The 288,358-nt window shown below is 44.3% G+C and overlaps 1 protein-coding gene across 2 annotated transcripts; it reads right to left on the minus strand.

Annotated features, from left to right (window-relative positions):
• Nucleotides 1–82,880: 82,880 nt before the first annotated feature.
• ATP10A (ATPase phospholipid transporting 10A (putative)) lies at nucleotides 82,881–235,340 on the minus strand. 2 transcript variants are annotated; one of them, XM_076004887.1, is made up of 21 exons: nucleotides 234,705–235,340; nucleotides 167,782–167,986; nucleotides 133,695–133,780; nucleotides 123,276–123,382; nucleotides 122,761–122,892; nucleotides 121,636–121,766; nucleotides 119,763–120,015; nucleotides 116,660–116,877; nucleotides 115,007–115,201; nucleotides 113,514–114,102; nucleotides 108,273–108,376; nucleotides 108,051–108,177; nucleotides 103,533–103,717; nucleotides 95,217–95,544; nucleotides 92,597–92,673; nucleotides 89,744–89,869; nucleotides 85,608–85,694; nucleotides 85,124–85,204; nucleotides 84,941–85,045; nucleotides 84,325–84,512; nucleotides 82,881–84,188 (listed from the first exon to the last, which is right to left on the minus strand). In XM_076004887.1, exons 1-21 carry the CDS (start codon nucleotides 235,163–235,165, stop codon nucleotides 83,573–83,575), a joined length of 4,401 nt encoding a protein of 1,466 aa, XP_075861002.1. In that variant the 5' UTR covers nucleotides 235,166–235,340; the 3' UTR covers nucleotides 82,881–83,572. The 2 variants fall into 2 exon arrangements, with proteins under 2 accessions (XP_075861002.1, XP_012615606.2); XM_012760152.3 differs by having other exon boundaries at nucleotides 85,608–85,808; nucleotides 234,705–235,339.
• Between the last annotated feature and the right edge of the window lie 53,018 nt (nucleotides 235,341–288,358).

The raw sequence follows: 288,358 nt of genomic DNA on the forward strand, positions 1-288,358 counted from the left end.
GTGGGTTGCACCACCCCTGAAATTTCAGAAATAAATTTATTCCCTTCTAGCTAAATGTGGATGAAAAGCAAGGGATGATAAGGTCTCTGGGGCTTGTGAGAAAAATGGATTCCTTTCTGTTCACATTTTCAGGTGGTTATAGAATTTTAAATTGGCCCCTTAAAACACATGAACTCTATAACCCAGATGTGGCACAACCAACTCCTATTTTAGAAAGCTATTTGAAACCTATTCCATTAAAGAGAGCAAAACAGCTTGATGGATAAGCCTTCTGCTTTCTCCCAGGGCCCATTTCATCCTACCCATTTGTTTCCTTCCTTTGAAAAGAGAGTCAAAGAGAAGGCAGGAATAAGCACCTGTCCACCTGACCTTTTCCTGCATTGCAAAAAGATGACTCTTGCTGGCCTGGAGTTAGAAGAAAAGACGCCAGCGGTCCGTTAGCAGAAATAGGCTAGGCTCCTCGGGAGAACCCGGAGCTGGATTTAAAGAGACAGGCTTGGCAGACCTCCTCAGTAGGTTCTGAGTGATCAGGGGCTGGCCAGGCTAGGGTGTATGATATTTGGGGTACTTGCTGTTCAGCATGGGGTGGGGGCACCTAACGCAGCTCCCTGTCAGCGTTTCCATGTGAGCTCCCACAGACAGCTGGACTGACTCAGCAATGTGCTTTGCCCTCGCTGATTTGTTCTTCACAAGCTTCTCCCTCATAAATCTTAAATGCCTTTCTTGCAGGTCTTCTTTTCTTTCTGTATTAAGCCTATTTTTAAAAAAGTTTTACTTTTTTCCATACGCAGTGACATGATACTCTTAACATTTCTGCTCGGTTTAGCATGATGACCACTTTTTGAGCCCCTGCTGTGTGTCCGGCACAACTGAGAGGCTGCTTTCAGGTTGCCTGGGCTTGCGTTTACACAAGATCCTGTTAGGTATGGAGGTGCTATGATCTCAACTGAATCTTCGTCTAAGAAAGACATCCCCATAGGTAAAATAGTTGACCGCTGCCCATTAAGCTACCACGGTTTTCCCTTAGACTTTATTTTTAAAAAGAGCTCGAGATTCCTGAACTTTGTTTTTTTTTTTTGATTTATGGTCTTGCTTCCAGCTATTAGGAAGAAGCTGGCAGTAGGCATTTTGCTCACATATGGGCCAATTAGTTCTCCATCCTCCGCATTATGCCCCTAATTTCCCTAAGGTAATCATGCCATTAGCCACAACACAGTCAACAACAACAACAAAAAACAATGCCAGGTGATTAAATAGAGAGGGTGAACAGACAGACTGTGGAAACTTCCCTTGGCTTCATTCCCTGCAGAAAGCAGTGTCGACATATTTATGAAGCTGTCTGTGCATTAAAAAGCATGTCTGCTAACTTGAGTCTGCAGTATCTTCTTCTCCCTTTACAACCTACTGCATAGTCTGAGCATGCAGTGTATATTGAAGAGGACTTTGTTTTTCCTTTGGGCCTGGAGTACTTTAAAGAATATTCACTAGCTCCATTGCTGGCAAGAAAAGCACATTCTTTTCTATGCAGGTCCCAGATGATACAGTCTCAATTCTCTTTTGAACACCAAAAATAAAACAGCTCAAGCCAAGATAAGCAGATGTCTTACCCCAAATCCTGAACAAGGTACTTAAGCCCTGGAATTAAATAGCCAAGGGTGCAATGACCAGCATCTCATCCCTGTCTGGTTCTTTTTCATAAAGAAAGTACCCCCTATGGCATGTGAGATATGCACTATTCATTCTTTTTTTAAAGTTAAATTGTTTGCAATTGAATTATTTTGCAAATAGGGTACTTAAAGCTGAAAGAATCTTATGATGAGATCTCCTTATAAAGCAATAAATCTTCTTTATTTAACTATAAAATCAATATAATAGAATTAAGGAATGTGTCAACAATGAAAAAACTAATCATCTATAATCCCCTAACTTGCATATAACTCTTTTCAATTACACTGTTTTGTAGCTTTGAGTTTTAGGCATGTATGGTTTACTTAATTGAAACTATGGGATGGAAATACTATAGCATCAGGTTCTTCTTTTCCCTCACCTTAGCTTGAATTTTAGGCATGTAAGGTGTATTTAATGGAAACTATAGGATGGAAATACTATAGCATTAGCTTCTTCTTTTCCCTTGCCCTATATTATTATAGCTTAAATGTTATCGACTTTTAAAAATTACTGTACATTTAACTTGCTCTTGATTCTTTTTACCATGATAGTAAATGTGATGATGTTTTCAGCCTATATACTCCCATCCACATATAACTGATTCACAGCAGCAGCAATAGGGTAGACATGGCCATTTTGTGGAATGTGTGAGGCTGTTCAGTGGCATACTAGGGGGATACTTGGGAAACACTTGGCTACAAGTTGTTACTGGGGAAAAAAATCAAACTCTGCAAACTAATTTAAAGAGGTTTATTCTGAGCCAATATGAGTTACCATGGCCTGGGGAATCCATAAACCCAAGAAGCCTTGAGTAACTCATCTTAAGGTGGTTGGATGATCGTTTGGTTTAACATAGTTTATGGAGACAGAAATTTCAGGTAAAATCATAAATCAATACATGGAAGGTATACATCTGGCCCAAAAAGGTGGGACATATAAAAGTGGGGGCTTACAGAGATGCTTTGATTTGTTAAGTAGGTCCCCCCCTCTGAACGTGTGTGTGTGAGTGTGTGTTGTATATATGCCGTGACACACAGAAAAGCACATACAAAATAAATGTTGATTCAACAAGTGTCTCCTAGGGAGCACTTGTAGGAATAGCACTATTGCTCTTGTAGAAGACCAGAATATGCCATCCCAAAATATGCCTCTTTGGTATAAAGGTTATTTTGAGCTGGTTATTTTGAGAAACTGCAGAGATAGGAGAAGGTTTGAAAACAAAGTAGAAGTAACCCTTCCTAAGAGAAGTTTACATCTGTAAAGGAAACCTCCATTTGTAAGGGGGTCCCCCTCTCTATACCACAAAGAGAGTGACTACATCACTAGGGACTCTTACCAGGGGAGGAGGTACATACTTAAAGCTGTATAACAAACCTTACTCTTGCTCTTCCTGGTCACCTCACCATAATTGGCTTCCTTCACACCCTTCTTTTCTTATTTTTAGCTGAAAATTGTATTTAAGCCTGAATTCTAAGATACTTCTTTGAGATTTACTCATTTTATCCCAGTTATCTCCCATGTATACACAGGTATTCATGTTAATACAGTTATGTGCCATATAACCACAATTTGGTCAATGATGGACCACATATATTATGATGGTCCCATACGATTATAATACCACATTTTTACTGTATGTTTTCTCTATTTAGATAGGTTTAGAAACACAAATACTCGCCATTATGTTAGAATTGCCTACAGTATTCAATACAGTAACATGGTGTACAAGTTTGTATCCTAGGAACAATAAATAGGCTATACATGTAACCTAGGTGTATAGTAGGCTGTACCATCTGGTTTTGTGTAAGTACACTCTATGATGTTCACACAACACTCCATGATGTTCACAAGATGGCAAAATTGCCTAACGATGTGTTTCTCAGAATGTACCACCATCGTTAAGCAACACATATTTATACTTATTTATTTATTATACTTATTTTTCTCTTGTTAATCTGTCTTTTGTCATGTGGCGTCTCAGCTAAGACTAGAAGGTCTAGTCTCCAGCAGAAGGAAATCTCATTCCTTCCCTGCCCTGGGTTGTAACAAATTATCACAAATTTAATACCTTAAAACAATACAAGTTTATCTTATGGTTCTGGAGGTCAGAAGGCTGAAATGGCCCAGAGGGCTAAAATCAGGGTGCTGGCAGGGTTGCATTCATTTCTGGAGGCTCCAGGGGAGAATCTGTTTCCATACCTTTTCCAGCTTCTAGAGGCTGCCCACATTCCTTGAGTCATGCCCCTTCTTCAATTTCCAAGCCAGCAATGACGAATCAAGTCTTTCTCATATGGCATCACTTTGACACTACTTCGCTTGTCACATCTCTGATTCTGACTCCCCTGCCTCTTCATTTCACTTCTAAGGACACTTGTGATTACACTGGGCCCTTGTAATCTCCATTTAAAAATTCTTAACCTAAATCATATCTGCAGAGTCCCTTCTGTAAGGTAAGATATTCTTAGGTTACAAGGATTAGTGTACGGACATCTTTTAGGGAAGGCATTATTTTGTCTCCTGCAGTGACACTTCTTGACTTCTTGTATTATAGTTTGTATTGCCTGAAAATATACCATATGTGCTTTTTTTTTTTTTTTTTTTTGAGACAGAGTCTCGCTTTGTTGTCCAGGCTAGAGTGAGTGCCGTGGCGTCAGCCTCGCTCACAGCAACCTCAAACTCCTGGGCTCAAGCAATCCTCTTGCCTCAGCCTCCCGAGTAGCTGGGACTACAGGCATTCGCCACCATGCCCGGCTAGTTTTTTCTATATATATTAGTTGGCCAATTAATTTCTTTCTATTTATAGTAGAAACGGGGTCTTGCTCTTGCTCAGGCTGGTCTCAAACTCCTGACCTCGAGCAATCCACCCACCTCGGCCTCCCAGAGTGCTAGGATTACAGGCGTGAGCCACTGCGCCCGGCCCATATGTGCTTTTTTTTGCATCTGACTTTTTTCTCCTCAACACTATGTGAGAGGCATCATATTGTTCATGTAACTCTAGCTAGTTTAGTCCTAATTATAAAATATTTTATTGTGTAAATACACTACAATGTATGTATGCACTCTTAAGTAGATGGGCATTCAGGTTATTCCAGTTTGGGGCTTTTGCGTATGCTGCTGCTGTGCACCTTCCTGGGCTTATGTCTTGGTGTTCCTAGGAGTCACATTGCTGGGTAAGAGAATGTATCACAGTTGATGTGATCACACATCCTGGTTTGCCTGGAACAGTCCCAACTTATGTCTGTTGTCCTATCTGGTAAGAGCCTCCAAACTATGGTCACCCTGGTCATAGCGATGCTTATTTCCAACTCTGATCATGATGCCAGACAGTTTCCAAAGTGGTGGTAATTTATGTTCCACCAGGGTTATGCTCCGCATCCTCACCAGCACTGGTGGTCGGGCATCTTTCCCATTGTCGTTTGATGTGTATTTCCCCCATTACCACAAATGAGGTTGAGAACCTTTTCATACATTTATTGCTCATGTAGGACAATACATCTTGTGGGAAATCTCAGATCACTTGCCCATTTTTCAATTGAGGAGTCTACTTTTTTCTCCTTATTAATTTGTTAGAAATGCTTTTGATGTTCTGGATCTGAGTCTCTCGTTGGTCACATTAATTGTAAATATCCTCTGTCACTTTGTGGCTTGCCTTTTCACTCTCTCAATGGTGCCTTCTGAGGAACATTCCTAATTTGAATATAATTTGAATTACCTATCTTTTTACTTATGATTACCCCTTTTTGTGTCCTATTTAAGAAATCCTCCTATACCCCCAAGGTCATGAAAATACTTTCCTTTATAACCTTCTTACCGATTACCTTTTATTGCCTTTTATATTCAGGTCTACAATCTACCTGAACTTGATTTTTGTGTAAGGAGGTCAACTTTAATTCTTATTTCAAAAAGATATACAATTGGCTCACCACCATTTGTCTAAAATAATATCCCTTTTTTCCATTGTTTGTTGTACCACCTTTTAAAAATTCAAAATGTTAAATATGCATTGGTCTGTTTTTAGGCTCTCTGTCCTATTTGTCATTAGTCTATTTGACTATCCTCGGAACAATATCACACTGCCTGAACTACTATGACTTTATCATCAATCATGATATGTGGAAGAGTAATCCTCCTTCATTGTTCTTATTTAAGGCTGTCTTCCCTATTCTTGATTCTTTGCATTTCCATTTAAATTTCAGAGTTATGTTATTACAATCCTTCCGAAAACATGCTGGTTTTTTATTGAGATTGCATAGATCAATTTATGGAGAATTTACAGTTTTACATTATTATTATTTTAAAATATGTCCAACAGAGAGTTGGGCAGAGAAGAGTGTTAATGAACATTTACTGATTGGACTTGAATTTGTATAAAAGCAGGGCAAGAATTATATATTGGGCATTTAAATTGGATGAAAATGGACAATGGACAGGACAAAAACACCTGTGTAAAGTCACAAACCAAATGAGAATCAACTACCTGAGCATCTAAATCTATCTCAAAGGTTAAAGTCTTCATAGGGTATAAAATTTCTTTATGCTGGTCATTAGCACAGCACATCTATCTATCTATCTCCCCTTTCCATTCTTTAATCAAGAATTTGGTCTCATGAGTAGCTGTGACCCAGTCAGCAGCAACTAATTCAAAGAATGAATCTTCTTTCCTCCACAGAGAAACAGTATGAAGATGCAGGATTGAACTGGGTCTGCTTGTGTGGTTTTTCAACATACTTTCCATGTCAACTTTATCAAGCACAATCATTTAGATTACATTTTCCACGAGGGCAGAGAGTAGTTTTTGCCTGGTGGTGATAGAAAGTCAGGATGATGTCTCAAAATCCTCTGAGTTTTTGCATGAGGTGGGTAAGTGATAGTGGTAATTTTAAACCAAGCATGAGTTTGTGTTGACTAGAGAGAGGTGGTTAATTTTTAAAAAAGAAAAGAAAAGAAAAAAGATAAAAAGAAAAAATGTTAAACATGGCTTAGAATGGGGGACCCCTGATGTCAGATGTCTTTTTCTACTTTCATCGCTAATTGTACAAGCTTCAGGCAGGCCATTCCATCTCCCATGCAGAGTTGAAACAGGAGCAAGATGCACTTCTTTCTGAATTTATCCTAAGAGGACAGTGCTCTGAACTATTTGAAGAAATGATAGGTCCTTTTTGTTGTTGTTGTGTGTATGTGCACGCGTGTGTATGTGTGTGTGTGTGTGTGTGTGTGTGTATTTGAAGATTCCTACTGTCTTTGTTTTGTGCCCATTTAGTTTACCCAGAGTCTCAGGTCTGTTCTTCATCTGCAGGCTGCATTACTTTATCAAAGATGGCCTATTTCCAAGGTCTGGGCTGTGAGCCAAGGTTCGGTAAAATGTAACTCAGGAGGAAGGAGTTCCATTGCTCTTCTCTGTTTCATTTGGGTCAGACTGTAAGTGGCATCTAAGGCAAAGAGGACACATTTGTCCACTATATTGCTAGAGCTGAAATATAGAGCTGGCAAGGGACCATACTCTGCTCAGGAGCCAGTGGTGTGCTCCCATTACCTCAGTTATCCATGGTTTCTCCCTGTCTCCTCCCTGACTTTCCATGCCCTCCTGCAAACATCAGAGTTCCACTTCTCATCCTTCAAGCCAGTGTCTGTCCTGTTTCTACCTTTCTTCTCCTCTTGTTCCTCTTCCCACCTGCCTCTCTAGTTCAGTCACCCTCCCTTTCCCTGTCTCTGCTATTCCTTTCCTCTCCTTTCTTCCTCACGGCCTTTCTCTTTGATTTTTTATTCTTTTCATTTTCCCTTTGATGTTTCTCTGTTTTTATGCCTTAGAACTGCTGGTGTCCTTCATGGGTCTCAGAATAGGTAGAGACCTCTGTGAACTAAAATAAAATCTTAAGCCCCCCAGCTGACTGAATGGACCCCTCTTGGCCAAGGGACCCCAGAAATACCCTAACGCTGAGTTGCTGGCCATGGAAAACGAGGTCAGACATGCCTCATCATGCCCCATTCCCTTCTTAGAGATGTCCTTTGTAACTAATTGACAAGCCTAAGGCTAAAAAGGACGAAGCTTAAACCACACCTGCAGATCATCACTTAACAGGTCACTTGAGTCTAGGTATATGTCTGGTATATGCCAGTGGCTTGTTTCTGATTAACAGACTTCCTTATTTTACCTTAAAACATTCCAAGCTTTAAACAAAGCTTTTTTCTTTAATTATAAATCAAAGAATCTTTAAGCCTACCTATAACCTGTAAGCCCTTGCTTTGACATATTCTGCCTTTTCAGACCAAACCAAGGTAAGCCTTCCATGACTTTACATGTAATTCCTGAAATTTATAAAACCACTGTAACCCAACCACATGGAGACCACTTGCTCTATACTTGTTGGGCATGGCTCTCCAGGTCATGGTCACACATGTTTGGGTCAGAATAAACTACTTTAAATTATTTTACAGAGTTTGGATTCTTTTCTGTTAACACTTCTAGAGACTATTAAATCAGCCTCTACTTGGTGCTTGGGGACAAGAACCAAATGCTAACCCCAGACCAGAAACATGAAGAAAGGCTACTGGAAAGATTGTGATCATAAACCATAGGTATGATGGTGGTCCACGCATTTACCAAATGTTGATTCAGTGTCTGCTCATTCCACATACTGTACCAGGCACGGGTAATACAGAAATGAATGCTGCTCTGTCTTCAAGGGCATGAAGTTTGTTTTTATGGCCTTTCTCCCAGAGTTGTCCAATTAACCCTCATGCATAAAAACAAGCAATAAGCACAGGGCATAGCATCGACGCATATGATCATCAAATAATTTAAGCAAATGTCCAATGATTGGATCATTACTGTAAGCAACAAGAAACTATTCTAAGCCAAAAAGTTTTCAATTAAATTAGGATAGACAAGATCAGGATGAGATAGCAGTTGAATTATATTTTCCCACAGTTGATCTGAGGCCAGCTTCAGAAATCTACATAGAACTCTCTTGGTGGCTTTTTATAATGATGTAAACCAGACTGTCCATAAGTCATTAAATGTGCTCATATGATATGACCGTTATTTATTATTTAAAAGAAATTTCAAGATAAGGTCTGAAGCAAGCCTGGGCTTGGATGGTGCAGCTATCCTTCCAGAGAAAGTAACTTTTAAATAATTTCACTCATTTATTAAACAGTTTAAGCAATAAATATTGTAATACAGGAAGTTAGAAATATTTTACTCCAAACAGGTTTCTTTGTCATATTTCGAGATGGTTGCCAGCATCTCACAGATAGAAGTAATACTGCAGAACTGTCTCTTGTGGGGAAAAATTTACATCTGTAGAGAGTCTGCATGAATGCAGCCAGGTCTACCCTTTCCTGATCTAGAAAAGATTAACTGAGAGTCTGACATCTTTAAACGTATGAAAAGAAATGTTCTCCTATTCTTAGGACTACTACCTACAAAGTCCCATTTATATAACAAGACCACCTTTGCTAGCTAGTCAAGCCTCTTTCTCTCTCCCTCCCCAAGACTGTTTTTCTGCTTTCAAGCCCCCATTCTTTAAAAACCTCTGTATCTCATTGAAGAGTTGAATCTTCATTCTAAAGATTCCTATGTATACACATTAAATAAAATAAATGCATATCTTTTTCCTCCTATTAATCAATCTGCCTTATGTGAGTGATTTTTTTAGCAAACCTTAGGGAGGCAATAGCCTTTGATCCCTACAGTTACCATATGAGGTACCTATGCTGCCTTTACCAAGGAGTATGTGATGTAGTACACTGTCAAATTAATGGGATTTTCTAGAAAAATCAACACAGTGGCTCTGTGGGGTACACATTTTAGTTAAGGATCCATAGAGTTACTGGCTTCTACTGAGGAACTGTGTCATAATAAATCACCTTGAGCTATAACCTCCAGGTTTCAGATGATGCAAAAAAGGATTAAAACATGAACATATTCAGATTCTATAAGTATTTATGATTTTATTTCCTAAGAGCTTATTACAGTGCCTTCCTAATCTCAAGCAGGCAATTAACAAATGTTTTTGGACTCTACCTGCCTAACCCAGTTAATCAGATTAAATCATTTCCCAATAATGCTGATTAGACTCTCACCTTTGCACCATGCATCTGATTTTTCAGAACTCACTATTCATAGTCCAGTGAGTCACTCTCCTCCCACCCACATGCCGATATTCCACAGTTGTCAGAGGGCCTCTACACATTCATGTAATGATTCACTAGGAAAGAGACGGGAGCCAAGGGAAGGGGGGAAAAAAAGAAAGGGAAGGATAAATTTGGATAAAGAGAATAATGAACAATTACTGTCCAAAATGTTACAGCACAACCAGGTTCACTGCCCACTGCTCAAGCAGAAGCCAATACACTGAGACAGCAGGGATTACAGCAGAGCAAGAGGGTAGTATTGTAGGTCCCATGCAAAGAGATGGGAGGAAGTTCTCAATCTGTCTTCCTGATAATTTGGGACAAAGGGTTTTTAAACATAGTTGACATGCTGATTGGCTGGGTTCAGAGTGAAACCATAGAGGTGCAGAAATTGTCTTGTTGTCAATTGCTAAGTCAGTTCCTGGGCGGGGGTCACAAGACCACTTGAGTCAATACCCTGATATGGACCACTGGTCTGGGTAGGTCAGCCCATTCCACTGGAATGCAAAGTCTGGAAGATATCTCAAACACTAGCCTTAGGTCTCATAAGGGTGTCATAGTCCATGGGAGCAATCAACAAAGCTAAGAATCTTTATGACCATGAGCTACATGACTCCTGAGTAGCGAGCAATTATAAGAAAGGGTGTGAGCCACCCTTTCCACCCTGTTTTACACTTTTGACTTTTATATATTAACTTCCTCCTTTTGGTCTCAACTATTTCATAAGAGAAATAAATCATCATTCAAATTGTTTTTTGCCTATAAGTAATGTGTCATTTTTCTCTGGCTCCTTTGAAGATTCTTCTTTATCTTTAGTTTTTAGAAGTTTGATTACCACATGTCTTGATATGGATTTTGGGGGGTTTATTTTATTTAGGATTTGCCCAGCTTCTTGAATCTGTGGGCATGATGAACTGACAAATACACCACCCTCCACGCACACCAAAAAAAAAAAGATATCCATGTCAAATCCTGGAACCTATAAACATTACCTTATTTCAAAAAAGTGTCTTTCCAGACAGGATTAAGTTAAGAATCTTAAGATAAAGAGCTAATCCTAGATTATTTTGAGATTATCTTAGGTGGGCCCTACATGCCATCACAGGTGTCCTCACAAAGAAAAGGGGAGGAGATAAATACATAGAGAAGACACCAAAAAGAGGAGGCAGAGACTGGAGAGATGCAGCCAGGAGCTGGAATGCTGCCAGCTGCCAGAAGCTAAAACTCAATGAGTGGATTCTCCCCTAGAACCTTTGGAGACTACAGTGACCTTGATTTTGGTCCAGTGACTTTCGATTTTGGATTTCTGGCCTCCAGAACTATGAAAGAACACATTTCTGTTGTCTTAAGCCATGAAGTTTGTGATAATTTGTTATGGCAATCACAGGAAACTAATATTGTATGGTTATATATTTTACAAATTTTGAGATGTTTTCAGATGTTATTTCTTTTAATGCCTTTTGGTCCCACCCTCTCTCTCCCCTTCTATAACTCCAGTGATTTGAATGTTAGCTCTTTTTTATTATTGTCTTATGGTTCTCTGAGTCTCTGTCAATTATTTTCCCCAGTCTATTTTCTTTCCGTTGTTCAGATTAGTTTTTCTGATCTGTCCTCAAGTTAATTGATTCTATCCTCTGTCATCTCCTCTGATCGCTCTACTATTAAGTTCATCCAGTTAGTTTTCCATTTCAGTTATTTGGTTTTTCAGGTCTGTAATCTGTATCTAGTTTTTTTTGTTTTTTTAATAATTTCTATTTCTTCATTGCACTCCTCTATTTTTTCCCAGTTTGTTTCAAGAGAATTTTAACTGCACATGGAAGCATTTTTTATGATGCCTGCTTTAAAATCCTTGTCAGGTAATTCCAACATCTGATTCATGTTCACTTTTCTCATTAAAGTTGTGATTTTCCTGGTTCTTGGCTTTATCTGTGATTTTCAATTGCATCCTAGCCTTTTTGGGCATTATAATATGAGACCCTGGATCCTATTTAATGATCTTTCTTTAGCAGGCAGGCCCCCATATAGAGGAGTAGCACAGGGCCTGGTGACATACTCCCATCTGCACCACAAATGCAGAACATGCTGAATTCACACTGCCTCTTTGCAGAGGGGAGGGGTGAGAGTTCAGTTCCCACCTCTTCTGGGTAAAAGTGGGGTACTGACTCACACTACTTTTGGGGGTATAACTTCAGCCCCCTCCTGTGCCCTGTTGACTCCAGGGAGTAGGAAGCAGAGGGCTGACTCACATCATGGGGGGAGAAGCTTAGCTTACCCGAGACTCACAGAGTCTACCCTGGCAGAGGAAACTGTTGCGTCTTACCTGTGTCCCCAGGCAGAGGATGGCCATGCATTCCTTGGTTGGCCCCACAAGAGCAGGCCACCACCTGCTCTATGGTACAGGGGCTAGGTGAAAAATCAATACCCTGTCAAGTCACTGACATGAGAGTGGGTGAATTTTTTTCTTTTTTCTTAGCGTTTGGCTAGAATAGGGCCAAAAGGTTTTCTGTCCTTAGCCCAGCTTTCCTGGCCCTTGCCTAGGGCCTTTCCTGGGGACTTCTTAGTCTGTGCCTGCAGTGGTCTGCTGGGGTGGCCCTGCAACCCTACTGGGATACTGGGGGGAGACATCCTATGCTGTTTCCCAGATTCCTAGGAAGCCCACTTTCTTTCTCCCTCCACCTGCCAGTCTTCCCAGGAGCTTTTGTTGTTATGTCCAGGGATTTTTATTAATAGCTGTGAGGACAGGATCTGGGAGGAACAGGACTGCTCAGTCTTGTTGGGACTAGAAGTAATCATGTATTGATATTTTTTATAATATTTTGTTGGTGGAGGGGTTCCCATAAAAATTTGAAAACTACTCTAAAATCCCTCCTGAGGCTAAATTTCTCAGCCTTTGTCATTTCAATTAGGTTGGAAATAAACCCTTTCCTGTTCACTGCATTCTCTGGGCTGTTGGTCTTTATGCTGCTGCCTGATAGAGGCAGAGGCTGGGGTGGTTTAGATTAGAGTGTGGCCTCCCAGCCACCTGGCATCACCTCCTGGCCCAGCTGCTGTTGACTACTGCTGTTGACTTCAGGTGAGTTGTTTCACCTGTCTCTGCCTCAGTCTCCTCCCGAGTAGAAAGGGGATGATAACAGCATTAAAACATGCCTGGCAGAGAGTAAATAGTGTACTCTACTATTATTATTTCTTGGCTTCTTTGCAAATTTTATGCCTGTGAATACCCTTCTCCTTTGGAATTCTCTTTTTTTAAATTCCTTGATTCTCTGTTCTCTCACTCTGGCACTTTTCCATCTAAATTAACACAAATTCTGAGCTGGGAAGGATTGGGTACAGAAAAGGCAGGGAAGTAGAGACATTTCACTCTGTTTAAGAAGCAGGAGATGCTGAAGAACAGTCTGGAAGAAGGCTGTGGATGCTGACTTGTCCACACGAGTGTTTCTGTAGGACTCTAACAAGGAACTTGCTGAAGAAATCTGGTATAAACAAATGTTTTACATCTATTAGTGAGTCTGGATTCAAATAATAGTCTCCTAACAGACCTTCAAAAATGCCATTCAATGTTCTTGTTCAGTCAGCAAAATCTGGTCCTCTGGAAGTGAGTGGCTAAATGGAAATTAATCATTTCCTACCAACATCTGCTCAGTAAGTGCCGGTGGAAGGGATGGGGTTTGGAGGCTCCAGTTACTTCCCTCCATCTGCTGTGTTGGGAGTGATCTACAGGAGGCTTTTGGCCCACTGGATTTGTTTAGTTATTTAAAGGTATTAAAGTAAACCATTTACATAATTCTTTCATATGCTTATTATAAAGGTGAATATTTGCTGAAGGATTATTCTCCTTAAAGCAAAGTCTCAGTCTAGTGTTTTCAATTATGGGAAAAATCAATGGTCCAGGTACTTTTTAAAGCAAAATTGCTTTCTGTATATTATTGAAGAAAACTAGTGGGAAGAAAATGTCCAACGCAAGCATGTGTGAAGTCCCGGGGCTTTCTGTATCAGTATAAACAGAACACATCAGGGCATTTTGGTGAGTCTGATTTTGCCATATTGGATGAAAGAATAGAGACAACAGCAAGTCACATTGCTCTTTGGGGGAGTAAGCATTAGGATGTCCCAGTGTGAATGTACTCACACTCTTTCCTACTCTCTACTTATGGAATGCTACCATCAGAGCAACCAGTTTGGAGGTATGAGAAAGTCACTTCTGGAAACTTGTGGGTAGGGCTGAGGTTGCAAGGAAGGCTACACTGCCTGGCTTCTACTCATGCTGATGGTTTCATCCCCTGTCCTTGCCAGATCTCTTATAATAGCTATAAACAATCCATACGTGAGCCACGGTATCACTGGATGGAAATTTGGGAAGTGCCAGAGGTGGAAGGATTTTGCCCCAGAGTGGGGGCTCATTCTCCACCTGCACCTTTTGGGTGGGATGTTGCCCTACCTGCCAACAGGCCTAGTCCCCAACTACTGGGTAGGAAGACGGCAGATATGACCCCTAGTGGACACTCTGGCAGAGCCACATTTCCCTGACGAGCATTCCCTAGACAAACCTTACCGTTCTTGTTCCCGCACAGCTCCTGTTAGATTTCCCTGAACAGAACTGCCCCTCTGACCCACTAGGGGACCCAGCACAATAGTCTATGGCTGCACTGGGGAATTCTTTGCATTTCTGGCATTTCCACAGTTTCACAACCAGCTTTACAACCGGGACCTGGGCAGTCACACAGGGCCCCACCCTTGGGTTAATGCTTTTCTGTCCCATCTTGAAATTCTTAATGGTTTTTAAACAAGGGGTGCTGCATTTTCAACTTGCACTGGGCCTCACAAATTGTGTAGCAGAGCTTGAACAGTCTGTGTTTTTCATCCATCAAGGTCTGTCTCTCATTGATGGGAATACTCACTCTGACACTTAACCCTGGACAGCAGGGATCCTTTGGTCTGTCTTTCCTTTTACTCCTTAAACTTTTGGAGCATGGAAAATGGGGTTGCTTTAGCATTTTATCTACAAATTTTGCTCAGAGCCTTTCACACAGTCCAGACTCAATGAATAGCTGAATGTGTGAATAAAGGCTCCTCAAGAGTTTTTGTAACCTCTTACTCAGCCTGGATTCCATAACTGTGTGTGCGTGCACACACACTCTCTTTGTCTTCTAGCTCCTTAAATCTATTGTTGGAAACACAATATGACTTGTTGGAAACACAATATAAACCCTTTAGGAATTTGTAGACCATCTCAATCTATGCTCCAAAAGAAACTCTGGTTAGATAGTGAAAAACGGTAGCGGATTCACAAAACATTTCCAAGTGATTTCAGAGTACATGATATGACTTGGTTCTATTTACCTAACTAATTATATTTGACTTGGATTGTGATAAATTTGAGTTTCCACAACAAAACTCATACAACAGGAGGTGGGGGGGGCAGGGATGTGCGGAGAGCAAGCTGGGCTTTGCTGACCTGAGTTGGAGGGATCCCCTGCAGAGATGGGGAGAGGGATCCCCAGGAAGGCAGGGGGTGCTGTTCCCAAGACACCATGGTGCTGAAGAGTGACTCCAGGTATGTACATGGACGATGGGGTTGGTTGAGGCATGGGAAAAATATGGTTTCTGGCTGGGGAGGGCAAGACGCTCCAGGGCAGAGCATCTGTGGAAGTGCCTGCCCCTGGCAGAACTGTAGAGCAGGATGGGTATGACCCCATGCCACCACCACGTGGAGAGCCCTTCCTCTCCCTGGCAGCTTTCCCTCTTGTTCTGATAAAACCACTTTCAGTAAGTATGGCGGTGGATAACATCGACCTTCTTAGGCACATCTGCATTTTCATAGGGGCCCAAAGGCTGTGTCTAAAGTGGGGGTTCAGAAGGGCAGACCTGCCAGCAGGAGGAGTGTTCTCACGACCTTTTTAGGCACATCTGCATTTTCATAGGGGCCCAAAGGCTGTGTCTAAAGTGGGAGTTCAGAAGGGCAGACCTGCCAGCAGGAGGAGTGTTCTCAGGTCCCTCTGGGGTGTTGGTGGGGTGCCTGGGACAGGCTGTGCATCCTGGCAGGTCTGCAGACACAGGGGACCTGTGTGGCTCCTGAGGGGAGGATGACAACAGAGCGACAGAGTGAGCCATGGGTGGGCGCCAGCTGCGTTGTCTAGTTGTCTACGCTGGCCAGGCAAGAGCCCGCTGGGCTGAAGCGGCTGCAACAGGGCACGGGATGGAAACTGCCCCGGCTGCGCTCCCCACAGCCTGGAGGTCTCAGGCATGTGCGCTGCCGCCCTTTGTTTCTGGGTTGAGGAAGAAGCCTCCTCAGTTAAGGAAAGCTGCAGCCCTCCCTGTGGGCCTGGAATTTCACCAGCGTAAGGGGCTGCTCCTTCGAGAATATTTTTGGATATATGTGGCTTGAAATTCATCTGAAAAGACTCATCAGTAGACACAAACAGCAGCCATCCGACCTCTGAAAGGTGCTGATGACAATTTGAGCACGTGCAGGACACCCTGAAAGGCGCTGGGACTTGGACGTTAGGCTTTCTAGTGTAGGGTGAGGAGGACGAAGCCCAGGACATGATCGTGCCCCACTCCACTGTCTTTTAGAGAGCGTGTTGGGTGGGGTGGAGGCGCAACTTTCCTTTAGGATGACATGGCTGCTTTTTAGGGCATCCCAGGAGGTGTTGAGATTTTGTGCGATTTCTAGAAGAGGGGACGTCTGGGAGCATATCCCCCTGAATAGCAGTTGGTGGCGTGTTGTAATTAGAGCTGGAGTAGCTTATTCTAGGTTTTCTTACAGTTCCCAAATTCTATGGCTCTGTTGACGATGTTGCATTGTAGGGATCTGACATGCTCATAGGAGCACAAATTGCTTTAACCTTATGGAGAGAAATTTAGCAATGTACTTGTTGTGTGATCCCACTTCTAGGATTTTGTCCTGTAGATGTACTTGCGCATGTGTGAAATGATGTATGTGCTATGTTAGTCCTTGAAGTATTTCTGTAGTAGCAAAAAATTAGAAATATCATCTAAATTCCCATCCATTTGGGACTAAGCAAATATAGAATACCCATATAATGGAAGGCTCTGCACATGTTAAAAAGGATGAAATGGTTAGTGTGAACTGATATGACGTTATCACTAAGATACTATAAAGTGGGAAAAAAGACAGCAAAGTACATGTGCACAGAAGACTACCATGTGAGCAGAGCAAACAAACAAAAAGGCTCTTTGTAAAACCTGGTTTATCCATAACTATCTCTGATGACACAATACACAAGAAACTGGTTGTATTACTTTTCTAGGGCTGCCATTAACATAGTACCACAGCTGGGTGGTTTAGATCCACAGAAATTTATTGTCTCACAGATAGATCTGGAGCCTGGAAGTCCAAGATCAAGGTGCTGGCCAAGTTGGTTCTTTTTGAGGCCTCTCTCTTTGGCCTGTAGATGGCCATCTTCTCCCTGTCTTCATAGAGTCTCCTTCTATGTGTGTCTCTGTGTCTAAATTTCCCCCTTTTATAAGAACACAATCATATTAGATTCAGGGCCATCCTGATGGCCTCATTTTAACTTGATTACCTCTATAATGACCCAATCTCTAAATATGGTCACATTTAGGGCAGGGGTTAGGACTTCAACATATCTTTTTTTGGAATATCACAATTCGGCGTACAACACTGGTGATAGTTATGGCCTTAGAGGGAGAACAATTGATGGCAAGAGCTGTGAGGGAAACTTGTTTAACGGTTTTGACCTTTCTACATAAGTGGCCTAATTAAAAACTAAATAAAGCAAATTTTAAAATGCAGAAGAAAAGAATGAGGATGGAGAAATGGTCAAATAACTTTGACAAGAGGAAAGTATTGTAGGTACTTGAGGTCTAAACAGAAGAGCATGGTCCGGAGGGGTGAGGATTTAGGATGGGAAGTGGATCAGGTTGTCTTGGTGTTGAGAGGAGAAGGGGCCCAGGCAGGGACGGTGAGCACGGGTTATCAGAGCATCCAGAGTGCACCCGTCCATCAGGGACACTGTTGACACTTGGTGAGCCCTGTGCAGTGTTAGCATGGAATCTACATCACCCCCAGCAACCAGCTTGGGGTATTCCAACCACTGAGACTTTTCTGGACTTGTGTTAACCTGGTTTGGTATTTTCTTGTCTTTTCGGAGAATGTCAGAATGTGAGAGGGCACTGTGATGTGGGACCCAGATGTGCCATGCTTACTGCTTCCCAAAGACATCGATACTTACGTATAACAAATACATGAATATTGCATGATAAATGCCAGGAAGTAGGAGAAAAAAACACCTAACAAATACACTTCTTTGAATCTTTTTCTGAATGCTTTCCAGTAACCCTTTTGCTTCTCTTTCCTTCTATAAGTACTATATTACTTTTGTGGTTTGCTCTGCAGCTGAAGGGGGAAAAAAATCCTCAGATGTTGCTATCCATTGTTGGGGATTCACAGATATTGTGCTACTATTTTGTTGCATGATGTACCTGCTGGTGTCAGACAAGGAAACCTTTATCTGTTCTGTGACTGGAGACAGATGTTTCATCCCATGAGCCACTGCTCACTTCTTCCTTATGGAAGGACAACAAAAGCTCATGTCCTGTGACCAACAGGTGGCTCCATTAATGACTTTCAAAGCCTCTGTGAAAACAACAGTCTCAGCCAGGATATTGATTTATTGGTGATGGCGACAGTGAGAAGAAAAAACCTGGAGTCTACCATGAGCAGTGCGCTGAAATATGTTTAGAGGGTCTATAGGGTAAGGCTTTAGACAGGTTCAATTCAGTTAAGAAACATTCCAGTTGGGCACAGTGGCTCACACCTGTAATCCTAGCACTCTGGGAGGCTGAGGTGGGTGGATCGCTCAAGGTCAGGAGTTCGAAACCAGCCTGAGCAAGAGCGAGACCCAGTCTCTACTAAAAACAAATAGAAAGAAATTAGCCAGACAACTAACAATATATAGAAAAAATTAGCCAGGCATGGTGGCACATGCCTGTAGTCCGAGCCACTTGGGAAGCTGAGGCAGAAGGATTGCTTGAGCCTAGGAGTTTGAGGTTGCTGTGAGCTAGGCTGACACCATGGCACTCTCCTCAGGGCAACAGAGCAAGACTCTGTCTCAAAAATAAAAAACATTCCTGCTGAATACTAGATATTGAAATCAGTGTTGATGAAATATCAGGGAACATGACAGTTGGAGATTTGCACTTACAGGAAGTTTAATTCAGTGGGAAAGAGATGTGAAACCAGTGTAACAAGCTCAAGTCCAGCGCACAACTCTACTTTTGGAAAACTCCATTTCTACCTTGAGTCCCCTTCCCCACCTCTGAGGCCCCAAGTGGTGCGAAGGCTCAAGGCACAGGCGGTCAAACGTCCACTCCAGGCTCTGTGGAGACACTCTCACTCCCTGAGGTCCTGGCAGTGGTGTGTGTGGTCCATCCTGGTCATCCGTGGTCTTGCAGGCCCCTCGGGGTGAGGCCTCTCTCTGGGATACAGTGGTGCCCTTCTCGTGGGCACTGCAGGCACTGGGTGCTCCCAGCCGCAGGGGCCACCTCCAGGTGGTTATTCCTGCCTCTGAGAAGGTGTGACAGTCACCTCTATCCAAAGTCCTTTTCTCCACTGTAGTCATTCCCACACGGAAAACGGTCACAGCTGTGTGCAGGACATTCCCCTAAAGCAGGCGTCCTCAAACTATGGTCCGTGGGCCACATGCAGGTGTTTTTGCCTGTTTGTTTTTTTACTTCAAAATAAGATGTGCATAGGAATTTGTTCATAGTTTTTTTTAAACTATAGTCCAGCCCTCCAACGGTCTGAGGGACAGTGAACTGGTCCCCTGTTTAAAAAGTTTGAGGACCCTTGCCCTAGAACGTTCTGCCATCAGGATTGCTCCCTATTCTCCCAGAAGGCTCTCCCAAGCCCTAAAAATCCCCTATGGCCCTCATACCAGAGGCTTTGCTAAGCGCTGTGGGCTGGCTCCCCTTGGCAGTTCCAGAGCACTTTCTCTTGTACTTGTCACCTGGACTTTGCCAGCTAAGCAGACAGACACTGGCCTCCCTGTAGCACTAAAAGCTCACAAACTCCTTGTTGTATGGTAACCTATGGAGAAATAACTGGTCTTCCTAAGACACACACACACACACACACACACACACACACACACACACACAGGAGGCTTGTGTGTCCTTCAGAGCCCAGTAGCAGTCTGAGCAATGTCTGCCCCCTGGAGCCTTGCTTTGCCCTTGCTAGCCTGGCTGTGAGCACCTGGAGCAGGTTAAATCCTCCTATGACACGCTTCGTTGCCTATTTCCTATCTGTCATAGAATTGGTGGCATTTTATTGAATAAAGAGGCCAGGGCAGACGCCCCTGAGGAACAGGCATGGCTCTGAGCTAGGAAGACTGGGTGGAGGTGAGAGCCATGCAGGTGATGAGTGAGTGCTGTGTGGAGCTGCATGCGATGCAGTATACACCATCACTACCTGATGCTATTTTATATATTATTTTGTAACTGGTTTCTGTCTGACTCTCCCAGCTAGACCATCCCCAATGAGGGGAAGGGCCTGGTTCTGTTCACTATTGATTCTCCGGTGCCTGCACAAGTGCCTGGCATAGCTCAGGTGTGTCAACTGTTAGGAGCCAGGGATTTCCTCCAGGCCCCCTTAGCTCTCGGTGGGTTCTTCTACCAGATCTAGAAACTGAATGGCCACCAGGCAGAGGAACAAGAGAAAAGCATGCAAAGTTTATTAGTTTTGCATGTATGTGGGTGAAGTTCAAAGTGGCCAAAGCAGATGGTTTTATACTTGATAATGAATGATAAAGAATCATAAGTATGAATGAATGAATGACAAGAATGATAAATTTTGAGAAGAAATGACAGGATCAAGGGGCTCTGTCTAGGGGCAGTAGATTTCTAGGGGAGATATAAGAGATATTTGGTGATAAGGGCGATCTTCTTGCCCTGGTAGCAGGAGGGGCACTCCCAGGGGATCCCTTATGGCTTGCTGCATGCAGGAAGAGACAGGTCAGCACATCTTTTCTGAAACTATAATTTCTGCAATGTTTTTAGCTCAAAATAATTAATATCCCAATCCAGCATATTTTGGGATGGCCCATCCTTCACTCCTTCACGATAAACATTCACTGAAAGGTTATTGATTGCCCAGGCATGGTGTCTAAGAACACATTTAGATGCTGACTGTCCTAGAGAGAGGCAGCACTTCCAGGGTGTGTGGTGGCTACATTTTCCCTTGATCAATCCTGGCCTGAGTATGTGCAACCAGCAACACACTTGGCTCCAGGAGCTGGGTGAGGGGAGATCTGACCCCTGCTCAGTGAAGGCTTGTCACCAGCTTTGGGAAATCCCTGTTCAGACAAGTAGCCCAGGGTTCTCATTAGGAAAGGAGGCTGTGGAACTGACCAACTGTCCCTAATGCCTGAGGTTTTTGCTCCTGGTGGAATTAATCACATGTGTGTGTTTGAAGAAGCAGGTTAAGTTTTTAAAATATATATTTTCCTGGGCTTCATTTGATTTATTTTTTAAAAAAGAGTTAGGAATCTTTTGCAATTACAAAAAAAAAAATCTTCCCTTGCCATTTTAGCTGTATCCTTACAGCAAGAGTCTCTGACTGTGCCTCATTAATTTGTCTTCTCTGCGTCATCGTGTTAGTTTGCATTTTTCTTATTGCACTAGGGATCAAGACTGTTGTAATAGGTGGAGAGATGGAACTCAGCTCCCGACATAGCAGCGACAGCCGGGGATTTACAGCCAACAGGCGGGGGGAGAGGTCAATGGATGGACAGTTACCAAGAGGAATTTGATTAGACATCTGGAGAGGGGCGGTTCTCGCTACAACTGGGCCCAGCAGGCCAAGGCCCAGGCCCGAGAAGAGGACTAGAGAACCTGGCTACAGTTCAGTCAAGGAGGGGAATCCTTGTCGTAACTCACTGACAGAACAAAACTGGTATGCTAGAGAACGGTTCATGTGAAATTTAATTCAGGAAGTCAGAAAGAAACTGGACTGTTGCAATCAAGGGAGGAGGCATAAGAGGCAGGCTGTCCCGATGTCCCTGATGTGAACAGGGTGTCCAGAGAGGCTGCCAGCTGCTGGACCCCTGGGCCTCTCTGCAGGCTGGAACTTTTACCTGAAGAGATGAAAGGCAGGTTGCTGGATGGTTTGACATGGAAATGGCTCCATTTGACCTGCCTGGGCTATTGACTTGTAAGAATGTAAAGGTATGACCAGGTGTCAGGGTGAATGTGATCTGTGAGCCCAAGGAGACCAGCAGAAGCCCCTGTGTGTGCCTGAGTGTGGCATCAGCTTCACAGAGGAAGCAGGAGCTTGCATGCTTGCTTGTCCCAGTCTGTGTCCCAGGGGGCTTTCCAGACTCTGGGGAGGATGAGGGTGCCCAACCAGCCTCCTGCATGGGAGAGCACTGACACACGGCCAGAATGGGGACAGCTGAGCTAGTGGGGCAATTAAACGGGCCATGTTGGAGACATGAGAGTCACTTTTGTGGTCCTAAATTCCACTTCTAAATGTATTCCTATTACATTATACGCTATTTAGAAAGAGAGCACATCACAGAATTTGGCTCATTTTAAGCAAGTTGCATGTGTGTACATATATTTCTGAAGCTATATGGAAAGAAAAGACATATGGGGAGATTCCAAAAGTGGCTTCTTTATGCTCCCTCTTGAGCATGTGTTCAGTAGCATAGCATGGATAGCGTCCCATAGGAACCAACAGTCATCCCAGGAGGAGGCAGAGCTTGAAGACAATGACCCTGGGACCCTGGGACCCTGGCATAAGCCTGGCACGTGCACATGGAAGGCAGACAATGCTTCCAGGCGCCTTTCAAGTTCCAGATGCCATTTGGGTTAGTAGAGAGGCTCAAGCCAGCCAGTAGACATTTTACTTCATCAGGGGGCTGCCTTTTAAGTCTTTATTTAGAAAGTTCAATTCCTTGGCTCACACAAAGGATAATTTGAAGAACAATTGAACTGCTGAGAACATTCAGACTTGACAACACTCAGAGAGCCCAGAAAGTGACGGATTAGAGGAACCAGCTCATATTTCTGAAGCTCAGGGGCCTGCTGCCAGGACTCTTATTTAAAACATGCCTCAGAATAGGCCAATGTGGGCGCCAGCAAGACTCATCTCAAAAAGCTTTGGAGTCGCCCCACGCTTTCATGGCCAAAGCTGTCCATTTCTGGATGCCAGGTTTCTATTCGAAACTTTCCAACGTGACCCGCAGACTGTGCTGGTTTGTAGCTGCTGCCAATTGCGCCGTCTCTAAGTCTTCCTCCCTGCTTGAGGATCCAGAAACGGATGCCCAGCTGAGCCGTCCGCATATTGGTAGATTTGTCACCCTTGAATGAAAATGGTAGCAATTGCTTCAGTTAGAATGCGAGATTCTTTTGTTTAAAAATAGCTACGTAAATCCAGATTCTAGCTATCTAAACCATCAATGGGAGCTCTGGCTTGAATAATAGTCTCTGGGTAAAGTAGAGAGAGATAGGTGCTAGGGAGCAGAAAACGATTTCCCAAAATTTGCCACTTTGTCACGCTGAGTGCTTTGACACTTGAAAGGCCTCAGAAATAAGCCTCCAAACCAAGGTCTCCCTCTCACCTTTCCCCTGCCTCCCTGTCTGTCTGATCCTCTTTCTCAAGCACCAGGAGGGATTCTCTCCGGAATTTCCTTATCTAAGAAAGCTTAAATGCAATTGTTTTAAGACTCCTTCCCTAGGAATCTCATACAATAACCAGGAAAGATCAACTGGTGGAGAAGAGGAGAGGCTGGGAGTCCTCACCAGCCCAGACAGACTGTCCATCTATTCTTCCAAGGGCAGGGCCAAGAGATTACCTGGGAGGCTTTATCTGCATAATAAAACAACCTTTGTTCCTGTGTTGCTCTGCCCCTCTTGTTCCCCTAATGTCTGCCTCTTGGCTTCTGGGTCCATTCATTCTCCCCGATGATTTACTCTCCTCAAAAGAATTGTCTACATTCCTCATCTTCTCCCTTCCCCATGACAAATGGTATATAAGCTTCTGTACTGGGCTGGGTAATCAGGCCATCACTCTGTGATTCCCCCGACTCCTGTGCATGTTAATGTTAGGTCATTATATGAAATGTCTGATTTCAAATCAAAAGCTTAGTTTATTATATCTCTAACAAGAAATCAATATATGTGCAATTAATCAATATATGTGCCTACACTATCAATACATTTTTGCCATCTTAACAGTAGCTTGTTGGCCGGGCGCGGTGGCTCACGCCTGTAATCCTAGCTCTGGGAAGCCGAGGCGGGTGGATTGTTTGAGTTCAGGAGTTCGAAACCAACCCGAGCAAGAGCAAGACCCCATCTCTACTATAAATAGAAAGAAATTCATTGGCCAATTAATATGTATAGAAAAAATTACCCAGGCATGGTGGTGCATGCCTGTAGTCCCAGCTACTCGGGAGGCTGAGGCAGGAGGATTGCTTGAGCCCAGGAGTTTGAGGTTGCTGTGAGCGAGGCTGATGCCACGGCACTCACTCTAGCCTGGGCAACAAAGTGAGACTCTGCCTCAAAAAAAAAAAAAACAAAACAAAAAAAAACCCAGTAGCTTGTTTATGCCAGCAGCGAAGAAGCCTGGATAGCAAGTGGTGATGAAATCGTGAAAGGTGTTTTCCACAGCCTGTTGAGAATTGAATATTTTTCCTTGCAAGAAGTGGTCCCAAGCCTGGAAGAAGTGATAGTCAATAGGTACAAGGTCTGGTGAATATGGTGGATGACAGAGAGTTTCCAAGTCCAGTTTCTGCAGTTTGAGTAGCATTGTTTATTGCGATATGTGGTCTTACAAGAGGATTGGTCTGTCTCTATTAACCAAGCTTGACTGTTTAATCGCAAGCATCCTCATCATTTTGTCCAGTCAGTTGGAGTAGACACTGCTGTAATTGATTGACCAGATTTCATGAAGCTGTAGTGGATAATACCAGTGCTGGACCACCAAACAGACACCATTAGCTTTTTTGGATGAATATTCGTTTTTGGACTGTGTTTCAGCACTTCACTTTTATTCAACCATTGTGCCAAAGACATGTGATTGTCAAAAATAATCCATTTTTCATCACACATAACAATACAGTGTAGAATGGTTCACCTTTATGTTTGACAGCAAAGAAAGGCAAACTTCAAGATAATTTTCCTTCTGATGCTTATTCAATTCATGCAGTATCCATTTTTCCAGCTTCTTTACCTTGCTGATTTGTTTCAAATAGTCCAATATTATTGGAATAGTAATGTCAAACTTTGCTGCTAATTCACCTGTACGTTGAGATGGATTCACTTCCACTATAGCTTTCAGCTTGTGGTTATCCACTTTGGTCTCAGGTCACCCACATGGTTCATTTTGAAGATTAAAACCACCAAAAAGGAACGTCTCAAACCATTGATGTACTATGTGTTCATTAGCCACATCCTTCCCAAATACTTCTTTGGTATTTTGAGCTGTGTGTGTTGCATTGGTTTCACAACAGAACTTATATTCAAAAATGACATGAATTTTTGACTTATTCATGATTTCACAAAAATTGCTCTTACAAAATATTTGGAAAATAATGATAATCCAAAAAGTGCATTTGAAAGAATGAGATGTACCTTCACGATAAAAAAATAAACAAGAAGTGTTGAGGTAAAATGTCGGACAAGCTACTGTTGTTACTACTGTTGGACTGATAGCAACTGTCCAACTTAGTACTTTAAGTTAAGGAAAGTTAAGTTAAGTTAAGGAAATCAGACATTCTCTACTTAATAACCTAATAAATTTATGCCTTTTCTCTTATTAATCGGCCTTTTGTCAGTTGATTTTCAGCAAATTTACATAGGTATTCCTAGCACGTGTCAAAATCTCCTTCCCAGGCTTGTGCTCTCTTAGAGTTAGTCAGTTATGTCTCAGAACCAGCAACAAAAATGATGTGTGTAATTTCTGGGGGAACATTTAAGAGTGAGGGTTGTGTCTCCACATTTTCACATGGCAGGGTAATCATGGAATCACTTGTTGATGTAAACTGCCACTGGGGTGCCACTGGGTTACCACTGTCCTGGAGCCCACCAGGGCCCACAGCTGACTTGTGAATGAGAAATAAACTTGGATGTTGATGCTGTGATTGTGGTGAGGATCACCACATATTCTTGCCCATCGTGAATGGTGCAAACAGGCTTCAGGGTGGGCTTGATTTGGTGACTTAACAATGTTGCTGTGGACCCAGGGTCTTTCTGTCCTACCCTCTCAAATGTGGCAGGATGTTTACTGTAGCTCCAGGCTTTACTGTAGTTCCAGAGACTTGAATTCTGGAACTACACTATCCAGAAAATACTTATCAGGCCTCCTTCCATTACAGTGGCCCGCAGGGAGTTAGTTGTACAGCTATTCCTGAGGTGAGCTTACTGCACAGGAAATGCCATAGTCTTGGGTAAAGGGCCACCCCCTGGTGTAAGGCTGGGGTGTGGGTCACATTATCCTTGTTGGACTAAGCAGAGCCAGCCCCTGTGGCTGGGAACAAGCTACTGTGTCCTGAAGCACATGGGGGAGGGGAGGGAGGAGGTGGGAGGCAGAGAGGCACAGTTGCTAAGGGGTGAGTGAGAGCCCAAGGGCTTCCTGAGTCCCCTGTAGAATGGCAGAGGTTTCATTGATTTGATCATGCCACATTGTATACACATGTCAAAGCATCACTTTATACTCCATAAATAGATGCAATTATTAGTCAATTAAAAATTTTAAAAATGTTTAATTGAGAAAAAAACAAAAAAACAAAGGCTCTTCTAAGTCCATTAAGGAAACGAGAAAAACAAGCTCATGGAGACATTCCAATATGTTTTCTTACAGAATTTTATTTGGTTTAGCTTTCACATTTAGGTATATGATCCATCTGAAATTAATTTTTGTTTATAGTGTGAGAAAGGGATTATGATTTATTTTTTTCTCTTGTGTGAATATTGAGTTACTCCATTTATTAGAAATACCATCTGTTTCCCCCTGAATGCTAGCAGCACCTCTGCTGTAAATCATAGGTGGGTCTATTTCTGGATCCTCAATCCTAGCCTACTGCTTTCTTTGTCTCTCTGGCCTCTAATACCATTGTCTGAACTACTGTAGCTTTAAAACAGTTCTTGAATTCCTTGAACTTGCTTTTCTTCCTTAAGTGTTCTGTTTCTTCTAGGTCTTTTGCATTCCCATATATATTTTAGAATCAGCTTACAAATTTCATTCCTCTAAAAAGAAAAAGAAAAAACCCTGCTTAGATGTATTTGAATTCATCAAGCAACATGGGAAGAATGAACATCTTAACAATAGCTTTTCAACCTATAAACATGTACTATCTCTCCATTTATTTTCGTCTTCTTTAATTTCTTTCAGTAAGGGTTTCTAGTGTATTAGTCAGGGTTCTCAAGAGAAACAGAACCAACAGGATGTGTGTATTTATAGAGACAGATTTATTTTAAGGAATTGGATTACATAATTATGGAAGCTTGGTAAGTCCAAAATCTGCAGGGTAGACAGGCAGGCTGGAGACCCAGGGAAGAATTTCAATTTAAGCCCAAAGGCAGTCAGCAGGCAGAATACCTCATTCCTCCTGAGAGGACAGTCATTGTCCTGTTAAGTCCCATCAACTGATTGGGTGAGGCCCACCCACACTATGAAGGGTAATCTGCTTTACTCAAAGTCCACTAATTTTGGTTAACTTCACCATAAAACACCTTCACAGAAACATCTAGAATAATGTTTGAATAAATATCTGGGTACTGTGGCCCAGCAAATTTGACTCATAAAATCAGGCACCATTAGTTTATTCCTTGTCAACCTGACACCCATATGCATCTCCTCAAATCATACTTATCTCCAAATAAAGACAATAACAAGGCCTTACTTTCACTTAACATAACTGTCCTACATACAATCAAAATATACTAACCCCTTCTCTAGGAGAGGACACAAAGCCCTTGGGTGATATTTGCTCTTCTCCTTAAAGCCCACAACTTCAATATCATGTTATAAGTTAAAAATACAGTCATGTGTCACATAACTACATTTTAGTCAATGACAGACAGCACATATGACAGTGGTCCCATAAGATTATAATACCGTATTTTTATTGTATCTTATTATGTTTAGATATGTCTAGATACACAAATACTTACCATTGTATTACAATTGCCTACAATATTCAGTAAGTAACATGCTGTACAGGTTTGTTTCCTAGGAGTAATAGGCTACACCATATAGTCTAGGTGTGTCGTAGGCTGTACCATCTAGGTCTGTGTAAGCACACTCTATGATGTTTACAGAAAATCACCTAATCATGCATTGCTCTAAGGTATCCCTACTGTTAAGCAACATATGACTGTACTTAAATACTATGGTATAAAGTCAACTCATATTATGTTACATGATAAGGGATAACACAGGGGAGGAAACAAAGATATTTGTTATACACACACACAAACATATTCATTACAAAATAAGGAAGAAATATTCATGACAATTACAAAATTGGTTTCTGTAACTTGCCATGTGGTCGTGCTAGTATTTATAACTCCTTTCCTCCACCTATTCCCTTTGCCCTCAGCAAGCATCTCAACTCACTGGTTCTTTACCTGGTAGGGCCACCCAAATATTAATTCCCAAAGTGTCTGAGCCTTTAGTAGTCCTGCCTGCAATGCATTGTTGTAGTCAAAGGGGTGCAGGGAACTTCACCCCAAATGTGGCTCCCTAGTGTAATAAGTATTTGAATTAAAGGTCCTTAGAGATCAATAGATACTAGAAGAGACTTTTCCCCTATCTACATAAAGATGAGACAGACTCACCAAGGAGAACAATTGTTTTTCCTCCTTCCCTCCTGTCTCTAAATCCTCTACCGCTCCCAAAGCACAGGATGAAGTTGTTCTCTCAAGGTCCCTTATCTCTCTACAGTCGGGACCCACCAAAGAAGAAAATGATTACCTCTGGTCCCCTCCTTGAGTTTTGGTTAACTGAACCCACATAACAGAAAGGAAGATTGAAGTCTATCAACACACTTGGACAGACTTTAATCACAAACCATTGTCCTCTCTGTGGGCCAAATAGACTTTGTCCTAGACCATTGTATGTCCTTTGGCCCCACTGAATTCTCCTAAAAATCATTTACCATCTGTCTCAAATCATCCATACTTCCCCATCCCCCTTCCCCCTAAGAAGTAGGTATATAAGCACCTGTACCTCACTGGGATATTGAGCAATCATTCTGTGATTATCCCTGTGTGCACAGTAGTTATAAATTTATGTATTTTCTCTTATTAATCTGCCTTTTTGTGAGTTGATCTTTCAGCAAAGCTTCTGAGGGTGAAGGGGGAGCTTTCACTTCTATATAGTTTTCCATTGACTTTAATCACAGGGCATGGTAACACTAAGAGATGCCCTAAGAGATCTTCTGTATTACAAACATACTACTTCTTACCTCCATTTTTCGCAGTAGTCAGAATCACTCACCCCAATCAGCACACTAACTGCCTTTTTTTGCCTATTCATTCAGAAATATGAGGAGCCCAAAGTGGCCAGACAGCAGTCTTAACTTCCAGTTCAATGGAATCGTTGCTATGTCCCTTGGTGGAAGCCTTTCTCCCTTTGGAGCTGAGACCTTTATGCCAGCAGAGTATAAGGTCACAGGGACAGAAAGCAAAAATTTTGCTGGGAGGTCAGTGGGAGTAATAGTGATTAGTGCCACTCGCATGTATACCCCTCGATTCCTGAATCTATAAATATCGGCTATCAGAGAAATAGTAGCATACATTGGATACACATTCAGATCATATTCGGCTTTCTGAAGAACCTTAACCCAGCCCTGGAAGGTATTGCCACCTAGCTAGTGCTATAACTTAGTGTTCAAAAGCCATTCCATCTTTCCCAAGGCAGCTGGAGAAGACAAGATGGTGGGAGACACAGTAAGCCTGGTGAATTCCATGGGCATGCACCATGGAATGCCACACTTCTTTTACTGTGAAGTGAGTCCCTTGATCAGAAGCAGTACTGTGCGCAATACTATGACAATGGATCAACCATTCTGTAAGTCTATGGATGGTAGTTTTTGGCAGGAACATTGTGTGCAGGGAAAGCAAATTCATATCCAGAGGGTCTGTTCCAGTAAGGACAAAACACTGAAACTTCCATGATGGAAGCAGTCCGATGTAACCAACCTGCCACCAGGTGGGCTGACTGATGGATCACCACAGGGAATGATGCCACACTGGGGACTCAGTGTTTGTCTCTGCTAATGGAAGGTTGGCATTCAGCAGTGGCTGTAGCCAGGTTGGCCTTGGTGAGTGGAAGGCCATGTTGCTGAACCCAGGCATACTCTTCCTCCCTGCCACCACGGCCACCTTGTTCATGGACCCACTGGGCGATGGTAGAGGTAGCTGGGGAAAGAGGTTATTTTTATTTTATTGATTTATTTCATCAGTTACTAAGAAAGGTGAGTTAATATATCAACTATAATGTAGATTTATCATTCTATCTTTAATTTCTGTAAACTTTTGCTTCATATATTTTGAAACTATGATAGTAGGTGCATACAAAGTTAAGATTGTTATGACTTCTTTTTGAATTGGCCCATTTACCATTATGAAATGTCATAATCTCTCTTTCAGAATGCCTTTAACCTGGAAGTCTATTTTAATTAATTTCACCATGCCAGATTTCTTTTGATTTGTGTTTGCATCTTTTTTCATCCCTTCATTTTTATCTTATCTGTAGATGCACATGTCAAATATGTTCATTGTAAATAACATATCATTTGAGCTTTTTTTTAAAAAAAATCTGACTCATTTTGTATTTTAATTGGTGTATTTAGTCCATTTATATTTAATAATATTTTTTTGCTTATGATTCTATTTTTTTAAAAAGCATATTAATAAAGGTCCTTTACAAACAAGGCATTTGATATAATAAACAATAGTCTTCTGGTCACTTTTTGTTCATACTCTCTTGTATTTTCACTAATAATATATGTAATAATATTATAACTGATCTGGTGGGTTTAAGTTTATCATTTTGCTATGTTTTTTGTTTTGTTTTGTTTTTGTCCTGGAACTTATTTTCTTTTTCCTCTTTTCTTGCCTTCCATTTTGTTAGTCAAGTGTTTCTAAAATATATTGTTTTATCTCATCCATTAGCATTTTGTTAAACATTTTAGTATCAATCTTTTGGTGGTTACACTAGAAATTACAAAATGCACTCTTACCTTATTAAAGTCTGTTTTAAATTAATATTTTTAACATTTCCCAAATGATCTAATAACTATGCAACGATTTGACTCCATTTACCACCACCCCCTTTTTTGCTACTGTTGTTATGAATTTTACTTCTACATAAATTATCAACTTCACAAAACATGCTTATTACTGGTTTTTAAAAATAATAGTCTTTTATATTTATACATCTATTTACTCTTTCCAGTACTGTTCACTTCTTGAACTTCTGTCAATGAAAATGTAGATGCCTGAAATAGTGGCAGCCATCTAAGACAATAAGGAGAGAAATGTGGTCAGCATGTGGCAGCATGTGGCAATAGTTAAATGGCTAAACAAGCGGTGGCACATCCGTCGTCCACACAATGGAATATAAGGAATAGACTATGGATACACAAGAACTCTGATGGATATCAAGAGCAATTTGCCGAGTGATTTAAAAAAAATCTCAAAAGGCCACGTTATATGATTCCATTTATGTAACCTTGCCAAAATGACAAAATTATAGAGCTGGAAAACAGATTACTGACTTCCAAGGGTTAGGGATGGTGAGGGAAGGGAGTATATACAACTCCCCAGGGGTGGCGCAGCGAGACGTCTGTGGCCATGAAATGGTAGTTGTGACGATCACACAAATCCACACATGGGATGAAGTGACAGAACTGTACACTCACGTCATGCCAATGTCAAATTCCTGCTTTGAGTATTGTACTACAATTATGTAAGATATGTGAAAGCTGTTCAAACTGGGTCATTCTTGTCATAGCCAACTAAAACAGAGTCGAGGAGCTTGGGAAAAGGACTAAATGATTTATTTTGCTCTAAAGAATGTAATTCTCTGCAAACCTGGCTGCTGAGACCGCCTGCTGGAACCTGAAACCAGTTTTATCTAATAGCTACTGAAGCACTTGCTTCAACTCTAAGAATAGTTTTACCCATACAGTCACTTACAAATCAGAACCTGGCAGCTCCTTAAAATTTCGCTAGTGCCAATGAACTTTCTTGAAGAACAACATATAACATTTCTCTCTCTTGCTCTCTGTCTTTTTTTTTTTTTTTTTTTTTACAAAAGCCCTAGCCTTCTCTCTGTTCTTCAGATAAACTGAAGACCATCTGGTCTTCATGTGTGCCCTAAGTTGCAATTCTTGCTTCCCAAATGAAATGTTTTATATTTAGAGATTTGGCTCTGTACTTTATTTGGCTTTGACAGATATCACCATTGGGAGGAATTGGGTGAAGGTACACAGGACCTCTCTACTATCCTTGCAAGGTTCTGCGAGTCTATAATTATTTCAAAATACAAACTTTGAAAACATAGACAATAGGGTGAGAACTCTAGGGGAGTCAGAAAGGTTTCACTGTGGAGGCAACTTGGATATGAGTCCCAGAGGTTGGGCAGGAGCTTCCAGGGGTGACAGAAGCATTTTAGGCAGAGATCAGTGTAACCGTTCCGGAAGGACAGAGGTAGGAAAGGGCAGTGTATCAGTTAGGATGCTTTTGGCCCAAAGTAATAGAAGATCCATCTAAAAGTGGTTTGATGAAGAGGGGTTTGTTATATATGTTGGCTGTTCTCTGATCACTCTTCCAGTTTCATTCACTGCACTTCTCTGTGCCCTGGGGAGCTGACCTCACCATCACCTGTACCTCTTTTGGATTCCACAGTCTTGGCAGGATGTCAGAGAATTCCACGAGACAGTATTTGTACTACGCTTTTCACACTGGACTGTGGTTTTTTGTTTTTTTTAGACAGTCTCCCTATGTTGCCTGGGCTAGAGTGTCGTGGCGCCAGCGTAGCTCACAGCAACCTCACTCTCCCGAGCTCAAGCGATCCTTTTGCCTCAGCCTCCTAAGTAGCTGGGACTACAAGCATGCACCACCATGCCTGGCTAACTTTTTCTCTATATATTTTTAGTTGTCCAGCTAATTTCTTTCTATTTTTAGTAGAGACAGGGCCTCACTCTTGCTCAGGCTGGTCTCGAACTCGTGAGCTCAAACAATCCACTCACCTCGGCCTCCCAGAGTGCTACAGGCGTGAGCTGTAATCCGCACCCTGCCTGGGCTGTGGTTTTGAAAATAGCTGAGATGCTCGATCTGTTCCCTCACTCCCTGTCAGTTAGCCCTCACCAAATCCCAGAAACAACCTCCTTCTTACCTTTGCAGACCTGTGGTAGCCACGGCTTCCTGCTGTTGCCAGTTCCTGAATGTTTCAGTGACCTTTGCTAGTTCCTTTCATCCCAACCACACCTCTGCCCCCAGCCCCTCCACTAACCTCTTCAGTGAACTCTGAGTGTGCTCTTTGTTTTGCAAGGATCAGGAATTGAACATTAACTCACACAACAAGAATTCTGGAGGCAGATGGTGCCAGTGTTGGTTCAGCTGCAAACTGATATCAACAAGGGTCTTAGTAATTAATCTTATCTTCTTGCGGTCCAACCTTGCTGTTAAAGTTGCAGGCAATCACATGTAAGCACAATGATATTCTATGAAGGGGCACATGGAGGTGTGTGTGTGTGTGTGTGTGTGTGTGTGTGTGTGTATGTCTGTCTTTGTACAAGGGCAGAAATCTCTCCATCACACTTCATTTCGGATCCCATGGGCCAGGATTGAATCTCATGTCTGTGCAGGGGTGAGGAAGTAAATATTTGGTATTTTTATCCTCTGTGGTGAGAGGTAGGTTTTGAAAGCAGGTGAGAATGGAACGTAGCACTTGAGGTACGTGAAGCAGGTTCTGAAGATTAGGACGCTGTGTTTCCCCTAAGAGCAATGTGTCAGTATTAACTAAATCAATGTTCTCAGTGACTTTATAGAGGATAACTACCATGAATAACAAGAACCCCAGGATTTATTTATCTATCTCTAGCATTTATCCAGTCTGACTTAGATAAATGATGGTCTACCACAAGCTTTTTCCACCTTTCTTTTTCCCTTAACAATATATCCTAGAGCTCACTCCCTCGTGGTGTTCCTTTTAACAGCAGTGTAGTATTCCAGTTTGTGGATGTGCCGTAATCTAAGTGTCAGGAGCTGGGAGCACCACTCAGCTAAGATGGTCTAAATCCAAGTTCAAGGCCTGACGTTCCCTGGACCACAAAGAGGACTCAAAGTGGGTTGCAAGTCTAGGCCTGGGCTGATTTATGTTCACCTCAACCTCACCCTGTGGGTTGTTAGCCTTTAGCGTTCCAGCTTCACATGAGTGCAGTTTGCTAGTAGCCCCATTCCGAAGGCCTGGGCATTTAACTTTGATTTCTTCTAATCTGGTTTCGGTTTTCCTTCTGTTTCTTTGTTTATAGAGGAAATCTCAGGGCAAAATTAGCTCTGAGCCTTCAGCTTATTTTTTCTGGCTCTGGTCTTCTTTCAAAGTATGGTCTGATAATTCTTTAGTCTCTTTTTAGCTCTTTGATGCTTTTAAAATGATATATGTTAACATCATCCAGATATTTTCATTTTTTCTTAGAGCAAGGATTGGTCTGAATTATCCAGTCTGTCATTACTGGAACCATTTGTTACTTTTATAGTTAGGGGAAAAAATTAAAAGGAAACGTCCATGGTTATTTGGGAGATCAGTGTCAATTTTGACCGATGGATAATGAACCAAGAAAAATATCATGTTAGCATTTCTCTCCCTTCAGAATATAATAATATTCTTTCTATTAATAATAGCATAAGCTCAACACCTTGAAAGCAAAAGCCTCTGTGTGTGTCTCAGAACTTAACCAAAGCAGTTGTAGGCTAATGGACGGTGATTTGTTCAGAGACACCCTTCCAGCACACGCCGGTGTAGACTCCCAGAGCCCGAGAGGTGATGTGCGACAAAGCAGTGACAGAATCAACAGATTAACAAGTGAAGGAACAAACCAAAAATCACTTGTTTCTTGGCCTGAGTTTGATAAGGAGCCCAGTGCCACATTTCCAAAGAACTGGGACCTGAGTGCTCACCGAGATAATCTCCAAAGACAGTTTAAATCAGACGATGAGCGCAATTATCATGTGCGCGAATGTGTGCCTCAGTTACTGGGAGGGCCCTTTTCAGGAGATGCTGAAACTCTGGATTGTAAAATCAGACAGATGACCTCTGCAGTTCAGGCTGTTTGCTGGCAGAGCAAAAGCAGTATCAGAAGTAGTCCCTGGACGGGGAAGGCAGGAGAGCAGAACAGAGCTGACACGAGCCCGTGAACGGCGCCGGCCCATCTGTCCCCACCACTGCGCGGTGGGCTGAGCAGGAGATGCTGCCACGCGTCGTCCTAGGCCTCCCCACTGCCATGGTTAGCTGGGCTGCCGGCACATGGATGGCCAGGGATCGTAAGAGCAGGAACATTTAGGATAATGCGTGTCTAATTCTGTTGAAGCAGGCCCCATCTGGCTCTGCGGCTGATTCCGTATGTCAGGCAGGGTGTTGTGTAAACTGCCCTGTGGTTGTGCCGTCTGTCCGTGTGAGCAGGAGCTCCTGCTCTAGCTGCTGACCGGGAAGGTAAAGGAAAACCGCAGAGGAAGGTGGTGCTGCTACCTGTGATTTTAGTGTAATCACCACTATTCACTCACTGAAGGCCTGCTGATGATTTCTGCCGTCAATCTTGAATCAGTGCTTTGTCACCATGGTATCCAGAGAAACAGCTCTGCCCAAGAGTGCTCTGTCTGGAGAATGTTCCAGAACCCCAGATTCTCAGATCAGTTTCTGAGCTGGGGAAAGCTTGGTGTCTGGACAGCCCTAGTTTCCAGAGGGAATGATTCATTACTGGCAGAGGCAGGGGTCTGAGCTGGCTCATTCGTTCGCCAGCACCTCCGGCCTTTCCGATGCTGTCCTGGGCTCCAGGGCCTTAGGCAGACTGTTCAGAAGGACTTTTAAGGCATCTATGGGCAACGGGACTCCACTGATTCCACGTAAGGAAATACACTGCATCATCTCCTCCATCTCTTCTTCTGATTTGATTTTTTTTTTTTTACTCTCTTTCAGATTTTAGTTTCTTCTTCTTTTTCAAGATCCCATTTTATTATCAACATCAAAGGTCAAACTCTCCTCAGGCTTTGGCACCACTCTGGAAAAGCATAAAACCCTAAAAAGAAATTAAAAAGAAAAAAAAGCCTGGCTCAGTTTCCGACTTGCTGCGCTGCCTGTTGCCGTGACTGAGAAGGCAGCGGGCACAACATGCAGACATGCACTCCCTGTCCTCAGGGCTGGTGTGCCTTCTTCCTGAGTTAGCATATCTGGGCCAGTGTCTAAAACTTACCTCCTTTTTTCCTATTAAGGAAATCTCTCTGGAATTTGTACCTTGCTGTCTCTGGCAGCTTTGATGAACGCTTTTGTCACCTGTTATATTGGTTCCTATAATTTGCTGTCCATCTGCCTGGACTATTCCCTGCAGACGTGGCCCACTTTAGAAGTGCTTACATAGGTCCTAGTGAGGATTATGCAGGGGTTCACTGAGATGATTGCCTTGGAAACTGAGCTGGTTCACAGGTTCTATTAACTTGAAGAAAAAGGTGGCCTTAACTGAAAAGTGTGAGTTGTCCTTGTGGTTTCTTTGTTATTACTTACAGAAATTTCACCATACTTTATACTTACTTTCCTTTCAAGCTATGGTTATCCTAAAAAAAATTAAACATAGAATTACCATATGATCCAGTGATTCCACTTCTTGGTATATACCCCAAAGAATTCAAAGCGGGACTTAAACAGGTATTTGTCCACCCATGTTTAGCAGCATTACTCACAATAACCAAAAGGAAGAAACAACTCCAATGTCCATCAATGGATGAACAGAAAAACAAAATGTGGTATATCCACGTAATGGAATGTCATTAAGTCTTAAAAAGGAATGAATTTCTGTTACATGCTACAACATGAATGAACCTTGAGGACATGATGCTAAGTGAAATAAGACAGTCACAGAAAGACAAATACTGTATGATTCCACTTATACAAGGTACCTAGAGTCATCGAATGGATAGATACAGAAAGTAGAATGATGGCTGCCAGGGGCTGAGGGAGGAGGGAATGAGGAGTTAGTGTTTAATGAATACAGAGTTTTAGTTTTGCAAAAAGAAAAGGGTTCTGGATGGATGGTAGTGATGTGAATGTACTTAATGCCACTGAACTGGTTACAATGGTAAAATTTATGTCATGTATATCTTACCACAATAAAAAAGTAGTGACTAATTTGGACCTCTATATATTAAATCTTGCTCTACCTACCGTGCATGAGTTTGCCTTGGAAGGGAAATGCACAGATTCTTTGTGAATGGAGGGTTTGAGGGCTGCCTGAAGTCATTGGGTTACATGTGTCAGTAGATTTGCATTTGTATAAAAGCATGGAGCTTATCTATATTGCCTAGAAAGAGCTTCTGTATCATTTTGCCACTGTCACAAACCAGCCCTCCACTGGGTCCCTTGACCATTTTAGCAGCATCCTGCCAGCAGGTGGCTGTGGGTATCCCGCTCCAGAAACCCGACAGGGAGCGGCTGGAGAAGTGGTCCTGGAGAAAGAGGACTGTGGGATCCAAGCCGCGTGAGGCTGGAGCTTCTCCTGCCTCCTGAGAATACATGGGCAGCAGCGCTGGACCCAGAGTTATGAAGATCACAAGTGAAAACATACAGTGCTTTTTCAATGGTAGCTAATATTTTTTCTTCCATCTAGGAGAGCTGGGGGCCTCTCCAGAAAGCCAGCCTGCTCAAAACTCAGAACTCCCTGCTTTGTGCTACAGGCTCCTCCTCACGTGTCAGCCAGTGACAACGCCGAGTGTTCACAACAGGCTGCAAAGCACAGACGCTGCAGGAGGGGCCTATGGGTGAGGGAAGTGTATGTGATCTTCACTTTGGTGGGGCCTACACAGAAAACAAGCCGGGGGACAAATTCTCCTGACTTGGACCCACCTTTCAGGGAATGGCAGTTCCGTGCACGCCGCAAACCCTGAGGAACTGCGCTCTTCTGTTGAAACTCCTCCCTCAGCAAAGACGTCTGTGGACCCACCCGTACACATGGGCAAAGGCCACTCCCTGCGTCTCTCTGCCCGAGGCTTTCCCTCGGGTCCGTACCCTGTGCGGCAAGCACACAGTTCCCGTGGGAAGCAAGAACCGGGCCCCACGCAGGGCAAGCGCATGCGCGTGCCGCCGTGGCGGTGGGACTGGCCCTGTGATGGGTTTAGTGTTTCGCTGTCACAGTCCTGAAATTCTCAGTTGTTTTCATCTCTGAACTAGCGCTTTGCAAGCGCAGTCTGTCGTAGGGACGCCGGAGTGCGCGCCAGCAGAGTGGATACACGCAATGTGTCCCCGTCTTCCTTTGTCGCCTCCTCATTGCCTAGAACTTTCCCAGTCCCGAGAGCACAGAATTTCTGGGATCCATGATGCAAGGAGTTCAGAGAGACAGGGCAAGTGCACGGCTAGTGTGTCATGTGTGCCACGGAGCAAAGGGGATGTGGACACGCGGGAGGCCACGCTTTCCCGTCTGGACAGAACTTGCTTCCAACTCGGAAAGAAGATAGGAGCAACCAAGGAGCCCTGTCACAGCCTTTCTTACTCGCATGACTTCCCCGCATTAGCCAAACCTCTTATGCTGAAAACCAAGATACAGGAGGGAAAGGGAGAGATGCCGCGGCCACAGCACCTTTTCTCCTCCGTCCTTCCTCACCTAGGGGAGCAGGAGCCATAGAGCCACTGGGAGACCGGGATGTTGGAATGGACGCCCAGAGAGAAATGAAATAAAATCAGAGGAGTGAGTTTTGTGCAGCCATTGCTCTGGTAAGAAATATGTAGATGTTTGGAACTGCAAAATACTAACTATATAATTTCTCTGCCTCTGCATAGCAGTTAAATGCTGATCTTTGCATGTAAAATTGGCATTGCACAATATAAAGATGCATGGTAAAATCTGTGCTGATAATTTAAAAATTATTCCTCATCCCTTGGTTGGAATAACTTTAAGGTGTGTTCTCCACGTGGGTAGAGATCCTCAGTGGGATTGGGCTCCAGCTGTCCTAGCAGTTACTTGCTCAGTGGCACCTCTACTGGCTGTCTTCCCTCCCCACCCACCAGTGATCTTCCCTGGGATCACTGTCCAAAAAACACCAATTGCACTTGAATCCTTGAATGAGGTTCTTTTCCAACAAATCTACAGAGGACACCTGTCTATGCACTGGGCACCACAGTTTAGGGGCTGCTCGCAGGGCATTTTCTCTGTGGCTTGGCTATGATGGGATAGCCTTCAGCAAGCCAACAGAGAGCTTAGCAGTGCATTTTATCAATTCACTCTGGAGCTCAGTCTGCTCAGACAGGCCAGGAAACCCCTGTGCTTTTTGAAGTTTTATTGATATTTGTAAGGAAAATGTCAAGTTGCTAGTTTTAGAAATATTGAACCCAATAATTATCAAAGTATTTTTTCCTAATGTCAGTCTGTCCCAAAATAAATTCCCTTTTATCATTTAACCAACTCTTGGAATTTATTTTGTAGACACCTGGGAGATTGTATTATGCTCATGAGGCCCATGAACTTCAAGGGATGCAGACACTATGAAGCCTGGACCCCCGTGTCAAATGACCTGTCATGCCATGATGCACACAGGCCACAGAGAGCCCTTTCTTGCCATAATTCCTTTCTGAATTGGAGAGCTTTCCCAACACAGCCACATGGCAGTCAAGGGGCGGCATTATCAAGGGAGATGGGAGGACTCTTGTCCTTAGATCAGGGGCATTTGTCCAGTAAGTCCCCCTGTTGCAATCTTAGCCCTCACATCAGTACTGAATCACCGAATGTCCAAGGCCATTACCAGGACAAAAGGTACAGGCACACCTCCCTCATGTCTGGAATACTGAACCTTCACATTCTGATTCTTATTGAAGGGAGGGCCCAGTGTCACTGGGTGGCTCCACTTAACAGACACAAAACGACAGAGGTGCTGTTCTTACTGTCTCCCTGAAAAGCAAAGAGGACACATTTTAATCAGGGAGGATTTCACTCTCGCTACTGACATAGGGAGCCTCGTCACATCCCAATAATTTTGATTCTTTGTTCCATCTTTTGAGCCTCCCCTATAGAACAAATACTCCAGACATCAAGATAGGATGCTCTGGGTGGTATTAAAAACCATGGAATCACGTTTTCTGGCTCTGCCCTCACCCAATCTCTCTCAAGGGCTTCCTGCAAGTCCCCAGGAGGCCCTCACATGGCACAAGAACTGTCCCCTGTACTCACATGGGCTGACAGCTTTGTCTTCTCTCTGGGTCTGGTTCATACTGGTGGGTCCCAGTGGTCATGACTGTCACACTGACCCACTGGCACTTCCAACTGTAGAGGTACAGGTCACCTTTCCAGCAAAAGATCAGAGGCATTCTTTCTTCAAGTAAGTTCTTTCCTTTGCTTCCTTTTGTGAAGAGATTCTTGGGCCTTTCTGTAACAAGAGGAGTCCCGGTCCTCTGCCTGGAAGGAGCTTCCCCATGTCATTCCCTTGTTGTGGTAGCAGCCAGGCAACTTCTCTTGGGGCCTAAGACAGAGCTGGCTCAACCCTACCTGGCCCAGTGCCCATGCTTTCTTTGAGCTAGTCTGATAGACACTTCAGGGAATTTACTAAGGTTGTTTTGAAAATTATTTCCAAATCAGGAGACAAGTGGGAAAAAAAATCCACCATCACAAAAGACAAAGCAACTGGGTTTCATTGTTTGGAATGAAGATGTCTTTGGAAGATGCTGTCTTAGAAGGACTCCAATGCTAAAGATATCAAAAAGCAACCAAGAATTTGAATAAGGGCTCAACTCTGAAAGATAATACACATTTGTTGAATTTCCAGGCAATCTCTCTTTCCGAAGTGTAACACGGTGCCTTTCTCACTTGCCCTTGCATGGTGGCTTCATTAATCTTCCACATGGGTGACTACCTTTTGATGGAACCTCACTGAGAATTGTCAAGGGATAAGAGATAGGGAATATTAATGTGAATTCTATATTGCAAGGGTGACCTTATGTGGTTCATATTTTTCTTTCAGGTCAGCAAGTTTTTATAAATCACCTGAAAACATTAGCATTGCTGCAATTGCATTTTTTTACTTACTTATCTGAAACTATGCATTTTTTATATTTATGTATAATCTTTGAATAACCTATCCTGGAAATGTAAATTTTTTCAAAGAGCCTTCTTTTACCCATGTTCCCATTACATTATATTAGTTATCTATTTCATTACTAATTATCCCAAACTCAGCACTTGAAATAGTCATAAACATTTGCTGCCTCACAGTGTCTGTGGTTGTGGCTTGGGGTCTCTCATGAGGTTGCAGTCAGGTGTCATCCAGGGCTGCAGTTACCTGAAGGCTTGGCTGGGGCTGGAGGGCTCAGTTCCAAGGTGGCCACTTGCATGGCTGGCAGGGCACTATGGACTCTTGGGAGGAGACTTCACTGGCTGTCTTCACAGGCCCCGCCACACGCCTCCCAGGGTGTCCTCCCAGCTTGGTAGCTGCTTCCCCAGAGCCAGTGATTCAAGCCACAGTGCCTTTATGAAACAGTCTTGGAGGTTATACATGGTTGCTTCTGTCATGTTTTATGGGTCACACAGACCAGGCCTAATTCAATACAAGAAGAGGCTATATACAGGCATGAATGCTGGGATCCTTTCAGGGGCTGGGGAGCATCTTGGAAAGTGGCTACCTTGATTCAAATGTCATATTTGTGCACACATTTTTTCTTTCTTTTCTTTTCTTTTCTTTTCTTTTCTTTTCTTTTCTTTTCTTTTCTTTTCTTTTCTTTTCTTTTCTCTTTTCTTTTCTTTTCTTTTCTTTTCTTTTCTTTTCTTTTCTTTTCTTTTCTTTTCTTTTCTTTTCTTTTCTTTTCTTTTTTTTTGAAACAGAATCTCACTCTGTGTCCCTGGCTAGAGTGCCGTGGTGTCAGGATAGCTCACAGCAACCTCAAACTCCTGGGCTCAAGCGATCCTCCTGCCTCAACCTCCTCAGCTGGGACTACAGGCATGCACCACCATGCCCAGCTAATTTTTAGTTGTCCAATTAATTTCTATTTTTTTTTTTTTTTTTTTTTTTTTTTTTAGTAGAGACAGGGTCTTGCTCTTGCTCAGGCTAGTTTTGAACTCCTGACCTTGAGCGATCCGCCTGCCTTGGCTACCCAGAGTGCTAGGATTACAGGCGTGAGCCACTGTGCCCAGCCTGTGAACACAGTTTTTAATGGTGAGGAGGAGGATATGAAAGTGAAGGTGATCCAGCTGTGGTGACCTGTGAGCTGTCCTAGATCTTTCATTCAGGCCAGCCTCCACATGGCTCCTTGTACCCTGCGCACACATGCACACACAGATGCTTGCAGACACATTCACTCGTGCACACCTATTCCCAGACACACGCTCACACACTGCCCATGCTGCTGCCAGCCCGCTGCCCTTAGACCCTCAGCTGATGCTGTTCTCTTCTGCTAAGTGGTCCCAGCTTCTTCCTCTCCACACACACCACAGCAGACACCTCATTAGCTGCAGTTTGCTCACTACTGCTGTTCTGTACCCCAGGCTCTTGGTTTCCCCTTGCTATAGACGCCTTGCTCTGGTTTTATATGTGCCCATCATCCTGCCCTCCTCTGGGATTTCAGAGCTTGGCCTTCCTGCATGGTTTTCACACTTCCCCTCCTCCAAGCTTGCTTTGTCTTTTTGTCTAAGCGGAAGATTCTCCAGCCACTCTCACCTGCTCCTCGGTGTTCCAGCCCTGTGAGTAGGGCCCTGCCGGGAGCAGCTCCAGCTCTGTCCTTGCAGAAATGAGAGGATCAGAAGGACCATTTCAAGTGGAAATAAGACGCAGTTTGGGCTGAACCTCTTTAGCCTTGATTTGAAAGTCATATCCAAAGCCCAGAAGAGTGATGTCTTCTTCTGCCCACTCTGAAGACATGCCCCTGCGTTCTCCAAAGCTCGCCATTCCACAAGGGGTTTTATGTTCTTAGCACATGTCTCTGCCTTCACTAACCTGTCTTTTGGGCCTTGGAGATGTTCCAGCATAAAAGGGGGTTTCTATGTCCATGCGGGAATTAGGGCACAAGTAGAGTTGGTCACCAGGAATGAGAAATGGCCCAGCCAGGAGTCCACAGCCGATTTCATGATGCAATGTATCGAGGGAAGATAAAGGGTTTCTCTGCACATCTGGAAAGCTCACAAATGAATGTGAAAGCACATGGAAAACTCACTGATTTAGTGGTAATTGGTGCTTATGTCCAGGGAGTGCATGTCTGGGATCAAGAACACTATTAAACGCACCATTCTCGAGTGCGGCTGCTGGTGCCAAGCTCTGTGCTAGGCCCTAGGAGCACAAAGATCATGGTGACAAGGGCTCTAACCCTGTAGGCTTCCCAGTCTGGGACAGAGTCTCAGATCCACAGGGGCAGGCGGATGTCTCCAGAGCCTGAACAGCTGCACCTGCTGCACTAGGAAAGGGACAGCTATGTCCACCCACACTCTGATCATGAGTTCTTTGGCACTAAGCATAAGCACTTCCCTATTTCCTTAATTTAGGGATTTGAAAAATATACTTTATTCACATGCATTAGTATGCCTACTCTCAAAAATAAATAAATAACAAATTTATTTGGTGAGGATATGAAGAAATTGGAGTCCTTGTGCACTGTTGGTGGGAATGTAAAGTGGTGCAGCCACTGTGGAAGGCAGTGCGGAGATTCCTCAAAAAATTAAAAATAGATTTATTATGTGATCCAGCAATTCCACTTCTGGGTATATATCTAAAAGAATTGAAATCAGGATCTCAGAGAGATATCTGCTCTCCTATGCTCATAGCAGCATGGTTCACAATGGCCAAAAGGTAGAAACAACTCAAATGTCCATCCATGGATGAATGGATAAGCAAGATGTGGTATATCCATGTAACACAATGGCACTCAACCTTAAAACAGAGGGAAATTCTGACACATGATACAACATGGCTGAGCCTTGAGAAAATCATGTTGAGTGAAATAAGTCAGTCATGAGATGACAAATACTGCATGATTCACTTATATGAGGCACCTGTAGTCAAATTCAAAGAGACAGGAAACAGAATGGTGGTTGCAGGGGCAAGGGACAGGGAGAAAATGGGAGTTAGTGTTTAATGGGAATAGAGTTCTAGTTTTGTAAGACGAAGAGTTCCAGAGATGGATGGTGGTGATGGCTGCACAACGCTACTTAACGCTACTCAACAATACACTTAGAAGTAGCCCGATCTGATGAGAACCTGCCCCGACTGCCCTCACCATCTGGTGCCAAGGCTGGTTCTTTCCCTCAGTGACATCTGGCTAGAAGCCTGGCAAAGCTGCCCAAGCCTGAATGCAGATCCATCCTGTGGGCACCAAGCAGCCAAGGTTGGCGGGTATCTCCAATCCTGCCAGCGTCTGTCCTCTTCTCTCTCCAGGGACTCGGACCACAGTGAGCTCCCCCTTGCAGGCACTGCCAGCCCCTGTGGGTTATGCCCAGGTCTCAAGTGTCCTGCATGAGGAAGCCACTTCCATATGTGGGCCCCAGAGGGTCTTTTGCTGGCTTTAGGTTGCCCTGAGACCATCCTAGAGATGCTGGTTTCTGTAGTTCCTGCCCTTTCCCTGCTGGCTTCTCTCCATCCTGGGCCTCCTGTAGGAAGCAGACCCTCCCACCAGCTAATAGGGAGGATTGGTTTCCTCTCCTATGCCCCTGATCTGGAATCCGCTGGTGTCGGGGAGCCAGCCTCAGCCACTAGAGCTTTGTTATTAAAGTTGCCCGCAGCCCTTCTGCTGTGAGCCTCGGTGGCGCATCTGGGTAAAACTCTCTGATTCCAATATTCACTGCGCCTGACAAATACACCACTGGGCAAGGAGACAGTACAGCACAGCAGAGACAGCTTTGGGATGAGAAGCATATGACACTGAGCCTCAGCTTACTCATACCCTGGCTATGTGACTGTGGCAGGTTACTTAGCGTCACTGGCTTTGGTTTCCTTGTTGGTAAAGCAGGGTTGTTTGGGGAAGCAAGTGGAAGTAAAGATGTGTGGATCACCGCAGTGTGGGCTGCAGAGTAGGAATTGGATCAGTGGTAGCTCTGAGTAGTGGTGTCTGCAGCTCAGTGTAGACCTCTGGTTCTTGATCACGAGCATGGTGAGATAGATTCCCTCCCAACCCACAGCCAGTGCTCTCTGTACACACAGAGGACATTGCATGCCTCAGGGGTCACCTAGCGGGAGCTGGGAATTTACTTTGCAGGTGAGGGAGCTGGGAATTTACTTTGCAGGTGAGGGCTTCCGCTGCAGTGAGGAAGTCGGCTCCCCTGTGGCTCTGAGAGGGAGTGCTCAGGCATGTTTATGTTAGAGGAAAACAGTCTTATCATGGTCACCCTGAGGACTGAGGCTGGCAGCATGGGATAGCTGATTGATTGGTCACATCTAGTCCCACCACTCACTGGCCAGGAGGCATCTTCAGTGGTCCTAGTGAGGGTCTGGTACCCCAGCTTCTGCTAGTTGTGTCAAAAAGCAACAGCACAGCCTCGGACACCTGTTAAAGTTGGCGAGACAGATTTATTCAGACTATTGCAGTAGGGGATAGAGACACCAGTACACATGAGCTCAGCTCCAATCAAGACCAAAAAGTGACTGGGGTTTCACAGGGAGAACAGAAAGGGAACAAAAATGGGCTGTGAGAAGTGAAAAGAGAGAGAGAACCAAAAGTTAGGCTAAAGGGGCGTGGGGAGATGGGAAATGAAAGAAAGACAGTAAGTGCAGAATTACTGAAAATAGTTTGGCACTACAGGTTGGGACAAGGCGTATTTTGCAGCTTAGCAGAATTGCGTTTTCTTGAGCAAAGGTTCAACATGGGTGTTGGGTCACCTTTAGGGGCTCGGCTGGCACAGGGGGAAGCCAGGGTGAGGTGTGGCTGAGGCTGTCAGCACTACATTCGGGCAAATCCTCTGTGCGTGGGGAGCGTACGGTTCACAGTTGGAACAGGTTGTGGTGGAAGATAGCACCGGGTTTGGATATCTCCTTGGAAGCTGCTGCTGCCAGTGTAGTGTCTTCCTTTCACACCTGGATGCTTCTTGGAGCTGCCTCCAGGACACAGTCTTGCAAGATCTGACAACTGCAGTCGCAGTGTGAACTGCCCTGGGCAAACAATAGCAAGGACATGCGCTGAGAAGCAAGAGGCTACTTGCTCACAACCATGCAAAGTATAGATAAGGGAAAATGTGGAAGCTTGCCGAGGGGGCGAGAGCTCCTTGGGACTGACCTTGAAGGGGAGCTGTGAAGAGCACCCAAAGGGCCTCCTGAGTCTGGGTTTGCATTTGAGCCCTCAGAGAGGAGTGCAGCCCCCAGCAGTATACTGATTTCTAGATGCTCTCCATTTGTCATCTGGTTTGCTGCGATTATCTTACAAAAAGGACTTTTCCCACTTTTGTTTTGTTTGGCCTTGAATCCAAGCAATATTTTTGAAAGCCAACATTTGTCAGGGAGTGAAAAGACCAGGGAGGCATCCCCAGGATGTGGCCTGGGGAAGTCCATTGCTGTGCCAGGACCTGTGTGAACAGCTCGTTCCCTGCATCCCAGCACACTTGCATCCTTCCTTCTTCCATGCCGACTTCTCCTGCTTGCCTTTTGCTCCTTCCCACCTGACTGTCCTCTGGGACTCGTTCCCCCATCTCACCCAGCTCTGAAAAGACTTTCCTGACACCATTATTACCAGCCCCTCCCTGCTGTCCTCATTGCTTGATCTCTGTACAGCTCCTCACTTGCCTTCAGCAAGAACATGCTTTGTAAAGCCATGGGGACTGCACACCGGTCTCTGCTGTCTCAAGCTGCTGGACAAACAAGTCCTGAAGAACAGAGACGGTTCTTTGACTTCCAACTCTTGGCATAGTCATAGATTTGTTGCTTTTGGCAATGAGAGGTGAGCTAGGTGGATGCTTAGACCGTGTGCATTCATAGGCAAGATGGCATCAGTGTCTGGATAGCCAACAGGAACTCTGCAACCGTTGGAGGAAGTCCAGGAGTGGTATAAGAGCAAAGACCAAGTCACTTGAAGCCCACTGCATTTATTTCTGTTGCTTATGGACTCTGGGAAAGAGCCCTGGCTTCATGCCTCAAAGGCAACCAAGAGCTGGTTTTTCCTCCGAGGTGGCATGAGGAGGGGTGACGGTGGGTCTCAGGAGTCCCTTCTCAATACCACTTGCCCAGACTTGAGCTGTGAAGCACCAGCTTCTATGCAGTATCATGTTGCAGAGAAATGTTCCTCTTGATTTGATTACTGTCTTGAATTTTATTGCCTTGCTACTGTCTTGGGCAGAGGGAAGGGCTCCAATTGCTGAGAAGAGGCCAGACAAGAAGGAGGGCCCGACTCTGAAAAGGGATTGGGTCTCAGGTACCATAGACTGAGAGACGACATCTGGAACAGCAGCTCTGACCAGAGGAAGAAGAGCTCAGAGTTCTCAGAGAAGGAAACCTCAGCCGGAGGGACCATGCCTGCTGGCTGTGGGACGAGTGGACATCAGTGTCTTCAACTTTAGGTCCAGCTTGGCTCAGGGCTGTGGAGGACTTAGCCAACAGCTGAGGACAGCTGAGCTCAGCGTGGGGACACAGATGGATATATGCCAGCACACGCACATGGATTCCGTTTCAGCAGAAGGAGCCTCTGTTTTGTCTACCCCATGTTACTCAGCATCACACGGTTTATACTCTGTGGCCTTGCTCCAGCCCTGGACAACTGACTGGGGACTCTGGGTCATCTGGGTCACCTCTGTGGCCTCAGGCTTGTGGCCGACACTGTGAAGACTGCTGTCTTCTAGCTCAAGGAGGTGAAGGCTCTGGAAGCGCAGGCATCGGCAGGATGGTAGCTTCGAGCCATTCAAGTAGCACGGGGACACCTGCGGGGATTGGGGAGTGTGCTGCAGGCTTATGATTGTGGCCACTTTTCCTGCTGTTTAATTTACTAAGCAGCACAATGAGGTCTCTAGAGACAGGGGTGGGAGCAAGTTGGGGACAAGGGATTTGAAAGATCATCACAGTTTGAAATGAGCCTAGTGTGGGCATACATTATTATTTCACCCTCTTTCTTCTTTCCCAGGCTATAGGGAACTTATGAGAAGAAGCCTTCACATTGCTGCATTCTCAGAGAAAGTTTTTTTCTAGAAGAGACATCCCCAAATATGAAAGAGGACACCACCAAGACTCTGGGCCTTGCCTTCCCCACAGACTCTGGCATGAGAGGGAAAGGACAGCCAGCACCAGCCACAGGGTGTGCTGGGGACCTCCCAGGATCTACCCCTCAGCTCGGTCTCACCACTTTAATGAGCATATGTCAGTTCCTACATGCACCCCACACACATGTGGGCCTGTCCTGGAGCTTTCAGAAGCTGGTACATCTCTGTGACGTTTCCATTCGATTTTGGAACTAGGAACATTCTCTGGTCCATATGCTCCGAGTGGCACAAATCTGAAAGACACTGAGGGTAGGTGGCATTATGGGAGAATTCTAGGAGTCCCTTATTTTGGCCTAAGCTCCTGTGCTAGGCCCCGACAGGCCAGACTAGAAACCAAAATGGAGTCACCCAAGCCAAAACTCCACATCACTATCCGAAACTAAGCTGTCATCTGACCTTCTTAGAAATTTCAATCTTCCAGTTTCAATCTTCCGTCAGGGTGATAATGAAGCCCCTTCCGCTTTAATCCTTCACCTGAAGTCACCTATGTTACCCCATCAGTCATCTTTCTCTTGTTGTCTCCTTGGCCCTGCCGTGCAAGGAAAGTTGCTTTACCCTGTCTGCTTTTTGTTCTTTGTTACTGCTCTCTGTAGCCCTTCTCTGTCTATAAAGCCAAACTCTCCTGCTCAGCTCATTGGAGAACCTATTCTATTTTATGGAATGAAGCGTTGCCTGATTCTAGAAATGTGAATAAAGCTAGTTGAGATCTTTAAATTTGTTGTAATTTTGTCTTTTGACAGAGGCTAGAACTTACCCCATGGGTAGATGCTTCCTTAGCAAGTAACTCCCTTTTTCTGTCTGAGCTACTGGACACTAACAGAGTTCATCGTAATAACTAGGAATAAAATGTTAATGAATTAAATAAAAATGCATTGGCCCAGACCCTGTACTCCTTCTGATTCTGAGGGTTGAGACAACTCCGAGTAAGTGTTCAACCTCAAGATGAAATGGTGAGGTTTACTTGGGGTAGGGGGATGGGTCCAGTGAAGCTTTAACTTTTGCTTCATGCATTTTTTTCTACTGGCTCACTTTTTATAAGAGGCATGCTTTACTTTGTTAAATTAAAAAAAGAGGCCAGGCGCTGTGGCTCACGCCTGTAATCCTAGCTCTTGGGAGGCCGAGGCGGGCGGATTGCTCAAGGTCAGGAGTTCAAAACCAGCCTGAGCAAGAGCGAGACCCCGTCTCTACTATAAATAGAAAGAAATTAATTGGCCAATTGATATATATATAAAAAAAATTAGCTGGGCATGGTGGCGCATGCCTGTAGTCCCAGCTACCCGGGAGGCTGAGGCAGAAGGATCACTCGAGCCCAGGAGTTTGAGGTTGCTGTGAGCTAGGCTGATGCCACGGCACTCACTCTAGCCTGGGCAACAAAGCGAGACTCTGTCTCAAAAAAAAAAAAAGAAAAAAAAAAAGAAAACCAAATAAGGAAAATTGAAAGAGAAATTAACACTAATTTTGAAAAGAAAGAAGGACAGGCAAAATGAGGGCAATTATGGGTTGCCTATGGAGGGACATGGGACAGCCTGGGGTCAGAGAGGCTGAGGGCAGGGGGTGACAAGAAGAGGCCTCCAGTGCCAGAGGCCTTCTTGAATTAGGCCCACCCAGTGACGGCATCAGAGACAGACCTCCTCTGCAATGGGCAAGTGGTATCATTCTGTGAATAATTGCTATTGAATCTTTACTAAGAGAGGAATATCTGGGCACTGGAATTTACATACGTGTTGGAGAAAAAGTGTGTGTTTATCTGATGACTTGGCCTGGGGCCAAAGGGCGTTTTTGTGAGCCACTGTTGCAGAGCTAAGGCAGCCTTTGCAGTTTCTCCACGTAAGTCTGGCTTCCTGAATATCCTCTTTCTCCTGCGGTAGAGGAGCCATTCCATAGACTTGACTACTCTGCGACTTTGCTTCCTAAAGATAGTGTAGTTTTTAACCAGTATTTGTTTTATTTTTAAAAATTATTTTTCTTTTCTGGATACAAATGAAGTATCTTTTTATTCTAGAAAATTTATAGAAAATAACTTATGAAAAAGAATAATCACCCAGAATCTCACTGTCCAGTGGTACCTACTGTTAACTTTGGTTTTCTATGCATATGTATTCGTATATTTTAGCATACTGAGGATGGAGGGCTAGCTATTAATTTCCTACTGCTTATCCAAAGTTGTGTTAACTAAAAATAAAATCCTCTGCTAGCTGAATGGAGCCCTCTCAATCCAGGGGACCCCAGAAACACCTTAAAACTGAGTTCCCAGCCATGACAGAATGGCAGAGATAAAGCATAATTGCATGTATGTGATATCCCTTCATAAATATTCATGACTCCTCCTATAGCTTGTTAAATATGGGTATTTGACCACCTCCCTCAGTATAAAATCCCGTTGCCTTTTGTCTCTTCTTTGAAGCACATGTGCCTGGCTTCTGGCCAGGGCTCGGAATGGCCGCCCAATAGGCTGCCACTCTTCATGAGAAATAAAGCTCTCCTTTTTCCAAAGTAGAAACCTAATGTAATTTTTTTTAGTTAACAATTGGCTCTTGCCCAGACATTGGGAAACGTGCACTCTAATGCCTGTGATCTCACTATTCACCTTATAGAGTGGGAAATAGAAAGAAATGCTCAGAGAGTTAAAGAAACTCATCCCAGCCCAACAGGATTCCCACCCAGGTCACCACCCAGGCTCTTGACATTGTTGTCATTGCTGTTGTTCTCGTTTTGTTCTGCAGGCAACAGTCTATCAGCCATTACCCTCTAAGATTGTGTTATAGACTGACAGACTCTTAGAGTAGTATGGGGACTCAGAGTGGCAGAATTCACTTTCTTCCCAGCCCCATATTAGAACTTGTGCGATACCAAGTGTGTGTCCTTGTGTGTGCCCTAATTTCCAGTGAACTTGAACTACTGAGCTCTCAGGCCAAATATTCCTTAACTCCTTTGTGAGAGGGAAGCTATTAACAGCACCCAAAGGGCAAGAGACTTGAGAGGGGTAGTACTCTCATCCCTGCTCAGAGGGCCTCATTGTTTTTTCCACTGGTGGGATTACGTTCATCCCATGTAGTATTTTGAGATCAAGGAAAGGAGAAATGGCATGAGAGTAAGTAAAGCACTGGGAGTTCAATCCAGATGCTTCTGTAGCTACTTTGGAATGTCTTCCCCAGGATAGAGTCGATGTACTCTAGAGTGAAAACAATCAACCCTTGTCATAGACGCTGGGATGTGCTGCCAGAGGCCCTTCAATAACTGGCTTGCTGTCCAGCTCCGGGGGTCTGCTGGCAGGTGGCCCCCAGCTCCAGCCTCTCGGGGACTGTCTCAGCCCCAAGGCCACCTTGTTCAGGGAGCATCCCTCCTGGGGTGGCCCACACCCAGGGAGGGATCCAGGCCTTGCCAGCTCTTAGCATAACACTGACCATCCTAGCTTGGGAGCCCCCCAGGCCAGCTGAGGGTGCTGCTGGACCACCCTTCCCCTTGGACCAATCCTGCTCCCTTCTCCTCCCCGCCGGGTGTCGATCCCAGTGGTTTTCCTTTGTAAACATCCTACATGCCAAGTTCTATCTCCATGTCTGCTTCCCAGGGAACCCAACTGTAGCAACCATCTGTCCTAAAATGTTTAAAGGCAGAGGATTGAGGAAGCACAAACACAAGCACAAATGTTTACTTTATGTACTATGTGTATATATGCTAAAATGTATTCAATATATAGAGTATATTTACACAGATGATTAATGTATACACACAATGTTTAAAGTATGCATTTATGTATACATATACATACATATTTAATTATTTATTTAGTGGGAGGTCTCTCATCTAAGGTCTATGAAACTAGTAGCTAGTAAGTAAACAGCCAAAATCACTTAAAATGAAGTCATTATATGTGTGTGTCTATGTGCATAAGCACATGCACATATATATTAATATCTATGCATGCATACATGGATGTGTGCATGGGTATGTGCATATATGTAAATGTATATATATATATACATGTATATATATTAAACATTTTATTTTAACTTGAAGCCTAAACACATAGATGTACATGCTGGTCATCTATCTGATTTGGTGATTTCAGATCTATGTCGACTTCCTGCTCAAAGCACACATAACCATAATACATTGTCTACATTTATCAGTTTCAACTTATTTAAAGTGACTAAGAACCTAAAGACCTTTGCACAGACTCTAAAGTGCAAAATCCTTATGGATTTTCACTTTATCCCTCTTTTAGAAGTCTCCCTGTGCACATATAATTGGACATAATTTTTTTCATGACTCACCTTTATTCTTGCCAAAGCTTTGAACTTCATTTTCATAGAAATAACAACTTCCCTTTCCCCTTCATATCTCATGGGATTAGGTAATACTGGATGTTTCTAAATCACCCAGTAATGTCTGGGCATGCTGGGCTGGACACCAGTGCTGCCACCTCTAAGGAAGTGTGTGTCTTGATGGATCGAGCATGGGCCTTGCTCCTTGGTGCCCTGGCCCCCAGCAGCAGCCTGTAGATTACCTGAGGGAAGGTGCAGGAAGCTGGGAGAACCCAGTGACCTCAGCAAGGTGATTCTGGAGGGAGGGCCATCAGGAAGGCTTCCACTGAATAAGTTTAGGTGCAAGGTGTTGGACGTCTGGCCACTGTGGTGTTGCATATGCTCCCAACAGGCACACACACACACCCTTCACTAAACACATATTGTTCAGCTCCTACTCTGTGCTAAATACTGAAAATAGTCCCCCAAAATGCAAAGTCCTTGCCCTGGAGGGACTCACAGGTGTATGACGCCAACCTTTAAATAGCCCATTACTAACAGCATGGTAGGCGCTGTGAGAACGTGCAGGTGGGAGAGACCACCTGTGCAGGTAAGGCATACTCCACAGGCTGTAACACTTATTAGAGATGGGTCTGCAAGATGAGTAGGAATTTGCTGGGTGAGTAATTGAGGGAAGCACTTTCCCAGCAGGGGACACAGGGCAAAGCCGCTGATGTGTAGAAGGACTCAGCATCCCCGGGAATAGCCAGCATCGCTGAGCATGCAGCCTGGTGCAGAGGAGAGGCAGGAAGAACAGAGGAGGCAGGTGGGGAAGTCTCCATGGACCGGAATACTCATGATATTTGTACATTTATATTCTCCTCACATATTAGCATTTTTGCTATAGAACAAACGATAATACTTTTTAACTGAGGTATTTTTAAACACAGGTCTAATCCACCTGCAATTTATTTATTTATTTATTTTTTTGAGACAGAGTCTCACTTTGTTGCCCAGGCTAGAGTGAGTGCCGTGGCGTCAGCCTAGCTCACAGCAACCTCAAACTCCTGGCTCAAGCAATCCTCCTGCCTCAGCCTCCCAAGTAGCTGGGACTACAGGCATTCGCCACCATGCCCAGCTAATTTTTTGTATATATATTAGTTGGCCAATTAATTTCTATTTATAGTAGAGACGGGGTTTCGCTCTTGCTCAGGCTGGTTTCGAACTCCTGACCTCGAGCAATCCGCCCGCCTCGGCCTCCCAGAGAGCTAGGATTACAGGCGTGAGCCACCGCGCCCGGCCTGCAATTTATTTTTCATGCTAGAAGGCAGGCATCGAATGGCTCATTCGATTTTTCACCATCATTTATTGCATTGTTCTTGTTTTCCTCGCTGATTGGTAGAGGCAGGATTGTCATTTGTCCTGTGAAACTCTGCAGTCTCTGCATTACAGGGCTCTGAGAACATGGCTTAGTCCATGGGCTGTGCGGTGAGACACCACTGCACGTGTGTGAGAATGGTGAAAATGACAAAGGCTGGTCACACAAGTGTGGGCGAGGGTGTGGAGAGCTGAACCTCTCACACACCTCTGATGGGAATACACCATGGAAAAGCCACTTTAGAGAGCCACCGGGCAGTCTGTTAAAAAGTTAAATGTACAGCTACTAAGTATGATCCAGCCATTCCTAGCTATTTGCACAAGAGAAAAGAAAGCATATGTCCAGGCAAAGACTTTTATACAAATGTTCACAGCAGCACCTTTGCAATAGCCAGAAACTTGAAACACATGCAGTTTTATATCCACACAATAGACTACTACTGAGCAATACAAATGAAGGAACTATAGATACCAACAACCACATGGGGGGAAAAAATCTCAAAATAAATATGCTGGGTGGAAGAAGCCAGGCTCCTCCCCCAAAGAAAGGGAGGGGACATACTGTATGATTCCATTTATAGAAAATTCTAGAGAGTAGAAAGGGGGTATCTCATCCATGCATCTACCAGAATAAACCTTCTCAATCAAGAGATGTTTTGGAATGATAGTTATTTCCATTTTAGGTTATACAATAGAAATGGATCCTCAGGTCACTGTGGGAAATTTTTTCTAATTATTTTCTGTTTAAAATTAGAAAGAAATTTTTTTTTTTCATGTGTAGCATAGAGAATTTACAAGAAGCTTCTATGAGTTTCCCGGGGCAGTTGTAGCAGAGTACTACAGACTAGGTGGCTTAAACAACAAGAACTTATTTTCTCACACTTCTGGAAGCCAGAAGTCCAAGATTGTGGCATTGGCAGGGTTGGTATCCTTTGAGGCCTCTTTTCTGGGCTTGCCTATGGCTATTTTCTCCCTGTGTCTCCTCGCATAGCCTCTCTAGGCGTGTCTCAGACTCTCCACATATTGTTCTTTTCATAAGGACACCAGTCATATTGGATTAGGTCCCACCCTACTGCAGCGTGACCTCATCTTAGCTAATTACATACATCTGCAATGACCATGTTTCCAAATAAGGTCACATTCTGAGTAACTGGCAGTAGAATTTCAATATATGAATGGGGCTGGGGGGCGGAATTCAACCCATAACAAAGTCACCCGGTATTTTCATTCTTTAAAAAAAAATGGAAAGAATAAGAAAGAAATGCAAACTCTGTTTTGAAACCTGAATGCCTGCCTAGCTGTACCTGCAAACCAGCCAGGGAGGGATGAGGTTTTTGTGTGGCTCCTGGAGCAGCCTCCTTGCACTCTGGAAGATGTTCTCTTCCTGCTCCCCTGGACTTCATTCTCCAGCCCTGGTGCGTGAGTTTTGGCCAGGCTGGCCCTTCAGGTTACATGCTTTGCCCCTTTGGGTTGGGCCTTTATTACTGTGGCACCTGCACCTGTGCATGCCGCGTCTATGGGGCTCTGGGGCATGGCTGCTTTTTAAAGTTTTGTTTGTGCCCATCCTTTCTCTGGTCTTACTTTCTTCCAACTAGCATCAAGTTGTCTACATGAATGAAATTCACCAGAACTGTTGTTGGAAGTCTGTATTCAAATTTGAGCTGCTATGAAGGTTGCAAACTCTTAACGCAAAGGAAAGGACGTATCCTGTAGTGATCAACATTCCAAGATGGAATCTTGGCTTACACAGCCTGATGATGGGGAAAATGGTGTGTCCTTAGGATAGAGAGAATTTTTTCTTTTATGTACCTTGCCCAAGGCCCTGGCCTTGCACAGGTGAGCCCGCAGGCTCTGAGCCCCTTGGCCTGCAGGAGCAGGGGGATCCCCAGTGCAGGTGCTGAGGGGTTCCCAGCCAGGTGGGTGTGTTTGGGGATGTGAATAATTGGCAGAACTGTCCAAGGGCTTTTCTTTTCTGCCACCGTCCTCTCAGTGGCCTCCTTGAGAGGCTGTTAGAGTCACAGGAACAGGGACCTGCTCTGCTTCCTGACTGTTGGCCCCACTGCACATGGACACTTGTGCACGGGACACCTCACACCCCACAGTTGATAACACATTCATTTTACCTACTCTTCCTTCTTCATCGACATCCTGCTTGCTAACTCAGCAGTGTTGGGGTGGACAGTCCTTTACTCCTGCAACTGGCACCTCTCAAAAAACTGCCACACCACATACCTACCTGCCTTTTCTTTACACCAACCCACTTTTCTACTGGAATATTCTTTAAAACAAAACAGTCAATACTGCTATCACAAGTGGAAATTAACACACTGAAATAAAAGATGTTCCCTGTGTACCCCTAAAATGATCCTGGGTGTCAGCCCAGGATGCACAGCACACTGTGGGATTTCTTTCCTGGGATTCACAGCCTCTTAGGAGGAGCCCTTTTAAATGAGAGGAAAAATAATTATGTGGACTTGCCCTAGCTGAGGGTTGTCCTTTCAATAGCTGCCAACAAAGAAAACAGATAATGTCTGAAGCTACTATTAATTTAGAATGAATCGGGTGTATGTTAATACAGCAGCAGAGCTTGCCTGCTGGCCTGTGCCTTCCATCTGCAGACGGTTTGGTGTATTAACTAATTTGAAGCCACTTTGAAACCCTGTGGCTTTCTGGGGTCTGCAGCCCACAGCTGGGAATCCCTGGCATCGGGGACAAAGCCAAGGCCATCTCTGTCCCACTGTGTGGACATCGTGTGTGTTTTGTCTTCTAGCTAGTTTTAGGTCCCCCCATCTGTGAAATGGGTGTAAAAAGCTCCTGCTTACTAACATCATAGATGCTATTTTTGCGAGGATAATAGTAAATAGCATTCTTAAAAGGAGAAAAAAAGATTTAAATGCAAAATGTATCAATATAATCCTTCCCGTGAAATCTCAGAGGAAAACTAGGACTCAGGGGAGAGGAAGAAGACAGACTATAAGGATAGGGAAGGAAAGGAAGGCCCCAGGCATTGACACCTCTTCTTAACAATCCCCAGGAGGAGGGGCCAGGCCAGTGCAGGGGCCAAGCTCTTTAGTGCAGCTGCGCCTGCACACAGGAGAGCCGCAGAGATGGCAGATCTGGAAAGATCATCTTTCTTCTTCCCAGGCCTGCCTCTGTTGCTGGGGCACGGGGCCAGGACTGCCCTTGGGGGCCTTGGAAAACCCTCGGGGCCTGGCCTCCCTGCAGCGGGTGGAAAGGAGGAGGGAAGCCTGGCCCTGACAATGAGCAGAGCGACTGCAGTTGTGGCGGTAACTTCTGGCCCTCTGAGAACAAAGGACAGCTCCGCCCTCCCAGGCTGGCCTTCTGTCTCCTTGAAATCGTGAGCCGTGGCAAGCCACATTGGATCTGCAGGCACTTCGGCTGCATAGAAGCCCCCTTCTCACCATGAGGACAATGTCCAGGACTAAATAACTGCAGGCGAGCAGTTCTCGGTATTATACAGACTGGTACCAAAGAGGACTTCATGATAATAGAAAGAGACAATCAGGCAGGTGGGGAGGACCATATAAATAGATTATGAGGCTACAGTGAGCTTATTTTAACTTTTGAAAAACCCCTGTGATTTTCTGGCCCACCCTAGTGACATTGTAACAGTGTCTGGATGCTGTATTGCAAAAATAAAATAAAATAAAACAGTATTCTTTCTTGAATTTTTTTTTTTTTGCTTGTTTTTAATTCAAAAGCCCAAGAATAAGTAAAGCCTAAACTTTCTGAGTTTCTGTGTTGAGGACAAAACTCCTTTTAGAAAAATTCTACATTGGGTAGAGTCAGACCCTGATTTAAATGGCAGCTCACTTGGAAAAGTCCACTGGACAACACGTTTACGATCCTGATGTCCCATCACCAGCAAGCATGCTTCTGTCTGACACACAGCGTGGACCCGGTGGAGCCAGCCAGTGTGTCGAAGCCTGGCCCCTGCACCCTGAAGGAGGCAGGCCATATATTCATAGCCACGTAGCCAGCTGGATGAAAGAAAAGACAGCAGTTTTTAAATCCACCCCCACTTTGCCTAAATCTATGGTTTAGGAGCCAAGTGGAGAAGGTTAGGAGGCCACAGGAAGTGCTAGTTCAGGGCAAGGCTGTCCAAGTGAGGGTCATCAAAGGGAGCCATGTGAGGATGAGCAAGAAGTCATCATCTGTGAAGCAGGCAGCCCTTGCCAGACAGACACTGAGTCTGCTTGGACTTTCAGCCTCCAAAGCTGTGAGTAATAAATGTCTGTTGTTTATAAATTACCCAGTCCAAAGCATTTTGTTATAGCAGTCTACATGGACTAAGACCACCTTCTTGCTTATATTTCAAAAGTGAACTGTAAGATAATATCTTTTAAAAAATATAAACCTTTTATTTGCCTGTCTTCTTTTGTAGTTTTGCTCTCCTGGGACAGAGCAAGACCTAGACAGCTGTCTTAGAATGCATACCTGTGAAAGGCCGGGTGTCATGAAACCTTCCTGGCTCCTCCTCATCAGGGGATCAAATCCAGCCACCATGGTCTGACATGCAAGCCCTCCACACGCTGCGCTGGCCTGGCTTTCTCCTGCCTCCACCATGTCTTCCCTCCCCTTGGACTTCCTTTCCACCCCACCTGGGCTTAGTGATGCAATGCCAAGAAATATGTTCCATCTGCCTCAGTGTCGTCTCTTCTCTCCACACTGCCCTTTCAATTCCTGAGGAAATTGTTCACACCTAATTCCAAACCACCCCAGTCTACCAAGTAGACAGGGTAGACTCCGGATCTTGGAGGCTGATGACTTGACTTCAAATCCAGGGCCCATCAGTTTGTGTTCCTGTATAAGATACTAACCTCTCTGTACCCTAATTCTGTCATCTATATATGGGAATAATGAAGCCATCCTTTTTTGTTAGGAGGCAATTTTTTCATGTATTTCTGTACATCTTATGTCTTTTAAAGATGTTTGTATAGCAGACAGCTTTAGAAGATAGAGATAACACCTCCCTCTGGGCCAGAGGGTAGTTTTCTTTTCTGACCAAGATAATATCAATATTGTTGCCCTATGGTGCAAATTCGCTAACAAGCCCTTTGTAAGATTGGGGAGTTCCTAAAGCTCAGGGTTCCTCAGATGTGATATAGACCTATTGTGTGTGTAGCATCCTCCTGGGCCCATCTCTGAGTCATCCCCTCTGGACTTTGGTGGCAAAGGGAACAGGTGCCATGAGTAATAAAGTCCTTTGTCTCTGACCCAGGAGTCTCATGTCTTGTGCCAGTATCCATGAACTCTGGCAGGCACACTAGTGAGCCTGCCCAAACTCTCAGATCCTTCACTGTTCATACTTTTTCTGTGGCCTCTGGAGAGATATTTCCCACTGCCAAATAATGGAAATAGAATCCACAGGCACTACCTTCCTAGTTTGCTACTACTTAAAGACACGCATGCTTCCATTACAGCATTGATCACAGCCAGCTCCGTACCCCAACATAGTGCCTGCTTCATGGAACTACAAAGTAGATTTTTTTGGAATAAATGAGCATACCCCAAAGACTGGTCTGCTATTGAAATCTACTGCCATACTGAATCTTCTCTTGCCATAATATTTTCTGTTAAGAATATGACATTTAAAAAGTACATTAGCATTTACACATTCATCATTTACTTTGAAACATAGCCGTTGTTTTAGCCAGAGCCAATGCAGGTTCTTCTCTAGGCTTAATGTGACTTATTCACTTAGGGAAGGGGGAGGCTGTGAACCTTCTGAAATTAAACAAAAGCTGTGTATATATGCAGATTTTCCTAGGGACAGGGATTATTACTTTTATTGGATTCATGAAGGCATCTGTGCTAGAGACCCTGAGATGAATAAAACATCTCTGTTAGTCATAATCAGCAGGGCTTTGCTGCACTTTCCTTGGAGGCTGTGCTGAGAGCAAGCCAGGCAGCAGATCCCCTGGGGCTCGTTGTGGGAAGCTATAAAATGAGAGCAGCTCAAATAAAGAGGCTTGACTATTAAGCAGTGCCAGAAAGAGAGAGAGAGAGAGAGAGAGAGAGAGAGAGAGACAGACAGAGAGAGAGAGAGAGAGAGAGAGAGAGAATCAGGTAAGGGAAGAACTCCCCAGACTACAGCAAGAGCCAATCTGGATGGGGGAGTAGGAAATCAGCTGAAAAGACCAGTCTTTTCTAGAAAAAAAAAAACTCTTTAAAAAAGATAAGGATCCTTCAGAAGGATGTGTAAATTGGAGGACAATTTGGCATGACCTAGTGTTTTAGTCTGATTGGGCTACCATAACAAAATGCTGCAGACTAGGTGGCTTAAACATAAGATACTTATTTCTCATAGTTCTAGGGGCTGGAAGCCCAAGGTCAGGGTGCCGGTGTGGTCAGTTCCTGGTGAGAGCTCTTTCAGGATGCAGACAGCTGCCTTCTCCTCACACAGTAGAAGGAGAGAGAACAAGCTCTCTGGTCTCTTCTTATAAAGGGACCAATCCCATTATGAGGACCCCACCTTCATAACCTCATCTAAACCTAATTCTCTCCCAAAGGCCCCATCTCCAAACACTATCCCACCAGGGATGAGGGCTTTGACATACACATTTTGGGCGAAACAATTCCATCCATGGCACCTAAGAAAATTAAAGATGCACTGTGATGGGTAATGATGTGTCAACTTGATTGGGCAACAGGGTGCCCAGAATAAACATTTTTGGGTGTGTTAGGGAGGATGTTTCCAGGTGAGATTAGTATTTGAATCAGTGGACTCAGTAAAGTAGATTGCCCTCCATGATATGGGTGCACATAGTCCAATCTGTTGAGGCTCTAAATAGAACAAAAAGGCAGAGAAGGGAGGAATTTGCTCCTTCTGTTTCTTCTGAGCTTGAGCTTGAGCAAGGATATCTCATCTCATCTCATCTCATCTCATCTCATCTCATCTCATCTCATCTCATCTCATCTCATCTCATCTCATCTTCTCAGTTCCTCATACTAGTTTACACTCTTGGCTCCCCTAGTTCTTAAGCCTCAGACTTGAACTGACAGCATCTACATTGCTGGGTCTTCAGCAGATTGTAGGGCTTCTGAGCCTCTATAATTATTTGGGCCAGCCCCTCATAAAAAATTATCTGTCCATCCATCCATCTCACTGGCTCTGTTTCTCTGGAGAAGCCTGACTAAAACACGCACAGAGGCTGCTACCCAGCAATTCCCACCCTCTGTGTATGGTTTAGAGACATGCCTATGCATGTGACCCAATAGATGCCTTGAAATACCCATGGCAGCACTGCTAGCAACAGCCCCTCACTGCCGAGACCCAGAGGTCTGACCACAGAAGAAGGGGTAGATACTCAGACACATTCACACTGGGGGGCACCAGATAGCAGGAAAATAGACAAACCACATCTCCAGGCATGGACAGGGAGGGATCTCACCAACAATGCAGGGCAGGAAGAACTGGCTGCAGAGGGTGTGCACAACGTGATCTCATTTACATAGAGCTCAAAAGTGGGCACAACTGAGCATTACGTGGTCTGGGAATGTGCACATGTGGGGCACAGCTTCCAAGAAAGCCAAGGAAACAAGTAACAGAATTCACAATACATCCCTGGGGATGGGGGCAGGTGGTCAGAAGAGGGCACGTAGGACAGAGGGTCAGTGGTATTGGTCATATTCTCTGTCTTAAGCTTGAATCATTGGGGCATAGCAGTTTACCATTATTTTAAAAAACTACATGTGTGTATATACACACACACACATATATACACACAAGCAGTATATATTTACATCACATATATCATATATATCATATATCATTCATACTATAAATGCTCTTTTATATGAATATTTCAAATTTAAAAAGAAAAAGAGTCAGGTGGCATTTACTTTGAAGATGAGCTCTGTTTTCATAACATCTAAAAGGAGCCCAACAGACAGAAAGGAAATGTAAATCTTTCTCTTAACATTCGCCAGCTCACTGCCTTGTAGAATTTGTTTTATAGCCTCAAGGAGTTCCTGAGGAGTCCAGAGTAGATAGCAGGGGCGAAAACTCCAGGCTTTATTTTCCTTCCCTAAACCATATCTCAGGGGCAAAACCACATCTCCTGTGATAAGCCTGAGGACATTTTGGGGATAACGAAGTCTCCAGGAGCAGGGAACACAGGAAAGACAGACGGCCTGATGTCTTGCAGCTGCCTCCCGCTACTTACTCCACAGCCGCTTCTGTTATCATCTTGCCACTGAGAAGAAAGCGAGGAGCAGATGCAGCAGTTCACAAAACCCTGTTAATTTGGCCACAGCCTAAACCTTCTTCACCACCTAAATAAAAAGCCCGAGTACCTGATTCTCTCTGCCAGCGTTTTCTGTCTCCTTCACTTCTGTGTCGGCCCTTTTACCACCCAGGGAAAAGTAAATAAACCTCTTCTTTCTATCCTAATCTTTGTCTGGAGAAATCTTTCTCAAAACCAGAGTGCACTAGCTCTCACACCCTAACAGGAAAGTACTTTGAGAATATGTAAAGAACTTCTGCAACCCAACAATAGACAAATAATCTAATTTCTTTTTTAAAAATCAAGTGAAAGACTTGAACGAACACTTCACAAAAGAGACTAAATAGCCAATAAATATATAAATAGGTAGCCAACATCATACTTATCAACAAACTGTCAATGAAAACCACAATGAGATACCATTTCATATCACTAGAATGGCTAAAAATTTAAAAAGACTGATAACTCCAAAAGTTGACAGGGATTTGGAGCAGTCTGGAAACTCACACACTGTGGTAGCATTGTGAAATGGTACAACCACTTTGGAAAGCAGTTTGGAAGTTTCTTAAAAAGTTAAACATATGTCTACCCTATGACTCAGCAGTTTCACTTCTAGGTATCTACCCAGTATTCACAATAAGTATAGTACAGGAATATTTATAACAAAGTTATTCATAATCACCCCAAACTGGATAAATTCTAAATGATTATTAATGGGAGAATTGATTAATACACTGTGATATAGTCATGCAATGAATACTAATCAGCAATAAAGATAGGATTACTCATATGCATTAGCAACATGAATGAATCTCAAAATAATTATGTTGAGAGGGAAGCAGACACAAAGCAATGCATACTGTATGGCTCCATTTATACCAAATTCTAGAATGGACAAAATCAATCTGTAGTGATAGAAGTCAGATTAATGATAAAGGTGGGGAGCAAGATTGATGAAATGGTCAAGAGGGAACTTTCTGGGCTGGTGGAAATGTTCTATATCCTATTTAGGGTAGTGGTTATATGAGTGTATGTTTATATAAATAACAACAGTAAACTGCATTGTACATTTAACATTTGTGCATTTAACTGTATGAAAAATAACACCTCAATAAAAATGAAAGTTAGGGAGACAATTTCTTTCCTCCCTTGATTCCACTCACAGTTGCAGGCCTTGGGCCAGCAGAGGCTTATTGGAGGAGGCTCCGGGACCAGCCAGGAGCCGGAGAGGGTAGGACCGTTGGTTTGGCTAAAGAGGGCAGGCAAGGCAGGTTATCCAGACAGTGATAGGTCGAGAGTTCTCTCACGAGGTTGCTCAAGTGCTGGCAGGGGTGGGAGCCCCATGACAGAGGACATGAAGTGAGAAGGAGGTGTAGGACGGAAGTCAGGCGAGGAGAGGGGAGATGCGATGGGCAGTCAGGGCCCTGGGCTGCAGATACTGAGGGGACGAGGATGCTGAGGAGCAGGTTCAGCCACCCTTGGCAGATACCGAAAACTCAGGCAAGCCGTGTACTTGAAAGGAGACATTCGGTGGGACACTTAGAAATTACTGGCAATATTTGAGGCAGCAAATTCAGTGCAGATGGTGGGGACAGATGCTGCCAAAGGTAGAAGACTCTTCATCAGAGAACTTTGCATGAGCTCTTTCCTCAGCTTAGAAATTCCCTTATGTCCTTGTTATCTAAAATCAGCTCAAAGAGCATTTCTCTCTACATTTTTTCTCAGTTTTCTCCTCCTCTCGAGGCCATCTGCCCCTTCTCCTCAGCAGCCTGCTCCTGGCCCCCTGTGTGCAACTCAGGCAGCCCTGGGGTCAGCCCTCCTACAGCTGCCTTCCCTGCAGGGCTGGACATTGGGAGTGTGTGGCGTTCACCGTTGCAACCTTAGTGTCTGTCTCATAGGAAGATTATAGAAATTTAATTTGATGAAGAGAAAGAGGCAAGAGGAGCTCAAGGGGAATCCATCACTTCCAAATGGGGGACATAGGGGAGGGCTGAGGAGAAGGAGCCAGGAAAGAGAGAGACGGAGCACAAGAAAGAGAAAAGACCAGGGGACCAGGGAGGTGCCGGGGCAAGGGTCTAGGAAAAAGAATTTCCTTTGCAAAGGAGTAGGGATGCTCCTGTCAGGGACAGAATGGAAGATGAAAAGGACAGAAAAGGCAATGGATAAACCCACTTGCAGTTGAAGATGACAGGTTAAACACACGTGTTCATCTCAGCTCCCTCCTGAACCCCAGTAAGTTGTAGCAAAGGGAGAAAACAACATACAGACCTAGTGGACAAGAGCATCCAACCTTCAGAGGAGAGGAAGGCAGCAGGGTGAGAACAGAGAAGGAGCTGTCCTGAGAAGGGCAATGAGCCCCGAGTCCCCTTCAGGGCCCTGGAAGGCTGATGGCTGGAGGCCCCAGAACTCGGGGTGAGGGGAGCAGTGACTACAGGAGGCATGTGTCTTTCTCCCACAGTGGGAGAAATGGATCCAGGAGGCTGTGAATTCTGGCAGTGGGAGGGCGGGTAAGGAACTGGTGTGAAACCAGAGCCTGCCCATAGTGGATGGAGAAGGCCTACAGCTCTGCCTCAGTTTCCCCCATGCAGACTACATACCTCCTTACTGCAGAGACTAAATAGCCCCAAGGGAAAGACCTGCAGCTTCTTTAATTTGGGTCTCAGCTCAACCACCCTAAGGAGAACCTTATTATCTTCCTTTATTTCAACCCTTTTTCCCATGTACAGAGAATCAGATATTTGAGAAACCTCATACATGAAAGTTGGAACTCAAACAAACAGGGAGAAACATCCCTAGAGATAGACATTACACCTGTGAAAAAAACCAGAATGTTATTGCAAGTAATGAAGAACAAGAAAATACTTTTAGAAGTTGAAAGTATGATAAAGAATTGAATGAGTACACAAAGTCAATGAAATATCTCAGAAAGTATTTATAGATTTAAAAAGCCAAAGGTGATAATAGATAGGAAAAGAGAGGAAAATTAGAGTATAAACGCATCAAGAATTATAAATTCCACAAAGAAATGACTGAGAAAATAAAGGAGAAGAATTTGTCAACAGAATAAGACAATTGTCAAAAGGAAGGGACATGCGTTTTCAGAAAAATACTGAAAAATTACTAAGACAAGTCATGTCACTGTAAAATTTTACAACACCAGCTATAAAGGAAAAGTCCTAGATGCATCTGGAAAGAAAAAATAATAAGTCACATACAAATGACTGGAAACAAAGATGGTTTCCAACCAACTTCTGAATGGCAACATTGCAAGCCAAAAGGCACTGGAGCAATGCCTTCAAAATGCTGAGGGAATGTTATTTTCAACCTGGAATTTCATTCTTAAGCCATCTATCAATTATGAGCGAGAAGAAAAGCATCCAAAGGATGTGACACAGGGCTCACCTTGACCTAATTCTAGTCAGCCTCCTCTGAGTCCTCCTTCTCACTCGGCCCTGAGGTTGGGCTTTGGTTCTGGCCCACTTATTCCAATTTTTGCAGAAATCCTGCTGAGACCATTTAGTGAAAATCCCCTACACTTGGTCTGACCACCCTTGATATCTTTTCACCTTGCTGCCTTCAGCAAAAATCCAGTTAGGTCAGTTTAGCAAAAAATTACCTCAGCAAAGAACGACTCAGTAATTCTCCATCCCCCACCCCACCCCTTGGCTATAAATCTCCACTTTCTCCTTTATTATATTTGGATTCTAGCCAGATCTCTCTTGCCTGCTACAAAACCCCATTTTAGTAGTGTCCCCTCAATAAAGTTTTCTTTATTAAAGCCAGCTTTCACAAGTGTCATGAATATTTTTTTCTTTAATAGATCACACAATTTCCTTCCAGTACACCCTGGCCAGGGAAGCGATCGGAAGCTTCCACACACAACATGGAGTAAATAAAGAAGAAAGAGACGTCTGACCCAGGAAATAGAGTTGAGTGCAGGAGAGAGGGAAGGTGAGGGAAGGATGGAAACCGAGGGCCAGGAGGGTGGCCAGGCAGCCTGTGGCAGCCGTGGGGATGCTGGTAGATAGGTTCCAGGGGAAATGGACTGATTCCATGCCTCTTGCAGAAATGGCTCCCAGGAAAAAACAACACAACAAGCTCTGACTTGTAGCGTCTGCTGTTTTCTGTAATGTTGAAACTCCCACCGTGCTGATGTCAGGCTCCCAATACTTTAATGACTAACTTACACAATTCCTGAATATTTAACAGTAGGCTCTCCCCGGCGTACACTGTGGAACTGATCAGTTACCTGATGCGATTGTGTGGAAAATGGCACCGAGAGGCATTTTACTGTCCTGTTAGGTAGGACAAGATGAAGTAGGGGGAGCTATATATGAGGCAAAGTGAAAAGCCAGTATTAATTCTAAGAAAATACAAAAAAAAAATTTACATAAGAGAAGAAATAGAATTAGCCCAGTAGCATATTTGGCTCAGTGTTGAAATTGTAATGTAAACAATGAAAACCGATTTAACAGAAATGGGGGTAGATCGTAAGAACATGACGCAGTGCGTGAGTGCCAGGTACTCACTTCACATCAGACAGTTGATGGGTAATACTTAAAAGTGATCAATCAATCCATAAGAGTGCATTTTTGTATAGAAGTTTGGAAGAAGCAGTATTGAAAGTGGTCACCTTCATGGAATTCAACATCAGGTGGGGAGGGGGCGCTGGCAACTGCCTTTTAAATTTTTCACGTTTTGGGTGCTGTTTGGCTTTTTAAACTGTGAGCACGTAGTCTTTGGACAGACATAAATATTGACTTTTAAAGGCAGTGCACACTCCAGAAGGCAAGTCTGCCTGCTGGAGTGTGGGTCATGTTCTCTTGGCTGCTCCTCCAGCTTTGTAATTATACTGATGACTTACACGTGTCTTCTTATTTGTTTTTTAATTGTAATAAAATATATATAACATAACATTTACTGTCATAGCCATTTTAAGGTGTACAGTTCAACGACACTGACATTGTTGTGCAGCCATTGCCACCATCCATCTCCAGAACTTTTTCATCTTCCCAAACTGACACTCTGCACCCATTAAATGCTAACCCTCCCTTCTCCCCTCATCCCCTGGCACCCACCACCATTCTACTTTCTGTCTCTAGGGATTTGACTATTCTACATATGTTGTATGAGTGGAATCATACGGTATTTGTCCTTTTGTGACTGGCTTATTTCACTTAGCATAATGTCCTCAAGGTGCATCCATATTGTAGCATGCGTCAGAATTTCCCTCCCTTACAAGGCTAATATTCCACTGTGTGCATAGACCACATTGTGTTTATTCCCTCAGTCACCAATGGGCACTGGGGTTGATTCTAGTATTTGGCTACTGTGGATACTGTTACTATGAACATGGGTATGCAAATTTCTGTTGGAATCCCTGCTTTTACTTCCTTTGTACATATACCCAGAAGCAGCATCGCTGGATCATATGGTAATTCCATGTTTAATTTTGTTGTTGAGGGAACAACCATACTGTTTTCCATAGTGGGTCCACAATTTAACATTCCCACCAGTGATACACAAGGGTATAAATTTCTTTACATCCTCGCCAATACTTATTTTCTTTTGTTGTTGTTCTAATTATAATAATCCTTCTAATGGGTATGAAGTGGTACTTAGAGATTCTTCATACTGTGCTCAAAATATTTCTCAACCAAATTTCAGCCACTTTCTCTTATTTGGGTCTCAAGAGAGATCCTAATAACAACTGCCATCTAGGAAACATCTATTGGGTGGAAGCATTCTAAACAAATTGACTGTTAGCCACAAATAGGATGTGACTTGGCAAGATCATGTATGTTGCATGTGTGAAATACGTGCATTTTTTGTGGGCCCAGAGAGCAGTGTATACCATTCATAACTCACGTTTCACTGCCTCACCTCCCAAATGCATGCATCTGACAGGCCCACAGGTGGACACCCCTCTGTGCACTGGGGACCTCCCAGCACCCAGGTGACGATGGTTGGTGGGAAGAACATCTTGCTTTCTTGAGTGCAGGACATTTTGACATTGCCACATTGCCATTGATCTGCCCTAAAACCAACTTAAGGGATACTCCCTGCCCACGGCCTTGCCCATCCTGTGACTGCCCGGCCCCGAGACACCTTCAGCTGAGGAATGGGGCTAAGGGTGATGTCAGACTCAGGGACATGGTGGCCATACCACCTCAAATAAGAAAGCATATCATGGGTTTTTCTCCTTTTACTTTTTTTCATCTTTACTGAAAATGTTCACCCAACATTTTTGCTTTTTTGATAATGTGAAGAAACTACACTGTTTGCCCCCTAATGTTTTATAGAGCGTTCTAGAATAACACTTCATGGAGCTCCTCTTCACCCCGGGGAACCTGCACGTGCCTCCGAGGGGACATGCAGGAGCAACCAGAGGGCAGCACAGGCCGGGACACTGCTTCTCCCTGCCTGGCCGCAGCCTGCCTCAGGGGTGGGAGGGGCTCGTCCCGCCCTGACACTTTGGCCCCTCTGAGTGGGCTCCCACCAGGCTTGGCGCCGGGCTCCCTCTGCGCCTGCGCGCCAGGGCCTCCGCACCCCAGCACGCCGCAGCTCGTTCTGCACTGAATGCTCAGAGGCTGGTCCGCTTTTCCCCAGAGGAGCTTCTGTGTGTGTCCCTGGGATCTCCCTTTCCTTCAGCACCTCTCTGGCCACGCCAAGTCGGGGCCAAGGCCTGGATATGACCAATGACCAAACTGGAGAATAATTGGCGGCTCACCTTAAGCAAACCTGCTGCATAAAAAACAGAGGTTTGTGCAATGGGATTGGAGTAATTCACTTAACAGAGGATTCCTGGTTTCACAGAAACCTTGGAATTTGAGCTGACTTTGGACAGACCCCAAGCCCCACATTTCATGAACACATGAACAGTTTTCTAAGAACCCTTCCATCACTTCACACAGGTGGAAGTGGCCCTGGCCCAACCACAAGCAGGAGAGACACAGAAACACCTAACTGCGTGACTGTGAAGGTGAGAAACCCCTTCTATGATAATGGGTGGCCTCTGAGGGCTGGTGTGGCCTCAGCATAGAGGGACAACATTTCCTCTGACTGCTCAAGCTTACCCTGTGCAAGTGGCTTTGCCCAGAACCTGGGGGGCTCCTCTGTGGAAGAGACAATGTGCATGGCCCAGCTCTTTCCTCTGAACTTGGGTGTGTCCTTCACACTGCTCATCGGCTGGTTTGGTAGTTAACCAGGGTGAAACCAAGTCTGAGTGCTCTGTCGTGCCAATCTTTGAATCCACTCATTCATTGTACAAATAATCATCGATGCTTTCTGTGAGCCAGAGACTGCGCTAGGCACTTGGGATAGTGAGGTGAACAAAACAAACATCCTCCACTTTATGGCAGGGCAGTAAAAACAAGAACCAATGAGCATCTGCACAAAAGTGGATTATAGAGTCTACGCAAAGGTGGTGGCAGTTGTGGGGGGAAAGAGAAATGCTTGAGCAGGGCAGGGCAGCAGGGTGATGAGTGCTACACAGAGCAGGGGCAGCTTCCTAATGCGGAAGTGTCAAGGAGACCCATGCCATAGGGAACAAGCCTTGGAGCCTGAGTGCAGCCCCAGGGAGCTGCCACAGGTGGGGAGAGGCGGTCACATCTGGACAGGTTTTGCAGCTGAACCCAGAGGATTTCAGGAAGGGTCGGATGAGGGCAGAGGGAGGGAAGGGGTGGGGACTGACGTGAGGTATGTTGCTTCTGAGCTCAGGAAGTGTCTGCCAGTGATGGGAAGGTGATTTCTCACTTGTCCCAGGCCACCTGTGCTACTACATCCAGGAGCTGTGTGCACCTCAGATTCAACTGGGACCCTTTGATGTGTACCCAGAGTTTGTCTTCTGCCAGTCAGTTGTCAAAGTTCCCTTTTGTGTTAGGCTCAGATGTGTTGGATATACTCAGCTAATTAAGAGTTGGGACAAACAAAAAGGAAGCTGGGTCAGGAAAGGCAGGTTTTCACTTTAATGTGAAACTTCAGTTACTCTCTCAGAGGGGTGGACTTTTTATCTTCCAGATTTGGGGAGGAAGTTTATATTGAGCATTATAGAAGCCACTTCAGATGCAGATTTTAGGAAGACCCATGAGAAGAAAATAAGTCTCTATTGCATCATTTCCATATGGAAGGGAGCTTGGAACAGATTTCGAGAGTGCATGCTAGTCTTGAGAGAAGTCGTCATGCTGTCTTCCTTGTTCCCACTTGCTCTGCCAACAGTGAAGCCCAAAATTCCTTCTCAATTGACACTACAAATATATCCCTCTCTCTGGAGAAGCTAATCATGGCTCTCAAGTTCCCAGTTCATGAAATTAAAATTTGTCACTCTGGTTTTCTTTCAAAAATCTATCAAATGGCTCCATTTTACCTCTCAGTACATTTTACACACAAAGGACAAACATAATCACAATCAGTAACATTATAAGTAGCCCATGACTCTGTTGTTTTATGTGTTCATTAACTCAACAAGTATTGAGCACCTACTGTGAGTAGAGCACTGTTGTAGAAGTTAGGAGTACAAGGGTGGATCTAACTCCAGTGTTCACGGTATTCATAATTCAGCAAGGGATAGACGAGAGGAATCTTGATCTGGCAGAATATTTGGTGGCACAAGTGAGACACACTCAGAGATGGTAGAGGTGGCTTCCTCCAGGGACTCATAACTTGGATCAGGCGTCAATAAAGAGTCAGCCCAACAGTCTCTGGACTGGTCACACTGCTCAGGGGACCAGCAGACACTCAGGAGCCTAGGACAGTAGCAAGACCCCAGGTGAGGCCAAGCCAGCAGGTAAACAAGGCCTAGAGTCCATGCAGTGTCTTCATGGGGACTGAAAACAGGCACTTCCTGTGGGCTGATGGCTGCATCCAATGTCTTGGAAAGGGATGGTGCTGGGCCAGGGCTACTTGACCAAGGGAGGTCCATGAATGGGCCTTGGATTGGAAGGAAAAAAAAATTATTTTCACTACTCTCTAAGTAAAATTTAGTATTTTTTTCAGTTATAAATGTAGACAATGGACTACTGTAGTATTACCAGTACTAGCAGGTTTGCCAAACTTAGCAAATATAAAATACAGGATGCCCAGTTAAATTTGAATTTCAGATAAACAACAAATTCTTTTTTATAAGTATGCCTCATTCAATATTTGGGACATACTTATACTAAAAAAAAATTACTCATTGTTTATCTGATGTTTAAATTTATTCAGTGTCCTGTATTTTATCTGGCAACCTTGAGTCTTGGAGCCTCTGTCCCCAGTAGCAATCAGCTTTTTTTATTCACATTACAGTTGCTGCAGTTATCATGATATATTGTGTACACTCATTGCTTCTCCAAAATTGCAGCAGTTATTAAGCCAGGTGCCTGACTATTTAATGCATTGATAAGCCACATATATTGTCATCTAGAAAATTTGTTCTTGAAAAACTATTTTGCTTTTGGTATAATTGGTTTCTTTTGTTGTCTGATGTACTTCACTTTATATGCTTAGAAACTCCAATCTGAGTAGTTCATGGTCTTTAGCAGATGGCCGAGGGCGTCCATGGAATAAGGAAGGGTGAAGTCCCAACAGTGTGGCACTTTGTCACACACCTCCCCACCCCATGAGCATAGGCCTGACTGCAGTCCCACCTGCTCTGGAGGCCAAGCCCCTGTGCAGCACGCTGACCCTGTCTGAAGGCTGCCAGGCCCCGTCCAAGCCCAGAGATCACAGACCACAAGTTTGACAGCCCTGACTTCAGCAGTGAAGGCAGTGGAAACCTCGCAACCTATACAAAGAGACTACAGTCCCAGGACTGTAAAAATGACAGCAAACTGGGAGCAAGCATCCCTACTGACCGAGCAGCCCCCTAAGAGATGTTTTTGTCGGACAAGACAAAAAGTTAATTTGTTCCTGCTACCCAGTGAGTGGGAGGAATAGATGGGGAAAAAGACCAGATTATTCTAGAGGAAATCCACCACATTTCTGTGCCTATTTGCATTGCCATGGCATATAGGGCCTTGTGTACATCTGCACCTGCAGGTCTAGACTCTGGGGCAAACCAGTCTCCCGCTCCCTCCCTGTCCTACTCCTGTGTGCCCTGCCTCTTTCCACACCTTTGCTTTGGGTTAAAGCTGGGACTCTTCCCCAGGTCCATGAGCGGGAGGCTGCCCCTCCCTGGCCTACGCAGTTTCTCCCCCATGTGGCCCCGTCTAAGCTCTTGGTGACATGCCTGCCACTAAGCTTGGACTGGGTAAGTGTGTCTTACACTAAACAGTAACACACTAAACATATTCAGGACAGGGCCCAAATGTGAAGCCTAGAGTGGACTGAGGGCCCTGCAGGGGCACCCCGGGTCTAGCACATACTTGGTGCTCAATGCTCATTTACTGAATGAGTGAATAAATGTATGAATGAAGTGAACTCAGCAGTAGATGCTACATGAAACTGGATTTAGAAATAATGTATGTACCACTAGAATTGCCTTTCAAGTATTTATTTTAATTTACTTTATCCCCAGAGGCTGGGATTTGAGAATGGCAATTGGTATATCAATGCACAAATAAAATTAATATTTTATTAAACATCACTTTAAGGACTGACCTATTGGCCCTAATGGAAGGACCTGGACTCTGTCTCCCACCCTGGCAGCCCAGATGGCTGACTCCAAAGCATAGAGACACAAAGAGGAAAACTGTCTATGAATTACATTTAGACTAGGAGCACAGTATATTCCTTCTCTGGTACACCCTCCTAACTATGTAAGAACCAGATCTCCACATGTACAAACCTTTGTGCCTCTGCTTCAAGAGAACCAAGTTAATATCATCTCCATTTTAAACAATTTAAAGCAACATACACAGCACATATGGCTGTGTGTGTGTGTGTGTGTGTGTGTGTGTGTGTGTTAGGGGTGTGGGAAAAGCCCTCCCAGAGATTACTCACATGTACCTCACTCCTGGGGCACCCCTCACTGTCACTTTCCTAAAATGTGCTTAACACTCTGCTGTGCTTAATAAGTTAAGAGTGTACGAACACAGTTTTTTAAAAGGTGATCTTAATATATATATATATATATATACATATATATATATATATCTCCAGGAAAATGTGGGACAATTGTCTTAGAGATGACATCATTATTTAAAGGGATCTCTCGAGTGAGATGTGCAACATTTGGGGGATGGTCACGCTTGAAGGTCTGACTCGAGGGGGGAGGGGAGCATGAGTAATATACATAACCTTAGCTTTTGTACCCCCATAATATGCTGAAATAAAAAAAAATAAAAATAAAGGGATTGCTCTATAGCATGGCGTCGGCGTCTCTGTGTCTGACTCCTACGCCTAGACAGATTTGGGAATCCCTGTCAGAGCTGGAGGAGGGAACGAGGGAACCACCAGAGGGAGGGGACGTGTGATGCCGTTTCCTTTTGCAGGATCTCCAGCAGCGAGGCTGCAGACAGCAGCAGCCTCAGCCCCACGTGGCCAACCCGCGTGAGAAATCTAAGCCGAAAATAGCCCAGAGCCTCACACTCTGCGGGCTCTGGGAAGCACGATTTCTCATCCAGGGTTCAGAGTAACGTCAGGAGTGCACTGCAGAAACTGCGGCACATCAGAGACTTTGGTTTATTCTAATCTGTGCACTGGAAACACTGAATGCTTGGATTGTCTTTTAACTCCAATGCCTTCTGATGCTATCAGGAATGTGCACGTGAGGAATGCCAGGCTGTCCATGGGGACATTGCCCAGGCTCAGGCTCAGGACAGGCTTTGAGGCAGGGAGGACCTCCCCCGAGCCCCGGAGGTGGCCAGGCTTTGCAAGACACAGTCTCCTCCAGCAGAAAGGCTCCCGGTGTTGGAATGCCTCACGCACACTCCCTTCTAAGGAATAGCTATGCAGCTGCGTGTTTAGGTGTAGCCAAGAATGGAGCTCCTTTTTCACACAGCAGAATATAATATTACACTTCCTTTTTAAAAAAATGTGTGTTATCTTCAGCAATAAAATTGCGTGGTTTGCTCTCAGGGCAATGATTCAATAAGAAGAGATGAACAAAGGTTGGGGGGAGTCTGGGGAATCTTTTTAAAATTCAAGTTTTCAGGGTACATGCCAAATGCAATCTTTATTGAATCTGCTTATAAATGTTCAATTGAATTGCATGTGGTTTGAAAAGCTAGCATTTTCAACATGAAGAAGCTGGTGGAATCTGTTCTCTTACTTCCTAAAAAACAAAAAAGGTCAATCCTGAGGAAGACATCGGTGCTCCCTGTTGTGAGACGGTGCTGATGTTCTAATATCAAAGATGCAAATGACAATTATGAAAATTGTCCTCAACTAACCAAGAAAATACTGTCTCACTTATCAGATAATCCCCCACCCCAACCCCCCGCTTCCCCCTATCTCTCCTCTCTCTCCTCTGGGATTTTCAAGAAGGAAACTTCCCACCTCGGTGGGAAGAGGGTACAGGTGAGACCAATAACAAGCAAGTGAGAAGTGACCAAGACGATGTCATGAGGTGGTAACTGCTGCAAAGGCACTCAGCAGTGTGCATGGCAGAAGTGTCCGGTTTGGGGTTGGGAAGGCCTCCTGGTGCCTCTCAGTGCAGACTGGGTGCCCCGCGGGTGCCGCGCTGAGAAGACGGCATGCGCAGTGTCGCTGTCCTCATGGCCTCTGAGAGAAAATTGGAGCTAAAAGTAGCAGAACGACTTTCCTCTCCGTCTCTACATCCCATGGGTTTCCTGCTTCTGTGGGCCATACCTCAGGACAGAGATTTATGGCCACCTGGCTTCCAACAAGTTATTTAGAGCTGCCAAGTCAGAGCAGACACATTTGCTGTCATGTTTATTTTATAAGGAGATAAACCTTCCGAGGATCTGAATGTGAAAGGCGAGGCAGGCAAGCCCAGCCGCAGAGCGGACGGCAGAGCATACCTTGGCTGCCCACCCTGCCTATGCACTTTTGTCCACAATAAATGACTGATTCGCTCAAATTAGCTAAGCTAACCACTAGCCCCTTCTCTGTCTTATTTCATGGTAGTGCCCCTGGCCAGGTCTCTTCAAAATTCATAACCTTGTCCCAAAAGTGTAGGTGGGTCAGCCCCAGCTGCCTAAAACATTTTTGCATTTCTCTGTGTGTGAATTATTTTCTGGGGGTTTGTATGCTGTTTTAATCAAGAACCGGAGAGGCATGATGACGCCAATTGTGAAGAAAGCGTAAGAGTCACCTGAAATGCTCCCTGGGTTGGGATGGAGATGAGCCCTGTCATGACCCATGTGCCAGGGGTGTGGACACACGGCTCAGGTAACTTGTGAAAGCAGCAGACAGTTCTGGTAATGTTTGAGGCACACTGTGTACTGTCAGGACTGGGTCTGGAGAAGGAGGGTTTTATTTATGCTACCTGGCATTGAACCATGTCATAAAGTTTCCAGGGAAGGCCTCCAGCTGCAGTTTTATTAATAGGGACCAGGAGGAAAGTCACACCCTTATAAGTATCTTGAAAACACCCTTGTCACTTTGGTTGTTCCAAAACACTTGCCTCAAGTTAGGTATAAACTAAGTTCAAATTGTTTAAAAGCATTTTAGTGCTTTTAAATATGAACACAAGGAGGGATTCATTCAATAAAAGACACCAGGTTGACATTATGTTAGAGCCAGCTAGGTTGAGATCAAAAAGGGATTGTAACAGGCAGATCCTTCTGGGACAGACCCTGAGGACTCATGTAATAATGGACCCTGCGACATAGAGGCCCACCCTGTGCAGGGCAGGGTGCCCGTGAGTGCAGGTGGTTTCTATTCTGGGTGAGATCAAATTACCGGAGCTGGAGGGAGCCCAGCAGGCCTGGTCATCATCCCCATGGCCTGCTCAGATGACCAAAGGCCCACATTTCATTAAAGAAAAAACAAAAAAAGCTGGTGGTGACAAAGTTGATTTTATAATCCACAAACATGCCCCAACCCTGAGTATGAGAAGCTCACCCTACCTGTGGGTTTTACAGCAATGGCAGGATGAACAGTAGGAAAGTCTTCACACCTTTGAGGGAACAGGTCTGAACAGAGGAATTATTCAGTAGAGATGCAAGAAAAGAAGGACAAGGATGAGGCTGAATCTCAGTGCTGGGGCTTGTTCCCTTCTTAGAGGCCAGAGGAGGAGGCAAGGGTAGGATAGGGCCAGCGGGGGAGCAAGGACGCCTGCCTGACCCATGAGTCAGGGATCCTGGAAGCTTCTCTGTGCTCGCAACTCTTCCCAGATCTCTTTCCCTGCTCCTCTCTCTGAAAATTATGCTCCCCCTTCCTGCTCCTCCATGGCCTCTATCTGAAGGGGATAGGGTGTGACTACACCCACGTCCAAGGGCACATGGCCATCGCAGACTTACAACTGGGTCTGCACTTTCTAGTTACAAGTACAGAAACAAATTGCTTAGGTTCTCTAACTCTTACACCACTTTATTTTCTCTCTACTGTTCTGTAAATTGATGAGAGAAGATCTGGCTATCACTTAGGACTTTTCTATTTCTCCTTTGCATAAGTTTTAGTTTTGTGTATTTTATTTTATTACTATTATTATTTTTAGAGAAGCCAGAAAATAATTCTGTATTTTAAAGCTCTGGTTATTAACCATTTAGAATTGTTATGTCCTCCTGATAAACTGATCTTTTTAATTTTGTATAAGGTCCCTCTTTATGTCCTGAAGTCTCTTTTGTCTGATACTGATATAATTATATCGCTTTTCTTATATGTATTGTTTGTATGTTAGATCCTTTTTTATCCTTTTACTCTCAACTTGTTGAATCTTCATATGCATATAGTTGGATTGTATTTTTTATATAGTCTGAAAATCTTTGGTTTTTAATTGAAGTTTTCGTCCACTTATGTTGAATGTAATTGTTAACATGGTTGGTTTAAGTCTACCATCTTACTATTTGTTTTCTATTTGTCTATTTGTTCTTTGTTCCTTTGTTCCTCCCTTTCCCCCTACATTTGTGGGGAGAGTGGTATGGATCAAATAATTTTTAGACTCTAGTGTATTTTCTACTTTTTTAAAAAAGCTATACCTCATTGCATTATAGTTGTTTTTTATTTTTATTTTAAGTGGACTATGGGTCTCTTATTTTTCTCTATAATTACCCTTTCAAATATTGTGCTGTTTTGGTGACTACCAGAGTAAGGATCTTGATTACTAATTAGGAAAATGTATTCATAGTGCCAAGGAAATTCAACATGAAGTGAACATAAAATTAGGGACTTCCATCTCCAACACAAAGAGAAAAGATTTTATAATGAGAGTTAAAGTACCCCAGAAGCTCCAGTAGAGTTTGCAAAGGCTAAGTCAAGTCACTACAATAGATCTCATTCTTTAATAATGCATGACGTGGGCAGCCTAGCCAATCTGAGATAAAAATGATTCTTTAGATACGTATTGAAAAAGTCACACTGGAGAATTATAGACTCTACTTTCAAAGAGCTAATAATCTGGGGAAGGATATCCAGAGATGTATGGGAATGTTTGAGTACAAAGAAGAAAGTGCGACTATGAGTGTCGGGCGGTGAGAGAGGTGAGAAGGCCTTTCTGTGAGGTGAGGTGAGGCATCGGGAAGGCACCCTGGAAAGAAGATGTTCCCAGGTGGAAAGCCTCAGGCAGACGTGGGTCAGGGACAACGGAGTGCTGCAGGGACAGAAGACATAACGTGGCTGCTTGTGGACTGGCCAGGCCTATGTGCCTCTCTGCTTTCAAAAATTATGAAGAGAAGTTTAGTTTTACTGGTAGACAGTAAATTCAAGACAAATGGATCAGTTTTAATACAGAAGTGTACTGAGACATCTAAGGTTTTACATGAAACTTTTCAAATATAGTTGTGATTTTATATAAATATTTTGATGTTGAATGATTGAAGTTGGCTTTTCCCGGGGCAACTGGCTCCTGTTTTGGGAGCTGCTTTAGGTGGAGGTTGCCAGGAAGCAAACTCTGAGACTGAGTGCCTTGGGCAGCAGGTTTACAGGGAATGCCCCTGGGAACAAGCCCAAGAGAGCTGACGGAAGCAGCATTGGGCAGAGAGCAGTGCTAGCTGAGCTGCGGTGACCTCATAGCAAAGGCCTTGGTTGATCCTACATGGAGCTTTGGAACTGGTTGGCCCCTCTGAGTTGTTCAGAATTGAACCAGGGGGCCAGGCCTTGGTCCGCCCACATAAACCGAGATACAGGTTGAAAGCAGGGAGAAAATGTGAGCTTGGGAAGGCAGTCTTATCAGCTGAGGGCCACTTCAGATCTGGGCGGCACATTATAGTATTTAAGGATGGAAGCTCAAATTTTCTACTTTTTTGGTTTTCTTTTTTTAATGTAGGATAGCCTGTCCTAAAAGAGCAGAACTCTAGAACTAAAAGGACTTAATTATTTACTTGGACTAATTTTCCAACTAGGGAAAGGATTATAAAGGGGAAGGGACATTTTGGGGCTCACAGTTACTCTGTGACTGAGCCAAGACCAAAGTTCTGATTTTGTGATGCTCCAACATCTGGTTTCCACTAGTACACCATGCTGGTTTTCAAAGATTAGGATCCAAACCCAAATGTCAGTGGAGATATAAATCCATTAGATCTAATGAATCCAATAGACAGGTCCACAAAGATGCCAAATTAAGTGAAAGCATCTTTTAATGTGGTTTTAATAGCATGACATACTCACTACACCCAAGGCCTGTATATACTGTGATGGGGTTTGTATCTTGGTTCACCAAATATGTATTTAGAGTGTAGTATGTGCCAGGCTTTGTACCAGGCACTTATATTTTGAGTAATTAAACATATAGTAAATGGTTTCTAACCTTTTTATTGCAAAGGAGCTCTTCCACTATTTTTCCCTATATGAACCCCATGTTTTAGATATATGGTATCTCTGCATCAGATTTCCTGAAATTATTTAGTCATACCCTCACTGACATCCACTCAAATTGTTTCAACTATTAAATATAAGATAATAAACATCTTAAATGCAAATAATTATTTCCTTCAGATTTAGTCTCAAAAGTGGAAATCCTGGGTCAAAGAGAATGACTATGTTCAAGATATTTTGTTCTACATTAGCAAGCTTCTTTCCAGAAGGGTTGTTCCCACTCAAAAACACAAGTGCTCAATTCATCAGTCTTTGGTCAAACAAGGTCTCGATTGATTCATAGCAACCATTTGTATCATAAAGCTCTTCTCCATATTTATTACAATTCTCTCTAGTAGATTTGATCTCTCCCATCCAAGTATTAACCAGGCTCGACCCTGCTTAGCTTCCGAGATCAGGCACGTTCAGGGTGGTATGGCCATAGACTAGATTTGGTCTCTCAATTCTGATTAGCATTTAATATGCACAATGTTGAAATATTTTTTAGTGCAATTAACTTTTTTGGGAGGGTTAAGTGCTACCTATCATTTCTCAGTGGGAGCAGTGGGAGAGCCATCTTCCTGTTAGATTTCCTCAACAAAGCCCCTGTGATGGGACTGCTTGGGAGGGTTGGCAAGTGGAGCCTAAGGGGTTTGCAAGAATAGCATCCTGGAGGGTTTGGATTGATACTCCCAGATAATAATACGGAACAGGGTTACCAAAGCCAACATGAGCAAATAAGAAGCCAACAAGGTTGAGAAAGGAGTTATGTAGGGTGCAGCATCGATAATTATTTGTACAATGAATGGCTATAGGAAGGGGAGGCTGGGGGTGGTTCCCTGAGACAAAGGGCAGGCAAGATCCCAGTAGCTGCCCCGAGTACCTAAGGGGCCACACTTTCCAGAAGTTTGATGATACTTGATTTCAATTTCTTCTAAGTTTATTATGGCTTTAGATTTTAAATTTTAATTTATTTGTAATTTACCACATGTACATAAGAATGAACTATTTTTTTCCACATTGTTGACCCTGTGATTTAGTAAATATTTTTCTCACTGATCCTTAATTCTTTTTTTTAAACATAAATTCTTATATGTAAAATGATATGTCTAGTCTGTTCTGTTTAAGTATCTTTTCTTGAATTACACTATTTTAAGCATTAGTACTTCATAAAATATTTTACTGTCTGTTCTTTGCATTACTTTTATTTGTTGGAATTTTTTTTGATATTTTTGCCTATATACCCTTCCAGAACTCTAGAACCATCTTTTTAATGAAAAAAAAAAAAAAAAACACCTAAACAATAATAAAGAAACAAAAATAAACATTTTAGAAAGGCTGCAGAAAATTTTTCCAGAATGCAGAACCTAGAAAAGAGGCATGTCTTTGTAGTTAACATCTTCCTAAAATCTGAAAAGTCATCTTTATACTTACTGAGGTTATTCTTCAGCATTTAAATTTTTGCTAGTGTTGGTGTTGTATTGATGAATGAGATCTTTTCCTACTCCCATTACAATGTCTAACTGGTTATCACTGCTCTATGGACAGCCGTGGTTTGTTTTCCTCATAGTGAGTCAACTTATTTCCTCCTTTTATTAGTAATAGTTCTAAGAGGCTTTTTAAAATTTATTCATTTGGATTATCTAAGTATACAATCATTCCATGTGTAAGCAATGGTAATTTTGTCTCTAACATGCAAATATTCATTCTTGTTAAAAATTCATGTCTTATTACATTATCCATAAATTCTAGAAAATATTAAATAATGGATTATAACAAGCAGCTTTCCTTTAACTCTGATTTTAACAAGAATGCCTTTGGTGCTTCAGGATTATCATTTATTCTTGGATTCTTCAAACATTTACTGAGCACCTTCAAACTGCTAGATTTTGTACAAAGTGCCGGGGATATAAGGTGAAGAGGCCACAATACTCGACATTTAAGAATTTAAAATTAATTGGTTTTGATTTTGAAATAGGCATGCTGTAAAATGTCAAATAACTAATCAAGCTATTTTGTTGCCAAGGACAGAGCCAGCCTTAGAAAGTCAGCCTTCCTGTTTATTTTAGATTTGTTATTAGGATTTGGTCACATACATTACTCAGTGCGTTTTTGAGATAAACACGAAGTTCATCCCTGTACTATGTTTGTTTTGACAGCAAACTTAGCTGTGATAGATTATTATTGTAGATGTCTATGAATATTCTTCATCCTAAAGAGCAGCTGTCAATGCCATTTATGTTTATTTCTCTAAACCAGCTTTGGTATAAGTATTCCTGAAGCCACTGCATGGATCATTCCATTTTCCAAGAGGAAGTATGTGCAGAGGCAAGATGGTCCTTGGAAAGAAGGCAGATTGTGAGTGCAGGGAAATCTGGAAGCCAGGGCATTTTGAACCCTTAGATATTCAGGTAAACCTGCTTAATAGTTCTTCCTCCTATACTGTGTGCTAACAACCATTACCTTAGTTCAGCAAACAGCAGTGTTGTGCACCTTCCCAAGAAAATTCTTTTCAAGCATGTTGCTTAGAGAGCAGACCAGGTGGCATTAGGCATGGGGGAGGCAGGGTTGGGATGGCTGTTGCCTGTGGTCTGGCACTGCTGGCTGCTGAAGCTGCCTCCCACTCTCTTCTGTCTGCCCCATCTAACAGGACACAGATATTCCTCTGAGCCTTAACTCATGAAGCTCAGGCATTTTGAGGGAAATTGGGAGCCCCAGTCAGGACAATCCCTTCCATTCTGAGGATGTCACACAACCTATGCAGGGTGAGGCTGAGGAAACTCGGACTCCATTTGGAATATGGAGAGAGGGTACCCTTTCCTCCCTTGGGATGGTGTGATGTGTTGTTACATCCTGAGGTGATTCCAGCCGTTGCATCACAAGAACAGAGGCTGCCTTAGGACAGCACTGGCCCTGAAAGCTGAGGGGAGGGAGAAAAAGCCCAGATCTGAGGTGCAGAGCCAGTCACTGGCTCTGCAGTCCAACCTCCTGCTGGTCTTGCAGACAGCGAGCTGTGCCTTCCTTTTCTGCCTGAACAGAATGAGGTGCATTTTCTGTTGCCTGCAATGAGCCACACTCACTGGACAACTCGCCATTCTTTCCTGATGAGCTGTGCTCAGGACTTTCTTTGTCCTCAGATCGTTGCCCTGTCTGAGTTGCTGTTCCTGGGGACAGGTGTCCACAGAAGCCATATGTTCTTCACAGCAGGAAGCACGCCCTGCCTACGGCACACTCCCAGTGCTGAGCAGAGTTGGGACTGTTAGACAAAGTGGAAAGACTGGGCTCAGCAGGGGAAATGCCACAGAACTGTCTTGGACTTTTATCATCTTTTCCCCTTTTCTTTTCTTTCTTTCTTTTTTTTTTTTTTTTGAGACAGAGTCTCGCTTTGTGGCCCAGCCTAGAGTGAGTGCCGTGGCGTCAGCCTAGCTCACAGCAACCTCAAACTCCTGGGCTCAAGCAATCCTCCTGCCTCAGCCTCCTGAGTAGCTGGGACTACAGGCATGTGCCACCATGCCCGGCTAATTTTTTCTATATATATTAGTTGGCCAATTAATTTCTTTGTATTTATAGTAGAGATGGGGTCTCGCTCTTGTTCAGGCTGGTTTCGAACTCCTGACCTCGAGCAATCCGCCCACCTCAGCCTCCCAGAGCGCTAGGATTACAGGTGTGAGCCACCGCACCGGGCCCCTTTGCTTTTCTATAGGGACAGACCTGATGGCTCATCAGACAAATGCCTGGGGACACACACTTGAGCAGCCTAGCCCCCGGGCAGGAAGGGCCTGAGGGTGCCGATGGCCTGGTGCAGGGTGCCATGGTACAACAGACTGTGCAGTGACAGTGGAGCCTGTGTCACCAAGCTGACAGTGTCTAAAAAGACTCACCCTAAGGAAGTGCTCTGTGGCATGCAGAACATATTTTTTGAGGTCAGATATTAATCACTTCATACAACAGTGGTAGCAGGACACACTCTCTTTGCAAAGTGAAGGTTGTTTATTGCTTGTTATGATTTTAACAGGCAAAACACTACATAAGGGCTGTCATACCCACAAAGCGATTTTTGTGAAACGCCTGTGGAAAACTGAATGTTGGAATGAACTCCACACATGAATTTTTCTTGAGGTCTCACTTTCCCTTTGCTGGGTGAAGTGGAGCCCCAGGCCTCCCACGTGGGTAGAATGAGAAGCCAGTGGGACCTGCCTCTGGGGGCCGTGTGCGCTGCCCTGTCGCCTGTGCTCGCCCCTGTCTGCGTCCCCACCTGCCCAAGTTCACTGTGCTCAGTCCCACATTTATACTCGGGGAAAGCAAAGGTCATGCACATTGAAGAAAACAAACCATACCGCATTTTCTTACAAAATGAGATGAAAAAATAAATCTAAACACACTTTTCAAGTGTCATTCTTTTTTAAATTTTTTATATATGTTAAAGCTCTTATTTTTCTTTTCAATATACTCTACTTAGAACCTTAAAAAATAAACTTTCTTTTTTGGTACCTCTTGTTTCCTGTGTTAGCCTCGGAAACATTTAAAAATACATCTCCCTAGAACTCTTCTGTGCAAATAATAAACATAAATAATATTAACATCTATGTTATATATATCAAAAAAGGCCTTGAAATCAAGGTTTCCATGGCAGCCAGTCAGCTGTGACCCCTTGAAGGTGCTCCTAGAAGTAGTCCGTGGTCTGTCCCCTTAAGTCCTGCTCTGCCTGAGGGGGCCTGGACAGGAAATCCCCGTCCTGCTTGTCCATCTGCAAACTGCTTCGGGAGAACTGTAGGACACTCCCCAGCCCGCTGACCAGCGACAGGGAAGAAATCCAGTTGATGGAGCTGAAGTTGGGCAGGTTGAAGAGGGACGACAGGGGGGCCACCCTGCCAGCACTGGTGGATTTCACCTTGGACTCCTCGGGACACCCTTCTGGAACAGCTGCCCCCCACGTGGAGGAGCCCGGGGACTGCGCACTCAGCCCTTCCAGTACGGTGTCATCCCTCAATGGCACACTGTTGTCCACCACGCTGCGCCCCCCACTGGCCTCTGGGGAGTAGGCTGGCTGCTGTGTGTGCCAAGATGCCTGGGAGGTACAGTCCTGGGAGACACAGTCCCGGGGCAGGGACGCAGAGGAGCTGGTGGTCCTCCCCACTGAGTGCTCAGTTCTCAGGTCTCCCTCGAGGCATCCCTGAGCAAAGGTCTCTTTGGGAATGTTGAGTCTCTTGCTGGCTGACCGGCGTCCCAGCTGCAGCGGGGTGGGGAATAGGCTTCCCTGGAGAGCTTTGAAAAATAATCTGGAAAGAGCACATTAAAAAAAGTTAGCTGTTGCTGCAGGTGGTGCCTCTGGGCTTCCGGAGACTCACACAAGGCAAAAGCAGGGCAGGTGTTCTTGGAGCTCACTCAGGGGCACCAGCCACCTCTCATACGCACCTGGGTAGCAGCGCGGTGACAGGTGCTATGAGGCAAGTCAAGTAAAACAGAGGGTCGCCCAGTAGCGTCTGCATAGTCCAATAGGGGTTAGATGGAGGGTAGCACGCTGCACAAGAAGCATTGTAAATCAAAGCCACAGCGAAAAACAAAAGGATACTGAAGCCACAGGTGATCCAGTTGAGCCAGGTCTGAGAAAAGAGACAGACAAAAATTCACCAGTCATCAGTGAGTGGGCTCGTGTTCTCAGGGCTTAGTAAAAACTGGGGTCTTTCTCACGGGCGGCTGGTGGGGCTTACGGAAGCCTCAGGAACCTGTGGAGCAGCCTGAGACACACACAGGCCGTGAGCAGTGCCGGGTGGGAGGGCAGGATGAGAGGGAAGGGGTGGGTGTGGTGGAGAAGGAGGGAAAGAAGGGGAGAAGCAGCACAGCGCTGCTCAGGTGCCCCACGCACCAGGGGGCTTGGATTTGTGTCAGTTTCTTTCTCATCACCGTGGGGTGGGCTTTGCAGTCTCCTGGCTGCTCAGAAATACCTGCTAGGTCTCATGGAACCTGCAGGGAAGTGTGGGCCCTGCAGCATCACCACCCTATTGTATGTGCCCGAGCAGGTGACCCTTACCCAAGTTCTGGTTTCAATACCCAGGTGAAGTAGGAAGGTGAACAGTGCGATGGCCGTGATGGGGGTCCCCCAGGTGAACAGGTCCACATCCGAATTGTAGTAGGCCTGAAAGACAGCAGCATCTGGTATCCGTGGGTCCCTAGGTGCAGCTGATGGGAAAAACCGTGCCAGGTGCCAACTTACCAGGTAAGGAATAAAAAAGCAAACCAGGCTCTGGAAGGCAGCATCTACCATGTTTAACCAGAACGTTTGTGGTCGGTATTCCTGGGACACAAAAACAAAGCAAAGAGACTAGAGGGAAGTGCACAGTGTCTACAACTCTTTGTTCTTTCCTATGGATTTGTCTTAATTCCCATTCAAAATAAATTACTTTTTTCTTTTACTAGCTTGCTTTAAAAAAATCCCTACCCAGGCCTCAGTGATCACCTGTGACTCTTTGTGGGCTTTCCTTGGGCTGTTGGAAACTCTTGGGGTGGAGACACTCATGACACTTAACACACCACAGAGTCAAGCACACAGCACCCATTTTTCTCCTTCCACAAGCCAGATGCTAGAATTTTAACAGTTTGTTCAGGGTGTCCTTCTAAAGGGAGCTTGGGGACTTGCCCTTTCTAGAAGGTGAACTCAGAGGGCAGGAGATGGGGACAGAGACTCAGGGGCATGTTACCTCCATGTTCTGGCCGCTCCTATAGAGCTGCGGCTTGGTCAGCAGCACGTGGGCCGGCACATCCTTGTCCAGCACCCCAGTCACGAGCTGGGGAAGTGATGAGAAGAGCAGATTGAAGAAGATTAGATACCACTGGTCGATCATGGCAGATGCAGAGAAGCCACAGTAAAACTGGAACCAAAACAGGAGGCCCACAAACATCTGAAAGCAAGGAGGGAAGAATGAGAACTTTTGTCATCCTTGCAGATTCTCAGCCAAGGGGTCTAAGAGTTCTGTGAGGTTTAATGTAAACAGTAAGTGCATAGACAGTGATTTCTTCCAAAGACATCTCTAACCTCGAGCCCTGCTGCTGGCCTCTGTCTTCCCCTCCTCCTCTTCCTCCCCTATGCCCTCCTCATTCCCTTAGGCAGAAAGGGCTGGCAGAGGGAACTGGGAATTCCCAGGAAGGATGAGGGTTTGTGGCTGAAGAGCCATAGATCATTAACATCAAACAAGATCACAGCTCGACAAGCAGTCTAGGGCTGCTCATGTTTCAAGAGAGCCTGGGACTTCCTCCCTCCTCCGTTTGTGACCTCAAACAAATTCTATCTGTGGCTACATCTCTGATCCTATCTCCTCTTCAGTCACATGCCCTTTCTGATGAGGAGCAGTGGACAATTCCTTCCATCACAAGGACAATAGCAAAGCCAATGACCATATCAACCTTGCTGCCTTGACCGAGCCTTTGTTACCTGCTGGGCACTCTGCCAGAGGGTGAGTTATAGACATTATAAATAGGAAAGTGAGACCCAGGGAGGCTGAACCAGCCTTCTTTAGACCCAGCTCAGTGGGCCGGACCTCTTTTCACTATTACTAGACCTTGAATATCTGTGGCCTGAATGCATTTATGGGGGGGGGGGCGCATGGCGGTTTAGCTATTGCAAAGCATCCTTACACTTGGTAGCTGTGCAACTTGGCATAGATCATTTAAGCCCTCTCAGTTTCCTCATCTATGACATGGGCATACCAAAGACACTTAGTGATTGGTGGTTGTGAGGGTTAAAGGACCTAAAGCATTTAAAGTACTCACTGGAGTCCCTGCCACACTCCAAGTGCTCGCCCATGGCATGTCGTTAGTGTTAGAAGTTATTTCCCTTGTTTGAAGCTCAAGCAGGGCCAGTGTTCTTAACCCATTTAGAGAGAAGGAAATTGAGTTTCCAGGATGTTAAATGACTTGATCATGGTCATAGTGTGAGTAATGAACTCAACCTGTTCAACCATGACTGGGGTGGGTCATGGCCTGGATAAAAGGCACAGTCTAAAAGGAAACATGATACAGTGGATGAACATTCTCTGATGGGGACCCCAATGCCTGGGTTTGGGGTCAGGAACTGCAACTATCTACCTTTTTGACCCTGACTCAGTCATTTAACCTCTCTGAGCTTTCGGTGTACTGACCTGAAAATGGCTTGTTGTGATGATTAGAAGAAATGATAATCTATGTTGATAAAACCTACCACGACATAATCCTCTGAGTCCTGTTTCAGTCTATGATTTAAATCTCTTAAAATGCAACTTTCCCCCTACACACTGCAAAGTGACAAATCTGGATTTCTCTTCCATTGACTTTCTTCCCTTTCTCACTCCTATGCTGACTTTCTCTCACCCGCCCCCGCAGGCTTGGCCTCATGAGTCATCGGTGAGCAAATGGAGCCAAGCGCAAGAGGAAGAAAAGTACTTAGATAACTGAGGTTTTTTTCCCCCTGTAGTACCAAAAAGCTTTCTTCCCAAACCACGGTTGCTATGGAAACTTTCCTTCTCTGCAATTTATTGGAAAGGATGGCCAACTTATTCCTAAAACTAATGAATTTCTCATTTTAGGAGGCACAGTGATTATCCTTGAACTCCACACGTGGATTAATGCTTGTTAACAAAGACCCTGCATTTTTATGGAAAACAAACAGGGGCCCCCTTGTCCCTCCTGTGCCCTCTGATGAGGAGGGACTCACGGTGGCAGGCAGGAGACTGTGCCTAGTCCAGGTGGCCACTTTGGCCTTTGTTTGCATCTGAACTGCTGAAGGGTTTGGCCCACATCATTCTCACCATCCTCTCACTCTGAGCAATTTTAATTGGGAATTACTGAGATCAGCTAGCTCAGTTCACGTTTTGTTTTTTAAGATTAAAAAAATTTCAAAGGCAGCAAATATCTTGCTCAAGATCCCACAGCAACGAGCTATGGAAACGGGGCTGGAATTGCACCCCACCCAGCCCCACTCCCCTGTCCACTCCCGAGGGAGCTGGGAACCTCTAGGCTTGCAACTGTGCACTTGAGGTCTCTCCGTGCTGCGGAGACAATGCCAGGGCGTCGGGGGAAAGGACTCGTGAGCCAGCAACAAGGGTGGCAGGGTATGGGCTTCTGCAGATACAGTCCCTGGCAGAACCTAATCTGAATTAATTTCTAGGACCAAACCTATCATATTAGACATGCCCTGATTGGCTCTGAGCATCTGTATTCATTTACTAGAAGACGTTTTGAAAACTGGGTGAGACTAAAGAGGCGGAAGAGGTGGGAAAAGAAAGGCAGGTGTGGCCTTCAGAGCAAACAAGAACATGAATGAGCAGTGTGTTCATGGCAGCATAGTTAGATAAATAGAGACTTTTATATGGAATTGGAAAAAGAATACACCTTTTCACTTATTTTATTTTACTCTTTTCAAAAGAGCACAGGATGGTCTGGACATTGGAGATCTGGTGTCAAGACAGCTACATTTATGGGACTACTCTGGAAGGTCACTGATCCCAAGAGTTTATTTATTTTATCCCCTTGTTCTACATTCAGCTGTGAACTATCAGAGGCAAGAGCCACAAGTCGCAACCCAGCAACTCCTCAACAAAATATCTAGAAATCTCTTTTAAGTGGGGTAAGGTTCTCAGATGGCCACATGGTCCAACCTGCAGGGCTATGAAGAGGCCCATCTGCCAAAGATGTAGTAATGACAGAACTAAGAGTTAAACATCAAGAGCCAATGAAATGGGTCAGGGACCTGCAGTCACAGCCCCCAGAGAAACAGAATTGTTTCCAGCCAACTTGGCTGTGACTTCAAGGAGGGTCAATTTAGCTACAGACTGAGATGGCCAGAGAGGGACCTGCCTGCCCTGCAAGCCCAGGAGAGTGTGGCAAGGCCTGTCAGGCAGTCTGCTTCCTGCTCAGTCCAAGTCTCCCTGACCCGGGGACTCTCCCACCTGGCCTGGTGTAGGCATGTTCCATGACAGAGGTCACTGGGTGTGACTAAGTCCCTCATTCTGGTCCTAGAACCACCATGCATGCTTCTTCTTCTTCTTCTTTTTTTTGAGACAGAGTCTCGCTTTGTTGCCGTGGCGTCAGCCTAGCTCACAGCAACCTCAAACTCCTGGGCTCAAGCAATCCTTCTGCCTCAGCCTCCCGAGTGGCTGGGACTACAGGCGTGTGCCACCATGCCTGGCTAACTTTAAATATATATACACATATATATATATTAGTTGGCCAATTAATTTCTTTCTATTTATAGTAGAGACGGGGTCTCACTCTTGCTCAGGCTGGTTTCGAACTCCTGATCTTGAGCAATCCGCCCACCTCGGCCTCCCAGAGTGCTAGGGTTACAGGCGTGAGCCACCGCGCCCGGCCTTGCTTCTTATTGTGTGATTGTCGCCGTCTACTCTAGAGGAAGCGCTGGCTAGGGGACTCCCATTTGCGCAGCCCGCAGCAGCATGTGCTCCTGGGAAGCACGTGGACAGTGTGGTTAAGAGCTTTGGAGCCAGTGACAGTGGCCTGGGTGAAGGCAGCCTCAAACACTTAGCTGTGTGACCTTGTGCAAACTATTGGCCTCCTGATTCTATGACTTCTCGTTCTGAAGCTGTAAGTGGACTTTCTAGTGTTATCTACCTGTTTCCACTGCGGCTCCCCTCAGAGGTGCAGCTGCTCTCACATGCCCATCAGTTAGACTCTGAGCCCAGGGGGTGCAGGGCCAGGCCAGGACTGGGGGAAACTCACAAAGGCCAGGGGGATGGAGTGGGTGGGAGGTATGGGGTGGCCTGCCACCCTCATTCAGGTGATGGGCCTATGAGCATTGGGCCTTTCCATCCAAATAAAGACAGGTGTCAAATACCCAAATACCTACCGTGTTTTTGTAGAAGAAGTACAGCACCATGTTGGCAAGTCGGGAATAGCACCAATGTCCGTGAACAATCAAGAGTCTCTCCAGGTAGCGGAATCTCGGCACGGCAAAGTCGCTGGCCATCACTGCCTTGAAAGGGAGAGGCATGCCTGTCACTGGCACGGCAGTGCCTCCCTTGGCATGAGGCCTGTCCTCTCTCCCCCAAAATGTGAGGCCAAAATACAGAAGGAAAAATCTGGTTTTGAACACAGTGCGAGTGTTCCTCGGGCAGCCTCCCGAGGCTTGTGTCACCATCAGCTGCTCCCTTACTGTCCAATTTACAATTCAACCTCACCAAACACGGGGGGTCGGGATGTCACCATAGGGGAGTAGTTCAGCGTTTCAAATATATGTAATTGAAGGATTTTAAAAGGTTTTGCTTTTTATTTTTCATGCTGTTTTTTAACAAGTCAAAAGACACAGAGAAGCATGAAGTTTCTTTCTCTACCCTCAGAGGTTATTTTCCTCTCAATCACACCACAATCTCCGTGCAGAGAGGAACTGAAGTTGCTCCTTCTGTATGCAACAGAGACAGACATTGGTCATCCTGGGAGGTGCATTTGGGGTCTTTCTCCACAGGAGCCACAGGTGATGGCAAGGCCGGCCTCCCGTGTACCCCATCCCAGGATACCGGCTGTGCGCAGTGGATGGGGAGCAGGAAGGAGTGGAGACGGCATGTTTCCTTTACAGACAGGAAGGACACCTGAGCTTCCCCTGCACTTCTCTGAGCATTATGCTTACACCATTAGGCTAACTGGGCCAGACAAATGCCATCAAATGATACTTTTTGTCCCCAGAATGACGTGAAACCTCATCATATGATGAATTTCTTTATTTGGAAAAAATCCCAAACAAAATGGCAGAAAGAGCTAGATTTCTTACCTTCAGAGGATTATTCTACACAAAAACATCAACATCAATCTGCCTTTAACATGTAACTGATCTTCCTATGGCACATAAACAGGAAATTATGCCTCGTGTGGTAGGCTTGAAATATTATAATAACATCATTAAACACAACTCAAAAGTTTGAAACCTTAGAACATCAATCTTCTGAACCAAACACTCCCAGCTTTTCTGGAAATTCTATGAGAGACAGAATTGGGGATGTTGTGACCACTCTGCAGCCCTGGTCCCTAGTCAGCGCCCGGCTCTGTGGGGTATGCAACACACAGAGGACCAGATGAGCCCAGGAAGACCGAGCTTATCGGGAGCTGCAGAATCTCCTGCTCACTCCCTGCCTGGGATGGCCTCCCCCAGCTTGGCTGTGCCGGGGAGCTCCTGGCTCCTTGTGGCTCATCTTTGGGGGCTCAGCTCTGGCCCCTGACATCCTTCCTGCCTCAGCATGCTGCAGGCCGTCTCTCAAAGGGTTCAGCAGTGTCCCTTCGCTTAGTGGACTAAAATGCAAGCAACAGGGACCTAGTCACCTAGGAAACCTGAGCGCATAGAACAATAAGAAAAGGCGTCAAGCGCTGTCACCATTGTATATAGCACATCCCCGATAAAGACGTGCAGCTTTAAATAGATACAGAAGCGCCCAGCAACATCCTCCTAGTAAGTTACACGCATTCAAGCTACGTCTCCACCTACTTGGCATCTCACAGTCCCACCTCTCCCACAGTCCCAGGGCCTGGGCCTGGCGCTCCCACTCTGGGGAGGGGAGCAGGGCTGGTGGCTCAGGCTTCTCCCCAGCCACACGCTCAACATTCCAATCTTTGTTACAAAAGGTTTTCACTTGTCGAATTTCTCTGCCCACAAAGCTGGCAGGTCATTGCCCTTGTCAGCTTTTCACTATAGAAAATAGTGAAAACGGGCAATTGTCGACAAAGTCAGAATGAACTAACTGTTTAGTTCATTCATTCAGCAAACGTTTCTTGAGCTTCCCCCTGTGCACAGTGCTGTGAAGACAGAGAGTGAGTCAGATGTGGGCTCCATTTTCAACTTCACGAAGGAAGGGGAAAATGTACGAGTAACAGAACACAGTGATTCAAGTCTGGCAAAGGCAGGAGGACAGCAAGGAAAGTGCTGAGGATGGGCCCAAGATGGAACTACTGTGCTTCTAGCGTGGCACCTACCATTGCACTGTTATTTTAACATCGAGTAAGTAAGAAAATTCATGGGTGCTGCAGAGGCCTGACACAGAGGCCCAATAAATAATTACTGATTGAATGAATGAATCAATGAATGAATCAAACATCAATAAAGGGAGGTCAACATCCTGATGTTTACAAGGACACTGGACGAATTGTTCCCTAACGTATCTACCATGTTAAAAATGCTGTCATTCAAACATAATCAAATGTTGGAAATGGCTGTAATACTACATCCAAAAGAAGCACATTTTTAATGAACTCATTTCAACATCTGAATTGCACGTAGAGAACAGACAGTGACAGATGAAAATGCAGAGCTGAGTTTTCACGTGAGTTAAGACGGCTACCTTCCATTTTTATGGCAACACCAGGTGTCCACCTACAGCAAAGTCATTTTTTCAAATGGTATCACTACGTGTCCAGGAACAGTAAAAAGCGCCTTCCAGGGATGAGCCATCAAAAGCCAGACAGAAGGCGATGACTCACCCTGCTTCTCTCTGAACCATTTATTTCACAAAAATACGCTTGTAACACAGGAAGACGTGTTTATTGCACATGGCTTCATAAATAAGCTTAGTGGTCATACTGAACGTCAGCCCGGTTGAGGGCCAACCCTTTAGCTTGCTCAGACGGAGCCCAGAGGAAACTGGGACAGCTCACGACGTGACAGGACAAGAGGCCAACAGGACCACTTGGCCCCACAGAACAGCCAACGGGTCTTTACCTGCATGCCCTCCTGGCCCGAGATTCCCACACCCACATCTGCCACCTGGATCATGCTGACGTCATTGGCTCCATCACCTAGAGACAGCACAGGCAGGGAGAACCGTTTGAGTTGGGATGCACAGGATCAAATCAACCCGATGTCTTCTCCCGGGGTCCCTGTGGGACCGAGTCCTGTGAGAGAGCTGCAGGGAAGACCAGGGAGAAGACAGGGTGGCATCTGTCCCGGGAGAATTGAGTTAAGCAGTCAGAACAGCACAGTGTGAAGTCTGGCACTGCCAGCGCTCTGAGGGATGTTTCAGAGAGCAGGCTGGTGCCGGGCCGCCTGCTCACGTGGCAATCGCTCCACAGGGTTGGCTCTTACATGCTGATAAAGCCCTTCCATGTGTCTGGCACCATGAAAGATGCCACCATCATCTTTGTCATTACTACAGTGACTGAACTACCCCAGTCAGGGAGCCAAGGCTACTCAATGCACACTGACAGAGCAGTTTCTAAACTAAAGGAAGGGGGTTACCTGCCACTCAGCAAACTACAGAGCTCTTTCTGTACCCTGGCAACCGGCCAGTATATTAGCCATTGTGTTCCCTTCTGGGCCCTCTGGGGGTGCAACAAAGGAGAGTTTCTATTTATTCTGTCAAGCTGTTGACAGAAAATGTTTAGGAACACCGGGGACAGGTTGGAGGGTATGACAAGGCAAGCAGAGACATGCAGTAACCATTCTTGGAACTGAGCAGCAGAACGGCCAAAGCACAGCAAACATCCCAAGCTGCACAAGTGGCCAAAGGAGCAGACATACAAAGTCAGAGTGACTCATGCCATGGCTACAGGATGTCCCTTTCCTGTGATTTTTCTGTTCTTTATTAGGTTGGTCCCTAACATGGGTGATCAGGCAATATTTGACAAACTGAAATTTTGTGAAGCAATACAAATCTGCACAGCCTTCTCCAGAATGTCCCATTGGAAGTGAGCTGTGGTGCGCAGTGATGCTCTCTAAGTTAGAAACCTCGGGACGCTGAGGAGTAGGTACATGATGCTTTAACTCATGAGCAAAGCAATATGCTAATGTTCTGATGGGCCATTACTCTTTATTTCCTTTTTGAGATGCCCTTTTTGTTTTTTCTTTTCTTTTTAGCCAGCCAAGACTTTCCTTCCATTTTGTAAATGATCACCAGACACCAGAAATCAAGTGGCTGGGCCAGACACTGACCAGGTGGGAATAACCTGGTTATCATTCATGTCTTAATCCAGCTGATCTGTGCTCACGTTTCTGGCACAGACACTGATGCTCAGAGGGGGAGGGTGGGTGGCGAGAGGTGCCAGCCAGCCCGCAGACCCTCCTCAGTTCCTGCCTAGAACACCTGTCCAAGAAACCCAAAGGACACTCCAGGCACATGAAGCCACTCCAGGGAGGGACCCATGTCTAAAGGAGCTGCCTGTCTTCCCTCAGCCTAGACCAGGGGCCATGGCTGTTCAGTTCCCTCCTGCTTCCTGGGCACAAGCCCATGCCACCTGTGCATCTCCTGAGCAGATAGCACAGCCCTCAGGTGTGCAGGGTCAGGTCTCCATGAAAAATGGACTCTCTCCTCCTCACCCCCACATCTCAGGGTCTATGGTGGTCTCCCTGGGCAAGGTGAGGTGCCCACTGTAATAGGGTAGCAATCTCCTTTTCAATAAGCAGTGCTGTCACAGACCCTTTGCAGAAAATGCTGCTATTATTGTTGATTGATTGATTGGTGAGGATACTTTATGTCAGAGCCCACTCTCACCTAGGAGTAGATTATATTTCCAGGGACACCACATTTTTGGGCAACTGGGGATTGTGGCCACCACCTCTTTCCTGGGCTTCACCAGGTGGTGGCACTGCTGAGTCTCTGAACCTGTGCTGGAGATGCCACCTCAACCACAGGAGGGCGGAAAGGATGCTCCAGGAGGAGGCAAGTGACTACCACTCCATCACGGAAGAAGAGGCTAGAAGGCTCTCCAGGCCAACAGTGTCTGAAGGAGAAGCCACCATTATATACACAGTTCTCAAGTAAATGATGTAAAATTGAGCAGTGATTCATATCTTAGGATGGACTTATTTAATTAGATGGTTGTCTTTGAATGATCAGCAAAGTTCAGCTGACAAGAGGCAATGGGAATTTGGATCGCCACCAAGTCTCAGGGTCCTTATGCCACTATAAGGCCTAGGACCCCTGGAGACTCAGAGGCCAAAGCACCTGCAAACGGCCTTCTTTCTAAGTCTGTGTGGGCTAAGGCTGAGCATGCAGAAGCCTCTGCTGTGGCCTGGAGTGCCTGGGACTGGCAGATCTCTACTGTCTTGTCTCTCAAGAGATAGTATAAGCTCCACCCCGTCTTCTTAAACTAGCAATGTATTACCGACCTCGCAATGTGTACCTGTAACTGCTGTTGCTGTGTTTTGTGGCTTTCCAATGTAAACTTTATATTCAGAACATGCTGCCTGCTTTATCACACTGGGTATGATTTTATAAATAGAAAAAACAAAAAGGAAGTGTTTTTCCATCTTATGGTGTAGCATGGAAGGGTATCGGAAATTCGAGTTGTGTTGGGAGAAAGCAGCTGATAGGGACGGCTGCAGGGGCCACCTGGATACTTGCCTATGGCCAGGGTCATGGCCTTGAGCTTGCTTCTGACCAGCTTCACCACCATGCTCTTCTGCAGAGGTGTTGACCGACAGCAGAGGACTGACCGGCATTGTTTGGCAAGGAAGAGAAACTTGTCCTCCAGGTTTTTCTCAAGGGCATAGGCCAGACTTCGCCCATCAATCACGAGGCTTGGGCTGGGGTTGGAGGCAGTGGACGTGGGGGTTGGGCAGAGAGGGGAGAACCCCACGCTCACTTTGCTTTCCGTCTTCTCGGGGCTGCTGTGGAGGCCCCTAGACTGCACGTAGCGTAGGCACTGGTCCAGCAGGGCTGCACATGCTTCCTGAAACGGCACGAGAGGGTGATGCGGTTTGCTCAGAGCCCCGCCATGCACTGCGCCGCCCCTCAACGCCTCTGGGGCTGACACCTTCCAGGGCTGCAGGCTGTGGCATCTGGCTGCCCAAAGGCCCGGCCTCGGGACACCGTGACGGTCAGCTGAAGTGGATGACAGTCCAGGCAGAAGAGAACAAACTGGTCTAGGTTTCTATGCAATTCTACTTGAACGCCCAGGACACAGTGCAGAGGCTGGAATGGAATGTCTCCACTTTGGGAGTCCTGACCGGATGACCGCCAGACTGCTGGTCGGTTAGACAGAAAGCCGTCTACACACTTCTCCATAGTTCCCTGAGCCCCTTACCTAACCTTTCTTGTTTCCTACCGAGGTAGCAACAGTAGGGCGCAAAGCTCTTCGAAAGCCTTACGTTAATAACCCCTAAAGAAATGTGATTACCAGTGTTCTCCCTAAGCTCTCCAGTTCTATCAGCAAATGACAAAATAAAGCATAATTACTGAGGCTTTCAATTGGCAAAACTGGATCTGAATTCCAGAGAAGAGGAAAAGCTACTGGAGAACCTGCACTAGGAATCAGAGAGGGGCACCAGAGGCCCGCGGGAGCAGACGTCCTCCAGGACCACACACTTCTGCAGACTGGAGGGGCTTCTGGGCTCTGCAGACAGCGAGCTCACTGAGTAGCGACCAGTCAGTTCCCTACAACGCACTGTGGAAACCAACAAACGCTTACTGAGGACCTTTTGTATTCAGAAAACTGAGACTACAGCAAAGAAGACTGATGTCACAGTCATTGCCCTTGGGGCAAAAGGCAGGCAGCTGGACACACAACCACAGAGAATCAGAAGCCAGATGTGCCACCGTGTTGGAGAGGAGAGAGAGAATTTGCTTTCGGGGCAGTGGTAACTGGGGAAAGCCCGTGGGATGTCATGCAGGAACGAGGAGTTCCCCAGTCCTGAGCTTAGAGCTCTGACAAGGCCGGTTCTGCTTGGCAGGATAAAGGGGCAATGATCTGAGAAGTCTGGAATTAAAAGTGGCAGCTGGATGGAAGAAGTCAGTGCCAAGGATGCTGAAGGGTGCTGAGGTTTCCATTTTCACTCTAGAAGCCCCTGGATTGCCCCAAGGCATCCAGGCACCCGGAAGTGGGCTCTGTGGCAGGGACAGAGAGAGCTCCAGGAGAAGCCCTCTAGCTCTGGCTTGAGGAGGAAGAAAGGGAGCTCCGCAGGCTCAGAGAAGCCGGAGGAAATCCCCACTGTTATTTATTTTTCTTCCTCTATTCTCTTGACCTCAGTCCGAGGCAATTTTGCTACAGTAGCTGTGCAGGGGCAGCAGCGGCAGGCCCGCCTGCTGCTGGAGGAGGTGAGGATGAACCTCCTTGTCTATCAGAGAAGCTGTGGTACTTTGTTCCTTCTGTCCCGCCACGACTTGGCCAGGGACATGGGTGAAGGTACAGAAAATACAAGGCAGAACAAGGTAACTCGAACTCCGGCTCTATCGCCAGAGGGCTGATGCGGGATTCCTGAGGCATAGAAGGTACTGGGAAGATTATGAAGAGGGAGAAGCTTGGCTAACTGGCCCCATGATGCTGTTTATGAATTCCTGGGCTCACCCATAAGCCATGCATACCTGGACATCATCCAAAAATGTATAACAAAGCCTTTGAGAATCAAACTTTGGAATAGACTGCCACTCAAGTTCCAAATCGACCTCTGGAGGGCAAAAATGCAAGACAGGTTCTAATAAACAAATCTGCCTTTGAAACCAACACCCAGAGGTGGTTTAGAGCATGCAGCCTAACCCAACAGCATTGATTAGCTGCTTAAAATCCACATTCTCCACAGCAATTAATAATGACCTCAGTGCCATAATATTCAAAGTGCCCCTGATACAACCCAAAACTTCTCAGCACACAAAGAACCAGGAAAATCTCAACTTTTGTGGAAAAAGACAATTAACAGAAGCCATGGACAATCAAGACGACATATATACTGGAATTATCTGACAAAGACTTTAAAACACAAAGACTTTAAAACAGCCATTGTAAAAATATTCCAAGAAGTAAGGTTGAGCATTCTGGAAATGAATAGAAAGACATAAAGTCTCAGGAAAAAACAAAACAAAACAAAACAAAAAACAGAAGATATGTAGAAGAACCAAATAGCAATTTCAAAACCAAAAAATACATTAACCCAAATAAAAAGCTCACTGGATTAAAAATCATTTACATAAATACTCTGCATTCAGGGAGATGAACTGTAAACTCCACACTCCTTAAGGATGAGCTGTGCATAGTGACTTCCTTCAAAAGAATTCAGTATAGAAAGGGGAAAAAACGGTAAGCTTATAGCAGATAAACCTGACACTCACAAGGGCAAGAGCAGCAGTGATATCATGTTGACAGTGTGTACCCTTGATATGACACAAGGAAAGTGGCACTTTATCTCTGTGTTCTTACTCCCCAAAACCTGCACCTCCACTTTACTCATAAAACAATACAGGGACATCCTACAAAATATCTGACCAGTACTGTTTAAAACTGTCAAGGTCATTAAAAACAAAGAAAGTCTGAGAAACTATCACAGCCAAGAGGAGCCTAAGAAGGCTCGATGACTAAATGTAATGTAGGATCCTGGATGAGAAAAGGACATTAGGTAAAAACCAAGACAATCTGAATATGCTATGGGCTTGGAAAGTAATAATATATCAATCTGGTTCATTAATACAACAAATGTACTATGCAAATGTAAGATTAATAATAGGAGAAATTGTGTATAGCATATATGGGAAATCTCTGTACTATCTTCACACATTTTCTGGAAATCTAAAACCATTCTATATATGAAGTTTATTTTAAAAAACTGAATGGGCTCAGTAGCAGAATGAAGATGACAGAGGAAAGAGCCAGTGGACTCAAAGATAGATCAATAGAAACGATCCAAACTTAACAACAGAGAAAAAGCTTGCAACAAGTATATGAAGAGAACCTCAGGGATCTTTCAGACAATACCAAAAAGCCTAGCATTCATGTCCTCAGCCAACCAGAAGGTAAGGAAAAAGTATAGTGCAGAAGTGTTTGAAGAAATAATGGCTGAAAACTCCCCAAATTTGGTGAAAGATATATCCCCATAGATTCAAGAAGCTTAGCAAATCCCAGAGGATAGCCCTAAAGAAATCCATACCTAAATGCATCATAATCAACCTGCCTAAAATTAAAAAGGAAAAAATCCCCAAAGCAGCCAGGTAAAAACAATTCATTAGTTATAGGGTAACAATGATTCAAATGACTTGTATTTCTCAGTAGCAACCAGAATTGAAACAAAATTTTTCAAGTGATGAAGGGAAAAAATTGCCATTTCAATCTTCTATATCCAGTGAAAATACCCTCCAGGAATGAAGGTGAAATAAGACATTGTTTGATGAAGGAAAGTAACAGAATGTGTTGCCAGCAGAGCTTCTCTGAAGGAAGTGCTAAAGGAAATTCTTCAGACAAAAAGGAAATCATGCCACAAGGAAACTTGGAACATCTTTTGTTTGCTAACACCTAATATACAACTGAATCACACCCTTTACCAACTGGATATAATTGACACTTGTAGACCACACCAGCTAACAACAGCATAATACAAATTCCTTTCAGGTGCACATGAACATTTACCAAAGTAGATCATACACTGGGTCATTAAAACAACAACAACAAACAAATAAACTTTTGCAAATTTAAAAGAATTAAAATCATAAAAAGCATGTTCTCTGACCATAATGAAATTAGATTAGAAATCAGTAACAGAAAGACAACAGAAACCCCAAAAACACTTGGAAACGAAATAAACACTTTTAAATAACTTATAAAGATGGCCTCATAAATTGTTAATAATAATTAATGATGATGGCCAACATTATTTTAATGCTAAATTTTGTTTTGAAATAAAAATAACTCCTGACCCATACTCCTCACAAATATAGATGAGAAAATCCTCAACAAAATATTAGCAAATAGGATCCAGCAATATATAAAAAGAATAATGCACCACAAACTACTGGAGTCTATTCTAGGAACACAAAGCTGGTTCATTATTTACAACATCAATGTAATGTACCATATTTGTAGTTGGTTGTAGCAGTTGTATGAAAAACCATTTGACAAAACTCAACATCCATTCATGATTTAAAAAACTCTTAGATAAGAAATTTGCCCAACCTGATAAAGAGCACCTACAGGACCTATACAGCAAACATTATACTTAATGGTAACAGACTGATGTTTTCTCTCTAACATAAGAAATAAGGCAATGATGTCCACATTCACCACTCCTAATCATCCTCATGCTAGAAGTCCTAACCAGTGCAATAAGGCAAGAAAAAGAAACAAAATGAAGGCAGATTGGAAAGGAAGAAGGAAAATGTTCTTTGTTAGCAGATGACATAATTGACTCAAAGAAAATCCCAAAGAGTCTAAAATAAATTCCTAGAACTAATAAGCAAGCTTACTGGAACAAAGAATATAAAGTTACCATACAAAAATCAATTATATTTCTATATACAGTTGACCTTGAGCAACACAGTTGGAATTCTGAAGGTCCACTTATACTCAGATTGTCTTCTGCCTCTGCTACCCCTGAAGCAAGAAGACAACCCCTCCCTGCTCCTCCTCAGCCTATTCAATGTGAAGACAACAAAGACACAAAGACAAGACCTTTATGATGATCCACTTCCACTTAATGGACAGTAAATGTATTTTCTCTTCCTAATGATTTTCTTAATAGCGTTTTCTTTTCTCTATCCTGTCTTATTGTAAGAATACAGTATATAATAAATATAAGATAAAATATGTGTTAGTTAACTGTTTATGTTTATCAGTAAGGCTTCTCTAATCAACAGAAGGCTAGTAGTAAAGATTTTGGGGAGTCAAAAGTCACATGCAGATTTTTGACTGCTTGGTGGGGGTGTGAGGTTTGGCACACCTAACCCCCATGTTGTTCAAGGGTCAACTGTACTATAAACAATTGCAAGATAAATTTTAAAAATACTATTTATATTACCTCCAAAAAAGTTATACAGTTATATAGGTAGTCCCTCACTTATAATGGTTCAACTTAAGATTTTTCAACTTTATGATGGATTTATGCATTTTCAACTTATGATATTTTGGCCTACAATGTATTTATCAAGACATAACCTCATCTTAAGTCGAGGAGCATTTGAACTTGGGTTTATATCTAATAAAACATGTATATGACATGTATCCTAAAAATTATAAAATGCTGATGAAAGAAATGAAAGAAGACCTTAAAAGTTGAGAGATATATCATGTTCTTAAATTAGACAATCACCATAATAAAAATATCTTCTGTCCCCAAATTGATATATAAATTTAACACAATTCAAACCAAAATTCCAGCAGGAATTTTTGTAGATAGGGAAAAATTGATTTAAAATTCAAATATAAAGGCAAATGATCAGACTTGCCTAAACAATTCTAAATAAGAATTAAGTTGGAAGAATCATACCACTTACTTTTAAGACATATAAAACACTACAGTAATCAAACTACTACAGTCAATGTGACATGGTATTGGTGAAGGGATAGATGCATAGATCAATAGAACAGAATAGAAAGTCTAGAAATAGACCCACACAAATATGACTAATTGATTTTTGACAAAGGTTCAAAGGCAATTCAATGGAAAAAAGATAGTTTCAACCAAATTGTGCTGGATTAATTGGACAGCTACATGCAGAAAGAGGAAGTTTGACCTAAACCTCATATCTTATGTAAAAATTTACATGAAATGGAGTATGTCTATAGATAAGATGTTAAGCTGTAATGCTTTTAGAAGAAAACCTAGGAGAAAATCTTCATGGTTAGGCACATCTTAGACATCACATCAAAAGCATGATCCATAAAAAAAAGTGAATTAAAACTCATCAAAATTAAAAACCTTTGTTTTGTGAAAGACACTATTAACAATAAAAAGACAAGACAGGGATAAAATATTTGCAAATCACATATCTGACAAAGGACTTATATACATAATATATGAAGGATTCTCAAAAGCAAACAAACAACTCAATTAAAAAAAGGAAAAATATTTGAATAGACAATTCATCAAAGAGGACATATGAATGAGAAATAAGCACGTGAAAAGACGTTCAACTTCATTAGCCACTATCAAAATGCAAATTAAAAACCATAATGAGACAGCACTACACATCCATTAGAATAGCTGGCAGAAAAAAAAATCAATGACAACACCAATTGCAAATGAGGACCGGAGCAAACAGCACAGCACTCTGGAACACAGGCGGGCAGCTTCTCACAAGCTTAGATGCACACACTCGACATGTGACCCAGCAATCTCACTCCTGGGGATTTACCCTAGAGAAGTAAAAACTTACGCCCACACGAAAACCTGTACACAAACATTTACAGCAGCTCTACTCACAGTTGTCAAAAAAGAGAAACAACTCCAACGTCCTTCATGGAGCGCATGGATATACAAAGTGCGCCAATCCGTATCGTGGGACAGTACTCAGCAGTAAGGGGGAATAAAGTACAGAACCACAAGCTCTCAGAAGAATCTCAGAGATGCTATGCGACGGGCAAGAAGCCAGCCTCTCAAAGTTACACACTCTGTTACTCTGCTTTGCATTCTAGAAAAGACAAAACTATAGTTACGGAGAACAGGTTAGGGGCTTTCAGAGATTAGGGAAAGAGGAAAGTTACAGCTACAAAGGAGTAGCATGATGGAATTTGGGGGCTGATACTCTCCTGGATATTGGTTATGGTGGTGGTTACACGAATCTATGCATGTGTTAAAATTCACATTAACTATATAACAAAAAAGTCAGTTTTACTGTACACTAATTTTTAAAAAAATTAAATACAGCAATGACCAGGTCATCAGGTCAACTGTTAAGCATAAATCTCTAAACTTTCTTAAACAAGTCCCTTTAAAAATGTAAAAGGTCCTGGCCAAGGTGCAGGCTCTGAAGCAGGGGGGCTGGGAGTAGGTGTGAGAAGGAGGGGTGTGTTTTGGCCCATGCGGAAGGGAAGAGAGGGCAGGTCTTGGAATGGTGGGAGTCTGGATGGAAAGGGACCTTACAGTCACTGGCTGGAGGTGAAGGGAGGGCTTGCAATGGTGCCTGCGAGGACATGAGAGCATTAGCTGGCAGCCTTTGCTACATTTACAGATGTGTGCCAAGGAGGGGGAGACCCCGGAGGCCAGGAGATGGGACAGGGGCTGCTGCAGTAACTCAGAGAGCAGAAATGTTCTCTACTAAGGCCGTCTCAGAAGGGGACGCTCCCAAGTGGCTCTCAGCACAAGAGTCCCAGGGTCTTGACAGTTGACAGTGAGGGTGAGGACTGAGAGGGTTGGGGAGATGTGAATGTGAGCCCCAGAGGAACTGCGGCGGCCCAAGAGCCAGCTCAGGGAAATATTTTGAGTAGGAGGAGCTCATGCGAGGATTCAGAGCCCAGACCAGGGCAATATGTGAAGTAGATACTCCTCACATACTTGGGGGTTTAAAAAGACAAAGACAACTGGATGAAAAAACTCCCCAGTGCCTCTTGAGGCATCTCAGGACAGCCGAGGGTCGAGAAGCCAGTGCTAAATGATCCACTGCCCTGGTTCCACTTCTTAGGTACACATGGAATCGTAAACTCTGATCTACTGACATGGACAGTATGTCAGGAAAAGGCAGGGTAAACTTTGCATTAATAAAGCCCAGATGTACATTCCTTTGGTACTAAGAAATTCCAGCAAATTCCACATCTTCCCAGGCAGTGACAAGCCCCCGAAACACAACACAGGTGCCAAGAGGAATGCAAAGGGCAAGGGTCCTTCTCACAACAGCTGCCAGAAATGGAAGCTCTCCCCATCCCTCACCCAGCAGCCTCTGGCAGAGCCCCATGTAGGGGGTCCATTGGACATAAGACCACCCCACCGTGGGGTGGGGAAGCAAAGCCCCCTCAAATCCACCTACCTGGGATTCGGCATTCACAGTGATGACTTCCTCTTCGTGGTCCAGTAGTTTGCAGGCATGCGCAATGTTAATGGCTGTTTCCTGTTTGTCACCAGTGAGAACCCAAATCTGCAGGCCTGCTTGACGCAATTTAGCAATGGTTTCAGGGACTCCCTCCTGCAGGCGGTCTTCAATCCCAGTGGCACCTGGTAAAAGGGACAAAAGTGTGAGTGAGCCCCTCCTCACCTGTCTCCACATCCTGCTGGGGTGCAAATGCCACACCCCAAACACAGCAAAGACGGGCGCTGGCACAACCCCTGTTGACTGGGACCTGCTCAGGTCTTGGCAGCCAGTCACCTGCCACTCGATGACAGGAAGTTCCGTCTGGAAGTGCGCTTTGGGGACTCGCCATTTCAGCACAGCAGTGGACGCTTTCCACAGCTTTCTAGACGTGACTCAGTCGAGAATGTGTAAGAATAGCCATGAGTCACCCCACATAACTACGTGTACTTACAACAGAATCCCTTGGCTACTTTCTAACACGCAGCAGCTAACTTGTAACTTTACAGATAACCCGAAAATGAAGTGCATGGCAAGGTGTCGGGAACATCGACATTCTGAGGGATAAAAAAGTCTTAAAAATTACCCATCCTATGTCAAGTTTCTGGTGAATAACACTCAAAATGTTCATTTTCAACAATGCTTATTACCAGTCGCTATTGAGACACACTGCACAGAAAATCCATTATTTCTTGAAAGCAACATTATCCTGGATATACTTTTTCCACAAACATGAAGAATTCATGAGGAAGGTTTTCCATTTTTGGTTTCAGTATATTGGGAAAAAAATACTATTCAGTGCAGAAATATGCTCAGGCCTGCCTTAGTTTTTCATCTGTTTACAACTCAGTGAGATGGTTTTTGTCTTCGTTGATCCAGAAGTGAGCTGCGGCCTCCAGGCCTGGGGCTTGAGCCCAGCCTGAGGGTCCCCGGTCAGTTCTCTACTCCTTATGCCACGCTGCCCCCGTGGCGGGATGCTGCTAAAGACCGAATGTTTGTGCCCCCCAGACCCACAGGTTGAAGCCCTAATCCCCAGTATAATAGTATTAGGATATAGGGGCCGTGGGGGTGATTAAGTTTAGATCACGAGAGTGGGGCCCCCATAACGAGATTAGTGTCCTTATGAAACGAGACACCAGAGAGATCATCTCTCTTTCTCTCTGCCATGTGAGGACACAGCAAGAAAGCAGCCATCTATCTGCAAGGCAGGAAGAGGCCCCTCACCAGACAATGATCTGCCAGAGCCTTGATCTTGGACTTCCCAGCCTCCAGAACTGTAAGAAGTCAATGTCTGCTGTGTAAGGCACCCCATCTGTGGTATTCTGTTATAGCAGCCCAAACAGACCAAGACACCCTTACCTCTCCTTCTCCTAAAATGAGCGAGATGGTGGGCACAGGGAGGGGGAAGACAGAATTGAGGTATAGTACACACACATAAGTGCACAGTTCTTAAATATACCTTTGGGTGCACGTTCACAAATCACATACCTATGTAATCAGCCCTGAGCTCAGGAAGCAGAATATCACCAGCTCTGCAGAAGCCCCTTTCAGTGACAAGCGGATAGTCTCTCTTCCAGCTCCTGCAGCCTGGGCCTAGCTCCCACTTGAGGAATGTACTGGAAGGTTAAGTGGAAACTTGGGAAGTGTCCAGAAGGGAGGCGTTGCACTCGTGCTGCACTCTGCTCTGAACCTGCGACCACAAGTCTCAGTGGAAGGATCAGGCAGGGTGCAGGGCCTATACGCTGCTCAGGCATGAAGGCAGGGCACCCTCCACGCTCCCTGTGAGCACGTCCCTGGCACCCAGGCGCCGTGTGGCCACCTGGTCTTGGCCTCTCTCCCCTCCCCCAGTCTCATCGCTATAACGTGTGAGTTTGAATCAAGCACAGAATAGTACTGGACTGAGAAACAGAGCTATGGAAGGTCTGTCTGCTTCAGCAGAAACATGGACGAGGAGAAAGAGCAGCCCTTTTATTAATAAAATGATCTGAAGCATTGTGTCTTTTTTGGCTTTCCAAGGTAGATTGTTTATGATGTAATTTATATGACTTTGAGTAAAAGCCACCTTCTGTACAACCTGACCCTGAGGAGAGCCTGGCATTCCAGAGCATCACAGCGCAGGGAGTGGAGTTCAGAGCCGACCTACTGCAACCATGCAGCTCTGTGCTCGCGGCTCGGGCAGTGTTTCATGGCAGGGGAAAGGATTCCACCAACAGAGAGGTTTTGGGTGACATTGAGAGAAACCAGCAAGGACACTGAGGAACATGAGCAGAACACGGTCACTGGAATTTAGCTTCCTGCCCAGAACCTTACAGAAAAGAAAATTCCAATAATAAAGTGTGAATGGCGACCCTTTCCACTAAAGATATTTATATGTGGTTCTCTGATGCTATTTAATATAAGCATCTAGATGAAATAATTTAGAAAGAAAATTTTGAATATTAAATATATAAACAGCTTCCTTAACTTTTCTCAAAAATGAGCTGAGGGGTTGGAACCAAAATGCCCTGCCCATGGGTCAGCTATGACACTACGATAGTGGTGGCTTTTATATTCTTCAGCTCAGGACTTATCACTTGAAATATGATAAGTGATGGCAAGTAGTTAACAACCGGCTGTGGGAGGGAGGTTGATTTATTGCATTTGCCCATTTCTGTGGTATAAGTACTTCCTCCCACCTTGGCTGACTTCAATCTACCAACATAGTATCAAAAGGCGATGTGAAATTCCTACAAGTTTACGCTAAATAGCAAAAGGCTACTGCAAAATTCTTGAAAATTTATCTATGGGCTCTCACCAGCAGGCACGAGCAATCTCCAGTACACAGCTGGTGCCAACTGTGGGCAATCCAGTGATTCTTTAACTGATACAGATCAGGGCCATTTTAATACGTGCCTGGAGGGACACAATCTGCCTCAGGATGACAGAAGAATGTGGCTGAATCAGAAACCTGAACAACCTTGATAGCCAAGACACGGATACCCAACAGAAAGAACTGGAACAACCAATCACTATAAAATCCTGCTTTTAGATGTTGACATAATCGCCCAAGTAAAAATTACAGAATCCAAGCAAGGACAAAACTCCTGTGACAAAGACCTAGGACGACGAGTTGATCTTAAGTCCTAGGTGAGCCTAGGCGGTAGGGCTGTAAAAACTCAGGATATGTTAACAGAGATATAACATCTGGGCCAAGGGAGGTGACGGACCCCTGGAAGAAGGTACAGGAGGTAGATTCACTGCATCTGAGAGGTCAGAACTGTCCAGGAGGAAAGCTGCCCCCAGGGACAGCACTTTGGTGAAGAGCTGGAGAGAGGGCTGGTCAGAGAGGTTGGGTAGGTGCATCCAGGAGAACTGCAGGACAACCCTTATCCCACGGTCTGCACACAGCGTCTTTCTGGGCAGCCCCATCTAGGTGACACCTGTCCTGGTTTGATAAATAACACACCAGTAGCCTAAAGCAGGCACAGCCACTTTTGAGGCATTTCACTTAATTCACATCAGAGATTTTGCTTGTTAGGCCATTGGGTCTCTGGATCCCAGGGCTTTTTGAGTAGTGCAGGGCCTCCCATAAGATATAAAGTGTGTGCATGTATGTGTTGTACCTAGTGTACAAAATCTTATTAAATATTAACTATACTTTATATGATATATGTAGGTAGAGAGATCTAGGAGTCCCAACTTGTTTGCCCAGAAAATGAGGCCTAGTGAATGTCAGCCTTTCTGGGTTAAGTGAAGATGAACTTCCCAGGGCTTTGCACAGCAGGCGTGGGATCTGACCAAGCACCCAGCATGGACGCAGGTGTACAGCACCCTCCAAACTAGCTCCTTGTGTACAGCACGTATACAATGACTCTGCTAATTTAACAGATGCTTTAATGAATATAAAGTCAATTAAATATTTTAAATATTAAATTAAATATTAAAATAAGTATTAAAGTAATAAATAATTTAGTACTAACACTAATATTCATTAAATACTAATATGAATACAGTACGACATATGGACATATTCCAGTAAAAATGAGGCCATTTTCTTTTGATCCACACTGGCTCTGTGACACATTCATAAGATGCAAGAGGCAGCAGTTTCTGGGGCCCCAAAATTTCTCTCTGTTTCCTAGGGTAGGGTTTGGGGGGCGAGGGAAGGTAGAGGAACTCTTTCAACTATCAATTATCAGAAGCCTTGCTCCTCCTCTCATTTTTTTCCCTCTCATCTCTATTTTTAATAGAAAATCAGGGTTTAAGGGGAGGCAAGTTGGTGGCTGTCTGGGGGTTCTTGGGGGGCAGCATCTGAGCCCCACAGAAACGGGTATGGGGAGAAGCTTCAATCTAGGACCCTCCAGCCTGGGGCCACGCTAGAGCCAGGCCAGGCAGCTCCTCAGCCGAGCCCAGCGTGTGCAGAGCCGCGTCACCTCCCCTCCGAGCGTCTCTGCAGAGTCGACACCGCTCCACAGGACTCGCGGCTCCCAAGCTCATTACCCAGCAGGTGCAGATTTGTCTCCAGGCGAATGGCGGACTGGAAGAGGAGCTCCTCGCGGTTGTCCACGGAGGATTCTGCTTCTAAGTGGCTTTGCAACCAGCAGGCATACTCTTCTTTGCTCAGAACCTATGTGAGACACACTGTTAAGTGCCAGCGCCAAGCGCTACACGCTGCTGCAGTGCCACCGGCACGTGCGCCCTGGCGGAGGAGGCGCCACTCACCCTCTTGGCGATGCACAAGGTGCGCAGGCCTTCTACCGCGTACATGTTGAGGAAATTCTGAGTCTTGCTACGGATCTTTTTTTGATGCCTTCCTCTGGCGTCATCTAGGTCGGAGCACAAGCGGAAACAGGTAAAAACTGCAGCGGCCTGCAGAACGCCCTCAGCCCTCCTAGACTTACCTCACGTCCATCTCAGCACTGCAAACAGCACACACATTTTCATACAGAAGTCAAAATAAAAACGAGCTGTTATTTTTATAAAGGAAACTCATCAAAATGCAAAGTTGTGGCTGTTTCTAACATCCTTTGTGGAAATGAGAAACTCAAGAAAACAAAAACCTCATCAAAAGCGATCTGGCTTCCTTTTGTCCAGCCTATGAAATGGAAGTAACATTCTTCTCATTAATGAAAAATTACAGGTGATAGAAAGTACAGTTTCTATCCTCAGAACATCCCTCACTAGTAGTGTTGCCAGAATCAATGATGCCCAAATAGTGCATAGGACATACTTCCACTAAAACATTTGTTCTTCTGAAATTCCAATTTAACTGAATACTCTATATATTTTGTTTGCCAATCTGGAAATCCTACGGCCAGCCATGAAGCCTGGGAAGGCTTGTCCACTATTCTAAGTCCACCCCATGATAAACTGGACCTGGAAGGAAACACTCTTTTATCTCCTAGACCAGGGTGCGTTCTCCATGGGGGACAGAGCCTTCAAGGGGGCGATGACTGGTTCCTGGGGAAGGACACATCTTACCCTCTCACGTACAAAGCAGATACACATACAGAACATAAACAGATGTACAGTACATCTGTGGTATTAAAATGTCACGAAAGGAGAAATAGAAAAAAAGTATCAGAAAAGGCTCGTTAAGGGGTCAATGACAGGAAGAAAAAAAGAGTTGCCCTAGATTATTTTGCTTTAGGTATTAATAGATTTCCTGAAAAGATGACGTTCAAAGTCATCTTGATTTTGACGGTCATTGTACTCCTGGAATCATGATAACATTCTTAGAAGGTGCGGGTAACCTTTTCCCACATTCTGACTGTTCTTTGAGCAAAGAGCTTTCTGAGGGGCTTTGAATTTAGAAGAAGAATAATAAAGCACTTTGTTGTCTGCGGGAGAGGGGAGGGGAGGGGAGCATTGGGCAGAAGGAGCAGCTGTGCGAGGCTATGATGCTGAGATTAACCTCGCTGGTCAAAACAAAACAGACCGAGCTGACCCTCAGGACCCTGCGTGCCCTGGACGAGGGCAGACACAGGGTGTTTCTGTGTGGGGCCATCTGCACTGGGCCTGAGACAGAGAGCACCTGGCCCTGCTGTCCCCTCCTCCACACACATTGACACACACCTGTGCCACTCTGGCAAGTCCTTGCTCCTCATTCTTAGATGACTTTTCCTTCACAGATCCCTGCTGCACTGACAGCTAGGCAGTCACTGTAGAAAACAGACGCCGGGCGTTGTGGGACTGGCTCTTTGGGAGCGCTGGGATGGTCTACATTCCGATGGAGGGTACAGGAGGGTGGAAAGAACTCAAGCTCCACGTAGACCATCACTGAGGGGGAGGGGGGAGGGGAGGGGAGCTGGAGGAGGCCTACGAAGAAGACTGTATTGGGGAGCTAGCGTGTGGATTCCCAGAGGGATTTGGTCAGCCCAGCTCTCCTGCGCTTGCCGGGGTGAGGCTGGGGGTTGCTGATTTCAGGCTAAAGTCCTGACAAAGTTCACACTGTGTTTTAGATGATATTCATGCAACATTAGCCCCTTCTTTGTGATATTCAACAGCAACCCAGGCTCTCGGTAGCTTGTCCACCTGTAGTAACGGGCTCCTAGATAAGGAGCAACACCACACGCAGAGGTGAGACCAGCGCTGCTCAGCACCTCTGCTGCTTGGCCAGCATGGCACTGAGGGGTCCAGGCTGAAGGACCCTGAGGCTGCTTCTGGGCCCTGGAGAAGCTGGTGGCACAGTGCCCGACAGATTGCTCCTGTCACAGTCTGCAAAGATGACTCACATGCCCACTGACCCATGACACAGCAGGGCTGAGACAGCTCGCCTGGCAGTGGGCTGCACCTGGAGTCCCCACCACGAGGCCACTGGTGGATGACACTCACAGCCTGCAGGGAGGCCCTCAAAGGAAGGAGGTTTTGACATGTGCAGCTGAAATTGCCCTTAGTGATATTTCCATTTTATTTTACAAATGATATTTCCCCAATAAAGAGCTTATTGAGATGATAAACGAAGAAGGTGAATTCTTGCTTGTACATGGATGTGTTCACTCAGGTAAAGAGTGTTTATGGATTTACCGAATCAATAAATGGGCAGCAATGGGGGGTGGGCCACGCATTAGGCTGTGGCCAACCATCCTTGCTCCAGGAGCAGGAAAGAATGGCCTGAGGTTCATGCCTTGAAGACCACACAAAGCAGCAAAAGCCCCCCCCCCATCAACACACAGGCAAGTGATCTTAAAGGGACTGACCCAGAGACTTGGAAAAGGGACCTAGCTGATGCCATGTGCCTATGTTACACCAGGAACTGTGCTAGGGGTCTGCATGGGGGCTTCCTTTGAGGTTGGCATTGTGTTTTCCTTTGCTGATGGTAAACTGAGGCACAGAAACAGTAAGTGACTTGTGCAGGGTCACCCAGCCAGTAAGTGTAGACCTGGGATTGGAACAGCAGGCTGTCGGTATGGGGTAGGGTGCAGTCCCTGCTTTTACCTGACACCACACCATTTCCTGTCAGGGCAGGTAAGATACGGCCACATCCTGCTCATACAGCACAGTCATGTCCACTATGGACTCAGCCAACTCCTGCCTCTTTTGGTGAAAGTGCTGTTAGCTCTTTGAAGAGAGATGTCAGATTAAATCCAGAGTGGGACACTTGTGTGCCTTCTCTGTGTCACCTGCACACAGGTAGAGCAGCTCCCTGGGCACAGTGAGCCGCCTGTAATACGCCTGCACTTCTCCACACCCTGCACCCCCACCCACAAAGTAGAGTTGAGTGATCTGTGCATAAGGACAAGGCATCACCAGTAGGGACTCCAGGGTCATTCTACAGCCCTTCTCTTGGGAAACCACTGGGGTCTCTCAAGTTCCTGAACCTTAACTTGTCCAGCGTTTATACACAGAACTTCCCTATCCAAACCCGACTTCGTGTACTGCTTGGAAAGTCCCAGAGGAAAGTGGAAATCAATACAAACTGCTAATTTTTAATTTATCCCATCAATGTCATATTTCTGACAATGTGGGAATTATGGCAATGTCATTACCTGGCCCTTCCATGATGCAAGAGATTTGAGGCTCTGCTTTTTCTTATCTGCAGTTTTCTAGATATGAGGGGATTCCCTCCCTGAAACCCACAGCAAAGCCAGGCTAGGGCTGCAGGCTGGGCGGAGGGGGCTGCAAGGCTCCCCAGCTGGGCATGGGCTCCTGGACCCCACGGTCAATTTCAGAGAAGGAGGATGACACGGATCATCTAGTAACTGACATCAGGCGTCTTCCTGCCTTGCAGGTGCTACACAAGAAAATCTTCGGGCACACTCAGGAGCCGCTGGAGGCCAAACTGTCACTGTTCCCCCTGCCACAGCCCCTCCCTGACTGCTAATGAACAGGCAGGGCAGGCTCTGTCTCCTGACACTGTCCCCGATAATGCTCTTTCCACTCCGGTATATTATGAGAAAAGTACAGACAGAATAGTGAGCAGTTCATGATGCTAAATTTATTCGATTTAAAGACATTTGATTTCCTGGTATATCCTTAGTATTTGGGAGGGGAGGAAAGGAAGTGTTTAAACGTCCTTCTTTTATGAAATGATGGTATTAGTAAGAGTTAATGACAAGAGTTTTGTTTCTGTTTTGTCTATATGGTTCAGAGTTTCTACTAATGTAAAAAGAAAAAAAAATGCATTGCCACCAAAGTACAAGTGTGGCAACTGCTGCAGCCTCCCCAGCTGCTCTTGTTCCCTCAAATAGCTCAGCAGGGCTCCTGCTCTCTCTGCAGGATGGGATGGGCCTCTCCTGTCACTCCTGTGCCACCTTGCACACCAGTGCTAGTCCACGCCTTTTACCTTACATGTGAGCCATCGTGTGTGTGAACATCTGAAGCACAAGGGTCTATTACGTTGTCTTTAATGCAAGGCTGTGGAATAGGACAGAGGAGATGTTTTGCAGTAGAATGAAATCCGCTCTGATAGTTGTTCTAATAGCCAGTTAGCTCAGTTGGTTAGAATGTGGTGCCCTATTTATGTTTTTCTTTTGTGTGTATAAACAAGAATCATTCAGAATGAAGAAACCTCTTGGAATGCTCAGTCTGTGAAATAGATTCTGAGCTGACTACAGGGCAGAGCCACTGTTAAGTGTGGAAAGGCAAAATCCTGTTCCTGTGTTGAATGCCACCATTACAGGTCACCCAAACTATTCTCAGGGACACATGTGCAAATTTAGCTTGGCTGCCTTTTGAAGGTCACAGCTCTGTGATAAAGACACAGGTTTCCTGCCTACAAAGGTCCTCCTGTGCACTGCTCTGTGATGGGGTGGTCCTGTGTCGGGCACTGAGCTTGTGGCAAGACTTGCTCCAGTCGCCCAGGGGTGAGCCCCATACTCCTCAGTCCTAAGTTAGAGTTTGGGGGTGTGTGCCCAGGTTTGCTTTACAAGTAAGGGTCCCAGCCTTTTTGCTCCCAAGCCCCAGAAGCATCTTGCTGGAAAGAGAAGCAAGCCAGCTTTTCTGGCTAAAGTTCTACCCTCTAGACTGGTGGTTTTCAAACTCCTCTGTTTCAGCCTGAAAGTTAAATGGAACTCTAGTATGTTCAGGGACCCACAGGTGCTGCTTAGCCACAAGTCAGGACAGAGGGTGGTGAACCTAGCCAGCGGCCCCCACTTCCTGGACCCCTTCTGGGGCCTGGACCTTGTAGCTACCCCAGCCACAGGGCAGGAAGGAACCTTCCAGAATTAGTAGGATTCTCAACCTTCACTGTTCAGATTTAAAACCCGACACTCCCCAAGTAACCCCCAACCCCACTGTTCTGGGTAGGAGGCTGTCTAGGAGGTGAAGCACCCTGAATGCATTCTAGTCCAAACCCTTCAAACGCAGGAACAGGGATGCAGAGGAGCCATGCAATTCCCTGATGGGCACTGCTTTGGAAAAGGGATGAATGAAAATCACTTCACTCAAGGGAAGGGACTAGGTGGGTAGATGACTCAGAACCTCCTCCGCAGAGCTGGGGTGTAGCTGGGCAGGGGGCCCTACCTGAGGAGCAGGGCAGCAAGAGATCCATGACCACTGAATCGGCCCCCTTGGTGTAGACGTTGATCTCGTCGGTGATCGGGTGACGGATCACCACCGACATCCTCTTGCGGATGGAGTCGAAGCCCAGCGTGTGCAGGAGCTCGAAGGTGAGGCGGCCCAGGTGGGGCAGCTCCACCGACACCTGGTCGTGCAGGCGATCCACTAGCGCGCAGTTGTAGGCCTTGGCCGCGTACACCAGCGCTGCCTCGTCGGGGCTCTCGGCCTCGTACCGCAGCTCCAGCTCCTCTTTCTTCAGCTCCGGCTCCTGCTGCTGCTCCTGGGTGGGCTCTGGGGTCCAGCTGCCCGCTTGGCTGCTGTAGCCGTTGCTGGCGATGGCTGTGGTGGGCTGGCTTAGCTTGTCCTCCAGCCTGAGAAGTGTGCTGTCACTGGACAGGCTGGACAGGAAGCTGGACCCCGATTTATGGTTGGACTTGCTGGTGGCCAGACTCCCAATGCTGCTGCAGCCTGAGGTCAGGCGGCTGGGTGTGAACCTGCGGAGGAAGTCTTCTATGGTCTTCACTGGGGACTTCAGCTCAAACCTCACCCTCACCTGCAAGAGAGGCAGTCAGGAGACAGGTGAGGAAATCACTGTGTCCCCCAGAAGCTCACACTCGTTCCCACACTGCTTGGCCCACCTGCAGGACTTTCTGAGGGGCACTAGGGTGACAGAGGGTCCTTCCACACACAAACAGCCTTTCCTCTCTTGGCAGAAAATGTTAGTATTAGACCCAAAGAAACCAACTTGAGTGCCAACTTGGGTATTCTTTCCTCCACCCTAAGCAACCCCTGAATAATTCTTGGCCACTTCTGGAAGATGTTAAATGTTTTTATTAACATCAGATACATTTGCTGTGAGCTATGCTTGGGCTTTGAGCCCTTTCCATAAATCCTCAGCACCGTCCATGTCCAGATGAGGTACCTGAGGCACAGGGAGGGCATGGGTTGCCTAAAGCTGCCCCGTGGTAAAGTCAGGATTCAAGTGCAAGTGTCTTGGCCCAGAGTCTGGACCCCCAGCTGCTTGTCCTGTCTCCTGGCTGAATCTGGGAGCCCGAGGCCCAGGGTAGGCTGTCATGGGCAGTCTCTCGGCAGTCTCTGCCCACGAGGGCTGGCCCTGCCAGAGGCCAGGCAGCAAGAGAAGGACTGAGGCAAGTGGGGGCTCCCCATGCCCACCTGTCCACCCCTGGCTGGCCCTGCTGGCTGCACTGTGTCCCTCCGGTCCTAGGCTCAGGCCTCCAGTGGTCCATCCTCTGCCACTTGGCGCCAAACCTGGCCCCTGCCCACTGCAGCCTGGGGGTGACACTGCAGAACCACAGAGCTGTTCTGCCCTGTACGAAGCATCCTGCTGCATCCCCCTTGAACCAGAGAGGGAGGAGCTTGCGCCCTTGGGAGGCCCAACAACAGTGGTGCCAGCAAAGAAGGGTGCTGGGGGTTCCCAGGGACACTCCAGAACTTGCCTTTTGTCGTGGCTGATCTGGGGACGTGACAACTACTGTGTTGCAGATAGTAAGCGCAATGAAGAAGTCGAAAACATCAGACAGCTCTGGCGAGAGGTGGGCCAGCGGGTGCTCCTTGTGCCGCGCCACGGACAGGCACCTGTCACACTCGCTCACCTTCTCAAGCAGCTTCGGGTCGGGCGTGATGTCTTTCTCCTGGGAAGCAAAGATAGTCGAGCAATAGTTGAGTCTGACCCGGTAAACTGCCGAGTGTGCTGGCATTTGACTATTTAAGACACCTTGATTTTATTATAGGCTGTAAACAGAACTTCATCTCACACATGCATATAAGCCATTTTATAATTTTACATAATTTATAATTTTAACTGTATAAAAATATATAACTTACATATGAAAATGCATATATTCTGATTATATATGATAAAATATACATGTTCTTTAAAATAACATATCTTGGAATATCTTACTATAAAAGAACATGTGTTACTCTAGAAAAATTCAACAAATCTGTATCACACCACCCTACCCAGGAAACAATACCTAGTTTTTGAAAAACGATTCTGCATTTCCTCTCAGTCTTTTTTCTCTACATTTAAATTTTACATAATCAAAATATTTTATATACATATTGGCTATTTCAATTTTCCCTGAAACTTTATTATTGTCTGAACTTTTCCAGGCTTTTAAGAATTATTTGAAAACACATTTTTTTACAACTTCAAAATGTACATACCACAATTTATTTGACCATCTGTTTATCATCAGATATTTAAATTTCTTTCACTGTTTTGCTAATGTAAATGACACATTGATAAACTTCCATGGACATCAATCTCTGACTGAATCACTAAGTTGCTAGTTGTGAAAATTTGATTATTTCGAATACTCACGACACATATTGAAAAATGGTGTCAGGAAAATTTGTTCAAGGTAGTTTCTCTCCTGCCAAGTGTGAGAGCTCCCCAGTATCAGGGGCCCTGCAGAAACCCACCGATCGGTGCCCATAATTCTAGATCACCCCTATTTAAATGGTGGCTTGTTTATGGGTTTAGAAAGACACGAAAGAATTAAACCACCACAAAGTGAGCAAATGCATTCTTCCTCTCTGTTCTTAAAATGTTTCAGAAGTGAAAGCGTCTTTTAGAGGTTGTTACTCACTTCTGGAAATTTCCCTGCCTGATGCTGGTGGTTCATGAATGTTCGGGCAGCTGACAAGCCAAGGAGAAAGGAGCTTTGTTGGATTTGGGTTTATCTAATTAAAACTTTTTTGAGGGGAGTTGGCTTTGCTTTTTCACAGTTGTCATCTAGTTCTGATGATGTTTTATTCATTTCATTTGGCAGGATGGGCTTCTTCTCCATCACCCCGTCTGGGTGGCTCACCTGGCAACCGCCCAGTCTTAGAAACTGTGGCAAAGGGGCCGTGCCAGTGCTTTAGAAAAGATACAACAGTGAGGAGAAGGTGTTGGCCAGAAAAGCTTCTGCCAACTGAGCAGAGCTAAACCACCGAGCGGCAGTGTACTTGTATGATTAAATATAGACACTTTTGATGAACCGGGAAAAATGGCAGTGGGAAAGAAAGGTGGTGATGCCCCAGCAGAAGGGCAGGCCGGGCTGTGCTGGGGCTGCCCACGCGTGCGGGCCCTGCATGCTCACCATGGGGCTGCTGAAGGCCGTGTGCTTGGACAGCATGCTGGCCCTCTTGGCCTCGGCCCGGCTGCCGGTGCGCCGGTGGGACTTGGTGCTCTGGCTTCTGTGCATCATTCGAATGCTCTGGTGGCTCCCAATGCTGCCTCGCTGGGACGCCAAGCCCCCTCTGGGCATCACTTCCTCCTCCTCCGAGTCAGCCTCCTGGTACCTGGCCAGACGCTGGGCTGTGGGGAGAGAGACACAGGCTGAGACAGCGTGGGGCAGGCTGGGCACACTGAGCCGAATCGGGCTGTTTGGGATCCAAGAGGCTCTGGCAGGCCTCCCCAGGGTACTCGCCACCCTAGCTCTCTAATGACAAGGCACACTGAAGGAGAGTGTGCAGCAACTGAGGGACAGAGAACATTCTCACTTATTTACACCTTCAGTTAACCTGGGGGGACTGATATTCTCAACCCCATTTCACAGATGAGAAGACCAAGTCTCATCTCAGGGAATTTGAGTTTGCTATGGTCACACGATGCAGGGGCAGGGGGTGGGCTTACATACAGCTCCTCTGTTCAGGGAGAGCCTAGGGGTGCATGGGGTCGGGTGGGCATGTGGTCTGGAGGAAGGCCCGGCCCACACAATGGGGCTGGAGGATCTGCCCATAACCTCAGGTGTCATGGGGCTGCCTGCCTTCCTTGGGCCTTTCAGTCTCACAGAGTGACAGTGCTCACTCGGTGCCAGGCTCCTGCTCAGGGCCATGTGTGTGGTGGCTAAGTCCGGACCTGCCCCCGGTTCAAGTGAGGCACTATGGAACACGGAGGCTCGCAGTCCTCCCAGATCACACAGCAGGGGCGCACGTGGCCAGGGTTTGGACCCAGCGGGCAAAGCTCCATTGACAAGGATCTTGACCACAATGCTGCACTTGAGTCGTTAGGGGGCACTGCTGAGTAAAGTCCCATGGCCACATGGACACTCAGTGAGTCTCCTTTAGAGGTGCCTACACTTCTGTTTCTTGCTAACCAAATGCTCTGAACAAAGTTTCCTGGATTTGCCCAGTTAGGACAGCTTGTTCAATCACAGATGAGTGACAATGACACTGTTCGTGAGGAGCATTCATTCAAAGCAAGCGTTCAATCAGAATTTCAAGTGCAGGAGCAGTGCTGGGCAGAGGTGCGAGGTACCCTGACACCTGGGGCCAGCTGAGAGGTACAGAGACAGGGATGCCCATGGAGCCGGTCAGCCTCTGGGCCAGGCTTTTATACAGAACATCTTGTAACAGACCTTCCTTTAGAGATGATAAGGGAGTGTCACCAGCCCACCCTCACCAGGCCAAGTACTTGCTAACACCAGGATTCCAACTCAGGGAGATATTAACTTCAGGAGCAAAACTTCTCCCAAACACCTCACCAGCTCCTGGGTGACCTCCCTGCCCTGGGTGCCTGTCAACTGCCAATCCAGGCACGTCTTTAAAACATGCTGCTGACACTGATGGTGGTTTCATTTCCTCACCAGAAATGCTCTCCCGTGTCTTCTGGAGATGATGGGGCCCTTTGGTTTTATGGTAAGCATTTGACAACTGTCAAAATCTTTCTGTCATCTTAGTCGGGATTTTGCCCCCAGGTTCTCACATCCCAATTTTATTATTATCTTTGAAAAAATCACAATTGTATACATTTATGGGGCACAATGTGATGTTTTGATATATTTATACAATGTGGCATAATTCAAGCTAATTAAAATATCCATTACCTCACTTACTATCTTTTTTATGATGACACATTTGAAATGTATTCAATTATTTTGAAAAATATGTTATTGTTGGCTATGGGTCACCCTGAGGTGCAATCGATCTCAAAACCTACTCCTCCTGTCTACCTACTCCTTTGACAGTGGGTCCCAACTTTAAAAGGCTGCTGCAGAACCCACTGCCTGGGTCTCTGATTCCTTCACAACTCTGCTGAGTTTTACTTTCAAGAAGAGCACACAACTGAACTGCTCTGTACCACATTCAGCAGTTAGAGAAGGGGAGGAAGGAGAAGGGGAAGGAGAGTGGAGAGAGGATGGGTGAGAGGATAGAATACCATCACTGACAGTCTACATTGAGTGGCAAATAAAAAACATTAAATGGAATGGATACGTGCCTATGCCTTCTGGTTAATACGACTGTTTTAATTTTATATGGAGGAAGATAGTGGACATCTTGATAATTCTCGCTTTTACAAAACTCACAAAGGTTCCAACAGATCCTTCCCACCAAATCCCTCTAATGAACATGTTCCTACTAATGCCTGTTTGCTGTCCCTCTCCTCCCTGTTTTATGTTTGCTTCTGTTCTCATGGCATGGTTTCTTTGATGGTCTTTAACGCCATCATGGGCAGGAAAGGGAGTCCTGGTTGTAGGGCAGGGCACCCCTGGAGGAGGTGCAGTGGCCCCAGAGATGCTCCTGTGGCAACACAGCGCCTCCTCCTGGCAGGGGACAGCAGTGGCTGGCTGCAGTCTCACCCTTGACTCCTGAGGCTGGTGGCTCCCTTGAACCTTCAGGGAGGAGGGAGACAGCAAAGGACACGGAGAGGAGAGGTGGGGGGCAGGACCACCTAAATAATCGGAAGTGAGCCCATTCATTTCTTTCCAGCTCCCAGGGACACTGTGTTCCAAGGGAAAGAATGCAGCATGAATTACCCAAGGCCCTTCTGAGAATTTTCGGCTAATGACAAGAAGATGGCTGGGTGACAACAGAAACATCTTTGTGCCCACTGGTGAGACAGAGTAAAGCAACTGGACACCTCAGAAGGGAGCCCCCATCGAGGAGCCCTGCCTGGCTGCTCGCTTGCCCGGCAGAGACGAGTGCTTACGCAGAGGCCCACCGCTCCAGACACTGCAGTGAGCAGGGCGTCAGCAATGCGCAAGCTCCTGTTCTATAAATAGCACCGGCTTCAGGCTCCTGAGCTGCTCTGACAGCTACATCTTTATGCTCCCTGGAAAACCAGCAATCCCTGAAGCTAGTGGTGTGTGTGTGTGTGTGTGTGTGTGTGTGTGTGTGTGTGTGTGTGTCTCCACATGCAGCTCTGGATATAGCAGCTTTCTGGCCAGGCCCACATCAGAATGCCCCCACGCTCAGACTCACCATTTGCATCATGCGAATACTCTATGCCAGACACAGTGCATCTGCGGAAAACCATCTTATTCTCGGTTAAAGTGCCAGTTTTATCTGAGAAGATGTACTGTATCTGCCCTAAGTCTTCCGTGATGTTCAGAGCACGGCATTGCAGCTGTGAGTCTGTTTCTTCATCATACAGCTCCATATCCTGGTTGATGAAGTACACCTGGCACACTTTAACAATTTCAATGGAAACGTATAAGGAAATTGGGATCAAAACCTAGAAGACACAAGGCACACAGAATGAATGACTGGGAGGACCAGGCAGCTGGGGAATTAGTCCACTCTATTTAAATGCAAATGACTACACCACAAGCAAGTAGGGACAATACTGTACCTTTAAGAGCTCACTTAGGTCGGTTTAGAGTCAATAGTGGAAAAGTATTAGAATATTGACAAAGAGTTTTAAACTAGGACAGCCTATGGTGCAACTGCAGAGCGGAAATCCACTATGGTGTCTGGAGGTATGGTAACCATGGCTTGGACAGAAGCAAGCGTTTTCGTGTTACTAAGTTGTGCTTGAGAGAAGCTAGGAAAGGAAAGAGAGAAAAGAGAAATAAAAACATGACACAGTCAGAGTCCTCACATGCAAAGCCACCTTGCAGCACAGTGGCACATGATGCCCAGGCTTTCCCAGGGCTCCAAGCACAAGAGCTGCCCGTTTCCCACAGACACAACCCCACAGTAGCTGCAAATGCAAGAGACAATCTTTTTTCAGATGCTGGTTTTGTGTTGAAGGAAAACTACTGTGATCTCCTATAATGCAGAGCAAAGGGAAGGCAGCTTTGGGAAAAATATTCGGGTTATACCTCCATAATTTAAGATCCATTGCCTTGAAATTAATATTTATTTACTTATTTATTTTTGTGGAGTAACAGAATTGAACTAATGTTTATGGGCTCAGAACATCATACCCAGATGAGCTGTGTTCTACTGGGAACATAACTATGTTAACAGAACACCAACTATAGTCCTAACTCAAGCCTAGAACAAAATTTGCATTTATCCAAACAGACTAATTTGGAAAGTTAAGTAAGGCTGTTTTCCATTGTATGAAGCACATATGATAAGAGACAGCAGAGCTTCCCTTCTAGGTGAAGAGGAAGCAAATGTCCTCTGGTCACTCTATGTTCCCAAGAAGCTTGGTGGTGACTCTCACTGCTCTTCTCACCCTTTGGAGCTCTGGGACCTCCCCCAGCCTTTAACAAACCTTCTTGGGCATAGATTCCCAGTTACTGACTGGGAGTTGTTGGGGAAGCTGTGAATTAATAATAATAGTAATAATGATAAGCAATGCCCATAAATGCAATGTGATACCCTCAACTGAACCCTGGAACAGAAGAAAGCACCCCAGGGGAAAGACTAGTGGGTACCCAGTTAAGAAGCCCAGAGTTTAGTTCAAAGGAAAGTACCAAGTTGGTTTCCTAGTTTTTACAATGTATCATGATAATGTAATATGTTCATATTAGGAGAAACTGGGTGAGACATATATGGGAAGTTTCTATATCAGGCTTTGCAACTTTCCTGTAAATCTTAAAATTATTCCAAGATAAACTTTATTAAAAAAAACTGAAAGGAAAAACAACATAGTGAAAATGATGACCAAAATCAAGCCCTCAAAGCGTAAGAACCTTACAAACAGTAAAGGAGAATTTTAACTTGAAAATCACCCAATTAAAGACCCTATAGATAAATTAGGTGGAAAAGTAAAAAGCAAAACTTCAGGCAGGCGTATTTGTGGTCCTCCCAGATGCAGGATTTACAGAAAACCCTCAGCAGAGCACGATGACTAAGTTCTCTTCAGAAAAGTGAAGCAGTTACGGTACGATAGTGTTGTTACCTGCAGAACTATTATCATTGTCAAAAACGAGTAAACCGCAGCTGTGACTGGGGACAAAGCGCTTCCGTCAGACTCGGGGACATCAAATAATGATTTCTTGTCTTGATACCGCCGTACCCACAATCCGTGTCCTGCAGTAATGTTCAAAGAGAAGCGTTGCTCATCCAATAGAGAGACAAGAACACTGCTAGTGAAAATTAAAGTAAAATTTTAAGATTATTACCTGACACAAGCACGTTCGATTTTATTAGCCTGCCTTGCTGGGTCAGAGAGCAAAAGCACACCATATTCTTGGCACCCACAATCAGGCAGCTGGAAGGAGCTGGGACCTGGACTCTTCCTCGCACCAAGAGCCACCCACTGTGGGTGCTAAACGGCACCCACGGCCCTGACGCAGGAATTACACCTGCGCTGGCGGCTGACAGAGTAAAGCCCCCAGAAAGGAATTTCCCAAAGTGTGAAAGTGGTAGGCTCTTGATACTGCCGTTATTGCCCCTTCCTGGAGACTCAAAATTCACATATTGGGACTCTGGAAAGCCCGTGGTAATACGAATTACTTAATGAAGCGGGTCCCACACCTGTCTGATAACAGAAGCCCTTTTCACGCCCTGCACACCTGTGTATCTTTTGTCACTGAGCTCTGAGACCACATCACACCCACTTGGACTGAAAATATTAGGAGAAAAAACATTGTGTCTGTACTGAACATGCACAGACTTTATTTTTCTTGTCATCATTCCCTAAACAATACAGTATAACAACGAGCATTTACATCATATTGGGTATTGTAAGTAATCTAGAGATGACTTACAATATATGAGAGGATGTGCATTGGTTTTATGCAAATGCTACACTATTTTATATCAGGGACTGAGCATCCATGGATTTTGGTATCCTCGGGGGTCCTGGAACCAATCCCCAAGGAAGGCTGTACTCTGTCACATGCATCCACCTAGGCATCTCGCATGGCCTGGGCTGACACAAACAGCCCTTGAGTTCAAGTCAGTGAAAAACGCATGTTTTAACTTTAGAGTGCTGGGTCCGATGCGTTGGGGCAGCCCACCAAGCTGGCCTGGAGGCTGTTCGGCAATGACCAGTCATTCGGGATCCATCTAGGAAACTTACCGACCGCTGAAAACAGAGACATACAAACGAGGAGAAGGACACACCAGAGCACATCGCAGTTCATCTGCCTCTCAAGCTGGCTGCGCTTGTAGCGGGGCCCGCTGTTGTTCAGCAGAGCCTTTGTTTCGTGTCCTGGGTGGGAGAATGGAGGGACGTGGTGAATCAATGCCCAACAGCTATTAGAACCAAGTACACTCACTCCGTGTGAATTACTACGCTGCCATCAATGATACCATCAATGCGGTTGAAAAAGCAGGGTATAAAATTAATCTTACATATGTAGGAACTATGGAGAAACAAATGGAAAGAAATATGCTAAAATGCCAAGAGAGGACACTTTTGGTCGAGGCATTATTTAAATAAATTTTGCTTTTGCTCCTTTCCATTTTCCTAGTTTTCCAAATTTTCTACATGGGTGTATAATTACTCTTATACTCAGAAAAAAAATTAAAGAGAAATGTTGGAGAACACAGCGTGCCCCCTGGCAGCAGGCAGGGTAAGGAACCCGTGCCTACCTGCGTAGATGACGATGCCCACGACGGCTTCCGTGTTCCTGATGGTGCAGCCTCGAAGCAACAGGTTTTCTTTATACAGTCCAGCCTTCTTCCCATTGTCGTGTATGCTGTTAAGGAACAGTTGGCATGAGTCACAGGGTTGCGTATGTGAGCCTCCGCTCAAGTAGCACTGCCGTGGGAAGCCAGGCTCTGACACGCAGAAGCTCGGGGAAGCCCAGATGCTGGACTTCCCCCAAGAGTGGTGGCTGTCCCAGCAGATCTCTCCAGGAGCTGTGATGAGCTGCTGCTCACTAGTAACTGGGCACCTGGAAGCAGTTCAGGAGCCTAATGTTTGCTCACTTTGCATGTGGGCTTGTTTCCACTCCAGGGACTGACAGGGCTAGAGAGGGTGGAGCCCTGACTACAGGACAGAGTTGGGAAGCCGGCCAGGTGCTCGCTAGGTGCTCTCTGGTACATCTCCTTCTCCTCACAGAAAACGCTACTCCTACTCAGTACCTCAAGTGGTCACAAAAATACAAATATCTCTCCACAAACGGGGATGATATTCACTTTAGCAACATTTTTCTACATTTTTTTCTTATAAAACGTCATAAGGTCATGAGAAATATTAATATATTTAAATTGAAATGTGGTAAATTCCATGAGACAATTATATAAATTCTGTTTCACTGCTGTTTATACTCAGAAGGACAGTCCAAGGTTAAGCTGCTGGTTTTCAAACTCATTCTCCTGGCTCACTAATGACCGGTGCTGGCCATGGCAGGCCTGTGCGAGGGCCACTCTGGGGCCTGATGCCGCAGGTCACAAGGGTTAGTTCCCCTGGGTGCTTCCAGAACTACAGCAGGGGCCCAGCTTAACACAACCCGGGTAATGCCACCAAGAGGGACCTTCCAAGAGGCCACATTCCCGTGGGCAGTGGGCAGTCCTCTCTACACCCCTCCCTCCACACCCACAAACCCAATTCCTCCTCTGGTTCTCAGCAGCCCACCAGGGACCCTTGCAGGACTTTCCCTCTCACCAGCTCCCAGCAGGGTGCCCACCCCCAGGGAAATAAATACATGTCCTGGTGAAGAAGAGACGGTAAATGATAAAGTCAAGATTAAAATGCACACTGGGAAGATGCATTTTCTGCAAGTCTGTTATTTACCAACATAGCCACGGTTCTTCTGCAGAGCAAATGAAAAGGGCTGTTCAATCAACACCGCGTCAATGGCTCCCTTTGCAATTCCAAAAGAGAGTGAGGTTTTTCTTTAAAGAAAGATTCAAGACGGAAAACCTCATTGCCAGCTAAGAAAGGCATCAAGAGCCCAGCATGGACGAGACGTGGTTATGTTCAAAACCCTGTTTCATGCTTCTAGAGTGAGGATAACCAGCCAGACATGATCCTCAGCCAGACAAAGGCATGATTGCTCTGGGATGGCAGGAAATAACAAATTGCCCCTAAGTTGCAGTTATGCTTACTAAAAACAAGTGATAAACTCAATAGAAACAAGAAAAGTATTTTGCATGAAGTGTTCTTTGACGTGACATACACTTTCTCACCAGCCCAAGCCAGACAGAAACTCGGTACCAGCAGGTACATCTGCCCATACAAGGACCGCGGCCAGAGGGGTGGCAGAGTGGATACGAGGGCATGGGGATGCACTCCTGGGTGAATGGCCCCCACGTCGGAGAGGAGAGGAAGGCTGGAGGGCAACTCACCCTCGGGGCTGGAGGGCTGCCTTGAACTTGTTGTGAGAGAGAGAGGTCTGGCCAGGGACAGAGTGGGCCCAGGGTCACACAGGCAAAAGGCTCAATTCCAGGAAGACACACATGAGAACGTGAGCCCGCCAAGCTGCACTGAGCACCTACTTCTTTGTTGTGGGCTCAACTGTGTCCCCTGAGAGTGCACATGTTGCAGCTCTAACCCCCAGAACCTCAGAATGGTCCCTTACTAGGACATGGGGTCTTTAAACAGGAGACTAAGTTAAAGTGAGGTCACGAGGGTGGGCCCTAATCCACTGTGACTGGTGTCCTGACGAGGAACTGAGGACACAGACACACACAGAGGGATGGCCATGTGAAGACACGGGAAAACACAGTCTACAAGCTAAGGGGAGAGGCCTCAGGAAAACCCTGCCGACCCACTGATCTCAGACTTTTAGCCTCCAGAGCTGTAAGACCACAAACCTCTGCTGTTCAAGCTGCCAGTCGCAGCCGAGCAGGTGCATGCATCCTGTAACATTTAATCTACGCCATCTACGGGAGCTTACCTAGCTCAACTCCCGGGTCTCTTGACTCATCAAACCAATCTCTTCCAAATCAAAACTGTCCAGAAGCAAAACTAGATGAGAGGACTGTCTGATGATAACAACTACAGTCCACTGAAAAGTGTCCCACGTGGGCTTCCTTGAGAAATGGTGGAGTTTGGCTGATGAATGTCCTGCCTGGCTTTTCCTTCTCAGAAGATGTTACATTTTCCTGACTATGCTTCCTGATGGTAACAGGACTCATTTGTCTGAGTCCCAGTGTGTGAAGACAGGGGAGTGCCAGCAAGTGCTGGCAGGGGTCTGCAGCCTGCACCAGCTCAAACACAAGAGCCGGGCTACAGCACTCATGGTGTCTTCCCCAAGGCTACCGGCCACAGTGCACAACTCCATGCACCTTGGATAGCAGACACCCTCCCCAGCTCATATCGCCTCAGCACCTGGGGGCTGGCCCTCTGCAATTCTGTGCCCTAGGCGGTGGCTCCATGTTGGCCTGGGCACCTGGGCCAGCAACCTGGGTGTCCTTGCCACCTCCTCTCTCGTTTTCATATCCACTCAAACATCAGGCTGGGCGTGGTGGCTCACGCCTGTAATCCTAGCACTCTGGGAGGCCGAGGCGGGTGGATTGCTCGAGGTCAGGAGTTCGAAACCAGCTGAACAAGATTGAGACCTCGTCTCTACTATAAATAGAAAGAAATTAATTGGCCAACTAATATATAGAGAAAAAATTAGCCAGGCATGGTGGCACAAGCCTGTAGTCCCAGCTACTCAGAAGGCTTGAGCCCAGGAGTTTGAGGTTGCTGTGAGCTAGGCTGACACCATGGCACGCACTCTAGCCTGGGCAACAAAGCGAAACACTGTCTCAAAAAAAAAAAAAAAAAAATCAGTCCTCAACGAGAACCTGCTCCCTGGCTATTTCCTTAACCATGACCACCTCCTTGCTGTTTCTGCACAGCACTGCTCTCACTCAAGCTTCCACCATAGCCTGCAACCCAGCCTTGCTGGCCCTGACACCGGCAGCCTGGGTCCCTCACATCTGTTTCTCAGGTCCCTCCAGGTGCATGTGTGAATGCCACATTTGTCTGGCAGCACCCTTTGTGGGCTCCTCACTGCCTCTGCCGCCCTTTCTCTCCCCTGCCAGTGTGAGCTTCCCCTGGCCAGCGCACACAGCACGGCCCGTCCATACCATGCTGGAGCAGCTCCGCTGTCCAACCTGGGCTCAGGCTCTCCAGCCCTCAGAGAGGTTCTCTGTGCCAAGGCCCCAAGCCCTCCTGTCAGAGACTGCAGTATCCTTGTTTGCTTCCCTCTCTCTACTCCCATACACAGGCTCCTCATATTCTTACTCCACTCTGTACCCCTGATGCCTACCTCAGTGCCTGCAACGTACTTAAGGCTGCCTCACCCTTGGCTTGAGCTAGGTCCGTCCGAGGGAGGAGTGGATGGGCACCAGAGAGGACAGGTTTATCCCTGCTCCCACCCAGAGAGGGAGCCCTGGCTGGTTGTGTCCCTAGACCAGGGCTGTGAGTATCTCCTGGTGGCCTCTTTGACAGGAGTCCCCAGGGGCCACTCCTCCTTGTTGGGCCTCCCGGCAGTGACAGCTCAGCTGCTACTAACCCAGTACCTGTCCTGTCCCCTGGGGGCCCCTAAACCCCACCCACTCCTGCAGAAATGCACTCTTAGCAAACAATCTGTCTCTGCTTATGCAAATTTGATTGAGTGCTAGATCTGTCTCCCAGGGCCCCTGACTGACTGGAGGCGGGGAGGAAGGAATGATGCATAATTGATAGGTAATTTCTTCCACTGCCAAATCCTGAGCAGAATATTTATAATAATACGTTGCTCAGGCTTTTGTTTATCTAATGTAAATAAGTGTAGAAATTACAAAACTGTGTGTTTTGTGCTGATGTTCAGTCTTCTTGAAATGTAAATGTGTCAATTAAAGGTGCCAAGGTAAAATGAAAATATTCCAGTTTAAAGAGTCTAGTTCATGTGGCTACAGTTCATTTTAATACCTGGTCATTGGCAGTGAGGTCATTCTGGACATGCCCCCACAAAGCTCCATCCAGACACCAGGAGGAGGGGGTGGGGACGTGACAGCTCTGTGGTTAGGGTTAGCAATGGCTCTGTAGCTATTACTAATGATGGTCTATGTAGCTATTACTCTGGTCTCTGTAGCTATTACTAATGATTACTAATGATGGTCTCCGGAGGGTGTCACCTTCCAGGGTGGGGAGGCTGCCCCAAGAAGCACACTGGCTCCCCACGGCAGCCAGTAGTCACGCCAGCCCTGCATGGTCGCATGCAGCTCTGCAGTACGTGGGGAGGAAGGCTCAGGGCCCTGCTCTGTGGGGGTAAGAATGGAACCAGAGAGAGCAGGAGTGACTAAACCTGTATCAGACAAAGCAGACTGAGCCAAAAGCTGCCCCAAGAGACAAAGAAGGTCATTACGTAATGAAAAAGGGTCAATGCAACAGGAAGATATAACCATTATAAATATATTTGCACCCAATATCAAAGCACCTGCATATATGAAGCAGACACTAAAAGGAGAAATAGGGAACAGGCTTTACAATGTGAAATGGAATTTCACATTAGATGACCATCCAACAAATCTTTCTGTTTTACTCTTTAGTGGAAAGTGCAAATGTTCGATTGATTCTTGACTTCAAAGATCCCTGTATGCCATAAAGCTGGCTGTGCACAAGGGAGCAGGGGCAACCTGAGCCAGGTCTCACTCACAGGGGCCTCTCCAGGCTGCAACGCCTCAGGGCAGGGCTAAGGCAGGAGCCTGGGGACAGCTGAAGGGGGTGGAGAATGCTGTTATTCTTAGTGCCTAAATTTGAGGACTTCATTACGGCTTAACTATGGGGATTGTTTCAAAGAACACGGAGCATTAAAGTGCACTTGATCCACTCATAAATTGATGGGCACTTAGGTTGATTCCACATCTTTGCAATTGTGAATTGTGCTGCAATAAACATTTGAGTGTGGGTGTCTTTTTGATAAAATGACTTTTTTCCTTTGGGTAGAAGTCCCACTAGTAGTGGGATTGCTGGATTAAATGGTAGATCTACTTTTAGTTCTTTGAGGATTTGCCATACTGTTTTCCAAAGAGGTTGCACTAATTTGCAGTTCCACTAACAGTGTATAAGCATTCCTTTTTCTCTGCATCCACACCAATGTCTATTGTTTTTGAACTTTAATAAAAGCCATTCTAACAGGAGTAAGGTGATATCCCATTGTGATTTTAATTTGTATTTCTCTGATGATTAGCCACATTGAGCATGTTTTCATGTGTTTATTGGCCACTTCTCTATCTTCTTTTGAAAAGCTTCTGTTCTTATCTTTTGCCCACTTTTTAATAGAGTTGTTTTTTTTCTTGCTGATTTGCTTGAGTTCTTTATAGATTATGGATATTAGCCCTTTATCAGATGTATAGTTAATGAATATTTTACTTAGCCATAAAAAAGAATGAATTTAATGCCTTTTGCAACAATTTGGATGGAACTGGAGACCATTATCCTAAGTGAAGAATCTCCAGAATGGAAAAAACAAATATCACATGTACTCGCTATTAAATTAGAACTAACCAATGAGCACACATGTGCACAGAGGCAAGTAAAACTCAGTAGAAATCAAGCAGTGGGGAGGGAGGAGGAAGGGAGAGACAAAAACCTACCTAACAGGTACAATGAACACTATTTGAATGATGAACACATTTATAATCCTGACCCAAGCATTACAAAAGTGATCCAAAACATCACTAAGTAACCAAAAACATTTGTACCCCAGCAATATTTTGAAATTTAAAAAAATTTTTAGAAGAATGTAAAAAATGCACTTGAATAATGGGGCTCCTAACACTTTTTTTTCTAATAGCTTGAGATGTATTTCACATACTACATTATTCACTCATTTAAAGTATATAGTTCAGTGGGAGGTTTTTATTTGGTATAGTAGAGTTGTACAACTACCACAACCAGCTAATTAGAGAACATTTTCATCATCCCCAAAAGAAACCAGATACCCACTGGCAGTGACCCCCATTCCTATCTCACTCCCCACCGCTCAGATCCCTTCTGTTGCATATATATTCCTATTGTGGACATTTCCTGTCAACGAACCTCACTCCAGGACTAACACCGCCCTCTTGTGTGATGTGTTCTAATTCATGTGATATTTCACACATATCCTTTCACTTTAATCTCATGTCAGCCTGCAAGGTTGACAGGGCAGCTGATGTCACATCCAGAATGAGGAAAAGGCTGAGCTCAGAAACACAGGATAATCTTCCTAAGGCTCCCTGCCCCAGCAAGTGGAGAGTCTGAACTCACACTTGGGGTTTCTTACTACAAAGCCAAGCTGAGTCCTGCTCTCCAGGTGCAAATGGCTAAAGTTTCAGGCTCAGATTGGTGCAAAAGGGAGCAGAACTTGCTGGCAGTCCCAGACTCCCTGCACGATGAGGTTCCTTGGCAGCAGTTGCCTCCTGGAGGCTAAAGGGAGGCTGCCCTGGGAAGATAATGGGAGTGAACAAACCAGCAAACCAGGGAACTGGCTCCGCAGTCATCCACTTCTCGAGCCTAGAAGGCAGCGCTACCTCCCAGGTTAGTGCCCTGCCCTGATTATTGGGACCAGTGTGGGAGGGGCCTCCCTTTTCTCTGCCTGGGAACAGTAGGACTAAAGATCCCGCATGACTAGGCCCTACCAGATGGAGCACTCCTGCCCAAGGGAGCACTCCTGCCCAAGGGAGCTCCTTGATGTGAGGCTGCCCGTCTCCCCTCAGCCTGTTTGGGGCAGGGCTGCTCACTCTGGTTGCACCCCAGAGTCATAGGAGGGACTTTTAACACACTCCTGCTCAGTGCCTGCCTCCAGAGACCCTGCCTGAGTCAGTCAGGCTGGGAGGGGGCTGTCCACACCCTGACAGTCCTGTGACAAATCCCAAACACCCCACCTGGTGGAGACAGTGAGTCACAGTTAAACGGGGGGGGGGGGGGGGGGTGTCAGGTATGCAGATGCCTGAACTGCTGAACTGGCAGTGCCCGGACAGATCTGGATGGTACCTGGTCCCGGGCTCTGTGGGGACCAGGCGAGGAGGACTGGGTGGAGAAAGCATGACAAAGCCGGAGAGCAGAGGGGGAAAGGATTTCACGCAGGAGAGAGTTGCCCTTCTTACATATTTTTCTTGGGCAATGTGCCAGTCAGGACACCCACGCCGGGAACATTTGCACCCATTGGAGGAGTTGGCCTGGCTGGCCACGGGCAGAATGGAGTCCACTTGGAAGTCCACTCGAGAGGTGGTCTCCCACAGCATGTGGGGGGAGCGAGACAGGCCTGGGGTGCGGGGCTCAGAGGGCCGGGCTTGGGCTCTCTGACACCACCCCACACTGAACTCCAGCTCCCTCTGCACTGAGCTCATCCCTCACGTGCGCCCAAGGGCCCCACCAGCCTGGCCTTCTGTTACCTTCTCTCTTCTTAACAAGTGTCCCTCTGCTTTGTGAGGCCTCCATCTCTGGCCCTCCTGTTCCAGCCACACTTCTAGAAAGAGTGGCAGAGCAATATAATGCCCCCACCTCCTGCAAGCTGGATCCCCTTCCCTGCCTCGTCTGCTCTGGCAGCTTGGCCGGCACCTCCTTAGGCTCTGTGGAGCCTCCTTCCTCCATGTCCCTACTGTGCCTCCACCCTGAGCACCGCCCTGAGCGGCACTCCCATCACACAAAGGATGCTGCTGGGATTGTTTCTTCCGCACACCTTTCCTTCCATCCTGTACCCTCTGCCCCTGGGGCCTGGCTGCCTCCCTGCCTTCACACGTGCCTTCGAGGCAGGGGCCTCAGATCTGCGCCTCGGCTCCCCTCTCTCCCCTGAATTCCCGACCCTTGTGTGCTCTCAGCCGGGTCGCCCCACCTGACGTACTTGCCAGCTTCTCCAATTCAGGAAACCGCAAAGCCCAACTTCCTTCTTCCTGCAGCTGCTTCTGATGAAATCATTGAAGACGGACCATTCTCCAGCTTGAATGGGTCCCTGTCCCCCACCTAGGGAACATGCGACTTCTCGCCCCAACTTCCCCCGACCCTTCTCATTCCTGCTTCATATTATGGTCTGTAATAGAAACAGTGGCTTCAGCAGCCACAGTAATAGTGGCCAATACTGATAAAGCACCTGTTGTTCTGGAAGATTTCTGTGTATGACATTAACTGAACTTTCAATAATGACATGACGGGAGTCCTCAGATGAGTGGAGGTGTTTGCCTAAAGCTACCCAGCTAGAAAGTGGGGGCTCCAGGGCCTGTCGGCCTCAGCACTAAGAGGACCTGTCTAAGACCTCACTAAGAAGGTATTTTTCCAAAGGCAGGACTGAATGTCGCTGACTTAGGATTCAGTCCCCTTGGGCGCATACCTAGCTCTACAGCAGGCAATGAACGTGTGAGCTGCCGTCTGAGCATATGAACACTGCATCTTTCAGAGGCTTCCTGGGGGACCCAGTAGGAAGGCAGAGGAAGACAGACCATGGATTGGGAGTATACTCTTTGGAGAAGGATGTTAACCCCTTCTTTTTTTGACCGGTAGAGTTGACACAATGAATTAGGCCACGAGCAAGAACACACGCAGAACACTGTCCATGGAGGCTGTCCTCACCCATCCACATTCGTCATGTCAGGTCAAGAAGCATTTGGAAACTCGGCACCTGCGCCAGCTTGGGCCTGGGGATTCCCAGCAGCGCCGAGGATGGGGCCGCGTGTATGAACTCCTGGGCCAGCGGGCAAGGAGGCCTGGAGAACACAGCCCAGGAGTCGAGAGAGACCAGCAGATCCACAGCAGACCGGTCATGTCTGGGGAGGGGAGTATTTTATCCTCAAATCTTATATATTGTATGTTAATGTTTTTTCTTATGAAGCCTCTTTTTATTGGTTCCTTTAAGGAATGATCTAACATTATCCAAGTTCTGACTCTCAGGTAAGAAGAAGGACAATTTCAGCGGGTGACCTGAGCAGGCTCTCAGGTTACAGACAAATTTCGCCTCTCACTGTGAACAGCTTCCATTCGTCAGTTCACCCCCAGCGTCCCCACCTGCCCACCAAGTGCCGGGCGCACGTGGCAACGCTGGATGTGTCGTAAATCAGAAGATTCACACTTACAACAAAAGCTCTCAGGAATGGAGCCCATTTTCAGAGGCAGAGCTTCCCCACGCCCCCTGAGTACCTGTGGGGAGGCCGCTCTGTGCCTGGGCCACTACACAGGAGCAGAGCGGGACAGTGCAGGGACACGACCCCACGTTCTCCTGACAGGAGAGCTGAGCCCGTGGAGTTTGCTGGTGCAGCGCACGAGGGCAGGTCCAACCTAACGTTCCTCAGGCTCTTGTCACAGGCTTTGTCCTGGACGGTCCCACAGTGCCGCTTGGCAACTCCATCCTGACACTGCCTATGTTCTCCTATGTTTCCCCCATACCACCGACAAGACACACGCACACACACAGTGATTATGGAAATCTCCAAACAGACATGAAAGTAGAGAGAAGAGTATAATTATTGCACAGGTACCCATAGCCCAGCTTTAACAGGTGCCCACGTAGGGCCAGTCCCTGTGCCATCGATCAGCCTTGTTTGCCTTTCTGCTGTGGAGCAAGGAAAGGGCTAACCCATTAGACACACTATATATGGGGCTTATTTTTTATACTGTCTCTCTTTTGTCCTAACTTGAATGAAATAAACACAAAGGCAGAAAGTTTTGCCTATAGAGTTCACCGCGTTACATCCAGAGCCTTGAAAAGGGCCCCACACACAGTGACCGGTGTTCAGTGACAAGTGGGTGAATGAACAAGGGAAACCCCACCTCCCCCCGCCTGGCTGCTGCTTCCATCTAATGGGGCCGTGTGGTCGGCGAGGCTTCCCAGCTCACCCCCTCACGTCCCCAAGGCTCACTAGAGGAGGGCAGAGCGCGCCTCCTCTCACCCCAGCTGGCACTGGTGCGTCTCCACTGCTCACCAGATCCTATGACACAACTAGTCCTGTGAGCAGCCAAGAAGGCTCGGGTGCTGGGCAACGTTCCCAAAATGCTACACGACATGGTAAAGAAAATCAAATGCATATTTTATAAATATGTGTGTGTGTGTGTATGTGTACACATAAATACAGTATATAACACAGAAGGACAAGCGCAGGAAGATGCACGATACTCACATGCAACCACGAAACCTAGTCAGGTCGTTGTTTGGCTTCTCACACTCGATTATGCTGGTGAACGTCAAGGGATTGAATTCGGAGACCTAAAATAATAGCATGTTATACATTAGAGAAATCTGGGCTCGGGCTGCTCTGTTCTAAAGGGCACTTGTTTTTCTGTCTCACGTCCATGGCAGGGACATTTCATGGGAGAAGAACTCTGCCTATGAATCTCTGCAGAAAGCCAAGGCATTTCTGTTTTTTCATTCTTATAATAAATAACTAACTATTTTTATAATGAATAACAGTAAGTGTGCCAGGACTGGTTAGTAAGTGAGCGGGAATGACCGTAGCTCTAATGCAAAAGAGAATATGAGATAATGGCAAAGGCAGCCAGCAATGAAGGAATGAATGTGTTTTTGGAGACAGATCAGTACCTTCCAATTTTATATACAGATTTAGAGAAGCAAATTCCATCCAGAAAATAGGAACTCATACGAAGATACTATTTCCTCAATGTACACTACAAATTCTTCATGAATCTTTAATGAAAAAGATTTAAATAACCAATGTGTGAGCCAACAAATTATTATTATGCTCGATTATTATGCTCACCACACAAAAAAAGTTTTTAATTTAGGATTTTTCCGTTGATAGATACAACGATACCTGGCTCATACGAAGAGCTCAGGAGTAGGGAAAGGAGGAAGAAAGGAGAGAAAGAGAATAAGCCTCTAGTGTAAATAACTGAGTACAATGCATGGATTTCTTTTTTATCAGCTCTCTGGTCAGGCCTGTCCTTCTATTTTCTCCATCAAGGGTCACAACGTGGTAAAAAGGTACAAGTGTCTTCACTCACACAAGCATATCTTTACAAATAATCACAGAAATGGCATCAACACTGTGGAGACCACTGCAGGTAATTATGGCTCTACAGCAACACCCTTCCTTGCATAGAAGACAGCCATAGAGGTAAATACTCAAAATTCGGTTCCTACTGTTTCCCAATGTATCTCCCATGTTAAAAGGAGAACTCACTAGATAGTTGTAGCTCAATTTAATAACTGAAATTGAAATTATATTTTAAAAGGCTCTTCTTGAAGTTTAATTAGCCATTGGCCCCCCTTTTTGTCAGACTGAAATGGCCTGTGACGCTGTTTCCAGAGCGAGGCTATATTTCAAGGAGTCTTGTGTTTATTTAAAGTCTTGTGGATTATCGTGAAGTCTGGGGATGGCTTTTTCCCGGGCAGATATTTGCCGATGCAAAAGTACAGGATGGCCATGAAGGGACTGAGCTCCAGAGAATACAGGATTATTCTTGGCAGACGAGGAGGGTAGAACTTAAAATATTCCGTCTCTGTTTATTATTCTTTCTCTCTAAGAAAAATGCAATGTACATGGCTCAGAAGCAGTAGGACATTCTGTCTCTGGGACTTCAGAGCTGCATTTGTGACGTTCTACCAGCCTTGGGGGATGTGCATGGGGAGTCTGCCAGGGCACGGGACACCTGGCTCCACTGGCATCCTCTGGATTGGGGAGGATTTAGAGGATTTTTAGAACTGGGGGGATCTTTAGAGACTATTAGCTACCGAATTATATCCCACCCCAGTCCCAGAATTCATATGCAGAAACCCTAACCCCTAGGAACTCAGAATGTTCCCCTATTTGGAGATGGGGTCTTTAAAGAGGTGAAGTTAAAATGAGGTCATTAGGGTGAGCCCTGATCCAATAGGACTGGTGTCCTTATACGAGGAGGAGCCGAGGACACAGCCACACACAGAGGGCAGGACCACGTGAGGACATGGGAGAATGGCCATCTACAAGCTAAGGAGAGGCCTCAGAAGAAACCAAACCTGCCAACCCCTTAATCTCAAACTTCCAGCTTCCAGAACTGTGAGAAAATAAACTTTTATTTAAGCCACCCAGTCTGTGGTACTTTTGTGAGGGCAGCCCTAGCAGACGAATACAGAGACCATCTTTGAGTTTCTCATTTACAAAGCAGTTCACATCCAGAGCACAGCTTTTGGATGAGGCAAATTCTGTTGACATTGACAGTTTCTAACAATAGGCAATATAGTAGCACTCCTCAGTTAAGAAATACATTTGCTTATCCCTACATCCACTCATTGACCCCCCTGCCTCATTCCACGCCAGCTTCAAGGTCAAGGTCATGCCCTAGTTATCCATCAGCCAGATTTTGTCAACCCCTGGAGCACGGACAGAGGTAGAGGCCCCGATCTACCCTTCTGTTCTCAGCCGGCTAATCTTGCTTTTTAAATAAATTACATGTACGTTTAGGGAAAAGGAAAAAGTTCTGGAGACAGATGGTGGTGAAGGTTGTACAACAGTGTGAATGAACTTAATGCCACTGAACTGAACACTTAAAAATGATTAAAATGGTCAATTTTATGTTATGTATATTTTATCACAATAAAAAAATTTAAAGCATACATAAGCAAACACTGAGAAGTGACTGAGAAGAAACAAATTAATCATCACATAGAACATAGCCCAGAAATCTGGGACCTTTCAGTACAAGTACAAAAAGTCTTCTGTATAACTGACTCTTACTGTGCTGGTGGTTGTTATCGTCAACATAAGGATGAGTTTTTGATAGCTTGCTAAATCCCTAGCATTGTGCTAATGTGCTATACTTTCTTACAACACTACTAAGAGGCTGTTTTTTGCACTATTTCCAATTTAGGAGCTTTAAGAACCATGCCCAAGGTCATGCCCAAGGTCACAGTGGCCTTGGAGTGACTGACCAAAGCCTCCTCAGCCTCTGAGACATCAGCTCAGCCACTGACGCTCATTGAGACAGTCTTGTGTTAACAGGAAAAGATCATGTCATGTCCAATAAGCCTGAATGTAAGAGATTCTACAGAAATTTCTAAAAAACTTAATATATGTTTTAAAGTTTTTAAAAATATGCTTCAGTTAAATGTACCCCGATCTGACTGTCGATACCCTCTCTCCATCTTCAGCAATGCCTGCTGACGTGGAATTAGCAGAGTTCACCCAAAAAGAGAGTAAAACATCAGGAACCTGGGGGGTCACTTCTAGTTCTTCTGATAAATAAACATGACATTTTGGCAAGTGAAGAGAAGGCATCTGGACTTGGATCTCCGAGATCTCTGTAGCCCTCCAAGTCCACAGTTCTGTAGGATGCAGAGGTGGTTCCGATTCACCCCCTGCTTGTGACGATGGGCTCTCTCCTGCATAAAGAGCATCGCCTATGAGTGCAGCTCACACATACAGGTCTCAAGCCAAAGCTGCCCACACGCTGAGGCTCGACCCCAGCATCTCAGACTAAGTGTGGCTCACCCACTGCAGAGCATGCACGTTCAAATAAGCACCTCACTGGCAATAAAATGCCAGTAGTTTCTGTTGTTATCCTCCAAATATTTTTGAAGTTTCTTTGGACAAAGTCATTCATCTTATCAGATGGAAAGAAAGAGGCAGGACAGTGATGCAGCAGAGCCCTCAGCCCTGCCCCTGAACTGGCCTATCTGGTAGAAACTGCAGCCTCGGGTGTGCCCCTCCCTCCCTCCAGGGCTGCCAGAGCCCTCCACACTCTCCTGTTTCCTCCTGGTGCCGGGCACCCCTCCGGTACAGCAGGCATCTGTGCAGGTGCTGTGCCCCCTCTTCAACCACACGGGGGAGGCACATGTCTAATTCAGCAGAGCCCAGACTCTTAGTTGAGTGAACGCTTGATTTATAGGGAAGCTTCTGTAACCAACCTTGTTTTTCACATTTGCATTAAATGGATTTCCACTAAGAATTTAAAATAAAAGCAAACAAAAGCATCTTGAAACAGAAGAAATAATGTCTAAAAGGACATTCACAGCTCATTAAAGAGGATGCTATAACTTTTTCTATCATAAAAGAAATGCAATAAAGCATTTTACGCTGGTTCAGCTGAAGGGGTGAGCATGCACCACAGGTGCACACCTGGGCATCTGCAGTTACCCTGCCAGCAAGGGACCCTGCCCGCACTCTGCAGGGAAAACTTCAGCATGAAGCCCTGTGTCTGCATCCGGACGAGGTGGGCAGAGAGGAGCGTGACAGAGTATGCACAGCACCTGCACCAGCAAGAATACACGGAAAACACACATGCTCTTCTGCCTCTGTATCTGGACATTGTTCTGAACATGTTCTTTGTGTCCCATCATGATAATCCTAGGTCACAAGGAAGTCAAGGTCCTCCCAACCCATTCACCTCCAGCCTTAACATCACCTCCAGACATGGGCCTCAAGGCCTCTGAGTGGACAAATGCAACACCTCTAACTGCCTGCCTGCCGTAGGCCTGTCCCTGGCACTGAGTGATCATGGTGGTACAAAAGGCCAGTCTGACCACACAGGTATTCACCTTGACAAAGCTTTGGTGACGGCTGCTGCCCTGCAGGATGAAAGCCGCAGCATTAAGGCTCTACCCAGGGTCATGGCGTGACCTCCTCCACCGCCGCCCCTCCCATAAGGGGTGCCCTTTTGATGTCCGGGGATCTTTCTGCACATCTTCCTTTGCCCTCCCATCCCACTGTATCGGCTAACTGCCCTTGGGTTTGAGGATGTCATCTTTACTGGGGGAGACTTCCTGACAGCCCCCTAGGTAGGGCAGGCAGGTGCACTGCTCCAAGCTTGCACAGCCCCCACGCAGATATTAAACCTCATGCTTCCCGGGTGTGGTCAGAGTTGAGTCCCCTGCCTCCCTCACCAGACCACAGCTCCCTGAGAACAGGCCCACTGTGCCCTGGAGACCAGCACAGAGCCTGTTATACACATAGTCGAAGGGTGACAGATGCTTATTTCAGAGGGATCTTGTGTACCGTAAGCTTCCAAATCATGCCAGAATTGGTGCTGGGCTCTTAGGGACCTAGACCTTCTGCTTGCTGCACCATCAGCATGCCGGCAGGTGCCCCACTGGGGAAGACAGGACTGGCAAGAGGGGCTGGCAGGGCTTCTCCACAGTTGCAGAAATCATGGTCCCTCTTTCATAAATGCAGCCAAATTTCACTTGGTAGCAATATATACTAAAATGATTCCTTTGCAGCCTCTAGTTGAGCTCTGTATTTATTGGCAATGTGTGAAGAATACCTGAATTAGTTTAGGCAAAGCATTTTAACCCAAATTAATGGAATCATCGCCTTAACTCTTTTGTCTTGTACTTTTAATCCTATTAATATTTGTATTTGCTACATGTCTTCCAGAGCTGTAGGAATTCAAAGGAGGGAAGATGCCCAATACTGAATGAATTTACTTACTCAAAGATTGTATTGCCAAATCAACATTCCCAATTGGCTAACCTGAAACAGCAAAGAAGTAAGTCTGTCTTGTCCACCAGAGTCCCCAGCAGGTAGCAGGTGCTCAGTCAATTGTTTATTAAATAAATAAATATCCAAATGGAATCATGCTGGTGGCAGGAAACATCAAACATATTAACATACAGAGTCTTCTAAAGTAATCATTTATCCAAAACGTTTCATAGATTCAGTGTCATAGGAAAAGTTTATGCCCTGAGACAAATACTGAATAGAAATGATCATGAAACCCACTCAAATAGCAATTTAAGCTGCAATAGCAACGGTTGTGACTGCTATTTAAGGTGTCCTAAGTGCAGGAGTGCCTGAGTAGGTTGGCACAGCAGCCCGCCACAAAGCCTCGACTGCACACGATACTGGAGCGGACAGATTCTGTGAGGGTCTCATGCTTCCCGATGTCCCCTGTGTCTCCTGGTTAGCCCAGTTGACAGGGTGACTGGGACAGACATCAGGGCCTCCAAGTCCTTCCTCAGGAGTGACCTCACACCGTGCCAGGAAGCTCAAGGCCTCTGACAGCTCTCGGAGAAACTGATCAAGGGGTGTCTGTTGCTGCCTTCTTTCTTCTCTTAGCTGGCGAGTAGGAAGCAGCTTTCTCCTCATTAAATCTGACTTGAGAATGTGGAGCCAGCCCTGCCTTTTCATCCTTTGCTCCCTTGCCTCCTCGCTGCTTCACAGTCAAAAAGCCTCCAAGCTTCCGTTTAGATGATGGCAAAATTCAAAGGCTCACAGTGCTGAGTTTGAGTCTGAATTCTCAAAATCAAAACCCTCTCTTTCCCTCCCAGCCATAAATGCTTCGTGATGCCTTCGTGGGCCATGGCTGTCAGCAGAGCCTGGCTTTTTCCTTCATCAAATGTGTCTAAGAGTATCTAAGAACTGGCTGTGCACTCAGACAGCACGGAATCAGAGTTGTTTCATAGAACACCAACCTCAAAACCTAAATGAGGGCTGTGCTTTAAATAGCCCTCTCAACGTATCTGTACTTAGTCCAACAAGGTGCACCGTGTGAAACATGTCTGGAGTCTTGCTACTGAGCTAATTCACACACCAGGGGACAGGTCAGCCTGTCTGCTGCACAGCTATAGGCCACTTTTTGCCTCTACCACCACCCACAGGTGGGGTAATGGTGCGAGCAAAGGTGGCACTGTGGGATGTGAACCTGTCGTCCTTCAGAGATCACTGAGCAGACAGCCTTGCTGGAGAGAAGGTGCTTTCTCCCCGGACTGCAGCCTCAGCTGGATTTATAGTAGAGTGGACCCTACAGGTAGAGCCCCATCTACTATAGGGCCATTGGTAGCTGTGCAGAAGAAAGCCACAGTGTTGGTTTTAGAAGAAAATCGAGATGGGCGATACATAAAGACGAGGTCAGCTAAGAAGCTCTTGTGCTAACCTGGGGAATGACTCCAAGATTAAAATGGCAACAGGAATGGGAAATTCTAAAGCACAACCAGACTAGCTCAGCCATTAGGTTCAAAAGAAAAACAGTCCAGCACTGAAGTATTAGGCAATTTGGACCAAACCACTAGCAGCAGACAAATAGAGACAACAGATAGAATATTAAAAACACCTGCCTGGAAATAGTAGAGATTTAACAAGAAGGTGACTAATCAAGCCAAGACCCAAAAAGACAAATATCTTGAGAATTGAGACTGGTCTTTGGAGACTCTTTTCCCTTAGTGGAGTCTGCAAATTCTGATGGAGGTAGTTGAGAAATTGAGTGGAACTGGTGAGACAAATGGTGGAGCTTAGGACCCGTATGTTTCCTATTGATGCTAGAACAAACATGTACCTTAAAACAGCATAAATTTGTTATCCTACAGTTCTGGAGGTCAAAAATTAGAAATGGGTCTCACTGGGCTAAAGCCAAGGTGTTGGTAGGGGAGAACCAGGCATAACAGGAGATAAGGCACCACAGAACAAGAACCAACAAAACAAGAATAGAAACAAGCCCACAGCGACTTTCAAATTACTATGTTTGCTATGAGCATGAAGCTAAAGATGAGACTGAAGTTCTGGAAGAGCTAGAAACTATGAAATGTGACCGAATAGATTTATTAAAAAAAAAAAATTACAGCTACCCCAAATTTTCAATTAAAAGCTCAATGAATGGCTTATACACAGATTTGGTGATCATGAAGAGAAAATTAGTAAACTGAAAGAAACATCAGAAAAAGTATTTTGAATAAATCATGTGAAAACTAAAGGCTGGAAAGTACAGAAAAGAGGGCACGAGACACAGAGGACAGAGGGAAGTCTTACATATGTGGAACCCGAGCCCCAGAAGGAAAGGAGAGAAACAATGATGCAGAAGCAATATTTGAAGAAATAATAGCTGAGCACTTAGTAAATCTGATTAAAAAGCAAAAACCACAGGTCCAAGAATCTTAAATAGTGTAAATAAAGAAAGATTATACCAAGGCACTAAAACAATGACACTAAAATGAAGAAAACCCAAAACGATAAACTCTTAGAAAGAAATTGAAAAATGTGTTACTGGCACATCAGAACTAAAGAAAATATTAAATAATAGTCTTAAAAGAGAAGGAAAATTGGCACTGATGAAAAAGCTAATATGCACAAATGAAAGGCAACAAAAATGGTAAATATGAGGGCAAATATAAATTCATGTTGACTATAATAAATAATAGTAATGATTATCTTAAGGGATTTATAAATTGATATAATTACAACACACTACAGTATAGAAGCTGAAAGAGAATAAAAAGGTGTTTTTGTAAAAGAAAAAAGAGACCCTTGTCTAAGAAGAGAATAAAAATCAATCCATATTAAATATTGATAAGTCAAAGAAACAAGCTATAATCTCTAGTGTAACCACTAAAATAATATTAATATCAAAGGAACATGTAACTTCCAAACCAACTGAAGAAAGAACAATAAAACTCTTAATCTAAAGGCAAAAATGGAGAGAAAAAGGAAAACAGATCAGTCAGGGCAAATAGAAGCTTAGTGAACTTGAAAAATAGTAACAGAAACTATACAAACCGATATACAAAGAGAAAAAGAATCAAAAAGAAGAGAGCACTGCTGAGTTATGGGACAATTTCAAGAAGCCTAGTATTTGAGTATTTTGAGTCCTCAAAGAAGGGGAAGGGCATAAAAAATATTTGAATATTTGAATGAATAATGGCTAAGAAGTTTCTAAATTTAATGAAAACTATAAACCTGTAGATCCAAGAATCCCAAGTCCAAAAATTATAAAGAAAATTTCAAGGCTTATGATGATTAATTAATTCAAAACTAGCAATAACAACAAAATATCTTGAAAGTAGCTATGTTATAAAGAAACAAAAATAAGGAAACACCACGTTTTTCATGGCAAACAATGCAAGCAAGAAGACAGCTGAGCAACATCTTTAAAGCACTGAAATAGAAAATACTCAGTAAAGATATCTTTCAAAACAAACAAAAAAAAGTAAGGGGGGCAAAATAAAGATGTTTCCACATATACAAAGCTGAAAAAAATACATCACTTGCAGATCCACACTAGAAGAGATCTTAAAGGAAATCTTTTGGGAAAAAGGAAAATATCATTTGGGAATATGGATCTATACAGAAGAAAGAAGAGCACAGGAAAAGGTAACTATATGGGTAAGTATGTTAGATTCTTTTCTTATATAAATCATTTTAATATATAAACAAGCCATAAACAATAATAAGAACCTATTGGTTTATAACATATATATAAAGGAGGATGACAGTGCACAGTCTGGAAGGAGAAAAATGGAAGTATACCACTGCAAGGCTCTTTTACTATATGTCAAGTGGAATAACATCACTTAAAGGATAGATCATGATAAATTAAAGATGTATCCTATAAAATCTGAAGTAACCTCTAAAATAACAAAACAAAAAGTTATATCTAATAAGACATATATTTACTATCTAATATATCTAATAAGTTAGATCTAAGAAGATGCAGAAAAATCAACTCACAGTGGATAACAGACTTAAACCTAAGGCATGAAACTATAAGAATTCTAGAAGAAAATGTTGGAAAAACTCTTACAGACATTGGCCTTGGGAAAAAATTTATGAAGAAGACCCCAAAGGCAATCACAGCAACAACAAAAATAAATAAATGGTACCTGATCAAATTAAAAAGCTTTTGCACAGCTAAGGAAATTATCACAAGAGAAAACAGACAACCTACAGAATAGTAGAAAATACTCAAATGCTACACTTCCAATAAAGGGCCGATAACTAGAATCTATATAGAACTCAGGAAAATCAACAAGAAAAAATCAAACAACCCCATTAAAAAGTGGGCAAAGGACATGAACAGAAACTTTTCAAAAGAAGATAGGCTAATGGTCAACAAACGTATGAAAAAATGCTCAACATCTCTAATCATCAGGGAAATGCAAATCAAAACCACAATGAGATATCACTTAATTCCAGTGAGAATGGCTTTTATCAAAAAGTCCCAAAGCAATAGTGTGGATGCAGAGAGATAGGAACACTCATACACTGCTGGTGGGGCTGCAAACTAGTACAACCTCTGTGGAAAGTAATATGGAGATATCTCAAAGAGCTACAAGTAGAACTACCATTTGATCCTGCAACCCCACTACTGGGCATCTGCCCAAAGGAACAAATGACATTCTATAAAAGGACATCTGCACTCAACTGTTTATAGCAGCACAATTCACAATTTCAAAGATGTGGACACAACCCAAGTGTCCATCAATACATGAGTGAATTAATAAAATGTGGTATATGTATACTCTGGAGTTTTACTCAGCCACAAAAAACAATGGTGATCTAGCATCTCTTGCATTATCCTGGATAGCGCTGGAGCCCATTCCACTAAGTGAAGTATCACAAGAATGGAAAAACAAGCACCACATGTACTCACCATCAAATTGGTATTAACTGATCAACACTTAAGTGCACATATAGCAATAACATTCATCAGGTGTCAGGCAGATGGGAGGAGCAAGGTGTGGAGGTATATAGAAACCTAATAGGTGCGAAGCTCTGATTCAGGTGGGGCAAGGGCAATATATGTAACCCAAACATTTGTACCCCTGAGATATGCTGAAATTTAAAAATTTAAAAAAAATTTTTCCATACAGTAAAAAAATAAGTTAGAAATCTACTTGATATTTCATTTAGAGTTATACTTGCTTAAAGTTTACTGAAAAACTAAAATTTTAACAATTTAAAATAAATTAAAGCAAATATGATAAAATATCTCACCTATATTAAATAAAAATTATATTAGCTGACCATTTCGGGGGGGAGGGAAAGTCTAATTTGAGGGAGGCGGAGCAAGATGGCGGACGAATAACACCGCCAGACAGAGTGTCTCTGCAGAAAAGACAGATTCTAGCAGAAATTAGAGGAAAGAAGCAAGAAGACGAGCATACAGCGGACAAGGGCCAGAAGGAGGGGTACCTGAGACCCAGGGAGACTCCACGGGAGGAGGCTGCGGAGGAGAACTGGAGGCTGAGACCACCGGAGCAGCCCTGAGACCAGTGGCAAGGGTAGGTGGACTTGCTGTTTCCCCTCCCCTGCATTTGGGATTGCTGGTGGGCTCCCCAGGGGGTGGAGAGACCTGGGGACACCAGCCCAGAGACCGCCGCCGCCAGCCAGCGGTAAGCCTGTAGCAGACGTGGCACCAGGTTCCCAACTTCCTCCGGGCACCGCCGTGTGCACAGACCCGAGCCGTGCGGCAGGCACCATATTGCCTCCTCCTCCCCTCCGCCGACCCTACCCGCGGCTGCCCAGAGAGACAATACAGCCACCAGCCGGAGGCACCTCCAGGGAACGGGACCTTCCCGTTTGGGACCCTACACCTGACTCAGGGGAACTCAGACTGTGAGCTCCCTACCCGCCCGCCCTCCCAGGTGCTGCTGGCACCGTGTTCCCAGGAGAACGGTGCCGACTCAGAGGCAGAGAGACATAGACCCAGCTTGGGCTCCCCGTGGGTGAATTGGGACCGGAAATCCTCTCCCTGGTGGGGATACAGTTTGAACTCTGGGACCCAGAGGTCGGACCTGCAGACCAGATCTCCTGCACCAAGGGCTAGCATTGCCCGGGGCACAGAAGGGTTATACGTGAAGAGCCTACTGAGGTGTGTGTGCCTCCAGAGACGGATTGGCGTCCTAGAGGGCAACCCTCCTCCCAGGAGGAGGCCATGTGCCCAACCCAGGTGGCGTTCCTGTGCAGGGAACCTCCCCGCCGGCATCACAGTCTGGGGAGGCCTGGTGGCTTGTGGTCTGGCCTGCTGGCAGAGGCACAGGAGTAGCTGCAGACTTGGAGAAGGAGGAAAGAAGAGAGGCCTGCTCCAGACTGCGGGTCTCAGACAGCCCCACCCCCACAAACAGACTTTCTGGCTGAGCGGGACCATTCCAGCCCCACCCTGACAGCTTTCCCTGGAAGCAGACAACAGAACTTTGACCCCTGCTAACAGCCTGAGGGCAGGCTTACCAAACCCAGCTCCGCCCAGAACAAGAGCTGTTAACAGGACACAAAATCAACAGTATAGCCTGTTCCTCCAAGCAAACGCCACCTACTGACAGGGACGGTATCTTGCACAGCCTTTCCACGGCACCCACTGACTCAATATACAGGGAGTGGTCCAATTTCACCCACAGACACCACCTAACTCCTCAGAAACTAAACAAGGTGTGTGAATACCCAAACAATAACTTAAGGAAAGAAACAACAACTGATCGACATGGGAAGAAATCAGCGAAAGAACTCAGGAAATATGAAGAACCAAACGGAAAACACACCCCCAAAGAGGAGCACCAGCCCCCTAGAAACGAACACCAACCAAAATCAGGCAACCAATATGACAGAAGAGGAATTTCGTATGTGGATCATAAGAACACTCACCCAGCTGCAACAACAACTCAATGACCAACACAAAGAAACCACAAAAAGCCTCCAGGATATGGGAAAAGAAATAGACACAATGAAGAAAAGTGTAACCGAACTCCTGGAAATGAAGAATCAATTCAAGGAACTACAAAATACAGTGGAAAGTCTCAAGAACAGGGTAGATCAAACAGAAGAAAGAATCTCAGAGCTTGAAGATAACACCCTCCAATTAAATAAATCAGTCACAGAAATAGAGCAGAGAAACAAGAGAAAAGAGCAAAGCCTACAAGAGCCGTGGGATTATGTGAAGAAACCTAATGTGAGGGTCATAGGCTTACAAGAAGGGGGAGAAGACAACACTCAAGGGTTGGACAAGCTGTTTGAAGATATAATAGAGGAAAATTTCCCAGGCCTTGCTCAAAATCTTGATATACAACTTCAAGAAGCTCAGAGGACCCCTGGGAGATTCAACGCAAACAGCAAGACATCACGACATGCAGTCATCAGACTGACCAAAGTATCAACTAAAGAGGCCCTTCTAAGAGCTGTAAGACAAAAGAAGCAAGTAACATACAAGGGAAAGCCAATTCGAATAACATCAGACTTCTCTAATGAGACTTTACAAGCAAGGAGAGACTGGGGCCCCATTCTCACTCTTTTGAAACAAAACAATGTCCAGCCAAGAATATTATTCCCTGCAAAACTAAGCTTTGTATATGAAGGAGAAATAAAGACATTCTAAGACAAGCAAAGGCTCAGAGAATTCACCAAGACAAGACCAGCCCTACAAGAAGTACTTAAACAACGTTATGCACGGAACATCATAATAATAACCCACGAATATAAAAACAACCAAAACCCAAAGATATTAAAGGCCAGATATTACAATGGCTCAAGACAGAAATCATAGCAACAACATCCAACCCAACAGAATGATCAGTAATCTACCTTACCTATCAGTTCTCTCAATAAATGTGAATGGCTTAAACTCTCCACTCAAGAGACATAGGCTGGCTGAATGGATAAGAAAATACAGCCCAAGTATATGCTGTCTTCAGGAAACACATCTAACCTCCAAGGATGCATATAGACTAAAAATAAAAGGGTAGAGATCAATATTCTAAGCAAATAGAAGCCAAAAGAAGGCTTGTGTGGCAGTTCTAATTTCAGACGATTTAGTTTTTAAACCAATAAAAGTAGTCAAAGACAAAGAGGGTCATTATATAATGGTGAAGGGCACAGTTCAACAAGAAGAGATAACAATTTTAAATATATATGCACCCAACTTAGGTGCACCCAGATTCATAAAGCAAACCTTACTGGAGCTAAGAAAATGGATTAATAGCAACTCCATAATCGCCGGAGATTTCAACACCCCACTGACGGCACGAGACAGATCCTCCAAACAGAAAATTAGTAAAGAAATAATGGACTTAAACAAAACTCTAGAACAATTGGGTCTGACAGACATCTACAGAACATTCTATCCAAAATCCACTGAATATACGTTCTTCTCATCAGTTCACGGGACATTCTCTAAGATTGACCATATCCTAGGACACAAAGTAAATCTCAAGAAATTTAAAAAAATAGAAATCGTACTATGTACCTTCTCAGATCACAGTGGAATAAAACTAGAAATCAACCCTAACAGAAACTCACATTTCTACACAAAAACGTGGAAATTAAACAACCTCCTACTAAGTGATTACTTCGTAAATGAAGAAATCAAGACGGAAATAAAAAAGTTCTATGAAGAAAACAACAATGGAGAGACAAGTTATCAAATCCTCTGGGACACAGCTAAAGCAGTTCCGAGAGGAAAGTTTATCTCCATAAATGCCTATAACCAAAAGACAAGAAGACCACAAATAGACAATGTAATGAAATGACTCAAAGAGCTGGTAAAAGAAGAACAGACCATCCCCAAACCCAGCAGATGAAGTGAAATCAACAAGATCAAATCAGAACCAAATGAAATTGAAAACAGGGAAGCTATTCAGGAGATTAATAAAACAAAAAGTTGGTTCTTTGAAAAAATAAACAAAATTGACACACCATTGGCTAAGCTAACGAAAATCAGAAAAGAGAAATCTCTAATAAGCTCCATCAGGAACAAAAAAGGAGATATCACAACTGATCCCAAAGAGATACAAGATACAATTTATGAATACTACAAAAATCTTTATGCACACAAACTGGAAAATTGGGAGGAAATGGACAATTTTCTAGAAACACACAGCCTCCCTAGGCTCAACCAGGAAGAAATAGATTCCCTGAACAGACCAATCTCAACAGCTGAAATAGAAACAACAATTAAAAATCTCCCTAAAAAGAAAAGTCCCAGTCCAGATGGCTTCACACCTGAATTTTACCATACTTACAAAGAAGAACTAGTACCTATCTTGCAGAAACTATTCCACAACATCGAGAAGAACGGAAACCTCCCCGACACCTTTTATGAAGTGAATATTACTCTGATACCAAAACCAGGAAAGGATGCAACAAAAAAAGAAAACTACAGACCAATATCCCTAATGAATATAGATGCAAAAATTTTCAACAAAATCTTAGATAACTGAATCTAGACACTTATCAAAAAAATAATCCACCACGACCAAGTGGGCTTCATCCCAGGGATGCAGGGATGGTTCAACATACGTAAATCTATAAATGCAATTCACCACATAAACAGAAGCAAAAACAAAGACCACATGATTCTTTCAATAGATGCAGAAAAAGCTTTTGACAAAATTCAACACCCTTTCATGATACGAACACTTAAGAAAATAGGCATAGAAGGGACATACCTAAAAATGATACAAGCCATATATGACAGACCCATAGCCAACATCATACTGAATGGGGAAAAACTGAATGCATTCCCACTTAGAGCTGGAACCAGACAAGGCTGCCCACTAGCTCCACTTGTGTTCAACATAGTACTGGAAGTCTTGGCTACAGCAATCAGACAGGAAAATGGAATCAAAGGTATCCAAATAGGGGCAGAAGAGATCAAACTTTCACTGTTTGCTGATGATATGATATTGTATCTAGAAAACCCCAAGGATTCAACTAAGAAACTCCTGGAACTGATCAATGAATTTAGTAAAGTCTCAGGATACAAAATCAATACACAGAAATCAGAGGCATTCATATACGCCAACAACAATCTAATTGAGAACCAAATCAAAGACTCAATTCCCTTCACAATAGCAACAAAGAAATTAATGTACCTAGGAATATACTTAACCAAGGATGTAAAAAACCTCTACAGGAGAACTATGAAACACTGAGGAAGGAAATAGCAGAGGATGTAAACAGATGGAAATCCATACCATGCTCGTGGATCGGCAGACTCAATATCATCAAAATGTCTATACTACCCAAACTGATCTACAGATTCAATGCAATACCTATTAAAATCCCATCAGCATTCTTCACAGATATAGAAAAAATAATTTTACGCTTTGTATGGAACCCAAGAAGACCCCGAATATCAAGAGCAATTCTAGGCAAGAAAAACAAAATGGGAGGCATTAATATGCCAGATAAAACTATACTACAAAGCTGTAGTAATTAAAACAATATGGTATTGACACAAAAATAGGAATATTGACCAGTGGAACAGATGTGAGAATCCTGATATAAAACCATCCTCATATAGCCATCTAATCTTTGACAAAGCAGACAAAAACATATGCTGGGGAAAAGAATCCCTCTTCAATAAATGGTGCTGGGAAAACTGGATAGCCACCTGTAGAAGGCTAAAACCCACACCTTTCACCTCTCACAAAAACCAACTCACGCTGGATAACAGACTTAAACCTAAGGTATGAAACTATTAGAACTCTAGAGGAAAAAGTTGGAAACACTCTCCTAGACATTGGCCTGGGCAAAGAGTTTATGAAGAAGTCCCCAAAGGCAATCACAGCAGCAACAAAAATAAATAAATGGGACATGATCAAACTACAAAGCTTCTGCACAGCCAAAGAAATAGTCATGAAAGTAAACAGACAACCTACAGAATGGGAGAAAATTTTTGCATCCTATGCATCCGATAAGGGACTGATAACTAGAATATACTTAGAACTCACGATAATCAGGAAGAAAAAATCAAATAACCCCATTAAAAAGTGGGCAAAGGACTTGAACAGAAACTTTTCTAAAGAAGACAGAAGAATGGCCAACAAACATATGAAGAAATGCTCAACATCTCTAATCATCAGGGAAATGCAAATCAAAACCACAATGAGATATCACTTAACCCCAGTGAGAATGGCCTTTATCAAAAAATCTCCAAACAATAAATGCTGGCGTGGTTGTGGAGAGAGAGGAACACTCCTACACTGCTGGTGGGACTGCAAACTAGTTCAACCTCTGTGGAAAGCAATATGGACATACCTTAAAGCGATACTAGTGAATCTACCATTTGATCCAATAATCCCATTGCTGGGCATCTACCCAAATGATCCAATGACACTCTACAAAAAAGACACCTGCACTCGAATGTTTATAGCAGCACAATTCATAATTGCAAGGCTGTGGAAACAGCCCAAGTGCCCATCAATCCAAGAATGGATTTATAAAATGTGGTATATGTATACCATGGAGTACTATTCAGCTCTAAGAAACAACGGTGATATAGCACATCTTATATTTTCCTGGTTAGAGCTGGAACCCATACTACTAAGTGAAGTATCCCAAGAATGGAAAAGCAAGCACCAGATATATTCTCCAGCAAACTGGTATTAACTGAGTAGCACCTAAGTGGACACATAGGTACTAAGTAATAGGGTATTGGGCAGGTGGGAGGGGGGAGGGGGGAGGGTATATGCACACATAATGAGTGAGATGTGCACCATCTAGGGGATGGTCATGATGGAGACTCAGACTTTTGGGGGGAGGGGGGGAAATGGGCATTTATTGAAACCTTAAAATCTGTACCCCCATAATATGCCGAAAAAAAAAGTCTAATTTGAGATTCCTTGTCAAAATTTCCAGCAAAGCAAATTTAAAAGAAGTCTTTGTGGTTAGTCTTGCTGTACTTACATAATCAGTCATATTAGTCTTACTGTGATCTCCTTTCGTAAAAATGAGGGTGACTCTAGACAGAAAAATTACATTTTAAAAGAAAACTACAGTGTACCCTATTATTAGACTGTAGCCCTATTCATTGTTTTATTATACACCTCTAGACTAGACTGGATTCTGAACTTTTCTAGTTTTCTCCAATATCTGGTTACAGCTCTCAATGAAGAACAAGATCTGCTCAGTTACTGATGCCCTATAAGCCAAATTTGGACAATTCAATGTAAATTTCAAGGGGTAAGTCCATGCCTGATGGGTGGGCCATATACAGAGTTCACCAAAATACCTACTGCCATAACCAGACATTCAAATTGCAAAACAGGGTGAGAAGCTGCCAACTTCGTGCTGTGGACAGCTTTTCCCAAGACCATTAGAAAAAGACTTGCATAATAAGACTCTCATCTTTTTAAATTTTTCCTTACTTATGCCTACCTCTTTCACTTGGCAAGACAATGCTGTAGTTAGACTTCCACAATCAGTAACTTCTATAGATAAACTGTACCCCCTGCTTTAATTTAACCCACTCAGAGGATGCTAGATTACCTACTAACTAAACAGGGAGGAATCTGTGCCATTGATGATGCTTGTTGAGCACAGTTAAATACATTGGGTATTACAGAGCAAACTACTTGGTTAAAATGGATAAATTCTTCATCTGGTTCTGCGATTTTAGTTGGCTCGGTTCATGAGGGCCCCAACCAAGAAGCATACTCCAAACTCTTGGTACTCCTGCTAGTCATAACAGTAGCTTCCTCTCAAAATGTTTTCAGTGTTTCCATACAGATACCTGTCAAATGTCAACCAGCCTCTTGTTGGCAGGAACAACAAAAGCTCAGAGAAATGCATGATAATGAAGAGGACATGGTAACCTATAAATGGCATACTGGAACCAGTAACCCAACATCATGGTCACTGAGAGTAGAGTTGATGTCCTCTAAGGGCATCAAAAGTGTGGAACTGTCCAATAAAAATTACAGGATGCCTTTCTTTTGGAATTAAATTTCTGTACTTGCCCTGTTGAGGAAAGATGATTGGGAAATTAATGACATGTGGCTCATAAGATTACTATTTTATTATATCAACCAATATTGCTATATTAAAGACAGAAATGATTTCAGGAGTTTTGCAGCGCTTTGCCCTGGCGGAATATGTGAACTCGTTAGTTTGCATATCAAGGGCTGCCTCACCTTGATAGGGCTCTCAAAGCTCTGGTAGTGGATGCGTTCCAAGAGGCTTCTCCGGCAGCAGATGCGTTCCAAGAGGCATCAATCCTGTGACACCTCCCTGTCCTTGAAAGACAAGGCAGGTATATACATGGCAACATGGGATGGGAACCGGAACAATGAGCTCCCAACCCAGAGACGAACCCCTGTGGCTATGAGGAATTTAGCATGAAGAGCTGAGCTTCCTGCTTTCTCCTGACTGTCTGTCTCAATCCATAATAACTAGATAAAAGAAATATGAAGCCACTATCTCTCTATGTTGCCTCTCTGTTAAGTGATAGCTATCTCTTAGAATTTAGACGTTAGTCCTTGAAAGATTTTGTAACTGTTTGTTCACATAGAACAGATTAGAAATTGTTAGAAGCCCTTTGAAAAAACTTTTAACTCGAACTGAACTATCTGTTATTATGTAAATCTGTTACCCCTGGTACCTGATAACTGATATCTTTGATTATAAAACCTATATGAATCTTTGCTTGTGGTTTCGCTACTGACGGAAATGTAGTGGAGACCCCTGAGTACCCTTGCTTTATCTTAATTTCTTTATATAAATCTATAAAACTATACCTTCATCTCTGTGTATTATTTCCATTATTCTCTCTATTTCCTATTAATTTCTTATCCTCTGTGACGACCTCAACCTAAGGGACTCGATTTCTCACAGGGAAAAGTAGCCGATCTCCCTGTGGCCTGCCCACATTGCCCCAGTAGACCAGACTGAAAATCAAAATGAACTTACCCATGTCCAAGTTCCACCAAACCAAAACTAAGTTGTTGTCTGACCTTCCAGGGAAACCAGGAAAAAGATATAGCTGTGAATTTTCCAAATAGGGCAGTATAAAACCTTCAATTGCCATGATAATGAAGTCTCCCTCCCTATCCCGCTCTAACCCTTACACAAGAAAGCCGGCCTAAAGTAACCTGATGTCAACTAATCAGTTATTTTTCTATTGTTTTGTCTAAAAGTGACTAATGCACTCTTTGTTCTTTGCTTCTGCTTTCTTCAGTCCTTCTCTGTTTATAAAGCCAAACTCTTGTGCTCAGCTCATTGGAGGACTTATTCTATGTTGTGGAATGAAGTGTTGCCTGATTCTAGAATCGTGAATAAAGCCAACTGAGACCTTTAAACTAAAACAAAAGCAGATTAATGGATAAATAAAATGTCACATATCCATGCAACGAAATATATTATTCAGCCATAAAAAGAAAGAAAATTCTGATAATGCTACATCATGTATTAAACTTGAAAACATGATACTAAGAGAAATAAGCCAGACACAAAAGGACAAATTTTGTCTTATTCCATTTATATAAAGTAGATGGAACAGACAAATTCATAGAGAGAATAGAGATAAGGGGTTACCCAGCTGGAGGATGTGGGGATGGTGAGTTATTGCTGAACGGTGACAGTTTCTGTTTGGAGTGACAAGAAGTTTTGGAAATTAACAGTTGTGATGGCCGCACAGCATTGGGAATGAAATTTAATGCCACCGAATTGCACACTTAAAATAGTAAAATGCCAAATTTTATGTTATATGTGTTTTACTACAATTAAAATAAAAATACTGGCTTACCACTCACCACACCAAGTGTTGAAAATGTGGGAGAATGGAACTCTCCTACCCTGCTGGTATGAATGCAAATGGTACAGCCAATTTGGAAAGTAGTTTGACAGTGTCTTAGAAAATTAAATGTACACCTGCCATATGATTTAGCCTTTCCACCTCTGGATAGTTTATTTGTCTAAGAGAATGACAGCTGATGTCCCTACAAAGACTCACATATGAATTTTCACAATACTTTATCACAGCTCCACACTGTAAACAACCCAAATGCCTAACAAAAGATGAATGTAGCAACAAGATACACCGTTGAGTTATGTCTACAACTGAACACTACTAGCGATAAAAAGAAACAACTATGAATACACACAACTTAGATGAATCTCAAAATATTTGTACTGAGAGAAAAATGCCAGACAAAAAAAAAGGAAATACTGAATGATTCTATATATTTAAATGTCTAGAAAATGTGAGATAATCTATAGTGACTGAAAGATTTATAGTTGTCAGGGGCTCGGGAGGGGTCAGGAGAGAGGGATGACAAACTTTCAGGGGTGGACGTGTTCCCTAGTTTGATTGCAGTGCTGGTTTCTCTGATGTAGACATATGTCAAAGCTCATCAAATTACACACTTTAAATATGTGCAGTTCATTGTATGTCAATCAGGCCTCGATAAAGCTGTTAAAAAATAAGAGGACAGCTAAATTATGCAATTGATAATTAACCAAAAATGTTTTTTTCCCTACTGGCACACTAATTTTCCTAAGCTTTGGATTTTTTAAACAATTCTTACTGAGTAGCTAAGAACAGTCACTTCATAAATTGCCTGTTCTTAAGGAGTTACCCTGTCATCTGACTTACCTGAGGCTATTTTTATCTTAGGGAAAGAGAGATTTATTTTTGTAAGGAAATAATTGTTCCTCTATCTACTTTCAGTTCATTATTGAGCAAAATTAACGTGAGGAGAGGCAGGGGTGTTACTTTCACAAGCCTGAATTGCTTGCCCATGGAATTCTCAAAGTAAATCATTTTTACTGGGATTGGGCATCCTTTTAATGCTAGATCATTAATTTAACATCTGCTCATTGGTTTGTGTGTTGACTATGAGTGACCAGTGAGTCCGACTGATCCCAGATGTCAGCAGATGGCCGGGCTCTCCCACTGCATCCCAGACCCACCTCTCTGGGTGACCTGCTCTCCAGCCTCCTGTCCAGCACAGTGCTGCCCGACAGAAGCTCCACGGCTTCCATGAACGTGGTGGTTAAATTTAGGTGGGCCACAAAGTGCCCAGATTAAACATCGTTTCCGGGAGTGTCTGTCCCTGGTCAATACTTGGGAAAGCCAGAGGGAACGCAGGTTGCAGGTTAATGAAGACCAGGACACAGCAAGGCACCAATTCTGCAGCACTCATTGTTGAAGAATTCACCCCAGGAAGCTCAGTACTAGTAAGTGCTGCTAATAACGAACTACGCTACAGATCAAAGCCAGCCAGCTATAAGCTTCTCCCACGCGGACCAATCAATAAGCAATGCAAATAAAGCATCCCTAACATTTTATCTACAGGAGAACACTGCTCAATTTTCTTTTATCCAGAGCTTCTCAAAAGCACATCTTTTTGTAGAAGATAATCTATGTGTATGTCTTTTTTAAAAAGAAGTGTCTTAATTAGTGATTTATGGAAATATCAATGGAGCAAAAAGAACACAGAGGCTTGCCTCAGAAGACAGGGGAGCAATTACAGGAAAGCACGCCTATTTATGTACAGATGGACCCACGTAACGCAGGGCATGTCAGACTTGAAGGGGCACACAAATCCCCCAGGATCTCATCAAAATGCAGATCCTGCCTCAGGGGTCTGGGAGGGGCCTGGGATTCTGCATTTCTGCCAGCCTCTGGGTGAGGCCAATGCTGCTGCTCCCCTGACCCGATTCTGGAGCAAAGACCTATGAAGAGAAGCAATGAAGGCAAACAGTTTTTCAGCCTAAGGTCTGTGATGCACCATCGGTTTCCAGGATCGAGCATGTTCCCTGCTATCGATGAAGTCCTGTGTGCCCCCAAATGTGCATGTTGAATCCTAACCCCCAAGATGATGGCATTAGGAGGTGGGGCCTGCAGGAGGTGATTAGGCCATGATGGCGGAGCCCTCATGAATGAGATTAATGCCCTTATAAGAAGAGACCCAGGAGAGCTCTCTGTCTCTCTCTCTGCCATGTCTGGACACAGCAAGAAGATGGCTGTCTGTAGACCAGGAAGTGGGCTCTCACCAAGCTCTGGATCTACTGGCACCTTGATCCTGTATATCCAGCTTCCAGAACTGTCAGAAATAAGCCTATATTATTTATAAATTACCCAGTGTGTGGTTATTTCATTATAGCAGCAGGAATGAACTGAGACATTCCTTTTCTAACAACTTCAGCCATCCTTCCCATCACCTGAAACACAGGGTCATTGCTGAGCCTATGACACTAGCAATAGTACAGGCTCTACCTTCAGATTTAAGAGTGCCAAGAACTAACAGCTCCAGCCTGCTAATGGCAGAGGGTGATTCCGGCTACTATGCTTGGGCCCATGAAATTTGTGTTGTTGGGAAAACAGGACTGTAGGGAAATGTAAGGAAATGCACTTCATGCTATTAAACCTCCCCTGCAATTTCCCTGCTGAACATGTGTGAGGAGGCAGGAGAAACATTAAACATGAATTAAGACTTGCTTCTTCTACGTGGTTTTCTCCTGTAAGCCTAGACTTTAAAATGGCCCTGCAGTCTGAGGTGGAGGATCTCCAGGGAGCACTGGCAGCCCCATGGACTCTTCTGATGGAGCCAACGCGGCACACAGGGCCCTGCATTTGGTGAGCTCAGCACATGGCATGGACCTGGCTTCCTGGACAGACTGTGTGTGCCGGCCGGCCACTGACACAGTAAGCCAACAGCCTCCATGCCTTTGCACAATACCCTCCCATAATGACAACATGTGACAAAAAAATCCCCTTTAAAAATCAGAGCTTTCTATTAGAAGCGCATCTACTCACCACTGCAGTTAACTCTGCAGCCCTCCAGGGCATTCACTTTGTCCTACTTTCTGGGGATTTCAGGCACCAGGAAGGCTCAGGTTAAAGCTATAGACTCAGCATTCCACAGGCCACAGCCCGGAACTCTACCTGTGTAGAGATTCCAACAACAACACCTCACTCACTGCTTAGATAAAGCTGTCCTGCTCTTGTGGGAAGGTCACTCTTGAAGTCCTGCACAAGGAAGGCGTCAGTGAGACGCAGCCTTTTCCTCTGGAGAACTCACACCGAGGCTGGGGAGACTGGCCTGGGACAATTCTCGTCTAACGCCCAAACCCTCCAGCCCCACCTTTAAGTCCTCCAGCCCTGTGGACTCACTGTGCCCCAGGCAGCCACCTGCTTTCAGACAGATCTATTCTATTTGTCACCAGTATCCTTTGCAGGAGAAGCAAACCCTTCTCCCTGGACTACCCTATTCGTAAGCAACTGCACTCATCTCAGGGCGGGGGTTCTTCAGTGCCTGGCTCACCTCACAACAAGGGAGTCCGAGTGTTCAGGTGGGCCCAGCCCTCAGGGACTTCCAAAGCATTCCAGCAATCTCACCTGTGGCCAGTGTGACTCAGGGGAGGGGTGAGGACTAATCATGGTAGCTACCTGTGGAAAATGCTGGCAGATGCCACCTGTGCAGCCTGGTGCAGAGGGAGGTAGATGTGCTCTACCTGGCCCGTTTTGAGTCCTGTATTTGAGATGCATCTAACATGCTAGCTGGATAGGTTTACGAACAGGCACTGGGTGACCCTGGCCAAGGGAACACTGGGGGGGGGGGGACACCAAGGGGCTCCTCCCTGCACCAGGGGCTGGCTCCCAAAGTCCCCTCATCCCCATGAGTCTGCTTCCTGATCTTGTGCTGGCAGAATCTGCCAGACTTGGCAGCTGGTATCTGGACTCGGTGACAAAAAGCCACATCAGAGGTACCTCCAGGTGCTGGGCCAGCGTGACTGGGAAATGATCAGACCATTAACAGGAGAGCAACAGCCACCTGTGATGGACAGGAGGGTGGGGTAGTGGACAGAAGGGGCTCCTGGACCACCTGCCTCTGCCACTGCCATGAATTGTGGACTTTCTGTGAAGGGTGTTATCAAGGGGAAAATGGCTTCCTCTGCTTAAAAGAAAAGCAAATGTTTCCTAATCCCCTCCCATCACAGGGGTGGACTGAGAAGCACAAGCTCTAGCTGGGCACCGGCACACCCTGTCTACCTGAAGAGCACCACCCCCACTCCCAGGCCAGGTCCCGCCCTGTGTTTCCAAACTGACTCTCAGAAGAGCTCTCTTCTCACCACCAGTGTAAACCAAAGAGAGAAAAAGAAAAACACAAGATATTGTTTCCAATGACAATCATGTCTTCCTTGAAGGAAAGGTCAAAAGGAGATTTTAGTCCTTGAAAATCTCCAACCTTGGCATCAGCAGTTTGATGGGTTAAAAGATTTCCCTCACTATTTCTAAGGGAAATATTGAGTAGAAAGAGTCCTGACGTTACTATCAACACCTTGCCTCACACACACTCTCCAAAACTTAAAAGCACTCTGATCAAATATTTGAAATCTGCCCCCACAGTAAAATTCCTTCTCCTTTTGATCCATTGTCATTCACAGAGTTTTTTTTAAATATATAACGTATACATATGCTAACTAACAATGGGCTTCTGAGAAGTCTTCAGTCAGCCAGAGAAGTAGTCAACTTGCTACTGTGCCTCTGCCTCCCTCCCGCTAACTGAAGCTCAAGAGAAAGCATTTTCCTCTTCCTGGCAGTGGCGAGAAGTGGCAAGCAGCTACACCACCTGACATGAGACGAGCAGCATGGCGATGCCACCATCCAGGAATGGCAGTCACTTTCACTCTGAAACTGCGCTGCCAGGAGTTGAGTTCTGTCTCCCCCGAATTCACGTGTGCAAATCCTAACCCCAGTACCTCAGACTGTGATATTTGGAGATTTGGGGATTGGGTCTCTAAAGAGGTGATTAAGGTAAAATGAGGTCATTAGGGTGGGCCCTCACCCAATATGACTGGTGACCTTAAAAGAAGAGACAAATAGAGGGGCAAAAACAGAGGGGTGATCATGTGAGGACACAGGGAGAAGATGGCCACCACAGCCAAGGAGAGAGGCCTCCAGAAAAACCAACCCTGTCAACCATTGATCTCAGACATCCAGCCTCCAGAACTGTGAGAAAATAAATCTCAGCTGTTTAAGCCCCCAGTCTGTGGCACTTTGTCACAGTAGCCCAGGGAAACTGCTACATGCAGTTTAAAAATATACCTTACCCTAAGGCTGAGAAAGGCCCCTACAAAGCCTTTAGTGCACTCTGGCTGTGGGTTTCAGCTGGGATGGGCCACAGAGGTTGTGGCTGAAACTTCAGCTGGTGTCTTCGTTCATGGACTTCTCCACACTAAAACCCCACATGAGCAAGGGTGACCCTGCAGTGCTGGGTGGGCTCTGAGGTCTCAGAGCTGGAGAGCTGGGGCATCGCCAGAGCCCACACCAGGCTTCCAGCCCTTCCTCCTGGTCCTGACACAAGGTCCACCTTTCCTCCCTGGTGCCTCAGGAGGTGTTCTTGTGGAGCAGGGGGAGTGAGCTCCCCGAGTGCTCCATCGATAAGGAAATGGCTGACACCCAGGCACGTACGATCAGAGCTCACAGAGGCCATGTGTTCCTGGGGACTGACACACCCTGGCCCGACCGCAACAGCACGGGGGCACTTCTCAACATGCACACCAAGGTGCCACCACTGCAGGCCTGTGTCCTCACTGGAAGAGACTGATTCCCTGATACGACTTAAGGGAACCAGCGACTTCCACTGCACTTACAAAGTATGTTTTCAGAAATGTGCAGCCCATCAAATCAACCTATGCCACTGCCTGGGATGTCAGAAATGCCCCAGTCCATATGTCTGGAGCATCCAAGTTGAATCCTCATTGAGGAGGTAAAATTTAGATATGCAGAAACACTCTTAGCTGCTTGTGATTTCTTCCAGACTCTACTGCAGCTGCAGATGAGCCCAACCTATATCGGCCTGAACGTCCATGCGATGCTTACGCTGCGCCTCAGAGATGGCTCTGAGTGGGCCTCACAGCCAGGCACCAGGCCCCAGACGTCTGCCCCAAACTTGGCTCACCGCTCACTCGAGTCCCTGGTGGGCCATGGGGCCAATTCCCTCGGTGTCTCAGTGGCTCACCTGCTAAATGAGAATAACTCTCAAAGCTGTCAAGAGAAGTCAATGAAGCAACAGCATGTGAAGGCCTGGTACGTGCTGAGCAGTGAGTGTCAGCTGCACTATTACCCAGGCTGGGGGACAGAGTTTCAGGCATTCTCAACACAGACACACAGCTGTCTCCAATTCCGGGTTCCCAGCTGTGCCTGCCCTGGGTCTCCTATTCACAGGTCGTCTGCAGGCATCTTGTCATAAACACCCCAGGCTCCCGAGGGTGCATGTCACGCAGGAACACTCAGAATTGGCAGGGGACCCTCCCTGTCCACGTCCGGGTCCCACAAGCCTGCTGTCTTTGATGCTGGAGACAGACAGTCTGATCTCAGCTTCAGAAGCCAACCCTGCCCCTACAGCCTTTCCCTGCCCACTTTTAGCCTTGAAACACCAGCACTCAGAATACCCGGGAAGGGTTTCCACGGCCCACGCACGCCTCCCCAGACCACGTGGGAGACGTCGACCTCAGGGTCTGTCCTCACAGAATTTCCTGCCCAGTGGCCAAGGTTCCAAAATGCTTGATAAAGGCCGGATGAGCAAACCAACTATTTGATGTTTTGTCCAAAACAAACTTAGATCCATAATCCTTTGAAGTTGGCCTTCTTTAACCCAAAAATGAAAAGGCTCATTTTTAGCCAAGGGCAGGTGCCACTGCTGAAAAAGTCAGTCATTACAGGTAAAACTGACTTTTACTCTTTGTCCCAGTTCCTAACTTTTGAAACCCCATCTGGACGTACCTAAGCACTTGCTTTCTGGAACCTGAAGGGAAGACTTCTGGTCACTGGGGATGACACCCACATTTCCTGGCTTTTTATAGTCATAGTGCAAGGAGTGTAAGGCATTCTGACAGATACACTATTGCAAAAGGCTTTACAGAAAACTGACAAACTGAAGTTTGCTTTAGGCCTGATCTCAGCTTGGTTAAAACTCTCATTTAAGGACTCTTTAAGTCACTTCCTAGGCACGTGGATTATTCATTAGCAATGGTGAAAAAGCCCTGAATTAAGTTCAATATTAAGCTCAATTGAGATGTCAGGAGGCATGGTTTCCTGCGCACACACACAAGTAGGTAACAGGGTTTTCTGAAGTCAAGTTCTTGCTTTCCTTAAAGGTGGATTTCCTTATAAGGCCTGGTTTATGTTCGTTACTTATCTTTAAGAATGTGCAAATGTATCCCTGAATCTCTCTGCTTCTGCTTCTCTCGCACGTGGATGGGCAAAACTCTAAGAAACACTAACACCAAAATGAGAATCAAAATAGTGCCTTCCATTTGAGGAGCACATGCAAATTGAAAGCATTTGTATAACTTCTCTAGGAAAGCTCAGTGAAATGAAGAAACAGACACTTACAAATTCAGAAACAAAATTAGGAGAACTCCAAGAATTCAAATGGCTGCAAAGATCAGGGAGTGCTGCCGGGTCTCACGCTGTGCTCTGTGGACACAGAGAGGGATCCTCTTGTGGGGGCTCTGCACACAAAAGCAGCAGAAGGCGAATGACACCAAGCACAGCCTCCCCGACCATCAAGACACAAAGTGTTTCAAAGTCCAGTGAACAGAGGTTGCACAGTCTGGGCACCCCTCATCTAATGCACTCAGCTCCCAGTAGGTCCTCCATAACTAGACTGAACACTCGAGATTCCCCGGGGAATGTTCTCTTGCAGAGCAATCTACTTCTAGAGCACCATGTCCTAGCCCAGGAAAGAACATTTATCCCCTCCTAAATTTAAAGATAATACAAAGTGATAACCTAATAAAGCAGTATCACATCATCTTGCTTTCTTCTTTGAAACATACACTCACACACACATACCCATTCACACACACACTTAACACACATAAGCACACTCACATATCTACACCCACTTGTGAGGAGATGCTTAATGTCAATGGGATACATCTCACATTGTCAGCTTTTCCTACTGGTAAAGAAACCCCTGCTCCAGAAACACACATACACAAATACACAAGCCTCAAACCCTTTGCGATAGCTGATGCAATTTAACTACGCTGAGGAAAGTTGGAACTTAATTAAATCCACCCCTTTTTCACAATGAAAATATAGTCAAAGAGAAAAATAGCACTTCTCATTGTATTTTACCTTAAATAGAATAAAAACCTCTTTTGGCTTTCTTTGGTTCTCTTTTTTCCTGAAATAAAAAATGACCACTTCCAACCATACACAATAAGAAGGGAAGGCAAATGCACACAAAAATATTTTAAGTTTTCATAATGTAGTATGATCTTTTTGGATAAATACTTCAGTTTAACCTAATATTATTAACTTCATGGCATCTAATGTTTTTCATTAAGATCAGAATGCTTTACTCTCTATAAGAATCAACAGTAAAGAATTGGAAACAAACAAAAAAACCTTAGTAGGATTAAATTTACCTTCCCCATGAAGTAAACACAGTTGATACTAAAAAAGATGGTTAGATCTTAAATAATCATAATAACTACCTAACCAAATTTCTTTAAATATTCACACTTGTTGGAATGAAAATTTTAATCTAAATAAAGTTATTGTATTCTCAAAGTTATTTCTGTCAGGATTTCCTATTATACATAATACCCTTCAAGAAAATTAAGTGATTATTAAATTTGAGAATTAAAATGTCTCACAGTGTAAATTATGAGCTTGTTGACTGTACTTCAACATATAAAGGAAAACCATGAATCTTTTTGTAAAGGCTTACTATTGACCGATGCAATTAACATACCCAGCAGCTGTCTGTTTTCCACTTAGATGATGGATTGTGTTGCCTCCTTCAATTCCACTGCAGGGAATGTAGCTAAATTTAATTAAAGACTAACAACTTGAAAAGCTGAAGTAAAAAGAAACTTTGGGACAAGAACTACCTTGCAAACTGTACTGTGGTACAGATAATTTGGGGAGCATGTGTAGGTAGAAATTTAAAAAAAAAATTGTCTCCTACATATTTGGAATTTTAAAGTCATTTTCTAAGCTCCTTGTATTCTGTTGAGTAACTTGGGAAGGGGTTGACCCTCCTCCATAAAGGGAACTATGCTTGGTCACAGCCGGAAAGAACCCAGCACCCAAGGACTAGGAACAATGTACACACAAAGCAGAAGGAAAGCCACAGCACTGTCTGAGATCAGCACAGATCCTAGGATATGAAGGTGAAAATCTTTTAGAGCAGTGCTTCTCAAACTTTTTCCAGCCTACGGAAGTTTCCATGCTTGTTTTATCTTTCGTCCTTATTTGGAACACAGGTCAGCACGCACGCACACACGGGCACACACATCCACACACACGCCTGGGAAGAAGAGTTAGCAACAGGTTTTCCTGCAAGCCTAACAATTACTGCTCCCAACAGTGCTACAGACGGCCCGTGGGTGTAGCTGGGATGGCGGGCAGTAATCCAACCAGGTCCACCCAAGAGACAAACTGTCAGAACATACTCTCTCAGTAAATTAGCCAACATAGAAGTCACCTCCTGGACAGCTCTGCCCCGACGCTGACATGGCCTCTGAGTCTGGACTCGCCTGCTGCTCTTGGGGAGGCCTGCCCTGTCCCCACGCCACCCCGACTGAAACACTCACCTGACACTGCATACCCGTTTCTGCCTTTCGTTCAGTATTAGACCTTAATGGTTCAATCTTCCATCTAATGTACTTATCCACGCAGATAGTTTTGATCAATGTGGCATCTAGAATGGCATTTAAAGCATAAATAGATGCTCAATAAATATTTGCTGAATGGAGGAAAATTACAAAAATGGGCCTCTGAAAAAATTGATTTTTATATAAAATTATCAGCCTAGGGAACTCCTGCTTTTGCGGACATGGCTGTGTTAACGATCCAGGTGAACCAGAAACTCCTACCTACACCATGGCTGAAGGTGTGCAGCTTGGGGGCAGGGCCGCAGGGCTGAAAGAAGGTGCCTGTGAAGAGATGGCAGACACCTGGTGCCACAGGGAAGAACTGCCTCCAATGTCACTCTGCGGTGGGTGATGGCGAGGGGGGTGGCACCTTGGGAAAAGCTCCTGACTTCACTTTTTCTGTTTCTCATCTATAAAATGGTGTGATAACTATTGTCCCACAGAATTTACATTTAAAAATACATGAGATTGTTTGAAAAATGTTTGCTCTGCTACAATTGTGAGAGATAATGTAAGGCCTGGCATCTGGGAAAACTGAACAAATGTGAATTATTATTCTGAGAGCCTAATGCTCAGCATTGAGGTTCCTTTTTAATTTTTGGATAATGTCAATTTGACTCCAACTTCAAATCAAATCTTTAAGTCTCAGTATCGGTTTCCTTTGCCAGAGGTAAGAGAGCTGGGTGGCTTAAGCTCCTGGAACCATCAGCCCAGTGTCTGGGGTCCTTTCCTCAGAGTCTGGGGTCTGGGTGCCTGCCGCCTCCGGGCTTCTCTGTTATAGCCCCTCAACTCTGTACAACTTGCCCAATGCTCTTGATTAAGCACAACCCTATTTCCATCCCCTATTCATCTTCTGATCTAGGTTGTTGTCTAAAATACCTAGCACCTAAACCCTTTCCATCCTAGCCTCTGGAATATGTGTCAAGACTCTTTCTAGAAGCCTCCCTTGACCTCTCAGATGACTCCTTTCCTCCCTATCCCCAGAGAGAAGCCCACTTGACTAGTCTCACTCAATACCAGGCACTGCTGGTAAACAGGCCTGAGTCCTTAGAACTGAGCTCTCTACAGAGGGTGGCCTTCCCAGGGTCTGGCTCTAGCAGTGCTTGGTGACCGGCAGCTGGCCCCAGCATCTAGCAAGTTCCTAAGCTTGGCAATTTTCTGTGCAAAGTTGAGCAAGGAGGTATACCTGTCCTTCAGGGGTCCTTGTACCCCTAAGGGAAGACTTTCAGCACTTCTACCAGTGCAGCTCCCTAGTGGCTTTTCTGCTGTGCCACCTGCCATGGGGCCTCCTCCCTGAGTGGGAAGGCACGCCTACCTTAGAGCCAGGGGCAGTGGCTGTCCCTTATGCGGCAATTCCTATATTTTTCAGAGTCCTCTTCGCTTCTTATTATCCAATCCCCATTAAGAATTCTTTACATCAAAATTTCCCTGACTGAATCATATGTTTCTCTGTCCTGGCTAGATCCTGTTGGATCCACATAGTTTCTGCACTAATGCCAAGGTCATCTCTTACTTTAACTTAAGTTTTGCAAGTCAGTTCTCATTTAAGTTTTCCTAGGGGCTGTTACCCCTTTCAGCCATTCATCAAACTGATAAAATATTACTTTGTATTTGGCATAAGTCACTGTACAGATCATTATCAGTTCTTAACCTGTCTGTGACTAGCTAACTCCATATTATAAAGAACTCAAATTCAAAGTCCTTAAATGTTCTTGATATTGTAAGGTTGCAGTTAGAATCATGGTTTTTCAATTGCTTAGCTTTTCAAAGCCAGAGACTTACTGCCTTTATTTTCCATGGGGTGGTTCATATATATCAGAACAATAATGTATGAATAGGAATTTAGGTATCAGCAAAATCTCTTTGGACTTAAGGAAAGAGAAAAGAAAAAAAAAAACAAAAAGTAAAAAAATATACCAACAATATGTATCAGAATGGGCATGCATATAAGAGAATTTTGGTGCAGATAAACTTTTTTTAAAAAATCAAAATTCTTTAGCTTAATTTTGGCCATTTGGACTAGATTATAGCTCAACCCTTTCTTTTTCCATCATGGGCCCTGTGAAGGGTCACACAGGGCATGTCTATCTGCAGTCATCCTTGACTCTTAAATATCAGAATTATGAGCAGCTCATTTACATAAAGCATCACTGAGCTATGAAGGGCTGCAGTTGTTGTTTGGGGAAAGAGCGGGGTTGGAGGTAGATTTTAGAAATGATTGGGGTCAGAAGTTGAAGAACTATTAGAAAGTTATGAAACAAGAAAGTTATTCTTGCTAGTTGACCAAGGAGGTATACCTGTGGCTCTCCTCTACCCACCCCTCCAAACACTCACACTTTGCTCTCCAGTTCTTAAATTTTGCCACATTTTCCACATCATCTGAAGTGTCACCAATTAGATACATTCACATGCACTTATTTGTGCTGCAGTCATCCTCTGTGCACACGGCTGTTCCTCTGGGAGGGTGACGTTCTAGGTTATACAGCCCACCACGCCCTCCTGACTCCATGCTGAGATCTAACGATTTGAAAGGGGACGCTGTTCCCTTGCTGGTGTCTGTGTCGGTTCACACGGGTGTGTCCCCTACAGAGGAGGTAGGGACTCTGGGTCCAGGAGATGTGGCAGGCCTGGGGGAGAAGCCTGGGAGGGAGGCACCTTACTTAAGAGATCAGGCGCGCACAGGGCCTGGGAGGGGTGGCAGGGGCCGCGGCCCACAGGCATCACCAAACCCTGGGGCACAATCACACTGGATCAGAACCTGCCTGCACGGGGCCTTGAGGGGTCCTTAACAAACACTTTCACCAGCTCTCCTGATCTGGGCTGAGAACATTCCACTTAAAAAAGAAAAAAATACTATTTTTAATTTTTATGTCTGCTTTGCCTTATTCCAAGAAAGATTTGAAGTAGCTCACAAAAATATACTTGGCGCAAAAGGAGGTTGTAAAAAAAAAAGTAAATGAGGAAATCGTGGCAGAAATAAGCAAGCAGAACAACAAGCCAGATGCTTGTCATGAAGTGACGCACTTGGAGGAGGCCAGCCGAGCGTCGGGCTCACAAACCCCCACGAGCCCCGGCACGGGGAAGCCCCAGCGTGTGGAGCCCCGTGTGGCCTTCCGGAAGGGCGAGAGGCCCCTCGACTGGCTACGGTGACTGAGGGTGAATTCACGGGCAGTTCACAGGCAGGGATGCTGGCCCCCAACAACCCCGCCCAGCCAGTCGCTCCACACCACATGCCAACTGTGCCCTTGCTGAGGTCCACAGACCATAAAACAAAGCCAGTTGCTCCAGGGAAGCCAGACAAGTCCTGGTTCCAAAGCCTGAGAGCACTTTCTCCGCACCGCGCCACAGAGGAAGAAAACCCGCAGGGGCATCCTCCCTGGAAACACAGGAACACATTTCTTGGGCCCCTTCATAAACCATCCTTCAATACAAGTGATGGCAAGACTGCAGGGCACGAAGCCACAAGCAACCTGGGGCAGGGTAAGGTTGTGAGAAGGAGGCGAGGGCTGGACCCATCTCCTTCCATACTCCCCTGGTCTCTAAGGGCCCTTGCCACTTTAATTTCACCTGAAGTTAGCACCTTGCATTTCTGTGCAGACCTGGAGGTGGCAGCCCTTTCTCACTGTCACAGGGAGAGGTTAAGAACTCCCGATGGCATCTGCACTTGCTGTCTGAGGCTTGTGTGTGAACGCAAGGGTCGGTCCCTGCTCCCTCCTACTCCTGACCTTCCACCCTGCTGCGCAATTCTGAGCAGTGGCTGGAGGGCGTGGAAGGCAGAATTCAGTTACTAAAGACCTGAACTCAGAAATGCCCTTGAGGAGAAAACATTCCTGGGAATAGACCATTATTTCTGCTATGTTGTCATTTAGTGAACCAGCACAACAGCTCAGTAATGTCGACCATCAGCTGGTCATAAATGTTCCTTGTAACTTTACAGGAACAAACTCAGACATGTACACTGGAAATTAGAGACAGAAAAGTTGAGTCCTGCTCCCCACAGCTACAGGCCGATTATGAGCTTGAGGTCAAAGGTCCTCTCAGACCCTCGGTCTCATCTACTAGATAAAGCGGCTTGACCTGACGTAGAGGGGAATGCAGGTGCTCTGACCCCAGAAGGCCAGCATGGGGACTGTGTGGCCGTGATGCCTGCAATGCCCTGGAGACACAGGTCACTTACGAGCTCGGAGAAGCCGCGGACAACCTGCCTCCGTTTCAGGTTGGTCTCTCCGTCCAGGTTGGCAGTCTCAATGTGGCAGAGCCCGTCAGGGTCACTGGAGGAGAGCAGCAGAATGTCCGCAGGGATGATCTCGTTGCAGCGAAGACGCACAAAGTCTCCCACACGGATTTCCTTCCAGAATCGGTTCACATACTTCTTTTCTTCCCTGGTAAAGAGACTTTGGTTAACAAGACTGGCAAGAGCTTGGTCACAGCTGTATCTGGGAGACGGGTGCATGGAGCTCATTTAACAATTCTTTCTACTTTCATATATGTCGAAAAATTTCACAACAAAAGATTTTTTTTAAAGAATGTTCATAAAGACCACATATTATATGACTGTATTTATATGAACCATACATAATAGGCAAATCCTGGCTGCCAGGGACTGGGGGAAGAGGAGATGGGGAGTAGCTGCTTAAATAGGCAAGGGGTTTCCTCCTCCTAGGGTGATAGAAATGCTCTAGAACTAGACCGTGGTGATAGTTGCACAATGCTGTGAATGCACTACTTACCACTGAATTGTTTACCTTAAAATGGTTAAAATGACCACTCCTTGGTATGTACCCCAAAAAACTGAAAGCAATGACTCCAGCAGGTATCTGCAAGCAAAAGTTCATTCCAGCATTGTTCACAACAGATAAAAGGTAGAAACGACCCAAGTGTTCATCAACAGATGAATGGATAAGCAAATGTGGCAATATGCACATACCAGATTATTATCTGGTCATAAAAGGACCGATATTAATATGGGTGAACCTTGAAGACATTACACTAAGTAAAATAAGCCATTCACCAAACAACAAATACTGCCTGATTCCACTTATGAGAGGTACGCATGGGCAAAGTCATAGAGAAAGCAGATTAGAGGCAACAGAAGCTGGGGGAGGGAGACTGGAAAGAGATCGTTTAATAAGTATAGAGTGTCTACTTGGGATAATGGAAAGTTTTTGAATTAGATAATGTTGATGGTTGTACAACACTGTAAATACAATTAATGCCACTGAATTATACAGTTTCAAAAATAATTAAGATGGCACATTTTGTGTCATGTGCATTTTTCACAATAAAAAATTAAACCATGTGAAACTGCACTTGAATTTCAGCAGATTAGCCAGACACTCAACAAGAGGAGGACAGGCCCTGGAGTCTGGGGGCTTGGGTTTGATCCCAGCTCCACCTCTGAGCAAACCTCTCTATACCCCTCTCCTCATCTGCAGCGCGGAGACGATGACAAGCATGGGGACGATGTCCACTCAGCACCACTCAGGATGAAGCAGGTAACACCTGCCCCTCCCTCAGAGCGACGCTCAACACAGCCAGCCTCCCAACCTGCTGCTTTAATACTGAGAGACATTTAGATGGAAACATAATTATAGATGTCTTCTTTAGATTCCTTTTTTATTTCTTGAAAAATGGGCTAATTAATCCCACAAAGGTCATTTTAAGAGTTCCTTGAAGGCAGTTTTGACCATCTTTAAATAACTGGGGGGAGAAACATGACTTTATCTCATCATGATCTGTTATTTACTTTTTCTTTTTTGAGACAGAGTCTTACTCTGTTGCCTGCACTATAGAGTGTTGTGGCATCAGCCTAGCTCATAGCAACCTCAAACTCTTGGACTCAAGGGATCCTGCTATCTCAGCCTCCCGAGTAGCTGGGACTACCTGAGTGTACCATCGCGCCTGGCTAATTTTTTCTATTTTTAGTAGAGATGGGGTCTCATTCTTGCTCAGGCTGGTCTCAAACTCCTGAGTTCAAGGAATCCTCCTGCCCTGGCCTCCCAGAGTGCTGGGATTACAGGCGTGAGCCACCGTGCCCAGCCTTCATGATCTATTATAGGAGGAAATCTTATCAAGAAATCCTGTGGGTGATATTGTTGAGGAAAGAAAATAAAAAAACTAAAACCCATTTCATACGAACTATAGCCTTCTTAGCAGTCCTCCCTTCCCCACATAAAACCCCACTCCTTACCCGAGTTCCCGGAGAGTGGGGTTTGGATCTCAAGGCAGACCCTGTGAGCCACGTCCATGTGCCTTCTGAGCTTTGGGTGAGAAGTACGGGGCGTCTGGAGCGATAGGAGCCACCCACCAATTTTTTCACCTCTATTTTATTCCACAGTGTGGATTTGAGGGAACCCTGGCAAAGGTCAAGAGGCTCCTGGCCATTGACTGCCTCGATGCTGAAAAGAGAATGTCCCCTTCATTTTAAGCCTCTATTTTCTTGTATTTCTCTATTTCAAGATACACCAGACCCATTCTATACAAAGCACAGCTCTGGGCCACTATAGAGGCAACAAAGAGAAATTTGATACAGCTTCTGTCCTCAAAAATAAATGCAAGGCAAGACCCATCCATTAGAGGGTGGCCTTTGGGGGCTGTCAAGTCAAGCTCCTGAAAGTGGCCACAAAGAGGCTCTTCTGGGGCCAACACAACCCCCCCTACAAAGCCAAGCATTGCTCAAAGCCCCCTCTCCCACTGTGACAAGTTCTACCACCTGCTGGTCACATGGGCCCACCATGATTAGCCTTGGGAGCTGCAGGACCCACTGGCCACGCTGTTAGGCCCCGGCCCTGGGTCTGCTGGCCCCAGAGACAGGCATGGCACTGTGGCTCGATCACCTGGCCATCCAGCCTGCTCCGTGCCAGCCACTCTGACCTCTTCTCAGCACAGAGACTGACAGCCTTGAAGTCTGATAGATTAAAACATTTTAGCCATGTTCTTATTTCCTTTGCCAAAGGTCAAACCTTGACTTTCTATTATTATAAGTGTTAGCTTTTTAGTCTTTATTCCTGATCAAGACCATTTGCTGGGTTCCTACAGAGGATATGAAGGAATTTCAAAGGGCCTATCCCTTTCAACTGGGCAGTGGAAGCGGGCGGCAGGAGGTGCACTTCACCATGAAATTTATCCACATGTGTGTGTCCCACATCCTGCCCACCCACCCACGCACGCACGCACACACACACACACACACACACACACACACACACATATCTGTGCACAGGGAAAGCACCACAGAGAAGATAGAAATAAATCCCACTGGCACAACACTCTAACCCCAGCCTCTTAGTAACACCCTTCTTGAGGCTTTTATAAGCAGTCAGGGTGAATGATTTGGGACTACCTTCTATTTCCTCAGGTCACTGTGCATGATGTTCAGGTGGATAGGACGTGCGACCCTTTCCCTCCACTGGAAAAGCCCCTCCCTGCAAATGGCCTCACTCAAACTCTCACCAGGCAAATGCCTGCACTCCTCCAGGAACTGCAGGGTCATCCTGGGATGTGTGGTTTGGTTCTATTTTCAAAAGTGGCAAGGATTAAAAGAGTTGCAATCCTCAATACAACAGATGAGTTACAGCAATTTTTGGAAGTGACACTACACAGTTTGCCCATGACATGCCTCTCAGAACAGGTGCCTCCCCCACGTGGCAGCCGGGTTCTGAGATAGCCTCAAGATCCCCACACCTGGTGCCCACGCCCACGCAAGGCTCCCCTGAGTGAGGGGCCCAGGAGTCATTCCTGTAGACTGAGCGCACCATGAGCTGATCCACAGGGAGACCACCCAGGTATGCATGCCTGCGCCACACAAGCCTGTCACTCTGGGCCTTAGGTCAGAGACAGGGAGGTGTGAGGGGGTGAGGAGGGGCCACAGGGCGAGGGCCCAGGACGCAGCCCCCCAGCCAGACCTTCCTCCACAAGGAGCTCAGTTCTGTCAACAACCTGCATGAGGCTACAAGAGAACCTGAGTTTCCAGTGAGACCCCAGCCCTGGCTGGTACCTTGACATCAGGCTGGCGAGACCCTGAGCAGAGGATCCAGCCAACCAGGGCCAGGACTCCTGACCCACGGAAACTATGAGGTAACACATTTGTGTGGTTTTTGGCAGCTATATTTGTAGTAATTTGTCATACAGCAATAGAAAATGAACACACACCATTTCCATTTCCTGCACGGATGCCAGGAGCTTCTCCCTCCCAGGCAGCTGCACCTTCCCCATCATGCAGCAAACAAGAAATGCCACCAGCACTTAGTTTCGTAATATCCATTCCTGAGAAAAGACTACTTCATGGGAAAAGAATGCAGAAGATCAATGTTTAAAACCCAAATGAGCTTCTTTCTCCAAACAAAGTGACATGTATAAAAATGGCAGGAACCCTGACGACGTGCAATCTTGGAACATGGGCTACTGTATAAATGTTACAAGCAGGGCGCACGGTCACTCCACGGGAGCGACAACAGGCTCTTCCCATCTGCCACAGTTCTCTGTCCAGGATTCCTGAAAGGTCTAAATGCAAAGCGTTGATGCAAGAGTTCAGAGGCCTCAGTGGAAAAGATGCGGCTCCCCTGCAGCCAACAGCCACCACGAAACAAACGATGAAAGGGATGGTGACAAAAATGTCCTATGTTCAAAAGAACCAGTTATAAGGCCACAGGCAAATGTGAGTCTTTTCTAGATGCGCCAATGCCCACCCTCCCTCAGACTGGAGGCCAAGGCAGGCCCTGCGCTGGTCGGCTGGTGTTTCTGTGACAACCCGGCCTGCCATTTGCTCAGCTGCAAAGTGAGGGTGTTAAACAGGTGACTTCCAGGCCTGGTCAGAGGGCGATGTGGGCCTTCTAGGATTAGTTTTCCTCTTCTGGGGAAATCTGGTAGCAACATTTTATAATTAGTCATGCAGAGCCTTGCAGTTCTCATCTGAACCTTACTAGTCCAGAACAACACAATGCAGAAAGGAACGATTTAGTTAATGTTAGAATTAGGGTGACTGGTGACAAATATAATTTAAAGACAATCAGTAAAAAGAGAAAAATTAAGATCTCTTAATTTATCATTTTCGGCCACTTGTTTAGGCTGAGTTCAACTATTTGTACTAGTTATGTTCCTAAGGTTATTAAGTAAATAACTTCATAAAAGGAGGTAGCTGACCCATGGAATTTTCATTAATGCAGGGTTAAGGGACCACTGCTTAGAAATGTGCTGCTAATGTTTTAGTTCTTGAAACACACCAGAATCTTCACTGTTTAAGCCTTACAGTTCCCTCCCAGAGTCTCTACAATGGGTAGGGGGACTCTACAATGTACTGACAAATCTCTCCAATCTGGAGAGAGTAGGATCTATTTCCCAAAACTGAAGTTCTAAAGAAGAAAAAAGTATATGCAGGAAATGAGAGAACTGTACCTTCATCTTTAACGCATTGTTTTCAAGTAGAATTTGCATTAATAGCAAAGGAATAAAAATTTTTTAATGACAAATTAAAACTTTGTGATGACAAATTCCAACTTTATCCTCAACCAGTTAACACTCCTGGTGCCCACTGCCACTCCGTGTACAAGCACAGTCACAATAATAATTTAAATTGTCACTATCTCTGATCTCTTCCACGTGCAGGAAGTTATTCCTCATTTATAATGTGACATGATCACTGGTGTTTAGGAACACAGCTGTCGACACAAGGCAGCCCAAGTTTGCAGGGACATGCTGCCCAAACTTCCAGCCATGTCCGGGAAACACGCACATGCACACAGCATGCGGCTGCCATCCCTGCACTTCCCAGGGCATCTTACAGTGGGAGGCGCTTGCTTCACCCACCTCTTGGCAAGCTAGGAGATGAATGCGAAGTTTAAAATGTTTGTAACATGCATACACATTTGATTTTCTTACCCTTACATTACCTAACAACTTTATACGACCAATTTTACAATTTCCCAAGTCCCAAAATGCCAGCTTTAATGTCACTGTAGTTTATTTTCATGACTACACATGGGGCCCCCGACATTTGCCAGCCCACAGCCCACCTCGCACACACACTGGCTTGAGGCGGGGCCGGGGGCGGGACAGCATGGGGGTAGCAAGAGGGCATATCTCGCCTTCCTCCCTGTTCTCTCCGCCTTTAAACTCACCTCTCCTCCAGAGCAACCAAGAAAGGTGAGGATGGACAGGAAAGAGGTAAGAAAGAGAAAGAAGAGATGGAGGTTTTTTTTAAAGTTTGAGCATTAACAATTTTTTTAAGGAAAATAAACATGAAGAGAGGAAGAACACTTCGTTAGGCAATCAGGGACTGCTTCCCAGAAGTGGGAGCATCTGAACTAGACCCTGCCATTTGCTCAGCTGCAAAGCGAGGGTATTAAACAGGTGCTTGACCCTGAAGAATGAAAAGAAACTTAGACTACACCACATCCCACCCCACCCCAAGGGAACAACTTAAACTAAGGAGTGGGATTTGATTTGGAGAGAGGCTGGAAGGGCAGTGCCCAAATCAGAGATAAGATAGGGTCAGATCAAAATTGATCCTCCCTGGCAGGTTCACAGTCATGGAACTCTGAAATGGATACAAGAAGGACAGGATGCATGAGAAGGTCTAACTGTGTCATCTATGTGACCAGGCAGCAGAATGACGAGGAGGCTGGGGACATGGGTGTCCAGGGCTGCAGACCTGGTGGCTGGAATGCAGGGCATCACCCACCTCACCCAGGATCAGGGGAGCACAGGGCTCCTGGTGCCACCTATCCTGTGGACAGCCACGGGCAGGAGCCCAGCACCTTCTGCCTCAACACCTCTGCCTTCACCCTTGCAGGGCTGAGTGAACAAAGCTGGAAAACTGGCCACCAGATGTGTGTACCTCATCACCTCATTTTTATTTCATTTTTGGAAACTGTAACTTTCAATGGCATACTCATGAAGATAGAAGGTCACCTGGTTCAGCACTCAAGCACATGTCATGTCTGGCTCTAGTGAGACTATGTAGTCTTTTGAAAGAGAGAACTATTCTTCAGAGGTGGACATCCTATAAGAGGGTCATGGATGACCAAGGGCTTGGGACAGGTCTTTTGGCCAATACCAGCTGGAGACTGAGATTCTAAATTCCTCTCGGCATTGAGACATAATCCTCATCTTAATAAAAACAGTAATAACAACAGAAAAAAATAAGCACAGCTTCCCTCAATACCACTCATTATGAATCAGGCACTGGACAGAGCATTTCATATTCTTTATCTCAGTAAGTCCTCCCAAGGTCCTAAGAGTATGATCCTACTTACAGATGTAGAAACTGACCATGGATACAGCAACTGTTCCAAAGTCACACAAATCTGGGCAACTCTAGGGCCCCTGGGCTTTGCAAGCACTTCTGATCTGATAGCCTAAAGGAAGAACACCTCATGAAGACTTTGCAAAATGCAAAGTGAAAAACGCTTCCTTTTTCCCCATTTAAATTTTGAAGCCCAAAGACCGAAGTGGTCTGAGAAAAAAAATATCACTATGCTTGAAAAAGGGTGAAAAGACAGACAGTTCCAGATCAGTGCTCAGTGTTTGACACAGACTTGGAATAACGAATTTCAATCTATTTACCGAATTTGCAAACAACCAGAGGGATCTTGTCCAAGGTCAGAAGTCACCAAATTGTGGTTCTTGCTGCAAAATGGGAAGTGAGCCCTAAACCCGCCTTAGCAGATTGAGGGATGAGCTCATTCTTCACCAGGACCACCTGCAGCTGGAACCACCCGACCTGACCTGAGGCTGCAGGGGGACACTGCCCTCCTCTGGTGCTCACCCTGGGGACTTCCCTCTGGGCTAAAAGGGCAGCTGAGCAAGTTCCCACCAGGGCAGGAGAGCTGTTTATTCTCATGGCTTCAGGCTGACGCGGTAGCTTTTTGAGACATGCTCCCAACCTGAGCAGGGCACATCTGACACTTACAAGGCCCATTTCCAGTACAGCAGCGGCAGCTGCGCTAAGATGTCGCTTCTGCACAAAGCTGCCCTACCCATTCTCACAAAATCCCTTCTTCGAGAAACATTTACTAAGCAGCTGGCTTTGGAATGATCAGTAATTAATGATGCCTCACATCTGGCCAGTGCTTTCATTTAGGGCTGCAATGCCCAGGCGCTTGCACGCTCTGAATGCATGACACATCCCCAGTGAGAGAGTGCATGGGCTCCCAGTGAGCGCCTCGGGTTCCTGATCTTCAAAACAGAGGTCTGAACTACACCTACATTCTCTCCCAGCAGACGCTGTTCCCCTTCCCGGTAGCCCTCTGCTCTGGTCCCATAGGCTCTGTGCTCCCCCAGCTGACACCCAGCTGCCTACAGGGACTGCTCAATAGAGCCTATAGTCACTATTTTGACTTCACCTTTCCTGGGGTTTTTCGAGCATGATTTTTCCCCACTATTATTTCTGAAGCAATTGTTTGGTTTTGACTAATAAAATCAGAAATAGTACAAACAAGCAGCAAGTTACATCTTATTTTTGATTTGTGGTTTGGAATTAAAATAAGAGCTGGTGGTTTTTTGTGTTTTTTTAATTAGAAAGATAGTGTAATTGTTCACAGGATTTCAACTGAGATAGGGCACACAGAGGGGTACTGCATGTGGTACAGTCATATATAAAATATGATTATGTGTTCAGCAGCATTCTATAGTATTTCACTGGCATAGAACAATTAATCCCTGTAAAGAGAAAACTCTGAATAAATGTGTGTTACATTTACTAAACCAAAAGAAATACAGTGGCTAGAAATATCTGGATGCTTTGTGCCTTATAAAGAAAACTATTGAATGCACTTTCTTTTCTTCTCCATGTTTCAAGGTTAGGTAAGTTAAAATGTAAAGTATCTAGAAAGATCCACAGAAGATACTTTTTAAGTAAAAGGGAAGACCTCATGAACAAATATAACATGCAAACCAACTAGACTGAGCAAATTCAGACTGGAGGATTCCTTTGGCCAACCAACAGGAGAAGCGCACAACACTGTTTAAGCAAACAGAACAAATGCAAAACCAGGACACGGCGAGGCAAGCCCTAAAATGGAAGGTTCACCACAGGAGATCCAGGAATCTCATGGAATGATTATTAGTGCCAAGGCCTGATGCTTTGGGAGTAAGAAAACCCTTCATGGAATTTATTTTTCAGATGGTGGTGCATGAATAAAGAAGAGAGAGAGTGTGTGGGTGTGTGTGTGTGTGTGAGAGAGAGAGAGAGAGAAGAAAAGTAGAAATTATGTAGCACTTTAAAAAGATCCAACAAGACCCTAAAATTACTCCAAATTTAACATACATTCATCACACAACAGGCAAAGAAGTAAAAAAACCTAGAATGAGAGAAATAATAGCTTCAAGAGTTTTCTCAACCTTTCTTGACACTGCTGACATTTTGGGCCAGACACTGTCTGTCGTAGAGGCTGTCTGTGCACTGCAGGACACTGATCAGTGTCCCCTGCCCCACCCCACAGATGCCAGTAGGGCCCCCTCCCCAGAAGTGATAACCTAAAATGGCTCCAGACATTGCCAAATGCATGGGGGGGGGGCAGGGGGGCGGTTGAGAAGCAGTGCTTTAAAGCATCCAGGACAAACATTCTGGAAAATGGATTATTAAGTAAATGTTTACAGGACCAACATATTTTAAAAATCATGTAGGTGAGAACTCAGCACTGAAACAGAAATGGCAAAATCCGCAGCAGGATCGCGAGCCAACTATGTTGCATAAGGTCCAGAATGTGTCTTCCTTCCACCCTAAACTGAAACATCTGCTCCTTCAGGGAAACGTGCTAATGGATTCTGAATCTAATACTAAAAGTGAGAGGCAGTGAGAGATGATACTTGGAGTGATTTTTATGGAGTGAATCTTCCAATAGCAAAATTACCAAAAATTAGACTATATGCATATAATGTATTTTCTAAAATACTGTGTATTCTGTAGGCCTCCTGAAAGTGACATGAGCTGTAAGAAAGGTTCCAGATGTGTGGAAGCACATGTGTGCATGGAGCAATCTGCTCAAATGAGTCAAGATAAATGGAAAATACTGGCCGCTCTGAAGTGAAGTCAGAAAGGACTAACATTGTCCCAGCAGAACTCTCCCCGAGATGATGAGGGCCTCTGGCTTCTTTAGAATGAAGGAAGGATGCTGAGTTTCTCAGCCCAGAGAAAGAAATACATTTTGCTGTGCTCAAATCACATAATTATCCACTACAATGCAACACTGAATACCCAGATTAAATAAATTTTGCCAGGAAATATACTAACTTGTGAAAAGAAAATAACATCTAAAACAAGACCACTTACAAACCTCTTAGTGAGTTTTAATATAAAAAACTTTTTTTTTGACAAATCATTTCTACTGTGATATTTTCTGTACATAGTGGGACATTCTCAAAGTATCTCAGCAGGTATCAAGACACCTCAACAATCATACCACCAATTTGTAAAGCACGTAAAAAACCTGGAGGACACTTTTAGAATTCTTAAGGTAATGTCTCACGTATTAACTCATTCATTGGTATTGCATTCTCAGAAAATGGGCAGTAGTAACATGCTTCCATTCTTATAGAGAAGTCTGTGATTTAATAATCTTTCCTAAGAGGCTGTTACAACAATTCACATTCCCCCATCAGTATTTGATAGGTCCCACCTCCACCTTTCTGCAAGCAATAGATGCTTCTTTTTTTGCTTTTAAATATACATTGGAGAAAAACATCTCTATTCAATAATGGTGCTGGGAAAATTGGATAGCTACATGCAGAAGATTGAAACTGGATGCGCACCTCTCATAAAAATCAACTCACGATGGACAACAGATTTAAACTTAAGACATGAAACCATAAGAATCCTAGAGGAAAAGGTTGGTAAAACTCTTATAGATATCAGCCTAGGCAAAGAATTTATGAAGAAGACCCCCAAAGCAATCACAGCAGCAACAAAAATAAATAAATGGGACCTGATCAAATTAAAAAGCTTCTGCACAGCCAAGGAAACTATCATTAAAGCAAATAGACAACCTACAGAATGGGAGAAAATATCCACATGCTATACATCCGATAAAGGGCTGATAACTAGAGCCTGTGTAGAACTTAAGAAAATTAACAAGAAAAAAATCAAAAAAACTCATTCAAAAGTGGGCAAAGGACATGAACAGAAACTTTGCAATAGAAGACAGATTAATGGCCAGTAAACATATAAAAAAGTGCTCACCATCTCTAATCATCAGGGAAATGCAAATCAAAACCACAATTGAGATATCACTTAACTTCAGTGAGAATGGCTTTTATTAAAAAAGTCCCAAAACAACAAATGTTGGCATGGATGCGGAGAGACAGGAACCTTCATACACTTGTTGTAGGACTGCAAATTAGTACAACTTCTATGGAGAGTAATATGGAAATAACCTCAAAGAACTAAAAATAGAACTATCATTTGATCCAGCATCTACCCAAAGGAAGAAAAGTCATTTTATAATAAAGACATCTGCACCCGAATGTTTATGGCAGCACAATTCACAATTGCAAAGATGTGGAAACAACCCAAGTGTCCATCAATACATGAGTGGATTAATAAAATGTGGTATATGTATACCATGGTGTACTATTCAACCATAAAAAACAATGGTGATCTAGCACCTCTTGTATTATCCTGTTTGGAGCTAGTAGAGCCCATTCTTCGAAGTGATGTATCACAAGAATGGAATAACAAGCACCACGTGTACTTACCATCAAATTGTACTAACTGATCAACACTTAGGTGCACACATGGAAGAATGTTCATTGGGTGCTGGGCAGGTGGGAGGAGTGTGGAGGGGATAGGTAAATTCATAACTAATGGGTATGGAGCACACTGTCCGGGGGATGGGCACACTTATAGCTCTGGCTTGGGTGATGCAAAGGCAATCAATATATGTAACCAAAATGTTTGTACCCCCATAATATTCTGAAATTTTAAAAAAGAAAAAAAATGGCATGAGATACCACAACAGACCTATTAGAATGGCTAAAATTAAAAAGAATGATTATATCAAGTATTAAATGAAGAGGTAACAAAACTCTCATACACTGTTGATGGAGATATAAAACGGTATGATTACTTTGTAAAAATGTGGAAGTTTCTTTAAAAGTTAAATGTACACCTACCATATGATTCAACCATCCATTGCTAGATATTTACCCAAGAGAAATAAAAACATATGTTCAAAGACTTCTACACAAATGTTCATAGGAACTTTATTTGCAATACCCAAAGACTGGGAACAACCCAAATGCCCCTCAACAGATGACTAGATAACAAATTGTGGTAGATTAAAGCAATGGAATATTACTCAGCAACAAAAAGGAACAAACTATCGATACATATGGCACCATAGGAGAATTCTAAAACAATTATGCTAGGTGAAAGAAGCCAGATAAAAAAGAATAAAAACTTGAGATGTCTTTGATGTGAAACTGTAGAAAAAGCAAACCACAGTGAAAGAAAGCAGTGACTGCTGGGGGGGATAGAGTTATGTGGGAAGAGCAGGAGGAAGGGATTGCCAAGAGGCGTGAGAAAACTTTTGGCGTGATGAATATGTTCATTATCTTGGCTGTGGCTATGGTTATATGGCATATACATATGTTAAAATTTATCAAATTATATGCTATGTGTATGTGCAGTTTATTGTATACCAATTACACTTGAATAAGCCTATTTTAAAAAAAAAACAACAACACACACACACACCTCCCCGCAAGTCTGAGGGGCAGGGCCAGGCAGGACACTCACTGCCGTTTTTATCTGCATGTCCCCAACTCCCAGACCACTGGGCTATTTCTCTGTGAATGGACCCTGCATATTCCCCCCCACCTTTTTTTCTATTGTATTCTTTTCTCCCATCTTGATAACTAAAACCTGTGAGAGCATTTATAATAAAAATCTTTTTTCATAAATAAAGACAGGTGAGAACTTCTACAATTTAAAATGCTCTCTTCTCAGCATCCCTTAGCCCCCCCCCCAAATAATCTAAAATTGGGAAGCATGAGCTAGTTTAATTTTGGGCCAGCCTTCTGTGCATGATTTTGGAGCTGCTTATATTATATTAACCCCTTTTCTGTCTTTTGCCTTGCAAATATTTTTCTCTAAAGAGCTATGGTTTGTTTTAATTTTCACTTGTGGTGTAATTTTGTCATATAATCATTTTAAATTTGTATATAGTTAAATATAGCTGACTTTTCTAGGCCTGGATAAGGGAGCCTCCTCTGTCTCTCGATTGTACATGTTGTTTCCTAGTCTTGAATGTTTATTTTTTTGTGGGAGGAATGCAGAATATTTTTTTTTAATATTTAGGTGTTCAAACCAACTGATACTCATTTTTGTATGGTACAACCTAAGAATCCAGTGCTGTCTCCTCCAGACAGCCAGTTGTATCAACACTATCAATAATCCTTTCCAGGACCCGGCACGGTGGTGCACGCCTGTAATCCCAGCTACCAGGGAGGCTGGGGTGGGAGGATCACTTAAACCCAGGAGTTTAAGGCTGTAGTGAGCTATGATCCCACCACTGCACTCCCGCCTAGGTGACAGAGCAAGACCCCATCTCTAAAAAAAAGGAAACCTCCTTTACCACTGACCCTAAATTCCAACTCTGTTATACATAAAATTCTCACATATAATTGTATTTTGGGGGGGGCGGTTACTGAGTAGGTTCCAGCAATGTACTCGTCCTTTTTCACGTCCACACCATACTGGCTTGATCGCACAGTATGCCCAATCAGTGCCACCACGAGCCTGAGCACTCAGAGCAGCCTTCCCTACAAACTGGCATAACCCATAACGACCCCCCACCCTGTGGAAGAAGCCCCGAGGTGGGGCCCTGGCACAGCACATGGGCCGGGGACGGTGGTCCCTCCTCTACTCTCTACAGGGCCGCTGGGAGTCATGCACAGCTTCATGTTGCAGCCCTGGATCCAATATCTGGTAGGAAAAATGGCTCCTTTTCAATCTTCTTTTTAAAACTGTCCTGGCTCTAGCAGGGCATCATTTTAAGGCCATTTTTTAAAATTCAATTCCAAGAGAAGCTTCCCAATGAAACTGCACTGCACGCACACACTGCTCTTGGGGAGCTGGCACTGTGGTACTACCTCCTCCCCCCACCCAGGGCCACGGGACACTGCACTGCCTTATGCTTGCGTACACCTTTCAAAACACTACTGCCGTTCTCATCATGAAGGTCCCGAGCCTTTCTTGTTATATTTATTCCTAAGTCTTGTGCAGCTTTTGTTCCTATTTTTACAGACCACCTTCCCACCTCCTTTTCTCGGTGCTCACTGTGCTCCCTGAATTACTGTCAGCAGTTCTCCTTCCAGCGGCCACAGGGCTCCCCTAGCAGCTTTGTTTTGCTTGGTGGTGTGAGTTCTGTTTATTCAAACCATCTTCCTCTCCCTGGATGAATGGTTACCATTCTTGGTTAGCACCCTTAGGCTCTGCTCTGCTTTCTACAGTGACAGCAGGTTCCTTCCTCAAGGAAAGTGAAGTGGCCTCCCAGGAAAGTGGGGGGCACAGAGCTTCCCCAGGGCCTCCCGGCCCCAGGAGCAAGGGAAGTTCAGGCCAGGGGACCAGGCGTCCAGTCGCCCTCTCATACACAAAGGGCCTCTTGCCCACCCACTGCTCTGTGGGGCTCTCCCAGAGTTCTCTGATGCTGCACCAGTAATGCCCAGGGACCCGCATGGAACCCAGAGCCTGCCCAGATGCCCAGAGGCCTGGCAGCCACCTTGCTCAGGGGTATTCAGTGCAAGGGAGAGAAGGGAAGGGTTTGAATCCAGGACCTCCTTACCCCAGAGTTCCCAGCTTCATCCAAACCAGAATTTTGCAAGCGAAGAAGCTTCACTGATAATAAGATCCCTCTCTGTCATTTACATTATGAGGGGACTGAGAGCCAGACAATTTTCTCACTCATGCAGGGATGGCAGCTGGGGTCAGAACACCCCCATGTGCCTTTCCCTGAGCCTTCTCTTGTGACAACTTATTGAGAGTACTCACCTTTCCACCAGACCCTAACCAACACCACCCTGCCCAGGTGCTACCGTAGTTTCTTACTACTGTGCAGAATTAGAAATCATGAAAGCAATCTCTTTTCCCCATAGAGCCTTTCTAAAAATATCACCGCAACAATATTTCTCCATAACATATTTATTGGAAATGTCCCTAAATCGTGACAGGCTACAAAGTAAGGTCAGTAAATGACCTTACACTGCCTTGTCTCAGAAGATCCAGCCCCTAGAATAGAAGGGATTTTAAAATGTGCATCACAACATACTATGGAGACATGACTGATCTGGATGCAGTGTGTGTGGTGACGTAAGACACCTTCATGATTTACAGCTAGGAAGCCAACATCAATTTTCCCCAGCAAGGCAACAACACCAGCAGTGCCCTAGGGAAACTGATTTCACCCAAAGATCTTCTGAGAATGAACAACGAGGCTGGAGTTCAGAACTAACAACCGACTCCTTGTTTTCCTCCTTGGGTAAAAATATGATGAAAAGGACGATGCTGACATGACAGTCACCTTCTCTGGGGTCCTCACGCACAGGATCCCCCAAAGGCCATTGCAGATTCAGGCTCAAAACTAAACTAACTCGTGCTTCCCAATTTTAGATTATTTGGGAGTTGGGGGAGGCTGAGAAATGGGCATTGCTAAATTGTACAGGTTTTTGCCTACCTTTATTCAGGATTTTTTAAAAAAAGGTTTTCTTTTTCATTTTTGAAAAAAATTGTGCAAGTCACAACTGGTTACACACTAAATATCTTGCCAGCACACAAACATACAACAACAAGCAGTGTCCCTCTTCTGAGGGGCTGAATAAGCCAGGGGGTCCCCACCATCTCAGCAAGGGTCATGGCTGACAGCTGAGCCGCTGAAAAGAGGGCATGACAGACCCTTCCCTAAATTCTTCTCTTGAAAAGCTTTTAAATAGGAACAAAGACTGTATTAATGTTTTTGGAGCTCTTATTGTGTTTACGACATTCTGATGCCATTGGATGAGAGTTCTGATTTTGGTGTTAGTACCGTGTTACTATCCTTACCCGCAGTAGTAGTAGCAGTGGTACTGACTTCCCCAAAGTGTGCCAGATATGTAACTCTGGCACTAAAGTTTCTTCCTGGAAATATTTATTTAGATACTATTTTATCCCTTAACTTTGGAGTCCTGTGTAATAATACGTACCGGGGAAAATTTCACACGTAAAAATGGTTTGTCACAGGGCTCACAAATATGAGTGCAGCATTTGTCTATGGCTTTCGTCCTCACTGCCATGGCTCTGTGGCCCGTGTGCTCACACACAGCAATGTCCAGCACTGGAGGTTCCCACAGGGGAATGCCGGCTGGAGGGTCTGAAAAGGCGCCTTTGTTAATGCACAAACTCCATGCTGATGATTCATCAGGGGGCAGTTACCCCACTGGCCCTGGGGAACATGCTGCCTTAGTCATGGATCCACCCACAGGTGTCCCTCAGGGTCAGGTGAACATCCTGGGTGTGGACAGGTGTGGTCTACCTGGAATCTGCCTGACATCCCTCAGGTATGGGCCACCTGGGCTGCATCACTGGGCAGAAGGTGGTGGCAGCAGTGATAAGAACTGGCCTTATAGAGGCTTCACTCCTGCCGTAGCTGCAGAAACTTTAATTTTTTTTTAAATTTTTAATTGACAAATAGTGGTTGTATAGATTTATGGGGCACAATGTCATATTTCAATACATGTATACCCTGTAGAATGATTTAATCAAGCTATTTAACATATCCATCACTTAGCATACTGATCATATTTTTGTGGTGAGAACATTTAAAATCTACTTTTTAAAAGCAATTTTGAAATATACAACACATTGTTATTAACTACAGTCACCATGCTGTACAACTGGCTCTCTAAAACTTACTCCTCCTGTCTAACTGCAACTTTGTACCTTTGACCAGGCTCTCCCCTGCTCCCTCTGCCTCACAATCACCATTCTAGTTTCTTCTGCTACGAGTTCTCCTGTTTTGGATTCCACACCTAAGTGAGATCACGCAGTATTTGTCTTTTTGTGGTTGGCTCATTTTACTGAGCACAATGGCCTCAAGGTTCATCCATGTTGCCTAAATTTTAGTAAGTTAGAAAATGCTATTTTTCAGAAAGAATTCACAAACTACCCATCTTTGTAAGCGAGCACGCCTCTGTGGCATGGGAAGAGGCCAGTGCTGTGGTGGCTCCTTGCCCCCTTCCCCCCTTCAGATGTTCTGTGCATCCTGAACTCAAGGCTCTGACTTTGCACCCCACTTTTCTATTTTGTGCTAGGCTCCTTCCTTTAAATTACAGGCTTTCTTTTTAAGGAGAGAGATGTCCCTCTGGGCCCCCAGCATGCAGCACTGCAGCTCTGGAGGGTGGACAATGGTCCTCAGGCCCCTTCCAGGGAGGACAGCTACCCTCAGGGCACTGCCTGGTCCCACAGCCTGTAGATCCTCCCCTCTCACAGAGGCCTGGGCTGGGACTTGGCACCCTTCGGAGCAGGTACATCACCATAAGACTGCTGTCCTGGGGCGGGGACAGAGATCTACAGTCCCCCCTCCCCCACCACCCACCCATCTCACTCTGGGCCAGGTTCCTGCCTAGGTCACACCCTCCAGGGACGTCTACAGGGATTAAACTGAAAGTGTGTCACCCAGAGAGATCATCCTCACCACAAGAAGGAATTTTCTAAGAAGAGAGGTAAATATAAGACTCCCATTCTATTATATACTTAATCTTAAGCCTCTTAAAAGTATAACCCTTGCAAAGTTCATCAGGGTCATGAATCCGGAACCGGGCCCCATTCCTGGCAGAGGGAGGGGGCCCCTAACTTCTCCCATCACTGGCAGTCAAGAACTAACAAGTTCCTCGATTTCACTGACGGCAGATACTCTCCTGGCAATGACAGTCCTGCCCCAGTGGGAAGAACCAGACCCCAAAGCCAACAAAATCAAAACTCCAAAGTCTCGAAGAACTCACACAGCATGTGCTTCATGCTTCAGGGGCCTGAATTCCAAACAAGGGCTACAGCTCCCCAGGCCAGTGCCCAGGGCTGGGGACAGCAGGTGCCCACCCAGCTCTCCCTCTGCTCCTGGGCCACCCAAGGTCCCCTGCTTCCACAAAAGCTGGGACAGGGTGGCCCTAAGGTACTGTAAGACACCAACAGATCATGTGCCATAGAAAAGGGGGCCAACCCACATGCTCATGTGAGTGACAAATGTCCTATGAAATCACAGGACCCTCAGAAAGCTGTAGTCGTCGGATAGCCTGCTGCAGCCTGCCCATGGATGTCCTACATAGCGGCCAGGACAGCATAAAGCAAAGAGATTTCAGAGATCTCCTGCCTGCAAAGTGCCAGCTTCCAATCTGGCGAAACAGCTTCCGGGTCTCCATGGCCAGAGTGAATTGAGTAATACTCAAAAACTGAACAAAAAAACAAACCCTGCAGGTTGGGCAGGCAAAACCGATTCTGTCAGAGCTTCCTGACAGCTCTGGCCGGTCACCTCTTCCCTTCTCCTCAGAAAGGCACAGTGTGCCACCCTCGCACCGACCAGCCAGATGAAGTGATCCCACCAGAGTCCCAGTGGCCTGAGGTGTTTGCTCTGCTTCCCCCATGCAAGAAACTCCCTGTTCTTAAAGACTGACTCATTAGAAACCGAGGGCTGAGCAGCCCTCCTGGGCAGTGGGCAACTCCCAGATGAATCAAAACGGTGTTCAGCAAAATTCTTCATTAAAATTAAAAGCAAACAAACAGAAAACTAAGTAGCATTAGCATGTTCCATAAAGAAATAAAATGCAACAAACCCAAAGCACTATGGCTCCAAGCATCACTGTGAAGAAATCCAATCTGAATGTGTCAATGTATAATTAACTCTTTATAAACAGGTTGATTTGTAAATTAAAGCTCAGGAACACAATATATCTCTTCCTGACCACTGCCACCACCAACCATAAATACCCGCAGAAACCTAATATATTAGCAACAATTCTTCACAAATGGCAAGTATTAATGGATGCCTTTGAGCCCTCCATCTAAGGAAGGAGGCATTGCAGTTAAGAATCTTGTCATTACAACACCAAACCTGGCAGGGCCAGGGCAAGCAAGGTGAGGTGCCCATCTCAGGTGCAAAATGCAAGGGGGCACCCAAAAGCTCAGTCATTAAGATGACTAATATTTTAATGAAATGTATTAACAAAAAAAAAAATGAATACAAAAACATCCCCAAAGCAGAAAACACTGAAATTTTAAGTGAGACAAAATCAGCCCTGCTGAGTTTTCCTCTAGCTGCGGGCTCCCATTGGCTTCACCGAGCTCTCAGTGTCCTGGACAAATGAGCTTCTTCCCCTCTCTCTCCTTGGCCCACCCCCCAACAGCAAATGGACCCCCTAAGAGTCGTCGCCTTCCTTCACAAAGGTCTACCTGCCTCCTGCTCCTGTCTTGTCCTGGGTCATACCACAGGTCTCTGCCTCCCTGGCAGCCACCACTCAGCACTCAGCACGAACTCACTTCTCCACTGGCTCACCGAGTTCTCTGCTTCCCCATCCTCCTGCCTCTGCTCCTGTAATGCACCATTTGCAGCTGGAAGCCGACTGCATCCCCTCATTCAGCACGCATCTGCGGGCGCTGCTGCTGCCAGGCAGTGCTCTGCAGCCAGCACGCAGCAAAAACCCTTTCCTCAAGCTCACATTTCCATGGGTGACTTCACATGGGACGAATTAAGTAAGAGTCAAGTTGGCAAGGCACATGCACAAAAGGGGACACAAGAAAACTTTAAGATGTTAAAGCAAACTAAAGGTCTGTCCAGCAGTTCACTCTGCGATGCTCCCTGACGCTTCCCACCGTCCTGATTTCAAACACCAGCACTCACGGTAACTATTCCAGTCATCTCTTTCTGACCTCATTTCGATTGTTATTTTTAAATTTTAATTTACTAGTAGTGTTACAACATCATCAGGAAATGTGTTTTTACAGAATTAAAATCTGTATGTTTCCCATATTCCTAATGTTTGGATAACTATGAATAGCGGTGCACCACTGACTGCGATGTCCTGATGCCGCTCCTGGTTCACCGTCCCTGGTTAGAGATTCAGCCACCTGGGTTAGGGTCAGTGATTCTGCTCTGAGTGAAGGGAAATGTGTTTTCCTTTTAAATAAGTAGAGTGTGTGTGTGTGTGTGTGTGTGTGTGTGTGTGAGAGAGAGAGAGAGAGAGAGAGAGAGAGAGAGAGAGAGAGAGAGAGACCTCTTGGGTGACAGCCTCTCCTCAGTAGAGGAGAGCAGTCAGGTGCACACGGGTGTCCCCTGGGAGACAGGGCTAGAGGTGAGGTCCTCATCCCCACGTGTACTAACCGCACACTGTTGTGTGCATGCTGGGATTTGAGGAGGTGTGCTCTGAATGCACAGGTCACTCAGCCAGCACCTCCCTGAGCCCCAGGGTGAGCTGGACCTTGAGGCAGGGGCCCAATGCAGGTATCTGAGGACCACTCTTGGCACTTGGGCTCAGGGCATGAGGCAGGCAAGAGGAGTGTGCAGTGGGAACCAGACCCCCAGGGGTCCCCTGGCATCAGCACTTAGGGGTTGCACCACCAGTCACATCTCTGAGGCTCAGCATTCTCATCTGCAAAATGGGGATGACAGTGATGGTACCTGCATGCTGGTGGCAGGAGAGGCTGTGTTGTGCACACACTTTTTGTCACCCTGCAGCAGGTAGGAGTGCTATGAACTTGAGTCCCCGGAAGCTGGGTGTGCACCTGTGCATGCTCACTCCTAACCAACTCCCAGGCAGCCAACACCATCATCCAGAGTTCCCATTTATTAGGCCTCAGTATGCTCAGATGATTCAATCTGGTGCAGAACTGCTTGCTCTTAGGGAACTCCAGCTCTCTAAAGTATCCTGACACTGCTGCATCTCCGACTTACCTGGCCTGCTCTGGCCTCTCTCGACACCACCAGGCAGGAACAATGTCACTGTCCACCAGCCCCCAGCACTAGTCTCTGACCCTCAATAGATGTGTGTGACAACTCGAGAAAGCTACGTGTCGGTAAACCTCCTTGGTTATTGATCCACCACACTGGTAGCTAATCCAGGTCAGCAAGCAACTAGCCACCGGCCCCTGGTAGAAGGCTCCACGCATCCTCATGTTCGGAGCTAAGGATCTCTTCAACTCTTTTATGTGAATGTGGGGAACATGCAATCCGCATGACAAGAGCATGTGGCCTACTTGGGTTCAGCACCAAATACAAAGCCATCTTTGTTCTCCCGAAAGACTTGTAAAATTATGTTCCTGTCCTAAATCACTAAAATGTTGCCTTTGGGCCAAGACTTTATTTGGGAACTATCTGGATGCCTTTCTCCTTAGAACAGAACAGAAATTGGGCAAAGTGCACCATGGAAACACGTGTATACGCCCGCCCACAGTGTAGACTACGTTGTTCTTCACATCCAGATCATAGCACTAGGCTGCAGTGGTTTGTTTGTTTGTTTGTTTGTTTGTTTTGAGACAGAGTCTCACTTTTGTTGCCCAGGCTAGAGTGAGTGCCATAGCATCAGCCTAGCTCACAGCAACCTCAAACTCTTGGGCTCAAGCAATGCTGCTGCCTCAGCCTCCCGAGTAGCTGGGACTACAGGCATGTGCTATCATGCCCAGCTAATTATATATATATATATATATATATATATATATATATATATATTAGTTGGCCAATTAATTTCTTTCTATTTATAGTAGAGACGGGGTCTTGCTCTTGCTCAGGCTGGTTTCGAACTCCTGACCTCAAGCAATCCGCCCGCCTCGGCCTCCCGGAGAGCTAGGATTACAGGCGTGAGCCACCGCGCCCAGCCTGCAGTGTGTTATTGAGCTTTCAACCTTGAAAACCTAGACAACCATATTCCTCAACATCTACCACTGGCTTTTTGTTGAAAAGCACTGAGGCAGATTGTCTCAGGCCTGTGCAGGCTGGGGCCATCTGCACAATGTGTTCAGTCTTTCAGGCCACTAGAACCGTGAATTAGTTTCCCATGGCTGCTGTAACAGATTGCCACAAACCGAGCTAAAATCAAGGTGTGTTCAAGGTTGCATTCTTCTCTGGGGGCTCCAGGTGAGAATCCACTTCCTGGACTTTTCCAGCCTCCGGAGGCCGCATATTCCTTGAGCCACGGCCCCTCCCTCCATCTTTAAAGCCGCCAACGGCAGCCAGCCAGTCACGTCTTTCTCTCTGAGCGGCCATCGCCCCAGCTCTCCTCTCTCTTTCTTTCAGCCTTCAGGACCCTGTGATTACACTGGGCACACCCAGGTGATCCAAGACAATGTCCTTATCTTAACGTCATCTGATTAGCTCCTTTTTATTTTTATTAGCTCCTTAATTCCCCTTTGCTATGTAGCTAAACTGTTCACAGGTTCTGAGAGTTAGGATGTGTACATCTTTGGGGGCCATTATTCTGCCTAAAACAAATCACGAACAGAATTTAGGGTAACTGCCTTTTATATACGAGGAGGGCATGGCCAATACCCAGTGGGGGGTGCTGTTTTAGGAGCTTTGTCCAGAACACAGTTTCTGTCTGGTTCCCTCAGGACCAAGGGCTGAGTCTTTGTGAGGCGGGATAATTCCTGACACAGGGCAAAGACAGGCCCAGGGATACATCCACACCTGACCCTGGACAGAGCAGTCTCGGGGGAGGCAGAGCATCAGTAAGAAGGCAGCTGGCTGGTGACACCGTGCTCGGTGCTGTCTCTCGGGCACTCCTACCACACCTGAATTATGCATTGCCAGCTGGGCCCCTCCATTCATTCATTCAGCAAGCATCTATTGGTTCTGCTGGGAATGGGAAGCAAGGTGGGCATGGCCCATGTCTCTTGCCTCATGGGTGTCAGGACATTTTCTCTTCTGCATTTCAGGTCCAAGGACTGAGTCTCTAGAACAACTCACACACCTGTCACAAGCTCTTCAGAGAGAGTGACAGAATTGAAACAAGAAGTCCAAGCTGCTCTGTCTCAGTGAGTCCATATGGACCAGAGTTCAGCCATGATGTAGGTGCTGCTTTGTCCTCAGGGGCTAAATCCAGTCCTCATTCCCAAGTACCCGGCACCAGCACTTGTTCTATGCAGATACAGAGTTCTCAAGGCTCCAAAGCTGCTGTCATCCTGCTTGTGCTTCCAAGACAGCCCACGGTGGGCGCCCTGCAGTGCCTGTTGAACTCAAGAGTGGATTCAGAAAGCCCAACAATGACACTCACTCAGTCTTTACTGTGATGGGTCATTGCCAAGCCTCCCCTGGCCGTGGCTCCTCTGAGTGTGGAAAGGGAGTGGACAGAGGCTCACATGTACCCGTAGTGTGATGCGTGCACCACTGCTGGTCTGTCTCCACACTGTGTATGTGTGTGTGTATATGTGGTGTATGTGTGTGGGGGGGCGATGTGTACATGTGAATATGTAGTGAATGTGTGAGGTGTGTTTGTGTGTGAGTGAGTTTAAGTGTGTGTGAGTGTGTGAGGCGTGTGTACCACGTGGGGTGTGTGTGTGTGTGGTGTATGAATGCCAGTGTTGTGTATGTCTGTGTGTGAACGTGCTTATCTGTGTGGTGCGTGTGTCCATGCAGAGTACGAGTGTGTGATGTGTGAATGTGTTCCTCCCAGCTGTGAGAACTTCTCCAGCGCTTGCTTATTAGGCATTTGCTGAATATTCAATATTTACTTAAATACATTTTTATTGAATAGTTGAAAGAAATTATATGAACATTCTTTTAGAAATAATATAAAATAAAATATTATAGAAATATTAAGACTTTTAAATACTGGCTTTTTAGATTTACATAAATTATAATAAATCCTGGCTAGGCTGAGGCTCTTGGTTTGGAAAATACAAAGGCAAGTGGAGGAAAAGGAAAAGGTCTTTTTTGAAATATAAGGCACGTCAGCAAAATGGAGCTGATGAGGCCGGGTGCGCTGGCTCACGCCTGTAATCCTGGCACTCTGGGAGGCCGAGGCGGGCAGATTGCTAGAGGTCAGGAGTTCGAAACCAGCCTGAGCAAGAGTGAGACCCTGCCTCTACTATAAATAGAAAGAAATTAAATGGCCAACTAATATACATATAGAAAAAATTAGCCAGGCATGGTGGCACATGCCTGTAGTCCCAGTTACTCAGGAGGCTGAGGCAAGAGGATTGCTTGAGCCCAGGAGATTGAGGTTGCTGTGAGCGAGGCTGATGCCACGGCATTCACTCTAGCCTGGGCAACAAAGTGAGACTCTGTCTCAAAAAAAAGAAAAAAAAAAAAAATGGAGCTGATGGGCCACGACGACAGGGACATTCTTCTAAGAGAAGCCAGGCCAGGAACTACACAGGGAGCCCAGCAGCCTGGTAGACACTCCATCCGTCACGTCTAGATAGAGGAGCTGCCCTCAGTGACACTTTTCAAATTTGTTTTGAATGACTGGCTGGGTCCATGTGAGTCACTGCGTGTAAGGGGCCCACTCTGGCTTGTGGGAGACAGTCCCTCCAAGGGGTTAGAGCTTTGCCACCAGGTGCACAGCTTCAAGTTCCTCCTACTGTGGCTAAGCATTGTGATCCAGGAAAAGAGATGTTGCTTCATTTAAAAAAAAAAAAAAAGTCCTTTATTACAGTGAATTTTTTCAATGGTAGCATTTACAAAATATGTCTCCACCCATTGCAGCGTGTTTTACATGCATCTTTATTGTTGTGCTCTTTGATTTAAGCAGGAATGAATTGGCTGTTTATAAATTTTGACAGGAAAAATAATCCATTTACATCTAAGTAGGTCCAAGATAGTCACAGTCTTGTAGTCCAACAAATGTGGGTCACATTCCTCTCTGGCACCTCCTAGGCCCATAGATTAGAGGGGTATGTTTCCCTTCTAGGAGCACAACACAAGGAAAAGCTAAACCCACATGTAAAAAATGAAGGCTGGGGTATTTTCTCTCCCCAAACTCACTTAAATCTAGAGATTGCCAAACATTTCACAATTTGCTTCAAGAAAACAAAGTTTTACCTTTATTTCAAAAAAAAAAAAAAAAAAAAAAAAAACAGAAAAAAGTAAACCTGTAATGAGACTGGAGGAAAATGTATTTTAGAATCAAAGATGGCAGGCACATCTGTTATTTAGTTGGAATAGTTTTCCCAAGCCATTTACCTTAATTATTACAAAAGCCTCTTACAATACTGAGAAGAAGAGACTGAAAATTACTAAATATGATTTTTCTAGTACAGAAAATTAAAGATCCTTTGGGTCCTGCATCGAACAAGTGATTTTCTATTCATTCCAAGTACTCCATGAAATAGCCCCTCCAATACAGGCAACCCTTCAACACCACAGGTTTGAACCGTGTAGGTCCACTCATACTTGGGTTTTTCCTAATAAAAATTATGCCAAGTGTGCCTGCCTTCCCTGCCTCCCCTTCCACCTCCTCTAACTCTTCTCCCATCCAAGTACTAACCAGGCCCAACCCTGTTTAGCTTCCAAGAGCAGATGAGATCGGGCGCGTTCAGGGTGGGATGGCCGTAGACCTCCTCTAACTCTTCTGCCTCTGCCATGCCTGAGACAGGAAGACCAACCCCTCCTCCTCCTTAGCCTACTCAACGTGAAGACAATGAGGATAAAGACCTTTATGATGCCCCATTTCCACTTCATGAATAGTAAATGTATTTTCTCTTCCTTACAATTTTCTTAATATTTTCTTTCCTCTTGCTTACTTTATTAAAGGAATACAGTCTATAACACAAATAACATACAAAATATGTGTTAATCAGCTGATTATGTTATCAGTAAGGCTCCCAAGGTCAACAGTGGGCCAACAGGTAGTTAGGCTTTGGGAGAGTCAAAAGTTATACCTAGATTTTCAACTGTGCAAGGGGTCGGCACTCAATATATTTTCATTCTCCAGAAAACTGTCTAGAATATTATTTAACTTTAAATAGTCTTTCAGGATTGCTTATCTTTTTTTTTTCTTACTGATATGTTCCACTGTGGTCTTTCTCAAAGCAATCATTCAGGTGAGCCTTTTACCTTCGCCTCCACTATAAAGGCAGCTGCAAAATTCAGTCCAGTCTCAGTTCCACCGTGGTGGTCAGATCTAACCCTGGGAGGTTAGAGCAGGCCAGTCACCCTACGAGGAAGGGGCCTGCCTCAGCCTTCGGAGATTCCAAGTCCAAAGAACCATAAGCACTTCAGAGAACTACAGTTGGAGTTCCTCTAGTGCATGGAAATCACACAGTTCTGATCCGGCTTACACCTCAACCCACCGTGTGTCTCCATCAGGCAAAAGGGTCTCTGCCTCAGCCAAGAGTGTGGCTCTGAAGGAGCAACAGCAGAGCACAAAGAACAGAGTGAGAAGCTCTCAAGACTTTTAAAGGATGACTACTGTGGATGTGAGACTAGGGGAAAAAAACCAACAGACCGTTACTCTCTTCTTCCCTGGTGGAATCTTAACATTTTTCAAGAATCTGCTCAAATGCCATCTTCTTTCCCCAAGAGAAGATCACTGAACACTCCAGCCAACTGGACTTGGTCCCTGAGCATCCCACCCCAGGCAGGGGGCAGGAAGCAGGGGAAGTGCCCTCCCCAGACCGCGAGCCACCCTGCCCACTCCTCTGTGGCCATGGCTGGCTTCGGGCCACCTGTCCCCATGCCCAGCCCAGGGAGGGCCTCCCGGAGATGTCCAACCAAGTGACCTTCGCCAGCTCTCGCTGAATGAATGCTTTGAATGTTCTTGCAACGACGGTCAAACACTCCTCGTGAGATAATAGTTTTAAAGGAAATCATCATTCACCAAATATCTTTAAAGGAAAAATATGTGTATTGGTGACAAATGGGACTGTGAAATGACTTTCTTATGAATTTTGCAGCTGCCTTTATAGTGGAGGTGAAGGTAAAAGGCTCAACTGAATGATTTCTTTCAGAAAGACCACAATGGAACATACAGTAAGAAAAAAAAAAAAGATAAGCAATCGTGAAAGACTATTTAAAATTAAATTTGTCATGTTTACTTTTCAAATGTGCCATCTATATCAGCAACTGACAGAACACAGCCCAGGTGACCCTTTGTTCCCATGCTGTACTTCACAATAAACAAGGTCTTTAATTTTACAGTATGAAAATAGCATTGCCATAAATCGTCCCTGTTTATTATTTTCCGGATCTAGGGCTTGTTGTCATTACTGCATTTGCTTTTTCTCAAGGTGTCATCATGGTTTCAGTGTCCTGCAGGGTATCTGGGGCTAAGCAGCTCGTCATAAATTTATAGTTACATGAGCAAACAAAGGATCATCTCAACACGGCTGACAGCAGCTCTCACTGGAACATTCTCCAGTTGACTCCTTGTTTCACATGTAGGTGTGAAAACAGTTTGTATGAGTAACTACCGATTCCCAACTCAGGCATTTTTACCCTGCTATTTTTCCCCCACTGGGTGGCCAAGCTGGATCTATGCTATCTTCATGCCCATATACCAATTTTATGCCAAATGCTGTATATTTTTGGAGGGAACCTGGAGAAGTTAGAGTTTGAGCTTAGGATTAGAGAGTAGGGAGGATTCACACGTGTTAACATTGGAGCAGGCTTTCCTGGCCTTTGAGGGAAGGCGGGGGTAAGTGGGAGGACGTGATGCCCTCACTGAGCGGCCACAAGAAGCAGGCGGGGTGTGCAGAGAGGCCAGACACAGGCAACAAGGTCCTGATGGGAGATGGGGCATGCGGTGGGGAGAGAAGGTAGGATGGCTGAGAGTGTCCCTCATGTGCTCCCAGAGGCCTGGGCCCTGTAGCAGCTTCCTGCGGATGGGACAGACTACACTCTGAGTCAGAGCATCCCCTGCGTTCACAGATGGGATGGTGGGAGGCGGTGATGATGCCACAGCCTGGAAGAGCCCAAATGAGTGTGGGATGGTGCAGGCCCTGCACAATGTCCCGTGGAGAAGAGCCTCAGAGACAGGATCCAGGAGGAGGCAGACGTCTGGGGCGGGGGTGGAGGATGAGGCCTAACCTAGGGTGTTCACTCCTCAAACTTTCTGGATGATTTACTGCATGGCAGAGGAAATGGAGGACGTGCATCTCACTATTATTCTAAGGAATGAATTTTCTTTTAAAATCAAAGAGAAAAATCAAATGGGATTATCAAACCTTAATTTAAGAACTACATCTGCTGCATCAAAAATTTGCTGTGAGCTTTTAAGAGTAAACACAGGGCAAATTTTTATACAAGAATTTTTTTTTTTGGTAGAGTGTATCTTTAAAGTGATACATAATTAAATTTCTGCTTTAAATGCTTCATTTTAATTCATTTTCATTTTCTTCTTAGGAAAACCTCAAGCTTACTGGTAGTTCCATCCATGCACCACGTGCCTGAGAACAGTGCTTATCACCATGGTCAGGCAAGAGGGCAGGAAGATATCTGCATTACTGCATTAAATTTTCAGTCTCCAGCAACATACTGTAATTGGAGCATAGGACTTGTTGCTAAAGTCCTGAAACAGATGACCAATGAGAAAGAGATCAGAGATGCTCAGTCCTCTTTCCCATGGCCTTTAGTCTCAGTTCCAGCACAGTGGTCAGAGCTAACCCTGGGAGGTTAGAGCAGGCGGGTCACCCCATGAGGAAGGGGCCTGCCTCAGCCTTCAGAGGTTCCAAGTCCAAAGAACCATAAGCACCTCGGAGAACTACGGCTGGAGAACTACAGGCACTTCCGGTTGATCTAGGCATGCATAGTAAATTACCCAAACACAAAAAATTCATTACAAGAAATTTTTTTCCTGAAAAAAATGACAGAAAAAATCAATTATCAAGGAAAGCTTGCTGAGAATTTCCCCCTCACTTGCCAATAACTCCCAGTGATCCACGGCAGTGATGGGAGGTGGGGGGAGGGTTGGAACCAGAGCAGGAAAACCATTCTTAAGCGCCTCATCTCCCCCAAACCCTCTAACAAGATCTGCTGTGAGAAAGCCCAAAGGCCTGGTTTGTCCCTGGTCACCAGACCGTGTAGCTGATACAGGAACAGTGGGGTGGCCAGGCAGGGCCTCCAGGAGGACAGCTACGGGGGGTCCACAGCACCAACGCCACCACTAGGGCTGGAGGCGCCTGCTCTGCTTGGCGTTCGCCGCTGTCGGTAGCAGTTCAAGCGCAGTCCGATACTCCTGTCTAAGTATTTTATGGTTCCTTTAAATCTGAGCATGTTCTAGGAAATGGGCCTCTATGTATTTAATGATTTGTTTTCAAAGTGTAGCAATGCCAACAGCGCTCTGGGCACATGGACTATTTTGCAAACATTGAAAATACACATTTATGAAAGCCAGTCAAAGAAAAGAGTCACCAAACTAAGCTCAGATTATCCACTGAACAGGGCTTTACCTCCTACCTGCCTACAACAGGCACAAGACCAACAAGGGGGGTTTGTTCCGCAGTCTGGAAACTGAGCCAACACAGCCCTGGGCAGGACGGGGAGGCGAGGGCTGCCCAGGTTCGGAGTAAAAGCCTTCCACAGAAACACTAACTCCTGGGAGGCCAAATGCCCAGCCCAGGGGTGGTTAGTGACTCATCCTCTGAACCAGGAAGGTGAGGTGATGGGAAGGCCCAAACACCTAAATTACGTCTGAAAGCTAAGTGTGGGGCAACCGACGTCATCCTCTCCAACCACAGCCTCACAGGGGCAGATAAAGCAGGGACGGTCTGACCGGAGAGTCCAACCGAGAGTGGGCAGAAGCCTTCTCGCTACAGAACTAAGCTGTGTGTTTAATGAGGCGGAGGTCTCACATTGCACAGCCGGCGTCTCAGACAACCTTAAGGACATCTCCACAGGAATTTCACTTCATTGGATTAATTTAAACCCTTAAGCTCCTAGACAAAAGAATCCAGTGGGAAAAAGTCCTGGATGGTTCAGTGTGGGTGGGACACAAAATATGGGGAAAAGTCAGCATCAGGGCGCCCTGCCTGGGCCCAGAGGAAGCTGTGAGATGTCCCAGGCAGCCCTGGGTTCTGCAGGCTCTTCATGGAGAAGGGAGCTGGGATGAGTGGAGGGCGAGGGCCAGAGGCACAGTTCCAGCCCAGTTCCTGGCCACCGAGGGGGAAGAGACAGACAAGCTGAGCAGCATGGGGTATGCTAGAAGTCCCCGGCATGGACCTGCACACCTGGATGTGCCAAGATGTTCCAGGGATGGGCCAGCTCAACACAGCTTCTGCTGGAGAGAGTGTACATTTCCGTCTTCGTTATTTTCTACGTGTTTGTGGCAAGACCAATGCCACATTTCCCACAGAGGTGGGAAATGATCGGAAAGTTTACAACAAAGGAAATGTAAAAGCACTCTTGAGATTATGGGGGGAAATGCTGGGAGCCCTAGACACCACAGGGGGCAGGAGGCACAGGGTTTGTTTACCTGACACCCACCCAGGGACCAAGCTGTGACCCAGCCTGGCCTCCCCACACTTCCTCTGTCCAGTTAGACGTGGGCTCCTCCTCACCAGCCACTGTGTGTCCACCCATGCCCCACTGCACCTGGCCTGCTTTCCTCTCTGCAAGGACAAGCACAGCTCAGACCTGTCCTGATGCTGGAGGAAACAGGCAGGTCGCCAGAAGCAGCCGGCAGGCAGAGCTTAGCATCAGGCAGGGACTGTCCAGATTCTCTCAGCACAAGCTCCCTGATTGTCCCCACACGGCTCCTCCAAAATGCAATGAGACAGATGAACGTTTACAAGAGCACAGATGACAGCTGTGGTTTCCTCTGGGCACTCTAAGAAACAGAAGCCTAGGAGTCAAAATCAAAATGACTTCTAGTTTTGGTTTAGTTTTTTTTTTTTTTTTTTTTAACAGTTTCCTTAGATTCTGACTATGCTCTGGTGAAGAGCATAGTATCAATCACACTTGAAAATAACAAGTCAGGAAACAGGAACCTCACTTAGATTCTCACCCTGTTAAACAACATTTCTGTATAATAGTCTGGGTATCATGCCCTGTACTGAGTACAAAGCTCTGTTTGTTTCTGCTTTGTAATGTAGGGTGCTATGTTCCATGGTCACTACACAATCACTTTGAGGAAACATTACTATAAAAATAAATAAGTTTCTTTTTTCATTCAAAGGGAGGGAAAATAACAAGGACGCCCTCAGCACACCCACAAACCTTTTCCAAGAACACTTGCATTTGTTCCTGAGTTGGTAAGAATGCTTTGCTGATGATATCAAAGGCTCTAATTTATCTGTGATCAACCTGACTGAAACACACAGGAAAAAATACTCATTTTGTTCCACTTTAAATTAAAACAAGCCTTTTTTTTTGTTTGTTACTGGGTTGTCTTTGTTTTTCTTTGAACACAGGGGAATATGTTACATTGCTCTATTATTCTGTCTTGAGTGTGGAAGGGCAGCCAAACACACTATTAATCTCTGAGTTGGATTTTTGGAAAAGACAAAGCATAATTTCATTTTCAAAAATGACTGCAAACTTCCACATCTGACAAAGATGGAATAAAAGTTCAGGATTTACCCGGCTACACCAAATCAGTAAGAAATGCATTTTTAAAAATGGTTTTCAGATATTGGACACAGGAATTGAAGGACAATGCTCCTGTCTGGAGAAATTCTCCAAGCTGCAGCACAGGACAGGAGCCAGGCGGAGACTGCAGGCTCCCAAAGTGGAAAGGACAGAGCTGAGCGTCCAGGGAGACTGAGGCAGCTAGAGTTTGTAGGGCAGAGCTCCAGCAGGAGAGCTCTGGATGTCTGCTGAGGGTCTCCCTTGAGCTTCTGGCTGAGTCTTGATCACTGCACGCATGTGAGGAAACTCCCCGTGGCCAATGACAGAACTGACTGCAAAAAGCAAAAGAAAAGCTCCCTGAAGCTCACTGCAGTCCAGGAATAGTCCTTGCTGTCACCAGGTATGGATATGGCAGGCCAGTCGCATGTGTTATTTACAAATGTGTATCTTATGATACTAACCTATGTCTTACTTCCAAAAATACAACAAATGATAAATAATGATCTATGTTTGTTTCAGAATTACATTAAAATCTTAGTCTGGATGTGTAACTTTGGGACAGTGTGTGGATTTTAGTTATCTGACCTACGCTTTGTCCTCCTTTCCCTGCTGACTTAATGACCAGAGTGTCAAGCAGGCCACAGGCCCTGACTCACCTCTGCCTATCTCACAATAAGATTTTATGAGGCAGGTCATATTCCCAATGTACAGAGGAACACAAGGCTTACATGTCACGCCCAAATCGACACACCCAGCATCTAAGTGGAGTTGGAACCGAAAGCCAGATGCACCTCACACCAAGGACAAACCAAGTCACAAACTCTCTTTCTCACACACACACAACCTATCGACTAGAAAATACTGTCATTAGAGACAATTACCTTACAGATAACTAATTCGTCTCACCTTTTATACCTTATACAAAGCAGTGTATCATGACTTCACAGCTGAATAAATGTTATCTGTGGTAATTCAAAGTTTTAGCCAAATTGAATTGCTAGTTGCAACCTAAAATAAAAACAGATTCCTATGTAATGTTTTTCTTACTTTAGGCTTTCTGACTAAGATTGTAGGTTCCACTTTCCTTAAGTCATGAATCAGCTAACCTACGTAAGAACTCTTGATGCTTCTGTAATGTGCAAACTTTCCGAAGTTAACCAACTATTTAAAGAAACAACTTTTTCTTTACATATTGTAAATAGACTTTTAAGTTCAGAAATCCTAAGAGTGAAAGAAAAACTGGGTTTGAGTTTAGAAAAGTACATAATGTTTTTAAATTAATGGAGAGGTTAATATTTTTAAAAATCTGGCTTCAAGGGTGTGCATTAGCAACAGAAAAAAACTCTTCTGCATCTCTATTACACATTAATAACAATATTAATAATAATAACAGTAACAGACAATTGTACAGCTGTTACATTAATAGTTTATGAGGGATATTCACACATAAACTATTTAATTCACACAAGTTGTATCATACCCATTTAATAGAGGACAAAACAAGCCAGAAAAATAAAGTCACCTGCCCACATTCACAAAACTAGTGACTGAAAACTTGAGGACTTCTTCCCCCAGGTTCCCTTCTGTGGGATCAGTGCCCTTATACAGGCATTCCTCCTGCTTTGGGGTCAGAAGTCCACTGTATTGTATCACAAGTGTTCGAACTCCAGTGGCTAGACCAAATTGTTTCCAAGTACAAGTTATCCAAGAAAGTTACTATATAATTTATTCTGAGCATAGAATATATTACTTGAATTTATTCAACTGCTGTTTGATCTTTTATTTCTATAAGGCAAGCAAAAAATTTCCATAGGCTAACATTGCTCACAACCAAAATGTTTTAATGAATTCATTTTTGACATTAGAGCTTTAAAAATAATCATGTAGTAATAAGCAAACTTTAAGTTAACACACTTTCCAATTCATTACTATACCAAAAAAAAAAACCAAACCCCACCACACCTAATTTAAAATAGCTCCTTATTTTCCTATGTACAAAGGGTTGCCAAATTTTTTCTGCTAAGGAGCCAAAGAGTAAATATATTATGCTTTGTGGGGCATAAGATCTCTTTTGTACCTAGGCAACTCTGCTACTGTAGCATGGAAACCGCACAGACAATGCAGAAATGTAGGAGAGTTAGACTGCAGTCCAATGAAATTTTATTTACAAAAACAGAGCCTGTAGTTTGCTGACACCCACGAGTTACCAAAAATTTGCTACAAGGGAAACTTATTTGTGAATGAACATGAAATTTATAGGTAACACTTCCTACTTACAAAGACAAAAAGTTATTTCACTAAACATAGTAACTGAAAAAAATGTTCTCAATTCTTTCTTACATTTTTTACATCTCAACAAAACCTTTTTCTTTTCTTTTTTGGTTTACATGTTTAATATGCTATGTTTAGGAAGTCAATGAAAATGGTGAAGAAAAGGGCCTCCAAAAGTTCTCTCCTTCATAAAAGCAGTGAGAACACTGGCAAAAAGTTGTCAAGATCAACTTTTTTCAAATTTCTGAAAATTAATCAAAGGCAAGCAACAATTCAGGAGCATTTATTAAAAAAAAAAAAAAAAAAACCAGGGGAAACTCAGTAAGAATGGAGACCTTTGCAGCATTTTAAACTTTCCCAATTTCCTATTCTTCTCACTCCAGCTTCACCATAGCCTTTAAAACCACTGACTAGAGGACAACATTATAGGGCTGGAGCTCCTTCAAAGCCTCATTCCAGAGCTCTATCCTTCTGTGACTGTTCTGTTTGTTCCCTGGAAGATCACAGTCACAAGACAAGTCTGCATTTATTTATTTGTCTGCCCTGAAGCTCTCCCAGTGCAAAAAGTCTTACCACTGAGTGTCAAATTAGAGGCAGTTGCTCAGGATGTCTGAGATAGTATATAAGAGGGGAGGAGGTGGGGCAAACAATAGGCTGACCAAAATCTATAAAAGAACACCTGAGGAATGAGACATTAACAAAGGGCTTTGAAACTCCAAAATATTCCTGGCAATCTATAAGGCCACACACATGTGTGGGAATATGTACATGCTCAGAGCTCTGCACATACTCAGAAGAGACCTGAGACGGCCTTAAGCTCCAATCTTTGGCTGACCATGTAGGAGGCGAGGGCTAAGACAGAGAGCTACAGCGTCTAGCTGAGTGTTGAAGGTGTGACCAACACGTACACAGATCCCATCAGCAAAGCATAGTCTTCAGTGATTATTATAGGACAAAGAATACAGAATTTAGATAATTGGTTCATAAAAGTCAATAAACAAACAATAATAGCACACAACAGCAAGAAAACCAAACCCTTGGAAAGGAGAATCAGATTTCCAAAGTTTCTACGTTGTTTTATTTTAGATGTCATTTTCAACAACAAAAATTATGAGACATGAAAATATACAAAAAGTATAGCTCACACACAGGAAAGATTGTCCCTAAGCAAGCTCAAATGTTGGAGTTACTATACAAAACAAATAGGTTCAAAGAACTAAAGAAAAGTATGGAATAATGTCTCTTCAAATAGTGAATATTAGTAAAGAGACAGAAATTAAAAAAAAAAAAGAAAGAACCAAGTAGAAATTCTCGAGTTGTGTATTGTGAAAAATACAATAACCGAAATGAAAAATTGAGTGGCTCAACAGCAGATTTCTTTCTCTTTTTCTTTTTTTTTCTTTTGTGACAGAGTCTCACTCTGTTGCCTGGGCTAGAGTGCCATGGTGTCAGCCTAGCTCACAGCAACCTCAGACTCCTGTGCTCAAGCAATCCTCCTACCTCAGCCTCCCAAGTAGCTGGGACTACAGGAATGCACCACCATGCCCAGCTAATTTATATATATATATATATTTTTTAATGTATATTTATATATATTTTTTTTTAGTTGGCCAATTAATTTATTTCTATTTTTAGTAGAGACAGGGTCTTGCTCTTGCTCAGGCTGGTTTCGAACTCCTGACCTTGAGTGATCCTCCCATGTTGGCCTTCCAGAGTGCTAGGATTACAGGCATGAGCCCTTGCGCCCAGCCTCAACAGCAGATTTCTGAACAGACAGAAGAAAGAATCAGCAAACTTGGAAACAGGTTAATTGAGATCATTCAGCATAAGGACCAGAAAGAAAAACAAATGAAGAAATATCAATACAGTTTAGGAGACCTGTTGTACACCATCAAGCATGTATGAATTTTGGGAGTCCCAGAAGGAAAGGAGAGAGAGAAGAGGAAGAAAGTACATTTGAAAAATTAGTTGCTGAAACTCCCCAAATTTGATGAAAATCATTAATCTATACATCTAAGAAGCTAAATAAACAATTCCAAGATAAACTCAAATCTAAACTTATGCATAGCATAATCAAACTGTCAAAAACCTAATGCTCTACTTTCAGTAATGAATACAGAGAATCTTGAAAAAAGAAAGAGGAATGACATGTCTTTTACAACGAATCTTCAATAAGTTTAACAGCTGACTTCTGATCAGAAATCATAGAGGACGAAAGGGAGTCAGGTGACATCTTCAAAGTTCTGAAAGACTGTCAGCCACTAGTTGTATATCCAGCAAAAACTATTTTAAAAATTAAGGTGAAATTAACATTCCCAGAGAAACAAAAACTTAGAGAAATTCACCACTAGCAGACCTTTCCTACAAGAAAAATACAGAGTCTCTCAGACTGAAATGAAGGCACACTAGACAGTAACTGAAATATACTTGAAGAAATAGTATGAGTAAAAAAGAATATACTAAGTACACATAAAAGTGTAAATGCAGGTTTTGCTCATAACTCATTTTCCCTTGATTTAAAAGACAACTGCATACAGCAATACTTACAAATTCATGTTGATAAACATACAAGGTATAAAGATGTCATTTCTATGACAACAACGGCACAACAGGAGGAAGCAAATGGAGCTATCTAGGAGAAAACTTTTTCATAGCACTTTAATCAAGGTGGTATTAATCTGAACTAAATTGCTTTAAATTAAGATGTTAGTTAAAATCCCTAAGGCAATTACTAAGAAAATAAGTCAAAAAAATAACAATAATAAAATAAATGACAAAGACATAAAAATGGCACACTAGAAAATATCTATTTAACAAAAAAGAAGGCAGTAGTGGAGGAACAGAAGAACAAAAATACATAAAATACATAAGACAGTGAAAGCAAATAGCAATACGGCAGACTTAAACCCTACTAGTTCAGTAAGTACATTAACTGTAAATAAATCAAACACTATAATTAAAAGGCAGAGGCTGATAGAACAGATTTTTTTAAAAAATATGATCCCATTTAGACACACTTTAGATTCAAAAACACAAATAGGTTGAAAGTAAAGGGATGAAAAAAGATATACTATGCAAAATGTAAACAAAAGAGAGCAGATTGGCTATATTATTATTAGAAAAAATATTCTTTACAACAAAAAATGGTACTAGAGATAGGAAAGGACATTTTATAATAAGAAAGGGATCAATCCATCAGAAAGTCATAATAATTATAAACATAAATGCATCTAACAATGGATTCCAAAAATGCAGCAGAAGATGACAGAATTGAAGGATGAAATAGACAACTTAACAATAATAGCTGAAGACAACAATACCCCACTTTCAATGATAAATAGAACTAGCAGAAAATCAACAAGAAAATAGAAGACTTAGGTCTAGTTCATTTATAATATTGTTCAAGTTTTCTATAGTTGCCTTTTAGGTCTAGTTCATTTATAATATTGTTCAAAAGACAACTACAGAATACTCTGCCCAACAACAGGAGAATACACTTTCTTTGCAAGTGCTTCTAGAACATTCTGCAGTATAGATCATATGCTAAGCCATAAAACAAGCCTAAATAAATTTAAGGAATTGATATCATCTCAAGTAGCTTCTTAGAATGAACTTAGAAATGAAATAAGTAACAGAAACAAATTTGGTAAACACATAAAGATGTGGACATTAAGAAGAAATCACAAGGTAAATTAGAAAATAGTTTGAGATGAATACAACAAAAATGCAGCACACCAAAACTTAAAGGATGCAGCTAAAGCAGTATTTAGAGGGAAATTTAAAATCCTATGTTTAATATCATTTGCATTGTTTTACCTAATCATAAGAATTTCCACATAATTTAATATTAAATTTAATAAATACCTAACATTCCAGCAAATGAATGTATCATAATATGTATTATGATGATTTGTTAGCATTTGTGTTCTATTCTCCCAGGATAGATTTATGGGAATGGAATTCTTCACTCAAAAAGATAGATATTTCTATAGCTAGTGATATCTGGCAAACTTATTTGTAAAGCTCTGTTCAACATCATACATACTGTTTGCTGGAGATGTATGGGAGAAAGAATGGGTAATAGATACCACAATTCCAGCTTACTGGCAAGAACAAACATGGTAAGGTGGAGGAAGTAGAAGCCAATTTTATTTCTTCTTTCCCCATTTTTCTTGTAATTAATTCAAGTGTATCAAAAAATTGTGGTGGTAATATCAGCTCCATTTTAAGAGTTGTTATAATGGGGCACCCAGTAAAAAAAAAATCCTAAACATATGAATAAATGAATATTGAGTGTGCTGACATTGTTTGTTTGTTTTGAGACAGAGTCTCTCTCTGTTGCCCAAGTTAGAGTGCTGTGGTGTTAGCCTCGCTCACAGCAACCTCAAACTCCCAAGCTCAAGCGATCCCCCTGCCTCAGCCTCCCAAGTAGCTGGGACTACAGGCATGTGCCACCACGCCCAGGTAATTTTTTCTATTTTTAGTCACCCGGATGATTTTTCTGTTTTTAGTAGAGACGGGGTCTTGCTCTTATTCATGCTGGTCTTCAATTCCTGACCTCAAGTGATCCTCCTGCCCCAGCCACCCCTCATTGTGCTAGGATTACTAAAGGTGTGAGCCACCACCCCTGGCCAACATTGTTCTTTCAAAAAAAAAAAAAAAGTCTTCATTATCTTTTAGGATCGAGGTGTTGCTCTACTCTAGGATCATGCAGCCACACACACACAAAGTTCTCGCTCCCCCAAGTTTACACTCTAATGGGGAGGAAGAGAAGGTTGGAAAACAGCTAAATGCACAAATCTGTAAAAAGGTCAGACCGTGGTAAAGACAAATAGAGCAGAATAAGGACAGAGATAAGGGAATCAGGGAAGGTCTGCCTAAGGATGTAACACTGGAACAGGTGGATGAGTGAGGTGGGAGCCAGGGGAAGGCTGGGGGACGTTCCCAAAAGAGCAGCAGCCCAGAGCTTGGGTTGCCTTGGAGTATCAGTGGCACAGCCAGGAGGTGAAGGTGCGGTGGGCTGGGCAGTGGGGAGCGAGGATGCAGGGAGGGAGGTGGCCAGTGGCCAGGTCCAGGGTCCTGGGGCAAAGCAAAGGGCTTTGGGTCTTACTCCTCTAGGGGAGATGGGGCAGGGGGTAGGCTTCCAAAGCAGCGTGCCCTGGTCTGCTGGGAGGATACTCAGGTGTGTGCTATAGGCCAGAGTGGAGGCAGGAACTGCCGAGAATAAAGGCAGAGAGGCCAGCTAGGAGGCCTTGGTCACCTTCAGGAGCGACAGTGAGAAGTGGGGTGCAGCTAGGTGCCAAGGGCAAAGCCAACAGAGGCTGCAGGTGGATCTAGGAAGAGAACATGGCACAGCACAGGCCACAGGGGGTTAACTGCAGGGAAGAGACAGAGGCCATGCAGCAGGGGCCCTCCAGGCCTCTACAAGCCAGGCCTCTGCTCTCCTACAGGATGCTCTGAGAGTCGCCTTGAGAAGTCGCTGGGGTGGAACCAGCCCCTTAGCATGCACTGACACTTGAGGCCAGCCTCTCTAAAATGACACAGTCCTGCTTGAGGGAGTGACAAAGGGTAAAAATGTCACCATACTATCCCTTTGCTACATCATTTCTCGAGTGAGAAATGGGCTTGGTATTAATTATATGCGTTCCTTCCTTTCCAAAGAAAATCATGCTACCAGTTCAAGGAGCTAGAGGTTCCAGAACAGGCTCTCGGAAAGAGAGTTGGACACTCTCCTTGCCGACACCGTCCCTAACAAACCTGTCCTACACCACGCCTCCCTTCCTTCTTCTTTCACTGCGATTCTGGGGTCTTTAGTCCCAAACTCTCAGATTGTAACTTATTTTCCTCCCCCTATGTTGTCCCACGAAGGTATGACACTTTAGGTCAGGACACTGTCTCTGTTCATTTTTGCTATTAGACCCCTTTTAAAAGAGCCAGTTATACAAACATGACACTTGATGAGGCCTTCAGAACTTGACATCTCCTGGGAATTGATATTTCAAATCTAAAGAGTTCAATTCCTTAGACTTTCAAAGGAAACCAGAGAAACAATTAGCTGAGCTAACCATGCTCTCGGAGGGAGACACCAATACTTCCTGTGCTTCAGAGCTTAAAGCTGTGCCAGACTTTCCTTCATCTGGCTGTACTTCGACATTATTCAAGCCCAAAATTATATTTGGGACAAATGACAAGTCTACAGTGAAAGGCGAACAAAACTCACCCTCCCCATCTTCTCCACCACACCCTGCCCAATCCAGCAGACAGGCTGGATCCTGGGCCTGACCCAGCACCCCCGCCAGTGTCTGGCCGTCTGGAAGCGCTGCCCACGCCCTCTCCCTTCTAAGGAAGCCCAGCTCATTCCAAAGCTGTGTGTGGCTCGGGCCTAGGGAGCTCCTCCCCGTACAAGGTTCTCCGCGCTGCAATTACACAGTGCTGGGCAATTACTGTAACTACAGTGGGTTCTGCATGTTTATGCTTCCTCAAAAAAATGCTGGATTTATCCACACAGACAGTTAATCTCCTTGATAACATTTTCCTGGGGAATGCTGTGCGTGGGGAATTCTTAATAGGGGGTGGGGAACCACATTTGGGCATTCTCTAAAAATACATGTTCTGTGTGATGTGAAAAAAGCCTTTAGTGGAGTTTAAATGACTGATGCTGACTCAGCAGTATCCTCAAAATACTTGGCAATCAATGGTAGTCTTCACAGAATTTTCTAAATACCATGTGGATTACTGTTTCTTGTTTTTCTGAGTTCCTATCCATCCACAAACTCTAACTGGGCTCACATGACATGCCAGGCATTGTCCCAGGCGTGCAGAACCTGCACTTGCAGAGGCTCGTGTGTACCACCTCACTGCCTGCCCCAGGTTGCGAGATCTGGCAGATAGCATCCTCATGTGTTTCCAATGAGCCACACAACCCTCTGCCGTGAATAGTGCGTTATTCACAGCAACATGGAATCCTTTAAAGAACAAAAACACACCACTGCACTCTGTCCAGGTGACAGAGTGAGACTCTCAACAAAAACAAACAAGGCAACTGAACACCCCTCCTCACAATACCCCATCCCTTAAAAAACAAAAAATATCCTTACACAGATTTTTAACCGTCAATGAGTGGCTATGGCAATTATACTGTCTTGAATAGTAACCCCCCCAAATTTACGTCCACTCAGGACCTCAGAATGTGACCTTATTTGGAAATAGGTCTTGGCAGATGTACTTAGTTAAGATGAGTTCACACTGGAGTATGGTGGGCCCCAATCCAATGACTGGTATCCTCACAAGAAAAGAAAAGAGAGACACAGACACAGAGCAGGGACAGTCACGTGAAGACAGAGACAGAAATTGGAGCCATGTAGCTGCAAGTCAAGGGACACCAGGGACTGCTGACCACCACAGAAGCTGGAAGAGACAAGAAGAATTCTTCCCTGAGCCTTCAGAGGGAAGGAGACTTGATCTTAGACTTCCAACCTCCAGAACCGTAAGAGAATAAATTTATGTTCTTTTAAGCCACCCTGTATGTGGACATTTTTTGCAGCAGCCCCAGGAAACCCACAGAGCAGCGGGCGGAAACCCTGGGCACTGCTCTTTCCTACGCAGACACAAGGCCCCATGTGAGCGACGGCAGCTGCCCTGAGAGTGCCATGCCAGGCACAGACATCACAGAGGTTTGTCATGCTCCGGGCTCCTCCCTGGAATCTCAAATTGGCATCTTTACATCTAACGTTGCTGATGAGCAGATTCCATTTTTTGTCCTATGAGTATACGTCCTATTTAAATTTTTTTTCAGTTTATTTCAAACACATTTCTTTTTTTGAATACACTCTGATTTCATATACTATATGTAAAGTAGAAAGATAAGACAAAAACAGGTAACATCCAGCCTTCTGCCTAAAGAAAGGAAATTAAAAGAGTATGTTAACAGACACTAAATTACAGCTAGGGAGGAGGAGTAAGTGCTAGTGTTCTACAGCACTGTAGGGGGACTAAATTTAATAACGTATTCGTAAATTTTCAAATAGCTAGAAGAAAAGCTTTAAATATTCCCAACACAAATGATGAATGAGGTGATCGACATGTTAATTACCCTAATTTGATCATAACAAATATGCATCATATACATGTATCAAAGTATCACTCTGTGTCCCATAAATATGTATAATTATTACAAGCCAATTAAATATTTTTTAAAAATTTAAAAATATTAAAAGTGTAAATAACACGCATGCATATTGGCCATGCTCCCCAAAAGACATCACTGAAATGCACCACTGTTATCTCTAAGCAGTCAGTCTGTGAAGCCTAGTTCTATAGAGCCAAAGCTGATTGACTGGTCAGAGGCCAATTTATCCTCAACTTCTTGTTATAATTTTCATGTTTACTTATTTATTTAATTTTAATTAATTTATTTATTTATTTTTGTAGAGACAAGGTCTTACTATGTTGCCCAGGCTAGATTCAAACTCCTGGGCTCGAGCAATACTCCTGCCTCAGTCCCAGTAGCTGGGACTATAGGCGCATGCCATTGCACCAGCCCATTTTTATCTTTTTATAGAGTTGCCTGACAGTAGAGTACTTCCACCAACATTTCTTTTACTTTGAAGTCAAAATTTTTTAAAAATGTACACATTATGGAATGGCTAGATCAAGCTAATTAACATATGTATCTCCACACATACTTTTTTTGTGATAACACAAAATCTCTCCTAGCAATTTTTAGGTATACAATACATTGTTATTAACTATGTTATAATTACTAGTCATTCCACAATGTATACATATTTCAAAATATGTTTTACACCATAAATATATGTAATCTTGTCAATTAAAAATAATAATAAAAAATTTGTGCGTCAAAGGACACCATCAAAGAAGCAGAAAAGACAACCCACAGAATGGGGAAATTTTTTCACAAGTCATGTATCTGACTGGAACTTGTACCTTAACTAAAAATATATTACAACTAAATAATAAAAGACAGTAAAACGTCCAATTTAAAAACAGGCAAAGGATCTGAAAAGATTGTTCTCCAATGAAGATATACAAGTGGCCAATAAATGCATGAAAACATGGTTAACTTCTGGGAAATGAAAATCAAAAACATGATGAAATATTACTTCACACTAAATAGGATGGCTAGGGTCAAAAAGATAAGTGTTGGCGAGGATATGAAGAAACAGGAACCCTCACATACTGCTGGTGGGAATGCAAAATGGGTTTTAAACAGTTAAACATAGAGTTATCATATGAGCTAGCAATTCTGCCCTAGGTATACACACAAGAGAACTGAAAACATATGTCCACACACTAACTTGTACACAATGTTTACAGCAGCATTATTCTTAGTAGCCAAAAAATAGAAATAACCCAAATGTTCACTGGCTTACAAGGGGATAAATAAGATGTAGTATATCCATAGAATGGAATACTATTCAGCAATAAAGAGAAATGGGGTATTAAAACATGCTACATCATGGATGAACCCTGAAAACATCATGCTAAGTGAAAGAAACCAGTCACATATGGTATGATTCTATTTTTGTGTATGTATAAAATATCCAGAATAGGCAAATCTATAGAAACAGAAAGTTGATTAGCAGTTGCGTAGAGTTGGGGGTGGCGAGAGGACTGGGGGAGGACAGCTAAGGAGTATAGAGTTTATTTTGGGGGATGATAAAAATGTTCTAAAGTTGATTATGGTGATGGATGGAAAACTCACGTGGTGACTCAAAATATATTAAAAGCCACTGAGTTATATGTTTTAAATGGGTGAATGGTATGGCATGTTACTTATATCTCAATAAATGTATTTTAAAAAACAGAATCTGTAACCTGTGGCCGTCCCGATCCCACAGGAGCAATAGCCCATGGAGGTGGCCCCTTCCTGGTCACGGCGAGTGCAAGACACAGCCATTCATGCAACAGCACCGACAGTAACTTTCTTGCTCCGGCGTCAGCACAGCTTTCTCTGATCGTCCTGGACGGGCCCCAGGGCCTGGCCCTTTGCACGCTGCCACAGTCGGCCATGAGGAACTTTGCCCTTGGGCACATCCCATCCTCTCTCCCCATCAGTATTTCACTATTTCTTCCCTTCAGTTCCCTATGCTATTCCTCTCCCCGTTTGCCCTCTCGCTCTCTTTATAACCTTTCCGCCTTGTTAATTCTCTTCCCCCTCTCACTTCCTTTCTTTGGGTTGTCTGAACCAGCTATCCCGCAGGCCTGGCTGGGCAAGAGAAACACTCCCTGACCCATGGAGCGGCGGCACTGGCAGCAAAGGGAGAAGTGTCTGAGGCCCACACCGAAGCCAGGCAGTCATGCACACGTCTTTCTTCAACCTCCTGTTGACCTAGTCAAGCACTCAGCCTTCCTCAAAGCCCGTCATGAACCCCCATCTCAAGGGCGTCTGCCCAGGCAGTGCGGCCAGAGCTGCCCAGCCTCCAGCTTTCCCTCTCACTCTGTTTAATGGAGCACGCATACACATCGCCAGCTGCGGTCAGGAACTGTCCCGAGCGCTCAGCAGCCATTGGCTCATGCGCGGTAGTTCTCACGGCAACCTTCAGAAGTGGGCACTGTCCTTACCCTTGATTGACAGGAGAGTGAGGGCAGAAGTCACTCACAAAGAGTGCCACATCTAGCAAGGCCATCTACGTGTGTCTGTCTCTCTCACTGGGCCGTAAGTCCCCCAAAGGCAAAAGCCATTGATTCCCCTTCATGTCCACACAGCACCTGACATGGGGCTTTCTTTTCTTTCTTTAAAAATTATTATATATATAAGGTACACAACATGATGTTTTGATAAACACATATGAATTTATATAAATAAATGCTAGAGCATATCCACAAGCATATCCACAAGTCAAGCACAACATATCCAACATATCCATCATCTCAGTTACTTCTTTTTTTTTTTTTGGTGAGAGCACTCCAGATCTATTCTCTTAGCAAATGTGTAGTATATAATACAATATTAACTACTATATCACTTTACTCCTCCTGCTATATGTTAGATCATTAGGCTTATTTATCCTACTTCCCCATGTTCATTTCAAGCATTATCCACAATAACCAATATATGGAAACAACCTACGTGCCCATCAGTGAATGAATAGATAAAGAAAATGAGGTGTATATACACAGCGCGATACTATGCAGCCTTAACAAATGAGGACATAAAGTGAAGTACATGAACCTGAAGGACATGAAGTGAAGTAAATCAGACACAGAGAGACAAACAGTGCATGCTCTCACTTACATGTGGAATCTGGAAAACAAATGCAAACACTTAGAAACAGAGAGCAGAAAGGTGGTTTCCACAAGCAAGGGCGTGGGAGAAACAGGAGATGGAGGTCAAAGGGCACAGAGTTTCAGCTCTGCAGGATGAATAACCCTCGGGCTCTCTGTGTAGCAGATGCTGCTGCTGATTCGTCCTACTGACTTGAAGATCAAAGCCAAGAGGTAAAACCGAAATGGTCTTTCAGCTCTGAGAACTCAGTGTTTAACACACGCAGGCACAATGGGAACCTCCCCGGGTGACTCCAACATGGTCTCCCTAAGAGGGCTTGCTCACCCTATCTGTTGAGAAAGCTAATTTGAATGGATTAATGTATATGACTACAAGATTCACTGTTTATTTAAAACTATGGCATACTGGGACTTTCACTTTAATGCATTCAATTAAATATGGTGCAGTCTTCAACTTTTAGAGCAATGGTAATGACAGGAATATTTTATCACAAGGTTACCGTTAGGTGAAGCAAGAATCTATTGTGTGTAAGAAAATGTGTAAAAAATACCAAGATGCTACAGGGGGCTAGCCAGCGAAAAAGAAAGTCAAGGAAGGATATCAAAGGCCAGATAACAAATACATCTACTTCTGATTTGTGCATGTACAGAAGTGTGCAGACCTACTTTGCTCTGTATCTGGTCTACCAGAAATGTTCCTCATGCAGCCTAAACAGCTGGGCACACGGGAAGGCCCTTTAAGGAAGTATACACCCCCATCCAGATAGGCAGAGTTGTCTGGAGTTTCAGGGGGCGCTAGTTTGACCCAATGCAAACATATCAGAAACTGTTGAATGTAAAGCCAATGCACTCAAAGAAGTGCTTATTACTCAGAAATAAGAATTCTAGGAAGGCAAATGCTTTGGAACATGCTTCTCATCTCACCCTCCGTTACTTGCCGGCAGAACACAGGCATAAGATACCAAGCGCACCAGGTGTCTGCACAACCCTGAGTACCCTTCAGGGACACAGGAGTGAATGCTGGCATTGTCAGTTCCAAAGGGCACCTGTGAGAAACATGCTGCATGCCCCACAAGGTGATAGTGACACATTCACAACCCCAGCAAAGCCACCCTTGATAACCTTCGTTGCAACAACATTACTATGAAAGCCCCTTGGGCCTCTACCAACTTAGAATCACAACCTCAGGAGGTGGCTCAGTGCTAAAAAGTGGCTCTTTAATCTCCGTCATAGGATAGATCATATTTTATTCAACCAACAGAGTGTTATTACTCAAATGCAGATCAAGTTTCGATTTTCTGCATCTTTACACTCACTCTGCAATGGAGTCCCTTGGGGCTTTTTAAGTGGAGCGTTTTTGAGAGTTATGGTGCTGGATAATATCACATCTGCCATTTCCTTAAAACGTGTTTCCCCTGAGCAAACAAGGAAAGGACAGGCATTACTCCAGGGTACTGTTTCAGTTTTAGAAGCAGACTTTCTTTATGGCTAGTGATCAGTGCATGTTCAGAAGCATTTCCTATTGAGAGCTTCCTCATCTTCCTATACGACTGAGAGACATCGGCCCCAAGTTCCGTGTATACTCATCCTGTGGGATGGATGTCTCTAACCACACACTTAATTCATTTCAGGAATATCTTGTAGCGGTGTAGTATTTCTCTAGGCATCCATTTCTCATAAATGTGTTAAAAATGAATATTTGTGGCCAGGTTTGGTAGCTCACACCTGTAATCCTAGCACCCTGGGAGGCTTAGGCGGGACGATTATTTGAGGTTAGGAGTTCAAGACAAGCCTGAGCAAGAGCGAGGCCCAATCTCTACCAAAAATAGAAAAATTAGTCAGGCATGGTGGCTTGAGTCCGTAGTCTTAGCTACTTGGAAGGCTGAGGCAGGAAGATCGTTTTAGCCCAAGAGTTTGAGGTTCCAGTGAGCTATGATGATGCCACTGAACTCTAGCCAGGGTGACAGAACAAGACCCTGTCCCCCCCAAAAAAGGAAAATGCATATTTATATAGGTGTCAACTATCATATCACAATGTGCTTTTATCCAATGCCCATTCTTTCTAGAAGACAGTGAGTATCCCTTAACTTCAATTACAGTTCCAATTTCACAGGTGAAGGGCTGTGACACTCCCAAGATTAAGAATAATAAACAACTCCAGGATGTGTGCATTAGTGCATGCCTTCCAATTGAAATTACCCAAATACTCATAACAATAAGATACAAGTATATTAAATTTAAAACACTGGTGGTTATTTCCAAGCAATAATTTAAGCTAACAATCCTGACCATTTTATATACCCATTATAACCAGAGAACCAAGTCTCCTTAGAGGGCAGGTCTGGAATATGGGCAAGATTCTTCTGTTTGCCCTCAATTTACAGTTATTCATAATCTTACATGTTTACCCACACGCCCATTAAGAGACGCCATTAACAAGCACTTCATCCCTGCTGGAAAGAATATACATCTCCAATGCCACCTCTCCCTAGAAAAGTGGCAGGCTCATCCTTCCTCTCAGCCTCATGCTCCCACCGTGGATGCCCCTTTGCACGATCTCCCCTTGGACAACATGTACATGAGGCACACTGAATTTCTGTGACCCCTTATCATACTGAAAAATTACAGTACTTAATAACAAAATGGTAATATATTAAATGTTATATTTTGAAATTAGAGCCACAGGGAAGCTGCCCGCTGAGGGGGGAGGAGGGAGTCCCAGACACCCTTCATCAGGGCTCCCCTACTGTTATCATCCTGCATAACAAAGACAATACCAAAACCAGGAAATTGGCATTGGTACAACCCACAGAGCTTATTCAGATTTCTACATCTTTTTTTTTTTTTTCTTTTTAAAGACAAGGTCTCACACTGTTGCCCTGGCTAGAGTACAGTAGTATCACCATATAATCATAGCTCACTGCAACCTCAAACTCCTGAGCTCAAGAGATCCTCCTGCCTCAGCCTCCTGAGTAGCTGAGATTACAGGTGTGTGCCACCAAACCTGGATTTTTTTTTTTTTTAGAGATGGGGTCTTGCTATGCTCTTCAGGCTGGTCTTGAACTCCTAGTCTTAAGGGATCCTCCTACCTTGGCCTCCCAAAGTGCTAGGATTATAGGCATGAACCACCACACCCAGCCTGCTCCTTTTTCAAGTGTACCTGTGTGTGTGTACTTCTATGCAATTTTTCACACGTGTAGTTACTTGTAACTACCACTGCAATCAAGACAGTACTTAATAGTAGCAACAGGACAAGGCCCTCCCTCATTCTACCCCTTTGTGGCCAAATACCCCTCCCCTATTCCTAACCCATGGCAACCACTAATCTGTCCCCCATCTCCCTAAATATGTTATTTCACAAATGTTTTATAAATGGGATCATGAATAAATCTGTATCTATTTGAAATTAGCTTTTTTTATTCAGCAAAATTTCCTTGAGGCCAATCCAAGTAGCTGCATTTACCAATAGTGTATTCCTTTTATTACTCACTAATACAGATGTAGCACAGTTGGTTTAACCATTCACCTTATGAAAAACATCTGGGTTGTTTCCAGTGGTGGGTTACTATGAATAAAGCTGAGATGAACAATTGCGCAATAATTTCTGTGTTAAAATAAGTTCTCATTTCTCTGGGGTGAATGCCTAGTGGCATTAACTGGTGGATCATATTATTAATAAAGTCTATTTTTAGCTTTAGAAAAACTATATTTTACAGAGTGGACGTGTTTTACATTCTTACTAGCAATATATGAGAGGTCCAGTTTCTCCACATCCTCGGCAGCATTTGGTGTTATCACCATTTTTACTTTTTCAGTTCTGCTAGATGTGCCGTAATAGCTCCTTGAGATTTTAATTTGTGTTTCCTATTGTCTAAAAGATGCTGAACATCTTTTCACGTACTTAAATCTTTTGGTCCATCTGTGTATCTATCTTCTTCAGTGAAATGTCTCACTTCTTGCCCACTTTCACACTAGAGTCTTTGTTTTGTTAATGTTCTATTTTGAGAGCTCTTTATATATTCTAGGTATACATGCTTTGTTGGATATGTGGTTTGCAAATATTCTCTCCAAATCTATAATTTGTCTTTTCTTCTTAACAAAGTCTTTCTCACAACAAATGTTTTTAATTTGGGGAAGGTCCAATTTATCAGTTTTTCCTTTTATGGATCATGGTTTTGGTGTCAAGCCTAAGAATTCTTTGCTGGGTCCTACATCACAAAAATGTTTTCACCTTTTTTTAGGAGTTTTATCATTTTACATTTAAAATCCTTCCCAAGTTAATTTTTGTGTGAGGTGTGTAAAGTTTAGGTCTTCTCTTTCTTCTTTTTTTCTTCTCTTGCCCTATGGATGTCCAATTGCTCCCACACCATTTGTTGAAAGGCTACATTTCCACCACTGAATTTATTTTGCTTTTTTGTCAAAAACTAATTGGGTATATTTGTGTGAGCTTAATGCTGGGTTCTCTATTCTGGCCCATGAATATATGTGGCTGTCCCTTTGGTGACACCATACTAACACAAAACCTACAGCTCTACAGTGAGCATTAATATTGGTAGGTATATTTCCACTTTATTATAATTTTTCAAAAATCTTTTGGCTATTCCAGGACCTGTGCTTTTTCCATGTAAATATTAGAATAAGTTTGTCTATGTCTGCAAAAAAACTTTTCTGAGATTTTTATAGGAAGTGTGTTAAACCTATAGATAATTTTAGGGAAAACTGACATCTCTATTATGTCAATTCTTCCAATCCAGCAACATGGTAAGTCTCTCTGTTTATTCAGATCTTTTTTGATTTCTTTCATCAGCATTTTGCAAGGTTCATTGTACAGATCCTGTACAAGCTTTGTTAAGATTGTACTTAAGTATTTTATTTTCTTGGCACAACTACAAATGGGATTGTGTTTATGATTTCAGTTTCCACTTGTCCAGTGTCAGGATACAGAAATGCAGTACATTCATATCTGTTGATCTTGTATCCTGGAATCTTAATGAGCTCATTAATTAGTTCTAAGAGGTCTTGTTTCCGTCTTTATAGAATTGGTCTTTCACCATGAACTGTGAAGTTGGCTGTAGGTTTTTTGTAGATGCTCTTTATGGCGGGGTGGAAGGCACCTCCCTGGGTTACCTTTTGCTGTGGTGTGGGTGGGTGAGCAAGAGCCTCCCGGGCCTGAGTCTCCCAATGCCACTGAGTAGGGGAGACACAGGGTGGATCAGACTGTTCACTGTGCCTGGGGTGTAGAGGGGGACTTGGGGCTCTCTTGAAGTCTGTTGGGCTTCCCCTTTAGCCCAGCAGAGCCTTTTTTGTTTTTCTTTGTTTTGTTTTCATCTATACCTGTTAGCAGTTCTGGTTATAGGCCTTCCTGTGCCCAGTCTGGTCTTATGTGTTTGACAAAACAGAAGCCCACTCATTCCTCATGTTCTGAGGTCCCAGCCAGTCTGCCTTCTTCTATCAGTTTTCAGTGTCTTTTTATTGTTTTCCATTGAATTATCTCCATGATTTAGTTGTATTTACAGAAAACGAGGAGGAAAAAGTAAATCTACACTATCTTGTTCTGGAACAAGAAGTCCCTGTTTTTAAATTTTTCTACCATGTGTTTCAATGAACTGCCTAGAAAACAAAACATTAATTTGGTTTTACTTGTATTAATTTTTTTCCTATATTTCTTTGAGAGTCATATTATTTTCATGCTGTGAACATAATTTACATAATCTAAATATGTAATTAATGCCAACAGTCTTTTAGGCCTTAGATATAGACATCACGTCTGATTGTATAAGGTCTCTTTTCTAGCTAAAAGCTTTTGCTCTATGATCAAGCAATCTTACTTACATATCAAAATGACCTCCCTCTATTATCCTGAATTTCAAAACCTAGTGCTCTGAATGGCTGCCAGGAGGTGACAACAGGTGGGGAACAGGTATGAAATTACCCTGTGGAAACTGGTGTCCAGTGTGGTTACCCCACGTGCCTTCTCCCTGGTGCCAGAGGGCTGTCAAGAACCCAAGGAGCAGCAGGCCCATCCTCCACCTACCACCCTACCCCCCATCCTAGGGATGGCCTCGGCACTCCACACGTCACCACCCAACCCACATCCGTGGGTGCCAAGGCTTCCAGGGAGCACATCTCTGCAGATGTCAAAGTTCACCCTTCAGTGCACGTGGAGGCAGACAGATGTGATTTAAATGTGGTGGGAGGGAAAGTATAATAAATTCTCTAAGAATCTGGCTGAACTTTGTCTTTAAAGACAGGATGATAGATTTTCCCAAACCAGAGCTGGTGCATAAAACAGTTACTCCTCTCTCTGTAGGAATTTGTCATTTGCATGCCACATTATAGCAAAGGCACAGGCATATAGTCCTTTTAGACATCTATGAATGAATACTGCTTCTTACGACATCACTTCCTAAACACTGACCTTACAGATTCCCATCTATTCAGAGTTTATCCGAGCATCCAGAATAGAAAAGGTCCTTTGGGGACATTCAGGGAGAACTTGTCTCCATTATAAAGAAAGACGCATGGGTACCAGCGGAAACTCCCAAGGTCTAAGTTCTCTGGGAAAATCAAGCCATGCCCACAGCTACTGACATGGACCTCACTAACTCTGGAAGCCATTTTTGGACACTCTTTCTAGTTAATACAATAAACTCTAAGTTCAAGAATACTCAACAGGCACCACCTGAAAGGGCTGGAATCTTCTTTTTAACCCATTTCCTTCTTTCGGTGGTCTGGAGGCACAGTTTTAGAGTATTTGTCCAAAATGACAACATCACCTTCTGCCAAAACTATGACAACGCCCACCAGGCTTGCCACTCGTGTTCAAGACACCCAAATGGAGATGACACCTTATTTTAATGCCACCCAAATAACAGGAAGGAGCCAAAGTTTCAGAAACAAATGATGCAAGGCCCCCAAACTCACAGCTATTAAATATACCTCTGGCACACACCGTAATTACATATTTATCATTTACAATGAGTTATATGTCGCATCACTGCAACTTGAGTGTTTTCGTAAAGACGGGAGAGAATTTTTCATTCTGTAGGAAAGACCTTGAGAGAATAGGTCTTGGATTTCTCCCCACCTCATGTCTCTGGGCCAGCTGGAACCTCTACCAAAGGGAGGATTCATAAACTGCAGCCTCAAGTTAAATGATGAGGCAAGTAAAAGAAAATGTGATGGGTCTTTCTGTCCCTCCAATCCCAGATCACTGCATGCCTCCAATTTTACCAAGAGTGGCACAGTCCTAAAGAAGGGCCAAAGCAAAGGGATAAACAGAAGGCACCACTATAGGGAGAAAGGGGCACCTGCGTGCAAGACCTTGACTCTCACACCCTTTGGCTAAAATTCTGGGGACCTGTGAGCTAACACTGGCAAGCAACTTCTCACTGTCAGACTTCCAGATGTCAAAGCAGGCACAATCAAATGCAGACTATGATGAGTGTGGAAGGAGATCTGACAAAAGGCCAAGAAGAGCAAGTGAAGCTTTCAAAATCAAGAAGTCAGAAGTCAATGTGGATCATGTTCCTGTGGGGGGGGGGATGGGGGAGGGAGAGAGAGACAGAGAGAGAGAGACCATTTTGGTGATGGCTGAAGTTGACCATGTCTAGGACTGGCCACCACCACAGCAGCACACACGGAGATTCCCCAGCCCTGTTTCTCACACTCTGCTGTGAACTCACAGCTTTGTGTGCCCCTTTCACCAACAGGCTTGGATTATCCTGGACTCCAAAGGAGTTTCAATGTGAGAAGGAAAAGGGTAAGATAATATCTAGGCAACAAGACCACTAACAGAGCACTTAACCCGGCCTAAGTTGATAGCAACTCTCCTGAGCTCACTAAGTCACCGTCCACAGAATGATGCAACGTGGTGAGGAAATACCTGGCTGGCACCTCGCACACCTGTCCAATGGCAGCACCACCCTGAGTTAAGGGGTCTAAGCAACCTTCTTACAGTTCATGAGGGCAACACAAAAGCTAAGAAGGAACAGTCCCCATAGTTCATGCTGCCCTAGTCACCACCCCCAACTATGCCATCCTGGAAATCCATGGATGAAAAGCATAAGATATTCAAGCAGATATGCGTAAACCCATGTTGATGGCAGCACTGTTCACAATGGCCAAAACATGGAAACAACCCAAGTGTCCATTAACAGATGAATGGATAAACAAAACATGTTCTATGCATACAATGAAACAGTATTCAGCCTTGAAAAGGAAAGAAATTCTGACACATGCTACAACAGGGATGAACCTTGAGGGATTTATGCCAGATGAAATAAGCCAGTCACCAAAAGACAAATACTGCATGATTCCCTTTCTACGAAGTACCTAGAGAGTGAAATTCATGGAGACAGAAAGTAGAATGGTGGTTGCCAGGAGCTGGGTGGAGGGGGGCATGGGTGAGTTAGTGTTTAATGGGTGCAGAGCTCCAGTTGGGGAAGATGAAAAGTCCTGGAGATGGATGGTGGCGATGGTTACTCAATAATGTGAATATACTTAGTGTCACTGAACTGAACACTTAAAAATGGTTAAGATGGCCAATTTTAAGTTATATGTATTTGCCATAATAAAACAATTTTTCAAAAGTAAAGCACAGGAAAGAGCATGTTCAAGGAGCATGACGTCGTGTGTGTCAAGGGAGCACAGCTCAGCTGCTTGGTGTGAAAGTGACAAGCCCGAAGCCCCATGTTAGCACTCTGTCCATCCCTGGGAAGTGGGGGGAGTCAGAAGACCCCACATCTCAGGCCTCCACCATCAGAACTGACACCCACAGCACATAGGGAGGGGCGGTCCCTGTGCACTCAAGCGGACCTTGGTGGTGGCCCCAGGCCACCTGGGACTCTTTAAAACTTCCTAAGTAGGCCCGGCGCAGTGGCTCAGGCCTGTAATCCTAGCACTCTGGGAGGCTGAGGCGGGCAGATTGCTCAAGGTCAGGAGTTCGAAACCAGCCTGAGTAAGAGTAAGACCCCGTCTCTACTATAAATAGAAATAAATTAATTGGCCAACTAATATATGCAGAAAAAAATAGCTGGGTATGGTGGCACATGCCTGTAGTCACAGCTACTCAGGAGGCTGAGGCAGGAGGATTGCTTGAGTCCAGGAGTTTGAGGTTGCTGTGAGCTAGGCTGACACCACGGCACTCACTCTAGCCTGAGCAACAAAGCGAGACTCTGTCTCAAAAAAAAAAAAAGTAAAACTTCCTAAGTATCCCTGGATAAAACAGAAATCACAAGAATGAACTAGTTACTAGACTGACATGCCACTGACGGTGTACAATGTTCTTTCAGTGATCTAAAATGACACCGCAACATAAAGCCACCTGAGGACCCTGAGGACACTCTAGGGCAACTGTCCCTAAAGTGAGGCTCATACAGAAAAAATACACCATCACTGGGGCTCAGAAAAATACTATAACTTTTGTTTTTTATTACCACCTACCTTATTCTTTTATTTATATTTTGTATATATTTCAATGGATGGAATATATTTATGCATTATATACCTATGATTTATAAATAAACACACACCCACCTTGAGTGTGCACGCACAAATACTTTTCACTGACAAAGATGTGAGATCAAAAAAATCCCGAGACTACTGCTATAATGAACCAGCTACATCTCAAAGAATTGATAACATTTAAATTTTTCCAAAAAGCATACATGCAACCTCTTTGTCAATCATCCTTTTTAAATTCTAGGTCCTTGCATTTATCAGGATAACTATCTGGCATTACACACTTCCTCAAAAGCCAGAAAAAATTAAACAGCTTAAACCTTTTGACACTCAGGTACAAGATCAAAAGAACACAGGATCCCCAGGCTGGGTGGCATCACAAGATGGTAACATCACCTGGGGTCCCAGCACCCCAGCACCACCTATTCTGCACCCCAGCTATGTCCTTTTTGGGCTGAGACCTCCCACTCTGAGCTGCCATTTCCCCAGGTCAATGAAGAATTCATAAGCACCTTACTGGGCTAGCTGAGAACTGCACCAAAGAAGTTCCTAAAAATTCTGTCAAGTATATAGTGCTAGAGAAATATATGAAATAGCCTGGGAGGATTGTTTTAAAATGTATATCATCTCATTATTATTCGAGTATGGTCAGGCTGATAAAACAGGAAGGAATAGCCTTTGAAAACATGGCTTGTTACTCAGTTTTCAAGAGAAGGAGCTGCCACACCTTGGGGGGGGGGCTGCCACAGGGGGAACACCAGGATGGACCTAGAGGCAGAGGGGGTGGGAGTGAGGAGGGAACCTTTACTGTGGTTCCCATGGGAAAGAACGGGAGAGGAGGGGTAAGCAGGCCTAGAATTAGGTAGTTTGAAAAATGTTAGCAGGCTCTGGGACACAGGACTGTCTCAGGTTGCCTGGTGCCTGGACCTGGGCTGTTTAAGTCAGGTGGGTAGTGGCCTGAGGTGAAAGCTCAATAGGTTGGTTTGTACAGGAAAGTCATGCCATCTCTAAGCATTAGCTAGACCTGGGAGGGGCCATCCCTCCAGGGTCACCAGGGCCCCAGAAGTCAAAGCATCAGAACACAGAAAATAAAAAGACAAGGTTAATCCGGGATTGAATGAGGAAGAACTGACTTAAGATGTCACTGCAAGCAGTAGTTGGGAACAGAGCCCAGAATTACAGACACCACCCTCCCTCTGTCCCCAAGGGCACATTAAGAAGGAATTCCCATTAAGTCCCGCCAGACACTTCTCAGAGGAATTAACACAGAGGATGGGAAACTCAAAAGGGAAAAAGAAGAAAGGAAGACCAGAAACCAGGAGGTTAGCAGTGATCAGGCCAGGACTCAGCTCAGCCCTGGACCTCACTCACCCCGGCCTCTGCGCGTGTGGCCTCCTGGCCCACAGCACGCTCCCCACCACGCAGCAACCAGATTTCCATGTAATGAATCAAACTTTCCATCCTACTTAAAAGCAATGATTTTCTCCCCCGCCCCGAAAAATTTGTAAATGGAAAATGTTACAATGCGAGTCACAAAGAGAGTTAAACGTTGCACACATCTGATTTCACTAAATTCTGTTGTGGCAAAATGAATAAATAAAATAAAACAATGACAATGACAATATGAAATGTTACTGCCTAGGTTTCTACCAATGAGTCACGACCTATATAATAAAAATATGCAGTTCCACTAAAGTATTCTGTTTTAGAAAATAAAACAAAATACTTTTGCCACATCTATCTTGAGAATGTTAAAAATCACTTTGACTTATTTAAAAATGGCTTGTTTGTTCAGAGAGACAAAAGTTGAGGGCATCCCAACAGCAACAGTAGCCCCTTCCAGTAAACTCCCGCTCTATCCGCTGCGTTGTCTTTCTCCCTTGGATTGCTGAGTTTTCTAAACTAATAGATTGCCCCAGCCCCTGTGCATGGGGGATGGCAGAGACAGAAGGAGTGGATGGGCTTTCTAGCAGAAATGAAATTGATTTCCAACTTGGCAAAGAGCAATGGGAGAGGCCCCGACTGTTGTCTAGTACGGTCTTGTCTCTGGCCAGGCCCCAGAGAGAAAAGCTCAGAAAAGGGGATGTGGCCACATTTTCAAAGCCAGCCCGCCACATTTTCAAAGCCAGCCCGCCACAGGAGAGGCCTGTCCCCAGGCTTGCCAGTTTGGGAGAACTGCAGGGGCTGAGCAAGACCACGCGCCCCAGCTGGCTCTCCCTCCTGCCCCAGCCCGGCGGGGTGACTCACCCATGCTTGCCCCTGTCCTGGGCGCCAGAGCAGCTCTTGGGGAGAACAGCCAGCGTGTCACTGTGGACTCCGCCCCCAGGGTCTGCCGCTCACCTCCCACCCACTCTGCGCTGCACAGTGCACCGAAGGTCCCCAGGGTCACATTTGGACAAAGGATAGAACTTGGAACCAACATTTAACTGTCCTGAACTTGACTTTTTTAACTATTAATAGAAATATGCAAAAACAAAAGGCAGAAGACAAAAGTAGCGAAATGTTGTAAAACTCTAAAGATGACTCAGTTCAAACCCCTGGTCGCTGCTTGGGTTTCCTGCCATGCTGTTAACCCCAAACATACTGGATTCCTTTAGGGGCAGAAGTTTCCAGCAGAACAGGGAAAGCAGACAAAGGCTGGGGGAGCCAGTCTGGTTCTAGGGGGCTCCCCAGAGCTTGGGGTGGGGGAGGGGCCTTGCCAAGTCAGACCTGGCCCACCCTCAGGTCTGTTTACACCCTGGGGCCCTTCTAGAAAAGTCCTACAGTTCCTACAGAGGAAAACCTGATGCTGAAGAAAAAAATAGGGCAGGCAGGTCCCGGAGCTGATCTGCAGTTCCCTTCTCCCAGAAAGCTCCCAGGTCTCCAAAGCAGGCACTGAGCGCCCTCCTGAGAGGTCCTGCCTGGAGCACCTCTGCGAGGAAGCCCGCCACTGCTGCTCTAGGTGGATTTTCCTTTTGAAAAGTAAAGACTTACTTTAAGTTTTTTAATTGTTCTAACTTGATAAGCAAAAATGATTCAAAGATGTCACTAAATGGGTCAGTGAGTTAAACTCATTTTATGCTTTTAAACAAATCCCTCCCCCAAAGTTATTATCAAATCCAATTGCATTTATAATATACACTACACTTCCTTTTAAATTATTAATTTAAACAAATGATGCCTTCATTTTACAATCTCCCCAGAGGGCTTTTTCCAGAGAGATCCACTTCTCAGTAGATATTGGAGCCAACTCAGGGTATCCCTGGATTCTTGGTAGTCCATAAGCTAGCAATGGGGAGAGGGAGCTATTTTCAATATTTCAAAATGCTTGTCAAAAACTGTACATTTACCCATGGTAACACTACTTAGGCTAAAGGACACCTCCAGTTCTTTAACTGAGTTTAGAAGTACATCTGCTTCAGTGCCTTCAAGCAAACAAACATTTTGACCAAAAGATCTTAATAGCAATGATTATAATAATAAGCTCAGCTAACTTTTTCAAATACTTACCTGACTGTGGCACCACACCCACCCTTGTGTGTATTAAGTTGACAGCACACCCCAGGCCACTATTTTCCCTTCTCCCCTCCCTCCAACCTCCCTCCGTCAAAGGAGAGCTCTGGTTGAAGACAGACACATCCTGCTTAGCATCTAACTACTGGCAAGGGTTTGACCTCATTGATAGTGTTGGGGCTCAGAAACTGATACCCCAAAATATGGCACTTTGACATGATGAACTGAAGAAACCTCCAGGTCTCTCTGACCTTTTCTCCCCTCCTGTCTCTCAATCTTTTGTGTCTCCCAAAGCACAGCATGCAGTTGTTCTCTAAAGTTCTCTTATTGCCTACAGTCCCAACCCACAAAACACACACACACAAAAAAAATTACCTTTAACTCTGGTCCTTTCCCTGAGTTTTCACTGACTGAACTCATATTGTGAGAAGAAAGACTGAAGTCTGTCAACATACCTGGAGTGACTTATCACAAACCACTGTCTGTTTTGTGGGCCCAACAGATTTTGTTCTAGGCCATTGTATGTTCTTCAAGCCCATTGAATTACCCTAAAAATAATTTACTACCCTCCCCCCTAAAATCATTCACACTTCCCGATCTCCTTTTCCTCTAAGAAGAAGAATGTGTAAGTATCTGTACCCACTGGGATATTGGATACTCATTCTCCTCCAATACCCCATGCTCACATTAAAATAAATGTGCATGCCTTTTCTCTTATTCATAGGCCTTTTGTCAGTTGAACTTTCACAGGGTGAAGGGGAAGTTTTCCCTAGGCCCCTACAAGAGGATTTTAATTGTCTCTGATTAATTTAAAAGGGGCAAAAGAATTCATTATTACCTAATAAAAATGGTTTGGTAGGCAAAGTATTCCAAAATACAGTACCCTCAGTGGAAAAATAACCACAGGGTATGTGCAGGATTGCAATGCATACAAACTGTACTCTGGGAAAATGCAAAACAAGTAAACATAGAAAGCCAAGCTAGGCGTATTCTAAAAAAGTAGAAATCAAAATAGCCTCATGTTTCCTGTAAGTTCCTTCAAGGTGCTATATATAGCAAGGTAAGTCTTGTACAAATAAGTACATTGGGCTTCCCTGTCGCAAGGATTCAACAGTAAGCTAGATCACCTTGCTGTGTCAGGCAAGAACCTAACAGGCACTCACAGCCCCTTCTCAATGGAACCAAGTCAAGGAATCCAGAATGTGGATAAGCTTTGTCATTAAAATGTTCTTCCAGTCTGGGCATGGTGGCTCACACCTGTAATCCTAGAACCTGGGAGGTTCAAGCAGGAGGATCACCTGAACTCAGGAGTTGGAGACCAGCCTGAACAAGAGCGAGACCCTATTTCTACTAAAAATAGAAAAATCAGCCAGGCATGGTGGCACATGCCGATAGTACCAGCTACTCTGGAGGCTGAGGCAGGAGGATCACTTGAGCCCAGGAGTTTGAGGTTGCAGTAAGCTATGATGATGCCACTGCACTCTACCCGGGACAACAGTGAGGGTATGTCTCAAAAAAAAAAAAAAAAAAAAAAAAAAGTTCCGCTTCTGAAAGTGCTTTTCTGTGAGAACCTGACCGATCTTAGGGAAAGAGCAGTTCTTAATGGGGTGGTACTGCCCTAAATATGGGCATCACATAACAAACAGCAGCCCAACCCCTGAACACCAAGTACCAGGGACAGTGCCAGTTACTATGCCAACCAAATATTTGCCAACACATCGAGAAGCAGTACTGTCCCCAAAGTGAGATGACCTGATCCCTCCCTTGCAGGAATAATGAAACTTGTAGAAATGAAATAGAGAATAGGAAAACAATAGAGAAAAATCAGCAATACAAAAAGTTGGTTCTCTGACAAGATCAAAAAAATTGGGAAATATTTAGCTTGACTGATCAGACAAAAAAGAAAGAAAAATCAAAATATTAAAATAAATAATAAAAGTACACATCCCTATCAACCTTACAAAAATAGAAAGAATACTATAAAAGAATACTATGAGCAAGACTATTTCAACAAATAAGATAACTTAGATGAAATGAATAATTTCCTAGAAAGACACAAACTATCACAAGTGACTCAAGAAAAAACAGAAAATCTGAATGGACCTGTAACAAGTAAAGAGATTGCATTAGGAGGCTTTAAACTCTCCACAAAGAAAAGCCCAGGCCCAGACTAAAGTTATCTTCAAAGCTGAATTATTCTGAACATTTAATAAAGAATTAATACCAATTCTTCACAATTTTCTTCAAAACAGAGAATAGTAGAAACACTCCCCAATTCATTCTATGAAACCAGTATTTTCCTGATGGTAAAACCAAACACACACACACACACACACACACACACACACACACACACACGCACCCCACAATATCCCATATGAATACAGATACAAAATTCCTCAACATATTCTGGTAAACTGAATCCAGCAAAATATAAAAACAGATTACATCGCATGATCAAGTAAGATTTATCCCAGGAATGCAAAATTGGTTTAACACTTGAAAATAAAGCATAAAAGCCACACGATCATTTCAATAGATGTGGAAAAAGCATTTGACAAAATCTGACATCCTTTCTTGGTAAAAGCACTCAACAAAGTAGGAATAGAAGGAATAGGAACAGAATAGAATACTTCCTCTACCTGCAAAAGAGCATCTGTAAAACCCCACAGCTAGCATCATGCTTCATGGTGAAAGATAATGTTTTCCCTGTAAGATCAGGAACAAGAGAAGAATGACCATTTTTGCCACTTCTGTTAAACTGGAGCTTCTAGCCAGGTAAATTAGGCAATAAAAAGAAATATAAGTTATCAGACTGGAAAGGAAGAAACTAAACTATTTCTAGTTACAGATGTCATGATTGTCTATAGAAAAGCATAAGGAATCCACCAAACAAGGACTAGATAAAATAAATGATTTAGCAAGATGGCAGGAAATAAGATTGACAAATAAAACAACTGACCAAAACTCATGAATGCATTAATAGAGAAACTTCAGACATGAAGAAAAAATGTAGTTAAATGAATAGTTTTGTATTAGTGTTAATGTCTTGGTTTTGACCATTGTAGTACAGTTAACTGTTAAAATTAGAGGAAGGTGGGTGAGGGGTAGACATCTGTTCCATTTTACAACTTTTCTTTAAGTCAAAAATTATTTCAAAACAAAAAGTATAAAAATTTTGCAAAGATAATTGGAAGATGCTAGTGATCCAACATCAATCACTTATCTCTCCTTTCTTATATGGGTGGTACCACTGGGAAACCAGCCAGTAGACAAGCGGCAGTGTGTCTTTATAAAAGTATTTCCAGTAATGAACGGAAGAATCAGAACACTACTGTTTTCTAACCTCTAACATATCAGTGGATATAGGCAGTGATTGTCAGCAACGGCCAACATCCCAAAGGGAGGGATGAGCGAACATATGTGTGTCTTGATGGAAGTGCAGAACACCACCTATAAATGTGGTTTTCATTTGACTGGCTAAAAATCTTTTTAAAAATGTGGCTTTAACAACAACAAAAAAATTCAAACCTGAACCTGATGAAGTGCTGGGGAGGTGTCTAGAGCCACCTACCACTTCACAGGAATGACAGTACAAAACACTTGTCACGTCCGACCACACAAAAGTAATCAGCAAGATTCAGGCCATGGAAAACACCACAGGACAAATAACCCAATTTCTTCAAAATGCATTATAAGGGACAAAAGAGAGAAAGATAGAAAAACAGAGTTTTCAAGGACAAAATCTATAGACTAAAGGAGACTTACAAGATGTATTAGCCAACCACAATAAGTAGCTCTTACTTAGATTTGATTCAAACATACAACTTGGAAAAAAAATACATTAATGAGACAAGTAGAAATTTGAACACAGACCAAGTGTTTAATAATATTAAGAAACTGATAATAATTCTTTAGGTATGCTAATGGCATCTGTAGTTTAGCTTAAAAAGAGAGTCGTGCTTTTCCACAGACAAATACAGAAACATTCACACATGAAATTCCATGATGTCTGGGATTTGCTTCAATATAACAGGAGAGGACGGAAAGGCAGAGAATACAGATCATACAATGTTTGTCAGAAGCTGCTAACCACTGAAGCTGGGTGACAGTGCACAGAGGTTCATTACATGTGCACATCTCTGTATGTGTGAAAATTTCTATATGATTTTTTTTAAAGAGGACTATTGTTCCTGGGGTGGGCATGGCAAGTAGGGGGGAATAACTCCAAATGTGGAGTCAGAGGAGGGTAGATCTGGACTCCAATCATGGCACTGCTGTCTCCTCAGAGCGTGATGTTAGGCAAGCTATTGAGCCTTAAAGCCTCAGTTTCCTCCTCTGTGAAATGGGGATATGAAAATGATAGGATCGTTGGGAAGATAAAAAAGAACTGTGCATATGGAACATTTGGCTCATATTAACAAGTAAAAAAAAAAAAAGCTGTTCCAAGAATGAGACTGACTTCTGAAGGCAACTAAGTTTTTAGAGAAAGAAAAGTTCTTTTTTTACTACAACTTAACCTTATGAGTCCTGTAATATATGACATTTAATAGGTATCAAAAGAAAAATTAGACCAGTTGGAGAAGACATAGAAGAAAAAAAATTTTTAATTAAAAAAATTATTTCCAAAAAACCTGTGAATGGCAATATGAAAATATTATTCCTCAAGTGTCTCATACCCCACATACTTGTGGAGATGACAAACCTACTTAAAGAGAACTGGCAGGATCCTCTAAGGCCCGAGTCATGTGCTGGTGTCTCTGCTTTTGCAAATCTTTCCCTATAATGTGAAAAGATGCTGTGCTTCCCAAGAAAGGTGTTTTTGCTGCTGGCCTCCTGGTGCAGTAAGTGGGAGAGGAAGAGGGGATAGCCCTGGCAAGGGCCAAGGGCACCACAGGGGAAGAGGCTGACTCACCGGTAATGAGAGAGAACAAGACACAAAGGGAGAAGTGAGAAAAGGGAGGCAGGAGAAATAGAAACCTCGGCAAAAAGGAAACAAAAGGAGGATTTTGTTGAGTGAGGCTATCTCCTTCTCATCTGCTAGACTCTTCTGAAACAACAAATCATGACCCAGAGGGGACACAGGTTGGACAGATAACCCTAATGGACTGGAAAAATGAGTGAGAACCAAAGGAAAGGGAAGAGACAAAAGTTAGGGTAATTCCAAAATAAGCAGAGAGCTCCCCCGCCCCCAACCTGTTTTCCCAGAAGATGGAAAGACACCAAGCGGTCGCACTCCAACCCAAGTGCGGAGCCCTAAAGATTTATCATTCTAGATACAGACACTAAAGGTATAACAAGATTATATTCGAGTCATCGCAAAGTGTATGGAAGCAAAAGGGAAAAAATGGAGAAAATGATACAATAGCCCAGGCAAGGTTTGGGGCAAAGATGGAGCCACAGGCAGAGGCCCTACCTTCGACCCACCCTTCTGCCTCTGGGAGCAGGGCACCTGGGAGCAGGGCACCTGGGAGCAGGACACCTGGGAGCAGGGCTGTGGTCTACTGACTGACAGTGCTGCCTCTCACCCTACTGTCAAAATGGCAATGAGAGCACTTTCTCCTGTGCACCTTCCCTGGCTCCTTCCTTTGCTTGAAAGATTCTTCTTCAATTTCCTCAAAGTCTCCCTCTGATAGATGCTTTCTGCCTCCAGGACCCCCACCCTTCCCAGGTGAACTTACCATCCCCCTACTCCTGCAGCCCCACTCGCCGATATCCCTGAGGTTCTTCAGCTGCCACTTCAGCCCCAGCCCCTGGTGTGTCTGCCTTGTCCCACCTGGACACTCCATGCTGGAGACCCAAGTCAGCACATGGGAAGTCCAAGCCCCGCACAGAAGCCTAAGGCCACCCTGGACTCCCACCAGGGCGCACTCTTGAGTGTGTGTATGCGGGGGTGGAAGAGGCATCGAGCTCAGGCAGTCCCTGTCTTTTCACCTATGGCCCGGAGGGGAGGGAGATGGCTTGTCTGGCCGGTTTTTGCCAGCACCAAGGAGGTCTACATGGCCAGGAGGGCCTTCCCACACCCTCCCCATTCTCCTAGACACGCTGGGTGGTGGGGACCTTCCCATGGGCAAGGACCACAGGCAGGACTTCACCCCCAGAATCCCCCAGTGCTCTCTCTCAGCCTGCTGTGCCTGGCTCAAGAGGATTTTCCTAAATAGAGTCCAAAATCCATGAGAGGATAACATGGGCTCTGGACAAGGAAACAAGAGGACTGTTTCTCAAACACCCATGGCCTAGGAAGCTGCATTTCTAACAAGCTCCATACGAGATTCTCATAGAGAGGGGACCCAAGGACCATTTCATTGAGAAACATCATATAAATAATACTACAAATGAGAGACACCCTACAGGCTGTAAGTCAGAATACAAAGGAATGTCCAAAAAGTCACCCTCTAGGGACAGTGTCAGCAGGTGAGACTTCCCTATCTAAAGTTTGTTCTTACTCTGCACTAACATATGCTCTACCTGCAGGGAACACCCGTGCACAACAACTAGAGCAAACAAACACACTTGGAGGAGGCATGTCACAAACTAGACCCTGGTGGTCACAACCATGCTTCTGCTTTTCTGCGCAAAAACTAAAGTCACAGAACAGACTTTGGCCTGACACAGAAATCATTTTCCCAGGCTTCTCTTGCACTGTCCCAGTGCCAGCTCCCCTAGACCCTGGGCTTCATGTCCATGGCCCGCTGCCTATTCCCACACCCTATAACCTGTTCCACATCTCTGTGCCCTGATCTTGCCATGTCCCCCTGTCCCCACTCCCTCGCCTGCAGCACTTGCTCTCCCAGCTCCTTGTCTGATCACATTTTCCCAGGTCCTCACACCACCACCCCAGACTCTGGCCCTTTGGAAGGCCTCTCCTGACCTGCTAGGAGCCCTGCACAGGGCCTCACCCAGTGGACACGCCAACTCTGGGTAGGACCCAGCCTCCTCCTACTCCTATCCCCAGGGCCTGCCAACACCAACTCCAGGCTTTCTGGGACTGGAAGAATTTGACCTGCCTTCCCAGGGAACAATTAATAGAAGTGGGGCATTGGGCTGACTGTCCTCAGGACAGTTGGAAAGTCAATGTAAAATGCAGTTTCTGCAATAGGGAAGAACACAGGGTCTGAGGGGTAATTAAGACACCCTGAATCAAGGACTGTACTTGAGCACTCCTGCTGGAGCAGAAATCCAGCTGGGTCAGAGTGGAAGGGGAGGCAGATGCTGGACCAGTGTGGTCCAAGTGGAAGCTGAGGCTTCAAAGTCCCATGAAGCCTTGCAAAGTCATGGAGTCAAGAGAACTGCTTTTAGATCCCAGCCTCAGTCTTCTCATCTGCAAGATGGGAGTGATAGCTATTATAAGGATCAAATGACATAAGGAGTTAAAAGTACTTTGCCAACTGAAAGTAAACTGTATTTCCTGAGACCTAAGTATTTCTGAAAAGGAGGCTACAGGAGTTATAGGCTCAGTAATGACAGGAAGTGGTATGCATGCAAAGCCTTAACCTACCAGAGCCCCGGAAGGGTTCTGTGGTACAGAGTCCTCACTCTGGGGACACTGAGGGTATCTGTGTAAGGGATGCCCCCTCCTTTCCCTGCTGAGACTTCTAGTGAAGGGGAGCCAGGAAATCCCGCAGCCCTTTCCATCGATGTCGTGCTTGCTGGCTGGTGATGAGCACCTCCGGAGAGCAAGCTGGGTGGCGTTAGTCAAAGTGTGGGCCGTCAGGTAAGAAGCACCTCCATGCTAATCAAATGTTCAGATTCCTGGGCCCAATCCCAGGAATCAAAAATTGCTGGGTCAAAAACTTTGGAGAACTTTTATTTTTAAGAAGCTCCTCAAGTGATTCTTACATGTTGAGAAGCAAAGCACAAGGATACTGGAAAAGCTGTGCAGTCAGGAAAACCTGGGCCAAAACCCAGCACACTACGTAACACCTGTGTGACCTTGGGCAAGTTGCTTGACCTCTGTGAACCTCTGTTGACTCTCTCTTTACATACAGTAAGTATGAAGCACAACCACTGCAGTGTAGCTGGGAGGTGACAGGTACTTAAGTGTCTCTTAAGTGCAGAGACAGACATTCATGGTCAGAGACAGACATTTATGGTCTTCATCTAAGCTATCCTAAGAGGCAGAAGCAAATGTGACACTTTTAGGGGAACAATCTGCCACTGAGAGAGCAAAGGGGCTTCCTAGAGTCTCCTCACCCACGATAGAAGCCAACTCAGAGGTCCATCTAGTCCCTATAGGAGGGATCAAGCAAGATGAAACAGGAGGGAAAAATGGGCTGAGCTTTGGCCAAAGGCCAGGATCATCCATGTTCCTAGGAGAGGGACCTTGAGGTGGCCCTGGCTGCTAGACCTAGCTCCAAGATGGATCTCCAGCCAAGTGGCTCTCTTGGGGTGTGGGTATGAAGGAGGAAGGGCGGCAGGCTTCCCTGACAGGCCCAGCTTGGGGGTCTACAGCTCTGGGGAAGCACAGGGAGAGAGAGACAGAGCAGGTGGAGCCCACTAGAAGGTCCTGCTACTAACCGTGGCAGGGCTCACAAATGCCTCAAAGCCTCTTTCCATCCGGAAACAGGTTAATATTTAATATTAAGAAAATTATATGAGCTCACATCAGCGGAGGGACGCTGCTGTTATGACCCCTGCCCTTCTATCTGATCTGTGCCAGTCCTATCACAACTTAGTGGCAGTTCCACTCTGTTTTCCCAAGACAAGCTGCCATCTAAGACTGAGCTTTATATTCCTGAGTCGGTTGTTAAACATCCCAGACCACGGCGCCTGGCCAGGCTGAGGCAGGAACTTCAGGCGATGGTACCCTGTGCTGGATTTCCCTCCCTTTTACTTCGGGCGGGAACTGTGGGGATGAGGATGCCCAGCAGCCGCCAGATTTCAGCCCTGGGATCTTTCTGGCTCAGACGCGGAGTCAGAGGAACAGTCTGAGACGGGCCGGGGGATCGCGCGCGCCCAGCCATCTAGGGCACCCGTCAGTCGCGGCCGGACGCAGAGGGCCCGTGGCGGCGCAGTGCCTTCACCCGGCACCGGTCCGCGTGGCCCGGCCCCCCGCCCTGAGTAGAGCCGTTCCCCAGCACCCCTGCCCCGTGCCACTCACACCGCGCCCAACACTAAGTTCCCGGGAGCGGCCCCGCGCCCAGTCCGCGCTCGCTGCCCCGCTCGCCAGACTCACCTGCTGAAGACGAGGCAGCCCAGGTGGTTGATCTCGTGGTCGGAGCGGTGGCGGCTGTAGTCCTCCCACAGGTCCTTGAAAGCCGTGACGGCCAGGATGAAGAGCACCGGCGCCAGCGCCAGGCCGGGCTGGAAGGCGTTCACCGCCGGCACGAAGTTGAGCAGCGCGATGAAGACGAAGTACACGTTGGCCAGGCGGTGGAACTGCTCGAACAGGTTCTTGGGCAGGAAGGACAGCAGCGTGTATTTGGTGGTCTTGAGCCGGTTGTCGGCCAGGTGCTGAGCACACACGCGCCGCCGCCGCTCGCCCTTGGCCGCGCCCGCCGCGGGGTCCTCGGCGCCCGGGGGCGGCAGCAGGTTGGAGCGCACCGTGCGCGTCCTGCCTTCCCGCCGCCGCCGCCGCCGCCGCCGCCGCCGTCCGGGGGGTCGGGGCTCCTCGGCCGCCGCCGGCTCCCGCTCCATGGCCGCGTGTCGCCGCGCCCGGCTCCTCCGCCACTCACGCCCGCCCGCGCCAGCCTCTTAGGTGATCATCGCCCGCGGCGGCGCGGGCTCCCTGCCTGCGGAGCACACGGAGACCGCGGTCAGCGCGCCGCGCCGCCGCCCGCCCCGCCCAGCGCGCCCAGCCCGCGTCCAGCTCCCGCCGCCCGCCCGCGGTCCGGCAGGGCGCGGCCGCCGCCGGCCACGGCGCACAGAGCCCGCCTGCCCTCGCTCGCGCCGCCCACCCGCTCCGCCCTCGCCCCGCGCCCCGACGCGGACACGCCGGACCGCGCGAAACGAAAAGAGCGCGGCCTGGAAACTTTCGAGGGGTTTAGTTTCGTTTCCCAGAAGCATCAGTTCGGTCCTAAAACATTGAAAACGCGCGCGCTGCCGCCGGTAGGAGAGAAAACTGCGGACCGCGAGAGAAAGGGCCCGCAGTCCCGGGCAGCCCGCGCGCTTTTCCGGGGCCAGACCTGCCTGGTCCTGGCTCGGGAGAGGGTCTCGGGGACCCCGGAATGGGAACTTGCTCTTGGAACCAACTGGAGTCAAAGTCCAAAGGAGCCACGGCATGGCGACGCTCCCATGCTTATATCTGATTCACGGAGCCCGTCGGGTTCTGGGGAGCCCCGTGAAAGGGGAGGCTCTGGGAAACGCAGTTCCGCGTTGCCTCTACGACCTGCCCTACCCCACTGCCCAGACCACCTACTTCAGGACTCAATTCTTGGATGAAGTAGACTGTTTCCTTTCTGTGATCTCTGCCTTTCCTTATGCCACTAAATAAGGATTTTTCTTTCTTTCTTTTCCTTTTTCGTGGAAAGGAAAACTGTTTCACTGCAGCAAAGACAGGCTTTGGTCTGCAGGCATTTGAGTCTCTTTTTCCCTCCCTGGGAAACCACGAAGACCAAAATGTCCCTTATGTGCTGCAGTTCTGAGGTGGCGGATGTGATCCTGACAGAGCCCGGGAATGGAGGCTGGTTGCTGGGGAGGGGAGGATCCGGAGAGCGGGCAGAATGTGGGGCAGAGGGCTCCCTCCTTATTCATGGAGTGTCAGAGAGAGGCGGGCGAAAGTTGGGTGATGAGAGAACAAACTTGGCCCAGAAAAAGGAGTGGGGACTCCCCCACTTCTGCAGAAAGACCCCCAGATGTACTGTAGCCCTGACTGTCTGCCTCCCACTTGAGAAGTACTGAGAAGGGAGGCAGGAATTTCTTGACTGGGAGGCCATGGCTTGTGGGAGGGGGTCCCCGGCTCCTCCCGCATATGGCTGCTGACAAGTCACTTCCCTAGCTTGGCTCAAATCACTTACCTGTCCCCCACCACCTTTTCTTGGGCTGGCCCTCACCTCCTGCACCCTGGCCTACCCCTGCCCAGGTACCCCTGGCTCTCGCATCTTTAGGGCAGCTCTGCTGCAGTCTACGGTATTTGCCAGAATCCAGTGTCAGGGCTTAGTGACAGGTACTAAGGAAATAATACAGGCCATATATAGAGTCCCTCCCTTCCCCCAGTCACGGGGGTACAATTTTGAGGTGTGGAGGCCCATATCAGAGAAAAGTCTGGCTGAAGTATCTGCACTTTCAGGGAAAGGAATGAGCTTTCACAGGGACCGGTAGCATCCCAAGCTGAGTACAAACAGCAAGTGAAGGGCCACAGCTCCCCTTGCCCTGTGCCTGACACTGCAAGGCTCCATGTTCTCCTCCTGTCAGTCCACCCAGTGACACCTGAGCCCTGCTGGCTCCCTCCATCCCCACAGCAGCCTTCTGTCTTCACAGGTGCCCCCAGTTTTGCCCCAGTCCTCCCAGTCTCCTTGCTGTTGCCAAAGTAACTACTTGACCCCTTTGTTTCATTTCCTTACCCTAGAGCTTCCAGGAGTCCCCAGTTGCTTACAATGTCAGATGCTGACTCCTCAGGCAGAGGTCCCTTGAGGCCGGGAGGGGAACTGGCACCAATGTGCTGATTGAATTCTGCCCCTCCCTAGTCCCAGCCCAGCCCCAGGGCGAGCGATCTCCTTACCCTCCTCAGAACAGGCCTCCTCATCCCATCTACATTCCGCACTAAGGTTCCAAGATTCTGTGAGTCACACTGCTCCTTAAACCTGGAATCTTTCCCCACCTGCTCTTTACCAATCCAAACTCAGTATTTACATTAGGGCCTCAACTTGCCTCCCAGCAGATCTCCTGGTGTGTGATCCATCCGACCTTGCAGGGATTTTGAGCTCAGATGTCTTCTGCCAGATAAACCCTCGAATTCCTGACTGGCCAGGCAAGGGTGAAGCTCTGATGTGTTCTGGCCATCTGGACCACTGGGAGCTGCTGGGCCCCAGGCAAATCACTGTAATTGTCCTTGTTTGGTAAATACTGTTCATCACCTGCTGTGCGCCTGGCCTTGTCCTAGGCACTGGGGATACGAGAATAGTGGAGGACAAGAGGCGCACACAGGGAGCTGCAGCGACTAAGCACGAAATCACGAGACCCTTCAGAGAGTCAAGAGTGCACCCCAGAGGGTTTCAGGAATGGTGAAGAGAGGACTTTCAAAGAGGAGAAACTTGAGTTGGCAAGTTCCTGGCAAGAGAGGGTGCAAGAACCTTCCAGGCAGAGGGAACAGCTCTATAGAAAGGCCCCCAAAAGGAGAAATCTCAGGATGCTCAAGAAACAGGTAGGGCCTCTGCCCCACGTTCATTCAGAAACCTCTAACCCCACGGCCCTGTGCTTTAGGGATGAGGGCACTTGGAGAACACACTGAGTCCCTACTTTCTGGAGCACTGAATCCTCCTGTGGGAATCCCAACAGAGAGGGCTCAGGAAATGAAGGGACACAGGGACTGGGCTGGGAGAGGTATGCTCCTGTGACAGCAGATAGGACAGTGGGAGGGGGGCCCTCCCCAGCAGCAAGGAGCAGAGGACTCAGGACACGAGCAGTACAGACATCTGGGGAAGAAACGACAAGGGTGCAGGGGTTCCCAGCAAGGAGGCCGAGGTGGCCAGAGCTGAGTGGGAGATCAGAGATGTGTCCCAGAGTGGGGTCATGTCGGGCCTTGTGGATCCTGATGAGGATTTTGGCTTTAAAGTGAGAGAGGAAGCCTTGAGAGGATTTTAAGCATCACGTGACTGCACTCAGATTTTCAGAGATCACCCCTGCTGCAGCACGACTTTAATGCAGAGAGGCCACGACTTTAATGCAGAAGCAGAGAGAGATCACAGTGAGCAGCCACTGCAGTGATCCTGGAGAGGGTGGTGGCTCAGGCTGGGTGGCCATGGTGGAGGTGGGGCATGGCCTTAGAGCATGCGGGATATGCTATTGGACTGAGTGCAAGGTATGCAAGATGGAGGTGAGGGTGGCCACGCAGATGAAAACTCGAGTTGCCATCTACAGTGTCAGGAGGATAAGGAGTGGGCAGATGGGAGTGGGCAGTCAGCCTGGGGGAGTGGAGAGTGGGCAGGCAGCTGTGCACGAGTCTGAGACTAGTGCAGGGGCTCAGCTGCAGACACAGTCTGGGGTCAGGAGCAGGTCTGGGTGAAGGAGGAGGTGGCCGCTTGTGGGAGGGGGCAGAGTGGACAGCAGGCAGGGCTTCCTCTCTGCATTGGCCCCAAGTGCAATGGGAAGCCATGGGCTGTCCCAAGCAGCAGTATGAGATGAGAGGATCTGATTTCCCCTTTTAATAGATGGAAGATGCCTTCCTAGCACAGTGGGAGCAGGAGAGGCAATAAATTAGGAGGTAGCTTAGATCCAAAGATGGATAGACAAATGTGGACTAATTGGAAGTACATCTTCCATGGTCAAGGGGTCAGATATTTAAAGGAGAAAAGAAATGATTCCACATGACACCAAAGAGTTTAGTCAATGACTTAGAGAAAAACAGGTTTGGAGGAGAAAATACAAAGCTCAGTATAAGCCACGTTCAGTGTGAGGTGCCTGTTTGATATCACAAAGGGATGGCAAGTGGCAATGGGGTACCAAGTCTGGACATGATAAGAGAGGCCAGCACTAGAGACAGGGATGCCCGATGTCACGAGGCACCTGTGATTTCGAGCTATGTGTCGAAGAGATTGCACTTAGAGATAGAGTGTAAATAGAGTGCAGAGAAGAGTCTCTCAGTGTCACTTTCCCGCTGAGAAATGTAGAGGATTGAATGTGACAATTATCAAGATTGCTTCCAGCTTTCATGTACCAACAATTAGCACCTTTGATGATTGATGCTTGCTTTATAAATAATTATGGAATAAGTGAGAATCATGTTCCACAGCATTTTAACCTGACAGCATTTGTTCCATATTTACTCTTGTGATTGCCCTTAAAAAAAAGCATAAGAAATTTGAAATTTGTAAAATTAGACACAAATGCTATCCATTAATTAATATGGCCTAACATTCATCCAAACAGTGCCAAAATATAGAGCTGTGAAAATTTAAATAAAAGTAATTGACTAATAATTGGATACTTTGAATCTATGTTACCATGTCCTTATGTCCTTAATATCAGAAATAAAAAATTCTGGAGAATAAGTAAAGATTTATATTTTAAAATGCCTGCCTGAGCCCATTTGTTCTCTCTTTCTCCAAACTAAATTCTCTTTAAAAAGACAGATAGGCCAGGCATTGGTAGTTCATGCCCATAATCCCAGCACTTCGAAATGTGGAAGGATTGCCTGAGGCCAGGAGTTCAAGACCAGGCTGGGCAACATAGTGAGACCCCCATCTCTACAAAAATAATTTTAAAAATTACTTGGATATGGTGGCATGCACCTGTAGTACCAGCTACTCAGGAGGTTGAGGCAGGAGGATCACTTGAGCCAGGAGTTTGAGGTTGCAATGAACTATGATCAGGCCACTGCACTCTAGCCTGGGTAACAGAGTGAGACTCTCTCTCTAAAAATAAATAAATAAAAAGACAGAAGATTTTTTTTTAAAGAATAAATGTATAGTTGTGCTGGGAAACTAGGAAAGTCTCTTCAGAAGACAAAAAAAAAATATCTCAGAAGATATTGAGAAATATTAGGAAGATATAAAGCTGATGAGAGTGGATTAGTGGGAAAGTCTACCAAATACAGGAAAATACATTATAGAGTTGAGTAGGCAAGGATGACTTTAAAAAGTGAGTTTTTAAAAGCAGATCCCTTGAGAATACCAAAAATCTGAGAGAGCAGGCCTGGGGTCATGAGCCATGCTGGGATCCCAGGCAGTTGGGAAGTAAGGTGGCCGCCAAGTCACGGCATCCAGGACCACCACTCCAAGTGCCACTCGGGTAATCTCAACAGTTGCTCATTAGCACTGGCTGCGCTGGCTGCGCATCAGGGTTGCCAGATGAACTTCTCATGCCCAAGCGATGCCCAGGCCTCGCTCCAGACCAATTAGGCCTGGAGACCAGGCCCCACCACCCAGGTTTTCAAAGAGTTTCCTTGGTAATTCTGCCATGCAGCCACATTTAGGAACCTCTGGTCACCATCTGCAGTTCTAACTACGAACCTATATTACAGTCAAAAGTCCCTGGATTTTTCAGAACTGGTAGCATGAAAGGAAAGCAAATGCCACCCAAGTGAGTTTTTCCTCTCTGAGAAAAAAGAACTAATGCAGAACGAAGACAGTGACATTAAAAGCCATCATTATTATCCTCAGGGAGACCCACCGGACCAGCCCATCCATAAAATTGCCATGGAAAAGAAATAAATGAGCAAGAGTAAAGAATTCTTGGAAGTGGGAAACATGATGGATAACACATTTTTTAAAAAACACAAAGGGGCAAAATTAGCAATCTAGATGATCTAATTGAGGAATTCTTTCAGAATGTAGGGCATAAAAATAAAGACATGAAAATGTGATAGAAGAGGCTAGAAATGTGGTGGGCGGATCCAGAAAAGTCCCTCACATTTCTGCTTGTTGCTCATAGCAGGCCAGGAAAATTGGACCAACCTTCAGGGGACATCTAGGAAAGATGGACAAATATTTACAGAAAATCTATTTTAAAGCCTCCGGGAACTAAGAGGGCAGCCAAAACGATGGGACCAAACCAGAGAGCTAAGCCCAGCTGGGATTGTGGCTGTCCTACACAGCCCACCCAGCACTCTCTGTCCCCTTCCCTGCTCCATTTGAATTCGCATATACAGGCATCGGATGTGTTTACTGACTGCTCCTCCCTCCATGGCTAGACCAACCGGTCCACAAGGCAGGGGTCAGAGTCTACCGTGTCACCACTGAAAGGCATCCCCTGTGCCTAGAAGAGCACTGTACAGGCCAGCCTTTTACTAAATATCTAATAATTCAACTTCATTTCATAATAGATAAGCATCCACACAATTTTGCAAGTAGTAGATTTTGAATATGGGCTTCTATATTAGTCAAAGTGATATTCAACTATCCTGGCAATTAAATGAATTTTTGCTAAAAGGGCTCAGAGAAACAACACTTATGCTTGTCTGCTAAAGAAGAAATATTTACCTTGCCATCCATGATAATATATTTATATAATAAACGAAATACAAGTTAATACAAATGACTCAAGAATAAGTAAACATTTTGAATAGATTAACAAGCCCCAGGAGATCTTGAAAGGGTCCCATCCTCCAAAACCACATAATAGAGAACATTTGACAAAGTCTGTTGAAACTTTAAAATAGTTTAATCCCTTTATTTTATTTACAATATACTATAGAAATATTGGGACCTTCCCAATTCATTCTATAGGGGCAGCCAAACCTGCTATGGAAACCAGAAGGTGGAATTGCAAGAGAATGCTATAGTTGATTTATAGTTTGTTTAACCCTATGGTAATATTTATGGGTATAAATATTATTATAGAAAAGAAAAAGGCACAATTTGTCGTGATTTGCAACCTTGTGGCTTTTGTCAGGGAAGTGGTATGTAATGACGCTAACTGCATGATGAAGATATACAGATCAGTTAGTTTTCTCCTATACAGGCGAGTTAGAAAATGCAATGGATCAACAAAAGGATCTCATTTTTGCAGTAAAATATTTAAAGAAAAATAAAAAGAATTAGTTTAAAATGCTTGCAGATAATCATAGCAAACAATAGTGGTAGTAATATTTGACCTTTGTAGAACATGTAACACCAGCCAGGCATGTGCTTCTCATTTGACAGTCACTGTCTCCACCCGCCTGGTCATTCCTTGAGGCAGAAGAATGCTTGTCCCAGTATTGCAGATGAGAAATATGGTACCGAATGGCTAGTCAACTTAAAATTTTACTGAATGTGATAAAGGAAGATCGAAACAGATGCAGAAATATGCCATATCCCTAAATGGAACTCTGAAAATAACCTGTCAATTTCATACATTTTCCAAGCTAATTACAACTGGATTTATTTTTTCAACATGACAAATTAACTTATGAAGTAACAGTATCAGTCAGAGTTCTCCAGAGAAACAGAACCAGTAGGAGATAGATCGATAGATAGATAAATAGATAATAGATGTATGAGAAGGCATTTATTAGGGGAATTGGCTCACATGATTATGGAGGCTGATAGGCCTCCTGCAAGCTGGAGAACCACGGAAACCTGTGGTAAAGTTCAGAATAAATAAAGATAAATAAGTAAAAAAAAATTGAGATAGGAAAATAATAACCTACTACATTGACAAAAAAATAAGAAGTTGAACAATACTTAAGGTTTGAGAGGGTGTGGATTAGAAGGAACTCTTTTCTTTCCTTCTTTTTCTTTTTCTCTTTCTTTCTTTCTTTCTTCTTTCTTTCTTTCTTTCTTTCTTTCTTTCTTTCTTTCTTTCTTTCTTTCTTTCTTTCTTTCTTTCTTTTTTTTGAGACAGGGTCTCACTCTGTCAAAGGCCTGATCATAGCTCATTGCAGCCTCCAACTCCTGGACTCCGGTGATCTTCCTGCCTCAGCCCCCTGAGTAGCTAGGCCTACAGGTGTATATTACCATGCCCAACTAAGTGTTTTATTTTTGTAAAGACAGGTTTTGCTATGTTGACCAAGCTAATCTTGAACGCCTGGGCTCAAGTTATCCTCCCACCTTGGCCTCCCAAAGTGCTGGGAAGAAGGAACTTTTAAACTTTGCTGGTGGAAGTATGAAGTAGTATAACCACTTTGGTTAGCTGTTTGATGTTTCATCTGAAAGTTGAACATTCAAAGTCTTTAAAAGTCACCACCCTCATTCTTAAGAATATGCCCAAAGAAACTACATACAAATACCACACTTGTTCACAAAATGGTGTAATTTATTCCATCATTGACTGTGTACAGTAATATATTAACAAAATTTAAAATTTATCCAGCAATGAAAATGAATAAACTATAGCTACACAAACAACATGGGAAAATCTTATAAATAGAAACTTAATGGTATGTGAAAAAGTAAATCCCAGAAGACTACATTATAGTATAATACTGTTGGGAACCGAGGCCTTTGAAGTTCTTAACCCGGAAATACCCTGAGCAGAAAATACCCTGAGTTGCCAAAAAGTGCTTAACGACCTTTCCAGGAAAAAACTGCAAGATATTCCAGGCTTGCTGCCTGAGGCTGTTTGTAATTGATCAACCCTAACCGCCCCCGCCCCTCCCTACTTCATTGTTTCTGTATGCTTATAAAACCAACAAAGGATCTAAGTAAAGCAGACCTTGACAACCCTTTGCTTGGTCTCGTTCCTTTCTCTCGCCCGTCTCTTTCAGGCAAGGTCCCCCTTGACACCCGCGAGTAACAGAAGGTCCCTCGGGCCGGGACATAATACTATTTTTATAGAGCACAAGTACTACTAGCAATACTAAGCAAAATACTGTTAAACATACTTATGTAAGTGATAAAGTAGTTTCTTATAAAACTAAACATGTGCTGAGTGTGGTGGTGTACACCTGCGGTTCCGGCTACTCAGGAGGCTGAGGTGAGAGGATCCTTTAAGCCCAGGAGTTAGAGGCCAGCCTGGGAAACGTAGTGAAACTCCATCTCTAAAAAAAAGTTGTTTTTAGTTAGAAACATAAATTAAAACAATGAAAATAAACGTGCTTACCATACAATTCAGCAATTGTACTCTCAGGCATTTACTCGAGAGAAATTAAAACTTATATTCACACAAAACTTGTACACAGATGTTCATAGAAGCTCTATTCATAATAGCCAGGCACTGGAAACAAATCAAATGCCTCCACCAGGTGAGCAGATACACAAACCATGGTACATCCATACCACGGAATTAACTCCTCAGCAATAAAGAGAAATGAGCTGTCGATGCACACAACTTGGATGGACCCAAGAGAATTATGCTGAGTGGAAAGAGCCCATCTTTCAAGGCCACAAATTGTATAATTTTGTTAATAGAGCTTCTTGAAACAATAACATAATAGAGATGGAGAGTAAATTAGTGCTTGCCAGTGGTTACAAAGGGTGAGAGGGAGAGTGGCGTGGCTATAAAAGGGTAGTGTGTAGGGTCCTCGTGATATATTTAACTCGAGTGGTATTCACATGAATCTACGCATATGACAAAATTGCATAGAGGTAAATATGCATACACACATGGGTATATGGTGAAATCTAAATAAAGTGGATAAATGTTAAGTTTAATTTAATGACTATTATGTGTTCATGTTCGTATAAATTTTATATAAAATATATTATGTAGTTATATTACAATTATTTAAATATGTAAATAATGTATTCTTTAAGTATATTGTAATGGATAAATATTATTTGAATAATCATTAAAATTATTTTAATTTGATTGATTTATTTAATTTTATTAATGTTAATTTTCTGGCTTAATATTTCTGTATATTATCATTATGCTTTAAAACTAACACACATTTATACACACACACAAAATATATAATGTTTGTATACCAAATGATATATTGAGGTGGGCCATACACACACAGAAAAAGAAACACTATAAATTCCACTATCAAAATAAAATCACGAGAGAGATATATTGTACTATATATCAGTTAAAGATAATATTTCTGTTGGTTTTCATGCAGGTGTGTACAACTGGGACAGAAATAAGAGTTCAGAAACACTTGTCTGTATACATAGAAATTTAGTCTGTGATAAATGTGGAATTTCAGATCAATGGAAGAAAGTAAGTATTATTCAATATATGGCATTAGAAAAATTGACTGGGGAAAAAGTCAAATCTTTATTTTATACCATAAACTAACTAAACACATTCCAGGTCAGTATATTATTTAAACTTTTTAAAAAGGAAAAATATCATAGAAATGCATCCATCTTTATAATGTTGGAATGGGAAAGATCTTTCTAAACAAGAACAAAACCCAGAAGCCACCAAGGACAAAGTCAACTGCAGGAAAACCTAATACTTCTGTAGCATGAAAACCTAACATATGAACATATTAGAGGGAAATAATATTTAAATAGAGAAAGGATGAGTCCATACTATATGTCCATTAAAATTTTTTTTAATAATTGACACATAATTATACATGTTTATGGGGTAGAGAAAAATGAAGTAGAATTGAAGGTGCTGGAAAGGAGGGATAGTCACACATTACAGGATGAAAAAAAAAGGGAGTTGGAAATGACATGTGTAAGAATATATGTTATACCCCTCTTGTGGGATATGGACAAAGTATACAGCAATATATCTCTGTACACAGTTTTCTAGGGCTGCTGAACAAAATACCACAAACTAGATGGCATAAACAACAGAAATGTGTTGTCTCTCAATTCTAGAGGTTGAAAGTCTGAAATCCAGGTGTCAGCAGAGTTGTTTTTCCTGAGGGCTGTGCAGAGAATCAGTCTAGGCCTCTCCCATAGCTTCGGGTGGTTTGCGGGCAATCTTTGGCATTCATTGTCTCGTAGAGGCATCACCTCAATGTCTTCCTTCATGTTCCCTTTGGCATTCTCCCCATGTGCACGTCTGTGAATACACTCATTAAACACTTGCTATGTACCATACTGTAACTACCATCAGGATTACAACTTAAAGTGTGGTCTGTAGACCACTTTGTGCATTGCATGTTAGGAAAAGCATTCTCAAAGAAGGAAGCAGTCTGTTGACTTTACATTCCAGGGTAAGTTTTTTATTTGGTCTCAGATAAGCCAACTAACAGAAGTGGATGTGCTACTTAATAGCACGGGACTAGGGCTTGTCGCTGCCCTCTGAAGCCTGTGCAAAACTCCAGCACAACGTTGGTGGCTCCAGCCAATTGTGGTCGGCCTACAGGCACTGACTCTGCTTCCAGGCTTCCAGGCGCTGCCACCAGGAGCCGTGCAGGGTGAGGCCAGGCAGCCTTCCCGAGCGACTGTGCATCCATCCCCCTAGCAGCCCGCAGTGAGACACTGACCTCTCCACCCCACCCAGGCAACCTCCTCTAGTCTTCTCGCTCTCCCTCCACTGCATTTCCATTTCTACTGTAATATACCATCCCAGACCTCCCTTTTTGATTCTCAAGAGCATATTTTGGAAGTAAAAAAAAAAGCCCTGAAAATATATTCTTTCTCATTTTATGCCTCCTACATCAGTTCTACTCCCAAATGACCAAGATGAAGTACATATATAGAAGAGCCAGGAAAAAAAAATCACCAAGATCAACATTTCTATATCCTACCTCCTTCCACTTGCAAATACCCTAGTGTCCTGACATGATGCCAGTGTTGTGCTAAAAACCTCAGTGGGGCTCCAGGGCTCAGAGAAAAGTTAATACTACCCGCAAAGAGGTAGTCGAGAAAGGCTCCAAACAAGAGGTGGTCCTTGAACTGGGTAGGCCTCCAAAGTAGAGTAGGAGCTTGCCAAGCAAAAGGGAAAATTGCCAAGTATTTCTGGGCTTCTGCAAGAATTTCAGCATGTCTGGAATTCAGTTGTCGTGAACCATAAGGACGGTGGGGCAGCGGACCAGGTAAAAAAAGGACTTTATGTGAGCTCTATCAGCATGTTCATCCTGTATCCTATATGTGGCAAGGAATTACGTGATGCTACCAATTTCCTTTGCTCTTTAGCTACCCAAACACAACTTTACACTTATTCTCTGACAAGTTTTAGATCCTAAGTTCTCTCTCCCTGAAGCAGCCGTGACACATAGACATGAAACATACTTGTCTCATTAGGGACAATTTAAGAGAAATAGATTCCATTCAACAGAAACAACTTTGTGTAAATGAAATGCACGTGTCCTCATGTACATAATTCAGCTACCTGTATAGAAAACCAAACATGCCATGTTCCTTTTCTTCTGTCTGTAATTATTGTCTTCTGACTTGGTTGAAACTTTCACTTTTTTAAAATATATAAAACTCAGGTTACATTTCAAGTACACCCTGCTGGTATTTTTGTTATCACGATTATGGCTATGGCAAGTGCAATAATTTGTAAGCTCCAAGGAAGTAGAGGGGTTGAAGGAGACAAAAATATATGTATAGATGAGTGAAAAGCATGCATTTTTTAGACTGCTTTTATTACCATTACACATTTATTTCTCAACTGGATTTGCCAAATACATTTTAAACCCCAGCATCCAGGGATTCGCATGCTGACGTGGCAGAAGGTAGCATTAAAGCACAGTCAGCAGAAGACCTTTCCATTGCACTGCTCTCTTCAAAATGAATTATTTTTTAAATCAAGCTATTTTAAATTCTGTGTTCCTACTTTAAATCTCTGTGGTTTTTCTTGTTTTAAAGTTTGGATGAAATTTATAAAGTATAACCTATATGTGAGGATGTTTGTAAATCGCTGAAGTACACAGATTTTAAAAGAAAAGAAAAGGCACCTCTTGGCAACTTACTTCCATTTCTAGGCATGATGGAGTAACTGGTACTGGACTAGCCCTTCCACTGCAAACAACTATAAATACGGGCAAAATGCATGAGGCCATGGTTTGCAGTTACTGAGCAACAGGAAGATTAGACTGTGATCCCTGAAGGGGAGAAAATGTGGAGAGAGCCCCAAGGTTGCTTCAGTTTGCTACCTGAGGGCATTTTCCAAACTGCAGCTGAGGGTTAGGGGGGGTGGAATACACCCAGAACATGATTAAAGGTCTTGCTGAGTAACAGAGGATTACTCAAAGCTCAGGGTTTTTGGGGCAGCTGCAATTTGGAGGACAGGGTATCAGAAAGAGTGGAGAACTGTGCAGAGAATGAGGTTCAAAAATCTGCATAGTGTCCACTTAAGTCTTTGGCTAGATGCTAAGTTATGCATATGTAGGTTGATACTCTGCAAGACCTGGCAGTAAGCAGCTGCTAAATTGAGCAGAAATTCCAGTGATTGCAGAGAGCTTGTAGTGCTGGAAGGCATAGGAGTTCTGCCTGCCAGAAGTTTTAGTCCTTAAAGACAGCAGCTGAACACCCTGAATATTCAAATGAGACCTCAGGAAGGCCACGCCCAAGGGGCAGTGCTGCCTCAGTTAAAGAGATAGGACTGCTCTAGACCCACAATGTCAAAGTCCAGAAACCAGTCTGGATCAAGCTGAACCACCAGTAGATTAATCGCTTACCAGAATAAAACACACAGGTCTATAAAAAGAAGTAGAAAAAGAAAGATGATCAGCAACATGGCATGCACAATGGTCACAATGAGTTTAAAAATAAGGTTTATCAGAATAAAAACAGAAACTGCAAAAAGAACCAATTGGGAATTCCAGAACAGAGAAGTACAATGTATGAAATAAAAAAAAACTCATGGGATGGGCCTAACAGTAGATTGATAGAAACACACTCAGTTTGCATTCATATAGATAAATATAAATTGTCCAATCTTAATAACACAGGAAAAAATATTGGAAAAGTGTGCAGAGCTTCACTGTTCTGCAAGCCAGTATTTCATCATCTAACATATGGACAGGTGGAGTCTTAGGAGGAGAAAAGAAAAAGAATGGGTCAGAAAAAATATTTGAGAAAATAATAACCAAACACTTCCCAAATTTGGTTAAAACATAAGCTCCTGTAATTTTACAAGAAGCTCAGAAAACTCTAAGCAGCATAAATAAAAGAAAAATACAACTAGGCCTAGTAGAGTCAAAGTGCTAAAAATCAAAGATAAGGAGAAAATCTTGAAATTAGCCAGAAAAAACAGGCACGTTACATACAGAGGAATGATGTATGACTGCAGCTACTTCTCATCAAACAATGGAGGCCAGAGGACAAAGGAATTATATCTTTTAAGTACCAAAAGAGAAAAAAAAAGAAACCCTCTCAATCCAGAATTCTATGTCCATCAAAAATATCATTCAAAAATGAAGGTGAAATAAAGACAGTTGGAGACAAACAAAAGCTTATAGAATTTACCACCAGATGTCCTGAATTAGAAGAGAAGCTAAAAGTTTTTCAGGTTGAAAGGAAATGGAGAAAACTGGATATATAATAGTAAATATAAAATTAAAAAGACACTATGTTATATTTCACTTCTTAATGTCTTTTGCTCTGAAACAAAAATTATACCAATTAATTGTGAGGTTTTTAACTAAAGCAAATTTAAAATATATGACAGCAATAGAACAAAAAAGTAGAGATTAAATGGAAATTACTACAACCTACAGGTATTAAAACAATAATAAGGAAACATTGAGAAAACATTTATGTTAATATAGAAAACAAATTAGATGAAATGGACTATTTTCTTGAAAAACAGAGCTTACCTAAACTAATACAATATGAACAGAAAATTTGAATAGCCCTATGTCATTAAAAATATTAAATTCAGAATCAAAATCCTTCCCAGAAAGGAAACCCCAGGCCTAGGTGGTATAACAACACACACACTAGTATGGTTAAAGTGAGAAGAAATGACAACACCAAACACTGGTGAAGGATATAAAGCAACTAGAACTCTCTTGCGTTGCTAGTGGGAGTGTAAAACTGGTATAGCCACTTTGGAAAAATGGTTGGCAGTTTCTTATATCAGTAAACATACTTATCATATGATCAACAATTTCAGTTTTAGCCATTTACTCTACAGAAAGGAAAATATATGTACACAAAAATACTTGTTCATTAAAGCTTTATTCAGAATAGCCCCAAACTAGAAACAACTGCAATGTCTATCAACAAGTGAACCGATATGCGAAATGTGATATTTCCATACAATGGAATACTATTATATAACAATATAACAACATAAAGGATACACTCAAGAACATGGATGAGTCTGAAAGCATTATGCTGACTAAAAAAAAGCCAGAAATAAAAGATTCCATAATGTTTGATTCTGTATTATTTAGTTGAAGTTCACAGGTGGGCAAAACCAAGGAAGCCTGAAAAATAGTCCCAACAGTGGTTGCCTCTGGAGAGGGGGCAGGGGTGGAAAGGTTGATTGGATAGTGTCACAAGGGAACTTTTGTAAATATTTTGTAAATATTCTGTTGACTGAAGAGTGTGCATTACATGGGTTTTTGCAGTTCTTGTTGTTTGGAGGTTACCTTTAGGAAGGAAGGGTGTCAGTGACTGGGATGGGTGTGAGTGATTTTCTAAAGTGTTGGTATGTTCTATTTTTTGACATGAACATATTTACTTTGTCATCATACTTTATATATTATGAGGTGTGCACTTTCCTGATTGTACATTATACTTTAAAAATAAGTCAAAAATTAGAAGCCCTTTGGATGACATACTGTCTGTCTATGTATGCTACCTTCCTATGGTGTAGTTAAGTGGGATACTTATGTGGCCAGGTTCAGACACTCTCCTTGGCCACCTCTGAGGCCTCTCTTTTATGCTTAATCAAATACTTTCTAATCCTGAGAGCTGTTAGGGTTGACTTGTGTTCTCTGGCACAGTAAGACCCATTGTGGCTTTCCCAGAAAGGAACTGATCTAATTGGCATAATGAAACCAAGAACCTCTTATTCAACTCCCTTTTCTTTGTAATAACATGGTATTATTTCTTTTGATTACTGACTACCACATGGAAACGACTGACTTATTCTAGCTCCATTAAATGGACACACTAAAATGAACCAAAATATGCACAAAAAGCACACAGATGCTCTCCTGCTTGCCTCTGCTCCCTGTCCTCAGTCTCTGTGGTCCTCTGCATCTTGCCTCCCCAACTGGGCTGTGCATCTTGGGTCTGCTTGATCAGCCCCCTAAGCCCATGCCTCTCCTGCCACTGGGTCGTGATCTGAGAGAGCATGCCTCTGGCCACAGCCCTATTAGAGGGAACACACAGGGGCCTGCCCTGAACGCCTTGCTGGAACACAGCCTTTGTGATGCACGTCCTTCCTTCGATGCTGTTGCTGTATGCAATACATTGGATTCTTCTCCTGCAATGATCTGTACCTTTCTAGACATTGCCATTTTGGGAACTGTGACTCTTTTTTTTTTTTTTTTTTTTTATTTCAGCATATTATGGAAGTACAGATTTTAAGGTTTCAATAAATGCCCATTTCCCCCCCTCCCCACAAAAGTCTAAGTCTCCATCATGACCATCCCCCAGATGGTGCACATCTCACTCATTATGTATGTATATACCCGCCCCCCTCCCCCCTCCCACCTGCTCAATACCCTATTACTGTAGTACCTATGTGTCCACTTAGGTGCTACTCAGTTAATACCAGTTTGCTGGAGAATATATCTGGTGCTTGTTTCTCCATTCTTGGGATACTTCACTTACTAGTATGGGTTCCAGCTCTAACCAGGAAAACATAAGATGTGCTATATCACCATTGTTTCTTAGAGCTGAATAGTACTCCATGGTATACATATACCACATTTTATTAATCCATTCTTGGATTGATGGGCACTTGGGCTGTTTCCACAGCCTTGCAATTATGAATTGTGCTGCTATAAACATTCGAGTGCAGGTGTCTTTTTTGTAGAGTGTCATTGGATCATTTGGGTAGATGCCCAGCAATGGGATTGCTGGATCAAATGGTAGATTCACTTGTATCGCTTTAAGGTATCTCCACATTGCTTTCCACAGAGGTTGAACTAGTTTGCAGTCCCACCAGCGGTGTAGGAGTGTTCCTCTCTCTCCGCAACCATGCCAGCATTTATTGTTTGGAGATTTTTTGATAAAGGCAATTCTCACTGGGGTTAAGTGATATCTCATTGTGGTTTTGATTTGCATTTCCCTGATGATTAGAGATGTTGAGCATTTCTTCATATGTTTGTTGGCCATTTTTCTGTCTTCTTTAGAAAAATTTCTGTTCAAGTCCTTTGCCCACTTTTTAATGGCGTTATTTGATTTTTTCTTCCTGATTTTCGTGAGTTCTAAGTATATTCTAGTTATCAGTCCCTTATCGGATGCATAGGATGCAAAAATTTTCTCCCATTCTGTAGGCTGTTTACTTTCATGACTATTTCTTTGGCTGTGCAGAAGCTTTGTAGTTTGATCATGTCCCATTTATTTATTTTTGTTGCTGCTGTGATTGCCTTTGGGGACTTCTTCATAAACTCTTTGCCCAGGCCAATGTCTAGGAGAGTGTTTCCAACTTTTTCCTCTAGAGTTCTAATAGTTTCATACCTTAGGTTTAAGTCTGTTATCCAGCGTGAGTTGCTTTTTGTGAGAGGTGAAAGGTGTGGGTCCTGTTTTAGCCTTCTACAGGTGGCTATCCAGTTTTCCCAGCACCATTTATTGAAGAGGGATTCTTTTCCCCAGCGTATGTTTTTGTCTGCTTTGACAAAGATTAGATGGCGATATGAGGATGGTTTTATATCAGGATTCTCACATCTGTTCCACTGGTCAATATTCCTATTTTTGTGCCAATACCATATTGTTTTAATTACTACAGCTTTGTAGTATAGTTTGATATCTGGCATATTAATGCCTCCCATTTTATTTTTCTTGCCTAGAATTGCTCTTGATATTCGGGGTCTTCTTTGGTTCCATACGAAGCGTAAAATTATTTTTTCTATATCTGTGAAGAATGCTGATGGGATTTTAATAGGTATTGCATTGAATCTGTAGATCAGTTTGGGTAGTATAGACATTTTGATGATATTGAGTCTGCCGACCACGAGCATGGTATGGATTTCCATCTGTTTACATCCTCTGCTATTTCCTTCCTCAGTGTTTCATAGTTCTCCCTGTAGAGGTCTTTTACCTCCTTGGTTAAGTATATTCCTAGGTACTTTAATTTCTTTGTTGCTATTGTGAAGGGAATTGAGTCTTTGATTTGGTTCTCAATTAGATTGTTGTTGGCGTATATGAATGCCTCTGATTTCTGTGTATTGATTTTGTATCCTGAGACTTTACTAAATTCATTGATCAGTTCCAGGAGTTTCTTGGTTGAATCCTTGGGGTTTTCTAGATACAATATCATATCATCAGCAAGCAGTGAAAGTTTGATCTCTTCTGCCCCTATTTGGATACCTTTGATTCCATTTTCCTGTCTGATTGCTGTAGCCAAGACTTCCAGTACTATGTTGAACAGAAGTGGAGATAGTGGGCAGCCTTGTCTGGTTCCAGTTCTAAGTGGGAATGATTTCAATTTTTCCCCATTCAGTATGATGTTGGCTATGGGTCTGTCATATATGCCTTGTATCATTTTTAGGTATGTCCCTTCTATGCCTATTTTCTTAAGTGTTCGTATCATGAAAGGGTGTTGAATTTTGTCAAAAGCTTTTTCTGCATCTATTGAAAGAATCATGTGGTCTTTGTATTTGCTTCTATTTATGTGGTGAATTGCATTTATAGATTTACGTATGTTGAACCATCCCTGCATCCCTGGGATGAAGCCCACTTGGTCGTGGTGGATTATTTTTTTGATAAGTGTCTGGATTCGGTTAGCTAAGATTTTGTTGAAAATTTTTGCATCTATATTCATTAAGGATATTGGTCTGTAGTTTTCTTTTTTTGTTGCATCCTTTCCTGGTTTTGGTATCAGAGTAATATTCGCTTCATAAAAGGTGTCAGGGAGGTTTCCGTTCTTCTCGATGTTGTGGAATAGTTTCTGCAAGATAGGTACTAGTTCTTCTTTGTAAGTATGGTAGAATTCAGGTGTGAAGCCATCTGGACCAGGACTTTTCTTTTTAGGGAGATTTTTAATCGCTGTTTCTATTTCAGCTGTTGAGATTGGTCTGTTCAGGGAATCTATTTTTTCCTGGTTGAGCCTAGGGAGGCTGTGTGTTTCTAGAAATTTGTCCATTTCCTCCACATTTTCTAGTTTGTGTGCATAAAGATTTTTGTAGTATTCATAAATTGTATCTTGTATCTCTTTGGGATCAGTTGTGATATCTCCTTTTTTATTCCTGATGGAGCTTATTAGAGATTTCTCTTTTCTGCTTTTCGTTAGCTTAGCCAATGGTGTGTCAATTTTGTTTATTTTTTCAAAGAACCAACTTTTTGTTTTATTAATCTCCTGAATAGCTTCCCTGTTTTCAATTTCATTTAGTTCTGATTTGATCTTGTTGATTTCACTTCTTCTGCTGGGTTTGGGGTTGGTCTGTTCTTCTTTTTCCAGCTCTTTGAGTCGTTTCATTAGATTGTCTATTTGTGATCTTCTTGTCTTTTGGTTATAGGCATTTATGGAGATAAACTTTCCTCTCAGAACTGCTTTAGCTGTGTCCCAGAGGAGTTGATAACTTGTCTCTCCATTGTCATTTTCTTCATAGAAGTTTTTTATTTCCGTCTTGATTTCTTCATTTACGAAGTAATCATTTAGTAGGAGGTTGTTTAATTTCCACGTTTTTGTGTAGAAATGTGAGTTTCTGTTAGGGTTGATTTCTAGTTTTATTCCACTGTGATCTGAGAAGGTACATGGTAGGATTTCTATTTTTTTAAATTTCTTGAGATTTTCTTTGTGTCCTAGGATATGGTGAATCTTAGAGAATGTCCCGTGAGCTGATGAAAAGAACGTATATTCAGTGGATTTTGGGTAGAATGTTCTGTAGATGTCTGTCAGACCCAATTGTTCTAGAGTTTTGTTTAAGTCCATTATTTCTTTATTAATTTTCTGTTTGGAGGATCTGTCTCGTGTCGTCAGTGGGGTGTTGAAATCTCCGGCGATTATGGTGTTGCTATTAATCCATTTGCTTAGCTCCAGTAAGGTTTGCTTTATGAATCTGGGTGCACCTAAGTTGGGTGCATATATATTTAAAATTGTTATCTCTTCTTGTTGGACTGTGCCCTTCACCATTATATAATGACCCTCTTTGTCTTTTACTACTTTTGTTGGTTTAAAAACTAAATCGTCTGAAATTAGAACTGCCACACCAGCCTTCTTTTGGCTTCTATTTGCTTGGAATATTGATCTCCACCCTTTTATTTTTAGTCTATATGCATCCTTGCAGGTTAGATGTGTTTCCTGAAGACAGCATATACTTGGCCTGTATTTTCTTATCCATTCAGCCAGCCTATGTCTCTTGAGTGGAGAGTTTAAGCCATTCACATTTATTGAGAGAACTGATAGGTAAGGTAGATTACTGATCATTCTGTTGGGTTGGATGTTGTTGCTATGATTTCTGTCTTGAGCCATTGTAATATCTGGCCTTTAATATCTTTGGGTTTTGGTTGTTTTTATATTCGTGGGTTATTATTATTATTTTTTTTTTTTGAGACAGAGTCTCGCTTTGTTGCCCAGGCTAGAGTGAGTGCCGTGGCGTCAGCCTAGCTCACAGCAACCTCAAACTCCTGGGCTCGAGTGATCCTTCTGCCTCAGCCTCCCGGGTAGCTGGGACTACAGGCATGCGCCACCATGCCCGGCTAATTTTTTATATATATATCAGTTGGCCAAATAATTTCTTTCTATTTATAGTAGAGACGGGGTCTCGCTCTTGCTCAGGCTGGTTTTGAACTCCTGACGTTGAGCAATCCGCCTGCCTCGGCCTCCCAAGAGCTAGGATTACAGGCGTGAGCCACAGCGCCCGGCCCGTGAGTTATTATTATGATGTTCCGTGTGTAATGCTGTTTTAAGTACTTCTTGTAGGGCTGGTCTTGTCTTGGTGAATTCTCTGAGCCTTTGCTTGTCTGAGAATGTTTTTATTTCTCCTTCATATACGAAGCTTAGTTTTGCAGGGAATAATATTCTAGGCTGGGCATTGTTTTGTTTCAAAAGAGTGAGAATGGGGCCCCAGTCTCTCCTTGCTTGTAAAGTCTCATTAGAGAAGTCTGATGTTATTCGAATTGGCTTTCCCTTGTATGTTACTTGCTTCTTTTGTCTTACAGCTCTTAGAAGGGCCTCTTTAGTTGATACTTTGGTCAGTCTGATGAGTGCATGTCGTGACGTCTTCCTGTTTGCGTTGAATCTCCCAGGGGTCCTCTGAGCTTCTTGAACTTGTATATCAAGATTTTGAGCAAGGCCTGGGAAATTTTCCTCTATTATATCTTCAAACAGCTTGTCCAACCCTTGAGTGTTGTCTTCTCCCCCTTCTTGTAAGCCTATGACCCTCACATTAGGTTTCTTCACGTAATCCCACAGCTCTTGTAGGCTTTGCTCTTTTCTCTTGTTTCTCTGCTCTATTTCTGTGACTGATTTATTTAATTGGAGGGTGTTATCTTCAAGCTCTGAGATTATTTCTTCTGTTTGATCTACCCTGTTCTTGAGACTTTCCACTGTATTTTGTAGTTCCTTGAATTGATTCTTCATTTCCAGGAGTTCGGTTACACTTTTCTTCATTGTGTCTATTTCTTTTCCAATATCCTGGAGGCTTTTTGTGGTTTCTTTGTGTTGGTCATTGAGTTGTTGTTGCAGCTGGGTGAGTGTTCTTATGATCCACATACAAAATTCCTCTTCTGTCATATTGGTTGCCTGATTTTGGTTGGTGTCCGTTTCTAGGAGGCTGGTGCTCCTCTTTGGGGGTGTGTTTTCCGTTTGGTTCTTCATATTTCCTGAGTTCTTTCGCTGATTTCTTCCCATGTCGATCAGTTGTTGTTTCTTTCCTTAAGTTATTGTTTGGGTATTCACACACCTTATTTAGTTTCTGAGGCGTTAGGTGGTGTCTGTGGGTGAAATTGGACCACTCCCTGTATATTGAGTCAGTGGGTGCCGTGGAAAGGCTGTGCAAGATGCCGTCCCTGTCAGTAGGTGGCGTTTGCTTGTAGGAACAGGCTATACTGTTGATTTTGTGTCCTGTTAACAGCTCTTGTTCTGGGCGGAGTTGGGTTGGGTAAGCCTGCCCTCAGGCTGTTAGCAGGGGTCAAAGTTCTGTTTTCTGCTTCCAGGGAAAGCTGTCAGGGCGGGGCTGGAATGGTCCCGCTCAGGCAGAAAGTCTGTGTGTGGGGGTGGGGCTGTCTGAGACCCGCAGTCTGGAGCGGGCCTCGCTTCTTTCCACCCTCTCCAACTCCGCAGCTACTCCTGTGCCTCTGCCAGCAGGCCAGACCACAAGCCACTAGGCATCCCCAGACTGTGATGCCGGCGGGGAGGTTCCCTGCACAGGAACACCACCTGGGTTGGGTACATGTCCTCCTCCTGGGAGGAGGGTTGCCCTCTAGGATGCTGATCCGCCCCTGGAGGCACACACACCTCAGTAGGCTGTTCACATATAACCCTTCTGTGCCCCGGCAATGCTAGCCCTTGGCGCAGGGGATCTGGTCTGCAGGTCCGACCTCTGGGTCCCAGAGTTCAAACTGTATCCCCACCAGGGAGAGGATTTCCGGTCCCAATTCACCCACAGGGAGCCCAAGCTGGGTCTATGTCTCCCAGCCTCTGAATGGGCACTGTTCTCCTGGGAACACGGTGCCAGCAGCACCTGGGAGGGCGGGCAGGTAGGGAGCTCACAGTCTGAATTCCCCTGAGTCAGGTTTAGGCTCCCAAATGGGAAGGTCCCGTTCCCTGGAGGTGCCTCCGGTTGGTGGCTGTATTGTCTCTCTGGGCAGCCGTGGGTAGGGTCCGCGGAGGGGAGGAGGAGGCAATATGGTGCCTGCCGCGCGGCTCGGGTCTGTGCACACAGAGGTGCCTGGAGGAAGTTGGGAACCTGGCGCCACGTCTGCTACAGGCTCACCGCTGGCTGGCGGCGGCGGTCTCTGGCTGGCTGCCGCAGGTCTCTCCACCCGCTGGGGAGCCCACCAGCAGTCCCAAATGCAGGGGAGGGGAAACAGCAAATCCACCTACCCTTGCCGCTGGTCTCCGGGCTGCTCCGGTGGTCTCAGCCTCCCATTCTCCTCTGCAGCCTCCTCCTGTGGAGTCTCCCGGGGTCTCAGGTACCCCTCCTTCCGGCCCTTGTCCGTTGTATGCTCGTCTTCTTGCTTCTGTCCTCTAATTTCTGCTAGAATCTGTCTTTTCTGCAGAGACCCTCTGTCTGGCGGTGTTATTCGTCTGCCATCTTGCTCCGCCCCCCTCAGGAACTGTGACTCTTAACAGTCAATCCCTGTCTGACTGCCACTGTCAGTACATGAGATTAAGTCAGCTTTCTCAAAGACCTCCCTTACTACGTTGACATTCAAGTCAGTCTCTTTTTATAAATGCTGCATTATTGCATTTTATTTACTAGTTTGCAGAATAACGAGTTGGTTCCATAGCATCCTCCAATGAATGGTAACCAGTCTTGATATTTTTGATTTGTATCATAGTGCACCCATGGATTTCGCCATGCTTAATGTCTTCCAGTCCACTGAAGATAGCATTTTGGGACTCCAGTTGTCTGATTATTGGCCAGTAAGCATCTCTTCACGTTGGTCTCTGAATATTTTTGACACTACTGTAAGGTTGTATTTGACAGCTTCCTTCTCCCTGACTTACTTACCTTCAAAGGCCTCATCACCACCTGCTATTATGGTATACATGTTGATTTTGGGTATCATATGTCTTTCCTATATCACCCCCAACCTATCTGAATATAAAGTCTGCTAGAGCAGGAGGATAGAAATTATGTTTGCTTTATTTACTCCTGTACCTCCAATGCCTGTAGCAATGCCTGGCACATAGTAGACTGTCTGTAAATATTTGAAAAATGAATAAATGAGACAGTTGGGAAAGGGGAATGAGAAGCTGATAAAAACACATTCGTATGTGTGCGCACACACACACAAATAATAGTAAAACAGAATGGGTGTATGAGTACTCAAAATGTGAGATTTTTTTTTTGAACTTTGTATTATAAATTTTATTTTTAAATCTACATAAATCTTAAATAAGTATAAGGTAAAGAATTGTATTTGCAGAGAATTAAATCCAGAGGAGTCACAAATTTTCATTCATCTGAAGATTTTGTCTGGGTATTCCTTCCTTAGCTGTGGTCTCGCAGCTACTGTTGATGCATAGACACATATCCCCTGGAGGGTAAAATGATCTCAAGCAACAACACTGAATAAATCCAGTCCAAGGAGCAGTGACTCACTGGCTTCCTGGTAAGAAGGCGGCTGTAGGAATAGCAGGCACTGCGGGCCCTAGAGTGACCCCCCACCCCCCATTTGGAGGCTGCTGAGTGGCCACAGACTCTTTCAGCTGGGCAAGAACACCCGCCCGCCCACTGACTTCCGGGAGCACTTCTCAGTGTCTCCAAGTGCGGTTTCTCCTTAATGCGAATGGATTTTGCACGTAATAAAGTCGAAGAATCATAAGTCAAACCATCATAAGTTGGGGAGCATCTGTATAAAAAAGGCATATATGAGTTTGAGAAAAAGGGGGACATATGACTTGGAAAGAGGTTGTAGGACTGAAAGATAGTGGAACAAACACAGATGTAACAAAAGACTGAATAAAAGTGTGAACAAAAGTTCTCTGGATAGGAATTTGGAGGAAAGAGACTTAATTCCAGGGAAAAGTTTGCAAATCAGCGAGATGCACAGCTTTCATTTTTCACGGAACATAGGGAAGATTTGGGGTTGTGTGTGTGTGTGTGTGTGTGTGTGTGTGTGTGTGTAGAGAGAGAGAGATAGAGAGAGAGAGAAAGAGAGGGAGAGAGCCTTGCTCTGTCACCCCAGGTAGAGTGCAGTGGCATCACGGTAGCTCACTGCAACCTCAAACTCCTGGGTTCAAGCAATGCTCCTGCCTCAGCCTTCCCCGTACTTGGGACTACAGGTGTGAACCACCACCTTGCCTAATTTTTTTGTAGACAGGGTCTAGGTCTTGCTCAGGCTTGTCTCCAACTCCTGAACTCAAGCCATGCTCCTGCCTCAGCCTCTCAAAATGCTAGGATTACAGGCATGAGCCACTGCCTGAGGAAAAAAAAGACATTCCATAATAAAGACATCTGCATTCAAATGTTTATGGCAGCACAATTCATAATTGCGAAGATGTGGAAACAACCTAAGTGTCCATCAATACTTAAGTGGATTAATAAAATGTGGTATATGTATACTATAGAGTTCTACTCAGCCACAAAAAATAATGGTGATCTAGCGCCTCTTGTATTATCCTGGGTGAAGCTGGAGCCCATTCTACTAAGTGAAGTATCACAAGAATGGAAAAGCAAGCACCACCACATGTACTCATCATCAAATTGGCATTAACTGATAAACACTTCTGTGCACATATAGTAATAACATTCATCAGGTGTAGGACAGGTGAGGGGCTGGAGGGGATGTACATTCACACCTAAAGGGTATGGTGCACTCTGTCTGGGGTATGGACAAGTTTGTAGCTCTGACTCGGATGGAGCAAAGGCAACCTAAACATTTAGGTTTATGTAACCTAAACATTTGTACCCCTGTAATATTCTGAGAAAAGACAGAAAGGGACTGGGCCAAGTGACAGGAAATACAAAGGAGATTCCCCGTGTCCTTCCTCTCTTGGTTGGTCCCATGGAGCCAGGGCAGGGCGCTGGGCCCCTTGCTGTGTGGAATGCTCTGGCCTGGTCTCCTCTCTCCTCTCTCCCTGGCCTCTGGCGTCTTTGTCCAGGCTAGGGTGGAGTGGGTGGAAAGACTCTTCCTCTGAACTTCCCTGATATCTTTCTCAGCCTGTTCTCTGAGCCAGGAAGTTTCAAAAGTCTGTTTTGAAAAACAAAGGGTGAGAACTCCCTGGCCAGTGTTCCAGAGCTGGTAAGACAGGACTTTCCAGGTTGCTGCTGAAAGGGGAGAAGGGCGAAGATGGAATGATAAACACACCTTGGTCAACATCAGCATGTTATCTCGCCACATCGGAGTTTAGCAGGACATAAATGTGTTTGCTCTTCTTGGTCCAGTTGAAAATGGCAGAGAACATAGGTGGGGGGCAGGTGGGGAGGGTGGACGGATTGGGAAGGCAGGGGTGATGGGTCGACTGTAAAGGCCAAGGCCAGTGACTGGTGAGGAGGGAAGTTCAATGCCTACAGTCAAGTCACCCACACTTTCTCCCAGGTCTTCGTCTCTGCACCCTTCCCACGCAGTCTTGCCCAATCTCCCTGTTCTGTGCCAGCGCGTCTGGGTGCTCATGCCTGGCTTGGGGAAGTGTCTGCCATGGAGGGAAAGGGGGTGGGGAACTTCACCGTACACACCAGGGCACCAGCTTGCACAGAGCCTCTTGAACCCAGGATTTTTATTATTATATGTTCGCTACTTCTTAGCAATAAACTTGTACTATGTTGCCTTAGTTTGCATTTTTTATTACTTGAAGCCATTTTTCCAAATGGCTGTTGTTCTTGTCTCGAACTCCCGAGCTCAAGCAATCCTCCAGGCTTGACCTCCCAAAGTGCTAGGATTGTAGGCATGAGCCACTGTGCCCGGCTGGCTGTTGTTCTTTTTTTTTTTTTTTTTTTTTTTTTTTTTTTTTTTTTTTTTTTTTTTGAGACAGAGTCTCGCTTTGTTGACCAGGCTAGAATGAGTGCCGTGGCGTCAGCCTAGCTCACAGCAACCTCAAACTCCTGGGCTTGAGTGATCCTTCTGCCTCAGCCTCCCGAGTAGCTGGGACTACAGGCATGCGCCACCATGCCCGGCTAATTTTTTTATATATATATCAGTTGGCCAATTAATTTCTTTCTATTTATAGTAGAGATGGGGTCTCGCTCTTGCTCAGGCTGGTTTTGAACTCCTGACCTTGAGCAATCCGCCCGCCTCGGCCTCCCAAGAGCTAGGATTACAGGCGTGAGCCACAGCGCCCGGCCTGTTGTTCTTGAATGTTAGCTGTTCTCATGCTTTGCCCACTACTGGTTCCTTATTGATTTTTTTTTTGATGCTTTAAAATGTACTTTTGAACATTTTAAATGCTATTACTCAGATTCTGTCTTAAATACTTAATTTCTAACCTGCACTTGGAGTTTCCTAATGTTTACTATTTTTACTTTTAGAAACCTGGGTTCTCTTCCAAGTACGCTTCGATTTTCCATGTAACTATTGTACCTGTTTGGTGCTTCTTGTGCCTAATATTTTTGAATCTTAGTTCATTCTGTTTTTGTTTTTAAATATATATCCTTTTGGAAACACGGCTCAGTGTATAACTCTTATTTTCTCAGATTCTATCTAAGATAGAATCATGGCTCTTCTTTGTCTTTTGGAAGAAGGAAGGTTTAGAGCCAGGGTAAGATTCCACAGGGATCGAGGGAGGCTGGACAGGGCAATGACATGGGACTCAGTTCAGTCACTACTCTGAAGACTGTCCCTGAGGTTGCTGAGAAATCTGATGTGATGACACTACAGTGGGACTAGGCGCAGGGCCCTTGGGAATCTATATGGCTAAACTACAAAAGAAGCATGTGATCCTGAGATTTTGTTTATTGCAATACATAACAGTGGGAGAGTGATATGGGTGATCTTTCTTTGTAGGACATACAGATCTATCTTACCTTCTGTGGTAGCTCTGTGTTTTTTTATGATTCTTTATTTATTTATTTTTATTTCAGCATATTACAGGGATATAAATGTTTAGGTTACATATATGGCCTTTGCTGGTAGCTTTGTTGTGTTCTCTAGCAAAGTGTTTTCAAAACCTTCTTGATCATTTGCATATGAATAAACATTTAGATCATCTTCAGCAGTTTTTTGTTGCAAGCAACGTGACCAAAAACATACATTACATGTGTACCTTTGTGCACAGGCTGAATAACTTATATAAGCTAGACTCTTAGAACTGGTTTTTTAGTCAAAGGAAATATGCTTTTGAATTGGAATAGACACAGTCCTTCCACAGAACCCTTTCAAAATGCTGTATCACTGCATGGAGTGAGCTGATTGCTCTACATCCAAGCTAATAAGATGCTATCCATCTGTCCACTTTTGCTCATCTGATGGGGAAAATTAGTATTTCATGGTTCCTAAACAATTTTGAATATGAAGGGATTTGACTTTGAAGCTATAGTTTAGAGAGTTTTCATAGTGATGCTATGGAAAGTAGATTAAAGGGAAGATATGGAGGGTAGGAGGGCAAAGAAAGGAAATCACTATCCAGGTAGGAGGCAAGAGGCAGGATTTAGTGTATAGCCAGGGGCAGGGCAAAATGGAACAAATGTGAGAAACCTATGGTGGGAGACCACCTCCTGCCGTTGCCCTTCTCCCTCCATGCCCGAGATGGTCTTTTGCAGTTGTGAATGCAGATGTCGTCCTGAGAGGTAGCTGCAGAAGTAGAACACACGTGGAGGAAGACCTGAGGCTTGATCTCTTCGGAGGCAGCCAGCCTCAGAGAGGTTCTCATCAACCAGGAGGTGGGACCAGATGACCTCTAGGGTCACCTGCCTCCCCACAGTCCGATGGAATGGAGTGTGAAGAGCTTTGATCTCCCATGGAAACAAGGTTGAATTCATTATGTCTCCAGAATCTTTTTTATATTTTCAATGGAGAGAAGTGCGTGCAGATTCATAAGTTGCCAAGATTTTTTTAATAAAAGAGAACAGGAAATTCCTATAGGATGCTAAAATTGCTACCTTCAATTTATTTCTTTTGAGTGGGGAAGGAAATAAAGGATTAGGAAGCATACGAGGAGGTGTTTAGGCTAGAATGGAAATGTTTATTTAAATTGGTTATGGATTGGGTGGACCAGGCTATGCGCCAAGTCTGTCTTTGCAGGAATTAGGGGTGGTGAAATTATGTGGCCAGCATTTTTATGTAACATACCTGCCATTCGATTGGCATTTAGCAATTTCTCTAGCACATTTTATGTATCAACACAATCTCATTTTTTTGGAGACTTTATCTTTTCAGGGCAGTTTTAGGTTCACAGCAAAATAGAGCAGGAGGTACCGAGAGTTCCCATCTCTCCCTTTCCCCCACACATGCACAGCGGCAGCCCCCACCATCAACAACCCCCACTGCAGTGGTACATTTGTTACATTTGATAAACCACACATGATTATCACCCAGAGTCCATACTTTACATTAGGGTTCACTCTTGGTGTTGTACATTCTATGGGTGTGGACAAGTGGAGAGCAACTTGTATCCACAGAATAGTTAAGGCATCACACAGGAGAGTTTCACTGCCCTAAGAATCCTCTGTGCTCCACCGATTCATCCTTCCCTCCCCTCTCATCCCCTTGCAACCACAGATCTGTTTCCCATCTCCACGGTTTTGACTTTTCCAGAATGTCATATAGTTGGAATCACACAAAATGCAGCCTTTTCAGATCGGCGTCCTTCACTTAGTGACATGCATTTAAGCTTCCTCCATGTCTTTCCATGGTTTGGTAGCTCCTTTCATTTTAGCACTGAATAATATCCCATTGTCTGTGTGTGCCACGGTTTACTTATCCATTCACTTACTGAAGGACAGCTTGCTTGCTTCCAAGTTTTGACAGTTATGAATAAAGCTGCTATAAACATCCATGTGCGGGTTTTTGTGTGGACACGAGTTCTTACTCATTTCATTTATGTTTGCATGATTGTTTCCCAGTGCTGGGGGTGGGGCTGGGGGTTGAAGGGAGAGTGTTTTGGCTGTGAAAAGACACCATGTACAGTCCTTGGACTGTCATTACAGTCTTTGTAATGCCCTAGCTCCCATGAGCAGCACTTCCTAGGGGCCCAGAGAGAAGGACTCCGGGGCTTTGCTGTGCTGAAAAGGCAAGCGATAACTCAAGCTCTAGCAGCACTTCATGCAGGCACCAGCGCCGAGGCCAGCTGAAGGGGACGCAGCCAGTGGAAGTCTGGAGGCAGCCAAACTCATAAATTTCAAGAATGGAAAAGAATTGCGATGGCAACAAAATATTTCTCTGTAAAGTAGCCAGGCATAAGTCTTCTGCAGCGGTGACTTTCAAACTTTAGAAACACTCAACACTCCCCAAATAGAAGGCTGTTGCAAATTCCTGACAAGGCACAGGTGGCCCTCAGATCTTTGAGGTAGTGAAAGAGATCCTGACTTCCCCCCAGGGCCAGTCTTCCTGAGGGGGGAGGCGTGCAGTATTTAATATTTGATTATAAAAAATTTCTAAGCAAACACAAAAGTCTAGAGAATAACAAAACAACCCCAACATAACCACTGCCCTGAGCTCTCTTTTGTCTTTACAGTCTCATGGTAAGTGGAATACATTCTATCAGCTTCCTGCAGTTTCGACATGTGGGCTGTTTCTGGCTAGTCTTTTACTGCAATGAGTAAACACTCTTTTGCCTACATATTTTCACATTTTTGCAAATGTATCTTTAAGCTAGATTCCAGGAAGTGTGATTGCAGGGTCACGAGTAAATACATTTGTAATTTTGCTCTCTGTTGCCAAATTTGCCTGCATTACAGTACCCCCACCAGTACCCGACAGACAGTGCTGCGTGCTGTGGCCTCTCCGCATAATTTGTCACCAATATTTGGTAATTTCACCTGGCAGATAAGAAATGGTATCTCAGTTTAGTTTTAGTTTGTCTTTCTTCCATTTTGTGGGAGATTGATCATCTTTTCCCATGGTTAAGGGGTCTTTACATGTTTTCCCCTGGGAACTCACTCCCTATATATATATCTTGCCTGTTTTCTATTATTGATCTTTTCTTTCATTGCTTCTAAATTTTGAATTTTGAGTCATGATTAGGAAGGTTGAATTTTGAGCTAGGGAGGTTTTCTTACTAAGGTGATAATGAGGTTCACTTATATTTTCTTGTAGAATTAGATAGTGTTAGTCTATATTTAGATTTCTGTTACATCTATAATATACTACTCTGGTATAGAGAGTGAGGTATGGATTCGGCTTCCAAATAGCTATCTATTTGTCCCAACAATATTTATGTGAGGCGTCTTTCTTTGACTTGCTGATTTAAGCAGGCATTTGTATCACATGCCATATCCCCATGTGTACTTGGATGTATTTCAGGACTTTATATTCTGTTTCATTGGTCTATTGTCCTTTCACTTGCTAATACTATTTCAGTTAAGGAAGGTCCATCGGGAGATACCAGAAGTACAGAGGAACAAACACGTCTCTCCACTTAAGCACCTCCTGACTCACCTGAATTCCAGCAGGGCACAGTCATGCCAACGCTGTCTACCCTGTGGCTGCAGGAAACAGAAACACTAGGGGACACAAATGGAGAAAGTGAGACTTCAGACCGAAATTGCTAGAAACCTCCAGGAAGTAAAGAAGGAAAAAGAAACCAAAGAACCAGAAAAACCATCAGACCAGTTAATTAAAACTTGGAGTGATCAGGAGATCTGAAGTTTCCTAAAGGAGCAGGAATTTCTTGAATGTGAAAAGTTAAGGAAGAAGAATCTTAAATGGCCTAAAGCAGTGGTCCCCAACCTTTTTGACTGACACCAGGGACCTGTTTCATGGAAGACAATTTTTCCATGGACCAGGGAGGGGGCGGGGAGTGGTTTGGGGATGATTCGAGCTCATTACATTTATTGTGCAGTCAAACCTCTCTCTGATGATCATCTATATCTGCAGCTGTTCCCCAGTGCTAGCATCACCGCCTCAGCTCCACCTCAGATCATCAGGCATTAGATTCTCATGAGCACAGCCTAGGCCCCTCACATGCACAGTTTACAGCAGGGTTTGTGCTTTTTGAGAATCTAATGCCACTGCTGCTCTGACAGGAGGCGGAGCTCAGGTGGTGCCCCAAGTGAGTGGGAGCAGCTATAAATACAGATGAAGTTTCACTGGCTCATCTCCAACTCTCTTCCTGCTGTGCCGCCCAGTCCCCAACAGGCCATGTATCGGTACTGGTCCAAGGCCTGGGGTTGGGGACCATAGATCTAAAGCAATTGCCCAGCATCTCAAGCAGAGGAGTGTAAAGAAGAGCTGGCAACAATGTCTCCAGTTGCTGACAAGTTTATAGGATTTGTACTCATGAGGCCCAGCAGAAGCCATAGAGCCAAGCCTGCCCCTGTCCTCGTGGAGATACCCTAACAGGATTCTAGGTAGAGAGGAAGGACAGGTCTTTCTAAGTTCTCTCTGTGCATGGGTGCTTGTCTTGCAGCTCCTGAGTACCAGCCCCAGGTCTGCCATCTCTGCTTGCTTTGAGGGGCTGCTGTCAGCCTCTCACCCATGATCTCTAGAGCATTCTCTGGTACCCAGGTGGGAGCCCTGGAACATGAACCCCTGTGGTCAGCTCTGTGCGTGTTTCCTGCCATTCTCAGCCCCCAGACCCTAGCAGCAGCAGTTGACCTCTTCTGACTCTGATCCAGACCCTGAACTTAGAGTCATTTTGAACCTGGATCTCAATTCTGTCTGAAAGCAGAGGAATAGCACAGTCTATACACAGGCACAGGACTCCTTGCTCTCCCAGCCCAATGTAATAAGAACAAAATGTGAATAAATGAATAGCCATGACTTAAAAAAAAAGAGAGAGAAAGTTTTAAAACATGTTTTAATATCTGGTAGGGCTAGTTTCCTCCTGTGTTATTTTCTTCCAGGGTTTTTCTGACTATTCTTGCTTGTTTATCTTTCCACATGAAGATTATGATCAACCTGCACATTCAGGCCTTCTTTAATTGCTGGATCATTTTCTGAGGGCAGAAGGAGTGTCTTGGATCCTGCAGGTGCAGAGTCGCCTCCCGGATGTGAGCTGGTTTGTAGTTACACTGGCTTCCTCTACCCTAGGCACAAAGCTAAGTAGAAGGGCACTGCCCTAGGTAGGTGTACAATCTAATGGAGAAAGAACACAAATCACTACAACACAAGGAAAAATCCTAAGTTCCTAGAGCACAGGGATCATTGAATAGAAATACCTACCATACATGCTGGAACTCAATACATTGCCAAGGCTGATAAAATGCTCAGTCACAGGGAATGGATGGCTGCGATCAAAGTGAGAATAGAGTCCCATGTTCCAAGGGAAAACAGAAGCAGCAGCTACTCATTTGGAATTAGAAGTGGTTGACAAGCTGGTGGCATTTGTGACTGGCCTTAAAGAGTTATTGGACTCTAGTAGCTGCAAGTGGCTGTGTGGGAGGAAAGAAGGCCAGACAGGGGAACGCTGTGTGTGAAGAGTGGAAGGCAGGGAGGTGTGTGGTGTGCTTAGGGAACAGTGATGAGTGTTGGTGCTGGAACAAATGCGTCATGTTGGGGTAGGAGAACGTGGAGGAGAAAGCGGCACTGTGGGAACAGCAGGGAATGAGATTGGAAATGAGGGCTGCACTTGGAATATGTGAGGACATAAGACATTTGGAATTTTAACACCTGTGGTCATACGAACTTTTGAAGTCTAGGGGCAGGGAGGTGGCAATATCAGTAACGGTTAATGTATATAGGGAGAGTTACGATTTAACTGTAGTCAATTTCAGATATAAGAAGCGATTCTTTATTATTTCAGTTAATAATGATACTGAAGACATCACCAACAACTTGGGATCCTTAGAGCCTCATACCCAAAGTTAACATAGTACATGCTTAAAGCAGAAAACCTTAACATGGACTTCTTTAAAATAAAGTTCAGTGTGTAAATTTATATCTGGCAGAAAGATATAAAATTTATATCTTTACAATAATGTAGCAATTCCAGAGAATTGGGTCTTAATACTATCAAAATTTATGAGCTGATCTAGGTGCAGATAAAATAGTTTTGTTACCGTATTAACTTCTAATTCTCTGCTTTAAGCATCACATGATAGATAAAAGGTGATGTTCCTTTATGGAAGTGTCATCTTTAATGCTTTAAAATTCTCAAGGCCTTTTTCCTTTTCCCCTAAAGGGAATCCATTTCTTACTCCTGTATAAAATTAGAGGAAAAACTATTCTTAATTTTTCGTTCTCAGAGGAGAGAATATGGTGTTCCAAACTATGAGAGTTTATTACATTTAATCTTCAAATTTTCCAAATTGACCATAAAAGTATCCATTTTATTAAAAATAAAAGTAAATTATTGCTTTACCTGTAGCTGCTTCCCAGGGCAGTGATAACTGCCTATGCCCTGCAAGGGGTGCGTGCTGACTGCTGGCTCCCAGTGAGCCTGCGGCTGGGAGGGAGGAGGGCCCGTGTGTTCACTGTACCCTTGAGCACAACAGGGGCAGGACAGGGGCAGAGGACAGCTGAAGAAAACAGAAAGAGGAAACTTTACAACTAGAAAAGCAAGAAAAGTTGCCTTTTAATTTAAGAACTAGGAACTCAAATCAAAATGATAATAAAGGAGTATAATTATTCCAAACTCCACTTCTATGTTGACCTTATACCCTGCACCCTTGCTATAATCACTTCTTAGTTGCAGGAGGTTTTTTTCTCGATTCTTTTAGATTTCCTGCATAGACAGCCATGTCATCTGCAGATGAAGACCGATTTATTTCTTCTTCCCAATCTGTATGCCTTTTAATTACTTTTCATGGCTTTTTGCATTAGCTAACACTGACAAGGAAGGAGTGGTGAGGGGGCATCCTTGCCTAGCTTCTTATCTTAATGAGAAAGCATCTCATCCTTGGCTGTAAATTTTTTGAGACATTCTTTATCAAGTTGAGGGAATTCCCCTCTATTCCTAGTTTATTGAGTTCTTATCATAAATAGGTATTGGATTTTGTCAGATGCTTTTTCTGCGTCTATTGACATGATCATGAGATTTTTTGTAAGTTGATGTGATAGATTGCATTAATTGACTTCCAAATGGTGAAGCAGCCTGTATACCTGGGATAAATCCCATTTGGTTTTATCATATAATTCTTCTTAAACATTGTTGGGGCTGGGTGTGGTGAGTCATGCCTGTAATCCCGGATGGGAGGATCACTTGAGGCTAGGAGTTTGAGACCAGCCTGGGCAACATATCAAGACCTTCTCTTTATAGAAAATAAAAAATTTAGCCAGGCATAGTTGTGTGCACCTGTAGTTCTGTCTAATTGAGAAGCTGAGGCAAGAGGATTGCTTGAGCCCAGGAGTTTGAGGCTGCAGTGGGCTATGACTGTGCCACTGTACTCCAGAGTAGGTGAGACCCTATTTCTAAAAATAAATAATAAATAAATAAACAAATAATAAAAAAAAACACTATTGGGTTAGAAAGCGTATTAGTGTTATTATATGTAATGAACATCATACCAATAGCTCAAGTGAACAATGCAACAGATAAGGGTACTATTGAGTCCAATGTGTGGTAGAGTCGAGAATACAACAGAGGAAGCTCCACTCTAAATCATCAGCCAAAAACATGTATATAGGAATGATAAAAATTGTTTGAAAAAATAAAATAAAAGTATCTACCTAGTAGGCTCCTGTGACAAATGAGCTGATAAATATTAACATATAACATGGTCTAGCACATACAGGGTTTCCAATAAATATTGTTCTTCTACTTATAAAAGAAAAAAAGGAATGATAAAAATACTAAGAAGATAGTTTCTTTTGAAAAAGATTTCTGGAAAACTTTCTGCATCTGAACCAAAGTTACTTAAATGCTTCTAAATGGGTTGCTTCTTTCAGTCTCACTGTCAGGCAGGGAGCCACATTCCTGACCTCAAGGTTGCTGAGGTAGTTAGGAGTGTTTAGTGGTTTAGGAAAAGCTGTCCAGGGTGCCCATGGCCTGCAAAACTAGAGCCAACCCCAGTGGCCACCCTATATGACATTGGCAGTGGGACTTGCTGGCAACCCTGGGCTCTGTGTTTCAGGGAGGATGCCTTCTGTGTTCCTTGTAGACTTGCAAAGTGAGGGAGCTCCTGCCTCATTCATTGCAGATTTACCTAGTGTGAGGGATGGGGTGTTTTAGGATTTTTGAAACAGACATGGAAAACTCAGAATTTCATTAAAATATGAAATGATTAATCTGGCTATTAGTCTTTCAATTTTGTTTATCTTTTCAAAGAACCAACTTTTCATTTCATTGTTTTTTTGTATTTTTATTTTTGGTTTTTCTTTTGTTTAGTTTTGCTCTGAGCTTTGTCATTTCTTTTCTTCTGCTAGCTTTGGGTTTGGCTTGTTCTTTTTCTAGTTCCTTGAGAAGTGACATTAGGTTGTTAATTTGTGATCTGTCTGTCTATTTGATGTCCCAAATAAAAAGTTATTTTATAAAAAAAACACCTGCACTTGAAGGTTATTGCAGCCCAATTCACAATTACAAAGATGTGGAATTAACCTAAGTGCCCACCAATCACTAGTGAATAAGGAAAATGTCACACACACACACACACACACACACACACACACACACACACACACACACACTGTGGAGTACTATTTAGTCATAAAAAAGAATGAAATAATGTCTTTTGCACCAACTTGGATGGAACTGTAGAACATTACATTAAGCAAAGTATTTCATGAATGGACAAGCAAAGACCATGTGTTTTTACTAATAAGTGGGAAATAAATGATGGACACACCTGGGCACAAAGAAATGTAAAGGACATTGGAAACCAATAAGGGGGCAGGGTTGGAAGAGAGAGTAATAAAAACTTACCTATGGATCACAATGAACCTTATTCTGGTGAGGGGCACACTAAAAGCCCCGAATCAAACATTATACAAGGTATCCATGTAACAAAAACATTTGTGCCTCATTAATATTAGAAATAAAAAATATGAAATGAGATAACAGCAAAGATAAATTGGAAACAAATAGTTCCAAATTATTTTAATTTTTTATAATCCCATGTTCTTGCATTTGAGCCCAAAGGAAATAATCTTGATTCTCAGAATCATGATGCTTAATGCAAGTTTCCTTTTCCCTCCCACCTTCCCTCCTTCTCTTTCTTTGATAAGATCATGCTTTCCAGAGTAGACATTATTTAAATTGACATCTACTTTGTTATGATGTTGTTTTCATCTTTCAGTTCCATGCAAGGATCAAAGGAAGAAGGGTGTACTTTGAAACAGCCCCCTTTCCCTTTTGAAGAGCTATGCACCAACAATTTACATCAAGGTCATTCTTTTCCTTTGAAATTTATCAAGATGAACTCTGACCCACCTACTCTGATATTCCAAATTAGTTTTCTTTTCCAACTATTGACATTCATGTTAGATCAGAACGGAAAACTGTCCATTTCATCTCAATCACCTGATTTATCACTGGTTGATGTCTCCTGATCTTCCAAAATAAGAGAAGATCCTATTGCTCGTTTCAGGGGCAGCTCGAGATCTGGTTTCTGCTCTCAGTTCTCTACGTGGACTCAGTTTTTTTATCTAGAAATCAGGCTTTACTTCGAAATCTTTGGAGTTATTATTACCAAGAACAGATATTTAACACAAGCACTACGTAGGTGATTTGAATATCTAGCATCTATGTAGCTATTATTACCAAGAACAGATTTTTGGTGCTGAATTGAAGTGAGCACATCACCCTGCTAAGGCACACACAGATGTAAGTGAGGAGTGAGTTGCCCTTACTGTAGCATCCACTTGATCCAAACAATCAGCTGATGAGATAAAAGTCTCCACGGGCACAATTCGGTGTTTAGTTTTCCTAAGAATAGAACGTTAGAAATTGCAAATTATCCAAGGGAGTTAGAGATAGATATTCTGCTTGCTGCAAGAATTGATGTCTAACAGCCTTCTGTCCCAGGAGGTCAGAATGTTCTGGAAAAAAACCCAGTAAGATTCAAGTGGCACTGAGCCAGAGCTCCTTTATGAAGAAAGAGACTGTCCTTCCCACTCCACTGGTACGTGAAGACATCACATAGTGGTATACAACTTGAACTCCATGGCTTGCATGTCACTTGGTGTAACCAGCTGGAACCAATCACACAAGCATAGAGAACCGTGGGGTGCTAGCAGTCATGTAGGTGGTGATTTGAATATCTAGCATCTATGTAGTGCATCCTACATGCATTTTACATTTAATTATCCCATTAAACCCATGAGGTAGGAACCATTCTGCTCTCCTTCCTATAGCATGGAGAGCTAACCTAAATTCCTCAAAGCCACATAGCCAATAAGTGATGGAGGGTCAAACCTAAGCCCTGTTCTAGCTGTTCTAGAACAGCCCTGTTCTTAGGGAGTGGTTACAGTCCTACAGTTGAGTTCCCAGGTGCCCTGGTCAAAGGCCCCAGCTCCACCTTAAATCTCCTGCATCAGGATATCTGAAAGTAGGGCCTGGGATCTGCATTTTACCATAAGCACTCTGAGTGCTGAGAACTGCCTGCAGGCTGTGGTCCCTGCCCCCCTGGGGAGGCATGGCATTTCCATATGTTAAGTGCAAAGGAAAAGGTGTGAAACTTGTACTTGGGTGGAGAAGAGTTCTCCTGCAGAGTCTAAGATATACAGAGGTAAAAGCTTGTTTATTTTCCTGAGAAAGAAAGAAAGAGAGTGAAAGAGAGAGAGAGGGAGTGAGTGGCCATGGCACACAAATAAAGGAGTAGAAATGCTGGGCAGTGGAGGGAAAGTTGTTTGGAGTTTTCAAGAGTGAAAATGGCTTTTTTTTTTTTCTGTTTTAGCATGCTGATAATAGAAACAGTACAAAGTTGTTGTAGGTGTTTATTATTTTCTTTCTCTCTCTCTCTCTCTCTCTCTCTCTCTCTCTCTCTCTCTCTCTCTCTCTCTCTCTCTCTCTCTCTCTTTGTGAGTCTGACTTATCAGAGTCCTTGGAACCTGGTTTTTGACAGGAACTGAGGCAGAGAACGGGAATGGGTAGTTCACATCCCTACTGCCTGCTTAGGGCTCTTCAAGGCTGAGAAAAGGAAACTCTTAGTAATAACGAGTTAGGCCACAGGAGTTTTAATTAAACAAAACAATATGTAACCTTAACAATATTTGTACCCCCATAATATGATGAAATAAAAAAATTAATAAACAAAAACAAAACAAAGGGGGTGGTTGTGTTGTAAGTTTTCTTTTCAAAGGGCAATTATGTGCTATGAGTTTATTTCTCTTTCTTTCTGTCTGATAGTTTATTTTCCTCTGTTGGGCAGGTTTTTAGTAAGGCCACCTTTCAGCAAGGGGGTGTCCAGCCCTCAGCCAATGCACTAACCCCAGGTCTCAGGAGACAAGGTGGATGGCAGTGACCAGAACCACTGATGTGGTAGCGCTGGGCATGGCTAGTGCCACTCTGGCCTCTCCTCTGGGAGTCCCACCAAAATGACAAAAAGAGACTTTTCAAAAATAAGAAAACACGCAAATGCAAGCACACAGATGCTGGAACACAGAAAGGGGCCACCAGTGGGCCATGAATTTTGAGAAAATCTTGAGAGTGGGGCTGAGTGCTTGAGCAGGGGTCAAAAGTACAGGTGAATTTGAGAAGGTAAGTGGAGGGTGTGAGAAACAAGCTCGCGGTGTCTCAGTGCTAAGAGCAGGAGCAGTGGGAGAGCTGCCCAGTGGCTGCGTGGGGACACGGAAGGTGCTGGCACTTGTTTTCTACCCTTTCCCCATGTCCTGACAGGCGGAGGCTCTCAGCCAGGCAGAGCTCCCCACAGTGGGGCAAGACTCCCAGCCTGCCCTCCTCCGCCCATGCACATTTCCCATGGCCTGACTGCTGAGTTCCACCCTCTCCCCACCACCTGTACTAATCCCTGCGGACGTCCCTTCGAAATAAAGCCTGGCATGTGAGGAAAACCACCACCAACAGAGAAAGACCAAGAGAGTACTCTATACAGGTGCACCATTTTTTGTCTTTTTGCATTTTTACTGTAGATTTTCTAGATTTAGATAAGTTTAAATACATAAACACTGCTGTATTACGGTTGCTTACAGTATTCAGTGCAGTAACATGCCATAGAGGTCTATAGCCCAGGAGCAATAGACTGTGCCGTGCAGCCGAGGTGTAGATGTGTAGCAGGCTGCCCCTTCTGGGTCTGTGTAAGTTCACTCTATGGTGTGCACACGATGATGAAATCACCTAACGAGCATTTCTCAGAGCAACACATGACCATACACACACACACACATACACACACACACAAACACTCATCTATAGGAAGATACAACTTTAAAATGACAATGGACTGCTAGGTAAAAGAAGCCATAGAGAACTTGAATGCATTCTTCAAATTTAGAAACATGATAAATGAAATATAAGTCAAAGGTTGGGCAGGATAATAAATTGACAATGGCTGAATTCCAAGCTGCAAATCTGTAAGCTTAAACTGGGGAAATCTCTCAGAACTTAGTGCAAAAAGACAAGTAAATGGAAACCCCCAGAAGAACTGAAGCTGGAAGCTATGGCCAATGGTTACCCTAGTGGAGTGAGAAGAGAAAGACTTTGACTTTTTGTTGAGGACCCTTCTGTGAATTTCTTCCTTTACTCTATGCAGACATCAATTAATGAAAACAGACTAAACTAGCATGTTGTGCTGATGGTGGCTGGGGATCCTCCAAATGGGAACATTCAATCAAACGTGGCACAGTTCTTGTAGATTCTTGTTTAATTGCAGAAGTTAGGAGTCAAATCTTGTTTACTATTTCCTTCTGTTCTTTAGGGTCTGGAGATTTTTCCCCCAGATCGGCCACACGAGCCACACAAGCTGCCCAGTGGTAACTCCTTGTCTCCCTTTGTCTCAGTTCTGCCTTTCCTTTGCCCTAGTTGGTGGGGCAAACATTTGGGACTCAGCAATCTGCGATGCTGAATGTGAAGGAGGATCCGCGTGACATGGTTGGTGCCAAGGTGTTGGGCAAAGGCCCTCATCTGTCTGGACAGACTCCAGCCCTGACAAGCAGGTAAGTTATGCCCAAGTTGTATGAACCTTTGAATGGGCCAGAGGTCAGTCTACAGAGACAATATGACTATGGTGTGGCAGAAGGGCAGCTTGGGGAGGGGACCTCTGTCTTCCACCATGAGTCTGAGTAGAGCAGGGGTCCTCAAACTATGCCCCGTGGGCCACATGTGGCCCGCCGAGGACATTTATCCAGCCCACCAGTTGTTTTTGCCGCTGCTGCCTGTCCTGCTTAGAAGCCGGCTGGTCCGGGGCCCACAGTGCGCATGTGTGGAATGTGAGCCGCACTCTCCAACAGCCCTCCAATGGTCTGAGGGACAGTGAACTGGCCCCTTGTTTAAAAAGTTTGAGGACCCCTGCTCTAAACCCTGAGGCAAGCATCCATTTTTTGCTGAGAAAGTATTTTAACCCACAAACCTCCTTTGGGCCAGAAAAGAGAAATAAAAGAGCTAGAATTTTCCCATCATGATAAGCACAGATCAAATTTAGGCTCTAGGACACCTGAGTTCTACATGGTTCTCTTGGCCTGGCACCTAACAATGAAGCTTTACAATAAATCAGGTGTCCTCAAACTATGGCCCACGGGCCACATGCGGGTGCTTTTGCCCGTTTGTTTTTTTTACTTCAAAATAAGATACGTGCAGTGTGCATAGGAATTTGTTCATAGTTTTTTTTTAAACTACAGTCCGGCCCTCCAACGGTCTGAGGGACAGTGAACTGGCCCTCTGTTTAAAAAGTTTGAGGACCCTTGGAGTAGAGCATACCCCTTTGACTTGCAGATTCACTCATTCCTGTCACCACTGGGTGCATAAAGGCAGTACAGTCTCCTGAGTTCTGACAACACTGGAACACTCATTGGGTTGCCCTTTTTGTAAGTGGGAGTGAAGTTCACTGTTCTGAGAGGTCAGAGAGGGGATGCGGGATTCCAGTGTCAGGTTCAGCAATGGCAAGGGGAGCTGTCAGAATCTGAGAATGGGGTGTGTGGTAGATAGAGTTCTAGGGTGGCTCCCAAGGTCCCCGCCCCAGTGTATGTGCCCTGGATAATCCCCTTGAGTATGGGTCAGACCTGTGAAGATGATGGGGTTTCACTGTAAATAGGTAACAGGAAGCAGAAAAAAAAGGGACTTTGCCAATGTAATGAAGGTCCCTAATCAGTCCACTTTGAGTTAATCAAAACAGAGATTATCCTGGGTGGGCTAGACCTCATCAGGCGATCCCTTAAAGGAGGCAGAAACAGACTCCCTCCTGCTGGCCTCTAGGAAGCGAGCTGCCACGTTAGGATTGGAGGGAGCCACACAGTCCACACCTGACAGTGGTCTTTGGGGGCTCAGAGTGACACCTGGCTAATGGCCTGCAAGAATATTCAAACCTCAGTGTTACCACTGCAAAAAGCTGAATTCTGCCAAGAACCAATACGCTTGGAAGGGGACCCTGAGCCTCAGATGACACCACAGACCCAGCTAACTGATATCCAGAATCCTCATCACCCAAACTGTGAGATAACAAATAGGTGTTGTGTTAGGTGGCCAAATGCATGGCAGCTTGTTACACCACAATATGAATCCCATACAGGGTGAGAGGCTCCGGCGTACCAAGGGAGGTTCATGAGCAGATTCCTTTAGCTTGGGGGGACTTGAGCTCCGGGGCTGCTTCATCACAGTGGGCTTACACACACACACACACACACACACCTCTGCAAGACGCTTTCATCATCTGTAACGTGTAGAAAAGCATATCCCCTCACCCCCAGGATTCTTGGAGATTGAGTGAGATGATTCCTAAAAAGCTCTAGTCACAGTGCTGGTGCATAGAAAGAGCTCAGTAAACACTGGTCTGCTTTAAAGGGTCCCTCAAGCACCCTAGATAGTCGCCAAGTGTACCCACCCGATGGACTCACAGGCGCCTGGGATCCCAGCAGAGCCAACTTGTGGGTATTTGACACCAGAACCAGCATCAGGGTTGAGGAAGGGGCCAACAGGTCTGGCGGTCACTGTTAAGAGCAAAACATCACTTGATTCTGATGATAAGCCAAGTCCCTAAGACATGGGTAAAGAGGAGTGCATGACCCATTTGAGAAAATTTCTACTCATGGATAGAAGTAACAGGGGCTTATGTGAGGGCTGGGCGAGCTGTCTAAAGGAAATAGAAGACTGAATAGAAGAATCTCGGTAAGAAGCCTGTGGCCATTGCTGGGGGGATGCTGGCAGGGACACGGGCACACCCGTGAGGTGGGGCTCCACAGTGTTGACCTCCAGACAGGGTCACTTGCTGGCCTGGGCTGACCATGGTGACCACAGGCCAGGGTGTATTGAGAGAGCTGTGACTCATGAAAACAGACAAAGTAGAACAAAGTTCCCATTCCAAAACCTCAGACCCGGCAAGGAGCAGGCCAGCCCTGAGTCACTGGGTGGGGTTATGACCGGTGTACCCTGCCCCCCCCCCACCTGATCCCCAGTGTCAAAGATAAAGAAAGCCAGACACTAGGTAAAGTGGTCAGGAGAGATTTTAATCAGTAATAACATGGCAATAACAAAAAAGGCCCAGCATGAACTGAACTGTGATGTGTACAGGGGTGACAGGGTGTTTTCAAGAGAGAATGAGGGGTGGGGGTAAGTGAGGCCTCGGTGGAGTCAGGAAGTGAGAAATTACATCGAGCAGGAAGGAGGGGTTGGCCCACGAGAAACCCATGTGGGTTTGCTAACTTTTCCTTGTTGGAGTTAGGCTCCTACGCCCCCACAGAGGCTGGGAGACAGGGCCCTGTCTTGGGTGTTGGCTGGAACAAAGTAAATTCTTTTGGCAGCCTTGAGTTCCCTAAGGCAGGCAGCTTAAGGGGGCTAGGATCATCCTGGGGACGTGGCCTTGAGCTGTTAGAAGCCATGTTAGTGTTTGTTCAAGTCTTTATGGGTCGGCCTTGTGGCTTGGCTGAGAGGGCTCAGAGGACCGAATTAGAGTTTGTTCAAGGAGAGAGTCTTTGCCCAGGCTCCCTCAGAGCCGGGTTCCGGGGGGTGTGGGTCCTGCTGTGACTCGCTCCAGTGGGCTTCTGTGCCTGGCCACCAAAGAGCTTGAGATAGCAGCCTCAAGAAGCAAGGGCATTATAGTGCCTGTGCCACAAAGAGTCCAAACGGCCTGAGCAACAGCTTTGTGACTCTGTCACCCCAGCTAGAGTGCAGTGGCATCATCATAGCTCATTGAGACCTCAAACTCCTGAGCTCAAGCGATCCTGCCTCAGTCTCCCAAGTAGCTAGACTTACAGGCGTGAGCCACCATGCCCAGCAAAACAAGCTTTCTAACATCAGGATAGCTTCAAGCCCTTCTTCAAGCTCTCCCTCACCTGTCCTACTTATAACCACAAAGAATGTCCCCCATCCTCTGATTTGCCTTCAACATGGTGCTGTTCCACGGGAGGCAATCTTGTGAAGCGTTCCGCATGGCTGTCCTGTGCCTAGCCCACCCTCGTGACGCTGGAATGCGAGTGTGGATACACAGTTCCTAATACCTAATACCCAAGTGTATCCTGTCCATTTATTAACTGCGGCTACAACATTAGTGATGCTTCCTGCCAGAAAGCTTTCAGAATCATCTCTATTGAAGAAAAAGCTATGTGTGTGTGTTTTTTCTAACAAAAGCAATAGTCCAAGTCTGACTACTAAAAGCACACTGTTGTTAAAATCAGACATTGTGATGAAAATGGCTTTTTACTAAAATATGGTCTATAACCTTTTTTTTTTTTTTTTTTAAGAGATAGGGTCTTGCTACATTGCCCAAGCTGGCCTCAAATGCCTGAGCTAAGGCAATTAGCTGGGACTACAGGCATGCACCACTGTACCAGGCTATAACTTAATTTTAACTGTTAAGGGAACCAGATTTGTGACAGAACAAAAACAGAGGTACTTGTTTGTCTGGAGAAGGGGCCAGGTCTGTTCTCCATTTTAACACCTCCGGGGTTGTGTTTGGAAATGAAGAGCTTCAAGTCTTGTCTCCAGGCTGTTCTTTCCCCTAGCAGCTTCCAGCTTTTCTCCCCTGGACAATGTCCCTGTTTCCCTGGCCCTTGGGATCCTCCCAGGCTGGCTTACTGTCCTGGCTTTCTAACCACTGAGCTTCAAGGCCAGGCATGCAGCTTCTTGGTGCCCAGCAAGAGACAGGCTCTCAGCAGAAGAGCAGGTCACCTGGTATAGGGACCCCTGTGGCAGTTTCATGAATATGTAGATAAATAAATAATAAAACTTCAGCCAGAGAAAAACAAAACAAAACACAGTTTGGGGTGATGCATTTTGTTCTCACCTGAGGGAACTGGGATTTGTGCAGTATAGTCATTCATGAATTGGGATCTATAATATAAACCCAAGCAAGACCCAGAGCTTTGCAAGGGCAAGGGGAGTTTTAAGAGAATCTTGCAAGAGATCCATGCTTCCTACAACCATCTGCCTGGGTAGGCCCTGGTGGAGATGCAGTTCCTCCCCACAGTAGCCCCCTCTCCCCCAACTGGACCTTTCCAACAAGGGCAATGACATATTGGATAAAGGACTCTGGGGCTGCAGCAGACAAGAGGATACTCATAGTATTGGGAAAGTTGTTGAGAAAGTGGATGACTAATGGTTACGTGTCAAATCCTTTGGCAAGTCAGATTGTTCTAGTTCTTTGCTTTCCATGAACTGAAGGAGGATCTAGTCTATTTATAAGCTGATTATCAGATCATTATAAATAATTTTTGATGACCAATCGCCATGTAATTTTCAGCATATAAGTCAGAAGCAGTGGACTCTATGACAAAACACATTCCATTTACATGTATTTATTTATATAAAAAAGTTTTCCCCCATGCTTACATATATAAAAAACTTAGGAATATAATTGACATTGAATCTTACTTCATGCTACCTGTAAGTAATATTCACCCATGGATGTATAAAATAATTTGGAAACAAAAAAACCTCAGTACCATTCATTGCATTATAAGATGTGCTTCTAATAAATGTATATTTTGACTAATTATCAATAATATTTATCAAAAATTATATGAATTGAGTTTTAATAATTACAATAACTCAAACTGAAAATATCATTTAACATTTAGAAACCTGTTTACAAAAATTAAATTATAAGTTTTTAATATATATTTTTTTGGTTACAAAAAACTGATAGTGTGATTTATGAAAGACTTTCAAGCATAAAAAATTATAATAAAATTTTGTGGAGGAAGTGGAATTAAAATAAGAGTTGAAGGAGAAAAATGAATGCTATAAAATTCAGCTGTCCAGGAGGAGCTTGTTTACACATTTTTAAATGTGGAGGATGGTAGATATCACATTTTTCAGGCTGTTTAGATTCCACTGGACACATTTAAAAAGAGCATGTAACTGTTGTAATGTCAACATATGCCACATGCTGAAACTATTTCAATGTATGATTGTAAAATGTTAAATGTCAACTTAAAAATATGCAGGAGGGTGTGTGGCTAATAGCACTCTCTAAGGGAGTGACAGCACAGAAGCTTGTGTGGCTCTGTGGGCAGAGCCAAGGCCAGAAGGTTGTGCTCTTGAGATCCTGAAAAGGCAAATGTTGATGTCACTAGGGAAACAGGGACCAGTGAGAGACATCAGGGATTGCTCTGTTAAAAGTGCAAGGAGCTATTAAAAACCCTACATAATATAAGTGATGTAATTTCTGGTACATTGCAAATACACACACACACACACACACACACACACATATATATACACAGTATATGTTTTATATAGAGAGTATATGTTACTCTTTTAAGTGTACATAATATAATCTAAGTACTCTAGTAATATGAAATACAATGTCATCTTTTAAAAAATACTCAAAACCTTTGACAACTGGAAATTGTACATTTTTTTCTTCTATCTTTATTTTTTTCCTCTTTTCCATCCAATTTCATCCTAATATAATTGATTTTTTTGCTTGAATGTCTTTTATTGATTATTCTATCACTCTTGTCTGCCACAAAACACATAAACTGATCAAAACAACAAAACCATTAAAATTGTTATCAAGTAATTATTAAAATGGTGTTAGAAATACATCATTTGAGGAAACAGATGAGAATTCTTTTTAAATTAGCTCATGTCTCCATGGATCAATGTTACTTCATGTTGGAATGTGGTGGAATTCAGCTCCAAATCCATTTTCTTGTTCTAGGGTCCACAATCCCAGAGCTGCAGACCAGTACCTGTCCCTGGCCTGTTAGGGACCAGGCTGCAGAGCTCTGCCCTCCCCAACCTCCATCTATGGAAAAACTGTCTTCCATGATACTGGTCCTTGGTGCCAAAAAGTTTTGGGACTGCTCCTCATGTTAGCTTTTCATAGATGTAGCACTGAGAAGTCTTGATTAAAACAGGCTGATTCTTGTTACCACGATGATCTTCAATTCAATTCTTTGGGTGTCTTTGGAGTTGAATGCCCCAAATCATGTAACAATCCATCATTACAAATTATTTTCAATCTGCTGACTGCTTCTTTCAATGTTATTAAGAGTAAAACCTAGAGACTACATTACTTGCCATGGAGTTTGTTACTAGGTCCATAAAGTCATTTACTTTCTCAATTTCTGAGAGGTATATAAGAGAAAGCCTTCATCAGGCTTAAGAATATTAGAAGATAATTTTCCAGAAAAAAAGGCAGTATCATCGTTCTCATACATTTATGAAATGACCACATGTTAAAGAGTCCATTTAACAAATTATCAGTGAAGGAACTAGTAAGGTATTACCACCTGTCAAAAGAGAATCTGAGCACAGATAGATCAAGAATATTGACAGGAATGTGCAAAGGGAGGCAAAATGGCCTCTTTCCCCTGATCCTCTGCGGGACTGAGTTTACATGACTACAGACGTATATATTTTTCATTGCTGTCGGTTGTCTCCAATTACTGAGCTGTGAAATAGCCCAACAGCAAAGAAAGGCTAGAATAGTACACACCAGAAGGGTATGCTCTAGGGTCCAGACCATGTGTAGACCTCCTCTGAAGCACAAATTTTCTACAATGGCTACCCTGTTTCTTTTCCACTTTTAGAACCCTCATTAACAGGTGGGAAAATTGAAACATTAATCTCAAAAACACCTTTGTGAAACAGTAATTTTTGATTAGACACTTTTTATCACATATGGTCATCCCTCGATATCCATGGGGAATTGGTTCCAGGATCCTGGCAGATACCAATCCATGGATGCTCAAGTCCCTGATATAAAACAACGTAGAATTTGCATATAGATTACACACATCCTCCTGTATACATTAAATCATCTCTATATGACTTATAATACCTCTTACAATGTAAACAGTGCAGTGTAAATAGGTACACTGCATTGGTTTTTGTCTTATTTTTTACTGTTGTATGGTTATTTTTGTTGTTTCTTTCAAATATTTTTGATCTGCAATTGGTTGAATCTACTAGATGAAGAACTCATGGATATGAAAGGCCAAATGTACGTTACATTTTTGTCAAAACTTTGAAGATATAGATTTAGATCACCTAATCTATGGAAAATGTTTAATGTCTGCCACATTGACTGAACAGTCAAACCTTCAGTCTCATCCAAGTTAACTTCTGTTAGGAAAAAAGTGGATGATTTTTATACACAATTAAATGAGTTAACATGCATTTTAGGGAATGTTACAAAAAACATTGAGAAATAAATCATGGAATCCATCTGTTAAGACCACTAATAGCGATGAAGATTAAAATATAATTCCGATGAAATATAATTCTGTTATCCATTCTATTAAGTTATAAAAACAGGATAACAATTCTGCTTAGCATCCCTTAACTTGTAATAATAAAATGTTATATGGAACTAGGCTCACATATATGGATGGAAAGTCTAGGAAAAACCATGGTATCCCTTTAGTAAACGTGTAGGCAAGCATGCACTGAACGCCAGTGTCTGACTTGAGGAATAATTAAACAAGAATTATTTTAAATGCCAGAAAAAAATTCCATTTTTTAAAAAGATGAAGTGGCCAAAGTTTTCCTTGGTCTCACCCCTAAGGTATAATTTTTATTTTTTATTAACAAAAATCAGACTATATTTAACAATTAATCTAATCAAATAAAAGTAAGAATTTATGCAGTTGGAATATTTCATGATCTTATTTGACGATGTAAGCTTGATTTCCTTATTGAATGACACATCACATATGAAAGAAAGCTCATAAAATATAAATAGGCAGATCTGGTATATCTTGTGGTGCTCAGAAAACATTGCATTTACAACAGAAAGAATCAGCATCGTTAACATGTACTGCTCCTGCTTTTTGGAGAGACTTTTCTTTCTTGCTAATGACATCTCTACTAATGAACTAGGCCAAAATAATAAAAGATATTTCTAGAATCCAGCACTTTCTTTGCTTTACTCTCATGGGACCTTCACTCAGGAGCTATGTGTCCTTTGGCAGGAATTTGTGGGGGGCAGTGGTGGGGTTGAAAAGGGTGAGGTCACTGCCACTGCTGCATGACAGTCATGCCGAATTCCGAAACTTCCAAGATAGGTCCCAGCCTGGCTTATGGGGACAGTGTCCACGGTGACAGCGCTGTGCACAAGAGGAGGAGACAGGAGCCTGAGGCAGGCTTACAGTGTTTCATCAGTAATGAAGGATTATATTTAGGTCTCTTGGTTTGGTTGTCTTCTACACTCTTTCTTAAGACTGGGACTGGGTGAGGCACAAGCCCTGCTTTTGGTCCATGGGGAAGGCATTCAGGAAGGCCATTCTGTGCTAACAGGCAGCAGGGACAGGAGAAAGAACCTGGAGAACTTACACAACTGACACCCTACCACTACCGGCACTCATGCTCTTCTCAGAAAGGCACCGCCTACCCTCAGGATTAGCTAAAAGGCCTCTGAGAAGAGGGAGCTAGGTGCCGGTGTACCCTAGGCAGGTCCTCAGACCCAGACCGACAGCCAGTCAGCATCCATCACCTGGGCGCTGGCTGGACACGCTCCTCCTTCCGGCCACGCTGACCTCCTGAAGCCGAAGCTCTGGGGGCAGCCCCAGCAATCTGTCGAGGAAGCCCTCCAGGCGGTTCTGATACACGCAGAAGTTTAAAAACCTTTGTCTCCTTTCTTGACACAACAGTCCTTCCACTCTGCTCTTCTGGCTGGTCCTATGACAGTGGCACTTACCCAGGGACTGGGATTTGTCGGGGCCTGGTCCTCCGCTCTCTCACCCACGGGGTTTCCCTTGCGAGTGGGGTCCTGCTGCACCCTGCAGCCCTGCCCCCTCTGCTCTGCAGGACTCTGACTTTCCCTGGTCCCCACACTGCTTTTCCAGGTCCAGCTCCATGGGGAATCAGGACCTCAGCTGACTCCCAGCAGATTTTTCCATTGGTGGAGAATTTAGGGATGTGGGGCGGGGGAGATGGAGTGGTATGTTTCAGGCAAGAAATCCCAACAAAACACAAGGGTAATGCTGAATATTTTTAATACTGATGGATAGAAAATTAGTGAAGCACAAAAAATGAAATACAATCTCTTAATAAATATGAAAAGATCTATCTCTCAAGCATAAAAATGTAAATGAGGAAAATAGCATTTTGCCTATTGTCAAAGATTGAAGCAAAAAGGGAGATAATAGCCAGTATTAAAAAGGGTTGTAGGAAAGATAGAGAAGTAGCTTTTTATTCTACTGCTGTGACTGTACATCATTGAAGGACTGTATTTCTGGAGAGCAATTGGCAAAATGGATCAAGAATCAGCCAAATGCTTACCTTTTAAAGTCACATTTTACTTCTAAGCATTTTGCCTACAAAAATAATGCACATACAAGTTTTTCTACAAGCATATTAATTTTAGGATCATTTATTAATGATAAAAATTGCCCACAGTGTATTAATGAAAGGAGAATAATTACATTTATTAGCATACATTCATTTAATAAGTATTATGCATCCATATCCAATCTGTGTTCGATGAAAATTTAATGACAGATTAGAACTGCTGGCAATATGTTATGTACAAAGAGTGGGATCCTAAACCTTATATACAACATACATTTAACGTAGAGAAGAGAGAAATCAAGCTCTGAGTTTTCTTCTATTTGACTTGCATTCATTCTCCTAATCTTTACCATGCTGAGTGAACACTTTATACTTCGACTGACCAGCATTTTGAGGGATCTCATGTGGAAGCTGCATGCTGGCCAAAGGTTGAATTTTGGCAGCTTCATCATTGCAGTGTTTGGGCAATTGTTTGAATATTTTTATTACATCTAGTCCTTATTATTTTAGAAAAGAGATGGAAAATGGAACTTACGAAAGCGCTGTGGCAAGATTTGTCATTCTCACAATACAGTGAAATCAATATGAAGTTGGAAATCTGAAGTGGGCTACTAGCCATAATCATACCTGCTTTGAATTAGCCTGTATACTCAATTGCTTAGGAAAGATTCAGAATTAATGATGATGTTCATAATGACAGAAATATGGAGATTGTGTCTGACAGACAAGATTCATCTGGAGATTTGTAGTATTCTTTGTGTTACGTTTAAAAGTAGGAATAAGCCTATGTGCATAGAAAACTTTTGGAAGGCAATATACTAGAATACTAAAATATTAAAATTGCTCTCAGTTGTGTTTTCTAAATATTCTCAAGAGGATTTGAATACATTTATAATCAGATAAAGCATTAAATGTTATTTTTTAGGAAGAAAGAAGAAAATGCACCCTATTAACCTGATAAAATGTAATTGAATGTAATAAAGTTGACTATAATAAGATGATGCTCTTTTCTGGGGCTGTTCCGGCTTGTCAGTATTTCTTTTGAAATGTAGCCTTCAAAGCCTAACACAATTCTCTAGGTGTGGTTGATTGCCTGGGAGATATGGGAGATTAGATGGAATCAAAGAATCTCAGAATCATGTAGATGAACAGCTCCTTCCTGTATGAATGCCTTATACTGTCTGTGCATTAGTATTAATTTGCTTTTATATGAGAGTCCTTCAGTTGTAGGAAGGCATCTATCCTGTTCCTTCCTCTATTTTTTCCTGAAATTCACTGATGTTTATAATGCACCGGGCACTGTAATACACACTAGGCTCTTTACTATTATTTAACAACGTTTTTTCTTGTTCAGACTGAACATGTTTAGCTCTTTCAGTCATTTTTCCTATGACATAATGTTGGGTACTCTCACTGTCTTGAACCTTTTGATTTGTTGATGCTCTTTAATGTGTGACAACCAAAATTGACACAAAAATGGCCTTACCCATGCAGAATACAAAGGGAGAGTCACCTCTATTCATTCTTGTCCTTGACATAGCTTCAGTGATTCTGTTGTGAGATTACACCTGTGTAGACTGGAGCATGGACCAGGTCTTTTAAGGACATGCTCAGATCACAGATGTAGCCTAAGCCAAGTCCCTGCAGACACATGAGCTATAAATTGGTCCCTTATCCTCTCTTCCCCTCATCTCCCCCCTCTTTTTCCATGCTGCAATTGGCTTTCAGAATTCTTTCTCTCTCTCTTTTAAAATGTTTTATGTTTTATAGAGATGGGGTCTTGCTATATTGCCCAGGCTGATCTGGAACTCCTGGCCTCAAGCAATCCTCCTGCCTCAGACTCTCAAAGTGCTGGGATTATAGGCATGAGCCACTGCACTTGACCTTTCTCTTTTTTAAAAAAACCTATTTTATTGAGGTATGGTTAATAAACAAAAATCTGTATGTATTTAATGTATACAACGTGGTGAGTTTGGAGGTAAGTATATACCACGGAACCATTACCACAATCTATGCCATAAACGTATCTATCCATCACCTATAAAAGTTTCCTCCTGCCCTCTTTATTATTTGTGATAATAAGATCCACCTACCTACTTACTAAAATTTTAAGTATACAATATGGTATTGTTAACTATAGGAACTACGCTTTGCAGCAGATCTCTAGAATGTATTCCTCCTGCGTAACTGAAGCTCTGTACCCTTTGACCAACACCTCCTCATTTCTCTCTCCCTTCAGCCCCTGGAAACTACCATTCGAATCCCTGCTTCTACAACGTTGGCTATTTTAGATTCCACATATAAGTGGTGTCATGTAACATTTGTCCTTTAGTGTCTGCCTTATTTCACTTAGTCTAATATCCTCCAGGTTCATCCATGTTGCCACAAATAACATGATTTCCTTCCTTTTTAAGGACAAATAATAGTAGTGCATTTCTTTATCCATTCATCTGTCTATAGACATTTAATTTCCATCCATGTCTTCACTATTATGAATAATGCTGCAATGAACATGGTAATTCAGATATTTCTTCAAGATCTTGATTTCAGTTCCTTCGGATATATATCCAGAGTGGGATTGCTGGATAATATGATAGTTCTATTTGTAATTTTGGGGGAGCCTCCATACTGCTTTCCACAGTGGCTGCACCATTTTACATTCCCACCAATAATGTAAAAAGGTTCCCTCTTCTCTCCATTCTTACCAACACTTGTTATCTTTTATTTATCTGATAATAGCCATCCCAATAGGTGTGATTTCACTGCAGTCTTAATTTGCATTTCCTGATTATTAGTGATGTTGAGCACCTTTTCATATACTTATTAAGCCATTTGTATGTCTTCTTT

The sequence above is a fragment of the Microcebus murinus genome, chromosome 7 (assembly GCF_040939455.1).
Source record: "Microcebus murinus isolate Inina chromosome 7, M.murinus_Inina_mat1.0, whole genome shotgun sequence".
Classification (NCBI taxonomy): Eukaryota; Metazoa; Chordata; class Mammalia; order Primates; family Cheirogaleidae; genus Microcebus; species Microcebus murinus.

Bases quoted from the DNA above. Each gene is read 5' to 3' on its own strand.
- ATP10A (XM_012760152.3), bottom strand. From the start codon at position 235,165: ATGGAGCGGGAGCCGGCGGCGGCCGAGGAGCCCCGACCCCCCGGACGG. The intron at 123,383-133,694 runs GTGAGTATCGTG...GTTCCTTAACAG, and splicing joins ACTAGGTTTCGTGGTTGCAT to CATACACGACAATGGGAAGA. The intron at 121,767-122,760 runs GTAAGTTTCCTA...ACATTACTGCAG, and splicing joins GTCTCTGTTTTCAGCGGTCG to GACACGGATTGTGGGTACGG.